Here is a 225,522-nt window from a genome sequence, read left to right as displayed (position 1 = left end):
GTGGGCTTGTTTCAGGCTAAAAGGCAAAACGTCAAAGGTAGTAGCAAGAAGCAAGCAGTAACTCAAGGTGGGTTTGCTTTACCTGCATTCAGACTTTCACCAGTGCAAATCTGAAGTAGTTCAGTTACTTCAGTCCAGCAACAGGCAGCACAAGCCTCCATTTTTCAGTGCAAGCTGAGATGAGCTGGGTTCATCAGTTTGTCACTGATTTAATTAAAAGGTTTTATTTCTAAACAAGTGTGATGACAAACACCCTTTTAGACATACCCAGAGGTGTGTCTGTTGGAGCTTACACCAGTAGGAAATACACCTAAATACATCAAATAAAGTGCAGCCACAGCAGAACACAGTTCCATTTTTACATGATTTTCCATAGTGTGGACTGTGTTCAGATGAAAGCTCCTGAGGCCCACACTCACCAGCAGGGTTGGCTCACCTTGGAGCAACGGTACTGATTTCTGTCCCCCATATTGTCCCCTCTGCCTTTTTTTTAGAGGACAGGTCAGCTGTTCCTGTAGCAGCTGTTGAACCACCAGTCACAGTTCAGCAGGGAAAGGTAAAGCAGTTCCAGTTTCAGGAACCCTCCATCCCCCGAGCTGCAAACTGGCAGTCGCTGTGCAAACCCGCGTGTCCAGGCGGGACAGGCTGGCAACAGGGACAGAAACCATCACAGCTGTCCCAGAGTGAGCCTCCTGCTCTGAAATGCAAGCCCTAAGAGCTTGCCAAGAGCCACAGCGGCACTGATTATTGTGACTCATTAACGCAGAGCATTGTGTGCCCACCCTGAGTCGGGCTATCCATGCACTGCTCCAGCTGCCCACCCTTCCCAGGAGCAGCCTGGGAACCCAGCGCCCACCACCATGACCGAGCCCATCTGCTTCCCGGGGGCTCCTGCTTCAGACTAGCACAACCTTTGGAGCTAAAAGCTGAGCCAGCCCTGCTCCGTGGTGTGACGGTGCTCACTGGGGGCTGGCAGCTCATTGGTGCAGCCTCACCTGCAGAAGATCCATCCCACTGCATCCGAGGCAGGTGGGGGAGCAAGAGGTGATGGGAAATTAGCGCAGTGTTCCCCTCAGTTAACCTTCCCAGCACCTGCTTGCTTCATTCCAGGCATTTTCTAACCAGAACCCTCCCTGAACGTGTTACTACTCTAACCTGCCACTGGCACACCAGACAATTGGGATCAGAGCTAAATCTGGGGTATCCGCAGGGACCTGGCTCCTGCTTTATACATCCTGGCTGGTCCAACAAGGGCAGCTGAAAGTCAGCGCTGAGAAATCCATTACTTGCATTTGGTCTAGAAATTTATCACTAAAGCTCAAGTGAAAGTGTGGATCCCAAGGGACTGTTAATCCTGCTCCACTGCACTGATTCCCAGTCTGTGCTATCCAGTGAATCCTCTCCAGACCCTCAGGCAGGAGCAGCTCTCGCTGGGCTGTCAGAGGGCAGCAAGGGTAGAAGGCCAGTGCTGGACATGCTCTTTTGCCTTCCTCCAGCTGCCCCTGCACCCAAAATCCAACGGGGATTCCCATTCTGAGGGGAGTGGCAAGTCCAAGGAGAGCATGCTGTTTTGAACAGACAGAAGGGACTGACATAAGTGAACAACAGGAGTTGGTTTGAAACTCTTGGCACTGGACTCCTGTTCAGCCCACCTCCACTCAGCAGCCAAGCTGGAGACCCCCAGGGATGCTCCTGACAGAAGTGACAAACCCAGCCAGGCCTTAGACTGCACTGTTGCTATCCTTGTCATAAAAAATACAAAAATCAAACTTGCCCATTTTTCATTACTGGGAAGTAATGACCCCCTGTATTGCTAGACTCAATTTCCACAGTTTTTAATGTAATCTGTTACTTTACTACTTTGATCTGGATTATGTGGTTCAGGGGCTCTCATGGGGACTTCTACCTGCTGAATCCACTTCTGTTATGTTAGACCATCTCTTTTTTTCCCCTCTTCTTGTGACCAGGGATACAATTAATCCGCTGACCTTGAAGAGAAAGAGCTTTTCTCTTTCCAGGTATCACAGGTGGTGCTCTGGCTCTGAGTCTGCAGTGACGATGAATACACAGCTCTGGGCTGGATTCCTGCTGAGCATCAGCCTCATGCTCTGCAGGGCACAAAGGAAATGTAATTCATCAGGCTTGGCGGCCTTTGTTGTGTTAGGAAGAGCCGTATCCCACAAAGATGGAACGCCTCCCGCTGTGCCTGACTACCTGGAATAGCTGTGCCTACTCGGCACTTTGGAGAACTAGATCTAAAATTAACAAAGATCATTTCCCGGCAAGAAATAGCACCTTGGCCTGGACACGGGACACATCAGCAGGAGTCTGAAACAGAAAGGCTAAAATTAACGCAGGTCTGGGATTCTGCTGAATGTGCTAACACAGGTCTGACCACCACATGCAGGATAAGCAGCACCGTTGGAAATCTCTGGTCAAAATCATCCCAAACCACAGCAATGACAGAAAGGTTACTCCCAGTACTCAGTAGCAGCTCCTGCCTGTATGAGGCTCAGTGATCCACCCTCACCATCACTAGTGACCATCTGATTGCGGCAGAGGTGGGTGATGGGATGGAAATGGTTCTCCAGCTGGTGCTGGATTTCTAGCAAGGCTTTGTGCTGTACAGCAGTGGAAGCCCACAGACCTCCACAGTGGTGTTTGTGGGATCAACACCAGCAAATTTAAATAGACAAAAATAAAGACACATTGAAGAGCAGCCTAGGAACAGAAAGCGTGTGCAGACAGGGCAGTAAAGATGCGGAACTTGCATCCATCAGCCATGCAGGGCTCATGCCTCCCTCGCTGCAGTGCCCTGATTTCAGCCCATGCTGCAGCCCCATGGCAGCGCCGCATTGGAACAGCTGTGGGAAATGGAGGGGGGTGGAGATGATGTACCTGGAGAAGGACAGGCTGATTTAACACCCCTCCCTGCTGCCAAATGCTCCATGGGCTCTGCAGTCATCACCCAAAATAGAGCCACGGTCTGTACCTCCTCCAAGAGACAGTCCCTGCTGGAAACATATCAGGGCATTGCTTGGGGCAGTGATTTACTGCAGGAGCCATCTCGGGAGATGCCGGCACCATGCCCCACTGTACCTGGCTCCTTTCCCTCTCCCCCACCATTCAAGCTGCCTGTTGACGCTTGTTAAGCCTGGGAACACAAGACACAGGGCTTGACCCAGCAAGGAATGTAGGCAGGATTTGGGTGGAATGGAGGGAAGGTCCTGCATTAACCTCACAAATCCACCACATGTGGCTGTCACCTACTACCCAAGACACAAGAGGTCCCTTCCTGGCACAGGCCAAGGGGCTCCAAGGCAGCTCCTGAGACAGCCTTGTCTCTCTGGGACTAGACACGCTGCTCAGGAGCCACCTGTGCTTCCCAAAGCAGAGACACGTCCTCCCCATGGAGAGCAGCTCGTCCCAGGTAACCACCTCCTCCTCCCTTTGTTTTGCTGACAGGTCCCTCCTAAAACGTGAGCTGCTTCAGCCCCAACTTGCCCAACACTTGGCTTCTGTCAGCACCTGAGTGAGTTGTGCAAAACCCTCGCTCCAGACATGGCACGACAGCTCCAGAGCTTTGCTCCTTGTGCCCTGTAACCACAAAGCAACAACGTCGATGGTTTCTCAGCTTTCTGTTCTCCACACTGCCCTGGGATGCCCTTGCTGCAGCTTCCAGGCCTCAGCACCTTTGCAGCAATCCCCCTGCAGGCTGCCCCAGCTGTCCCCTCGCAGGTCACACGCAGTCACTGGGTGGCACTGTGCCCCTGCCTGTGCATGCCCGTCTCCAGCCTCCTCCTCTGCTCGGGGGTGCCCGGAGGAACCCCCGGCTGGGCCAAGGGGCAAAGGCTCTCCTTGCCAAAGTGCACCCACGGTGGCACCGACAAGATACCCGGGGACCCCAGGAGCCCACAGGGTTGTGACCCCAACTCCCAAACACAGGCTCCCGCTGCCTCCCTGACAGGGTCTCTCTCTCTCCCCACCGTGGTTATATTTTCATTACCGTGGCAAAAGGAGACCAACTGCATCCTTACAATACGCCCCTCCATAAAACTAATAGGCCAGGCAATTGGGACAGGCCTGTGAAGTACTTTATAGTCTGGACTCAAGGAGTTTGTGCCACAGCTCACAAGCTCTTCCAGCCCTACATCCCAGGAATCACAGCGTTATTTCTCCTTATCATCCCCACTTTCAGCCTGGGAGCAGCATGAGGATGAGCATGGTACCCCCATACCTGCTTTCACTTGTCTCCTGCCACCCAGAGGCTCACCCGACTCCAACAGCACAAGGCTCTTAGGACCATCAGTAAGAATCAGGGTTTCCTTTTTCCAGGGCACCATGATACAGTTCTGCCCTGATTCCAGGAGATTTGACACCATCAGTACGTGTCCAGGGTCGGGAGGCTGGACCCAGCACTGGGCTAGGGCAAAGGCCAGGGAGGTCCTTTGTCAATGCTTTGCCATTTGCTTCATTTGCAGTTGAAAGCCAGAGGAGCAGAGACCCCTTCTGACACTGCAATGGCAAAACTTGCTCAGCTCTGTAGAAGATCATTCCCGCTACATTGACACCCCATGTTTGTTTGGGAAGCTGGGGTGACACATTTGGTGTAACCCAGAACCCCATTTCAGGGGGTACCTGCTGAGGTTTGAGGGACTGCTTTGCCTTGCTGGGTCCTGGCCAGTCTCAGTGGTGCACTCCAAGTGTTCCTAGAGCAGGGAGCTGGGCTCTGGCCCCAGCAGGGGCTGGGCAGATGACCCTGGGGACAGCAATAACCCAACAGAGCAGTTGCTGCCACCTTCCCTCTTCCTGCTGTGTAAAAACTGCCCAAAAAAAGCCTCCTTTAATCGTTCCCCCTACATTAGACCTTCCAGGGGAAATTAGCACAAATGCAACATCAGTGGCACCAAGGGAACAGACCCTGAATGACTTGGAGGGAGGTTAATTAGTTTGTTAAAATCCTTCTCTCTTTAGTTGCCACCTAAAGCTCCAAGCCTTGACAAACAGTTGAGAAAAGGGTCTCTGCAGAAAATCAACGCTCTTTAGAGGTAAGAGCTGAAGATCCTCCAGGGAACACACTGTTGGAAAATAAAGTGGAGAAGACTGTTTCTCCACCATTAGGGTAGAAGACAAATGTTAGATAGGAAATCAAAAGGTTTCCAGGTCTCCATGAAAGTCAGAAGGGAGACAAAGAGCCCTTTCTCCCCCTGTGGTTTACTGTCTTTAATCTCTGCCTTACTGTCCCCACCTACCCTGCAACAGAAGTGCTGAAAAGCTTAACTGGCTTTTGCAGAACTGATTCAGGATCCCCAGATACTGAGTGCCAGAAATGTGCCAAGTGTTATTGCCTGTCCCTTTGGAGGACCACCCTGTCAGTGCCGGAGTTGCCAGCAGACTGCTCCCCACTCCCAGACACACCAGCCAGGGAACACGAGTGTGCTGGGGACAGAAAAAAAACCCCACAGCCCCTTACAAACAGCTTCCCTCTTAGATTAATTTAATAGATTACTGTTTTGACCCCAGAGAATTTCGTACAACTCCCAGTCCACTGTAGCCACCCTGAGCATGGTGGCACCAGGAACCTGTCAAAGGGCTGGTGTGTGCTCACAGTGAGACGAGGCCCTGCCAATGCTTCTGCTACTTCCACTGCCACTTTAGGGTTGTGGTGGGACAGCTAAAGCACAACGCTACAGCTCCGTGACTGCTGCAGGCAGCCCTTTGGGACAAAATTTCCTTGAATACCTGGTTTAAAGCTGGGACTAACTTCATTCAGTCTCCACATCAGAGCTCTGTGCTACCCCGTGGGGGTAGAAGGGCAGACAGTTCTGGCTCCAGAACCAAGTCTCCTTTAATCTAAGGACATGATTTCTTTGCTAGGTATGATGAGCTGTGTGCCCTGCCTTCTATACTGTCCACTGATGTTTGTATTTCAAAAGCCACTACATCATCTGATTCTGCCCAGCTGTCTAAAAAAACCAAAACAGACAACATCCTGTGTACCGCTGGGACCTCTTTGTCAGAGGCTGTGAACTCATCTGCATCCAGCACCAGGATGGATTGAACAAACTGAGGCATATTTTATTGCTGAAGCATAAAACACGGGAATAAACAAGCACCAAAGTGCTACTGATCATTAAAACCAGATGGGAGCCCATTTACTGCCTCCAGCAGCGAGGTGCCACGGCTGCTCCGCTGGGGCCCCCTTGAAATAGGAAACCCAGCACACCATCTGGGAGGTGCTGGATGGCAGTGGCTACAGGCAGCCCCTGCAATTCCAGCCTGGAGTTATCTGCACTGTCTGCTCACCACCACCCCTGGGATAACCAAGGGGTGACAGAGCTCTGAGTCCTAGCTCTGGAAATACAGTCACCCCTGTAAGGTTGCGCCTATATGAAAATGCCCTGGTAGGGACAAGCAGCCCAGGGAGATGGGATGGGGAGAATCACAGGCTGAGCTGCCCACACACAGACCCGGGACTCGGCAACATTTATAGTATTTGTTCAAATGCACATCAGAGAACCATCAAGGGGTTCTGGTCATTCGTGTGCAATTCAACTCCCAGATGGTGGATTATCCAAGGCAGCCCAGGTCTGACCTTCTTCCTTACCAGCCAACGCTGCCTGGCATAGGAAGTAAAGTACTATGGTGGGAAGAAGCCAGGGGCTATTTCCTCTCCTTCCTAATCAACACACCCACCACAGATAAACACCAATGAGAACATTCTCAGTCTGGAGTACTGGATACTGGCCTCCAGGAACAGCTCCATCCTGAGTACCCCTGGCTGCAAGCTGAGATCAACCCCCTCCCTAGACTGAAGCTTTGCACCTTTGCCTCCAAGTCCCATCTTCCTGTGATAGGGAGGCCTCTCAGCAGTCAAAACCCAAGCACTGCGTGGGGCCAGGGATGGATTCCTGGGCAGCCCGAGAGGAGATGCAAATGGAGCGCGAGACTGCTCGAGAAGCAGAGACAGACAGATGCTTTTACACTTCAAAGGGAACAGGGCCCTGTGAGGCTTTCAGAAATACTCGCAAATCGATAGACTCCTTTCAAACACCGAGCACATTTGCTCAAGTGTGAGGCAATTATTCCCTGAGGATGGAAGCAGGACAAGGCCATTAACAGCCATACGGGCAGGATGAGGAACATGCAGCGGCTCCAGGACTGCCAGCCCAGCCTGAGGAGCAGAACACTGCTGTCCTGGCCGAGCTTTCTCATTCAGGATTTACAAAATGCCCTTGTGTCCCCAGGGGCTCTACAGGGAGCACATTAGTGTCATTCAGCCTATGTCAGTGCAATACTCAGTACATCCCTTTGGTAGACATCGGGTTTGATCACATCCCCTCCACTGCTCTAGTTCACTGCCTTTATCCCTGGAGGGCTGACTTACGCTTACTGAAGCAATTCCCATTTCCCCCTCACCTGAATGCTGCTGGGCAGTGCCTGAGCTGCTCTGGAGAACTCTGTCTCCATGGAGCCCCATCTAGATGGCAAAGCAGAGCCCATACCAGATTGTTGGCGAGCAGAGGGCTGTCTGCTCAGCACGAACAGAGCCAGCATGGGGACAGACCCCGTGGTGTGACAGGAATCACACCTGACTCATCCCTGTCTACTCTGCACCAGCACTTCCACACAGATTACCCTTAATGCACCATCTCCCTCCCAGCAAGGATGTTACAGAGATCGCAGGTGCCGGTGCTTTGCGACCCCACAGATGGGAGCTGGAGTGACAGTGCCAGCACACAGGAAGTCTCTCCTGTGAACAGCTGCTGTTTTACATGTACAGTCTTATTTGTACAACGAGAGGCAGAGATACTGAAAGTGAGCAGTGCTTTATGCCTGCTGCATGACTGATGGGAGTGCCCATCCTGTATCACTGGCTGCCCACTCTGCTTTATGGAGGCACATAATTTACCCTCTTCAGTAAAAATAGAGGAGGAAGGAATAAAAATCTCAGCATGTCCCCAGAGAACTGTAGGAGATTAAAATTAAATCCATCCATTACACTCACCAAGCAGGGCGCTGTCTGGGCAGGAACACTGTAGTTGTACACCTGCACGTTCAAAGAAAAGAAATTGAGTATTAGAGAGGTGTCAGAGGCAATCCAGCACCCCACAGCAAAGTACTTCAGGTCGTAAAACAAACTCACATGACTTGGAAAAACAAAAAAGGAGTAACACTAAACTAAGCTGAACAGCAACACTGCTCAGCACAGCTGCAGCACCTCTTCTCAACCCTGCATCACAGGGTCACTTCGCCCTCAGTTAAAATTTTATCTGACACTTCTGCTCAGGCTGAGGTCTCAAGAACGTTTCAGGGTTTGTTCTGGGATGTGCATGTCGTGCTGTGGGGGAGAAACACCTTTCCTACTTCCTTCGCTGTGTCCTGTAAGCCTCTCCGTGTTCCTCCTGCTGTTCCCCAGATCTGCTGCAATGTCCAGAAAGCACATTTAGACCCCACTACAGCTCTGCAAGCCAGGACAGTAAAAAGCAGCTTACCTGGAGGAGAAGGGAGCCAGGCCAGCAGCAGAGGACTGGGAACAGAGCCCTGGAGACAGGCAGGAACAGGCCTCCCTCACAGCCACTGATGCTGCAGGAAGGTCTTGTCTCTGAGCACGGCTGTGCCCAGGGCAGCTGAGAGATACAAGACAAGCCACCCCCACCACCATCCAGGAAAATCCATCCTTTCCCCAGCTAGCCCTGCACAGTTTTATCCCTTTCTCTTTGCCACTCACTGAGTACCTGGAGGCCGAGGGCGGGCAGGCAGATAAGTGAAGATACCTGCAGCCGCCCATGTGGCTGCTGATGAGCGGGAAGAGGGGCCAGCCCGGCGGGCAGCTCCAGGCAGCAGGGATGTGGCTTGGAGCCGCTCCGGCCTCTCACGGTGGGTGACCAGCACTGGTTGTTGCTCCAGCCAAATGCTGCCTCCCCCCTGCTAAGAGGCTCCACATGGATCCCAGCCTGGGGCTCGGGAATTAAGTGGATTTTAAGCTCTGCAATAAAAACCCATTTGACTTGAAGAATGTTGTTATTCCCGGAAGGGGGGTTGCGCTGCTTGCTTGGATTGCCTTAAAGTGACCCGGTACTTAAGCTGACCAAGGAAATGCACGTCAGAGTCTCCTGGGAGGCTCAAGGAGCACACCACGACAGCAACCCCACCCCGGGCAGTCGGGTGAACCCAAAGCAAGCCTGCAGTCCTGATCAGCCTGGCTGTCCAGCACCGGGTGATTCAAGAGCCCCAGCCCCGTGGAAAGGCTGCTCTCCAGGATCTCCTCATGCCTCTCTGCAGACGAGGAGCCTCCTTGGCCCTGCCCCGCCCCACATGCGTGAGGGCTCGCCCCCACACCGGTGCCCAGAGCAGCGCGGCCCCGGGGCCGGGCCCGGAGCTCGGCCAATGGCACCATTCCAGAGCTTGGTTTGCACCAGCACATCCCTGTCCCTGCAGGACCTGAAAATTAGATAAGCTCTTAGTGAAGCCAGCTGGAAGTTGCTTCTGCAGAGCCAGGGCAGGTACAAGTGCAGAGGCCACAGGCTGGGCCAGGCGAGAGGGGACCCTGCAGGCCGGGGAGGACTCGCTGTGTCCCCACAGGGGCGTGGGGAGAGCTGGAGCTTTGCTGTGCCGCAGGGAAACAGGTGCTCTCCCCAGCCTGCTGCTGCCTGGGGAAGAACTGCAGCATCGGCAAGAAAGCATTTTTCTGCCATTCCCATCTGCATTGAAGCAGTGTCAGACAAGGCTTAAGGCTGCAAAAACCAGTAGGAGAAACCAAAACAAATCAAGATCTTTATTTCCCATAGGAAATTTACCTAGATCCCATTTATAGTCCATTTGCCCTCCTCCTTATGTAACTCCTCTGCAGGAGAGGAGCAGAAAACACAGAGAAAATAAACAATTTGCTGCAAAGAATTGGTGCAAGAGCCTGAGTCACATCTAGCAGTGTGAGCAGATAACCTGAGGCTCACTGAACACACTGTGGAGAACAATGAATGCTGAGATCAACAGCCTGTCATGCATGTACAAACTGGCCCCAGGTAACATGACTAAAGCAGAGCACGTTGTGCTTGAGAAAGATGCACAAAACCTACACTTTCGAGTTTATTTTATTAGTCTTAATGGCCTGACTTCCGCATGTCTCATTTCCTTTTATTGAAGCTGTCAGAGGCATTACATTATCTCACATGAGTGCAAAAACAGCATTTCAGTCGAGCTCATACAGACTTTAAATGCCACAGCTGAAGAAAACAAGCCAGTGGGAACTGCAAAGGGAGGGGGCGGGAGCAGAGTCCAGAGCACACCTACAGGCAACATCTCCAAAGGCCTCCCAAACCAGCCAAGCGCAGTCTCTAATCAGAGGCAGGGAGAGAGAAAGGATAGGTACTTCTCTAGCAAGCTGGATGATTCACTGAAGAGTGGCAAGCAGTCCTGTTGCAACAGAAGGCTGATGAGTAATTGATGGCTCGTCCTAGGCCCAAAGCTGAGTCTTCTACCCCAGTGCAGAGTCGTCTGCCAAACCACCTCCAGCCACAGGCCCAGGGGGCAGCAGCACCTGCACTACTGCTGCGAAGGTTTGAAAGAAACAGCATTGCACTCATATTTTCACAGGAGTTCCCCAGTGCTGCCCAGTTCCCCTCAGTTACTCATACTCACCACAACATTTCATCCTTATTAGCACTCTGTGACAGGGAAACACATCCCAGCTACAAAGACAAAGAAAGAGCTAACCAGGTAGCCAGTGGGGGATGCATTCTCTCTTTTACAGGCATGCTGCTGGCAGCGATCCTGTGTCGTGCACAAAGTACCCCCCTCAGGTCCCTGCACATGAGGCTCAAGGCACTCACTCACTCACCTCCCCAGCCATTCTGCTCATCTCATTTCCAAGATGTGAAAGACAGTGGTGGCAAAATTAACTACTAATGGCCAGAGACAGCCTTTTACAGCTGACCTGCTTTCACACAGCTGGCATTTGGACAGCAGGAAACCACGACATTCTGGCATTAGAAAAAAACCTGCTCCACATTTTTTTCCCAGCCAGATTTCCTTTTAAGTGAGTTGCTCACATCCACATGTGTGTCATGCACAGCAGGTACAAATCACTACTGGCCAGGGTGCCATCAGAGGGGAGGCTCACAGGGCATTATGTACATGCACCGTGGCAAAGTCTGACCTTTATTTCAATGCTGCACATCCTCAAATACTGGGAAGCCCAGGGGAAGTACTCAGCTGCTCTGTACATATCATAATTGTGGTACAAAAGCAGTTAGCAATATACAGTTTAAATAAGGCAACAGTCATTGTACTTGAGTCCATAATTTACAGGACTACTTTTCACAGTAATTTTAACAATAACAACACAGCTCAACATCCCTACGCTATGCACATGCACAGTGCTGAGCTGGTGCCCCAAAAGCCTGTGCACAGCCTTTCCCAGTGTCCCTGCACAGGGGTCCTGAGGCACTGGGCACAAGCCTGCCCAGGTCTGCTCAGAGACAGTATCTTGCCACACACACACGTGTGCACACACAGAGAAAACCATCTGGCACACAGGCTAAATGACACACCTCACTGCCTATTGATGGCTGCAGGCCACACAGCAGCTATCAGTGTGACAAGAAAACATTCCCTAAATAACACCTAGGAACATGTCTATCCTCCCTGAGAAGCAAAGAGCCTGTCTCACCAAGTCCCCAATGCCAGGGCCATCTGCACTTGGGTAAACAGGGAGGCCTCTCCCTTCTAACAGGAAGATGAAAAGAATCCCTGCTTGCATGGCAGTGCACAGGCTGCTCCTGCCCAGGATGGGACCAGGGAGGAGGGAGGTGGAACCACTCTGATAACTGAATGTGGACAGATCCCTACAGACTCCCGAACAGCAGCCAGATGACTTCACACACTCACAGAGCAGCACAGGAACCACAACTATAAATGATATTCTCCAGGGGTGGTGGGAAGCGGGAGAAGGAGTAAGTTCACAGTGGAAAATTTCCTTTCCCTCTAAAGGGAGAGGTTGGAGTGACACAGCAGCACTGCTGTTCATGGCCCTGCTTCTGACAACCTTGGAAAGCTCCAGAGGAGACCCCACATTCCATGAACAACCTCCCTCCACCTCCACAGAATGAAGAGCGTTTCATTGACCTCGAATCTAGGGCTGACAGAGGAGGGATGGGCACGGGGACAGGAAGACACCACACAGCCTTGCTGCTGCTCCTCCTGCATGTAACAAACTCTTCCCTGCCTGCACAACCCACTGCTGTGCTCCAGACACGCCTTACTGTGCATTTTACTCTCATCCGCTGCTGGAAGAAAGGCAAGACTCTAGCTTTAGTTTGACTATACTAACTGAGGAAGCTGCTCAAAGGTCACCAGGATTGCTTGCTTTGCTCATCTTTGCAATATTTTCTGCAGCTTTTTGGCCACGTGGATGGCTTACTGAAAGTCCTCAGCCCCTATCTCCTTGCACCAAGTCCCAGGAGGGAGGGATGCTGGAAACTGCCAAATGTGAGGTGCCAACACTGTGACTGTGAGTTCAGCAGCTCTTTAAATACTGTTCTTGCAGATCTGTGGTTTCCTACTCCTGCTGGGAAAAAAACCACTACAGAACACATTGAGCCTGACCCACAAGACATGGCTGGGGCAGCCACCAATTTAACCACTGCTTGTGAAATATGGTGAGGGTTGTTGTGCAAGGAGATAAGGAAGTGATGGTGTCCCACGCTACTGCCTGCAGCAATACCTCTGCCTAGTGTAGGCAAAGCTTCAAAAGTCCAACACCCCAGAGAAAATCCACTCTCATTTACAATTCTCTTTCAGTTTTTTCACTGGGAAGGGTCCTCCCCCTTCACCAGCAGGCGTAGGGGAACAGAGGGTACTGGCTCCACTCTGCCATGGTGCTATGGGCATGTCCCGGAGTCCCTTGTGTGTTGTACTCCGTGGAGAAGGCCGAGTAGCTCATTGCCCTGTACTGGCTGTGGGAAGGCACCACCCACTGCCCGAGGCCCTGCTCGGTGCCATAGGGACTGTACATGGGCGCCCGGGCCCCGGCTTTCCCCACAGAGTCCAGAGCCATGTTCACCATTCCTGTGTAGTCCTGGGGAGGAGGCAGAGGTGGGGGCAGTGGGGGCAGGTTGGTGAAGCCCTCTGGGAGCTGTTTGGAGTCGTGCTCGGGCACTGTGGTGAGATCCAAGGCGTGGCACCTTGCCCGGAAATCGTTCAAGGTCGCAGCATCGCGGGTGGGAAGCTGCTGGCTGTCCCCAGCTTCGTGGAACCTGAGTCCAAGGGCAGAGAAAAGAGCGAGTCGGACCTTCCAGAGTGGAAAACCACGGAAAACCCACACAGATCCCCTGGGGAAAGGCATGGCAAGCTCTTCCATTTGCCTACTGCTTCATCTTACTGTTACTGTGGATTTTAGCCCAGGCCTCACTCACACCCACAGAAAAATGAAATGCCAGAGAAGGTGAATCCAGACTACCTTATTTCTGGCTCAATTCTAGTCTGGGCTCACTCACACCAAATTTTGCAATGAGGAAGGAAAAATCACTGGAGTCTTGCCACTCCTCCAACACTTCCTCCAAAGGACAGGCAAGCTCTGTAGTACACAGAACTGGCTGAGAGAGCATTTTGCGACAGGGGAATAAAGAACATTACAAAGACATGAGTATGCCCAGAACCAGTGGGTTTGAACTGGAAGAGAAAGGCTATCCTTGGACCTATCTCCATGCTAATTTACCATCTCTCAACCACGTGTGCTATCCAACAGAAAGGCATCCTCCCCCTACTCCCAACTAGCTGTTTTTGTTAGGAAATACCCAGCAGAAGAAGACAAACCCCCACCAATTAAAGGGTGGTGTTGGAGCAGAAGGTAGGACTCACCGGTATGTCTGGTAGGACGGCGTTGGCACTTGCTGCTCTCTAGCCAGACCCTCCCTCTGGTCAGCAGGCACTGGTGAGGCTGGAGGGAAGGCCTGGCTGCTGTTCTGCTCCGAGCCCCAGAAGGGATATCCACTGCTGACCACCACGGGGTTACTCTCTTCCTTCACATCTACATTCTCATCCTTCTCAAAATCTGACTCAAAGCAGGGAAAGAAAGAATGGAAAAGAATGAGGAGGGGGAAGAGGGAGGCAAAGCTCACAATGGTCTATTGGCAGTTGCAGTAATCACAGGATGGTGGAAGGAAACACGCTAACACCTCCTGCAGTCCTTCTGTCTTAAGGGAATAACCCCTTCCAGCTCTTTTCTGCCCAGATACTGCGGTGATCAGTCCTGCCCTCTCTCCTTAGCTGTGCTACTGCAAGCAGCACCATGAGCTGAAGCAAGGAATGACTTAGCTTTAAAACCTTTCTGAATATCATTTTCTGGGTTTGTTGTGATCAATATTACCACGTTCCTCAGCACCAGGCTCCTTTTCCTCAGGCAACTTCCTCTTCTGGCTCTTGGCTGGACTGGGCTTCTGGCATTTGGCTCGTCCTTCCCTAGAAGGAAACAAGACATGGGGATAGCTTGGACGTTTTTTGCCTAGATATACAGGCAGCAATGCTATTAGGAGAAGAAATAAAATCAATAACATTTTTAAAGTTTAAGTAAAAAAGAGTCAGTTTTGGCCTTTTTTCATCAGGAAATGAGATTTTTTTTTCAGGCATAATATAACGCAAAAAAAAATCTCAGATATTTTAGCAACATTTTCTGCTTGGAAAAAACCTCCATTTTTTCCTTCTCTGTTGCCAGTCTGGGGTTTCAATTTAAGCTTTTTTTTTCATCTCATCCACTGGCTGCCCTCAGACCAAGCAGAAGATCTCACTGGTATTGGTATCCATCTTCCGTCTTGCAGACAAAATCTCCCACTGGAAGAGACACTTTTCCACTCACAGGAAAAGCAGACAAGGGAGCTTCCAAATGTCAGAATCAAGCTGATCTCCAAGAGACCAAATGATCTGCTGTGGACTCCTGTTATCACTGCTATTCACATGTCAGACTCCAGTCTAGCTCCAACATGCAGGTCTCAAATTTGTCACACCTCCCACATTTCTGTAGGAATTGTCACCTCCCACTCCCCACGTCTCTTGAGAAGAGGCTGCACAGAGGGACATCACTCCCAGATACAGGCAAATGCAGTGTGCACAATGCAGCAGGCTCAGCAGAGCTGGCTGGTAGAGTTTTGCTCAAAGACTTTGGGTAAAATTCACAAGTGAACTCCAGCTATAAATAAATTAAAATGAAAAAACAGTTTACCTTCGAGTGTTCTTCCCATGTTCACGGAAACCTTTAGCAAATGGATTGTTGTCAATCTTGAGCTTTGTAATCTTTAAATAAAAGGAACAAGACTCAGCATCACAGTTACTGGTTGGGTTCTTCACTGTTCCAAGACCTTCACCTCAGTATTTATCACAACAGATAAACTGTGTGAGAGTTTTGGACATGGCCTTGCCACAGTATCTCAGCTCTCCCAGCAGCTCCCATTATTGATAAGAAACTGACCCACAGAGAGAAGTGACTTTACCAGGGTCAGCAGGGATTTGACTAGAGAAATATGCAGGGTGAGTATCTGTATCTGGACCTGCAGCCATACTTTTTACTGCATTTGGAGTTCTGTGTGTCACTGACAGTGCACTCAATACCATCAAGGTGCATGACTCATCTCATCACGGAGTAGATTTTTCCACAGGAACCACAATGTGCCTATTTCTTCCCACTGTCCATCACAGGTGCCCAGGATGAGCAGACAGGAAGGAGACACCCTCCTTTACGAGAATTTTACGGACAGCATTTCACAGTGCATCCAGAAGCAGTGCTTGCACACCGTACCTGCTCGTTCTGGTAGGCAGTGACAGAGGTGAACACAGTCTCAGGGAAGCTGAACACCTGGAAGATGCTCCAGCGGACACTGAAGAGGTCATCTGCCTGCACAATGTGGAAGCGTGGCTTGTAACGGTGCATGGAGTGCAGGATGATCTGGGACAGACAAGGGACAAGGATTCCATGTGCAAACACTGCCAGCACACTGCAAATCTCCTGTGGAGACTCCCAGGATACCCATTTCAAACCAGGGATGCCTGCTGGGACTGGGGTCTCCACCAAGCCCCTTGTAGTGACAGTACAGACCCACGCCTTCCCTAGCAGGGAGCTAAGAGGGCATGAGGGCTGGGCTGAGTGAGGAAGAAAGGGCACTTGGATACGTTTTAATTTCTACATGATCTAATTTCTCACAAATCCTGCTTATTTCCCACAGAGTTCGTCTGCAATGAATTCCAAGAGAGCACAGCACAACCTACATGCCCATGTTGATCCAAAGTGTTGTTAGTGAGCTTCAGTTTTTGGAAGGAGACAGGTTCTTTCATCCAGTGGCTGCCAGGAGCTGGGGAATCTGGGTGGACATAGGTGCGACAAGGGAGCTGGGGCTCTGCTTTTCCAGCAACTTCCCACTGATCTTTATTCCACTGTGAAGGGAAAGGCAGAAATCTGGAGCTTAAAAGAAAATGCTTTCAGTACAGGAAAACCCCGGCAAGTTTGCTTCATTGTCAATCCAGTGCACTCCTCTGAAGCACAAGTAACAGATTCTCTCTTACGAGCCATGATCATGTTACCAAATCAGCTCCAAGTTTAGGCCTCATTTTCCCTCCTTTTCTCCCAACGGCTGCCAGAAAAGTCTGACATTAATCATGATTAGAACTGTACTGCTTACAATGAAAATTAGTTACCTTTCCAGCTTCTCCCCAAGCAAAACTGACAAATAACTCCACAGAGGCATAAAATCCATCAATTACTTCTGAACTTTGTCCAAAGAGAATTTATTTATCAGTGTGACAAGTGAAGCATAAAGATTAATCTATTTCAAACAAAGATGAAAGCACAGCATAAATTCTGTTATTTAAAGTACTTACCTTGTACCTGAAGTTGTCCATTGGCACAAAATCTACCAGCATGAGGTACTTGGCATATGGGATTAAGCCAGAGACTTTGATTTTGCATTGTGGAAACATTCGTCTGAAGGAGAAATAAAAAATAGAGTATAAAGATTTCTCTATAAAGTGGTTATTAATGATCAAGCAGCATGTCATGTTTACTCGCTACTGTGCAAAGCCCTGGCAGCAGTATTTCTCCAGCCAGCCATTGACCATTTGTCCATCTTTTTGATGGACTGTCTAGTCCTATGGGTTTAGATGGGATAGACACTAACAGGGCAGCAGTCACTGAAGGCCTGACACTGTTGCTGCTTTTGTTCTTCCAATTCCTCTAATACAACTATGGGAAACTTAAAAGGAACTATTTGGAGGCTGTACATAGTTCCTGGCCTGCTGCAGCTCTCACAGACCTGGAGGATGGATTAAATCTGAGCGTGGGTAGAAAACGCGCTCTCATCTAAGAGCACACCCAGCTTTCTGTTCCCGTGCTCCCTGCCACTACTTTTAACTTCTGACTTTGCAAAAGAGCTTTGACAGCTACCTCCCTACCCAAAGGGATTATTCCAGCTCACAGCAGCTTTGACACAATACTTTACAGTTTCACAATTCCATCTTCTTTCACTGCAAGCTCCACAGTACATGACTCATTTATACTTTAGAGGAGTCTGCACACACAGATCGTTACGAGTCTGCGCCATGTTCTTGTCTGCAAACACAGACTCAAACCCAAGCACTTACTGCTCAACTGCTGCTGCCTCCCGTGACCCAGGCAAAGGGAGCCCAGGGCACTTCCCAGAGCAACCTCCAACTGACAGGAAGAACACCACTGTTAAGTGGTGAGATAAGGATACAGGAATTTTCTCAGCATGTCAGTCCCACAGTGACCTTTTGCACTTCACAGTTTGGACTTCTATAACACCCTGAAAGTGCAATTCTTCTGCCGGGATCAGGGAGATCTGCATAACTGGCTACAAAACCAGTTTAAGGGCTACCATTTGAAAAATGAGCACTTGGAGACTTTGATAACAGCTCAGAAGGGTGTGGTGTGTGTGTGGGCAGTTGTCCTGTGCGCCTTACCTGCCAGATTTGGTGATGATCATCTCAGTGCCTATCTGGTGAAACTTCATCCAGAGCCCCATGTCCTCGAGGGTGACCACGATGGAGCTCTGTGGGAAGGGCTCCAGGCTGGGGGAAGGAAGGGCCTCACACGGCGCTTTCACGTCTAGAGAGAGGAGACCGTGACTGCAGACAGACAGGAGGGGAACTGACCCTCGGGCTGGGAAGCCTGTGCCACAACAAACCTCTTAAAAACTGTTACTTTTCTTCAAAGGATTTTTGTTACTTAGTAGGCTCAGAGGTGCAGAGCCTTTTCCAACAGGTTTGTCTTTAGCTGGTAATTCCTTTTGTAAGGATCTGTGTGTTGTACCAACTCAGTCTAAATTCCACTGTTACAAAACCCATACTGGCAGGTAGCCACAATCTACTGTTCTGGTATGATCAGGGTTACACAAAACACTTTACCAAGAGAATACAATGAAAGCTGAAAGGACTGGAAAGATTTTAAGTGCACCAGTGGGTAATAGGGGAAAATGACAAGTAGGTGGTCGCAGAGGTGAAAAATCCCCCCAGAAGACAAAGATGAGACAGACAGGAGTCCTAAATGTATGCAAAGGCAAGAAAAGGAGGTGACAGAGATAGATTATGGATAGACTATATTCTGAAATATGGCTGGTCTAAACTGGAAGTGGAGATGGGGACCACTGAGGAGCCTGTGAGAGTGATGCAATGTGCCTCTTCAGTAACACACCGTGGCACAGTGCTGCAATCTGCCTGCACTTCCTCTTGGAGGCACAGGACCAACTGTGGGCCTGGGGAAGAGGAAAGGGAAACCATTCTGGAGGAACTGCCTTTGGTGCTGATGGTAGCAACCACCTCTGTACAGCTGTTTGGATAAAAACCTCCTTAAAAACCCCCAGTAGGTGTTCTCAACAATACTGTAAGGCAGGCAAGACTGCTGCTGCCATACTGAAAAGCCCAGTTCCATTTTAGGCCAGAACACGGCCCAGTACAGTTCTGGTGGGCTGAGTTCATACCCAGTAGAGCTTTAGGAACACTGCCCTGAGGTTTGGCCGAGGGATGAGGAGCCTGCTCGGTGGGACACCCCCGGCAGCAGTGCTGTCCCAGCACAGGGCCAGCAGGACCTCTCTGGGTGCTGCATTAGCAGCCAGGCACAGCTATTTGCTTCAAAGGTTGATTTTTCTGCTTCTCAGCCTGATCAGATCTTATTCAGAGCATAGCAGAAAAAAGGGAATTTTCACCTTCTACAGCTTTCCTGACTAATGTCTTCAAAAGAGTTTTCACAAAAAGTAGACAACTATTTTCAGAGAAATTAGCTTTTTTCACAAATCTTTCCACCTAAACAACCCAGTACAAATCTAAGCAGTTCTCCCCTCAGTATTAAGAAGTAAATAACATTAAAATGTAACTTTGTCAGTTTGTAGAGGTCTTTAGGCATTTAAAAAAAATACTCTACCCTTTTTTCTGCTTTGATCCAACATTAATGAACTGGCCAAGAAGTGACACCTAGTTTGCTCACCAAGATTAGCCTGTTAACATCTTCTTACTAAAGCTTCCCCCATATCCTCTTGCAAAGACATGAAAGCTGCCATGAGACCATGCATTTGGTAGCTCAGTGCAGCACATGTATCAAAAGGAGTTACAATAAAATTGGGCTGATTTCCCACAGGAGCCATCCAGTCACAAATAAATGCAAACAGATTTTGATTAGCTAGACAGATGCTTGCTCCTTCCCCAAATGAATTTTAGAATTAACATTTCTTTAAGCAAATTCCAATGCCATTAAACGAGAATACAACAAGGCAGATCTCAGGAGTCCTTAATGAGGGGAGATTTCCAATGAAGTCGAGAGGAATTGAAGTGAAAGGAGTTCAACACTGAATTAAAAATCAAAGGCCGATCTTATAATTTGGTTTTTACCAAAATGAGTCCACAACACACTTGTAGGAGCACGATGCTGCAGGAGACAGGGACAATAAATGTTGCAGCTAAGATTTTAAAATGTAGTTAACGCCTTTCACCGTGCAGGTTTTGTGTGCACAGGCTGAGGCTGAAAAGCAGGACGTGAACAGTCTGCATGAGGACCTGGACCCCAGCAATGGTGTGAGCTGGTGAACGGACCCACACAGCTTCAGCGGGATCCTGCAGTGATGGATCTGTTTGTAGGATCCACTTTGGATTTTGTTTGCAAATTTTGTTTGGATTTTTCTTTCCCTCCTAGTTTGTGCCTGTGTAACTGATGGCAAGGCTCATGCACTCATCCTCCCACAGAGATGCCTGAGTGTTGGACTTATGGCACGGAGAGGTTGGGGCAGAGTGTCCAAGCACTGAACGGAACCTGTGTGAGCTGTACTTCTATGGTTTCCTCTCCTGTGCAACTTGGTTTTAAAACCATTATTATCTGAAAGAGATTCAAATCTTTTCCAGGAATTCTAGTATTACTTATTAAAAAATATTACTATTATCATTGTGCTGGTAACATCATATGTGGCCCATTCTAAAACATGTTTTTTATTCCAGATGAGGTTGAAAGGTAGGAAGCTGCTATGATAAAAGCACTGAAAATTAAGAGATCTTCAATCTATTCTGTGCTTGATTTGAAGGTCCCAGTACCAACAGGAGTACCTTGTGCTACAGTTTCTGTATCTAGAATGAGCTGTACATATCTTTTTATCATCTTGGGGACAGAAAGGAAAGAAGGAGAAATGAGAGACAATTCAGTAGTTTCAGGAGGAAGGCCTTTGGATAGAAGATGATAGAGTACAATTGCCTCACCTATTGCACTGCCTCATTATTGAGACAATGTTACAATATCAGAAAATTTGTTGCAGCCTTCCCAAAATGTGCAGGATAGGATTTGCAGTACTGGGAAACCTCCAATAAGGGAAAAAGCTATGCTTACCTTGACTAAAATCAGTTATTATTACATTTGTTGCTGCTATCTTCCAAGTGAAGCCCAACACTAACAGCTATCCAGTGTCCACCAGGGAGGAATGCACATCAATATACAAAACTATCTAATAAATTAATCTTTGAAACAAGCAAAAAAAACCCTCCCCATGCTCTCTGATCTTCTAAATGTCAGTAGAAACACCCCAACCCTCTGGAGGGAACCTCATTTCTCAGATCCAGAGAGTTTTTTGGCAAAAGTACACTGTTTCCACAAATGCAACGGCTTCATCTCTCAGATGCATCCAGTCATCACCTGGAATATTTCTGCTGTAGGGGGTCATATACCAGAAGCAACCCAGTAAGAAAATGAGGTGAACACTGCAATATTTTGAATCTTTAACATGAAAATACCACAATACAGTCTATATTTTTTTCATTGCTGCTCTTTTGTTTTTCAGCTCAAAATTCAAGTGGCAGAAATCAGCATGAATCAGATCAACACAGCAGGGACTGAAAAAACCCAAAACAGAAGCAAAGACGGAAATAATCTAAATCACTGCATATGTATTTTGCTCATGAATGAGACAACATCTTGCAGAGGAAGAGAAAGGAAGCTGAGACTGCCCAGTCACCTCTGATGTGCCTACAAACTGCACACCTAAACCTGAGCCGGTTGTTTTCTTCTGATGTAGAGTAAAACCCAGAGTAAACTTAGGGTTCAGTTGCACTGACAAATGCAGCACCTCTGGGCTGGCCCTTAGTGTCCCAAGGCATATCTGTCATTGTGCCAAATCCAGTCATGCTCCACACAAGAGATTAACAGCATGCTATGAGATAGATTGAAGGAAAACATAATGAAACCCTAAGGAAATCACAAAAATCCTGTGCTGGGTGTGAACCTGGAAGAAGTCGGCTATGCCTGCTTGGGGTTCATACTTTCAAAGGGCATAGGAAATAGGAAAAAAAACCCAAAACCAGACAGTTCGTATCAGAACTATTATTAAAAGCATAACAAGTATTTCCAAACCTTCTGTGGCCTTCAACCTGAAGAACTCAGTACTTTGCAGACAATACACAAATAACACCTCCAGCCTTCAGCTGAAGGGTCACACTGCACAAGGTGATGTGGGTTAAGTGAGTTTTGGGCACAATTATGAGCAAACCTTTGCTAGCTTACAAAAGATCTTCTAAGGCTCTCAAAAAACACTCAAATGCACCATTTTTCATCTATTCCTATGAAAAAAAGCCCAGTTTTTAGATCCTCTCCAGCCCCATGCACTCTTCTATAAATGCTGGCAGCCCTTCAGGAGCACTTGTTCCTTTTCTGGCATTAGTCTAGGATCTTTCCATGCAGTAAGAAAAGGGAAGGAGTCCTTCACTTACCTGGTAAAGCTTGCATTTTTCCATGTACTGTGACGTCGAGGAGCTTGCACGGCCAACAGAGCCCCAGAGTTCTTACAAGGGGAGCCAAAATAGTCCAGTTCAAAAGCAGGTCTGATTTCCTGAAGCAAGCACAAGCCCTTCCTTCCGAGATCCAGTGTCAAGAGTGAGCGGGATGAGGATGGGACTCCAAGCACAGCTAGCCAAGGTGAGTTCCTGTTTTATGGAGGCTAATGAGCAGGGAGGAGCTTCCCGCCAGGGCTGTCCCCTTGTGAGCCTTTGATGTCCAAAGGGACAAAGAGAGGAAGGATCTGCAGCAATGGCTGGGGCTAGGGGAAGAAAATCAAAGAGAATTAACATGGCTTTGACATACAGGAAACCCTACAGGGGAAATGCACCTTGATTTACTGCTAACGCACTTTTAAACAAATAGAGACAAGACTGGAAACATCAGTTGAGGACTTAGCTACAAAATAAAAACAAATCCCTTAAACAGCAAGCAGGGAGAATTTCTCTTTGGCTATTCCATGGGTTTATGATAATTCTCATCTTCAGCACACAGAATCATTTTACTCTTGATTTCTGGTATCAGAATCAGGACAGCATGGAGCTTGTTCCTTCCCAAATGGGTGATTAACAGTCTGTGTGAAGTTTGCTCTCACAACCAGAATGCTGCAGCAACACATCCCTTCACCCACAGATGTCTTCTCCAACAACATAAACACATTTGATGGTATAACGTCACTCATCTGCCCAATTTCTGCATTCCCAGCCTTTAACTGCACTTCTTTTCCAGGAGGATCAGGCACTGAGGTTATGCCTTTCTCAAGGCGCTGGTCTTACCCAAGGAAGGCTGAGCAGAAATCGAAGGGCTTGAGCATTTTCCCTTAATTAGTTTATTCTGCAAGTGTGACCATTAGCTTTTGTGCTTATAAGTGCTTACAAGTGCTAAGAGACAGCAATCAAGGCTCAAGCTCCAGGGCACAACACAGGCACCTCCAAGAGGCAGGGGGTTCTGTGCATTCACACACAGAAATGGCTGTACTAACATTTACAGGGCCAAGACAGTCAAAAAGTGGAGGTCAAAAGCAGGATATCAGTCTGAATGGGCCATTGCTGGGTCCTGCACAGCAAATTTAGGAGCTCTGTTCATTTCAAAGAACTTGCTATAAGGCTGCATTTCTTTTACTGTCTAGATTTATTCCAAATAAAAAAAAAAAGTCTTCTCTATTTTGTCAGTGATGTTACCTGGGACATCTAATCTTCAGTCTGATGTACAAAACAAACTTTGAATTTATTTAGTGAGTTTCTACACCCAAACAACATTGCTTCAGTTCTGTTTTTACTGCCTTTTGGAGCAGGCAATGCAAGGGCATGCAAAGAGGACAAAGGAGCTTAATCAGAGCAGGGACCGACTCTCTTCCAGTGGTATATGGGATTTTAGGCATCCCAGTGCTAGCCAGGGAGAGAAAAGCCAATGCTCAGCGTGGCAAGGAAGAATGTTTTAAAGAAAAGGGTTGGAGAATTTGGGAAGTCCTGAGGAGGGCTTTATAGCAAGAGATGGTCCACAGGCTCCTGGCACCTCTGAAGGACCACATCCAGCCTTGCTGGCATCTTTTTTAAACCACTGGTTAATACAGAAGACTACAGGCTTTTCTCCCTCAGGTAACTTGGAGACATCCAGAGCTGTGGAGTCTCAGTACCACTGAGGAGAGGATGACCATGTGGTGGAGAAATGTAAACCTGTAGCTCAAATGGCAATTGTTTATTAAATATGTGGAGAAATAAATCAGAAGGGGAAAGGTCAGCTGAAACGGTATCAAGGTCAGATCTCTGCTTGCACTTGCACAGCCACTACCAGACCCAAACAAAATGGGATTCAGAAATGCTTTCCTGCTCTGCTACAGAAGGAAAGCTAGCATCGCATCTGCTCCCCCCTCCATGTCCTGCTTTTCTAATGCTAGTATTTTAATTGTAGAAAGCGGAAAAAGACAACCATAATCAGAATCTGAAAAGGAAAAATAGAACAAAAATTGGGTCAGATTCAAGCTAGCAGCAAGATGAATCAACATCCCACACAGTCAGAAACCGCACAACAGCAGCAGCAGCACTGGGAATTTCAGACTTCACCTGACAGGAGCGTGGGATGTGTATCATGACTTACTGCTTCTTCCACAAAGGCTATGAGATGGTCTCCTGCTGCCACTTCATTTGCACAGTGCGTATCAGCATGTCTGGGGAACACACATTTGCTACCAGTACTCAAAATCCTTTTGGCTTCTCCCAGCTGATTGATGGGGAAGGTGGAGCCATTAATTACCCATGACTAGTTAACAACCAGCTTTCTCCCAGCCATTCTAGTTGCACTGGAAAGGTTTTAAAAGTGAAAAAGAAGTGAATTTGTTACTATTGCTGGAAAGTGTGGCTAATAGGAGCAATCCCCGGGAAATTAATCCCTAGCAAAGGGGGAATTTAGCACATTACCCTCATCTGTCCATCCATGGAGAGCCCTCAGGCAGTTTGATGGGAAGTCAGGGTGAATGTGCTGGTGTCTAACAATTCACTGGCAAATTGGAGGCTGAGGGTGTGGAAAGGGATGGGAGAGAGAGTGGATCTGACACGTGTAAGTCAGTGACATACACGGCTCTGCTCTGAGCCCATTTACAGCAGCAGGTATAAATCCTGCTGAGCCCAGCTCTAACAGAAGGCTCTGCCCTATGCCGAAGGGACGAGGTAGGGCAGGAGGGAGGGGATGTGTGATGACAAAAGCAGAGGCCAAGAGCTTTTGCTTTGCATCTCTTTGGGAACCCGATTAGAAAGAAACATTCCCCCCTGGGTTTTGTAGTCAGGCAAATGTTTTCTGGCATTTCTCCCACCTTAAGTGAAGGTTTAACCCTTACTGCTCAACAGGACCCTGTAGAGAGCTGGTTTGCACACAAGCCTCCGAGCTCTCCAACACAGTGTTATCTTGCCATCTCTGGCTGCTGCCTGGGGCTCCCAGACAGCTGGAGAACAGATAAGGTGTCAAGCTTTGGCTAATGGGGTCGGAGTCTGCAATCGGCTGTGCCCAAGGCACTGCCACCTCTGTCCAGGCAGAGTTCCCAGGGAAGCATTCTGCTCGGAGAGCAAGGCCCAGTCAGGGGCATAAAGTTACTGCCTGGGAGACAGCTGAAATGTGAAAGTCATCTGTCAAAAGAACCAGCCTTGGATTATTGCTCGTGGGTGCAGTAGCCAGTATCCAACCCTCAGGTTTCTGAACTCTGTGAGAAAGTGTTACCACAACAGCTTTAATAAAGTGGGCTTAAGTGATGCTGCCTTGTCTGCCTGGATCTGCACAAGCAGGAAAGAACAACATAGAGCAGTACACACTGCATCTAAGAGATACTCCCCTCTGAAACGTGAGGAAAGCCTTCCTGCCATTTGAATGTGACTCATTTAGCCGATTCCCACCTGGCACACGGAGGCCACAGTCCCAGAGCATCTTGGCAACTCTTTGTGAAGGATCCTCTGCCATCTGCACGGGATGAGTACTGAAAAGTGAAAGGACAGCATGTCATCAACAGGGCCCAAAATAAAACAGAGAGCTCTACACTGATACCTACTTACTTTCATACTTCAGTAAAAACATGAAGTGGCCTCAGATTCTCCAGGATCCACAAACCAGCTCCTTAAATCCAGGCTCAGCTCACTGTGAAGCAAATGCAGCCTGATTTATGCACACAGGGCCATGGGGAAAAGCCGAGTTTTTCCAGAGAAGCTGCCTGATGAAACTCTTGCTTCTGCAGCTGTGCCAGCATGTGACTCCTTGTCCTTGTTAGTGCCCGACACCTCACCCAGAAAATAGGAAATACAAGTGCAGGGTCTGCCAGGACAGAGCTGCTGAGCTCTGGCAGCACAGGCACAGCCTGAACTTGGGCAGCTTTCTGAGCAAGTCTCTGTGGGCGGCTACAGGAATGGTAAAAGCCTGCAAAGTGTTTTGAGAGCCTCTGAAGAAGTGGTACATATCTCCTATCATGCTGCAGCACAAGAAACAGCTCCTACCCAGCTCCTTACAGCAGCTCACATAACACAGTATTTTCTTCTGATGGAGGGAAATGGCACCTTTCCCCCTCCTTTTTATGGTTTTGATTGATTTCTTCCTGGGAAAAGCTAGCTGGTGTCTTCAGGTATATTACAAGTGTCATGCAGACCTTCCTACCCTGGGACCAATGCAAGGGACCCCACAGAAGGCATCTGCCAGATCTCTGTAGGGCTGAAAACCCCATACTGAGCCCCAAATTGTAGCACCCCCAAATTTTCCCTGTGCTCTCAAAAGTGCAAAAATGACATTTGGCAAACCAAAACAACTGGTTGGAGAGGGCCTCTTGGTAACATCTCAATGCTAATTCACCACAGGGTCCCTGGACAGAGGTGCAGTGAGCTGTGGGGACGGCTCACAGGCTGCAGGTCAGCTGTAACAGGATCTGTTCTGGAAGGGAATGTGGGAAAGCAGCTCACATAGACAAAAAGTTGTACCTTATAAGCTTAACACAAGACTTTTCCTTTTGCAGGTTTGTGGATTGAGGTATCTGGCCGCAAAGATGAAGAGGCCACTCCTCTGTCTCCCTCCCTCATATCCGCCCTCCCCAGCCCTCTGCAGTGAGCCCCAGCAGTTCGTTAGCATGGACACAAGAAGGGAAATACTTAGCGGCCACTTAACACGGCAGGCTGAGTTTGGCCTCAAAGGCTACAGTCCAGAGTCAAATGCAAAATATGTCTGTCCAGAGCCCTTTCAAGTTCTCACAGACTCCTGATGTTGGGCGCACTGTTTTCCTGTCCATCCATTGTGTTTCCCAGACACAGCTCAGCATTCTGTCCCGCTCAAATCCACAAAAAATACCTACTGAAAGGACTGGCAGCAAGCAGCAAGGAGAGCTCTGCAGACAGCACAGCAAAGGGCCCCCGAGCAGCACGGTGCAAGCGCTGCCTTTCCAGCCCTGCATCGGGAAAGCTCTTTCCTCCCACACCTGGGACACAGCAGCCCTGCCTGAACTCACTGCTCTCCACCGGCAGCCACAAAGGAGCAGCCTGAGAAAACAGGCAGCAAACAACTCTGGCCTAACATCCATCTATAAATACTTCTGTATTTGTATACATGTGCACACACTCATATGCAAAGAGAAACATCGTGCAGAGCTTAAAAACGGCAGCAGTTTACTTAACCATGAATTGAGACCTGACAAAAGCCCTGAGCAGAATGGATTCTGCTGAGCAGAAGCCCAGCCGGCAATACTGCAGCAATCTCTGTTAAAAAGCTGACGTTTCCAGAAAAAAAAACCCCAGCAGCTCAGACCCAGAAGGTTTTATCTAAACTTTATGGACTTTCAAGATTGCTGATACGCTGTCATGGTATCTTGGTTTCCACAAAAGATTACTTTTGTTGGTGATCAGGCATTTGTAAAGCCATGAAACCAACAGGTAAAAAGCCAGACTTCAATCGTGCAAGTCGGGGTCCAAGTTACTTTGTTTGGCAAAGACAGATCTCTTCTGCCATCAGGAAGTTTCCATAAGCTGTTCATCACAGTAAGGTTCTAATCAAACCAGGAAATCAATAAACAGTATAATTCCTTATCAGAGGAACTACCTTCAAAGAGCAAATTAAAATTGTTAAGACTTAAAGTGTTTGGAATTTAAAAATAAAAACTGCTGTGAGCCCTACAGAGCTGTGTAGAGCTCAGTTCCTCCAACATCACTATTGACTCTAAAGAACTTTCTGAGGAAGTTAATTATCATTCCCAGAAATCATGACAAGAGAACAATTAAACCATATGCAGTAGATTTTGATTCAGAGCACTTACAATAAATCATGTTTCATTTTAATAAGATTTTATTACCGCATATTTATTTTCCTTTTATAGTACCATTTAAAATTTATTTTAAAAAGAACTATTAAAAATAGCCATAGGATACATACAACTGCACATACATCTCCCACCAGGAAGGGAACTGAACACACAGGATGTCTAAATGACCTGTAGAGTCTCAGCTGTGCTTTATAGGATCTCCCAAAAATAAAAATGAACACCAAGACAGAATCATGCAGTACATCCTCCAAGATGATATCTGAAAACTGGTATAGAGCACTATGATGGGATATACATCATCTGCAGCAAAGTCTGAAGTCAGTAACAAAGAGCTGGAAATATATATGGGTTTAAAGCAGAAAGCCCTTGGATAAACTCTGAGCTGTACTTTTTCTCACCCAGCTTGTTCATCACCTCGCAGCAAAATATTTGGGTCCATAATAACAATATTCAGGTAAGAATCCTTCAACTCCACTGATAATAGAAAATAACGCCTGTCAGATTTCATGGGTTCCTCAAGTCAGCACTGGGATGAGGCTGCCATAAGTGTACGTGAACTGGCAGAATCAAACACAGCTGCCACTTCTCCTTGCACTCCCTAATCTCACCAGAATTCTTTCCTTCATTCTTCCCATACAGTGAAATTTCTCGTACTCTTTGTTGCACTCATGGGCCGGGGTACAGACTGTGGGCAGATCACAGCCCAGGGCTCCCTCCCCCTCCCCAGCAGATTGTGAAGTGTTTATGACCTGGCTCTTATGGCTCTAGAGGTGCTGAATGGCCTTTTCCCCCCTCCGAGTCTCAGCTCCTGATGGGCAGCTACAGACCAACTTTTAGCCGGTTTGGTCCGTAGTTGTGGATTTTATTGCCCAGTTTGTCTCTTCAGCTCACATTTGTAAGCTCCAGAGTAGATTTTTCCCTGGGTAACACTCTGCAGCTCAAAGAACTCTTCTTGTTTTTATTACATCCTTAGTGATTAAAGGGATATTTAAACCTCACAATGTTCCCTGCTGTGAATATAAAAGCCTAGCATCATTTCGGATAGATGTGCTTAGAAAAATAAATTAAAAATTAGCCCTACTATATCGAACAAATGCTTCTAAGTGGTTAAGAACATCAGACACCTGAATAATTTAAATATATTGGATGCAATTCCTTGAGAAACCAAGGGATGACACATGGCTTTGTCCTGTCAGAGCAGTTATATAGGAAGGAGGACAGCAGAGGTGTGCAATGAGTGCATTATACTGAAAATACTGGATTTTATCTACTTAGGCATAAATGACTTAGATTTCTTCTCCTCTCTAACCTTGCAAACACCAATACACATAATAGATGCCACTCTTAAAAACACTTTGCTTTTGTGAGTCAAAACTGTTTTTAAATGACTGCCACTTCACAGCCTGACCTATGCCTGCCAATCAAATGCAGATACAAACAATGCAATGTAAATTCAACAAAAGTATTTATAAATTCTGCTCAGAAAAGTGCTGGGGAGTGTGCAGGAGGAAATCAAAGTCACATTTGGGAGTAAGCATTCCTGTGAGCACAGATCAGATGGTTATCAATAATGAGGTCACTGGTTTTGCCATCCTCTAATACTGCAGTTACTGGTTTAAGTTCCTGCAGGGAGCTACTGCTGGGTTCAGATTCGGTGAGTTGAGCCTGCCTGAGATGGGGGTTTGGACTCACCACCAAGGGGCTTCATTTTCAAATAACTCCTGACAGTGCAGAGAGAACCTACTAGTCTTAGAGGGCTTGTGCACTACAGAATGGGAGTGGGCAAGTTACAACAGCAGCTTGGGAGGGCTGGTTTAGATTATCAGAAACCTGAAACAAAAATTTGAAATCTAAGTACATACATGGTCCCCCAGTACATCTTTCTGGCTTTTTTGTCTCGTATTTCCTCTCCAAGATGGAACTATTCCTTCTCCTCCCTTTGCATCATACTGTGAAGAAGCTGTCCAAGGGAGGAATTGCTGAACTCTGGAATTCTTCACCCCAATTCCAGATTTTCCCTTAAGAGAAGATCACTTAAACTTCTGTTTTGAACAGTGATGTTCAGCCTTATCCACCTATAAAAACATGATAATATTAAGGAGGTTCCATTACAGAGGTAATTTATAGGGTTTTCTGCACTATGTGTGATGATTTCATTTCCTTGTTGAAAATATAACCACAAATAGATACATATGTGAAAATAGCATGTAGTTGAGCAGGAAAGTGACAAGGCTTCTTTCTGTGAGCCTGCTGTAAAATAAACTGGCAAAACCACATGTAATTCTTATCACCTCATTATCAAAGCTACTGGGGAACTGCAGGGAGACTGGACGGGGTGAACACCAGAAAAGATTAGAAGAGTTGGTTAAGGAAAGCTTCCCTGATTGATGGCCCTGTTCATGGAGAAGAAATGAACATGTCTGCAGGGTGTAAACATACAGATGACAGAGGAATTAATATTCTACAAAGGGATATAATTACCTTCATCAGTTGGGATGAAAATGAGAGAGAAGCAATTTGACTATCCAGGAAAAACTGTGGCTGTGCAAGGGCAGCCTATGCACAGAGGAACAGACGCAGTCCTTCCTGTATTATGCTTTTAATGGCTTTTTGCACACATCAGTGGCATTACACAGAACAATCCTGCCTTCGTGTGAGCAGTAAAGAAGGCTCTGAGGTATCTGCTCCTCTCTTATTCCTATGATTCCTCAAGTGAGCACTAAAGGAATTCTGGGACCACACGGAAGAATGGGTGTTACACTGGCATATGAACAGGCTGTTTCCCAGGAGGATGGAACCTGGGCTCACTGACACACTGTGGGTTACAGCACCACACATACAACACAGAAAATCCTGTATTTCTACACATCATAATTCACAAAAGACCAGCTATTGACTCACAGGAGAGGTGTGACTGCAATCTAAATATCACTGTCCTTGGGAGAGCATTCCTCTTTCCCACTTCAAGGATTAGGTCAGAGTGAGGGGAAAGGTGACAAGTTATTGAGCCACTGGGTTACATTTCCCAGGAAGTGCCTTTGGGTGACAGTGGAGATATACTAAAGCTGTAACAGCAGCCATTGTGTTAGAGCTGACAAAAGATTGATCCATGGACGAGAGAAGCATTTTCTCTGCAATTCTGAAGCACAAAGTTTATGAGCTATTCTCTGGGCTTTCAGAGGGCTTCAAACGGCCCTCAAGGGAGAGAAAAGAACTTCATGTTACACCACCATGCCCACTCTGTTCATTCAACTTCTACACAGTGTTCATGGTTCACCAAGTCATTTTCTGTGTTCTAACAAGCTCCTGCCACAGGTAACTCCTCCCTTTTTCCATCACAACTTCAGAAACAGAACATTCCCTGTGCTGAGAAGTCCTTTCCTTTGAGGAAAGCAGCCTAGGGGTGTTTTTGCAACAAACTGGGATGGACAATACCTCCCTCTCTTCTGTTTCACCCCCAATGTTCTCAGAAGTGCCAGATTCAGCTTTGCAAACTCAAGTCCTTTTTACCAGAACTGATATAACTCTGGTCAAGGCAGTGGGTATTTCTCATGGATTCTGGAGAGGAATATGTCCATCTTGTTCAGTAAGGTCAACCCTGAGATTGACTTTGCATCCTTCAATACGTGGGTTATGGTCTCTGATTAGCAGAAATGCAGCAAACCCATCAACTCATTGTTTAAAGATGGCTTTAGCCTTGAAGAGAAGTAAAACTCCCGTAGCAACAGTTATACAGGAGGAGAACTTGTCAGGTTCTGCTTTAGCACTTACTGCCTGAATTTTTTCTTGCCTGAAGACAAATTAAAATATTTTTGCAGGAATACAGGTCTTTTTCCATTTGCACCAGGATCAGAACAGTCATAATAAAGAAAATCATCACTGTTACCTGCATGTCCCACTGACCAGCTTTGGCTTCTGCAGTGCAGCCATCTTCAACGATTTTGTGACCCAAGGAGTTCCAAACTGCTTCTGTGCGACATCCTCATTAGTTAGTTCTGCACTGCATTAGGTGAGACAGTACCAACAAATCTGCAGTGGGATTATCACCATTGAAAGGTTTGCTGACAAGCCTGGCCTTACCACTTGTTTGCCATTCCCAAAGTTAAAACCAAAGCCTGCATCTTACTAACATTTTACTCAGCAACATAACAAGGGTATTCAAGCCTCAGTCTGTTTCTGTCTGCAGAGATAAAAATTATGTTAATGGATGAAGATAGTGTGGGAGACAGTTATTCTTGAGCAAACTCTGCCCAAGCTGAAGAATCCTGGGTTTCCTGACAGCAGTTCTGCCCCAGTTTTTCCAGCAGGTTGGATTCAGAAATGGAATTAGGCCCATAAGAGAGCTGTCATTTAAACGCATTTACCAATCAGAGGGCATCTTAAATAAACCTCAGTGCACTTATGTTCTCATTCCATGTTTAGCCAAACAATATAAGAGATTTTCTTCAGCAAATAAACCAGAATTCAGCAAAAATAAAAGCAGCAGAATCAAGCCTCCCTACTCTAACACCATTCTCCAGGAGGCAAAATGCTAAATCTACACCAGTGTTTTGGCAGTGAGGAAATATTCTCAAAACAACAGTATCACAGCAGTAATGTCTTCTGCTTTGGAAATGTGTTACCTTGATGTTTATATAGCCACAGGAGACCATTCAACAATGGCAATGTGTTAATTCCATTGACATTATCGCTCAAATTCAGTCACAGGGGCTGGCGAATGCTTTTTTTTACATGGCTCTTTCATCTAAAAGAGAATAAAGCAGGACATAATGGATGGTTAGTAACATATTGTTAAATGGTTACAAGACTCAGGAAATTTCAGCCAGGGAATGGGAAAAACTGAAAAATTCAAGTAAGTCTTAATTAGAACAGAGATTTGGTTTTGCTACACTGCATTATGCCAATTTCTCAGCATTCAGAGGTAAGGGCTCTCAAAAAAACTGAGCATGTTTTACATCTACATGAGCAGGCATTTTTTAGTCCTCTCCAGAACTCTGTTCATGGGAAGCTCTGTATATTTGGAGTTATTCACCATCACAAAAACCCGGGTAACTTTTTGTGTTGCTTTCATTTAACTTAACTATGGGAGTGGTTCCTAGTAGATACTCATATTCAATCACTCAAGATGAAAAAACCCATTGTTTTACCTAAAATTGGCTAGAAGATATTATAAACAATTTATGACAAAAATGTCCTAGCTACAAATTCAGTGGCCATTTAGAGGAGGGGGGATAGTTTGGACAAGTAGTTTCTATTTGATGGAGACAGAAAATGGAAGATAAATTGAAAAGCTCACCAGCTAGTGGGAAAGCTCTGAGGCAAAACTGAGTTCTTTTGACTTACAATTTAACCAATAAATCAATGGTGTTATCATTAAATAGATGCAGAAAGTGAATATTGACAAAGCCCAGATACAGAACCCAGGAAGAATGAGCCAGCTTCTAGTCCATCTCATTCCAGATGTATCACCAGTTCTGCTGCTACTATTCTGAAAGCCACCAGGATTTCCTTGCTGGAGCAATATCAGCCACTGAGGATGAGGGAGAAAAGCTGTTAAAGAAAATTGTATTCTTAATAAACACCGCCTCAGGAATCACATGAAGACAGGTGCCACTAAACAGAGCTTACACTAGCTGTTCTGCAGAGTTCATCTATATGCCATAGCCACCATAATTTCAGGGAGAAGTAATGAGGGCTGAATTTTTTACCAGCAGAGGTATTTCCACCTTTCCTTGGCCTTTTGCATTTTTCAGTGGTTAACTGTGAACTTTTGAGTTTGTATGTATTAAGGAAGTTAAGTCTGTTTATTTTAAAGCATCTATTTTCCATGGAAATTTTAGTTGTAGAAATACTTCATGTCACTGAAGAAACTGTACACATCATAAGCCTTGGGTGACCCACAACCTGAGGCTGCCCTTTGCTGTCTTCATTGAAATCAAGAGGAGCTATTTAAGTTTTGGTGCCTTGTTGAATCAGGCACATCTTTTAGAAGAAACATTGCTCTCCTCCTCTCTCCCTCTTCCCCAGCAGACACTCTGCACTTGGAAGTAACATTTCCATATTTTCATATTCTTTCCAGGTACTTTTCCACATGTGTTGACAGTACCAGATAACAGACAGTTGCTACACTGTTGTTGTCTGTGCCTGAGTTGTTGTAACTGAAACATGACCACACATCCAGCCCGGACATTATCACATCCTGCGCATTTCCGAGTTTCACTGACATTGCAACAAGTTCATCTTATTAAAAAATAAAATGCAGCAGGAGTGCATTTAAGCACAGACTATTTACTCTCTCTTACAATTTAATCGAATTCTCAATTATCTAAAAGTGAACTCCCCAGTTTGGAGGATAACACCTGCAGAGCAGCAGCTGGATTATGCACAGTTGTTAAGGCCCTTGTGTCTGGCTCTCAACAGCTGCCAATACACATGTTCAGGGGCTCAGCCCAGGCCAGGCAGCTGCACAGGGACATCTCTGTGGTGAGGGGGAGGCAGTGCAAGACATCAAGGGATTAAAACAACTCCCAGGCCTTCCAGCAATCCTGCACTGCTTTCTCATCTTTCTTACATTGAGGAAAAACACCTGTATTAACAACTTCCAAGGAAAAGTACAGGCCTGGTAAAATGTGCCATTGTAGGAGAATCCTTGTGCAGTTCACCGGAATATTCATGTTAGAGACAGTAAAAAGCATCCCAGAGCATCCATGCATGTACCAGTAAATGCACTTGGCTTGTTTGCCTTCTGCAGAAAGACCCACGTCTGCCCTATCAAATTAAAACATGAGCTGACAGCACTGCCTGGATGCCAGCAGCTGGTTCTGACTGCACTGGCAGAATCCAAAGGCTTCCTCAGCTTGCAAAGCAATGGGATCATAGACCAGGTTATCATTATGAATCCTCTGCACTTCTCTTTGCAGAAATACTTCACAACATGCAATTCCAAGCTATTATTATGTTCCAAGAAAGCCAAACTGAAAAATCACCTTGTACCACTGCTACTTGCTGTGAGAAAATACATCAGGCTCTATGTTTTGCTCCCAGGAAAGCCCGTTTACTTACGAAGTGTAGGAAGCATTTCCAGCAGGGTGTCTATTGGGAGAGCCATGACAGAAGTTATTTGCTTGAACTTGTGCTGCTGACTTGAGGGCACAGCATTGCAAATTGATGTTGTAAGCTCAGAACTTCCACTGTGAATTTCTAAAGTTTAATTTTTTTCCCCAACCCGCTCTAACCTAATGGAAATCTAACATCCAGCCAAGACATTCCTAAGTGACAAATTTCTATATTCAAACTGCTTTCTGACATCCACATAGCATGGTGAGTTTCTTGGTGAGTATGTTGGCTCAATTAACAAGTTAAGCAATTCTTTGAGCATCTAATACCATCTCCTAAGGGGAAAATTATTGCTGCAATCTTACTGAAAGAGTTACATTTTATATATATCCATGCATTTAGAAGAGAAAATGTGACTCTTCATACACATTAGGGTGTAATTTAAGGAAATGAAATCTCTGGTGTGACTTAAATTACAAAGCATCAAAGAACACTTCTAAAGTATGAAGCTTTTCTGCTCTTACAACATCCTCTACTAATTATTACTGAACAGTATGTGTTCAATGTTATATTAGATCATAGTTCATGCAATGCATATTGCAAATAAAACTCAGTTGTGCATTATTCCTTGTGAACAGCCCTCTGTATGTGTCAGACACCTCAGAGAAGCAAAATGAAAGGAATGTGAACATAGAGCCAGGTTCTTAGGCTAAGTGTGGATATATGTAACAATTCGGCATTCACACAGGAAGCACTATTTCTAAAATACCTTTGCCTTGTTACGTGGCCTTTCACTTATAGTTATTATATCACTCAACTAAAATTAAATGAATACCATTCCCATGTGGTTCTCATATGCTTATACCATATACGAACTTTGTTTATATTCCATTTATACTGGAATTCACCCTTGTTTGCACAGTTTCTGAAAGAGAAGGGAGAGAAAAAAATAGGCTGAGAAATAAAACTTGAGAGGGGGATATCTATGTCTAATCTGAGAGCAAAAACTACTTTTTACCATATATGTTGATTCGGCTTTAGATAGGCAGTTTCCTTCAGTAAGACAATGCACTTAAAGAGACATTGCAGAGTGTTCCTCCCACTGGGATTATATAATGGAATGTTTTTCTACCAGCTACAGACACAATCATTTAATTGCGCAGATAAATCTTACATGCAGGCAGAAGTGTGATTTTACTTCTCCCCTTGGTAGAAGTGATTTGGTTTTTCTGATTCTGGAGTCAGTGAGTGGCGTCAGCTCCATATCCCTGCTCCCTTTCCTGAGCTGCCAGATGGCTGCAGGACCTGATCTCACCTCCAGGCTGCTCCAGATAACAGAGACTGTCTTACAAGATTTTACCCAAGATTGAACACTACGTGTTTCTTCCATCATTCTCATACTCATTTTCACCCCCGATTAGAATTTTACTTTAACAAAACGACCTCAAAACACTTCACAGATCCACAAGCTGCATGTTTATCACCGACTCTTGGGCTCAGTTATGCCAGCATAAGCCCCACACCACTGCCACAAGCCAGGGTTGAATTATCAGGATTTACACTGACAAAGCTGAACGCATTATTTGAGCCCTTTCACACAAGGCTGACTGTCAAGAGATATCCATGACACCCCAGTATAATATGCTGCACATTATGAAAATGGAAACACACAGGGGGCTTGTTATAGGGGAACCAAGGGTAAAAAAAAAAGGAAAAACATGGTCATGGGGCAAACAGATTTTGTGTGAAAAGCAAGTATATAGTGGATCTGTTTTCCTGCCAAGTGTCAATATTAATGGTAACAAAGAGAGCTCTTGTCTTTTGTTGCCACGGCCAGGGACACAATCCTGTAAACAGCCTGTGAGGATTCTCATTCCCTCTGCCTTGAATCAGACATACATTATGCAAAGGACATATGCTACAGTAGCAGAAAGCCCTTAGAGCTGAATGAGGTCAAAACCAGCAACGCACTGTAGTCTCAGCAGTTTCAAGATAGATCTTGGACACCCATTTAGGGTGGGGTGTTGGTCGCCCCCTTTTTCCTCCCCCTCCCTTCCCTCTTCTGTCCTAGGGCCCCCTCTAGTGCTACCGGAGCAGCCAGTGTAGCTTCCAGGTGACACGGGATAAACCCTGGGCATTGTGCTGGAGATGCACCCACAGCCAGCAGACACCTGCACAAAGCTGTGCTGAGGCCAGTGAGCTCAAAGACAGCTTTGAAGGCTGGACCAGAGAGGTTCTGGAGTTGGCTAAACAAGCACTTGTTGATGGGTGTCATCCTCACAGATGCATTAAACAAACAGCATCAGGAACAAAAATGTCTATCCAGGGAGACGCATCTCTTAATCTCTGGTGAGACTTGCCTGGGATTCTGTAAGTATTAATGTGAAAGAGCCATTTGAGTGAAGATAAGTCATCTTCCAGAAGCCAATAAACTCAGATGCTGGTCTGTTGCCCTCTGCAATCCTACCTGTTCCACCATGCCCTGCAAGGACAGCTGATAGTACCAGAAAGGCATAACTTGGGCTAGTACAGCCTGTGGTACAGTACCCTGGGGTTACCTGAAAAATAATAAATAACATCACAACTTAGCTATTAGTGGATCCCTAGTCATTAACTGGAAGGCAAAGATGGCAATTAATACTCAACCTACAGTGAACTTCTTACTATCAAAGAGCAAAGCCTCTTCATCCCAGTTTTCCACAACTAAGAGACCACAAAATTTATGTCTGTTGTGCTTTTTTTTATGCGCATCTCAACTAATTTACCTGCCATCTAGTCCCCTAAAATATGACAAGCACCTGCAGGAGCAGAAACAAGCCATGCTCAGTGTATAACTGTACACACAGGCTGCACCACAGATGCTTCACCTCGTGGAAATATCCAATTCAGCACCGTGCTTCTGGCAGTGGAGTTAACAGTGCTGTGATCCCACACGTAATGGTAAGACTTTGTCTGTTCTCACCTGGCCACTGTGTTTCCTTCAGTCCATTTTGTGTCCTATCAACTTCAGCTGCTGCTGTGCCTTCCTCATCTTTTCCTGGCCCCTTTCTCCCTGACCATATGGTGTTTATTTTGGCTGCAAAAGACATTAATTTCATTATTCATGAGAAACCTCACTCCAATTAAGAAAAAAAAAAACAACCAAGAGACAACAACTGACAAACCCTAGTACATAATAAAATTAAGGAGATACTCAGTATCTTCCTTGATCTGCTATTTTGGTTGTGGAAGGAAGCATTATTAGCTTTTGAAGAAAATGCTAGAGCATTTGTCAGACAGTGGGCAGAAGCCACTAATGACAGCCGTGCTCAACAAAATTAATTCTTAGTAAAACACTAGTTCTTGCTTGAGAGAGAGAAAATCTCAATGGTCTTAACTACACATAGATTATATAATCCCTGTGCCAGGAAATGAAATTGCATTAAACCCAAACTGGGCCAAACCCCAGTACTATGTACCTTAACAATACTTCCACCTTAACAGACAAAGACATCTGTGTGCAAACAGTGCCCAGTAACTGCACAGAAAGGATATCAACTCTCCACAAATTACCTCCACAGACAATTTAAAATAATTCCTTTTTCCATCTCCTTTGGAACAAAAATGGTTTTGCTATTTGCCTGAAAGTCTTAACAGTCTGGCTTTTCAGTAGACAAAAAGGATTTGGTTTTTAATGAATCATGGTCAAGGAAAAAAGAAAAGAGAAAGCCTCATCCCACTTGGTCACAGACCTCACCTTTAAGTTTACTTGAGGCACCAGACATTTCTGTCCCTATGGCTTCACAGGGAAAACCCAAACCAAAACCATACCAAAGCAATATACTTTAGTAGCTGCCATTTATTTGTCTGGCACACTGGAAAGGCACCTGGGAACACAGATTTCAGAAGCAATGGTTACCCAGTAAATCCTGAATGCAGATGTAGTGTTTACATTTGATCTGGAACTTGGTAAGCTGGATCTTGCCTAGGCTTGGATTTCAAGCTCTTACTACCAGGATTGAACCAAAATAAAAAAAATCTACTTAAGTCATCACTAACTGCAGTTTTACTATAATACTTTTTCTTGACAATGCCACAAGATGATACAGCCAAGCTTCAGGAGATGCATTACTAAGTGAATACCTCTGTTTGTAAGGATTTGAAGTTCTTGCTCCAAGTACCTTTAGGCATGGCTCTTCAGACAAACATCGTTATCTCCACGCATCCAGGGCTCTTGGCATCTTCACTCCAGAATATGGCTCCTTGAACTGAAGAACTACATCAGCTGTACTTACAGAAAGGTGATTTCACACATGGAGAAGAAGAAAGGCCCTTCAGTGCAGCCCAGCAGTAACACCCTTGTGGAGGAAGGCCCACAGCTGAGCCACAAGGTATTTAGTCAACAGCAGAGGGGCAGGATTGGAGGGGGGTGGCTTGTATAGCTCAGTCTCAGTAATTTCTTGAGCTTGAGAAAAAGTCCTTGAACTATTTAAGAGCATAAGGAAAATCAGGTAAGCGAATTCAATATAGGATAAAAAAAGTTGCACAGTTGAGTAGTTTGAAGGTTAAAATGAGTTTAAAGAACATCAGCAAATGCAGCTCTTGTTGCTGGCAGGAAAAGTTACACTTAACTGTTCTAGCTTTCCTAAACCAGCAAAATTTTAAACCCTTCTCAAAAAGCAGGACTAGAATTCAAAAGAAAACTCAAGACCAGCATTTTAGGAAGTCTGGAGAAAAAAACCCCAGAAAGCCTAATGCCAAGGAATACTTAAGAATAATAAAAGAAAAACAACCATTTTAAGTGGTCCCATTCAATTAGAAAATCAAATGCTTTACACATCAAACCCAAGCTAAAGTGTGGACCTGAAAATTTAAATGTGATCTTTAAGTTAGCAATACACTTAAGAATACACATTAGCCAAAAAGCCTGTGTAGCTTACTCCATTTGGGTGAAACAGCTCTATTCAGAACTACACCCTCCCTTTCGATTTCTCTTAAGTAGATGATTTATTTTATCCTGGGCTTTCTTCTAAAAAACCTAAACATCATGCTTATCTAAAACTTCCTCAGTCTTTTACCAGTCAGTGACTACACAGTATGCTATACACTGCATTTATAATAACCTACCGCAAATCAAAGAGTAAACACTGAAAATATATTACTACTGAAAACACCTATTTGCTTTTACCATCAGCTGACTCATCTTTTCTACACCAGTTGCATTCATCTCACCTACCAATTGTAGTAAATGAAAAAGTAGCATGAACAGTTGCTAACACATCCAAAATGGACATGCTCACTTCCTTGTAAACCACATTTTCTTCAAAACAAAGCCCCCAGAATTTGAGAACAAACTTGCAATACAAAGTTTGCCGCAGCTTCTTTTTATCCACAGTCCATTTATCATTCTTTATCAATTAGATCAATCACTGTAATAATGGATCAAGTGCAAATTGGTACAGCCAAATATTCTGTGTGATCCTGTTCCCCATGTGGTGTCTTCCCCCTTATGTGCTCACCAGCTTTCAAAGACACCAAGATGGGTGAAAAAGAATTCACATCACGTCTCAGTGGGGAAGTGAACCCACTGCAGGCACCCTTGGCAACACTGGCTGACCTGGGTTCTGGGTCACACAGACCAAACCCATCCCAAGAGCTCTGGCAGTCCTCAGAAAATAAAGTGGCTCCCATCACATCCCCCCAACCCATTTTTTGTTACCCAAGAAACAAAAGGAAAGAGAAGCAGTACTCTTTCCAGAACCATGGCACCTTGTGCCCTCTCAGACAAACAGAGACAACAGTGCATTTCAACTTTATTAGAAAAGAAACCCAAAGGTTTATACAAAGCTCTGCATTTTACAGAAAACCAACCCCCCAAACACAAAGAAATCCAACATTGCAAGCTGTATGTATTTTCTGTTTTCATATACAGACATATATATATGTACATACACATATATATGTGTGTGTGGGCGCACGCGGGTGTATATATAGTGTGTGACTTTTTTTTTGCATGGTTTGCATTCATTATTTTACAAAGTTAACATTCAGTAGAAAAAAAAAGGATTTTTGTTACCATTATTTTCTCATATAAATAACTGTGAGCAGTCCCTCTGCAGATAGATAAAAAACACCTTTTCGTGTCATTCTGTAAAAAACAGACATTACTGAAATGGTACTGAAATCTTTCAAGTTTTTTTTTCAATACCACCATAAAAATATCATCTAGCCCCCAATTCAAAATGCTTGTCCAAGGCATTAGAAGATAAAGGACTGTAAGACAATTCTGGAAAGATCAGTTCTTTAAGCCAACATTCAGGTAGATAATTTTTGCTGGACCTCATACATTGGTGTGAAATGAGCACAAACAGGAGACCAATGTCTCTGTCTGCCTGGAAAAGCTGGTTCTTTTGTCTGTTTGAAAGAGTCAAATTCCAACAAAGCACCCAGCAGTGTGAAGGAGCTGACAGACTCTCAACTCACCCTCCTTGCCCTGTGACAAAGCCACAGACTTTCTTGATACAATTAAAACCTCTACCAGCTCAGCAAATTTTCCCTACTCCATTCACCTTAAAAGGAGCTGTTGGATTAATCATGGCATGGTTAGACAGACATCAGGTTGCAGAATTCCTGGGAGAAAAACTTAGCTAGAGGGGAAAATGCAAGACAACTAAAAGGAAGAAAACACTACAGAAAAGAGCTACCGGAGCAACTCCCAAGGCTCTGGTTTGAAGAAGCAGGAACAGTAGAGAGATATAAATTGCAGCTCAAAACATCCTTGTGTTTACTGAAGTTGCCGGTGACAGCGTGATCCAAATTAACGAACTGCCTGGTAAACAATCAATCATTCTTTCCGTCAAGCACCATGATGGGGAGAATGGCGAAGATTCTGAAGGCAATACAAGTGGTTGTTGTGATAACAAAGGTAATGAAAGTGAAGAACACAATGATGCCAATTAAATGGAGAGTAATGCCAATGAAGATGTTTCAACTTCCAGAGATGCTGGCAACAAGAAGAATGGTTATGTGGTTGGTGTTGATGATGGCCAGAATTCATTCATATGTCCATGTAGTCATCATCTTCATCAGTATCACTTTCCAGTGAGGACTCCTGGCTTGAGGTCTCTAAGATTTCCAAAGCTGGCTGACAAAGGCTCTCCTTCTTTACATTCGCTGCAGACTGAGCAGACAAAATAGCAGACTGACCCCAAAAAGAGAGAGAGAGAATATATTGCTAAATAGTCAGGATAAACCCATGGTCACAGGGACAAAACCCCACTGGTTGCTATTCCTTCACATTCAGTAACTGTCCTGTGTCTATGAAAGATATCATCCTAATGTAAAACAACGTAACATTTACCAGTAGGCTTCCCCACAGTTAATGTTCTGGTAACTTCCAGTAATCTAAGAACTGCAATGGCTGCACCAGGTCACTCAGCCATTTCTGTAATTTTTTCCAAATCCGTCAGAAAAGGGATAAGGAATAGAATAGTTCTCATTTCACCCACAGCCAGTATTTCACCAGTCCTTTAAAAACTGGCTCCTGCTGGTAACAACTAGCACCTCCTTCCACTACTTATCTGCCTCTTGTTATGAACTGGGGACATGAACTGTTGCTTCTTTCATACAAGTACTTTACTGAGGAGAGAATTAAGATTAAAAAAATCTAAAAAATTACTGTTTCCCTTTTATTACCTTTAATTTTTGCTTGGTCTCTTCTGAAATGCTGCCCTTTGGAGAAAGGAGAGTGGGAGTGGGTGGAGTGACAGTGATCTCAGGTGGAAATTTGGTGACAGATGAAGGTATGAAAAGCTTTGGCATGTTGGGCAGAACGCGAGTTTTTACTCGGGTGCCATCTGTCTTGTTCTGCTGACTTCCCAAAGTCTGTGAACTGGAGCCGAGTTCAGGCTTGGAACTGGAGGCTAAACAGAAAACAGTAAGAAAAAATATGTTAGAAAGTTATCTAGGATTTCAGATGTCAAAGAAGAGGGAAGAGTTCATTGTTAGATGTAAGGCTGGCTCAAAAGGCCTTTCTTCAAGTCTTGCAATAACCAAAGCTTAGAACCAGAAAAAAGATTGTATAATGACAACTGCAAACCAGTAGAAATTAAAAAATATCTTACTGGATGGCAGAAACTCAACCTGACCAAGCACAACAAGTGGTAGTGTAAGCACTGGCCATCTACATCTACTACAAACACCATCTTCCCACTTGTGTCAGATGCAATCATCTGATCTTTGCATTCTCTGTCTCTCCATTCTGTAACGCAACAAATAAAGCCCTTTAGCTTTACTTATGAGTCTTAATTTCCTCCACCACAGCATTGTCTCTTTAATTATTGAGAGAGCAGCTCCCCAACAATTAGAGAAAAATACATGGTAACACTTGTCAAAATTTCCCCATTACTCTGGTTCAAATCCTGCCATAAACCCCTCCTTGGTGTGCTCATGCCACTGGCTCCCACACTAGTTAGCATAATTTCCACATTCTTCCCAAGTGTCTCAGCTTGTGGTCTTCACAATGCAAACTGGCTCAGAGTGTTTACTGAGTACATCTCATAAGAAGGATCCAGCTCTTCCCCAGGCACTATCACATTACGAGCTGATATATACACAACAATAACCAGTATATGAAAATGCTCTCACATTAAAAACTGAAAATGTGTTAAAAGAGATTTCTTACTAATAATGCTACTTCATATGGAGTCAAAATTATTCTTTAGAAACTATATAAATGGAAATACCAGAGTCTTTCTCAGTCTGGTAATAATGACAGGTGTTCATACACATTTTTCCAGATTCAGTATTGTCACACCCATCTCTGGCAGATACTGAGACCGACATGGCCACTTACACACCGCAAAATAAAATGCCAGTTCCCTCATGCCATCCTGAGAAACAAGAAGCAGAAGAACAAACTACTAAGGGATGTAAAATTGAATTGCATGTTCTCAACAGTACACAGGAATGTAAGAGCTACCACAACAGATGAGACATGGCTTTCCATCAACGTCAGTGACCCATCTCCATGGGCAGCCAATCCTTTCAGACAGTAATCAGACACAGGATAATCTGCCTCTCACAAATAAGGAAAAACAAGATACCCCAAACATAAATATCTAGATTATGCTTGCCTGAAATACCAGGTTTTACATTTTTTTCAGTTAAAACACCAACTTCTACTTCTCTTGGGAAGAGGGCAGAGGAGGGATAGAACACGTTAACTGCTGTAATGTTGGTTTTTACGTTTACTCAAACTGAGTCAGTTTTGTGAAAAACGATTTCCTTCTGCTAAATGTTCCAACAGTGTAATCCAAAGTGTTACCATATTGCCCCATATAGGACTTCAATTAAAAGAAAAGTTCTGCTTTAAAGGATGCACAAATGATATTGCATGAAAGCTGGTACAGAGGTTTTTTATTTGGCTTTGCTGCCATGGTATTTAGCATGCGAGACATGCATCAAACAGAATTACCACTAAGGGTTGACTGGGCACTTGCCCAGGAAGTTTGGACACTGCCAGGAATGCATCTAAACTCTGGAATACCTGACTGGAAGGCAGGCAGAGAAACTGAGGAATATCATTCCCAACTGTCCAACCAATCAGTGCCTGCAGACTGATGCACAGCTCACCACCCCATTTCAGAATTCTCTGAAGCACAGGAAGCTCCTACCTGGGGTACAAACATGTCCCGAATTTGTGCTGGTCACGGGCTCCACTTGCCAGCAAACAGGCTCTGGCGATGGTGCGACAGTAGCCATTTTCATCTGCTGACAAAGCCGTGACTCCTGCTGCTGAAATCCAAGCCCCTCCAAAGGCACTTCAAGCTCTTCTTCCTCTTTAGTAATGAAATATAATTCACAGATTAAGAGACATCCTGATCTCTCTCCTAAGCCTCAATCCTTTTGCTGTCTAACCAACTGGTAGGAAAATTCTTTTAACCCTTGCTCTACTTCTAAACTGTAACATGACTGAGTGAAATTAAATATTGGCAAGCCAAGATGGCAATAGCAACTTTTTCATACTTAGTGCCATCAATTCAAACTCGTAAAAAGAAGGAAATGTCATTTAAAAAGTGAAAGAAAAAATTATGAGTCTGACATTTTGTCATTTCTGCACATCTGCAAAAACACAGACAGCCGAGCATTTCCTTTGGAGCTGTGAGGGCTGGGAGGCAGAGGTGCCACATGCAGAGCAAAATCCATCACCCTTAATGAAGGACCAGCTGTGATCAATGGGTCCCTCTCTGATCTCCAGCCACAGGTACCCGCTACACTGAGGTACAGCTCACTGCTAAGGAAGATTAATTACTGTGAACATCAAAAAACAGGGCCAAATCCATTTTTCATGAAACCAATATCAAGTGATACTGAATGCCCAATTTTCACTGATATGTCCACTGTACCTCTATAAATATATTAGCCTAAAATTCCCACCTTCTGCTATTCTAGAACCTGGGATGTTTGTAACTCAGAATCCACGTGTGTGTGTACAATCTTGTTATTATGTACCAGCTGTACCTGCTTTTAAATTGATGCAGTGTTAAACCAGCTTTCTTACATACTGAGCTGCATGTTGTACATAACAGGAGCAATTTTCACTCAACTACAGAGAGTTGTCAGTGCCCTTTCTGGGCAGGGCAGCAACCCTTTCAAGGCTATGGACACACAAACAAGCTCTTATTCTCTCTTAAAAATGAAGATGTTCTTCAGAAACAAAGGGCTGCCTAGTCTAATTTGAATCACCTTATATTTACGCAGGCTAAGGTGTGCACAGGCAGCTATCATGGACCAGCACATGCAGTGGATATTCACAGTCTCACTTGCTCTAAATTCTTTGTATGTCAATGCTCTAAACTAATTTAGGATTTTGACCATGCAATGTCTTAAAAAGGAATACATATTTTAACTTTTCCTCATTGGAAAACTGCTCCCACCCCCTCAAGTGTTGAAAACACTTCTCCATCTCCACCAATATAGAGAAGAACTCGGAATTTACCATGGTAATATTCCCCTGTACAAGAGTTCCCCTTGCAGAAACTGCTTCAGACAACATTACAGCTTAACAGTCTGATCTACGCAGTTTGAAAGATGCAACTTTTTTATAGAGTTATCATTTCTATGGTTCTTGAATAACTTGTATGAAAAAAAGCTCAGGAAAGCAGGCTGTAAGTTCTTCGATCCGCTAATTTTCATAGGTAAAGAAAAAACCCTGTCATCTAGACTTGTAGCTGAAAGCTTGTATAAGCCTTAGGATAAATGAGATTGCTTGTAGAAAATAGTCCAATAGCTCCCAAAAAGGAAAGGTCACCCACTACAGCACAGATCACAGGCAGCTTCTGTTCTGTGATGTTCCACTCACTATCAAGCACAAAATGGAATCGTCTAATGCAGAAGAATGTAGTTCTCATTCTCAGCACTCTCTTGCACATTTCTCTCTGGATACTTCAAAATACAGCACTAGAAGCAGGAAAATAATACTTGCATCTGTACATGTATTAATAGACCACATCAGCTGAGAAGCAACACAGAAGGAAGCGCTTAACTGCAGGAATCTTGAGTAGGAAAATCCTAATTCATTGTTTCCCTGCTGAAGAAGCAGAGCACAGCTGAAGGATCCCTAGGTATTGCCTGCCCTTTCCACCATCACACACAGGATTCAACCACGCACTGACAAAGGAGCAGAGCTTGCAGGAAGCAGGATCAGCCCCAGCGTGGCCCAAAGCCAACACACACACATCCCATTACACTGCTGGTGCCTGACGACAGGCTGCAGCCTAAACCCAGAACACTCCCATACTGAAATGGCTACAAGACACTTGATCAAAGATAGGAGGAAACATTACAACAACATCTGAAGAAAAGCAAGATGAAAATTATGATGATTTCAGATTACTTTACAAGACAGTCAAGAAGTCAACTCGTTCTTAACTTACTCCAACACTCCAGAATCACCATCTTAAGTAGCAAGGGTAAGTAGTAACAGAATCTTTCTTATCCACTTATTAACTCAGAATACAAACCAGTAATTAACTTAGCAGGTACAAAACTATTTACAAATAAACTGCAAATCCTACAGCCTCAACTATACTGCTAACTGAGAGCAGTTTTGTATGTACTCTACTACTTAACTACATTAGGGACTTATTAGTTCACAATACAGAATAAGAGCTCTGATTTGCATTACTATTTAATGACAAAACTCTACTTCTTATGCTGATAACAATATTTGTTTAACTATAAGATATATCATTGCTTAAACTGATTTGCTCTACTTTATTTTAACTAAATTATGGCCCACTGACAAAAGCTCTTTTGAGCAGCCTAATTCTAGGAAGATGCTACAAGACTGGTATCAGTCTATGTTCTCTCAAGAGCACTCAGCATCCTCATATACATCTCCATTTTCCAGATCATATTTTTGTTAAGTTTTGAAGATGCAGTTTTACAGTGCAGTAAAATTAGATTTAAATTTGAGTAAGATTATCTGACAGCAGTTTTTAATGTAGAAGTGAATGGAAATGAAAGGGCAGGAGTCTGGCACACTGTGTATATTTCTATCACTGCACTTGTGGAAACAATATTTGTTAATATTCTATTAGAATGTGCCTTTCAGTACAATAGAAATCAAGAACCACTGCCTGCTAATCAATCCCTTGCTGTCAGAGATGTTCAATACAGTCACAGAATTCTATCCCCTGACTGGGTCATACACTTTATTCTTTCTGGACTGTGCAATTTTAAATTTTTTTCTTTACATAGAAAAAACGCCACTCAAGTGACCAAGTTAAAAATAAAGTTAATGAACAAAATATTTTTTAGACTTCTTGAAAATAACAAGAAGTGGTTGTTTCAGTGTACATATCATAATTCATACTTTAATATATTGCATAGATATTTGTTCTTTTTTCATTACAGACAAAAAGGTCAAAACACAGGACAATCAAGAAGAAATATACAGTTGGATCTCCTCATTATTTGTCTAAAACAGATTTCTGAAAAGAATATTTCATTATTTGTTTTGAGGAAGATGCTGTTAAAGCCCTGAACATAATGTCCTAGTTCTTCTAATAAAAACTTTCCCCAGGGAGATAAAGACTCCACTAACTTGTGAGCCACAATATTCTGCACAAGTGCAAGAACACAAGAATATGTAAGTGCAGCACATTCTGAAGGTGTTCAGAAGCTCAGATTTAATATCTGTTAATAAATCTTTTGGTATTACCCAGTACTTGTACTGTCTTGGCAGGTTTTCAAACATTAGCTCTACAAACCCAGTTTAAAATAAAATCAGTTTCTGAAGATACAGTATGAAGAGACACTTATCCCCAGGCTGAGGATGGGACAGGTACTGTACTCTGGAGACCCATTTAGCACTCTCACAACACAACACACAAAAATTAAGCATACCGAGAAAAGCACAGATTTGCAATGCACATCACTATTGATATTGAAAAGTTCCTCTCCAATCGAGCTGAATTACAAGTATTTTTTTTTTAGCCTTCCCTTTCCCAACAACTGCCTAAATACACATAAAAAATAGTACACGACATAGAAAGAGGGACATCATACCTTTCAACATCTCCCTGCTTTAGTGAGGAAGAAACAAGCTGACAACAATTCAATGCAACAACCTACTCCAGCTTTCCTCTCCAACCTCTTCCCACTTGTTGCCAGGGTAACCAGTGTTTGCAGATGCCTATAGCGGGCGCCTGGGTTCATGACTTCATCACAGTTAATATCCTCTCCCCATCTCTTTATACAGAGAATGCACTACATACATTTATCCACACACTATAAGCACACAGATTATACAACCCTGCAACCGTTTTTATACCGAGACCATTCACTTTGCTATTCTGATGTATATAAAATCAAAAATAACACTGGCAAAAATAATCACTTGGCAATTTGAAGATGTGGAGAAAGTTTAAAAGCAGTAGTACTGCAACCAGTAAGCAGCCGCTCTGGTCCCTCTGCACTGAACACTTATTAATTTGATTTCATCATGCTGTCAGGTATGAGACATTAACATTAGTGTTATAAAACATTTCGTACGGAGTTTCAAAAAATTCTTTAGTCGTGCACTAAATCTCTTACATTACCACTGAAAGGCAAGCCCAGAAAATGTGACTAGCACTTGGAAAAAAACATTTTCCAGTTTCAGACAGAAGCAGTTTGAAGTATTATAGCACAGATATGTTAAAGAATATAAGCAACACACAGTGCATGCAAAAAGCACCATTGCATTATAGGAAAGAAGAAGGAGCTGAGCTTTGAAATCCAGGACAAAATATTAACATAGTTTCCAAAGAAAATACAAGAAATGAACAGACAACAACCTCGAGTGCTTAAATAAAGCATTTGCACCACTTGCCTTCATCCCTCTGCAAAACACCTTCCCCAGCAGTTCTGTGTGTTGAGACAAAAAGTCTCAAAATACATCAGTAGGATTTAGCTGATTTGTACTACCTTGCCTTCCAATCACTTCAAAAGAGTAAGGATGGAATCCTATGTGCCTACAGACTCTAGGAAACACTTATCTTCCTCATCCCAGTAACAAATGGTTTACTCTGTACTAGTGGCCACCCACAGCACATACAATTGTTCATACAACTCATTTACCGTACAAGGCAGAGACTGTATTTTTTTCCACAGTGATGAAAACGGGCCTGATCCTTTGCTCCCTGACATAGTGGAGTAAGTATCTTACCACATTTCCAAGAAATAATACTAATGTGTAAACAATTCATTTTCTGTATTCCATCCGCCTTGCCCTCCAGTGTGCTGGGAATTAATACAGCTTTTTTCCCCACACAGCAGTTGCAAAGGCCATGGAAAGCCTGAATTTGAAGGAGCTCAGAGTTTCCTTATGAACTGTGCTTCTAAGTCAGTGGAAAGACTGCACTGGAACACAGGTTGGCTCAGCTGAACAGAGTTAAGGATGCTGAAACACAGAAACAACAGAGCCATTAGCCATGAGGTACAACAGCACAGCAGACTGTGAGACTACCTAGTTCACCACAGGATGTGGCAGGTATACTTGGTAGCCTGGCTTTCTCTGAACTAATTCTAAATATCTTGCCATGAAATTTATTTCTGGAAAAGCACTGCCAAGTTATAGCTGTAGAAACAAGTATTTGACTTGAAATGCCAAATGCAGGAAATTACATTCAAAGCTGACACACAAAGTCGTATGCTAAAAATTAAGCATCAGAGTAATTTTGGAGGCGAAAAGCTGCAGAACACAAGTTCTATTGCCCCCTGAAATAAAAGAAATTCAAGCAGTCTGGTGAACAGAAGTTTGCAGTGCAATAGCACAGCACAGTGCTATATTTACCCCTAGGTCCTGAGCAGGGAGACTGTACTGTACAATTATATGAGACATACCCCAAAACTCCTCCTAATGCTGAGGTCAGCTGTCACAGAACATTAGTGAGACTAAAATTTAAAACAGGTGGCTGCTTTGAAAGTGCTTCCTGGAAATAGTCCCTGGCCCATACTAACTCCCAGATCCCTCTAATAGCCATGCTGGTGCCAGTCTAACAGCAGAGACAATGGAATTCCTGTGCCCAAAAACATTTCCTGCCACCACCAGCAGTCCTAGAGGTGCAGAAACCTGGCATGCACGTGGGTAAAGAAAAACCCTGAAGTTCAATCCTAACTCTTTTTTTTTTTTAAACAAAACTTCAATTTAAAAGAGCAAACAATGGGCCTAGATCAAAAAGACAACAGCCTGATATTCAAATACATGAACTTTCAAATGGCATTATCAAAACACAGCTAATTGATATTGTTTAATATCCGACTCAGCAAGGACACATCATCTGGAGATGACCACACAGCAACACCTGTGGACAGGAAGAGTCATTTGCAGTCTTCTGCTTCTGAATTTTCTCTATGAGTTATCTAACAGAAGCTGTAAGACCTTTCCTTCACCATCAATATTTCACCCTCCTTTGCCCTGACAGCCAGCTAAGCACAAGGAAATTAGCAAAAGCAGCTGGGAGAAAAATCTCTTAAGTGAATGTAATGACACCCCACAATTTTCTAAGTACTTTGTAAGCATCACAATACCTGTGCAGAGGACTTGTAACTACATCTCTCTTCAGTCTGCCTTTGTGCAGGAATATATGTAAATTTTATGCTGCTGACAGCAATCTAAAACTAGTGAAACTGAACCATATTGTAACCATACAGCACTGCTACCACGTTCCTTTACAAAAGACCTCCACAAAATGTGTTTCATTAGTGCAAGACAACCATAGGCCAGTGACTCTCCAGGATTTTCAAGGAGATCTAGGAGTGCACAGGGCTAGAGAGCCTCCTGGAGCACAGACCTGCCCTGACTGCATTAAACCCCTGGCTCCATACCAGCACCTCACCCGCCTCTGCTGGGCAGCTGCTGCCCCTGCCCTATTTGCTTGTACTGATCCAACACAAGTACATAAAAATGATGACAGTTTAATGTCAAAGGATTTTCTGCACAACACTGGATTGAATAAATAAAACTTAAGGAATCTGATGTGTAGATATCAGAAATAGACATTAAGTGTACTGAAAAATTCTTCTGGAGTGAGTTTGTTTCAACAGGAGGCAAATCAGCATACTTTTACAAGGGGAAGAGAAAGAGCCATGACTGACTGGTACTGTCTGAGCACTGCAAAAAGGAATTAAGAAGTCATTCGCAAACAGGAAACCCCTGCTGACATTCAGCAGTCAAGTTGTTTTCAGAGTGCACCCATTGTGAAAAATAAAAAGCTTCATGAAAAGCACAGATCAGACAAGGGGAAGTGAGAATACCAATGCCAAGGAGGCTGAAACAGCAAGAGATCAGAGAGATCCCATGCAGAGCTCACTGGAGGAAGCCTGGCTGATTTCCATTGATGACTCTTCAGTCACTAACAGGTGGGCAGGAGCTTCTACCCCAGGACAGTACCAATAGTGTGGGACTCCATGCATTTAAAGAAGAGGTTTTAAAGCCTTGGAGAAATACAGCCTTGGGAACTGGGGAAGACAGCTATCAAACACCAGAACACATCAACACTGGCAATTAAGGAGAAAGTAGTGAAAGCAAGATGCACACAAGTGACACAAGAAAACAGAGCAAAAGAACACATCCATTTAAGAGAGAACCTTCATACCAGGTAACTGCAATATGAAGGCAGCTCATATGAGGCCACTGGTCCTCGGCCTGCCTAACTTTTTCTGTTTCATCTTTTTTTGAGTCATCTGTTGAAAACAACTCTGTGCTCTACAGCACAATTTTGAATTCAACAGAAAAAACAAGGTAAGACACTGACTGCAATTAAGAGGGTTGAATGTTACTACTTAGACTCATTTAAAAAGTACCTGAAAATGTGAATTGAAATGTGTCGTTAAAATAAGGCACAGCCAACAGGGACAAATACTTTCGTGTAAGAAGAAAGTTGTCAAAACACTGAATCACAGGCTCTTAAAATCTGTTTGTCTTTGGAAATTCATGACAAGGAACTCAGGAGCCACTGAGATCAATATGAGGTTAAGCTCAGCTTATGATGGCAAAGTACAATCTCCACTATTTTACTCAGAAACAGGAATTGTGGATGTCCACTGATGTCTGGGTATCTAGAAACTGTAAGGAACCAAGGTGGACCCTTGTGCCATGCACTTTTAACACAAAGACAGATGCTGTCAATGCAAAATGATGGTTTACATCCTCTGTAATAATGCCTTAGGAGAACGTTCAGTCTTCTCAGTCTTCCAAGAACCCACTATCAATTTAAAGTCATGTATCAGTTGCTAAAATAAACTAAGTCACAGACTTCTGGAAAAAGATACTCCTTACACCTAAAAGTTCTTCTATTGTGGCGATGCGATACCTTTACTGTATTTTTATATAAGTTTTCTGTACCCCAATGGTTCATCCCTACCTTCCCCACTCCTATTCCCAACTGGTTTGCCCCAGACCCAAGCCGCTCCCCCGGTGCTCCCTACATGGTTCTAGCCCTTTCCCTATCAATCACCCATACCCCTCCTGTTGTTCCCGAAGGTCCAGTGTCCATCATCTGAAACCTCACAATTTACCCTTATATGGTCCCCATCAATCCCCCGAGACCCTACCCCTCTAGATACCTCCCCCTTTGGAAATCCCCTAAACCTCGATGCCCCATTGGGGCATGTGATCCCTTCCCCTCCTCCCCTTGAGGCTATTGGCCCAAGGAAATGTCTATCCTCGTCCATAGCCCTCCCTTAGAGATTTCTGTTGGTCCCCAGTTAAGCCATCCCCATTGTAACACCTCCCTTTATAAGAGGTTCCCTGGAGCTGCTGGAGGCTTGTCTTCTGGGAGTTGCCTCCCATAAAGTTGGATTATCCCGTGTGGCAAGCCTCCTTGCTACTCTTTATCCTCTCCCTCATCCGGACTGCTGACAGCCACTGTGCCTGGAGCTTCAGCTCCCCTGGGCAGAGCTGAACTCCTGAGGAGCAGCTTTAAAGCCGAGAGCCTCCAGCTGCTCCCCACTCCTGTCGCACACCGCAGGAGCTGGCCTGGGCAGTGGTCAGTGGCGGTCATTGTGACATCCTATGACTCCAGCACCCAGTTATCCTACAGGGTGAAATGTCACATTCCAACACTACTGAACATTACTGAATTCTTAGGACTTCCCACTTCAAAACCCTCTTTAATTGGGACTTTCAAGGAGTCTGCAGCTGCCTACACACACTTAAAACAATTTAACTTCATTGCTCTCTATGCAATAGTCTGCTCACCTTTCCATGCAACTGTCCACACCTGTATTTATTTCTTGTGCTTCTGAAACTCTCAAAGTTCTACAGGTTAAACTATATTTATACCTCTACTTGCCCTGTTGTGCCCATTTCACGAACATCTGAAATTACAGCAGGATATTCATATGGCTTATGGAGTGCCACTTCCCTGCACAACACAAAGAATTGTCTTCCCTAGCTTTGAATTTCTAAGTTTGGACAGCTTTATTATGACCTTACTTGCATATTGAAGTGCTTAGGCCTTAAATGGACAAAAAATTAATAGTGGGGAGTCTTCTACTCAGATTTTATATTCTAACTTGGTAGATACCTGGCTTTAAGCAAAACACAGAACTTAAATAATTTCAGGTACAAAAACCTTCTCTTGGTATCAGAACTCAAATGTGAATGTTTTCCTGTTCATTCCTCATAAAAATCATTATTGCAATAAGACAGCAAAGAAGAAAATGTCAAGACTTTTCAGCAATTTAGAACAGTGTAATACTGGAACAGTGTGACAGGCTGGAGGGAGTTTACCTTAATTGTCCTATTTTAGCTTCCCCAGAGAAATGTTAGGCTGAGCTACGAGGGCTAAAAGTCCCAAGTACATTTATACCCAAATGTAGGAAGGTGTCATGCTGAAACTGCCACCATCACCACTCTGCTGCTGGACTCCATCACGCTATATTTTGTACCAGTTAGTCATGCACTAGACAAAATCTCAGGAAAATATTTACATAAGAAATGAGTGGCATAGCATCAACATTGCTTGGAAAAACAAATCCTTTCCCTGGGTGAAATCAGAGAAAATGAGAGCAGCTAATACTCTCTGATGTGTAATACTTCCACGTGAACAAACATGGTACACGTAGAGGTGATGAGACAAAAAAGTTGAAAACAGTTTACTCTAAAAATGGGAGGAGTTTTTACCCAAACAGAACTAATGGAAGGCAGATGAAAAAGGATTGTAACAGAATTATAAATAATTCTTTTTAGAGGAGGTGGATGCAAAGGTAGGAGAATTAAAAAGAAAAGAAGAAGAAAGGACACAGCAGTAATTGGTGTCTCTCTCAGCTAGAAAAATGACCTGCCAGGTAAGAAAGCCAGAAAGCCAGATACAAACACATGCATTCAGCACTGGGCTGAGAGCTTTGGAGAGAGAGCCTCTTGATCTTCAGACAGTTTCACGGGTGTAATTCTAGCAGCTAACTCTTCCATCTCCCTCAATCAAAATGATGTATAGAAAACATGAAAGAAGAATGAACAATATCTAACTCTACAACCTTAACAAAGCTGAGAAAGTCAAAAGATTAAAATAAATGTTCCAATCACTGCAACGTGGCCTGGGGAATTGCAGAGAGGAAAGCACATCAGAAATGCTCGTGAGTTCTGTTTGAAAACCAGAAGAATGCATGTGTTCTTATCAGCATTGTCATTCCTACACCAGTTTCCTTAGTAAGTACATAAAAACTTCACAGAGGATTCACTTTTTCCTCTCCTGTTGTCTACCCACAAACCTCAATTACTCCCCGTTGAACAAGCCTGCCAAGACATCTTATGACACCAGGCAACTCCATTCTTTTGCTTCCCAAGGACAGCAACAAATGTAATTTACACACAGCCTAAGCCATTCCTTCCTTATCACTCCCCTCTTCTCTTTTCCCTTCCCAAGACAATCTCTCCCTGGAACTGTGAAAAAGGAAAATTAGACAGCTATAATACAACTGCTGATACTGGATGTTAAATTTCAATTTTGTCCTGTACTCAGAGATTAGCAAATTGGGAAAACCTATTTCTCCCTAATTTGCTCTTCACTGCTGATGAATTCAGATTATGTGCATTCCAGTACCAAGGCTGATTATGTAAGGAAAGAAATGACACACAGAAGTATAAAGACAAAAACTTCACAAAGTCACAATTCCAAACTAAGAAAACATTCTGTCTCACAAATCTGGACACTATATCCACTGTATCTTCATGCATCATTTTCCACAATACCTGTTCTGTATATGGTTCATTCATAACTTTATCTGGGCTCCCATGACTTTGTCTAAGGCATTTTTTGAGTAGTGCCGGGCCCAGGTTTGTGAACAGATGGAGTGAGCACAGGCAGCAGCAGATGCTTTTTCAGACAGTGTTTCTGCTAAAGTTGCAAGAAAGTACAGGCTATGGCAGGTGCTCTGCCACCTTAACATGCACAGTGTCCCACAAATATTCCCAAGCACCTCTTTGGGCACCCAAGGCAAGTCTGAAATTGGGTCTAATCTTACTTCATTCCCCAAAGTGGATCAGTATTGCCTAGCATAGAGATTTTTTGGCTGCTAACAAGCCAGCCTGCCATGGTAGCAGTAAAGCAAATGACAGCATTCTCATTTATTCTTTCCTCATCTAGAAAACCATACAGAACCAATTACATAATACAGTCATAAACAAATCACACAATCATGCTATAGAATAAATAACATTTGTTCGGTTTCTTCAATCCTTTCTTGTGCTCTAACCTGGCACATAACCATACCAGGGCTATAAATACTACATTCCAACATTCTGATCCTTTCAGATGCTTCTTTTCTGAAATGTGAAAAGTAATAGTGATGATAAGCTAACTTTATAGACCATGCAGAATCTTGCTCATCAGTGTTATGTATCTCCACACACACATATGCTGGGCAGTGAGAGCAGTGCAGCTAATTATGGTAATCAAGCACTTCTAAGACAGATGTAGGCTGCCCACCAGTTTATTTTAATTGTAATCACTTTAAAATACCTTAAATCTTGTAAAAAGTTAAAAGAACTGGATCCTCAACTCATTGAAGAAAACAAAACAATTTTAATTTTAACGCTGCTAGAGACTTCAGTTCTCTAAAGGAGATGACTATTTTCAGACTGCTATTTCATGATTTCACACACAAGTTACATAGAGTGGTCACTCTTCTAATCTATCCTACAAATTAATGTATGTATTGACTATGCAGATGCACCCATTTCAGGACCAAGACAAAAATCTGTGTAGTCTTTTGAATGTGGTAGAGTGATCAGGAAACGGGACAGAATCAGAACTCAGGCACTAACTCACCATGTGGCAACCGATTAGAGGGGGCCAAAACGTTCTCCCTGGCTGAGACTTACCGCGAACAACATCACTGATGCTGGGGGCAGCCTCTGCGCTCTGACTCCGGAGCTGCTCGGTGTCCCTGTGTGACTCCTGCAAGGGCGGTACTGAAGATGCTGAGGAGGAGGAGGATGAAGAAGAAGAGGCTGGTTTGGATTTGGAATGCAGATCATTCAGTCTCAGGAGATTTTCAGGAGTCACAGTGTCCGGATTCACTGGGGTAGGATGCAGTGTGGCTGGTGCTACTGGGAAGAAGCCCTCTCTGTTGTCCTTTGTATGCTTTGGGGTTGTGGGTGCTTCTCCTGTCGACTACACAAAAAAAGGGGGCAGCAGTGAGAAAATGTCTTCGTGTCACTAACTGTGCCACCTGCTTCAGTGACTACTGCAAGCAGCACTTTTTACAGACAGAAAACACTCTCTTTAAAGTGAATATAATAGTGACTCAATCACTGTTATGAAGAAATCTTTTCTCCTTTATGGATTATTTTACCGTTCTTTATGGTCTATTTATCAAACTAGCACTTGAATGCTTATTCACATTTACAAAGTCTAATTTAACACATCCCTCACAACATAACATACTTTTCTGAACTCTGTAATTAAGTATGAGTTACAATCTCCTGTAAACAGAAACATATTTCTTTCATTTAAAAATATGTTGACAAGTGCTTGACCTGAACAAACAGATCTGCAGTGCTTTGCAAATTATCACAAGAAATAATTCTTAGTGAATGATGTGAGAAAAAATGGAGAAAATAGAAAACTGTATTCGCTTGTGAAACAAGAGATCAGCATAACTCCAAATCATAAATTCCTGATAACTGCAGACCTGAGTAACACTGACATCCAGTTGAAACAGGCTTGGGAAGATCTGCCTGTACAGAATTAAGAGAGGCACCAAGAGCACCGCTCTTTTCCAAAGCCAGTGCTAAAAATTTAACACAGTCTCATTTATTATATAGACAGAAGGTGGAAGTGGGACATAAATTCACCAAAGAAGGGAATAAAAGTACCCATAAAACGAGTATCTTCTCTGTAACTTTTATCAGTAATCAAATAAAGTATTCTTGCTTGTGAGACCACAGAAAGCATTTATTTTACACTCTTTACAGTCTTCATTTAATGGAGATTTATTGGACTGTAAAAGATATAGTTAGAGAGAATTCTCAGATGTTTAATTGTTTGTCTCCTATCTCTACCAAGAAAAGAACCCCCTTATTTCAATCATGGTGATAAGAGGTGAATGTCCAAAATAGAAACAGAGTTCTGCTGTCCAATGTAAAATCAAATTGGACCCTAATGTCCTAGATGACCAAAGATTTATTACAGAGCCAGAAGAGTCAGTAGAATTTCACTGAGAAAACAGAGGAACTTTCAGGTGAAGAACATGCATACTTAAAATTCAAAGGTAGAGAGCACACAAGTACATTTTTTTAAAAAATAATTGGCAGAATGTATTTTTGAAGTTCCTGAACTTGATTAATCAATCTCTAAAAAGCATACAATTAAAACCTGCCAGATTCTATGTGTACACACACACCAAAAAAAAAAAAAACCAACCAGCAATGATAGTCACAATTATCATCCTGGGTCAAAAAAAGGTCTATTCTGCCTCTGAAAGCAGCAAGTTACTGATGCTTAAAGCATCAGTTCCAAAACTAAAGGTCTCAACACACATATGGGATCACACAAACCTGAGGGAAATTAAACTGCAGAAGAAAGCCTTAAGCCAGAAGTGAGATCACTAGAGGAATCGTTTTCAGCTGTGATTTAAAGGGAAAGCCCTTCACACCCATGCACTTCATTAACTTGCATAATAGATGATGTAGAACCTGACATTTCTGTGCTTGTATTGTATCCAATTTTTTTCCAGAGAAACACATGAAGGTACTAGTACTTAGGTACATATATGTTAAAAATATATCTGCACCTCAAAAACTGGATTTCTACAAAAATGCACAGCTATTTCCAGAGCCAGAAAGAGGACATTTGGAAAGTAACTCAGCAATATTTGGATGGTATTCAGACGAAAAATGATTAGAGGAAGAGAGCAACCCCATGGAATAATTCCTGCTGGAAGGGACCTCTGGAGGTCTCTAGTCCAACTTCCTGCTCAAAGCAGAGCTGATTTCCCAGTTCGACCAGTTTACTGAGGGCCCAGGGCCAGTCCAGTCCAAATACTGCCAAGGAAGGAGATTCAACAGCCTCTCCAGGCCCCTGTTCTAGTGTTTTACCACCTTCTCAGTGAACATTTGTTTCCAATCACTTCATCCAAATTTCTCCTGCTGCAACTTTAAATGGTGCCTCTTGTCTGGTTCCTTCCTTTCTGCTGAAGACCACAATTCATAACCTTATCCTCCATTATTCTTCTCCCTACCAGGATGAAGTATCCCAGCTCTTTTTCCACAGAATTGAATCATTTTATTTGCAAGAAAGAATAAACCTGAAACTAACATGATGTTTCTGACTTGGGAAAACCATGACCAAAAAGTCTAATATGTAGTCAAAAAGTGCAGCCTTATACAGAAGAAAGCAACAAGAAGATTACTGTGTTTATGACTTTAAAGAGAACTTTCCAGATGTGACCTGGTAAAAAGTTGTCTCAGGCTGCTGTAAACAGACAGGTTCTTCTCAACCCAAAGAAACAGAGACTTAGGAAGGAAAAATAAAAAAATCTCACACTGACTTTGTTTTCTCAAAAGGGGGGATGGGGGTGGAAGAAAAAGGAGAAAGCTTTCTTTAACGTAAGAGCCAAGCATTAAAAAACCCATTGTTGTCTACTGCTCACTCTGCAACTCACAGAGCCTACGAAAAGGGATTTAAACCTGCTTCATGTATTTTTACTGCACTCAGAAACTGAAGACCATCCAAAAGCTGTAAGCACAAAGCTAAAATGAGCATCACAGTGAGGCACGTGTTCTTTAAAAGATTTTGGGTTTAGTGTAGGGGCAAGAATTCCAGTACCTCTGATCAGTAAGTGATGCTACTCACAAAACCCAGCTCAGGGCAGTGTCACTAACTACACTGCTCAGGACTTACGGGGCCACATTTCATCATCCTGCAGATCTCCAAGAAAACACAGGACCTCCTAACACCCAGCTGGGAAATAAACCCAGAAAAACTCACTACAGCAAGTCGTGGATTTACCAGAAGCCTTTAATGTTCATCTATCTCTACTGCTAAACCACCAGTAAGGCATAATAAAGACTGTTTTCCACAGACAGATAGTAGGAAACTGAGAGGCAATGACAATCCTTTACCAGTGTTTTATGTGGTTTCTCATCAGAAGATTGTTTTTTAGTTTTTACTTTGCTGTGGCATTAACTCAAAATTTAGTCTGTTCTGACTGAGTCAGAACTTCTCCTTTTCCCCTCTCCAATCCATCTCACCATGCTCAGTGCCTCTGTTACTACCACTATTACAAAGTGGCTTCAGTCACCAAGAAACAAATCTTTTCTCACATTTAGTGTTACTTACAGAACAAGTGCATATAACTGAATTAAGATAAAAAATCTTTTATCTGACTTCTTCCTATCTTTCATTGTAATTACAGGTTCCTCTAGTCAAGACTGGACTTCCTTCTAGGTTTTTAAAAAACACATGAGGCACTGAAGGGTATGCAGTACTAATTTTGTATGGGCTACTATATCAAAGTGGATGGAAGAAATATTTAAGGCTTATTAATATCCAAATTATGTGTAATGGATGATCCACTGGTTCCATAAAGACCCCACTATCTTATTTCTCTTCTATAAAAAACTTAGCAAAAATTGTTTCTTATTTTGAAGAATGTATAAAGATGAAATTTAAATGAATAATTAGGATGCATGTCTGTGTGAATTGTGACTATTTCTTACTTAGGTTACAAAAACAGTCTCCTTATTTGTTAGAACCTTGACTATTTCAGCATACACCTCAAAGAGTTCATTCAGCTTCACAGAGGTGATGGACAAACCCTTCCCATGTTGAAAGCTTATGTAAAAAGAAGTTAGGAAAATGCTGGAAATCCAGCTCTGGGACAGCCTTCCACCAATAAAATTATCAGCAAAAGTGCAGAATTTTTTCACAGATGTTACTGGAAAAAAAATAGCTCCCAGTTTCCCAGTGAGGCACTTCAGTAGTGAGACAACAGCAGCAGCAAAAAGAAATAAAGCATTAAGATAAAACATAAGAAAAATTTTACTTTGTAACCTGTGAAGTCACAAACCAGAGAACCTGACCAAGGGTTTATTTTCACCACACTTGATGTTTTTTCAAAACATTTGTCAAAAAACAAAGAAATCCTACAGCAACCTTCCCACTACTGCTCTTGGGAGGGCTCACTGCTCTGCGGCTGTGGGAAAAATTAGCAACCAAATGTTCCGAAGAAAGGGAAAGTGACAGTTTTCCCAACAAAAGTTTCCTAATGAAAAATGCTGGAACTGCAACTGTTACGTAACAATTTTTTGTTTGTTTGTTTTTTTGTTGTTTCGGGGTTTTTTTGGTTTTGGGTTTTTTTAATTACTTTTACAAATTTTTTTTTTTTTTTAATTACTCCCGTGCCTGAGTTTAGCACTCTAGTGGGACTGAAGTCAGAATCCACCTCACACAAAGGTGTGCCTTTTTAGAAGGATACCAGCACATCCCCACAAAGCCTGGAAGCTGTCTCACAAACTGACTGAACAATATGCTGGCCACATTCCACAGTAGTACCACTCCAACTCCTGCTCAATATTGTGTTTTAATTAAATTATGCCTATTCATTCTTCCCCCCACCAATCTCTCTACAGCAGCATTTAAAAGAAATCTCATTCAGAAGTTTTCCTCTAGGTGCATCAGAAATACCAGCAGTATCCATGATCAAGATTCTGAAGAACCTCGTATTTCTTAAGACCCTTTATATACAGAAAATAACAAAGGTTTAGATACATATGATTGAACTCTAGCCTTACTAAATCCCCTATTTACACAAATGCATGCAGGGGCTTTATGTCCTGCTCTACACAGGCAGCCATATTGCAGCAACACTTTCATACACAAAAACATCATTATTGGACCAAAAGAGATCAGGTAGCAGGATGAAAAACATTAATATACAAAGTAAAAGATAAAAAGTGTCTTTTCTTTCCTTCATGTTCACTTAATGATTGCTTTCTGCAGGAGACAGAAGGAGGAGAGCTGTTAATTATATCAAGAATACACCTCCAGGATAGAGTGAGAGGGGGATGCCATGGCAACTGGCAAATGCAATAGTGAACAAAATGGTCACCCTTTGGTAGGAGACCATGAAAGAGCTCGTCCTTTTGTCCCCCCCCCATCCCCACCTCCTCCTTCCCCCTCCTTTCTTGTCATCTTTGCTGCATTAATAAAGCATACAGACAACTCAGGAAAAACAACTTTTTCTGTAAGCAGTCTCTGACGTCTTGATGTGCAGGAAGAAAAGATGAAAATTAGCAGCATGTGGGTGGAACAAAAAGGGGGAGAAAACACATGAGGTAGAAGATGATTATTTTCTAATTATTTAATATTCTCCTAATCTCCTCCCATTCCCGGCAAAGTGCCTTTACAGAAGGCTTTTAGCTGTTTCCTGAAGAGAACAGCTTGGTGGTTTGTTGCTTTGTGGGGGTTTTTTAATGTGAGAATTCGAGAAGAAAATGCTCTAGACACCCAAAGCAGTTCAAACAAGTCACTCTCAAGTTTTCTCCTTGAAGAAAAATGCCTGAGAACCCATGTCACTGCAGTGCTGACGGCATTCCACAGAAGAAGGGGAAAAATCCACGGGAGTGCCCTCTAGCTTCACCCACAGAAGAAAAGTTTTTTCCTATTCCAAGTGAAATATCACATTCACTGTAAGGTCCAACATAGGGACTGTACCATCACTAGACCCATGCTCCAGAGTCAATCTGAACTTGTTGTGCGTGGTTTCAGCTGCAGCCCCCATAGACCAAACCCACAAATGATCCCATAAAATTCTTCAGTACAATGTTGTGGATTCAGACTACTCCTCACCAGCCCTGGGAAGAGGTAAAAACACTGGTGGAAGGAGAAAACACGACCCCTGTTTTGGAACCAGAGAAGGGCAGTAAGAGCACTAAAACAGCACCTTCCCTCAGGAACTACCACTTTTATATTACAGTAGCAACAAAACTTTATAAAATCAGGGATCACCCCGGCAGCCTGCCAGGAGCCTGAAAGGCACAGCTCGTTCACATAACCTGATTGTGTTTATAATAAAAATCATTGTTTTGATTCTGGTGGTAGCTTCATGAAGCATCAGTTTTAATCAGACCTGACACTGAAATCTGCTGATGAGTTTTGACTGTAGGTTGAGACAGGGAAATGGGAAAAGCACTTGGAGTTTGGCATCAGCCAGTGGGAGGTGGTCATGGGTGTGTTACTTTGGAAGAGGTGAGTGAAGCAAAAGCTGAAAGGGAAGATTTGATCAGTCAGAACCAAGCAGGAAGAGCTCAAGGCTTGGCAGTTGGAGCAGGAAAGAGCAGTAGAAAATTTCCTTTCTCTCCCTGACACTTCAGGGATGGAGTTGGTCCCAGAGCAAGGATTTTTTGGCGAAGGCAACAGTGAGTCTTAAATAACTCAGCAATGCTGAAATAGCCCCTTCTCATGACATTTAGATGATATACTACACCTTGAAGAGCCAATAGAAATTTCAGCTCCTGCAACACTACCCATTACTAGGGCTTTCTACATAGAGTCCCATATTCTCAGGGGTCACAACACATGACCTGGGACTTAGTGGCATTTTGGAACTTTGCCTCTGAACATTCTTGTATTTTTAGAGATGTTAAATCCAGCCCTCTGTGCAATGTTGATTTTTGCAATGTTTTAAGATATTTGTTTTATATAAATTCAGTTCTCAGGATTGGTGGTACATTATATCCCAACACACAACCACAGAGTTTTAACTGTCATGACTTTCAACACTGGTGAAAGGTGTAATTTTAAAAGTATTAAGGAATTCAGTACTAAGTCCACAGTAATAAAAATACCTTTTCAGATTGCAGGAAAAAAGAAGACAGATGGGTCTTTAAACTGAAGTATCTCCACATGCACTTATAGGATAATCTGTGCAATACAAAGCTTCATCCTGGCTTGTACTGCAGTAACTTTCCCATATCAGTATGTCTTTAACAGCATAAAATGAAGAATTTAGTAAGAGCAATTTTAGGCAGTCAGTGGAAAGGCTTATTAGGAATTCTCTAATTATCTAGAATCCTTACAACTGCTCTCTGCCAATATGTCCCCTCCTTGATCCTAAGAACCACATATTTAAGTAAAATGCTACTTCAAAATCAAACTAGTCTGCCTCAATCTTTCATTCTCCCTCAACAAGGCCTCCTTCATATTCCATTTCCAGGGACCATTAATTTCATATGAAAATCACAGTTGGCAAGACTAAAAATATAACTCAGAGCAATAGATGACTGCTTTCAGGATCTCTGCAAATCTTTTAGATAACATTCCCAGATAGAAAAATCAAAGAAAAGAACAAGAAACCTTCAAAATGCTGCTTGATCAGAAAGTCAATTAATCTCCAGTCTAACTTTAGTTACTTAACTACTAATGACACAGCAACCACCACTGGATTTCAGCCCATTTGATACACGTATATCAAAAGTCTTGCTCACACTTAAGAACTTAAACTGCAAAGGACAAAAAGTGGAGGAATTACTTTTGGCCACACCTGTTCTCTACAACGGCATTAATATCAGCACTTAAGAATGTTGCATCACCACTCTGTAAACTGTGAACCAAAATGTGCTGAAGTTGATGAATCTATCACTTTAAAAAAGTATTAATATGGAATACTGAAAGAAATGTCCCAGCAACTCACATAGAATACAGTTTTATACCAATTACTGGAATCTCCCTATGGAAAACACTCCAATTTCTCCAGTCCCCCAGGAGCACTGGAACTTATCATAGCAAGGTTTTGTACCACTTTTTCTGCCTTCTTCAAAGCTGGAAGCCAACCTTTCTAAGCCACTTCCCATGTTTTTAGCTGACTTTGTAGAAGGTGATGTGCCTCTCATTGGCTTGAAACATGTTAACAGTGCATCACTCGTGACGACTACAGAGGATTTCTGAAACCAAGTCAAAGGGTCACAGCACTGCCAAGCTATTAAAAAGATTAGATCTCATCACAAAAGTGTAAGGACCCACTTTGTCCAGTTCTGCTTACTGATTGCTGTAGTGTTTCCTGCTTGTGCCTGAAGAGGCAGAGAAGTAGATTTTAACACAGTTGTTAAATACTTAGGTTAAAAACTGACTGGTCTGGAAGAAAGTAGAAAAGCCAGAATTTAAGTAATGCCTAATTTTAGTAGCAAGTGAAAACTTTCATAAAAAAACCATATAATGCCTGGAACTGTAAAATACAACAGCCAGCTGAGAAAGACATATATCAAGGTGGCTTTTGTGCTCACTTTTTTATTTTTTACTGTCAATTTCTTGGATAAGTGACTGAAGAACCACAGGCCCTGCAAACCCACTCAAACTATCCAGGAACAAAGCATTTCCCTGGGCTGCAGCAGCTCTGTACATGACATCATTTGCTTACAGAAGGCAAATACTTGCCAATTTTAAATAAAACAGGATTCAGGCTGTTGAAAACAGACAGATGTCTACAAGAGTGGCTATTCCTGTGTCTCCACACTAATTCATAGTGCGATACGAGCAGCTTCACACAGCTTGCAAGATCCTGCTAGAAGCAGATGAAAATGATACTGCAGGATGTAATAAGCTCGTTAGCTGGGACTGCTTCCTAAAAGGGAAAGCTTCCAAGTGCAGCATGTTAAGGGGTATGTTTTATTTCAAGTGATTTAACAGGAAATCTTACTGTTTCCAGTGCTGTTAAATTCAAGCTCACCTATTGTGTCTACACTAGAGATCAGTTTGTGTGTAGGTTTTTCACCATTCTCACGTTTTGTCACATGCCTGGGTAACCACTGACTCTGCTGGAAGAGCTTGAATAGCAATCACATTCCCAGAACCTTCAAGAAAGCCCAGCAAGGAACTGGGCTGACACACGAGAATTTGGGGAGTGTTTTTTAAAAAGGTGAACACATCCAAAAAAGCAACGGTAGCATTACTTTTTAAAGAAGCTTATTAGCAAATTCTTTTTATTTTGAAGTCATAAATCACAGTGTGATGACGTCTGTTTTTTCCCCAAAATAAACTGAAAAAAGCTTACCATGCTGAGCTAACATTTATTTATTAAAAAAAATTTAAACCTGAAATACCAGACTACAAGTAAGCAAACATGTCTACTAGAATCAATACTTCTCTTGACATTTCTGTTCATTTCTATAGTTCAATGGAACAATGTTACTGACTTCCTGAGGGGCACAAATTGGAGAAAGTTACTTCCGTGAAAACCTAACAAAGAAAAAAACCTATCATTTCTCTTACATCCTCTCCTATTACTCTGCTAAGAGGTGCACTATACAAAAGCACATTTTAACTGAAGAAAAATTATGGAAAATACAAATCTAGTAAATACTTTGGGGCTGCAAAATGGATACCACTGAATATGTCATTCATCCAGTTTTCTTCTTGGCTTTGATTTCACATTAAGGACAGATAAATAATGATCCCTTTAAAGCCCTTATAATTGTTTGCTGGATAAACCCAGAAACTACAAACTAAAAACAAACTGAGTAACAGTTTGTTTTTAACAGAGTTAAAATCAGATTCTCAAACATGCAAGTTGAAAGAAAAGCTATCTGGTATCTCTGGAGCAGAGTGCAATGTTAGCAAGAAGAGCTGATGAGGCTGTAGCCCTTAAGGAGCAGAGAGAAGTAATTACCACCCATGAAACGCTGGGATATGACGTGGACATCAGGAAAATTGTAGTGTGCCATAAATATTTCAATTTGAAGATGGTTTGGGGTTTCCCCAACAGCTTTTGAGCACGAAAACTATTCTTCAAGCCTGACATAAACAGTAGCAACGACCCCAATAAAGGGGATGATCCTCCTACTAACGTAGCCCAACTTATCTTAGATGACACCAATACAAGGAAAGTAGGTATTTCTAGGTGCTGCAGACACTGAGCAACAGATTTGCCTGTACAGACTCATAAAAGCTTGTTAGCAGCAGTCAAAGGCTTCAGAGCTTACCTGTTTCTGTGCTGATGCTCCCATATGCACCTGGCAAAACTTGACTGCCTGTTCAAGTGCTGCTTCTTCATCCACCTGAACACAGAATCACAACTAATGAAGTAATAATTACTTAGCTAATGTATAAATCTAATTAAATGGAGATGAAATGGGGATGTAGAGCAGGGAGCAAGGGGAAGAAGCAGTACTTCTACAGCAGAACACTGACCTTAATTTACTGAGGAGCATATATCCCAAGATAAATACTCAGCTCTCTCAATTCAAACTAACATTTAGCATGAACAAATACCACATAACTGGTACTACAGCTCTCAACTCATTTCAGAAATCTAGTTTCAAAACATGGAGGGTCCTACTCCCCATCCACAGCAACAGTCTTGTCAAGAGAATGGTTCTTTGGGAGATGTTTATCTCCCCAAGTTTTAAACAGATACAGGGCCTATTTCATACTGCTTGGTTTAGCAATTCCTGTTATATCCTAAAACCATGTCTGAGGCCACATAGAGAAATGACAATTAGTCATACAATACCTGCTTAATCAGCATGTACGTTTCAGACATGATCTTCTCAATTCTGCCCAGATCATAGGCCATAACCTTCTGACCTTGCTGCCAGACTCGATAAGCATCAAGCAGAAGTGTTTTTCCAGACTCCACATCCTCAAGTAATTTCCTCTTCCTGCTTGACCTCTGGACAGGTTCTTCTGTAGGTACTGCTTGCAGTATTCCTTTAGCTGCCTGCTGCTGGTGTTTTGAGCTGATACTTAGCTCTTCCAAGGAAAGTTCTGGAGTCCGGCTCTCTGGAGCTCTGTCCTTTGAGATCCTGCTGGACTGGGGACGGTCTGGCTCACTGCGTTTACAGGAAGAATCAATTTTTTCAGGGTCATTGGAATAGCCATCAAAATCCATAGGCTCAACTGAGCCAGGACCAGGAAGCTCTTTAATCTCCTTGTCATTCCTGTCCTCTTGTTCCAATACGTCCATAGCATTGGGAATTTGTCCCTGGGTCACTTCCTTTACTCCATTTTCAGTACTATGTACTACTCCATCTGATAAAACTGGCTTTTTGGGAAGGACATCTTTTCCCTCTTCAGCACTAGTTTTATTGGAGACGTCTGTTGTCATCCTTCCTGAAGCAAGGCTAGAAGACTTGGAACCCTGATCTTCTGAAACCTTAATAAAAGAAGTCATTCTTCTCTGTTATCATTGAAATCAGAAAGCATTTGAACGCAGCTGTGACTATCATAAATATTGACACATACCTTTCATTATTGCTTCTGCTGAAGAAAATGCATTTATTCTATGTACATTCTTTTTTGTTCCTTAATATTAATTAATCCAGGCCTCAAATCTTACAATTAGAAGTATTTTAATACGTGAAAACACCACAGAGAAGTGTCAACAGCTCAGGCTGAACTGAAGCCACAATGTTTATTTTCCCTCACTACTTCAGTCCATGCTAAGGGATCCAACTAAATGAAATGCAAGGTTTTAATTGCACAAATTTTTCTTCTAACATATTGAAATCAAAACCAAACCTGTTTCTTTTGGCAGCTGCAGATCAACCTCAAATTTAAGAATCTTTCCTATCGTTCATACATAACCTTCTGGTAAATAGATCAAGAAGTAGGCAAAACCCTGCTATAGTATTTTAATTTTTGTACCTTTACTTCGGTGATGTTCCAAAGGTAGAAAACCTCAGTACATCATCTCTTCTTTCAAAAATTGATAATGATACAATTCTTCCATCCAGATTTATGAACAAACTATTTCATACACAGAGTTCCAGGGTTCTTGAGGATGTTTTCATTTAATTTGTTAAACCTGCAGTCTATTAACTTGGAAAACCCTTAGGAACAAGTTCTTGCTTGAATGTATTTACCAAGTAAAGCTCCAACATCCAGATCCCTTAACCTGGAAACTGATTAGCTTCTATATGACCTTTAAAAACTAAATCTAGATTACAATTATATGAGTGTGGTGCTGTCAAGGACTAGCAGTGAAAAGTGGCTAGGCATGTAAGACTGAGTTATCTGTTTTGCAAGAGGAATCTTAGTTCATTTTTAAAGGAAATTTTCTATAGATCCCTCCTGAAAATGGAGCTATTGTACACTACATGTATCTACCATTATTTGAAGATTAAGCAACAGTCAGACCAAACTTACTGCAATCCATTTTTAAAAACTGTATTTGTTACTGAATTTCAAAACCAAAAAACAACAATGCTGGAAGGAAATTTTCTGTGTAGTGGCATATAAAGAAAAGGCATTAGAAGTAAGTGCTTATAAATGTAGCCCTTCAGTCTCAGGAGATCTAAGGAATGAGTAAACTGAACACTGCAAAACCTAATTACTAAATTACAGCCATGAAGTGCAATGCTGCCTCACCTGTGTGAGATCGTTGAGAGTGTCCTCCAGCACTTTCACTGTGAGCACAAAGGCTTGTTGGGCCAGAACCTGGCGATCTGCATCACGCAAGTACTTCCTGTGCCACAGCAAGAGAGCAGAAATGAAGTTAACTGCCAAAAGCTTACAGGACTCTAAAAGCAAGAACCAGTACATTGAAAGAAAAACAAAAGCTTTTTCTTTAAACTTTTTTTTCTTTTAACTTTAAAACAAGAAGAAAGCAAACAAAACATATACAGGTGCATATTGAAATATAAGAATACAGGGATATAACATTTTAGCTCTGTTTCCCTCCACTTCTCCCCTTACCACAAGCATCAAAGATGACACAAACAAAGCGGAAGACAGCATGGGCTACAAACAGAGGGAAGGGGAGAAATGGGAAAACACCAAACAACCAAACCCAGAGCAAACCAAGCAACCAGATTTACAGTTTTCTTGTATAAAGCCTTCTGTGCCCCTCAAATACCAGCTTTTAATTCAATCCTTTTTTTTGAAAAGGAGTATTATAGTTACACAAAGCTATGTTGAACTCTCAGGTGATTTTCATGTTCTGGATAAAGCGTGCATGTGAGATTAAGGACATCAGCAAATCCTCTCTCTTTGATCATATCAGCTGCCTTTGAACCTAGGATTTTTAGAGCTAACACATGGGTGTGCTACTACCTTTTTTCCTAGTTAGTATTACAAAAAAATTATATTGTATGTGTAAAACATTAACTCCATAGCTTCATTTAATTTACTAAAGCACTATGATTTCAACGTATTCTGACACAGTTTTAGTCTGCTTTCAAGGAAAACCCTTCCAGCTGTCAATTCCACCTAATCAAGTTTAATGGAAAACTTAATTTCTATTTCAGAATTAGCTGGTTTTATTGAGAGGGCTACAAATCAAGTAAATAACTTTGAAGGGTACTATTTCAGTCAGAAGGCCAACATTTTTAATGCACATATTTCCTCTCTATGATTTTAGGTTAATTTGGTAATTTTGTACCTTTTGTCTGAAAAGCAAACCATAAACATCTGACTCCTCATTAGTTCAGTAATAACTAAAACCTCCCTATTTTTAAAAATAGGGTTGTTCCAAGCATACACCAGACACACCCAGAATATCTGCACTGCTAAGTTCCTCTAATGATTGCAGCTCACCATGGCTGGCACTGGCTGATCCAACATGTCAAATTATTTGTTTTTTGAATTCAGTCTAGACTTATAAATAACATAGTATTTTTAGTACAGCTATGGGCTTGCTTAGGACAGAATTTAAACCTTCTATGGTCCAGCTCTTCTGATATGCTAAAAGTCAAAGTATTTTTGCCCTCAAGTTTGCTGAACAAGTGGTTACATATTCCCAGACACACTACAATCCATGCAAATTCACATGCACTCACACTCAAAAACACATGAAGAAACCTTCAATGCCTCCAACTTATTGCCATCAATCATTCAAGTTTCATTTCTTAAGCATTTGCCGGAGACTCATTTCAACATTTCCCACAGGGCAACCTACTAGAATTTTACCTCAGTTGCTTCTATGTTTTCCTTGGATGTTTATTTTGGTCTTCCCATTGATACGAATCCACATATAGCTCACATTAATAGCTTCTTTTTTCTTAAATAAGGTTAATGCAATTAAAATTAGATCACCCCTGAACAGGATAAGCTTTTTAAATAGCATCAGCTGCCAAGAGGCACATAACCATTGTTCAGTCCATCAAGGATTACAGGAAGGCAGGATGCTGGGCCGTGACCTCCTGTGCTGGACTCAGCTCTTATGCAAGAGCGAGCAGAGGGTGCACAAATCACGGCATTCTGTTTCCCCAGCGAATCCCTCCACGTGACACAACACCTCTGTAAGCCTGTTACGCCACCTCTAAGGCTGCTCTGAGTTGCAACAGAAATACAGAGAAACTCTAGGCTGTATTAAAGAATCGTAATCCTGAGAAAAATTAACCATCATTCCACTATATTCCCAAGGGAATCTGTCTAAAGACTTTTTTTCCTAAACAAAGAACAGCTTTAAATAAAATAGTCATACAGTGAACAAAATATATTCAAAGCTTTAAAAAGTAATGGCTTAAAATAAATCTATCGTACTTTCCCTGATCAGGGGTCCTCTGCAGCATAGATGAGACTTTGAGCAAGGTGTTGTAATCCTTTAGCTGTGACAGCACATTCAGCAACAGGACAATTGAGCGGTTCATATGAGACGCAAAACTGCCCGGGCGGTCGATCTCATCCACGGGGATGCGCCAGATTCCCTGCAGAGAAAGGAAAAGAAACATTTAAAGAGGGATCCAACTGAAAAGGACAGAACCATGAAAATATGGGTCAGATTCCACAGCATGTTGAATTGCACTGAGGGCCAGCGGAATAATGGACAGACAAAAGTTGTGGTCCCACGGATTTAGATCTAGATTTGAAGTCAACTGACTCCTGCCAGTAGCAAAAGAGCAAGGCTCGCAGAAGCCACAGCACACCTTCTACATATGCTTGTGAACTATTCCAAGAAAAAGCAAGCAAAGCCCAAATAGTATTGTGCCTTTTTTCTTCAGTGTCAATGAACATGCCCTACTAAGCCAAAGCTCAACTACCAAAAATATAAGGAGTAACTTGAAGTAAGTTTTCCTAGCCTGAAAGCTGTTAATATGCGGTCACAGCAAGTTTCTATCTTCAAGTAATCTGTTACTAAAAATCTTAGGAACTTGATTAGTGCCTTGACATCATCAGTGTTCACTATGGACTAAGCAGTCCAATAGGAATCATCAGATTCCTCAGCAGAATCCATTTTCCAGTGGCAGATGCAAATACTTGGCCATACATCCTGATCCTTCTAATTACATTTCTGGGACAAGGGAATCTTTGGAGAGCAAGGCTGGAGACTGATAGGAAATATAATTTAATTAGGGTTAGCCAGCTCAGATTTTGCCATGTGTAATAAATCTAACGAGATTGTTTTCAGGTGTTTATTGGTGGATGCTGACAGCATCCTAGTCAGCCACACCTGAAAAAATGAACTGCACATACTACCATGCTTGCACGTTAGGATGGGACTTAAATTACGATCATTCACAAAAACTGCTCTTGCATTAGTGAAAACCCTTCCCTCGTGCTTTATTCGGTTCTGAAGCTTTTCCTGTAGTAGCTTTCTAAGATGAAAATCCTCTGATCATGTAAACAATTTTGTGACAAGGCAGGAAAGAATAGTCTCATTGATAGGAGTACCTGACTGAGAATGAGCTTGGCTTTCCAAACCTGTTCAGAGAGCAGGATATACAAATATTTACTCCTTTATCCTTGTTTAAAGGTCTTGTTTCGATTTGTTTAGCTTTACTTTCAGTGTGATCAAAACTCTTCAGAACTTAATACAAAGTGGAAGCAAAGAAAATTATTACTGCAATCACAAATGACATTTGACCAGAAAAGCAGACCCATAACCCCCTAAAATGGACCCTACCCCTGCATGTCTGCAGAAAATCTGTAGTTCCACTCCATAAGATGTATAAGAACCCAGGAAAAAACAACACAGAAGTATCAGTCTTTTAGTATCAGTGTTTTTACATGAAAAAACATGTAACAGTGTTACATGCAAAGCAAAAACCAATGGCTTCAACTAGATATAATGCACAGACTAATCTGCCAAATTTTCTTGGTTTTGCTTTTCCTCATGCTCTCTGCTCTTACTCCCGGGCAATCACAATAAAGCTGTTCTTCCTCTTTGCTCCCTGAAGCTTTCTTTCAAACTCTTTTTGTAGCTTTCCTTTTCCAGAACGTACCTAAAACCGTACCATGATCAAGCCTCAGGCACAACCATCACTTCCTCCTATTCCCAACAACCAATGTCCACAAACACCTCCTGTGGCCTGGTGGCCAAGAGCTCATCTGCTCAGGGAGCTCAGTAGCTCCCAAGCACATAGAGATCGTGCAGCTAACAGTTCTGTAAACCAGTACATACTTCTATTTAAATAGACATGCTTTTTCTTCCCCCAAACCGTACAATGGCTTTCCTTTCAGGCTACAGATGAAACACACATTCTGGAGCTGCTATTTTTTGCTTTTCTGCACGTATGTAAACTGGGTTTCTGCCAAATCCCAAACAAGTGAATGCCTCATAATGGCACCACATTGCAACAACCTACTTAGCCAATTTAACTACACAAAACAATTTATGGTCAACTACAGCATGCTGTAGGAGCGGAATACTGCCAGTGCGTAGGTAGGTTCCTGGTCTTTTTCAGCATTATCTCATCCTTCATTTGAATCAGGAGGATCACTTGGATCAGATACCGTATCTGGAATTAGTTTGAAATAATTTTGCAGCCCCTTCTCACATATACCATGTATACATTTTAATGCTACCCTGGAAATTACAATAATGTATTAGAACCATTTTCAATGACAGAATATACAAACTGCATCCAGAAAGCCAGGAAAAAGTCCCTCAGATAGAAACAAAGTTGTGTGTTTTGAAGAATGCTTCTACAACAGGGCACATTAGAAGAGTTTAAACTAAAACTCACGTTAGGGGTGTTCAAGTTTACCACTGCAATTACAAAAGTAGGACTGATTTTGAAAGGAAAGTCACTAACTTTTCATGTGTTGACTTGCAGCTTTATAAATGCAAAACAGCAATAGATAGGTGCCCAATGTTACATACCTGCCTGTTCCACAGGCAGCTTCGAGCCAAAAGCAGAAAGAAACCTGCCATCAGAGCAATCTTCATTCCATCACTGTGATTTTATTAAGCAATATGCAAAACACTGATGTTAAAGTGAGTTTATCAGAATTTATTTCATGAGTCATATTGAACTTTTAAGACTGCGATTTCAGTCAGAATCTAAAGAATGTCTGCTTTAAATCTCTCCGAAAGAGAAGATTAACAAAGCCCATCAGGTATTAATTTTTCCTTCCTAAATATCAATAAACTTCAGGAAGAATACTTCTGAATTCAGATCACACACTGCAACTTTTTTTAAGAAGCTCAATGTTAGGTTTTTATTATTTTTAACAAAGCTTAAGAAATACACAAATGCAAAGCTTGTAAAGATATAACTGGGGAGAAGACCAGGAAATATTATTCAGTTTGACTAAAATAAAAGGTTTTATATCATCACCTGAAAACTGAGATTTGTTAGCAAAGTACCTCTCTTGAAAGTACACTCACAGAGGAGTGCAGATCCTTTTGACAACAATTTCCAGTTCTTTGAAAGGTTTTCTTACTGATTATCGCCACTCACAGTACCTGACAAAATGTCTCCAGCTCTGGCCACCAAAAGGATTTTACATCCAACGCCCACTCCTGTTTGCTGGCCACCATTCCTCCTGCTGAAAGGTTCTCCTCCCTGGGGCCACAGCCAGCAGAGCTGTTTACACCAAACCAGAGGAAGGAGTGAGACACTTCCAACAACTCCAAAATGCCTCTCAAGATCCAAAACATCAGGCTGCTCTCCATGCCTTCCTGGGAAAACAAACATGCTGCAAGAGTGAGGGCGGGGGAAGCCTGACACACACTGCTAGGAAAAAATAAATCTGGGAGTAGTGAAAATCCTGCAGAGAACTTAATACTGAATGTTACATTAAATACAAAATTGAATAATGAAGCCAGTCTACCATAATCCTGGTGACATTTTTACAATTCTTTTTCAGCTTGGAATTGCTGCTCTGCCTCCCCTTGCAGAACTGCAGGCCCGGGAGGTGGGTGAGCAGAAGAGGACGGTGCTGTGAGCAGAGCTGCAGCACTGTGGTACTTTCTAGTTCAGTCACTGAAAATAGAAAGGAAGGAAGTGCTTATTATTCCTCCACGCTGCTTACTCCAGAACTTTAGGGGAGGGGATTCCCTGGGGTTTAGGAATGCCTCTCTGAGGAGGAGAGGCTGACAGATCCCAGCAAACCCCAAATTTCCCTGGGGATGGCTGCTGCTGCCACGGCACAGCTCCAGGGTAAGCCATTTTCTAAGCAGAGATCAAACTTTACTCTCTCAGTGCTCTGTGGCTTTGTTTCTTAACGAAATGGAGAAACGCAAGTCATGCCTCAGATGATCCAATTCACATATAACAAGCGAACACACAAAACCCACACTGCTACAAATAAAGATTTCCCATTACTTAACTCCCTCTTTTTATTCCTTTTTTTTTTTTTCTCCAAGGGGTCCAGGAAGTTCAAGTTGCACTACATACAACAAACTGGATTCCAAGAGACCAAACCAAAACCAAACACTTCTTTATTTGTCAGTCTCAGTAATGTCCTGCTAAGAGCCCTTAGTAAAAACAAATATGATTTAAATATTTTTTTAAGATTGCTAGAAAGTGTGACAAAACTAGCAAACTAATTAAGTGGTGCAGGGAAGGCACCAATTAATAATGCAACATCCTACATGGTATTTCAAAGTCATGAAGTTGAAATAAGCACAGCTGTATAATCCCTGGAAAGCTCACACTTTCCTAAACTTTCTAAAGTCTCTGCTTTTATACAGGGTTAAGCACAACATACTGAAATACTAGTTTTACTCATGTCCTGTCTTCTTAGTTACTTATATCATTTTAATGTCTTGCTCTGGGTGCCTGCAGAGGAAAGGAGTATGGTTCAAGCTGAACAAATTCAACACACAGGATTTGAGACCTCTCTATTTTAAGAAGGTACACCACAGACCCCTGAATACCCCCACTTTTCTCTGTAAGCATTGCTTTATTTAGTGCTCAAGTTGGGGAGCATGTCTTTGCCTGACTCACGACTTCCTGCTACTTCTGAGTGTAACCATTAAAACCACTTCCCCCTCCCCCATTTAGCAAATTACTAAACCATCTTTCCTCATCCAATCTTAACATGCTCCCATATCTCTTATTATTTTACTCTGTCACCTGATTTGGACTTTTCTTCTTTTCTACAGATAATTCTATTATTTTTCTTCCTCAGTTCCTCATTTCATCCACACTGCTATTCAGCATGTAATGGAACAATTCTGCCTCTGTGAACAGGAATGCGAGTGGGCACAAAAGTATTAAGAAAGGAAAGGAGCTACATTCAGAGTATTAAAACTATTATCTGCAGAGACCTGTGTCATCAAGCAACCCTTGCTTCCTGTAACTTAGCCAATTTCAGGAAAATCTTACCAACTTTTTCAGACTATAGTTATTACATAGTATAGTAACAGAATATTAAAAAAAAGTATGATAATAAATAAATTATATTTTATCGGCCCAGAAAAGAAACAGAAATAAAGGCAAAACTGCAGCAACCTCCTTTCAGTAAGCCAAGAACAAGCAGGATTACAATTCCTAGTCTATAAGGCAAATATTGTCAATTCCCTATTTTCTTATCTTTTAAATACACACCCACTTGGAAATAAAAAACCCAGCATGTATGCATTTTGGAAGAACTGTGGAATTCTGTAAGGTTATTTCAGCAAGACAGCAGTAAGAAAAAATATTGACAAATGGAAGTGCTCCACATGTTCCAATCATCATATGCAGATAAAGAAACATAATGGACAATTTTCACCTCTTATTTCTCTCTTCAAAATACAATGTATTTGCAGAGCCTTAAATTTCAGACTTTTCAATTTCCAGAACATTTTACAGTTGACTTGACATTTAGTTAGTTTTAACCCTATGAAAAGAACACCCAAGCCACAGCCACTTGGGAGACTGAGCATGAGTCAGGGACATACACACAGGAGGCAGGGAAAAGGAATGATTACCTTGCTGCATAAGCAATTACATAAAACCAGAAATGCCTTGTTAAGAAGATGAGTTAGAAGTTCAGGTGGAACTAATGAAACAGAAACTGAGGCCTACAGATGGCCTTTGCAGAGCTTTGGGTTTGGCTATTTGCCAGGCAGAATCTAGAGGTTTATGTTCACCCGGTCAGGAGGCTTGAGGAGTTTTTACTCAGATGGTTCCCATGTACCATGTGATTTCACAACCATGTCAACAGAAAGTCACATCACTTTTTTTTTTTAAAGGGAAACAGCTAACTAGACTGTAAGAAAAGGAAATAAAGAAACCGTTCTACTGCATGGCTAAGACAGAAAGAAAGACAAAGAAAAGTAAGGAGAAGCAACAGACCAGTCTCTTAAAACCTGTTTTGAAGGGGCAGTCCTGCTCAAACAATAACACAGCTGCACTCCCTCCGGAGCTCTGCACCAGTGCGCCTCAGGCAGACATCACCCACATGAAAATCCAGCAAACACAGAAGGTGTGTGCATAATGCATCATCCTCTGGATGAAGGGGGTTGCTCCCTGCACTGCTTTTCCACATTAACACCAACAGTGCCGGGGCAGTATTTTTCTCCACTAAACAAGAATTCCCTCTTGTTTAGTCCCTCATTCCTCTAACCTGCAAATCTGGGATGCTAAAGCAAAAGTGGATTTGAAGATAAAGCTGTAAAACACTGACTTTTTTCCCCTTTTTGCTATTGCCAGCATTAACAAAGGTTACCTTTTGGACAGCTGGACAACTTCCCAAGCTGGAAGGTCAGTTACTGATAAAAAGACTTTGGAACAAGTTACTTAACTACATTTATCATCTTTCCTCTGTAAGTTCCTCCCTTTTACCAACTGTATTTTAGGAGAAAGAAAAAAAGGGATTGGTTAGGAAGTAAATTACCAGCAGTTAAGTTTCATTCACTGTGTCTTGCAGACAATTCAAGGTTGCCAAAGGAATGAAGAAGAGCAGAAGTCATCCAGAGATTTAGTCAGGCACTTCCACTTGCTCAACAGAAAACACTGAGGAGAGACTCCTCATCCATGTTGGAATTTCAGATTCTGCCTTTGTTACTTCAGTATCCTTTTTTGGGGTTTTTGGTTTTATGTCATGTCCCCGTCTCAAAGAGTTTGAAATTTTTTCTTTGGGAGGATATAAAGCACAGAAATCCAGAGAACACAGACTGCTTCTAAATCTTCTAACACGCAAATAACTTGATGCAGAAACCTAATAAAAGAATATGAAATCTTTTATAGGAAAACCCTTTACCAGAATTTTGAACTTCTTTAGTCATTTTCTGGGGCCAGATGTGGGAAGACTTCTATACAACCAAAATAAATGGCTATCAGGGCACATCTAGACAGTGACAGGGGTTCTGGTTTCGCCTAATAAACAGCCTTTCCTTGTTTTAAGAGGATTTTTCTGCTAAGAACTTTTCTGTGTATCTGCTACAACCAGACTGCCTGGCATCAGATGCAAATGGTATTCAAAGCTAATGAAACAAGCTTGGTACAGTCCATCCATCAGCCTGGAAGTGGGTGGGCTTCTGCATTAGCCCCCTGAAGAGATAAGCAAACTTTTTTTTTTTACAACATGCGGCATTAATTTAATCTAACTCCACACGTCTCTGATACAGACACATACATTTAATGGCACCACCCCAGAAACCTTTTACAGAGGGAAAAAGGCGTTTAGGGGATGTGGCTCACCTGAGCTATTACTGGCTCCACTTCAGGATGAGATGAATTACAAGCTACAAACATCTACTTCCTTTCAACACAAAGAGGGATGACTAAGTCATAAAAGATGACAAATGTTAGGGGGGGGCATAAATGACAACTAGAAACCAGGTGGTTCTGGTCTCTATCAGTGGCAAACGAAGGCTGAGCCCCACCATTCAGTCTTACTCCTAAAGGAGGTGCTGCAGAACCAGAGAACTGGCTTTAACACAGAGCTGGGAGAAACTGTTGGTTCCCAGAGAATGGCAAGTTTAAAGATTATGAGATTTTTTTTTTCACCCAAACACTTCGGTCACTACGGTGATTGTCCCCATCTCCCCAGAGGTACAAAGTAAACAGCCAGTAGTGTACATGAACTGTAACTGGTATTATTCGGCAGAAGGAATGCTACCTGGGGATTCCACCTGGAGTACTGTGTCCAGCTCTGGGGTCCTCAGCACAGCAAAGACATCGAGCCACTGAAGTGGGTCTAGAGGAGGCCACAAAAGATGATCAGAGGGCTGGAGCACCTCTGCTGTGAGGAAAGGCTGAGAGAGCTGGGGTTGTTCAGCCTGGAGAACACCGACTCCAGGAACACCTCATAGTGGCCTTTCAATACTTAAAAGGGGCCTTTAAGAAAAATGGGGACAAGCTTTTTAGCAGGGCCTGTCACGATAGGACAAGGGGCAATGGTTTTAAATTAAAGAAGGACTGATCTAGGTGAGATGTAATGAAAAACTTATTTCACAATGAGGGTGGCAAAACACTGGCACAGACTGCCCAGAGCAGTGGGCAGATGGATGCCCCATCTCTGGAAACATTCATGGCCAGATTGTACAGGGCTTGGAACAACCTCACCTGGTTGAAGATGTCCCTGTTCTTTGCAGGAGATTTGGACTGGATGACCTTTAAAGGTCTCTTACAACCCAAACTATTCTGTGATTCTACAATTCTGTGATTCTACCTCAGCCTAATTTTAAGAAATTTGAAAATTGCTTCAGAACACAGAACTATCAGCTATCATTTCTGACTACATCTCGTAGCACCCAAAAATAGTGAACCTGGCACAGAGCATTATTAAGGTTATTCTGACAGCACTCCTGCCTTAAAAGATGGCATGGGCAGTACAGCATAACAAAGCCTCCATCTTCTAGTGCAGTATATACAATACAAGAAAGGAAAGTAGGACAAGAACTTCATGACGTTAAGTGCTATGCTAATTGCTGAGATTCAGCACACTGTTAATGTGGAATTAAGAGTTGTTCAGAGATTCTTAATGCTGCAACACTGCAGTAAGGGTCTCCGTCTCCTCCTTGTACAGGATGTTGCGTTCTACTATTTCAGCCTGAAATCCTTCAGACTTGAAGGATTTGAAGAAACACATTTTCACCTACTTAAATACCAAGTTTTAGATGTAAATTACTGATTATCCAATACATAAAGACTCATTGATTTTGAGTATCTTAAACTAGGCTGTCAGAGTGCTAAAAAGTTATCTTACCAACATAGTCCAGTTTTTATGCCAACACAACCCGGTCTTCAATCCTACATTGCTTGCTTTTCAACAAACAAAATGCTTAACTGCCCACTCCCACCCAACAGCTGACATCCAGCATCCCTGCACTGACAGCAGAAAGTGTCTTTCAGCTTTTACACTCCTCAACATAATGACACACAGAGTAAAATATCAAGATGAGAGTCTATAAAATCCCACTGTTTGCAAAATATTTCAGCATGTTCATAAAATGCTTAGAAAAAGTGACATCATTACAGCTATATCACTGTGTTAAGACTCAAAGTCTCAGAAAACATCAAAAGCTAGAGGGCTAGATCAGCAGCACAGAGGAAAATGCCCATTTCAGAAAACAATACTGATCAAGCACTCAGTGCTGACAGTTTCTTGTCAGTACCAAATCACTAGAATCCATGGCATTAGGAGATCCTGCTGAAAGAAATCTTTGAGCCTGAAGGAACATAAATCAAAAGGTCCAGAAAATGCTTGCTACTAATTTCCATCACAATTTTTGAAAACAGAAAACCCTCTATAGCAGCATCACGTGTCAGCTCATAAAATACAATCAAATGATGATCTTTAAAACTGGAAGATATATCACTATAATTTTACCTTGATACAAAATTACATCTTCATAAAAACTACCTAGAAACATTCTCCTTAAAATACCTGCTGGATAAGATGCATCTTTCAGACAAACACTTTTACCTCAGAGTACTGTCAGTGACCATACAGCCACATCACCTTGGCGGCCACTTAGGCACTTTTCAAAAGAGTACGTTTTTCTTCAGTGATCTGTTGGGTAGCTCTTCTCAACTGACCCCAGTAAGTAAGAAAAGGTTCAAGGTGACACAACACAGAATCAGATTTGTGTACTGTACATACTGAAACTTGGTCAGAAAAGGGCCACGTCATTACTCAGAAGTGACAAATCCATATGTAACAACTACTCTGGTTAGCTCCTGGCAATTTTCTTTAAAGCTATTATGACCTTAGATTCACGTTCAGTAGTTTATAAGCCACAGACTTCGAAACACACATAGGTAGAGGGTTTTGCAGCTTATTTAGGAACAAATCAAGATTATGAAAAAAGCCAGTAAACTTCACTGAATAGATTGTGAAGTTATTTTCAAAAGTTAAACGAGCTGCATATTGGAACTTAATGAAGAACTGTCAGTACTTTTAACAGCACGAATATAAACAAGCACTACCAACCAGGATGAAATATAAAATGCAATACATACCAGGAATAGTACTAAAAAAAAAATACACTCAACTGTTCACTATTGGAAAACGCTTTTGGAAAGTGACAAGAATGGCATGTTCCATGACAGGCCAGTATTTTGGTATGTGCACACAATCTGGAAGCACAGAGAAATACTTGAATCTTTTGTCAATGTTGAGAAGAAAAAAAGCAATGAAAAGCTGAAGGGAACAAAAATTTAAACTCCTCTAGAGCTGTAACAGAGGTAAAGTGACAGCAGGAGCTAGCAGAAAAGCCTTTCAAACCAGAATCCTATAAGATCTAACTAGGGTTCCCTGCTCCTTTTTCTAATGCCAGTTCTAGAAAGACTTGTGTTTGTAAACACATGACTTAATTCGTATTGGAAGGTCACAGCTCTGTCTGAGGTTTCATACTGGCTTAGGAGTGACAGAAGTACACATCCTGGATTTCAAACGGTTTGTCAGCTGAAGTTGAGGGCAGGAAGCAGCTTATTTGAAATAGGTAGTAAGAAACAAATACCCCATAATAGAGGTTATGAACCAGAAAAAGACATAGGCAGTGGTAAAGCCTTGGAGAAGACATACTCCTCTCCAACAACTAAAGCTCTACATGAGTTTGCACATTTCATCCCCAACAATTAAGAGCCTCAAATTAAGCCATTAGGAGCTGACAAGTAATTAATTTCATTATCTCTTTTTCCCTCACTACAGCAGAATCCACAGAACACTTCCCTTCTCTGTCTAGCAAGTGGAGGCCCTGAAGGAATCCTGACGGCTATAAAAGGTAAAAAAATCTCTTTCTGTTATGTACCCCACAGCTAATCTCAAGTATCTTTTCTCCTCTGATACAGGAATTCATGCAGCAAAAAAGAATTTCATTAACTCTATTTTTCAAGTATTTTACCTTTTTTCTGAGGGGAGGACATATATGTGTGTTAACACCTTATGCTGTCTTGCTTTCAGACACTCCCAGGGCTTCCTCAGAAAGGCAAAAGCAGTTCTTTATCCAGTTGTTACGAGTTAGTGGAAATGCTTAATTCAAGTAAACATTTAAGCAGCAGCCTGCCTAGAACCCCAACTAAAGTTGACTGATCTTTGATAACACCAGAGGAACAAGACATTGCAGGGAAGCAATAATTCAATTACCCTATTTACAGTAACATAAATCACAGTATACACAGGGGAGCTTCAATATTCAACCAGCAGCAGTACTACAACAGCTTAATCTAACACAGGGCACGGCAGTGTCTCAGATCAGCAGAAGACAGGGCACAGTCTGCTGGTGGTTGATTTCAGCGATACTGTGAGATAGAAATTATTTGAGAACAACCGGAGTAATTATTGAGGGGGAGGAGGAGTTAGGAAGGCCTCAACATTTAGAGTATTTCAGACTCCAATAAAGATGCTAAAAACATACAACAGTCCTATTACTGAAAACAGTATCTGGGTATTCAAGATGTCAACCTGAATATGCTCCAATAGAAAAGACTCAACTTGCAGCTCCCTGGGTAATAAAATCCTCTACAGCATATGCTTTAATTCCTAGATCTGCTTCATGCAAAATGCCCTCAGCATACTCAAAAAACTGCCATTGCACAAATAAACAGAGGCTGCAGTAAATTAAAAAAATAGAAACATGGAGCTGCCACAGCCAATGCCGCAAACAGCATGTGTGGCACTTGCTTTATGCACAATACCAGAATTTACTGCAATTAAGACATACGTTCTAAAATTATAAACACGTGACCAGACAAAGCTGACTGGTTTTTAACAAACTGCTAATTAAATTGGAATCCTCTTATCCTCTCTCTCTCTCTCTTTAGCTGAATGAAGCAGGAACTGTTACAGCATAGTAGCTCATGCAAAATAGACACTGAACAACAGGCTTTCCTGTTAGGTCACCGTTAAGCAGGGGAATCTCCCGTGTACGCCTGGCTCTCGTAGCAGAGCAGGGAGCGCACAGCAGAGAGCACAGCTGGGCTGCTCTGTGCCAGACTGGATTCTTAGAGACCTACCGGCTCTTCGCTCTTCGAGACATGAAAGCCGCCCCTCACAAGCTTTAGGGCTGGATTGAAAACGAGGGTGCTAAGTAATTCATCCCACCCAGGGGGTGGAGGAAGGAGAAATACCAAACAATGCAGACCGAATCAAACAAAAATCCCTCACCCTTTCGTCCCCCCTTCCAAACTTCTCTCGACTCCTCCGTTTCCCATCGCCCTTAGGATTTTCCTGTGCAGCAAAGCAGCTCTGTTCAGCCTCTAACCGCAGGCGAACCGAACTAATGAAATAAGTATTTCTCAACCACGACGGCAAATGTCATCAGATCCCATATCCCTCCCCCCAGCTCGGAGCTGGGACGAGCCCAGCGGCGCCCGCAGCCCGCCCAGCATCGGGGAAGGGATTCCCCTCAGGTCACGGCCAGCTGCTCCGGAGGGTTTGAGTACCCGGGGGCAAGCGGAACGGGAGAGGGCAAAGGCACGGCACACCGAGGAACGCCCTACAGCGCAGGGGGGCCGGCAGCTGTATGTGCTGCTGCGGGCAGAGACACCGAACTTCTCCAGCACCGCATCTGTCCCCGCCGGAGCTCCCGGCCTCCCCGCGGGGCATCACCCGCAGCCCGGCGCGCTGGCGGCCCGCCCGCCGGCCCCGGGCTCCCCGCTCGGCGGTGGGAGCGTGTGCGTGGGGGAAGTTCCCCCCGAGCCGCCCCCCGCACTCACCATCACCGAGGCGCGGGCTGGCTCCGCCGGAGTTCCCCGGCGGCCGCGGAGCCGGAGCGCGCCCGCCCCCGCTCGGGCCCCCGCGCCGCCCCCGCGCCTCCACCTGACCGCCCCCGCCCGGCTCACACTTCCTCTCGCACCGGAGTTGCCCGAGCCCTGGAAGCCGCATACCTCGGATTTCCTGCCGCCGCGGATAGTTATTTATTTTATTTCTCCCTCTGTCTTCGCCGCCGGGAGGCTGCGGGCCGGGGCCGGCCGTGCCTGACAAGAGGATGTCGGTGCCGGTTACCGCCGAGCCTGGCTCGCAGCCATCCTGCTTAGGGCAACGGAGCGAACAGCTGCCGCTGTCGGTTCGCGAGCATTAATAAAAACCAGTTATCTGCTCCCACCTGTCCGCAAAACCTTCCCGAAATATTCCCTGACCCAGTTTAACCCCGCGGGTGCCGCTTCACCGCCCTTCACCTCGCCGCCACCGAAGGCCCGTCCGTGACCTATTTTTCCCCGGCGCGGCCGGCTGGCTGCGCTGCCCGCAGCGCCGAGGCGGCGGGGCCCGCCGGGATGCTCGGAGCGGCGGAGCGCGGCCGCCCGCCACCGGCCGCCTCCCCGCCGCAGCTGCCGCCATGGCCGGGCGCGGGGCCGCCCCCGCAGGCGGCAGAGCCCGCACCGCTGTGCGCTCGCCCCCGCGGGGCCACACCGCAGCTCCCCCGCACGGCACCGACACGCGGCGGCGGCGGCCTCGGACCATTCTTCCGTGCTGCCGCTGTCGCATCGTCCCCTCTCCAGCTCCTGCGGTACCGAGGGTGCTGCTGGCACCGTTCTCGCACCAGTCCTTTGCCACTTCTTTCATTACATCCTTCTGCCTTTCTCAAACTATTTGAAGGGAAAAACAAAGATCTCCCCTTGTCCTTTCCCCCGGACTTCCCTCTCCCTACTTTTGATTATTTCGTCAATCCCCACCCAAAACGTGTGCCAGTGCACTGCCGACCTCAGTCCATGTAATCCTGCCTCACAAACTCACTGATACATCTTTCTCAATCTCATCTTAGCACAGCTAAACCTATCTTCTTTTCCCAGACACTGATCCAGGCTCTGCTCCAGATTACGTTCATCTCAAAAGTTTAAACATTTTATCTTTGCTTGCTCCTTTCTCACTTTTGCAAGCAGGGCAATTGCTTTGACCTCTTCCTTGCCTTTCTAAGCATTGCAGGGACTTGGTTCAGTTTGGTTTTTTTCCCTCTCCCACTTAATAGGATTATTCTGAAATGATCAAAATCCATCCTCTTTACTAACACCTCAGGTTTAATACCTTGCTTCTCAACTACGACAGTCCCCACATGCTAGGTAGAAGGCAGGTGCTAACATTATCTTCTTTTCCCATCATTTTAGCCACTTTTAACCCATCTTTTCATTTCTTCATGTTCCTATTTTCTTAGCACAGCAATTCAAGGGTTCTCATGTTGAAAGCCACTTTGCCACTTCCTACTTGTTTGCATACATCATATACATACTTTCATGCTTAACAGCATCTTGGAAAAGTAGCTAAAGAATAATTCAGCTATCATCTTTACCTTCTATAAAATTATATTAATCAACAATACCCTGTATCTATGTCTCCACTTAAACTGTAAGAGAGAGTTTTTCTTATTTTAAAGCTAAGATTTCACTATGGGCATTACCACTCTCTAAAATAACCCATGTCTTCATTGCCTCTCACACCTTTCCACCAAAGGCAATAACAAACTCTATACTGATTAACAACACAGTTCTGACACTACCATTTCAAAAATCCATTAACCTTTACTCTTTTGACTGCATAACACAGATTTACATTTTAAATACAGAACTGGAATGAATACTTACTTTCTATGTATTCATGCAAATAGGCTTCTTTCTGACCTGCCCTTTTTCATCTGCTCATTTAGTCACAGTAGAGCTCCTATCTCCCCTATTACACTGGGGCTTTTTCCTATGTATTGTCATTTTTTATGCAAATTAAGTAGTTTGTGTACCTGGAATTAAATACACTGTTGGTGTTCATTAATTTGAAATTGTCTCTTTATCTTTAAAGTTTAAAAGGGTATGTTTTTTTACCACATATTATCTTTGATTCTGTCCAATTCCAAAGGTTTCTTATCAGTTTTTTGTCTCTCTGACCAGCATTTTCATAATCACCATGGTATTTCCCATGTTTGCATTGCAGACTCCTACAGCATACATTAGTCAGTTGTCTGAACCATCACAAGCAGAATGAATTTTGAGTATTTGCATGTGCAGGTGTACATAACTTACAATGCTACTGAGCAAAATAATTCCGAATTAGTTACCTAAGGTAAAAAATACCATCTGCTCGATGAAGGGTAAGTGGCATCCCCTGTACCTGTGGGAACCAACAACATGCCACAGGATTTTCATATTCTGGCTATGGGACATGTTACAGAGATGCTCCAAATTCAGGAGGGTTGTGAAAAGTAAGTGGATAAAACCACCTGGTGCTTATAGAAAGGGACTAAACCTTTGGTGCTCACGTCAGAAATGTCCTTGAGTTATTCACAGGCACCCACACACATCCCCGTAAGCTGCAGCCCTGGTTCAGGCAGTCCTTGCTCCCAGCGCTGCCTGCTCCAGTTCCTGCAGAGCATGGCTGGCACCATCCCACCAGCATTCTTGGTTCAGACTTAATACCACATAAAATCAAAGGCCTTTTCACTCATTACATTATACTGAGCAGTATTTAGGACACTATTTAAGTCTTCTGGCTGATTAAGGGTAAAAGATTATATACTATTTTCTTATTTTATTAGTTGGAGACACTGTGCAAATGAGGGCTGTAGAAACAGCTGACATTTACTGCTTTTTAAGCTTCATTTAGGTGATACAGGAACAAAACAATGTAGCTTTATGCATCTGGGCAAGGAAGGATGGATGGGAAAAAGACTGACAGAGCAATTACAGGGAACTTGAAACATGCCCAGAGTCAACAAGATGACCTAACATTTGTCCTTTTAAAAACAAATACTCAAAATGAATAATTTCAGCTCAGCAAACCATCTCTGAGAAAGAAAAACAATCATCCTAGGTGCAACTGGTAATCCTCAAAGACCATGTCCTATACTTGTCCTTCAGTTATGGGAAAGCAGGAGTGCAAAGCACTATTCCAGACCATCAAAACTGACAAGTTTGCATTGCACTCCGTGTTTCCTGCTTTGAGTCTCATTTAAATTTTGTTTAAAAATCGTATCTTCAAATCAATAACCATCAGAAAAAGTTTGATGAACACCTCAGCCAGAATCACCTACAGGATGTGAGCTCTAGCACATGCTCTCCAGTGCCACAATACTAGGAGCCAGATGGAAATGATTTTACACTTCTGTACACTGGGATTTCTCCATGAAATGTTCTAGGGTGAATAATGAATGTTCAGAAAGATTGCAGGCCTCTCTGCACTGTTGAGATAAGGGTGCCAGTTTTCCTTGCAAACACAGCATATGAGTTTGTTAAGGTAATTTGAAATTCTGTTCCATTTTCAAATATTTTTTTTTTCAGTTTGAAGGATACGCACTGTAAAGCCTAGCACAAACTCTATTTCCATTTAGCAGAAGTAGATTTCACCTCTTGTTTTTAAGGAAAAAGGACATTGTTTTCACTCACAGATGACTTTTTTTTTCCTTGTTGAGATGAGAGTAATCTCAAGTTTCCAGTTCAGTGCAAGTCCTACAGGAACTACAAAGTATCATTCCTCCAGCAGCAGTATTTGCCTCCTTTAACTCAGGTATTTTCAATCTTGCAAACAGTCAGATAACAACAGCTACCAGACTGAAATATTTGCCTAGAAATCCCTGTCTAATTCAGAGTGGTAAATTTTGTGGTCTTCCACAAGTATTTTCCAGGAAAATTTCTCTTTTCCATCAGTGCTGGAACTGAATTTGATGGAATTTTATACCTGAAAAACTTGCTCAAGAACAGCAATTTCTACAGATAAAGCTATTATTTTGGGAATTTCAGATGGACTATATGCTGTCTGTCTAGAGACAAACAAATGTAAAATCATATCAAATTATTTATCTACACACTACATTTAAACTGTTCTCAAAAGGGCAAATGGAAGAAGCGTAAGTGCAAATGGAAAAATGGGAGAGGAGTATGTCAAAAGGTGTCAATAGGAATAAAGGAAGCCTAAAGGAGACTTGGAACAGAAATCTGCAGTTCATTGTCTTGTTGTCTTCACCTTGCTGCCCACATACTTAAAAGACTTCAGATTCAGATTCATCTCCTGGTGGGCCTTTCATTTTGTCAGCTCCAGTCTTCTGCTGGAGACAGCTCTCAGACAGAAGTTTTCAGGAAGAAAGACACTTTTCTTTGCTTTACCTTATTGATTTGAGAACATACAGAGGCAGGATATTTTATTCTGGCTCAATTATTCACAAAAAGCAAGCACAGACTTGTCAGATTTTGAAGGGAGGAAAGTGACATATTGAGAAGACAGTGACAAAATAACCCAGAAAATAGGCCTACATGGGAATGGTTTACCTGCCTGCCCTGTCACAGTGATGCTCAGCCCAGAAAACAGTATCTGTGGCTTCTAGCAAAGATTTCAGAAAGAGAGCAATACTCACTGACTACTAATTTACATAGAGAAACCCACCCTTCTTCCTAAAATTGTTTCTCCCATACTTTGTCAGCAGGGTCACATTTACTGATTCTTCAGGATTACTAAATCCTAGGCTGAGAACTCCCCAGGCAGGAAATGTGCAGGGCAGTTAAGTCCTGTCTATATGTCTCCTCTTTTCTTTCCTAATTCAAATCCTTTTGCTTTCTAAGTGCCTGGGTGACAAGGGGCACAACTTGAAATAATAACTTTTATGGCACAGGAGTTGGTATTTCTGAATGTCAGCAAGGGCAACTGACTTTTCTGAAATTTCACATCAAGACACTGACGATCTCCAAAGCAATCAACACTGGGTTTTTTGGTAAAATTCTTCATTTGAAATTCTGTAACACAACCTAGCAATGCTGAGAATCCAAGCCCGTTTCCTGATGAAGACTTCCTCCAGCTGGAACACACTCACTGCTGTTAATTTTAAATTTCAGTCAGTTTCTAATGCTTTTATAGCTTAGTGTTCTGTTTATAAACTATATAGAACACTGCTTATTTGCTCAAGGAATTTAAATATTGAAAAGAAGTTTTTTTTAAAAAACATTTAGTAAAAGCTTAAGCTTCCAAAATATTTGTTTGAAATAAGCTTAACTTTCAGAAAATGTGTACATGGTTGCATGTTTTCTTTGAAACACTAAAAAATGCCAAGTATTGTTTTTGTTCGTCCTGAAAGTAATGTTCTCTTTAGTATAAATAATTCAGAAAAATACTTCTGCTTTCGTATTAATTGGAAAAAAAAAGACAATGAAAATACCCTGACCTGAAACCTGCTGGGAAGTAAGTAATTTTCAGTAAGACCTTTAGTACAGAGCTGTCAGTCTAAGGGCAAACAAAGCCATACGTTTTTCTTTCAAGCCTGTTGGAAAAACTACTGTGTTACAGGCATGAAAACAGCACCTTTATGTGTCATTAAATACAATTTTTAAGGATTAAGTTTATCCCATTGTCAGTATTTCAGCCTACAAAGTATTTGGAATGTGCATTTCATTTCCACACTTACATTCCCTTTATGAGTATTTTCTCTTATGCTACCAAGAAAACACCTTTGAAATCATTGCACTGCATTCACATCAGAAATCCCATCTTCATTATACAACTACACAGGCCTGCAAGCCCTACTTCTCTTTAAAATCTGATTTATGATTCTATTTAAGTTTTTTTAACACTGAATCTGCCACAAGCTGTGACACACATGGTTACAAACATAAAATATGTACTCTATATTAAGAAGATCAGCCATGATAGAAGGCAGTGTTAAAGTGTCAGAGTTTGGGATGGCTACACACGCTTCTCCATGGATGAGCTATACGGACATAAAAGCCTGGCCTATCTTTAGGTTTGTCCAGATTTTTTCCCACTGGAAATACTTCAGTCACTTCAGGATAACTGAAGTAACTGGAGCTCAGAGATTCTGAAATGCTGTAATAGCTAGTTATACTATTCATTAAGAAAAAAACAAGCAACAAACCCCAACACACACTTTTTATTAAACCCTTAGTGTAGTCTGTCAGGAGGAATAAATCAGGTATGTGTAAACAGGAATCATTTTAGCTGTTATACTGAGCTAATTAAATTATCTCAAACATCTGAATACTTAAGAAAATGCCATTATATTAATGACTCCCACTAGTTGCAGTCTACTAAGCAGGAGATCATAGTCTAAGTGCTAATACACTTTGAATATACACACAGGGAGCAGCTGAAGAGACAAAGATTTAAATAGAAAATGACCTGGTAGGAGTTTTCAGTTCTGATTTTTACTGGGTCAGCAAACCAAATAGCCAGCAAAATTCATAATTCATTCTGAGTAACTGTTAGGAAGAGCTTCAAGTGAAAAGTTTGTAGTCGCTTTTTTTTTCTGATTTTGCTTCCTCTAACCTATAGAAAAATCAAACAACTTCATAAAAGCTGAATTTGTGAAACTTTATTGACAGAAGGTGAGTAAGCAAACTGGAGGAGATGAAGTGGAGGCAACTGAAATGAACAAAGGCCATAAGCTCCTGGAAAAAAGCCATTTGTCACTTAAGCTCTTATAGAAATTCCCTTGTCAGATCAGTCGTACATCTGAGTGTTCAGAGGAGCAAGCTGAAATACTGACCACTATTGGGCTTCATTACTTTCACTCACCCACTCAATCCCATTCTGTTTTAATTCCTTTCAGGAGGCTGAGAAATTCACCTTTTCTAAGTGGTCAGCCCCTGCTGTTTCCCATAGTAGCTACCAAGCAAACTCCAAAAGTGTTCATATTATGCCAGGAAATCCTACCTCCTCCACAGGAGCCAAAGAGTCTGGAACAATATTCAACATTTTTACTCCTCTAACTTTAGGAATTTTGCCAAAAGATGGAGTACTATTACTCAGACAACTCCTGCTTCAACTGCTTATCACTCTGCACAGTGATAACTGCAGTCAGCTAGCAAACTGGTCAGCCTACACAGCAACAAATATGCTCTTACCTATCATCATCTGCCACCTTATTGTCTCTGTCTTAACCTTTTTAATTTGGCCAGTTATATCTTGCTGTAGCCATTAAGTTAAAAACATTTATCTATAAATGCTGCCTGTTTGCACAGGTACACACAGACTGGCACCATGGTGCTCTCATCCCATGTTTTTCTGGTTTCATTTTTACACTAAGGCAGTGTATATCCATGAAAAATACTTATTATCCTTTTCCAGAGAACTGAAATTCCTGGAATATTTCTCATGAAATATACTTCTTCTATAAAATAAAGTTAATTTCACCATTAATTCTCTTCTTTCCACAAGGATGAAAGTTAAAATAAATTACCATAAGTCCAGGTAAATTAAAACCATCACTGGTGCAGAATGAAATGCTCACAGGATTCCAGAAAATCAGGATGAGCTGTTTGACTGATGGAAGTGGTTTTGTGTTCCCTTACTGCCATTTGGGGTCTTTTGCCTTCAGAGTGAGACTGGTATTTTTACACAGACAAGATACAGGAATGAAAACAATCTGCCATACCTGGAATATGGAACAGACAAGTGCCATACTGAGCAAGATCAGATATAGGCTGGTATCTACCTCAAAGGCAGTCCTGGAAATATCCACAAAATTGAATATATAGAAGAGGAAACTGCCTTGGTTAACATCACAGAATCCTCTCAACATACAGCTGGTAGAAGCAGCTCATCAAAAAGCACAGCTCATCTTGGCATGATCACACAGTTTCACCTAAGAAAGAAGCATTGAAGAAAACTCCCCTGAGTATGTCTTGATTCTGGCTCTACATCCATTTCACAAATATTCCTCAGAGTGATGCCACCAGTTTTAGAACAAAAGAAGAGGGTATTTAAAGAAAACAAGGTACAACTTCACCACTTCAGACACATGCACATTATTTGCCTGTTCAACATTCTTGTGTGAATTCCACACATGGATATTAATAGGAATTCTGTGTCAAAGCTTTCAGAGAGAGACTGTAGAAATTTGTAGGAGAAAGGAAAGCTAAAGACAGCCAACTAAAGATTCAATTTTATGTCTTAGATTTTCTTCAAAGATTCCAGATTTAGTCTTTTCTGGTTTTGTTTGCTTTGTTTTGATTATGCACAGTCTACACTGATGTAACTGTTCTTACCATTTATTTCCATGGTAAAACTAGGAGAAATAATTCATAGTAAGAACCTGCAAAAACTAGTCTGGTAACTGGATAATAGACGTATAACAGACAAATAATAGAAAAACACGTATTTTAAAGACCTTTCATGGATCACCACCTTTAAAACTCTGTTCTCCTACTGTATTTAAAAATCTCAAGTTAGTTAAAAAATCCTATTTAAATTATTTTAAGAGGAAAGAACCCAATCCAAGTGTAAAAGTAACCCCATTAAGTGTCTAAAGGTAGCTCTCCCACCTGTATCTGATACACAGCTAGCAGATGGAAAAATCAAATTATGGATTTATTCATTACACATTTGTAAAAGGATACTCATCGCACAGTATTCCAGCAAGTCTCCATCTTTCAAATACTGTTCAGAGTGGGTGGAATGGTTGCTGCTAGACTTTTAAGATCCAGGTTTAAAACAAACTGCTTTATGTCCTCTAACACACTACAATCTCCATGACAATCTCTCTTCCGTAAAGCAACACCTTCATTTATTTCAAGGTTATTTGTTCCCTTGCTTACCTTTGCCTAGAAATTCATCTACTCAACAAAAGAAGAAACTTTTCCTAGGGAAACAGAATGGAAAAAAATAGCTGTTTAATATCCACTGGCACAAACGACAGTCCAAAACCCCATGCTTGTATCTCCAGGGATTTAGATTTATTGGCATCTTTACTAGCTGGGTCTTGGAAGCCTGCAAAGTTGGCCAGAAAGAACAGCGTGTATATATTGAGACAGAAAACTCTGTGAACGACAGACATTTTTCACTGATGAGTTCTGTTTTTCCAAGAGGATGGAGTGAAGAACTGTAAATAACATGTTGGGCAGAGGTTGAAAAAGTTATCTAGCTTTTTATAGGCAACTTTAAGACTTCATTGCTTACTGGGTTTCTGGTCTCAAGCCAATCACTATGAAAGCTGCACTTGCACAGTTAACTCCTTGCTTACCTTTGGTCCCAGAGTTGGTATTAAGGTTGCATAAGAAACTGAGCACACATGAGAGCAAGTGAGAGAGAATGAGAGAACAAACTCCTCTGTACCTACTAAAAACATTCTTTAAACTGTTAGAAAATCAGTGGACAGGGGATGTATGAGTAGAAGTACATTAACTTTACAAATGGAAAAACAAAGGGCAAAGATGGAAAATGGCTTGTTACTGACAAAAGAACAATTATCAAGGGTAAAGTCAGAAAAAAAATCATTTAACTCTGACTGTACGGACAACTTGTATCACACTTTCCTGCTTCCCCTTTCCCCAGTGGAGGTCATTTACCATGTTAGACAAGAAAAACAACGGACGTTAATATGATTACTTGACTAAAATATGATTTTTGAAAAGCCACCTTTTTCCACATAGAAACAGTCTGCCTATTTCAAACACAAAAACCTCAGTAAATTCAATAGAGTCAGAGTCACTAATCTCTCATACATTCAGTTTCATTAAATTGACTTTCAGTCATGGTTTGAGAAAAGGGCTAGGCTATCACTTTATTATGGATTTTAATGAATCAACTTGTCCAAAATTTAAGTGTTCATTAAAAAAACAAAAAAAAAAACCCACCCCAGTTTCTAGATTTGATGCAAAAATAACCTTGTAAATAAGAACTATATTTAACCAATGAAAATATGCTTTCCTGAATCTGCAGGCAGGTAAGACAATTATTTTTTTCAGTAGGAGTTCCTCTATTCTGTGGCTCAAGGAACATTCAATGATGGGTGCTGGAAGCATCATACCTGTAACATTATTTTGCTCTGCAGAAGATACAGTGAAGGAAAATGGAGAAAATTAGCAAAGGCCAAAAAGGAAGAAAAACAAGAGGATGGGAAAACACTAATTTGTTTTCATTTTTCAGTCTTCCAAACTTTAGCTTGTACAGTAACCATAAAATATCTGCCATTTATACAGCTGACTGTATTTACAAATTAAGGCATATGATCATACAATCATTTGGCTCAGAAGGGACTCCTGGAGGGTTTTTCATTTATTCCTCAGCAGTTTTCCACACAAATATGCGTGGAAACACCAGAAATGTTTCCTCACACAGATGAAGAACAATAGCTTTATAATGCCATTATTTGGGAACGTAGGAAAAGCTATGAAATCCTTGTTAAAATTCCTGGGGCAGCAGCCAGGCAGGCAGTGTGTCAGCTCCAGCCCAACTCCGAGGCAGAGCAGCAAGGTCTCTTATCTCTGCCTAAGGAGAGCCTCGGCTCCCCCAAGCCCCTCTGCAGCAGAGGCTCCCCACAGCAGGTGCCTCCTGAGCACAGCCCAGCACTGCTGACACCACCAGTTCTGAACTGTCACATCATCTCCCAGAGTAGCTTGCTCTTCCCTAGCACAAGGAGAAAATATGTAGCAGAAACATGTCTTTTACTGGAGAGCTGGCAGGAGGATCTGCATTACTGAACAGCCCTTTCACAAAGCAGAGCACTCGCTCGTGCTGGGCCTATTCCTGCCCAGGGAAAACACTGACATTTCATGGCTGTAATATGGCCATTTCCTGAAGAGATTAAAGACAATTCTATCCTCTAAAGTAGGTAGGGATTTAACCATCTCCTAACCAGATGTCCCTATCTACCTAAAATAAGCACAGAAAAGAAAAATAAGTAGTAGGAAAAAAAAATTAGACTATTATTATATGTTGTCATTATGGGATCATTACTATTTTGTTTAGTGAAACTACACAGTGTTAATGGTGGAGGTCACCTTTTCTAGACACTTTTTTTTGCATATTATATGGTACTAAGTCTAATAACTCTCTTCAAGCATTATCTAGTCACTGAAATCAAAGTGTTGGGGTTTTTTATAATGATTCCTTTATGGTTTCTGTTCCCTTGAGGTTGCCTAAAAATGGCATCCAAAACACTCAGAAGCAAGAATGGCAAAACTGAGTAACTAAACCCTTCTGCTTCTGGGATACGACTTGTGATTTCTTTTTTTTTTGTTTTTTAATTTGAGTTGGCAACCCCTCATACTCATTTTCACAAAAGGTGTTAGAAGCACTAAAAAGACCAACATTTTTTTCAGAACCAATCCTGATCAAACTAAAACATAACCATTAATTTTCTTAGAGCCCCCCCATTAAACTCCAACTCTCACCATGCTGAGGGCACAATCTCAACTCAATGGATGCACAGTAAGTTTCATCAAGTTTCTTCCATTTTCCCCCAGTCTGATTTAAATGGCAGTAGTTTGGTCAGAAGGCTCATGTTCCACATAGCAGATGTCTAGGAGCTGGAAGCACATTTGCCAACCAAAAAGAGACACATCAACTATGAGCAGGAGGAGAGTAACTCAGATCTCTCACCAGCCAAGGACAGGAAGGAAAGCAGAGTGGTAAGATTTCTACAAAAGTGGCTTTAGTCTGCTGTTGCCTCCAGTTCCAAGTTTTTCAAGTACATGGCAGGAAACACTGAACCTTAGCTTTCAGTCAGGTTGTCTCAAGCAACCTTGAAGAGCTGCCCCTTGGCATTGCATGCTGTTTGGGGGTTCTTCAAGCCAATATTAGTAGCAAACTCAGACTGGGCAGAACACACGTCTAAAATAGGTTCAGAGCACGGCTAAAGGATTTCCCTCTTCCCTTGGATGATACATAGCCAGTTACCTCTAACAGAGACATTAAATTCTGTAACTAATCTTTCATTTTAATCAAAGTCATGAGAATCCTTAATGCTGAGGTTACACTTCAGGAAATGGGAGAGAAACAAATGACGGCTGTATTGGATCAAAAGAAAATCCCACATATTCACTCAATGTCATATTTTTGACAGTGACCAGTAATGTATGTACAAAAAACAACTGAGGCATAAAATGAAATTTCCTTGATAGAACAGCCCAGCTTCCAGGAGAGCTGAGGCATGTTGCCTTTTTGTCCTCTACATTGGGGACTTCATAAGAGCCTTCTTTTCTACATCTTGAATTCACCTGTACAGCTCTGGTCACACAGAATCCCAAAACTGCACCCTGCTCTCCTTTTCAGAATTAGCTTTCCTCTTAAGACAGACAGATGTAACTCTCAGCCTGGAACACAGCTAAGGAAAGAACCTGCTACACAGAGAGTACCAGAGAAAGCTCCCACTGGTTAACACCATGATGTATAATAAGAACTACCTTTAGAAACTTGCAGCACCAAATTTAGACTTCAACTACTTAAGCGTCCAGAACTTGCCCTTCTGCTCAGCAGTCTCCTGCCAGTGCTCAGTCACACTTGGCACAAACAAAGGCAAAATAAAGGAAATCACTGCTGTCTTCAGCTTCAGGCTCTCAGTGGATGCCCCCACCTTAATTTGACCCTGCTTGCTCAGACCGCAGAATGAAGGGCTTTACACATACAGAAGAGAATTAACACACTGCATTGCTTTTGGAATTAAAAATAAAACAATTATCCATAACAGTTTGCAGCAAGACTTCAAGCACATCAACATCTACATTGTAGTATATAGGGTGCATGCACAGCTTTTGTCTGTGGGGAACAGTTACCAAAGATGGACATCAAGATCTTTATTACAACAGATTATTATTACCACAGATGATGTGCCAGGAAAATACAAATAGAGTATATTAAACCATATGGAGAATTTGCTGGTATGTGGAGCTAAACCACCAAAATGCTTCTTCCACAATCCCTACCCACCCACAGCCTGATGAATGCCCATCATCTGTGCACAAAGTTTAACTTTGTTTTATTAATAGAAGCATGAAATCTGGATATATAAGAAAGTGCCCTACTATATAAAGCAATATATTGGGATTTTTTTCTCCTGCTGAAATAATTTCTAATTTAGTTACTATAGAAACAATCCTGCAGCCATCCTCAAAAAAAAAAATCTCTGTATATATCTACACTCACACTGAGAAAAAGAAGAGGAGAAAAGCTGGAGTGTACCTGGACATGCAAGAGAGAAATGGCCAAACAAAACAGATTTGACAGTAGTTTATAGGAACACAGCTAAAACTCCTGAAAATCCAACAGCAATATTCATTCATATGATCATCATCACTAACAAAGCCATGGACATGCAAAAACCTCTGCTTGTAGAAAATCAGGGCCTTTCTTTTCTGCTTGGGAAACAATGCAGTAACACTATTTTTTCTCAGAACTGAAAAAGGGAAGTTCTGAGCATCCTGACATTATTCTAGTACGTCAAATGAGAAGAAATCAGAGCTAACTGAAAATGCCCTTTTTGCTCATTTAAGTCGCATATGAGTGACAGCTAACAAATTATACAACAGCCCGTGACACACAGATCCAGACCAGCAGTTCTGCAGTAAAATTTAACAAGAGACAGCTTTACCCAGGTTTATTTCTTTTCATAGCTGTCATAAACATTTCATAAATAATTCTACTAGGAGTATGCATGATTTATAAAATGTCTGGGAGGAGCTGCTAGCTTTCCCTCTTGTACTCTGTTGTTTGTACTTGTAAAATTGAGTCAGCTGTAATTTCAACAACCCTAAATCTTCTATACAAGAGATTAAAAACACCAGTGCTACTTGCTCCAGAAGAAAAAGGTATTCCAGTAGTAAAGTATCTACAGAAAACCACTGAGACATTCATTTAACTCTTTTGTATCATGACGGCTGAAGAGTTCTCAAAATAAAACCAAATGCATTTCATGGAAGCAAATAAACACTTTAAGTGAAAGGTTTCTGTTGGAAATAGCCCTGGGGAACAAAAAAATGATTAGAAAATCGTAAGGTTGGCCATTTAATTTCTAAGATTAGATGAGACTACTTTTGTAGAGTGCTAGAATTTGTGTTTTATCACCCGACTCTGTATGTGAAGACAGGAGCTGGGACAGTGGGCTGCACCACCATCTGTACAGGGGATGACACACCAGAATGTGCTCTGAGCACTGACCCAGATGGTGCAGCTCAGTCGATTCCTCACTGCCTGGCCGGGAGCTTTGCATGAGAACAGAATAGTTGTGGTTTAACCCAGGCAAGGTCAAGGCAGAGCTCAGAGGTTGTTTTCCAAGTTGTTCACAGATTTAGGTTTGTCCAATTCTGGAATGTCAGCTGACACCACTGGCTTTTTGTCATGGGCACTTGTAGCCCTTTCCCTCTCAGATCTGGATTTTCTCACTGTGCTATGTCTGTGTCATCTGTTCTGGATTAATGCCACATGCTTCACACAATGTTACTTGAAGAGGATTTTGAAAATATAACTGGGTAGAAAATGAGACCACCAAAACATTTTATCATGCTAAACTTGTGCCTGTTACCAGGAAGACTAACCTACATGCATGCAGGAAGAAGTCAAGATGTCCCCACAACTGAGACACTGGAGTTCATCCCCAAACCAAAACTTCTAAAGCCTGGAGACAGTGGTCTGCATGGAGGACTCCAGACTAACACTACCTTTGTATGTTGACAGACCCAAGTTCAAAATGAGAATATCATTTACAAATACCTTCTGCCTTTTCTAACAGCATTCCCAATATATTGCACAGGGCCAGCATATGAAGGTTGTCTTTTCTTTTCTCTCAAAGCGTATCTAATTTCTGATTAAAGAAATCAATTATGGGAATTGTGTTTTTGTTGATTTACAAAATAGTACTATTATACTGCTGTCTAGTATCTATATTAGGACTTTTCATCCTTCAGAGTTTAAAAATATCAGTATGCAGAATAAGAAATAATTACGTTCTGAAATAATGCTAGAAAATTCCACCTAGGAATATAGTGGAATTTCTTTAAATTAAATTAGCTAGCATTAGCACTCAAAACCTAGACACAATTTAGGTCAACCATTGATCTCTCTTAATGTGGTAATTCACATTTTCAAGTAGAAACACTCCCTTATACACACCTCTCAGTTCCCTACTGCTCATCTTCCTCACACATTAAAACAGAATACTTTTGACACTTAACCCTGCAGTGATGAACAAGTCAGCCTTGGTCATGCAAAGTTCACACTTGGCTTGAAGCATGTTGAATAATTCCATTAATTTCTACAAGAATACTTGTGCTATGTGAATCTGAGTCGAAGCATCCACCAGTTTGAAGAGCTAATCACAGCAGGATTTTTGTAGGGAAAACTGACAGACAGTGCAGGGAAATAACCAGCACAAAGCCACCAATTGTAGCCATCAATCAGGTCACAACTGTTTAGTCTACCCTATCAGGCTGTGCCCTGGTTTCAGCTGGGATAGAGTTAATTCTGTTCCTAGTAGCTGGTACAGTTCTGTGTTTTGGATTCAGTGTGAGAATAATGTTGATAACACACTGATGTTGTAGTTGTTGCTAAGCAGTGCTTTCTCTAAATCAGCTTCCCAGGCTCTGCCAGTGAGGAAGTGCACAAGAAGCTGGGAGTGAGCATGGCCAGGAAAGCTGACTCGAACTGGCCAGAGGGTAGAATAGAGGTATGTATATAAACCAGTATAGAAACTGGGGGGGAGCTGGCTGGAAGGAGCTGGTTGCTGCTGAGGAACTGGTACATCAGTCAGCAGGTATTGAGCAGCTGTATTGTGCATCACTCGTTTTTCTGGGGTTTACTCCTCTCTATTTGTTATCTCCCTTTTCGTTACTATTATGAGAATATTTTACTTTATTTCAGTTTTTTAACTTATCTTAGCCCATGGGCTTTACCTTTTTTCTGATTCTCCTCCCCATCCCATGGGGGGTGCATGGTATTTAGTTGCTGGCTGACAGTACTTGTTAATCAAAACTTCTCACCAGAAAGATGTAATGATATAGAAACCCTTTTTGCAGACTGATCCATGACTCCACTTTGAACCATTGTCAGTATTCCTTAGTTGCTTAACCCGTGTGAGGGATTATAATCAGAGAAAAGCATTTACCTTGTACTCAACAGAGGTTTGCAGAGGTGCTAATTAACACAAAACACAGCAAAAATGAAGACAGATGTTAAAAGATATAAAACTGAAATAAATTTCACTATTACAATGTTAAAACAGAAGCACTGGATGGGAAAGCAGAGACACAAAATCTTGTCACTGCCATCACAGGCAACCACATAACAGATATGGACTGTATTCAGCCCAGAATGACAAGCAGAGCGTCTCCAGGCTCTCACCACGCACTGCAAACCAGAATTGCCAAAGAACCCTATCACAAAAGAACAAAAGGCACAAAACCCTGGAACATACCACAGAAAAGCCAAAGATACCAAAGACAACAGCAGTGGGTAAGTAGCAATCACAGCAGGGAGTTTGATAGATGAACGCCTATGTAAGTCTCAGAAGTATTGTGTGTCCCATGTCAGTGAGAGGCACAGACACCCCTGTGGCAGGTATCACAGACACAAGGACAGTCTCTGTGACAGTGCTACTGCCTCACTGTGGGACTTGGAGATACTCTTTCTGCTGAGCCATGCTACAGAGAGGAGAGCACAAGAAAACTCATTCCAACTAATTTCTTAGAGCAAATAGCACTATTTTTCCATCGTGAGAAGTGCAGGTTGAGTTGAGAAACAATAAGCAAGAGGATAATTAAAGGAACAAAATTAGAATTTTTAAAGAGGGCTCAGCCATCAAGTATATGGTAAAGGATGCATAACTGAAAAATGTTGGTGCTTCTCTCCCCCATGGTTCCAAGCTCATCAGAAATAATCCTTCTACTGTGGTTCCCTTCAAGAGAGAGATATTCACCCAGTAAATATCCCTGTAATTCTCCTTTCCTTTAGCTGCTCATGGCTTGTTTAACATGCCTGTGTGGAATTTCACATCCCCAACCCCTTGCAAACCTTTCGAATGAGAAACAGGTGTTCCAGGGATGGCTGAGAAAGCGCACTGTGTTTATCAGCTGTGTAAACTTACGTTGAAGAAATTCGTCTTGTTCCTCTCACAGAAGAGGCCCTGTGCAGGCATGTGCTTCAGCTGCTGCCAGGGCACCCCGCTGCCCAGAAGCACGTCCCGGGCCCACTGCAGGTTCTGTGGACAAGAAAGGGCAGGTGAGTTGCAGGCAGGGGATGGAAATGCCACCACAAGTGTAAAACAAAGCACACATTTATTTATTAACCTGCAGTGGCTTTTCTCATTTTCCATGTAGTTGCTGTTCCAACAGTATTTGTTCTCCCCACACACTCACTGGAGCACCCCCAGCTCTTCCCTCAGGCCAGTTACCTGCAGGGAATACCTCCCAGAGCTGAGGCCTCGACCCTCAGGCTTAAACTGCAGCCTTCTTTTAGTGAGGTGGTGAATGCAGACCTTTTACCCATACCCAGCCATTGCCCTCCATGTAAATTCACTCAACCTCCCTGGAAATTCCATGACTGTCATCAAACTCGGTTAATAGTGCTCAGTGAATTAACAAGAAAGTATCCGTAGGGGACTAAATGATAGATGGCAACCAAAAATTGATAAAAGCACTATCACTCTAAGAGTTCCATGCATGAACTTCTCTTGTGTAGCTGAGAACTAGGGACAGCTGTTGGCTCCAGGGAGAATGTTACCAACAGATGGGACAATTATTAATTGTAAGATTTCACCGATGGAAGCTGTGCTTTACTTCATTTTTTACTTCAGGGTTTGAAAGTGGCATTTGAGTCGCATTTGACCAGCTTTTGTACAGACAACTTCACAAGACAGGACATGAAAGAAAGAGGAAGATGTTTGGTTCACAGAGACAAATGAGAATGTTGGACTCTAGCTTGTGTTCTGTGGACTGGAAATACACTTCTGTGAGTCATAAATGTGATTAAATCACGTCCATGAAAGAAGCGTATTCCAGCTGTGATATCCTTTTTTTGTGTGTGTGTGTTGGGATTATTAGAAAAATTCTTATCCTGTGTTCCAGATTATTTTTGTTTATGAGACTCTGGTGAAACAGTAAAAGCTCTGCTCAATCATCAGTGGCTTTGTCCTAATGACAGTAATCATGCAGAAATCTCCAATGTCTTACCAGAACTGGAGCATCCCCTCTGGCAAAATGCTGATTATGGATTCATGTGCAAGGGAGCTGAACACTGGCAATGCTAACCAGACATTTACGGGTGTCAAAAGCCCTTCATTCAAAGAGCTCCTATAGGTACTTACACAGGACCTTCATGATTATAGTGTAGCATTAAGCAAATGGATTTGGATAGCTTTCTTTTGGTATGGAACAAATACATGCTCACTCATAAACATCACAAGGTACTTTCTGGCTGGTCACAGGAATCAGTAAATTTAATTATTACCATTGAGTGTCAAATTTAATTAAGACTGAAGAAAGCAAAGTATGTAAACTCAGCTGCATACTAACTTTTTTCTACATAACTTCTTTTGTAGTATGTATTTCTCTAATCCTGTTAACCCTAAAAAATACTTGGAAATACATACAGAAGAAAATACAACACAAGAGAACTTACAAAAATCTGGTCTTCCATGAAAGTCATCTTGTTTTGAATAAAATCAAAACTCAACAAAAATAAGCCTATTCTAACATCCAAGATCCAGGCACATAAAATGCTTTATTTTATGGTAATCATAGTCATCAGAAATGTAAATTAATTCCAAGTGTGAAAATGAAGTAAAACTCGCCTAATGTGTGGTAATCTGAATCTTACAGTTAAAACTATCACATAAAAATTCAAGGAAAACAAAACACTTAAGAAAGTTATCATTCTACCACAAAGCTTAAATCTAAAATCCCAGTCTAATGAAATGTTAGCTATGGATGTATTCCCGAATCCAAGTTTTACAAGGGAAAGGTTAAGAGATCACTAATTGTAGCGTCATGCTCTGGTGCTGGGATGTGCTGTGCACATTACACTGACCATCCACAGGCATGTGTTTGGTACACATAATTCACAGGCTTTTATTGACCAAGATGATGGCAGCAACCCAGCTAGGAGGAGAAAAGATCATTCAGACAAATGGGGCAATTACACGGTAACTTCACACAATCAAAAATAATAGGAATAAAAGACATAGTTACAGATTTTCCACTACCCTTCTCCTTAAATCAGCATGATCGCTTACTCCCAGTAAATACGCCTGAGCAGGTCTCAACTCATTAGATTTCACAGAGTCTGCTCTGCTTGATTTTCAGCTGATGAAGTTATTAGGAGTAGGTGAAGGGATCCAGGACATAGCAAAAAGGATTTATTCTTCTTGGCGCACTGCTTGCCAGTCTGAAATGCTGGATTTGGCTGTCTGACTCAGGGCAATTATGAAATACTCTTTCCAGTTCAGCTGTTGCCTCCCACATCTTTATCACCCCAAGATTCAAAGACAAGATGACTGACAGGGTACAGTAACTTGCAAAGAAGCTGAAGTAGAAAATGAAAATCTCCTAGGGTCAACCAAGTAGAACTCTGAGTCACCTGGGATGGATACCCCTTAACTCAGAAGCACCTTTACCTAAATTGGAAACTCCACAAAGTGTTTCTGAGAGGTGAACAAAACACTCCAGTATATTTTAATCCTTCCCTCTGCTTTCATTTACAGTCCATTAGAAGGCTTTGTCTCAAAAACCTCCTCCTACTCCTGCATCAAATAAAAGCAAAATAAAAAGACTACTGATTTGAAGGGTGGCCTTTTACATGAACTGTTATTACCAAACTGTTTCTACTTGGTTACATCTATTATGCTTACAGATTGATTGTATCTAAGTATATATTAAGCCTACATACATATAATCTTGTAATTTTTACATGCATGTATTATGCCTAGTTTGACTAACTTGTCATGTCACTGACCTTACGTCACACCTAACATTAATATCCCCATTAAGGGCTCTGCTAATAACAGACATAATAGAACATACAAACTTAAAAACTCACACGAACAGTATTCGTGAGCAGATTCTTCCAGGATTTACAGAGCACTTTTTATTTTGAGATTAAAAAAGGCATGTAAGTAAGCATTTTTATTTCCTGACAACCTGCTGGTTACAGATTATCAGACCAGTTCCACATTCTGATACATAAGGACCAGAAGGAAATACTTTTCACAAAGTTACACTGACAAACGGTATCTTGCCAAGTCCTAACTTCTCCTTCCAAACTGTGCCAACATTCATTTTGGAGATAAAAATCACAAAGGATGAAGACTTTACTCCAAGAAAATGTTAATGGGAAACTAAAACTACTGCCCAAACTGGCAGTGAAGTAACTTCTTAAAATTCATCCTTACTTCCCTGCACGTTTACTCTAACTAAAACCAGCTACGTATAAATTTGCTCTGATAACAGACTAAAACAAAGAAAAACAGACTCCAAATATTAAGCTGGATTTTGCAGGGGAAAAAAAACCCAACAGAACACGTAGCCAAACAAAATGTTCAGAATTTGGAAAGATGTTTAAAAAACTCATCAATTTGAGTTGATAGTTGCTCAACAACTATCTTCGCTTATCTCACAACAGCAAAACCAGGAAAACTGTAAAATGGGAGAAAACAGATTGCACATGGAAAACTTGTTTTTCTGTGCACTATGGAGACCTGCCAATCCTCTCCTTCTCCCAGCCAACCATGAATTTTGGCCATCAGTCTAAATTCTTCATGCAAATTCCTGGCGTTGGTATATAAATGCTGAATTTTCCAAGATGGTTATATGCATTTAAACATTGATTTCAGTTTTCTAAAATTTACCACTCTGCCCCCCAACAACACAACCTGATGTAATTTATCTCATTTTTTAAATCAGGCTTATCACGAGTATATGTAAGCATAATCCTTACTCCAGTTACTGCTGAAAATGCATAGATCCATTTTGTGTTTTAAGTTCATGCAGGAGTGTAACTTCCACTAAAGACATAGCAATATGCCATTAAAACACAGACGTTTGACACTGCTCTACAAAAGAACCTGAATGAGTCAATAAAGAAAGAAAACGTAAACCCCATGTGAAAATATGTAGTATACATACATCAATAAGAAGATTTTTTCAAGTGGCTGTTCATTACACACAGAAATAATAAAAAAGGACAGTAAAACCCAAAAATGCTCGTTGAAGCCAGCCTGGTAACTGCTAGGCTCAACCAGGCAGGATTCAGTTTTTCTGAGTTCCAAGAGGAAACAGATTTAGACAACAATGTGTATTTCACATAGAAATCCATCACTGAGTTGATATTTATATAAGGAGAGAGATATGAAAAGTAAAAGAGAAAGCTTCATCAGGGAAAAATAATAGAAGAAAATATTTTGCAAGTAGTTCCTCAGGCAAGGGCATGCTATTTGAACCAATAAATTGAAAACAGGCAGCTTTTTTTGTTGAATGTTGATACAAAATCTTGTCAGCAACAGTAATGACAGATTGCAGAAATCTATGGCTCCTATTCATTATTAGCTCCATGGAAAAATTAACAACTGTTACATACAAACAGTGTAAGAATGTTTTCAAAACAAGCTCTCTATAGAAAAGGGTAATATTTCTCTGGATAATCACCGTACAGACAAATGGAATATTCATCACCTTCCAGTAGGTTGGTAAGACATGCTTGTGTTCACTTTGCAGTGACACTGGTGATGTGTTTTCTACCACGAGGCCAGGGGTACAATTTGTGTTCCTTCCCTATTGTTCAAATAAGCTTCAGTACTGGTGGGGAAGAAAATTCAGGAAGCCATGCAGAGCCGCATATGACCAAATACAAGACTTCAAAATATAAAATCTGGGAATTTGAACCTTAATTATGACAATTAGTAAAATAATGCTGATAATTTCAATGTACTACTCCTACACATTTTACTAACAAAGACCCAGGATACCCAGAAAGTTTGTCTGTGTCACATGCTGTGTTTACACAATACTGATTAATTTCTGCTTCCAAGTCACTTTTCAGTCCACTTACCCAGTAAAATAAATAATTGCTGTCACTTTTATGAGAACATCTTAATTTATGTGACATATCTAAAATGTAATTCTCTGCTGAATGACAGAAAATTACTTTGTTCAGTAATAAAAGAAGAAATTTTCTCCTTAACTGACCTCACACACAAGTCAGGCAATCTAGGAGCTGAAGACTTCCCAAAGTGTAGTTTCATTCCAAACTGCATTGAACAAGCTTATCTGCTGTATTTTAACACTGAGACTTCTGAACTAGTCCCAGCTTGTTTGCTTGGGCAGTGAACGCGGCTGCTGTGGCAGCTCAGTGCTCACCTTGTGAGTTTTGCTGTAGGTGTACAGGTAGGCCAGTCTGTAGAGGCTCTTGTAGTGCTGGGGGAAGCGGCTGAGGCACAGGCAGAAGGAGGAAATGCACTGCTCCGTCAGGAACTTGCGCTGCTCCTCCAGGTCTGCAGGGAGACCGTGAGGAAATTCAGATGCATCATCTCCACAAGGGTCAGCTTTCTTTTTGCAGTCCCACTGTGAGGGTGGGGGAATGGCAGCTTTGAGGGGATTGCCAGAAGCAGACTGAGGATCCACCACCAGTTTTTGGCCAGTAGGCTCAGCAGGATTGTAAGATTCTGAGCTCTCCAGCAGCTCTTCTGACTTTCCTGAAGCTGGAACAGTTGAGAAAAGTGACAACGAAAAGTGACAGTGAAATTGCCATTTCCAAATGGTAAATGACATATAGAAAATGACAAAAATTAAATATGACAAAAGGTAATCCTTTTCTTCATTAAAGCATAGGCAGAAATAGTGAAAAAAAAATTATGACTATTTGTGATGTTCATTGAATAAATAATCTGCAACTCATTGACAGAGCCATACAGTGATACCTCCATTGTCTTCATCTGGGTTTTATCCTGAGCAATAGTATGAATTCAGCACACCTTACACAATGCAGGATTTTACCTGTTCTTGGAAGACTGAGGAGGAGGAGAAAAAAAAGCCAAAAAATAAAAGAGTAAATTAAGTAAAATTTTTTTGCAAAGAAAAGAAGAAAGAACAGAAAATTAAAGCTACCTTCTCAAGGGAAATGTATTATTCTTAATAGTCTGCCTAGAAGAACACAATTCCAGAACACAATATGGGCTTGGACAGAATAATCAGCAGTGGCTCACCTGGTCTTCTGCATAATGTAGGACCTACAGTTCCATGTAAATATTTTTGTGAATAACTTGCTAATTTATAATTCAATTGACCCATCTTTTGTTGAAGGATACCAAATCTTACTTCAGAAAACATGTGTTACAGTGGGAGCTTCCATATTTCCTGCCAGCTAATCATTATTGCTGGAAACACACATGCTACATGCAGATTAATTTCTTTAACTTTGATTTTTAGTCATGGAAGTTTACAATGTCTTTGTCTTTGCTAGGATAAAGAGCCTCTTACATTAGATCTTATCTCTCAGCAGAAGAGTGTAGAGATACACTAAAGTGTACTTCATTCTCAAGTATAAAGCTACTCCACAACTTTTTCTATAATAAGGCTGAACTTTTGAACAAACACGCTTTACAAAACTCACATTTTTCAAAATTTGCTTGCCTCATGTCTGTATCCATTTTAATTTCACTGTACAGGTAGCTTTATGGAAAACAACATCTGTTCTAATAAACAGCAGTAAATTAAGAATGCATTTGATGTTTTTTCTGACAGATAAATTATGACAATAACACAACCCACTGCAAGCCTGAAAAAGAGCCATGTTTTTAGTCTATTAGCCAAAAGACTACTGGATTTAGTGATTATGGAAGTACTATTTTACAAAACTAGGAACTGGCATCTACTGCAGCACGTTAATGCAAACACCACCACAGGCTTCTCTAGATTAGGCAAGACTGAAGTAAAATATTTTTAAAAACAAGAAACCAAGGTAATCAGAGTCTGCAAACAAAAAGATGACTGCTTGGCACTTGTTCCTAGTGAGATCAGGGAAGTGATTCAGGACTATCCATATAGCATGGTTTCTATATCTCTGAAATAGGGAAAGTGTGAACTAGCAAAAAAGATTTAGCATCCCACAAAAAGCCACAGTCTGGAAAGGTGGACAAAATTTAGACACTGGTTTTGTTTGTCTTTCCCTGTTGAAGTCCTGTCTTTTTATCTACTGCCACATCCAACTGTACAAACATCAGACAAAGGGAAATTCCAGCTAATGGATTTTGAAACAATTTTTCCAGTGGAATACAGAACACTTAGTACTATTATATACGGAAAAATCTGGTAGAAAGCAATTCTAGTTCTCCAGTGGAATGAAGTATACAATGGAATAAAGCATCTAATTCTACTGCTTCTGCTCTTCTCTGTAATGAATATTAAGCTGCTACTGGGACAGCACAAAAAGGACATCTATTCCTGGGAAAAGTAAAAAAGTTTTGTTTGAGACTATATTCAAATAACTACTCCTTAAATTATTTAGAGATTTGAAACACTGAAGAAAAAGCAAATAATTGCCTAAAAGAGGCAAGTCAGTCCAAGGGACACCACAGACAGCAGTTTATCTTTGTTCTTTTCTTTATAAGATTTAACAGATAGAACAAATTGGGTTGGTGGCCACATAAGTGAGGCACAGTTCCAAATTTAAGCTACACACATACAGGCAGCAAAGATACCTAGTTAAAATTCTTAGTCACATTGCAGCATATTTCAGTGCATCTGCAAGCCAGGAGAAACATTTTAATGAGACTATTCCAGCTGACATTATCTATTAAATCAGGCATACCCTTTTCCTCTGTAGATCCCAGGGTGTCTTTGCTGAGCATCAGTGGATCAGCACAGGTAGTAGAAATTCTCTTCTCTGTGTAAGTCTTCTTCAGGCTGTCTTGAGAACTGGCAGGCTCATTAAACATATCCTGTGTGGAACTGGAGTCAGACAGCACTGCTCCAGTGCTATCCTGACTCCGCTCTGCAAAAGAAATAAAGAAGGAATGCACCACTTCATACTCTTCAAGCTGTTACTCTTGGTAACAGCCACACAAAACTGCAGCCACTCTGCAAACTCTTACAACTGCAATATAGGATCCCTAACCACCACCAAGAAAAGGTATTTAATTCTCACCACATTTCTTCCTAGAATATAATCCTGGAACTTGATTCAAAAGCAATAAAGCTCAACTTTCAAAAGCAGTCAGACTGAGGACACAATATTTCAGCTTGTATGGCCCTGTAAAATTTCCCAGGTTTACTGTACCATTTGCCTTGAAAAGCACCCAGTATAATTATGAACCTGACACAAGCAAAGTTCAATTGACAAGAAAAAAACATGAAGAACAATACTGGTAAAAATTACTCAAAAAGGAAAGAAAAATCAGTACAATTAGAGGGCAAAGACTTAACAGGAATGATCTCTGATGCCAACTCTCCTGCAGGTGTAAGATGCTATTCAACAAACATTCTGAAAGGTGATTTGATATGGCAAATAAACAACACACCAAAGAACTAGGCCTAACACAGACAGGAAAACTGGACTTCAAGGCAGTAGACAGAAGAATAGGAGAAGTGACTTTACCTTGACAGAGTGAAGCAGTGGCTGCTGACTACAGTACAGTCACAACTAAGTTGTTAATCTGCTCAGGAACGGGCATCATGATTTTATCATGGGGGATAAAACACACCTCAGAACAGGCAAGTGAAAACCTCCCACTCATGTCTGAAACCTGCCTGATATAACCCAAGTTCTTTTACATCAAGGGTTATCAGAGGCAACCCTGCATGACTAAAGAACACAGCTTAGTCTCTCTGACAGAAAGAGGCCTGCACATTCCCACTGAGATGGGAAACTGGCATTTTTCCATAATATTGTGCCAACACAATTCAGTGTTCAATATAAAATTCCAATACAGGCAATTCCCTTTAAATCTGGAGTCCACAAGAATTATTTCAAATTTCTTCTTAAGATACTGATACTTGATTCTGTGATCTAGTTAAAGATGTCCCTCCTCATTGCAGGGGTGTGGGACTAGATGATCTTTAAAGGTCTGTTCCAACCCAAACCATTCTATGATTCCATACAGAAATGGCATAACCAGAAGGGGGTTACATCCATTGTCTAGGTAGTTCCACTGCACCCCAATTCATTAATTTTACTGATAAGATCAAGAAAGAAAATTAACAAAGCAAAAGTCCTTGCTTTGAGATGAGTGGATAATTTAATTAAATTTCTTTTGTTCCATCTGAATTGCACTTGTTCAGGAGAGAGCTACGGGCCTCCTATGAATTTATTTTATCAAGATAAATCCCTCTGCAAACCTTCAGCTTGCAGATCAGGTTCTGCTTATTAGGATTCCAATGAATTTAAACCAAATTTGATGCACTCCGTAGGCTTTTCACTACCACACAAAGAAAACCTTCCCCTTCAGTGAACAGATCTTAATAAAACTGTATCTTGAAAAAGAATGGGGGGAACAGTATTTGCTTCCTAATTGGAAGCTATACAGTCGGTTAATGATGACAAGTTTTATACAGAAAGAATATAATTATAAAGAATTGGAAGAGAAGGATTCTGAAGAGAGGTCAGTCAAGCTTTAAATGACTCATTTATAAAGCTTTAATAACTTTCTGTGGTACAAATCGATACTATTGAACTCCCAGTTGACATCAGGAAAACCATTTACAGTAGCTCCCTTGATATTTTTTTAAAAGAAGTTTCTGTATCTGTGGCAAAAAGGCTGAGTTACTCATCTACGGAAAAAAAAAATTGCAAATTTCCAGATGTTGCCACAAGCCTGCAGGTCAGTTCTGATGTGTGGGTTATGACAGATGAAGCATTAGAATGTAAATCAAGAAGTGCCAGACCAATATGCGAGGGTGAGATCAGATCACTAGGAAATTACAATAAATTTCATCATGCAAAGATAGACAATGATTCAACACATTAAATTTCAAATGTATACACGAGCTTTTCCTTATGGGAACAAAAGTAAATACCTCCTTACAATTAGCTAACTATTTCAATTTGAAATTTCTGCTTAAATGAGTGTGGGTCTAGGTAGGGATGTTCATTCCCCTATTCTTTCAATACATTAACTATATTAAAAAAATAATGATATTAACATTGGGCTCCTTAATCACTAAAAACCAGAGGAAGATGACTATTGAGACAACTTTCTATTATATTAGATATTCCTTGAATGCAGCAGATGCGTTCAAACTAAGTGAGCCAGATGGAAAACCCTGGAGTACTCCAGAAATTAGCAGCAGCCACCAGTTATTAGTATTAATTTCTCAGAAATCACAGAGGATGGGTATAGACCCAGGGAATGTAAAACAAAGCATAGTACTCATCTTTACAAAGGATGAAAAGTCAAAGCTGTGAGCCAGCCAGCCTTCATTTTCCACAGAATTATTTGAGCATAAATAAATAAATCCTTCTACAAGCACCTCAAAGATAACACAATCAGGAACAGAAAATATGTCAGTGGATCCCAGCACACACATTCACATGTGCTGGTAAAGAATTTGTGTTCTCAAACCAGAACTGGCCAAAGTGTCAGGCTAGTCTAAACACACTTCAGCAAAGCAGCACTCTTCAGTATGTAATCAGTAACTTCACAGAAAAATTATGTATGTCTTCCTGTTCTACTGAGCACTAATGAAAATTAAACTTAATTACGGTGTCTGTATTTGGGACCCACATTTTAAAAAAGACACTGAAGTAAGGAAAATTAATTCAGAGGAGAGGATAAAAAATGAGAGATTAATGAGATGACATATGAAAATTACCAGGAGAATTGGACTTATTTATCTTAAAAAAGATGAGGGAGAATTTCCAAATACATATGATTAACCAAAATAAAAATACAATAATTGCTGTTCATATTCATTCAGTACAGTGTGAAAGGCAATAGGTTTTAATTGCAGCAAGAAAATCTACTCTTTTTTTCCCTCATCTCTATCTTAACTGCTACATACAGTTAGAAAATAGTATAGTGAACCTATAGAATCACTGTAGGCTTTTGAAGAAAGGCAAATAGTCCTATCATTTGTTAGGTTACCCAAGATGTTCCTTAATATAATAAAAAGCTCTGTCAATACCTAAATACTGCAGTATGTAATGCAAAACTTGTGGCAACTGAACCAATTCACATCCTAACTCTGGTTTTCTAAAAAGAAAAGAAAATGGCATGTTTTATACCTGAAAGTACTATTCTCTTCTAGCCTAACTCCCAAATACAGCTCTTTTTTATAAATACATATATCTTAGATGGACACATAGCATATATTTTTACATTTGTTGTGCTATGAAGCTTTTCCTTCATCTGGTAAGAGCTGACTGTAGTTGAGAGTCATTTGTGTTACTCAACCTACATGCCAGACTGCAGTGTGTGAGGCATGAGAATGAATTCCAAATTCCCAACTGCCCTTTTGAATGACACAAATCCATGGAGAACATCAGTCCTTTTTAATAATTTCTGCTATAATTAAAGAAAATTTAATGCAACCCAGTGTAATTTAAGAGTTAAAAAATTACTGGGTTTTATATTTTGTTTACCTAAGTTTCCCCACCCAGCATCAGCAATAAGGCAAGCTTTTCCAAAAAAGGTAGGGTGGTCCCTTGTTGTAAGAGATTGGTAAATCAAGGACTAAATATTCTTTTGAGGTCCCTCCCTGTAAAGTTTCCTATTACTTCAAAAGCTAAGATAAAAATACAGCTGGGTATTAATGTCCCAAAATTATTATCTGTAGCAGAAATGAAGAGACTAGGGAGAAGTTCTACTAAATTGTGCATGAGTTACTGTAACAATATTCCTATGAAAAACATGATCTGATAGTAGATGTTTCTCCTTGGTATTATTATATTTTGTTTCATTACTTCATTGCATCATTCCCAAGTTTTAGGAAGATTTCAAACAACCTGAAATCTCTATTTGCTGTAAATTTAAGTATTTCCTGTTTATCTCTAAAAATTTCAGAAAATGGCACTTGAAAGCAAGTTTTTTTTTACCTCATTTCTCATAATGGACTCAACTTGTGATATTTCATTTCAAATCTATGTCAGATTACATCACCTACTCTGTCAACGGGTGAAAAAGAGCAGCTTTGGACAGGAGATGTAAGAAGGTCAAAAGAAGAATCTTGTTAACTTTCCAAATTAGTAAAAAAATACTAATTATTGTCAGAAAGATGTCATTGGGAAGAAAGAACTTGTATATTCACCTGTACTGCCAAGACCTTAATTGTATCATGCTGAGGTCCTGTCAGTCACATGGATGATTAAATCACTACCATTACTGAAACGCATCTGTCACAAATTTTAGAAAAAATATCTGAAGTCCATTTGCCTTAATTGGATGCTTAAGAGCATTTTAATGTTAATCTTATCCTAAATGAAGTTAAGTTTACTGTGTTGACTTCAAAAATCCCTATTCCCCACTATTCCTCCATAGCAGGAACAGCCATGGGCATGTCACTGTCACTGCTCACTCAGCATTCGGGCATACCACCTGCATGCCACCCCATCACCAGGACAAAGTTGTGTAAAACTTTGTAGAGCCTAAATGACTCTTTCATTTTAAAATGCAACAAGAAAAACAGGGCTCAGTACTGCAGCAGGAATTACCCTGTGCCAGCATCTTCCCACGGGAGCCCTGTGGACCATCCATAAGCCTTGTTACCTAAACTGAGGCCACTCAGCACTGGAAGAGGGACAAGGAGAGTGATGTGTCACAGTGTAAGTGACCTGAACTAGCAGACAGACAATCCTAACGACAGAGCTCTCACTGCTAAGTATGATGACCAGGTACCAACTGTGGTACAAACTCACATAATTTATTCTCAGGGGAGCTGAAGCACAGCTTCATGGTGCCAATGTGAATGAGGTGTTCTGCCTTTGACAACTACTATGCAGCTCAGTAATCCTCTTTTGAAATTTTCTGGAAGTTAAAAGGAAGAGGGAGAAGACCTCTGAAACACCTGCATGCAGGAGTAAGTAACAGGCTGAGAAAGCCAAGAGGGTACAACTCACTTCTGAATAATATTTTTGTCTGTCTTAAACATCTGAAGGAAAATGTGTGTCCAGTTATTATAAGAAGATATCTGAATCATGATAAACAATTAGCTGCAAGTCAAAAAATCAGAAATGAGCGGCACAGAAAGCTTTTCTAAAGAGCTCTATACATATGCTAACTCAATTTGCAGAAAAGAAAAATCCTGCTGCACAGTTCAGAGCTTATGAATAAGCAACTATATATAACTGGAAAAAAAAAAATCTTGTCTCATGCAATAAAGGTGGGTTGTTCCAGGCTGTGAAGGTACAGACTCTCTTTGTCCTGCCTGGCACCATCTCTCCCCTCTTCACTTGAACATATGAGCATTCTTCTTTACTGGTCTGCAGTCAGAAACATGATGTATCACAGAATTCTCATTCTGCAAACAGATTCCACCCATAACAGAAGACAACATTTAGCTCTGCATCAAAAGGCACTTGCACATTATTAAAAACAAAAGAATTGCAGAGATTTGCATGGGAGTAGGTTAATTTGAGGACAGCAATTTAAAGGGAGTTCTCTTTTAACATGAGTCAAAGATGAGAGTCTATGTTTTGTCTGGCTGCACTGAGCACTGAATGTGTTTCCATAACTTACAGTCCCATATTGCTGTTCTGCCTTCAAGAGCAGAGCAACAGAGTATCTCACTAATGTCCCATTTATTTGGACAAATGCTTTTCACACAATCTCACACTATATCTCAGTGTGACACTTGTACTAATCAGAGAGAGGTTAAATTGGGGAAAGGTAAAAATGGAGCATACTGCAATAAACCGGGTGTGATTCATTATTCATGTAGTCCAGTATGCTGTCCCCGTGAACATCCAGCACCACGTGCCAGAACAGGACATGTACTGCAGACCCAAAGATTTCATTTTTAACTGCTGAAGAGAGAGAATTTTAAGGGCAAGATTTCAATGTTCCAAAATGCAACGTGGATGTTCTTTTTACGCACAGAAACATCCACTTCATCCCAGAAACTGATTTAGTTTAGGCATGAGTGACAACCTGGTGCAAGAAGCTCCTCAGAGATCACCTTTGTCTCATCAGGATGTTGAGAACCCCATTTACAAAAAACTGTGCATTTTCATAACATTTGCAGAATTACAAACCGACAAACTATGAAGTGAGACTTATCCCACAGCACGAAGCAAGGAGCCTTTCCCAGTGAGTTTATCATGCAGGTTCTGCCAATTATTAAAAGCAAGCCGTGACAGGTAAAAGCAGGAAGAGAATGCCTGGGGAACAGAGATTTGTGTAAAGGTTAGAGGCAGCACGGGCAATATTGGTTGCAAAAGCAATCAGGCAAAGACAAACACAAAAAAGGACAAGTAAGTCTAACTATACACGACATACTACACGGATGAAGACTTAAACAATACAACATTTTAACACTGTAATAGCAATGGATACATCATCTGCATACCACCACAGTAATATGGAATTGAGTATCAACACAACAAAGGCATAACACAGCAAAAAAGACCACCTAAACAATCTCCCAGTCTACTCTTTAGGAAACAGATACCCTATTCTGATTTTTTTTTCATTTTAACACTTTTCCTGCTTTCTGAACTAACTTTATTGCTTTTATTGCAATTGGTCTTTACTGACTACATACATCCAGCCTGTATAGAGGAGGACAGAGAGCATACCTGTTTTGCTATATAGCACTGGCCATTTAGCTGTGTAAATACAGTAACACTACAGGTAATGATAGTCTGGGTGCCTGGCAAGTTCCTACGTTTTCCTGTTTCCTATTTTGCTCTTAGAAAATAAGAGTCTGGACCTACGCTTCAGACTTCAAATGCAAGTTTTCACTTTGGAGGGTTATAAAATAGCAATAGGCAGGGGTGATGACAGGAAAGACAGGATTAACAGAAGGAAAGAAAAGATGTTGCTGAATGGAAGGACAAGAAAAGAGAAAGGAAGCTACCCATTTTACACACATGACAGCAGCAAGTCAGGCAGCAAATAACAGCTGCCATTCAGCAATACTTTTGTCTCCTTGAAGGAGATATATGCTAGCAGCTGCTATGAGGGAAAAGAAGTTTAGCTACTTTACAAGCTGTATTTACTGGTTCCTTTCTCCCATTTTCATTAAATACAGGACTTAAAACTAGTATCACCAGCATTCACTGAATCTGAAGCCTTTCAATGCTCTCAGCTTTAACAGTGATTTCTGCATATCCTCATCATCATCTTCCACCAGCAAAATTTGCTAGAGAGCTACAGAATTATAATGACACATTTAAATATAATGTATTCAAAATAAGTCTGCCCTCACAGCTTCACCTATTTACAGATAAATGTCTGAAGATCAGAATCCCAGTACTTTCAAGAAAAGATGTTTGGCTGTACAGAAATTCTCTCCAGCTTGTAATGAGATAATTTGCTGCTCTAGAAAGCAAGTTGTTGGGTATCTTGTTAAAAAATTAAACTAACAACCCACCAAAACCTAAACCCACAAAATTAATAGAAAAAGTAGAGTTCTGAAGGAACTGCAAGTGTTCATCTAGTCCATTCCTTTTTCCATCAGGATAAATTACATCTCCATCATGCCTGGCAGACAGCTGTATCACCACTGTTTAATGACTTCCAGTGCTAAAATATTGCAGGGTTATACAAAAACGGTATTTCCTAAGACTGCTCTAACACTGTTTTCTAATGTTCAGAATGAAAATGCATTTAAGTCTAGTATCATCTGTTCGGTCTTCCAGGAACATGGACATCCTGAGGTTTTGCCTCTTTGTACAGCTTTCAACATTATTTAGGTTACTCTGCTGTCATGTCTCCCCTGAGTCTTCTCCTCCATAGACAAACCATCCCAATTCCTTCTCTCTTTCCTTATTGGTCATGTTTTCTTGAAGCACAGAACACAAAAATGGTCAAAAAAGGTCTCAAAGATCAGTAATGATCCCAAATAGGCTCTTGCTTGCAGTAATATATGAAAAGAAGTGTGTAAAATTGTACAATACCCTTACTTTACTTATGCCATGTATGATCAACAATATCAACACAAAATAAGAGTATTGTCAGGCCTCAGAAGGAATAAATACTTAGGCTTAATTTAGGTAAATTTATTTGTTCCTGAACAACAATATAGACAGTTTCATTTCTGTCAGAATAGTTAAAAAATATTCTAAAGAGTAGTCAAATGATGAGTATTTTCTTGCTATTTTTAGGAATGGTACAACAGAAATGCTGGCACCAGCTTTCTTCAGTGATGTGACTATGTGTAAGATGTCAAGAGCATTTTACTTCAAAAGTATGTATTTTAATACAAGTAAAATGCAAATGTATGCAGAAGAGCACAGTATATGTAATAATATAAAAGTGGAAGATTTCTGAGCCTGTTAGCTCAGCCTGTTAGCTCTTCCATCTGTAACAGCCCCAAGGCAAATATTTCAGTTTCCTGGGGTTCTTCAATATGCTGTATCCAGGGTTTAGTTGTGCCAGCAACTTACAAAACATTATGAATGATGCAGTACTCTGCAATTCTCCTTGTCATGGTTACACACAGCCTTCCTGAAGATCACCCAAACTCGGCTTCTTGCAGCAGCTGACATTTGGAATTGCTTTGACAGCACAAAGCTCAGTCCCAGCTAGGCTCAGCTTGCAGATCCAGGAACTGCTCCTTCAGCCCTAGCAGAGGCAGATGTTCCTGCACTTGCACCTCCAGGCTTTGCTCAGCAGCCGCCTCTGCTCCCACTGGGCCATCAGCTGCCACAGCCCATAATGTCTTACTTGGAGAGAGGTACTAACGACACGCATTGGAATATTTATCTAACTTATGTCTCTCCTGGGAGCATTTAGACAGTCTTCAGGACCTAAGCAGATGTAGTCTTAGCCAGAAATGCTTCTCACAGGGAATATGACTTAAGAAATATTTAAATATTTTCTCCCTTCTATGCTGTTTCGTCAAAAGCCATCAAAAAGCTAATAAAAGAGCCTGATCACTGCATAATCCATTGACACCTTCACACTACAAATGATCTCAAAACAGTCTAATGAATTACTCCCAAGTGAAATGCAAGCAATAACAAAACAAACATTTCCCTGTTCAATATAATGAAAGAAATAAAGGAGCTTCTCTCAGTTGCACCAAGAATTACTTGTTGAGGAAAAGGAATAAATTCACCCTGCAAAAATTTCAGGCATATGAACATTTGTTTCAAAAATGTGTCAACAAAGTTATTTACAAATTTCCATTCTTCAGAAAATGACAATAGGAAGCAGCCCACCCTCCAGAAATAAATTCATATCAAGCAGAGCATTTCTGTGGGGCCTGGCACATTCTACCAATGCTAAGCTAAACACTGTAGATATTTTACTCCTTGAGTGCTGATACTCAAAGATCCAGATGGATAAACAAATGGCCAGAAGAGTAGAATCAGAATCAAATTCCTAGCCAAATAATAAACTCAGGTTACTTAAATTGTAACTTAATTTCTATTATATATGCAATTGCAAAGATCTTCATTAACACTATGATACCACCCCTCTCCTCCATTTATAAGCCAATTATTTATTCTATAATTTTAAATTCTACAAAGATGAGCTGCTAACCAGTCATTGTAAATGATAAAGAAAAATTAAAAGATGAAATCTACAGGACTGTCATGCAAATCACTTCGTGCTGAATCACAATATATTCCAAATAGTTGCCACCTGCCTCCTTCGAAAAACGGTAATACTGGTTTGTGCTGTCTTTTTATCAATCTGTCTTGTTTCAACCAGTTTGAATTTTCACCTGGTCATTTCATACAGGCCGAAACAGTGTCCAGTCTTCTGAAGATTGAACCCACATCTTTCCTAATGAGCTCTGAAGAAAAAAAATCACTGAAAATTTGGTGAGCTCATACTCCTCCTACCAACATTACTGTTTTGACTAAGTTACAGGTACCAGTGGTGGCAGGTGACAACTTTGAGTTTTGTATTTAAAGCTCTGACTGTACATTGATTCTATTTAAGGCACTGAATTTATAAAGATAATGAGCTTCAATATTGCCCGTGTTACCACAGACCCCTCACCCTCCTTGAGCAGTTTGATCATTCCTGGTCAAACCCCCCATGATCAGAGCACCTCCCTGCTGGCAGTATTGAGAACAGGGACTGTACCGTCCGGCGTTGCCTGCTGGTGGGGTTTTTTACATTTGACGTAATCGTGGTCAACTGGAGTGGCTGTGTAAGGTGGGGATGTCAGACCTGGACCGGAAGAGGAGGGGAGGGAAGTCCCAGGGCCTGGCACTGTTCCAGCTGAGGAGTGAGAGTCTTCATCTATCATGCAAGGTTTTTCTCTGGGAGGATGAGAAGAAAGGTGAAGTGTTTATACAGTTGCAACATATACAAAGAACAAAAGGAGACTACATGTTCTTATAGCATTTCCAAGAGAGCAATTAGATCTCACTAACAAATACTAAATGAAGGAAAGTTATATTCCTCCCCTGTCAACAGTAAACTATTCTTTATCTTGTAGTTGTTAATGAGACAAATTATAACGACTAAAATCTCTCGTCCAATTTGCATTTTTTAATCGTTGATTTTAAAAATCAGATTTATTAATAAATAAAAACAGTGGCTTCAAAATGGATCACAAGATCAAAATTGTTGTTTTCTTCCCTTCCCATTTCCTCTGTGCCAATTATTGAGATCTCAGAGCAGCATGTAATCTTATTCATGATACCTGAAAACTGCAAACATTAGAATAAATTCTACTCACTTTGTTTTGTTTGTATTTTATTCAGCTTAATTTTAATGGTTTATTGTATAGTAGTTTATAAGCATACATTCAGAGGATAAACTAGCACTCACTTTTCTGCAACTTTTGGGGTGTTCTTCTCCTCACCCCTGGCAAAGGGTCCCTCAGAAGCTTCTTTCATGAAACTAACCAGTACCTCTGCATCTACTCCAGAATCTGGTTTCCCCACAAGTTTCAAAATAGAAGCATGAAGTCGAAAATATACCTAAAAAACACCAAAGTCCATTTGGTCAGGAAAGAATTTCTAGCTCTGCAATCTATTACAAACAGTCTTTTCTCTATAGAATCTGCAGGAGTTAGTTAAGACAGCTACTTGTCACTTAAGCTTACCTGAATTGAACTTTCCCTGCCTTTGAAAGTTGCTTTTAAATTACAAAATCTGAACACTCTACAAATTTTATAACCACAACCTATGGAATAGAACAAAGAAAGCAGAGCTGGTCTCCTTGCAAGCAAGTCACCACTGGGTATGCTCTAGACCCACTGCTTTAAGCACACGCAGTGAAAGCAAAGGTCCTACCTCTTGCATGAACTTGTGCTTCCATAGGTACAAGATGCTTGTGAATCCTATCAATGTTTGATTTTTATAAAAACTAATGAACTGTGTGCAGCAAAATTCAGAAGTGGAATTGCTACCCACCTGTTCAAACTGCCTTTGAAATTAAATCAGCCTGAGTAACAGGCTCCATTTTACTCTCCAAGTCTGTCTTGCAAACGTTCCCTGATGCAGAGCACCATGTATGTGTGCCTAACAATCTGTAGAGAACAAGGCTTCAAACCTACAAATTTAACTTTCTTTTACCTCCAACGCTTCCATGGCAAGTTCTGGTGGATTGTGGTAGTGAATCTTCTTTGGATACCGAGCAGCCTCCTCATGTAAGTAATGCCCTGCCTGTTTGTAGTGCAGCAGGTACACGACAGGAGGCTGCTTCTGCTTCTCAGCAATCTTGCCCAGCATGTAGTGGATCAGCCACTCCTCCTCGTCCCCGTCGCCCTCACAGCGTGACGCCGACGTGAAGCACACCTTGGCTGTCTCCAGCATGCTGTCCCTGCGCTCCTCCATCTGCCACCCAGCCAAGGGGGAGAGCACAGAACACACCACATTCACTGCAGCTCACACAGAAATCTCTCAAAATGCGCTGCTGTCCATGCAAAAGCGCAAAGACAAGGTACAACTTTTAAACATTTTCAACCTAAAAGACATAGAAGTGATCAAATACATCCCAAGCGATCAAATACACTCACACAACCCACAAAATGTGCTTATGGATAGGTTTTTGTTCACTCCAGTAACTGCTGACACAACCAACCAGAACAAAACGGTAAGTAACAGAAGTGTAAGAATATGCAGATAAATATAAATCTGAAAAATAACAACCCAATATTCACATCTACAGAAATTCTACCACTTTTTTGCAGCTGTAATTATCTTAACTCTTCAAAGAAAAAACTTATTTGCTTTCTTCTGCAACTGAAGCCTGCTAGAGCCACTATGGCCCACTCTCACTTGTGAAGAAATGTATTTCGTCTTGCTTGCAATGTATCTAATTTGGAGATTAATACTCTCCCCACCCCACCCTGTCAAAAAAAAATTAAAATCAGCAGCATAAATTAAAGTTAAATGCCAATAAATTCATGTAAAAAAACTAGGTCAAAAGATGCATTAATGTAATTTTCTCTCTTTGAAAATGAAGTTTATAAATTTAAGCTGTGTACCTATAACCAAGAACTAAAACATAACCTTTCTTTTCCTAAAGATTTTGTAAGAAGAGAATAATAAGGTTTTTATGTATGAGAAACACATTCCTGAAGAGATGTATCTGTGGAAGTGAGATGAAATTGTTTCAATTTATCTTTTATAGTAATAGAACTTCTCTTGCTAAATGATGCATTTTTAATATATTCATTTGAAAAAAACGAAGACTTAAGAAGTCCTAAATAAACATTCCCATTTAATCCTCAACTTCAGATGGCTGCTCTGTATTGCTCCTTGTATCTGATAATAGGAAGTAACTCCAGCATTACCCCTGGAATTCCTCAACAAATCCCTCATAGCCAAGAGGCCACACGACCAGAAGACCAAACTTCTGGTAACTCAAAGGTGTAAAATGTAGTATCTTCATTTTCCAAGGAGTTCATTTGGAGCTGTCGGATGCAATAACCCTCCAAAAGAAAACTCTATTGTTAATTGTCATTTCAAACATACTATTTAATAAACAAATTGTTCCCTTTTAATATGCAGGCTGACATCATCTTTCTTCTTTGACAAGAAAGTGCCTGTGGGAAGTGCAGTGTTAATCCAGTGCTGGAGGCAGCTCAGACTCACCACCTCGCTGTAAATACTACTCCTGGAAGCAAAGGGTGTTCCCAGCACTGATCTCTGTAGTTCAAACATTGAAAGTTTTACTAATTACAGCAAAGAAGCAGCACTTCCTTTTTTTCATTCTGCTTCCAGCTGCAGACTACGTAATATTTGGAAGTCAGAATAGCTAAATCAGAAACGGAGTTCACTGGTCCAAAAGACAGATGAAACATTTTTCCCAAGCAACTCTTATCACTATCAGAGTGTATTTAGAATTGCACATTTTGGTTTAGCAATAAAATTCTTAATAATCTTTTTTACCTCCCTTTTGCAGAAAGAGATAATGAATTCATAACAATGTTTTCAATGGAAATTCTACCAATCTTCTCACTTTGATCTTTTGTTTAGGTAAATGCCTTGCTCAAGGCACTGCTCTTACCCAGGGAAGGCTGAGCAGAAATCGAAGGGCTTGAGCATTTTCCCTTAATTAGATTATTATGGCCCAAAACCATAGAAAAAGTGGAAGATTCTTTAGATATAAGAGATGACATGTGGACACAGATATCAGAGTAATTTCTGATCTCTTTACTATTTAAATCTGTATACATTTCACCTCTTCCTGGAAACACTGCATGACATTTACTGAAAGGAAAGGTAAATATAACTCCCCTTTCCAGAAGGTTACAATAATTTTGTGTCACCTTCAAGAGACAATTCAAAGATTAGGCTCAAATTGATTTTACACAGGAAAAAGAAAGAAAAAAACCCACCTTCAAATGCTGTTTGACATCACCAGATTACATGAATATTGGAACTTCCAATATTACTAAGTAACCATACAGTCTCATACGTGGAATATAGCATGTAAATACTTAATTTAAAATTTTACTATGTTAGAAAACTTAATTTTAAACGTTTAAAATTTTATACGCTCTCTGTTAGATCCCACCTGCTGCACAACTTCAGGCGGAAGTTCCATTTTCCACTGCTTAAGCTGTCGGGATGCAAAGGAATGCAGGGCATAGGAAATGGTGCCGTACTCGATCCACAAGGACAGGTTGGAGCTGTCGATCTCCAGGGCTCGTTTGAAGCAGTTCAGGACAGGGGTAGAGTGCTTCCAGATGGGGCCATCGCTCTTCAGTTCATTGGAGTTCAACTTGTCCTGAATGCGACTCGCTCGAGCCAGAGCCATCCCAGCCCAGGAGTCAAACCTACGCAAGCAAGAACATAACACATGAACAAACTCCCCCCTGAACGCTACACTGAAGGCACAGACAAGATTTATCTTGTATCTACAACTTTTTCATCCTTTTATCACAGGCTACCTCAAAACAGATTTCTGCACTTCTTCCTCTCCTCAGAGTAGAACACAAGCTGTATAGCCTAAATAATACTGATTTTATTAAAGGGGTTTCCTAGTAACGCACTGTCCCCAGTAACTGTCACACATGGAAAACAGACGAAAAATTCAGGTTTATTTGCCATGCAAAGCCAGTGTATCTGTATTTCTAATGGCAGCACTCTACTGGTTTTTTCTCAGTAACCATGCAGTCCTGTCAAAATGTTGCCACCCTTTATTTCTGTGGGCCAGCAAACATTATGACACCTTGTATTGCTGGACTCAACTGTGAATAATCACAATCATTTCCCAACATAAAAATCATAAAGCCAAAAATGCATTCAAGTAGGAAAATTCTGATGAACTAAAACTGTAATTTCTGACTGAGGGACTGTTGAGGATCCAACCCTGTGTTTATTGACAATACAGTCTGAAGGGTGGTTTCCATAGGCCACAATCTCACGTTAACACCAGGGTTCAGCTGCTCTGGGGTTTTTCAATTTTACCATGATTTTAACAGCAAAGTAATAACCCTAATGTTCTCATATTTTTGCTTGCAGTTTCTTCTGATTCCAACTGAAAACCCATTTTTAGGTCAAGTGACCTCAATAGTCAGATTCCTGGGGGGAATGGAACAGGAACTGTAGTACAGACAAGTACTATCTAATTTGACTGGGGCAAAAATACTGTGCTACCACACAAGGCATCTTCTGAACAAAAAAAAGAGTCACATATTAAAATAAAAATGCATTCCATTTATTTGTTTATGAATTTAAGTTTTAGAATATCAAAACTACAGAAAAATGGGTAGGAGGTGGTACTGGTAATTTCTTCATCTGCCTTCAAACAGGACTTTTAGCCATTTGCTAGTCACAAGTCCCAGACCAGAAGATGCAATAAGATTAAACTACAGCTATTTCCTCTGAAGATTTCACATCTAAAATTGCTCTGTGCCTTCACCTTCCCTTTTGTCTCTGTTACGTGACTGGATTTAGAAACAATTTTCTTGTCTCAAATCTATCAAATTAGGATTTTTGTCACTGACCCTGATCTATCAACTTCAAGGAGAATTAAAATGATAACTAACACCTAATATGCAAACTCTACATTTAATCAGCAAATTTAAAGGTTAATTTAATTTAGAAGACTGATATTGAGAACATGCTTTATTTTTAAGATGAGAAAGCTTAATCTTGATGGTATTTCAGTGAGTTGTAAATTATCAAGAAACAAGGTGGGTTTGTTTAAATATCACTTAAATACTTTACTTGTATACTCTGTGTAGATCTCTAGCAGCAAAATCAACATGTTTGGAAAGAGGTCAGCCTAAACAATTAATCCACTAAAGGATGCTATTTGTGCTATAGCTACACTATGAAATGGTGACATTTTTCACTCCTTATCATGCATGAACATGCCGAAGCAAAGAATAAAAGGTACAAACAATTCATTCTTCACAGTTACTCTTTATTTCAATTTAGCTTCCCCCCCCACCCTTTCATTTTTTGGTTTTAATTTCAAAGCAATCAAATATTTAACCCTACATTTTCGGTTTTGTTTTCTTTGTTGGGTTGTTTTAGAGATGCCCTTAATTATACAATGGACCTATGATAATGGGGGTTTTGGTTATTTGGGGTTTTTTTTCCTCATTCCTGAGACCAGTTGTCTGCTTTTTAGTACTGAAAGAAGTGAGAAGAATGAAGGATGTGCAGCAGGATTCAAATATACTGACCTGTTTGGACAAATACAAATGTCGTGCATGTAAAATTTAATGGCCTTAGACTGTTCTTTGTTCTTGAAATGATAGTCTGCCAGAAGATAATACAGCTCAGTCACCACCGGTGGAGAATAGTCTGCACCCTCTGGGAGAGATGGTGCCTGAAAATAAAAAAGGCAAAGGTTCACATTAAATGAGCTGCATATTTGCTTCTTCCTTGTAGGGAAAGTAGCCTTTTCATCAGACAATATGAAGGTTTTGAATATGAAGACATCGAAAGCATTTCACAGATATACAGAGCACTTACAAACACTAATGAACATCTCATGCTGACTGTATTTTACCATTCAAAGACTAAAAGCTTTGCTGGGATCTTTCTTATTTTAAAAGCAATTACCCACAGAAATCCAACATCATGGAAAAAATCATTCCACTAATAGTCTCAAAAGTCTACATAAAAATAGCAAGAACAATTTTCACTCCCTTCAATTAAATTTTTAAAAAAAACAATTCACTATACCTTGCTGCATGTTCCTTCAATATAGGCAGATACAGTCTCCAGGCTTAGCATAGGCTTGTCTGTTCGAGGAACAATTGTGGCAGTTTTCTTCAGAAGGTTGGCCAAATCAGCAGACACAGTACTGGTTTTGTAACTATCAAATTCTGGAAGAGTTTTAGGCTTAAAATACTCAAACATGAACAAAGCATCTTCCCATGTCAGATCAACCTGAAAAGGGAGGTAGATGAGAGGGGGGAGGAAAAAATATTTTAAATTCCAAAATTCAATTCTACTAATGGTGGTTTTCTACATCCTTTGTAGTTCATAAGAGTATAGATATCACTCTAGCAGGAACCAAATTAAACCTCCCAAGAACAGAGCTAAAGGTGCTACTAGTTTATGCTGCTCACAAATACAATACACTTCTCACTGATATAATAGACTAAGGTATTGCTGTAACTTAGTGTATGTTAGTGTATGCCTACTTGCTTAGAAGAGTTGCTGAGAAAAGCTGTCTATAAGCAAGAATCAATTGTAAACATTCTGAGTGACACTGAGATCATGGGTAAGATATGGAGAAGAACTCTGCAGCTTCCATTTCAGAGTCAAGTAAGAAGTGTTAATGTAATGGGAATCAGACAAAATTCTGAGACTCAAAAATCTTCACTCTCTACAGAAAGTTACTTTCAGAATTTACTCCTCATTTTCTCTTCACTTTTCTTTCTTGTAAGCAGTAAAAATACCCAAAACCAATTCACAGTTCTCTTCTGCTAGACTAAGTTTTTCTCCTTTTATTGTTTACCTTACCCTTACAGTAAATTTTGCTCTGCATTGAAAAATAGGGAAGCTGCAGAGGGTAATCTCCTTATACTTCTCTTTTTCTTCCTTATACCCTTTCTCTCATTATCTTCACTCTCTAAGATACACGCATAACATACAAAATTCCCAAATATTCAATGAATAGTAATGTGAGAGTATTTGCATATTTAAAATGGTTTGTTCAACAGAGCTAGACAATCATTCTGCTTGTATGAAAATGATTTTGATTGATAATTCTATGATCATTTGAATTTGGTTAAGCGCAAAATAGTCTGAGGTTTTTGAACAAAATCCATTCATTTGTTCATGAATTTAAGTTTTAGAATATCAAAACTACAGAAAAATGGGTACGAGGTGGTATTGGTAATTTCTTTATCTGCCTTCAAACAAGAGTTTTAACCATTTGCTAGTCACAAGTCCCAGACAGGGCTTTGTATTGCTGACTTGTATTTTTCTCTCCCTCCCTTAATATTACAACCCTCTTCCAGAGGCACTCTGTAGTTGCCCTTCTCCCAAATCCAACTGAATTTCACTTTTCTTATAAACAGCTACCAGGTATTTACCATCAGATGTCAAAATAAGTGATAATATAATGTACTTGCAAATTTTTAACAGTGACATTTTTCACTTTGATAAAACTGCAAGGCTGGCTGCTAAAGTTTTCTTCTCTCAAGCTGACTTTTCCTCTCTAAATTTTTCCCAACCTTGGACTTCTTCTCAGCTGAAAACAGGAAAGTGATAGCTTAATAAAATCAATTTCTCAATATTTTCAAGATGGCAGACTACTATGGATAAGACTACATTAACATTTAATTTAAAATATCTGACTTGTTATATTTATAGTTTCAAAAAATATGAAAATGTTTAGTTTATTCTCTACAATGTGTAAAATACATAAAATTTACAAGGAAATAAAAGTAATCTTTCTCCAAAATATATCAAAATGCATTAGAACAAAACAAGTGTGCATCTTTCATCACTCCAGGATATTCCAACGACATTGGATAATATAACTAACCTGCTGTACTGAATGTTCCTCTAGGTACCTTGCTTTGCTTTTTTTGCTAGGGAAACCATATAAACAATAAAAACACTGTTCCAAGGCTGTTTCCAGCTCTTCTTTGTATGGATGAGTATCTTCAGAAGTGGATGCTGCAAGTTCTTTTTGTAGTACCTGAACCTACAAGCCAAGCATCAAGGGAAAGGTCACCTGAAGATCACAGTAAGCTACCCAGCTGTCTGAAGGCAGATGATGAAAACAACTTGAAGGGACTACATGTATTTTTCCCCAATAACAACATTACACCTGTATTTCTGTAAACTAGTCTCACCCAAGTCATTTCAATGGTACTGCAGCGGCACTGAAGTGCTTTTATTTTTCTTCCTATGTTAATTCACAAACTCTTATCTTTAATCAATGAGGTTAGATATCAGCTTCATGCTTCAGACTTAAAATCATTCAAAGTTCTCCCCTACACATCAGGTTGGTTCTGTGAATATCAACACTACAATTCATCAACACTGTGAATAAGGAAAAGATACAGAAGAATTTCTGCCCTGATTTACAAACCACAATTTCCTCTGCATAGAAAAAGCAGGATGAAGAGGAAAGAAAAGAAGAGAGAGTTAATGAAAATCTGGCTAAAAGGACTAAAGAGTTGCACAGTATGAAGAGTATTACACAGATGGCTACACACCAAGGAAAGTGGCTGGATTGATCCCAAATGACTAAACACTGTAGCAAGTTGCTATCTTTACCTTCAACACTACAAGAGAAAGTACCCATCAGTAGTGTATTTTGGAAGATGCTGATACTTTTAAGACATTCATTATAAAAACTGCAGATGAACGCCAAAAGAAGAAAGGTAACTCTTTGAAAATTCTCACTAAGCTTCTATAAAAAACAAACCAAAAAGGAACACATTCCAAGAAGACATTTCAAGGTCAATAAAAACATCTTCACCAAGAATAATCTGTGGAGGGGGATTCTGGATATTTATTTCAAAACCAAAACAAAACCCACACAACCACTGAGGTTTAAAATTCAATTTCAATGTGTTCCACTACAAAATTTCAATTAAAAAAACCAGAAATGTTTATTGTGACCATTTATAATTTTTCAACATCTAGGATTGCAAATTCAAATATTTATGCATGATCCTGAAAGAAACTTCTCATCATGATGGACTTTCCTGACAATACAAACACTGCATTACACAGCAAAAATCTGCCATTCTACATGTAAGAAGCTAATTTGTAAGAGCTGTGATTAAACATAATATGCTGATTCTCTTCTGATTAAAGTATCTGTGCTAAGATCAAGGTACCATTTATTAAGAGGCAAGCCCCTGAAAAATAAAAGCAAAGACAATTCTTAGAAAGCATTTCAATGACATTTTGAGTCACAGCAGACTCATTCATATTGTCCCAGCAGACATCTTATTGCCACCACTTTCCCTGTATGAATTTGTGAACATTTGAAATTTACAGAAAGTGTAGCTAAATAAGCTGAAGAAAAACAGTGAGCATCAGAGGATATTGTAACAAAAGCATGATGTTCCTACTGCTACAAACAAAAGCACATCTAACAGCAGTAAGAGAATTCTCACTTGAACAGTGTTCAAAACAATATCTTGTGTTCTTATTCAACTTTTAAGTTCTTGGAAGAAATCCAGAATTGCTCCTAATAATTCAGACTACTGCTAAAGGACTTAATTAATATTAACATCTTCTCTTGCACAGCACATTCATCCACAAGCAATATACGGTCCTTGAGCAGACAGTTCACCTACAGAAGGTGAATACCCTCTTGTCTCTGAAAACTAAATTCTTGTGTTTAATAATACTATATTACATTTTAGTTTAAGAAGCAGGCAATTCTGTAAGTGAAAATGGAACATTTTGTTCAAAGAACGTGATGACATTTGCAAAGATCTCACTGCAGATACATTCCCAGCTCTCAGTTGTCTGTACTTTATGCAGGTTCACAGACCATACTCTGTGACTCCCCAGGCTGTGGATACAGGCACATTGTACAGACACAATTTAGACTTATCACTTAGGACCACGACATCCGTGGGCAAGCTCGAGCCTGGAAACAGCCTATCTATTTTCATGAAGCACAGGGCCTGAGCTAATAAGCCCTCTGAATTCCCTGCAGGGGCAACTCAGGTGTATCAGCACTATGCTCCTAATACCAGGGAGGCTGAGGAGAGCAGGACACAGAGGTAATCTGATAGTTCTACCCTGAATCAGCCTCAGTTCAAACACTGCTCATTCACTCCAGCCCTACAAGGGTGAGCAGACTCCTGCAGAACCCCTCAGGCTCTCTGTGCCATCCTTCCCAGCTGTCTAAATTACTGTCCTGGACATGCTGCTACTCAAATGCAGAGGTAGATGGGGTCTGGCACTGAGCTGTGGCTAATAAGCTCCAGGGAGTGCTGAGAAGGGAAATTAAGAGATTCCTGAGTAGCTCTATGCAGAACTAATAATGATTTTCTCTTGGCTGAAGGTAATAAACCTCAATGAAGTCAAGCTGAATCTGTAAAGTGCCACTGAAATGTCCCTGTAGAGCACAGCCCAGTGGATGCCACGGCACCGCATTATCTGGGATTTGCCACAGCCAGGCTGTCCCAGGCGGTCAGTGCTCTGCTCATGGAAACACTGACTGCACTTGGGTTTCTAAGCCAAGATAAAATGAGCAAACACATAGAAATATTCTACTTCAACCACTTCAATTACTTCTCTGGTGTAACAATGAGACCTCAAGGAATAATCTTTAAAAGGTCAACAATGAATGGGTAAGTCCTTTCATCTAATAATGCTACAGCATTACTGCCCAGACACCCATTTCTGGAGCATATTTGATGCAACACACCCATCTGAACAACAGAGCAAAGAACAGCCTTAAGGCACAGGGAAATGGAGGGCTGAAGTAATTCTTCATTCTCATCACTGTTCAACAGATGAAAGCTACATTTTAAATAATAGTTAATAACATGAAAACAATAGAATTGCTATTTTTTTCACACTGCGGTATAAAATCAAGGTAGGTATAATCAAACAAGAGAAATTTATCAACTGCAGAACAATTAAATACATCACAGCTTCAGATCAAATCCATGTAACACCACAGGATGTGGGAGCAACCAGTAGCATTCCAGTTGTGTAACTGAGGACAGATGATGGCCTGCAAATCTTTACTCCTGTGATTTGGAAGAAACAAACAACCAAGCTATTCAAAACTGAATTTTCTTGGCTGAAAGTTTAAATATGTTCTTTTTACATGATAAATAGTATTTACGTACACTGAAAATGTGCAAACCCTACCTAACACTTGAAAAATTCAGTTCTGTGAAGTGAGCAACTTATTTAGAATCACTGAGACAAGATGAATATGGAATCCCACTGTGTTATTTTAGCAGCAATTTTAAAGATGTATCACTACAGGTTTTTTTTAGCTTCTGAATGATGTACAGTACTACCAGACTGCTTGGTTATTCCTACTTCCCTTTCAAATCCCATGAACAGAATAAAATAGTAGCGCAAGAAGCAAAACAAAGGAGGAAAAACAGAAGAAAACAGTAATTCTTCTCAGTGAGGTAAGTCCAGAAAACAATGGGAAGTGTGACAGAAGCAGACCAATAGGAAAGGGTCCGGAATAACAAGCCTTTGCTACTCAGATTAAACTGACTGAAACTTTCATATCTTTGTCTGGGAGAAGACGGAAAGTGGATTTAAAAGTGTATATTTAGCATGAAGACAAGGCAGTAAACAATCTAATTTTGCACTTTGTTTCCTGCTTTGAAATGTGGCTTGGCCAAATGACTTTCAGAGATCAATCTGAGTCAATCTCGCTTATTCCACGATACTAATACTTACATAGAACTTGAGCAGAGCACCATCTGAATTGCAACACCAGGATCTTCTTCCCAAATATTCATGAGCTGTGTTCAGCAGCATAAGTGAAGAAGGCAACATAGGGGTGTCAGGACTCACTGGAGGAAAGAAATTGGTAAATATTGGTAAATAAAGTAGCACAGAATTGAGTTAAATCCAAGTCAATGCTTCAACTGGCAATAAGCTTCCTCTCTGGTAGAGAGTAATGCTTGCATAGCCCTCTAATCCCTTCAGCCAGCAAGGTAAGACAACAAACAAGTATTTTATTATTTATATTCCTGAGCTAGAAGGTAAAGGGCTCAGGTCCAATATGTAAAAGTGAAGAAATAATCCACCTTCTTCTCCCTGGTTCTGCTGCTGCTGGCAGCAAAGGGATCGAAAAGCATCTTCCTCATGCTGGATGATCCGGTGCAGGATAATCCATGGAAGCACCGAGGAGACATATGGTTCTTTTGGTTCTTCCTGGACAGCCATGCTGCAGTCTATGATCTAATAAAGAAACAGACATTATACAGACAAAGCGATGCAAAACAAAGGTGTCTTGGGGTGACTTTATGATATGTATCCCCTATCGCTGCTCTATGCCCAGAAATTAATTCTGTGTCTTTCTGTGCCTTTAAACCAAGCCTGAGAGGGGGGAGAGGAAAAAAAAACCAAGTGAACTTTTCAAAGCAGTTGTTCAAGGACACAGGCACACACTCCTCTGCATCCTGCTGCAGCAGCAAGAGCAGAGGAAGCATCCTTCTTGCTTTCCAGCCAGCTTTCGGCCCCATTCTCCGGAGGGAGACAGAGAGTTGAACTTTGTTTTCCTGGGACTTCGGTTTTTCCCTTCTTCTCTTGTGGACTGTTTCAACATCAGAACACAGTGGGAGAATTTTCCACCAAGGCCCTGGAGGTGGTCCCACACTGACGCAGCTTCAAGGAGGAGGAGAGAGAGCACACCTACAGAAGGACTCCGAAATCTTCCCAGGTTTCTCTCCACAGCGAGAGGTTTTATTATTTAGCATTATTATCCTTTTCCTGTGTGTTTGTTAAATAAATAGTTTTTATCTTTTTCACTTTCCTCCAAGGAAAATTTTTTTTTCCCCTGAACCAGGTGGGGGAGGGCTGGCTGTAACCTGCCTTCTATCAGAGGATATTTTCCTCCAAATTTGTCCAAACCAGCACAAAAGGTCAGGTGTGAATCCTTTCCAAACAACCCAAAGTTGGCAACACATTTTACCCCAAGGAAATAATCTAAAGTTGAGTCTCAGCCTCTCACGAGTGGCTATAAAAATGCTAGAAGAAGATCAATCAGTAGGATAAATATAGTAGATTTCCCCTACTCTGACATTCCTCTTGCACCCTCATTTTCCATCTAGATGTTTCTCTGTAAATATGATATACAAACAATTCATAGTAAGCAAATACACAGCATCAATTCTTAGCCTCATTATTGTACAAGAAATTTCTCTACAACCCAGATGAAGAGTAAGTTAAAAAAATTCATGAATTCTAGATCAGGTCTTATCACAACTATTAAAGACCAACTAGAATCATTAACAGATGCTATATGAATGATGTGCCTGAATACTCTATTCTCCAGAATTCTGTTACATTCCATAACACATACAACTTTACACAATCAGAGTATGATTTTGTAAGTAGTGAAGGTCCTTGGCTTTTACTGAAGTAAATGGAGATTTGAGAATTGCAAGCACATTGAATTTCAACATTAACTAGAACCTCTTCTTAATAGAACTGCCATTTGTAAATCTGCCATTTGTTACCTGGACTGAAAATGCTGATTCAGTTTTAAGGTTTCAAAGTACCTTCTGTGAAAGCCTTAAATTAGCTGTATCCATAATTCCGGAAGCAGTTCGCATTTCATTTTTCTCCTGCCCTGTTCAGATCACCCTCTCTGTTTTTACTAGAAGAACTCTTACTTTGGTAAGTAAGTAATTGCACTTGCAAGCAATTCTACCATGTCTGTAAGGCTTACAGGATCTTGCCCTCCAGCCCAAAGCACATAGAGAAAGATCAGAGTCATAACTTACAAGCTACACCCAGGCAGCTCAAACAGTCTTCACATTATCACCATTTCAAATAGCCTAAAACCCCCGTGTTGGGTTATCTTACCACCACCTTTGATGGTTTTAGGCAGCTTGGTGTCTAAAGATACCTGCTGGTACTGATTCTAGCATAGATGTGTGCTCAGTGCAGGTCTATCATACTGAAGGCTATGACAATGTTCACACATTATGATAACGCTCACCTTCCCAAAAATGTAACAGAAATGTAACCAAGACCATCACTGAGAGTGGGTGGGAATTCAGACAGCAACTGTATCATGCCTGAAGGTCTGCAGCACACAACACATCTTTCCTGGGGCCAGCACAGGGATTACCTGGATCAGGTTGTTTGTTAATCGAACGAGGCTTGGTGTTACAGAAGAGTCTTTCAAGATGCTGCTAACTGATGATAATGAAGTATCTATTCCTGTGAGCAGCTGTGTTACCGTAGCAACCCACTCTTCTTTAGCAGAGGCTGCTGTCATATTAATCATCTGCTGAATTGCTTCATTCAAGGCAACATCTGAGCATTCAAAGCATTGCTTGTAGTCTTTCAGTTTGAGCAGGGAGTCCTAGGGAATGTAAATATGAAAAAGATCTATTGCAACAATGAAGAGTTTATTTTAAACATGAATGCACAGCAGGGCAAAGCAAAACACTATATTCAGTTAATGTGATTGCTTCAATGAAACATAACAGAACACCTTTAAATACAATATTAAAAGGACAATAGGAGATGCATGGATCCTGGATGACAAACATACAAGTAGGATCTAAATACAAAAAAATCATCACATCTCTCTGCTTTAATAAGAGATGCAAGGAAAGAAAATAGGAAAGGGATGGCTGTAGGTCTGTAATTCTAATGATCTACAGCTGAATAGAGCCCTTACAAGAAACCGGGTTTGGATCTTTATGATCTTGTGCTACCATTTTATTACTTCATAAATAAAAAAAATAGCAACTCTAAGGCCAGCATTGGAGCAACATTCTCCTGCTTCTTTCTACTCTGAAGAGGCTGGGTCACAAGATGGCATGGAAGCTGTAGGACTTGGTTCAGTCCAAGTAAAAGACCATCAGTCTTTTTTTGTGCAAACTTTTTTCCCCCAAATAACCTAATATACTCATATTGTTCCCACAGCCGAGTTCATTTATACACTTATTTTTACAGTGTCAAATGGACTAACTCTACAGCAATTATACTGCATATATCAACAGTTTCTCATTCATGCAGGAGAGTGACTTTACAGTATAAATATCATTCATATGCTAGATAACCAAGCTTCAGAATGGTTCTAAGTCACCACATAGTCAACAGCAGTATGAATCCATCCATAAAATAACTCAGGAAATGATTCAAGTTTCTGTTCATTTCATGGAGGCTTCAACATCTTGTATCTTTAGCCGCACTCTCAGTCAGCAAAAGCTGGCACATTGCTAATGATGTTGATAAAGCTGTGCTCTTCAGGGCATTTACAGATTTGGTTCCATGTTTTGCTTTGTAAATAAGACACATTAACTATTAACACCCACTCTAGAAATCCTTCCAATCCTGTTTTCAGGAATAAGTCTTAATTCCCTAGTAAAAGAGACTTTTTAAGAAACAAACCAAACCTGCAGGAGAAGCAGCTGTGCTGGTCTCTCTGGTATGGATGTTACAAACTCCAGATGTTTTGCTCTGCCGTAACCATTAAAGCACAAAGTTGGACGAAGCAGATGCACCACTGCATTATAATCCCCTGCCTCATACAGTCGCTGGATCTCTTCCAAAGACTGGCATCTCTCCAGAGATTTTAGGTTCTTTTCAATCTGCAAACATCACAGATTATATCATCTGACTTTTGTTTTCACATATATTTGACTACTGACACTTCTCCCAGCAGTTTAGTTCTTAATGTTTACGAAAAGGAAAGAAAAACACTGATTCAATAATCTACTGCTGTACATGCAGCTCCTTTAATATTTTTATTTTGCATAAAAGCAATCTAAAGATGTACAGGACCAACAGATACCAAAACCGTAATTTTTGAAAAAGAGAACATAGTCTTGACATAATCTTCAAATTACAAAACTTTCACTCTGAGATACAGTAAACTTCCACCACAAAAGAACTAATTCATAGATGACATTTGAAACTGGGAGAGATGGAATGTGAGGGATGGAACAGGGAACATACACCTGCAAATTAAATCTTACCTCCTCTAAAGAGACCACAGAATCAACATGTAGGTTAGGCAACCGTATTATGATGCTACACTCATTGCCAGCTTTAGCTTGTGTGGTAGTGGAGTTCTGTAGCATTTCAGTGCAGATATCATAGTTTTCAAGTGCCTGTTCCATGTCTCCCTATAGAAACAGTACAGAGGAAAACAATCAACCAAAAATTCCTATGGTTCTCACTGCAAAAAGGGTCTCCAAAGCTTGTAGAAAATGTTTCAATTTAATACAGGCACTGCCAGTGTGATTACTGCATGTCCTCACAAATTTAAAAAAAAATTCAAGTGAAAAGCTCAAATAAAAGCAAAAATATTTTAAAATATCTTACCAATTACTTCAGTAACAGATAAACCAAATCAGAAAAACAGAATTCAGCCTGCATAAATTTGTAAGATTGGTCTGGAGAGCTAAAATCCCTTTCATTTAAAAAGGCAGAAGAGTAAACCAGCAGAAATAACTCTTCCATTTGTGCAAATGAAAACATTGACTCAAGAAACATTCTTATATTCTGCAAAGTGAATGAATTCTACTTGCTCTGTGCAAAGTAGTTACTGAAGTTGAGAGGTCAGGAAGGAATGCAAGCTGCACAGGCAAAATAGAACTCTGCATATCACAAGGGAAAAAATGCCACTAGTTATACAGGAACTCTCATTTCTCCTAAATAACTTTATTAGAAAGGAATCCTTAGATGCAGAAAAAGAAGAAAAAAGAAAGGGAAGGAACAAGCTAGTTCACACTTATGAAACTGACTCACATAACTAGTTGACAACTGATTTAAACATAATTAACGCATAAAGAAATCCTCTTTGATGTCCTGTGGATGCAACACTTAGAGGGGAAAAAAAAGACTGGGATCAAATAACATTTCTTTCAAATTATTCCCTTAGTGATAGGTTTAAAACCCTTTGCTTCAAAATCTGCATATTAAATTAAAAGTCTTCAAAAGCAGAATCATGCTACCTTGAAAAAGCAGAGGGAAGAGTAATAAAACAGTCTGCTTCAGTTAAAATCTGCATTTTGGACTGCCTGAGACTTTGATAGTGTCCATGAGTCCAGGCCCCCAAAAATCTATGTTCTGCAGCTATACAATACTATTCCAAGTAACTTTAGTACAAATAATTTTTTTAAGCTGAGCACAAGTTAATTTAAACAAGGACTCATATATTAAACGTATCTGAGTATTTGCTCAGCATGTGAGACCTCCTACTTCATCTCCACCTCGACCCTTAGGGAAAGTCAATTATATTTAAAAGTAAAATGAAATCACTGTGTTTTAAGCTGATTTTATCCACATGCTTAAAAGACCCGAGATTCCCAGATCAGCTGCATCTGAACAATATTGACTTTAATTTGGGAAAAGTTGTGTTTGTTAAACCAAAAGTAAAACAAACCTGCAGTGCTAGAAAGCGAGCTTTCAGCCAGTATACTCGAGTGACAAACTCCATCCAGCCCTCCTCAAACAAATCTCGTTGTGAAGATGCAAACGACAGCTGCAACAGGTCTCCCAAAAAATGAGTTCCTGGGAAGTCGGGACCAAACTTTCCATTCACAGAGGCAGCAGGACAATTTCGTGGAGAAACTGCAATTCAATTAATTACATTTTATCATGAAGTTACTAGCATCCTATGGAAAGAGTCCCACATACTAGAATTTCAAAGGTACTGATCTACTTAAAGGCAAACAATTGATAGACCAATAAAACAGAGATCTGGAAGAGACTAAGAAAAAATAGCTCCAAAATCAAATTAATCAGTGGAAAACATTTCTTCATGTATCCTCAGTGTTTTTAGAGTCTGAAGAAAGTGACATCAAGTTCTCACCTGCAGAACTCTTCCCTTTTGTCAGTAGCCACTGATCTAATTGCAGTTCCATACAAGAAAGGCTCATCAACATCATATCCTTCAGAAAAAGTAAGGAGGTATCAAAACAGTATTCACAGAAAGAAATACATTAAAAGAAGAATAAAGTTTAAAAAAAAAAAAAATCACTGAATTTGCAATTTACTTCAAAGAAAGCCTTCATCTGGTCCTCGTGGGATTCCCGTTCCCAAGCTATAACTACTACTTCTGCCTACAAGATGTATAATACCATTTACAAATCAACAGGTACAAAACCAAACAACACTTAGCAGTATTAAAAAAAGAAAAATCTCAGCTCATGAAAGGTCAGAACAGCATTGCCCAACATTAGAAAAAAACTGTCATCCTTATTTTTGTATCTGGCTGAAATGAAACTATATTAAATTGCCAAATCATGCTAAAAGCACAATTCCAGAATATAGCAGTAACACTGATATTTGAAAAATAAGAAAAAATGTACAAACAAGTAAGCGGTTATGCAGCAATAATGAGAACCAAGGGAATACATTTATAAATATATTTACATTTGCTTAAAAAAGGGCATGTATATATGAAAAATGTACATAAATAAGTCACAGGATGTGTAAAAATTTAACATCTGCTACATAGAGACACTTTTGTTTTTGTAAATGACATCAATGGAACACAGCAATTTTCATAATTAATATTTCACTTGCAAAGAAGTAAAAACACTTGGTCTGAAAAAATATTTCAAACTGAAGTCATACCAAAAGCAAGTAACTTTCCGAATGAATTCAGACTGCTAACACTGAAAAGATAACATAGGCTGGCTCAGTGGACAATAAGCCTCAGAAGTGCTTTTATAATTCAAAAAATATCATCTTCTATCATTAAGCTAGTTTAACATTAACATAAAGAACTTAGTATTTTTTCTATTTGCTTTCAAGTAATTATGGATTTATGAAGGTAATAAAATGGTGATGCTGAGGAGATGTTTTTGGTTTGTTTTGCTGTTTGGGTTTTTTTACTGTAAATTTCAGGTTATCTTAAAACTACACTCTATTTATTTAAAGCAGCAATGCTGACCCTCAATCAGCCAGTTGAGAACAGAGCAGCCTCTGTACTGACCTGATGACAAAACAAAAGTGTGTCATATGAGAAGAAAAGGGAGGGAGGAAAAAAAAGACACAGCAACAACAGAATGAAGGGGTAAAATACATCTATGTCCATTTATTACATCTCTATGTACATGTGTGTGCATACACACACACTATATATAGGTTATAGCTGCATGTAGCATCACCCAGGTCTGTTCAGCTTAGGAACAGCTCTAGGAGCTGCAGCGCACCAAAGTTTAGGACAGTTACTACAGCTGGGACAAGCAGTTCCAGACATAGCTAAGCCAAACCTGTGTCTGCTGGATTTCACTTGGGTACGTCTGGCACACTGACACCAAGACAACAGCAAATACAGGAATAAGGAAAAGTGCTGCATTACCTTGATATGTTGGTTACTTGAGTCCCTCAGGAGTGGATTGGGAAGGCTACTGCTGTGCTTTCTCCAGCTATTATAGATACTGAGGACCACCTCACACAAGCCAGGAGGCCACTTCACCAGGAACTTTTGGCTGATGACTTTTAGATATCTCATCATCAGCTCTAAGATCCCACCATTGTTCAGGTTATCCAGCAGGAATTCATGAACATCCTGTTTTTCTAGAAAGCAGATAAACATAAAGCCCTACATGTGTAAGGCTGAGGCAGATCATAACTTGGAACAGTTACATTTCAACAGTGTTTTATGCACTTATCTCACAGTAGTTCTTCTGTACTGCACATATGCAGAATTCAGTTACTGTATTCCAATCTGTGTAAATGGAAAATTCCACAATAGGGTTCTTGCACACATTAAGCAATCCCCCAAGACTTAAAAAATTACACTCAGTACCAAATGAGATACTTCTATACCATAAAATAATACTTTTTAAAATAGCATACACTTCTGTATCTCCTAGGCATGACAGGAAAATACAGAAAATAAAGCATGCAATATGGCAAAAACAACAGAGAAGGAACAGGGGTTATAATGAAATCCTTACCAGATTCCATAAATGTTGTAGAATCAAATGACATTCTATGTGGTCCAACATGCTGGAAATTCTCCTCTTTGATCTCCGATTGCACCTCATAGTTATTGAAAGGGTCCTCCTCCTCCTCAGGATCCAGTTTCCTTAATCTGTGTGAAAGGGGGGCAAAAACCACAATATCAAAAAAGTCCTCATGCTTTCTTTCATTACCAGGTGAAACCTAAATATGAAACACTGTGTACATTTTAACAGTGAAAATATATTACTGAAACAAATTCAGAAATTTGCATCCAGTTCCTTTTGTCCAAATCAAGATTACTTTGTTTATCTTACCCATTTTGACACTGCATTGTCCACTAATTCACTTTAACAGTAGTAAAAGCTTTTTTATTTTTCAGTTTTTATTCAGCAATTTTTACTAAAAGCAATTTTATTAAATTTATAAGAAGATAATGCACCACATCTGCTTCAAAAAATAACATGGGACTGGTAGTTTTAAGGTTGGGGGATATCAATCAAACAAAATCCCAAACAGCTTCCTCTCCAGGATTATCTCATAATGAAAGTTGTTGCTGTACAGTACCTGGAAGGAAGGAACTTCACCAACAGCTCTTGAAAGTCAACCTTCTCCTCTTTCTTACACTTGGTGTTCCGAACTCTAGCAGATCTCCTTTTGGCTGTTTCACCACTATCTTCTGTAATTCTCCTTCGCTTCACTCCTTTCTTAGATTTATCACCTGCAGATATATCACCTAAAAGCATAATAAAAAAACCCCAAAACCTGACAGGTTAAATTAACAAATAAAAAGTGACTAATCTTTTTTATTTTTAAAAAATTAATTATACAGAAACACTTGAGATTCATTGGTTTCCTTCTGAAGACAGTGCCAAAAAAAAGCTTGTACAGGTTTCAAATAAATATAGCTGACAGCTTGGTCTTCTCAGGTTCTTAAAGTGACACATGAGCAGAAAAATAACCCAGTCATCTTTTTGTAAAACAGCTCATTCGTTCTAAGGAGCTCAAGGCCCTTCTCAACATTAAGTTTGATATGCATCACTGCTGGAATGGAGTCACAATTCGTTTCATCCTAAAGACTGAAAAACTGAAATGTGAGGCAACAGCACAAAACCAGAAAAGGTCAGATACTCCTTCACTTTTCCTATCAGATGTTATACATATGCTGAAAAGGTTCTGACTCCACCAATATGCAGTTGAAGGACAGCATGTCCCAAAAAATTCTGAAGTGTTTTTTACATAAGATAAGTAGGAAAGATATCTTGAATCTTAGATTGAAGTACCTTGCTCACCTACAGTAGCTCCTGGTTCCAATGAACTCTGACTGTGACTTGGAAAGCTGGGTGTCGTTGGAGTATAAGGCAATACAGGATCTGGCATTGTCACCACTGGATTAGTGCTGACAGGAGTTGGCTGAATAACACTGACAGGAGTGGAGGTGGGAGAAAGCATCAAATGTTGAACTGGGTCTCTGTATTCTGAGAGATCAATTCTCTTTCCCAGACTGGGTCGAGGAGGATCACATGTTGTGAGGTGCTGATACATGGCAAGTAAAGCTTCGCCTAAACACTTCCACCTGCAAGTGGAAAAACAACAGCATCACAATTCTCATCACGTTATTTTATATATTATGTTTACAAACCTAACAGCATTACACATTGTTTTTCTCCAACAGCTTACATAGCAAGAGCAGCTTCTCAGTGGGACAGCGATACACATTTGAGTGTCAAAAACCTGTCTCATCACTCAAAAAATGTCGCTAAAAAATCCGAGGTCCATGCAGTAATTGCTGACAAAATTATACCAAAAGCTAAAAAAAGTAGTGTCAAAGAAACAATTTTCAAGTTCTGCATTCAATCAACAACAGTAAAAGAACTCACCCCTATTCACAAGTATAAACAACTTCTCTGCAATAGGAAATACATGCAGAGTCCATTAATATTCCAGAAAAATATGTGCAATACAAAAACCAGATCCCAATCCTTTATGCCTTAATAAAGACATATATAACAACTTATTAGTATCCTTATATATTCCAGCAAATAAAAAGCTGCAAGTTTTTTTCTAAGTTTTCATTATCCCAACAGTAAAGACAATTTTTTAAAAGCTAAACTTGCTTTGAAATTCACGTACAAACTAGTCATATGTGAAAAACCAAATAATACAGTTGGAATAGTTGCCAAATCATTCTCAGATACCATATTTGTTTTTTACATCACTGGTTTAAAATCAAAAGTTGAAAACTAAAATAGCTATGGGGTTTATGCTAAAATCACAAGCACACCAAACTATAAACTAATAACAAAAACAGTGGGGGGGTGGGGGGGATGGTTTGTTTTCACAAGGAAACAAAAAAGTGTTTTGAAGATTTGAAGAAATCTGAAGCACAACATAGCTGCCAGAATATGTGCTTCAGAGGATCTTTTTGAAAAGAGAAAATATAAAGACATACGTGAAAAAGGGAATTGGCTGCACCAGTCTGAGGTCTGGTTCTCTGTCACGCACCAGCAAAGCTTGTCTTTTCTTACGTAGCTCCAGTGCTTCATTTATGATTCTTCCTGTTTCAGCTGCACTCACATTCACATTATGGATAGACATGTCACTAAGAAGTAATAAAAAATGGAGACAAGTTTTTGTTTGCTGGTTGTTTTCTTATTAAAGCCTGGAGGGGATTAATTTAATATCTTCATATAACATAACAAAACAGTGTTAAAAGAAGCATTCACATAACATTGTTACCAACTTTATGGCATACATACAGAAGTGTCAACCATCAGAAACTTCTGTTCTGAATCATCAGTTAACCTAGACCCTGTAAATTTTATGGGCCTCTATTTTCTTTTCCCACTTTCCTCCTATGCACTCATACTATGAAGTCAATACAGAAAGAAAAGCAGTAACATGTAGGGAGTTTTTGGTGAAGCAGTAACATGTGGGGAGTTTTTGGTGAAGTTTTTTGGGGGGGTGAGAGTTGGTTTGGTTTTGCTTGTTATTGGTTCGTTTTAATTAGGAATACTAAAGTGAATGCTGCAGGGATCAGGAGCTAATAAGTAAAACAAAGGCAGATGTTTATGAGACATCTAGGCATGAAAATAAATGAGCAGCAACAAATGGATTATTTTCCTCTTTCTACTTCCCTCCAAAAGTAATTACTGAAGGACATTCTGTCAGCAGCACCAACACATAACATTATTATTCAGAAAGCAGGTCAGCAAGGTATCCCTATAACTTAAAGCACAAGATCTCAGCAGGTTTTTTGAACAACCCCAACCCCAAAATTTACACTCCAAAGGCAGTATATAGGCTAAGACAACATTCACCATTTGAGGAACATCCTTAAGGAATCCTTCCGGAGGCATGGCTGCTCCTCAAAGATCTTCTCCTTCAGAACCAATCCTTTGCTATACAAACAGTCTTTTTCCAGAGCTTTGCAGATAAAGTACAAACATGCTGACAGAGAAATAGAAATTGAATGGTCAATGGCTGCTTTGGTTCATTCAAAGTTCCCATTTCTGGGCCTCACATACATCACTGAATTCCACCCAAACGTGACATTTACATGAATTGCTTTGAAAGGTGTCAAATAATTGCATACATACAGTTAAAAAAGCCTATTGTGTCTTCCTAAGTATTGTACCAAGAAAAAGAATGTAATTAATTTTGTTTAAACAATGTTTGCAGTTCATCTTTCACTTACTTTCAAGATTGTTCTGGCACAGAAGAAATTAGAACCATAAAACAGAATCACAATTATTTACCATTTTTATGTTATCAACCGTCTTAACTGTGGATGCCATCAGTGAAGCAAGCAGTGTATCCACTGCTGCAACTACAATGAATCCTACTAGGCTATGAACGAGACTGGAGTTTTATACCCAAACCCCAGAACTATGCAGCTGGAAATTATTAGAAAGACAAAACCAACATATACGGAAAGACAAAAGAACAGTGTACAGGGAAACTTCCTGCAGAGGCTCTGATCTGTGAGACCACAGACATTTATTTTTAGGGTAACCGAAACTTACATAAGCCATCGTACTTTATCATTCAATCAAATCTCTATCATGAAGTAGCAGTCTCTATCAAACCCTGCTGCATTACTTATGCAAGATACACTTTAACCTATATGATTTCATTGTTACAATTTTTATTGGTATGTAAAATTACACATGTATTGAGATGTTTTTCATCTTTTGATGTACTCACTTGTGTAGTCACTGAGTGTATACAAAATTGTGATAAGGTTATCTAAACAAGGCCAGTGATCAGGATTACACCTGAGCCCTTCTTCAAAAGCATGACGAGCCAAGGGTAGGCGGATCAGTTTTATTGCCACACGACCAATTTTATACCAGAGGTTGACATCAGTGGAGTCCAGCATTACAGCCTAGAAAGCATAACAAACAATATTATCCCCATTTCAGACATGCATACCCACTTTGTTGCAGGGACTGGCACTGCTTTAGTTCTCAGCAGCATACAACTGCTTTGAAGACTGAATGGTGGACTAATTTTATCTCATACAGCATCAGAAAGAACACAGTATTCAACTACACATTGACACGATGTATGCTGAACATGTTATGTCTGTATTTTAGAAAGTTTTTATAAACATTAATGCTCCAATGTCTTATTTCAGCTGCACTGTACCTCCAGATAGAACTCCATGGCTGTCTCTAAGTCATCCCGTCGTGCTGCCAGTTGTGCTAGGTTCTTATAGGTGGAATATTTTAACATCAAACCTGGGTGCTTCAGCCCTTCTTTCTCATCACCAGAAAGAATTGCCTAGAAATTATAAAATAAATGCAACGTGGGCATTAGGGATCAGACAAGTAACAAGAACAGCAAACAACTTGCTACTTGATAATACTGACATTTCTAGTTAGCCAGTTAGAAATGAAGTAAGACAAAACATAGCAAAAAGTTTCTAGACTGTCATTCAAGGTCACTGACCTCTCGCAGAAGACGAATCTCAAGCAGTTCATGATAAGCTTTAGCAGATTCCTCAAATCGGTCATGTTTCTGAAGGTCCAAAGCTTTGTGGTACAAAGCAAAAGCTTCTGCTTCCTGTGATTTAAAGAATTAGAATGTATTTATTAAGACAATTTTATTAAATATACTTATATTTATACATATATCAGTGGTTTCACACTTTCAATACTTTCACTATATAGCAGAACATTTGTGCTACTGACCCAAAGTAACTCATTTGAGTGAAGTTTTAGTTTGCTAAAGGAGGGTTCAAGAGATATAGCAACTAAACTTTCATAAAAACAAAATATGGCTGAATAAATCCCTGCAACTAGAGGACAAAACTTCATTAAGAAAATTGTGGGATTACTTACTTGAGCTTCCTTTGTCTGTGTCTTATGGCTTTTGAAGGTACCTTCACAGTCATCCTCAACTGTGGAGCTCGCATTCAGTGCTGCAATTCGAATCTGGAATGACAGTTGAGAAGTGAGGAGAAATGTGACATCTACCTATGTCCCAGTTTCCTTTGCAAACTGGATTTTTCTCTTTGTTTTAATTAACCGGTACATGAACAATACTGAGAGATCTCTACATAAAGGTACAAGAGCTGTAATTAATTTAATCATCACTAATTGCAAATAATCAAATATCAAAGCCACTTCCCATCTGAAATCAGCTGAAAAAAGAAAATTTCAAGTGTCTTGCAAGCAACAGCTTTCCTAGAATAGACATGTGCATTATAGTGATTTTTTCCAAATTCTTAAATTTACCAATAATTACAATCACTCCAAAAACAAAGTTCTCATTATGGCAATTTATTCTTAGTCTCAGGGAAGGAGAAAATTCTCCATTTTATTTCTACCAAAACATCTCAAAAGCCATCTCAAAAAACCCTTACCATGTTCACAGCTATTCACAACGTCTTTCTCCAGGAATATAAGGAAGGGTCTATCACAAACAGGTCTGGAAAGCAAACAGGACTAGAATATTTATTCTGTTCACAAAGAAAACATTCAGAAGTAAAAGACAAGCTGGGAATACTTTATAAGCATATTTTAATAACCAATTTTAACTAGAGACAGAAAATAAAATACAAAGTTAAACACATTCACTACTGTGGGATGGCTTTCAAGACTCTAGTCCTGGTGGTGAGTGGAAGTATTGGCAACATAATTACAGCTATAAGATTAATCAGGCACTATATAACAATCGGTGAACATACATTATATTAATAATATTACAACATTAATCCCTTTAAACACCAAAGCTAAAACCAAAAATGCTTCTTGAATACTCGTTTCACGAGCACAAATCTCTAGATCTTATAGATATTTACAGAACACGAAAGGAAAAAAATCGAAGGTTAACTGTGTCAGACTGACTTTGCAGAAGGCCATAGTGATTGGTGAATCCACTGCCCAAAGCACTGTCTGCACATGGAAATTCCTCTGATTAGAACTTTTCATTACTGCCATCCCTGCTAGAACACAACCAGTGTTTGTAACACAGTTGTTCTTTCTGAGTATACTGACTATGGGAACCCAGAATACAGAGAAGTATTCTCTGACCAACCTCTACAGACTACCCCAATGCAAAAGAAAAGAAACTGAATTTTTACTAACTAGCATTTCTTCATTCTGAAAAAGGATACTAATATTTCCAGTCCTTTTTACCACTGATAAGAAGTTTGAAGTGGCAAATACACCTTTATAATCTGTAAGCAATTTTTCCTCATAACTAAGACCATAATCAATTAACTGCTTGAAACATCATGTTAGTAAAAGCAAAAATATATGAAAGAGGTCTGTGCTGCTTTTATAGAAAACCTTCACTGCTACATGATAAAACCTTCCCATCAACTCAAATAAGAAGATGACATATGCAAGACAGGCTAAAACCAGTCTTTAATATGGGAGACTACATTAATAGAAGAGCAAGTCCAGAATTAACCACAGCAGGAAGCAGTGGGAGTTTTGAACTATAAGCTGAATTAACTCACACATCATCATGATTACTTCTGCATGTAGAGAAAATAATGCTTTGACAGGAATTTCACTCATTCAGCAATGAGCATTTGCTTGCCCATGCACCACTTGCTCTCCTTGCTTGCAGTTAAATCAAACTGACAACTGCACAGCAATAAAGCATTTTCCTCCTTAAGTCACCAAACAAACATTAATAAAACCTCAAATCTCTTCCAGGACAGATTCCTTGTCTACTTTTCACATGAAGAAAATACATGCACAGAGATTAATGGTTACCTCTTTCAGATATATTGAATGCTACACATTTTGAGAGAGTGTAGCTGCTTATGACGTCTAAGTAAGTCAGTCTGTATGATCCCAAATCAACTACATACTTAAATTGAGGGGGTTTAAGTCAACTTACAAAAATGTCTCTATTCAGTAATATGCCCAAGTTTTTTGCTGAATCCAAATAATCTTGCTCAAGGTGGCAGAGGAAATCAACAGCAGAGACTATGGTCAAGACTTTACTTCCAAGGTTAGACTCTTGGGGAAACTGCAACTACAGAAAACATGGGAAAACAATTTCAATTCTACTTATTATTTATACTGGAATCTTGTAACATACAGGAACTTAATAACAAACATTTAGCATTTCTCCTGCCTAGTGTTCACAAGTTGAAAGCACAGAACCGAACAGGACTCTGTAATGCTGCTAGAAAACAAGGGCAGGGTGTTGCCTCCACACAGCTTTTGCACTGGTGTGTCAGGCACGTGGGGGGTTATTTCATTTTCGTTTAAACCAGGCACCACACACGGCTGCAGAAGTGCACTGACCATGGACCGAGTTACACCAGTGTCACAGCATTTAGGAACTGAGTATGTTCCTACAAGCACTTCCAGAGGAACACAGCTACATCAAATAAGTAGGCAAAAAAATAATTACTCTTTTTGTACTAAGTATTACAAACCACTTTGAATTTTTTCAGATACAAGTGTCTCAGCTATACATCTGTGGCTATAACAGGTGTGCAGATCCTGAAAGGCAAGAAGCCTTTTGCCTTCAAAATCTTCTCTCCTTTTACCTTAGTAGTTTAAAATTTAAGTAAATATTTTCAATGTCAGCTCTTGCTCCCAGAGCTTGTGTTCTCAACTTCTAAGTAAGAAACAAAGGGAGTGACTTGGGCTTTCCCAGCGTTTGTTGCTCCTGCTACACTTGGGATCCATACATTGCAGATACACGTTTAAAAAAACACTAGATTTTTGGTTTGGGTTTTTTTTTTTTTTTTTTTTCAACATTGCAAAGATCCGCCGCACTTTAGCACAAGACGTTTTTACCAAAACACTATCCCTCTCTGCACGGAGGGGCAGGGACGCCCCTCACGCCGCTCGCCCGGAGGGCGGCACACAGGGCCGGGAGGAGGCGGGAGCCCACGTTCGCCTCCGACCGTGGCTCCGCGGAGGGAGGGGCGCGGGCGAGGCCGCCCAGGCCGGGCTCTCGCTGCCCTCACCGGACAGGGCCCAGACGCCGGCTGCGCCTCCGCGGGGCCGGGCGGACGGGACACTCACCTCGGGGGGCCGCCCCCGGCATGCCGGCGCTGCTCCCGGGGGGCTCCCGGCGCGGGTCCCTCGGGCTCCCGCCGCTCCCCCGGGAGCCGCCGCACCAGCGGTTTCCACCGCAACCGCCACCGGAGCCACGGCGCCAATAAGGCAGCGCCTCACTGGCCGAGCCGCCCTTCCCCAGCCGGCCAATGGGAGCGCTGAGCACTGGGAGGCCGGAGGGCGGGAGCTGGGGCTGAGGGCGCTCACGGGTCACGGAATCCCGGGATCGGTTGGGTTGGAAAAGCGCTCTGGGGTCCGACTGCGAGCTGGGTCCGAAGAGCACCGTATCGGCCAGACCAGGGCACTCAGTGCCACGTCCAGTCTTTCTTTAAACACCTCCAGGGACGGTGACTCCACCACCTCCCTAGGTAGCACGGTTTAGTGTCTTAATCAGCTTTTCTGTGGAGAAATTCCTCCCAGTATCCAATCTAAACCTCCCTTGGCGCAGCTTAAGACTCTGATTACTCCAACACCAAAAGCAGCAGGACAGAAAAGTCATGCTGGCCTTTACCTCCCCTGAGCTGCCTGTTACCTGCACCTGAAAAACTGGGTCTAGATGTTTTCTTTCACATGGAAAAGCATCACCATTCCCTTTAAGTGACCCACCACCAAAATCTGGATACTGCCTCCAAAAATAAATATGTGTAAGGACTGATCCCACTCAAAAGCTGTCAGGACAGAAAGGTGTTTCCTGTACCTCTGGACAGTCTTGTCTGAACCATCAACAGTGGGATCACGAGCATTCCTTCCCAAGGAAAGGTACTGTCATTATCTTTCAGCAGCCCAGCTCCAAAATGTGGGGTTGATCTTCCAAATTGAAAAGATCTGGGGATTTCTCACGGAAAAATGGTGCGAGGGCAGAACGCAGTTGCTTGCCTTTTCATCCCTCAAACACCCTAACACCTGCACAATCAACACTGGGCAGAGCTGCTTTCCTTCACAAATTAAGGCACTGTCATCCTCTTTTTGCAGCCCATCTGCAAAATATGGATTCCAACTTCAGAAATTAATAGGTCTAAAGACTGTTCCTACTCAACAGGTGACAGGAAGGTCAGATGTTTTTCTGCCCCAGGAGCTTCAGTCATGGCTTGTTTAGGGTGTGTGGATCCCCTGCCCAGGGGGCTGGAAATCAGCCCAAGGCCACTGGGTTTCCCTAAAGCTTGCCATGGAGCTAGCTGGAGATGGGAACACACTTCTGTGCCCCTGCAAGATGGAGGAAGTGAAGCCAAGCATCACTGTGACAGCTCCTTGTGTAAATAACTTTATTCAAGTGTAAGACAGTCATACAGCAGGGAGTCTTAAAGAGCAGGTGTGCTACCTGCAGCCCCACAGAGACCCCAGGACAGGCCAAGCACATGCCAGACAGACTGGCAAGGCCCCAGCTGTGGGATAGGACCTCACGTTTAAATCCTCCTGTTGCTACATCGCATCATATCACACTAATAAAGGTAAGCTTGTGCTCAAGCAGTGCACTGAATCACCACTTAGCACTATAGAGTCCTCTTCAACTCAAATGTACCATCTCCAGGGTCCCATTTGTGTTAATGCCCTTCCTTCCATCATGACACACCAAGTACAGGGTTGCTGTGAGCAGCAGCATCACAGTTACATTTGGAGAGTAACTTAAAAGCTATCACAACGCTGTAGAACTTTTCTGTCAGTAGTGCCCTGCAGCATCCTCAGGGCCTCACTGCTCCTCTCCACTGTAAATACACAGAAGGATTGTCCAAAGTTCAAAGGTTTGAGGCTAGGAAATGGTTACTCAGTGTTCAAAATCAGGGCATTACCTTTCAATTTGAATATATGCCTATACAGCGTTCTCAAACAACAGAGGCCACTTTGGGGAGCAGAAATACTTGTTAATCTTAGGAGGTTAAGCTTGGGAAGTTACAACAGTTAAAAAAAACATAGCTGGGAGATACTAACTCCAGATGTCAGGCAGGCTCCAGCCCATGGAAGAAGGACAATCTGCACATAGCATTCAAGAGAAAGGGATTTTATAATGTCATTGCTGAGCCATAGTTAAGGGTGGTGTATCTGATTTTCTCCTACCTGATGTGTGAAAAATGTTTCCTGCTTTTGTTCGTTGCTGTGTTCATGCTCTAGGGTGGGTTCCAGGGGCTTGCATAACCCCTTTGCAGGTTATCCTTCTTGAGTCCCAAAATACTGTCAAACCTACTCTAACATTAGCTCAGTGAAGAAAAAATAGGCCATTTCTTCAGATCAACATGAACTTTCTCAAATCTTATTGCTCAACTCTGCAATAGTGGAGAAGTTGTTCCCAGGCACAAGCCCACAATGGGAGCAGCCAAGGATGAGAGGGAAGCACAGAGCCTGCAGAAGTCCCCAGGGTGGCCAACTTGGCCCAAAACCAGGAGAACTGGGGCCCAGGGCTGAGCAAACTTGCTCTGAAGGAAACAAAGGCTTTGGCAAGGGTTTATGTTTGTTACTTCAAGAGGCAGAAGGACTTCTAGGAAGTGAACCATCTGCAGATCAGAATTAAAGTGAGATCATTTTCTGCATTTCAGATTATTCACCTCAAGCTGGTGCAAAGCCAGGGCTGTCCACCCCCTTCCCTGCAACACAGTACTCCTGAGTTAGTGTTCTCAGACTCAGTTCACCCACCTGTGCACTGCCTGAGTTTCAAAAAAGTTTGATTGAAGAGACCTCCTGAGAAAGTGGGGAGACCTGGGCAGCCACGATGTCTGTCTCTAAGCACTAAGACCTACAAATCCCCAGTGCTGTGAGCCAATAAACTGACACTTATCAAAAGAAGTTCTGCTACAGTTTATTAACCAGATAAGGTGTAGCCCCCCAGCCTGATACACAAATTTGTGTTTGATATTATAGTCCTGACAGATCTGGCAAACATATAAGTTATTATTGGTGTATAGGAAACAAACAACTCTAAATGGTAATTAGAAGAAATATTTTCAATAACCTTGAGACCTCAAGCCATAAACAAATTAGACTCCATTTAGAATGATGAAGGAGCACAGAAGCCCCCTTCAGCCTTGTGTTCCCATGGACCCCCATGTCCCAGGGATGTGCTCTCAGCTCTGCTGAGCTCCCTGACCTCGTCACAAAGTGAAAGGGAACTGATAAATGTTTTTATTATTAGCAGAAAGCAGAGACAACATTCTACATAAAAAGTACCCTGCTTTTGTTTTAATAAAATGCCGTGTGTATTCCAGTTATAAAGTGAGGGATCCTAAAAATCCAAAGCACTTCTCTGCAGGGACACTGAGCTGGAAACATCAGCCACAGATCACAGTGAGATGCTGTATCATCCCAAAACTCCCCATAACAGCGAGGAAAAGGACTCTGAACAAACAGTGAATAACAGGAATTAAAGCTGGCAGTAGCAGAAACTTCAAAATATTTTCTAGTGGCACAGTGCAGGTCTTCAGAAGTGACTCTCTCCTCCAGACACTGCCATCAGCACTCAGATGTTCAGCCCTGAAAATCTTGTGAACAAGTAACACCTTGTAGGACCTATCACAGGAGGTGGCAATGGCAGAGCACAGAGCACAAGATCTGACATGAGCCTTCAATGCCTAAACTTCTCTCCCAATAATCCCTCTCTTTCCAGAAAGGGCTTTCAGAAGAGCCTGAAAAAGAAAAGAATTTGACTTCCAGGTCATCTTTGCTGGCCTGGAACCCTTCTGCTGCCACAAAGAAACAGAAAAAAGGATTTTTTTCTGCCTTACAAATGATGAGAAAAACTGGATAAACCTCAGAACCTCTCTGGTCCTCAGTAAAGCCAAGTGTTCTAGAATTAAACTTTTTACTGGTACAAGCAGCTTTATCTAGGCCTCGGCTTGAGACAAAGACTTTGAACTATATTCAGTAAAATCAGTACAGCTGATTGCCTCACTCTTCAGCCTTGTGTGTACAGGATGCAAAGACAAAAGTAATCATTCAGTGAAGGTGTAGAGCTACACAGATTTGATCACAAGAGGAAGCAAGTAGATAGATAGAGCTGGTCATCTCTGCGTTGTCTTCATCATTGCTTTGTTCCAGTCAGCCGCTCAAAGGATCACAGGAATGTCATGACTGTCCTGTTCTTGCCGATCTGCCAGGGCTCCAGTGGGTAAAAGCGGATGACAATCCTTTTGGGCATAAGAGCAAAAACGTGCACAGGAAACATTATTTTACAATTAAACATTATTCCTGCCCAATTTGCAACACAGTAGAAAATCTGCACTAGGGTCTCACTGTCTTACACTTTAAGGTGTTAATTTAACAGAAGCAAACATAAACTGTATGGGCAGGGTAAAAGCAGGTGCCAGACTTCACCCACACAAACAGTCTGAATTTCAACACTTTAAATGAGGTACTTGTCCATTTTAGAAAGACTCATGTAGTGCATAATCTTGTCAGGGAGTTATCCTGACAGCATCCAAGAGGCAGGGAAGTATTATTATCACTCTCCTTTGGGGAGACGGGTAAGATGAGCAGAGATGGACATGGCTGACCTTCAGGGACAGCCTTGTTCCAACATTTGGCCTGTGAAGGTCATAGACCCTGTGAAGGTCTACCAGTTCCAGTGGGGTTTAGCACTAGTTTCACCAGCTGGAACTACTATCTTTAGAGAACAGTAATGCCTAGACTGTTCAACAACTGCATACCAGTCTATGGTTTTATCTGACTCCAAACCACATGTCTGGGATTCAGCAACCAAGAGCACTTAAGTGTTTTCAATCTAGTCTTGGATCTGCATTATAGCTTAACCTCCTGGAGGACATGGGAACTGCCACTATCCCCACTATTCTGAACATCCCCTTGGTATTTGTTTGTCGTGTTCCATATCCATGGACCACACAAACCTGTAGGACCGATGGGAGGACGCTCTCCCTGCCCTTGGGGTGAGCACGGTGCCCCCCGGGCTGAGCCCCCGCCGAGCCGCACTCACCGCTCGGGGCCGAGGCCCAGCTGCGCCGTCAGGACGTCGAAGAAGCGGGCGCTGTGCCGCTGGTTCTGCTCCGCCGTGCCCACCACGCCGATGGATGAGACGACCAGCTGGGCGCAGGGCTCGGCCGAGCCCGACAGCACCATGGGCAGCCCGCTCCGCACCGTCACGTTCACTCGCTGCCGGGACAGCCACCGTCAGCCCCGACCGCCTCCAGCCCCGCTGCCTCGGCCTAGCCTCCTCCAACCCGCCGCCCCGGCCCCGCGGCCTCCAGCACCGCTGCTGCGGCCTCACCGCCCCCGGCCCCGCTCACCTCCGCCGGTTTGCCCAGGATGTCCGCGGCGGCGGTGCACAGGGTTTGGGCCAGCCCCGGCGGTAGCCGCTCGGCCGGCAGGCTGGTGTCCAGCTCCACGAACGGCATCACGCTCCGCTTCCACGGCCCAGCGCCGCCTCTGCCTGCGCCCCGCGGTCCGACCCGGCCCGGCCCCCGCCCCGCCCCCGGAGCCGCCCAGGCAGCGGAGCCCCGGCCGGCTCGGGCTCAGCCCCCTGGACCGCCCGCAGCAGCGCGGTGCGCGTCCTGCCCTGGTAGTGAGTGCCCTTCGCCCCGTGCCAAGCCCAGGCGCGGGTCGCGGCTTACTCTGCTTCGCCACAGCTGCAGCAGCTGGCTGCCGGGTCTTTGGGATTCACCATGGGCATTGCTGGGATATGCATTAGAGGCTGTGAGACCAAAACTCTTTCACTAACGGATGGGTGAAATGAGTTTTGTGATGGCCCTTAGGGCCAATGGAAAAACATTTCAGGTCACTACAATAGACACCTCTGTGCAGGGAGGGTTGAGAACGGAAGTGCAGTACTTTCTCAGAACAACCAACACTACAAGGTATTAAAAAGCAACCAGAGAGGTTTACCGCTTTATCCAATGTGTGTATTAATTACAAGGACTTTGAGCAATCAGGACTTTGAGCTCCCAAGTTGATGAAAGTGATCCTGGCAGGCTGACTCATAGGGAAGGTGTAATCTACAGATCAGAGGTGTCTAGCGATCAGAGGCTTCTCAGAAGCTGAGTTACTGTCTAGTGAGGTTCCACGATCTCATTTACAGCAAAGGGTTATGAACCAGCTAGATTCAAAGGTCATCATTTAAGCCACAAAACTGTTAGGAAAATTTGCCTTGTGTAATGTGACACCTTGGTTTTCTACAGTTTAGACAATGCTAATGAAAACTGATGAAATTGCTCATTTCTTTGCTTAGGGAATTGCTTGGCCTTCACTGCTGCTAATGAAGACAATAGTGGCACAAAGAGTCATGTGCAAAAACCAGCCAGGAATAAGGCTGGGGAAGGATTTCTAGGATAGAGTAGTATCTAGAACTGAAACCTTGGTGAAAAACACCGTTAGAAAACAAAAGGTTTTTTTAGAACTTGCCAGCAAAAATTGTCACTACCCACGACCTGGTAGTAACGGGGGGGGGGAGGAGGGGAGGAAGGCAGTTATTTGATTAGTGAGAGAAGCAATTCCTGAATTCCATTACTCATTTTGTTTTAGTCTTTACATGAAGAGTTTTTTGGCAAGGATTTTAGGGTAAGGACAACAACTACTCATGAATGGAAATATACAGATATATTCTGCCAGTTTCTGCATCTTTTACAATTTGTTATTTTCAACTGAAAAAACTGGAAATGGTTGGATTTGCTCAGTTTTACCTCATAAATTGTGCTGCAATACAAAAGGATTTTCTATTTGAGCTATAACTGTGCAGAAACAAACAGCCAAGAGAAGAGCCCAAAAGCTCCAAAACAACTCTTTGCCCTTTTATTGTGATGCATGTGTTGCTCAATGCCACAAAATCTCTCTTATTACTTCAGCTGTGCAGGGTGACTTACTTGGTGAACTTCCATCCAAAACAGTCTCAGAAGAGTATGTCTGCATTTATTCCCTCCCTGCATTTTCTTGGAGAAATATGGATTGCTATTACAGTATTACCATAGAAAAAATCCCAATTTGTGTGCTGTTATATTCTCTTTCAAGAAAACACTGTGAATGTATTCTTTCAGGGTACTCCCTATATAATATCAGCACAGTATTTAGGTAGGCAATTATTCCAAGGCTGTGGCCAGCAGCAGCACAAATCTCCAAGAACAGCTGCTGCCACACATGTACTGGTAGTCAGAGCACCAACAGAACCCAGGGTTTCAGAAATCAAAAGCAGTGGTTAAACTGAAGAATTATAAAGATTCACAGTTGTAGATGAATACAAAGAAATTTCTCAAAGGAACTTCAAGGCAAATGGAAGTGTGGAATGTACATGGACAGCCAAGCAGGATGTCTCAACAATAAAACTTTTAAAATTTCTTTTTTTCACTTTTGTGAAGTAGTTTTGTGCTCATCTGTGCAGACACATGCTGGGAAGATGAGAATCAGACACACTTTGCAGTACAAATGTTAAAATCTCATGAAAACTATGACCCTCATCCTATTCAGTTCTTTAATGTTCCCAGTTTATAGGCTGGCTTGAATTCTGTCAGGCAATACTGTTCTTGTCTCTACCATCTCTGAGAAGACTGACACTGAAATAAAATCCAGATGCACGTTAAGTGACCTGTAGGGCCTCAGCCTTCTGTATAAATTTAATGTTTTAGGTCTTAAACTTTTCCCAGCTTCCACCCCCAAGGATACAAGAAAGACCTGGCCGGGGGGAAACATTCTGCAATTTCTGTGTTGGAATTACAGTGCTCTTTCCAGTTACATGTAGAAATGGATGTCAGAGAAGTTAAAAAGGAAAAAAAAAAGGCAGGAAAAATGCTAAAATAGGTTAATTCATTTCAACATCTTCATCAACACAGGTGCCAGTTGCTCTTTCAGCTGTGGATCGATTTGAATATTGCTCAGTTCTTTGATATTGAGGATCATCTCATGGGCTTGGAAAAAAAGCTCTTTCCCCACCGCATCCTCCACCCGCCTGCGCCACTCCCTCAGCCTGGGTCTGTCTTCAAAGATGTCACAACCAACTCCAACAGGCTGCAGAAAGGGAAGAGAGCAACAGTGAGGCTTGGGGCAGTCACTTCTTAACTGAGACAACAGGCACTAAAAGTGTACTTGCAGGTACAGGTAAAGAGGAAGTGCTCATACAGGAGCAGTAGAAAGGAGGGAAATCTCCTCTGCTTGGGTGTACCTGTCTGAGGGACACAAAAGCTAACCTGTATTTTAAAGAGCATTTACAAGTCAATTCCTGGAATAGCTATGAAGTGCAGCATAGATGACCACGTTCAGTGAGTGATTTTCAGCCACAACACTGAAGATGTGGTGGGCTGGCAGTTCCAGGGACCACTGCCCAGTGTGCAGTACAGAGTGCTGCATTACACAGCAACACCCAGCACAAAATGTTAAGTGTTTAACTGAACCAGTGTCCTAACTGACATAATCTACCCCCTTCTACTTTCTGCCTGTGCCACTCTCTGGAACACAATGTAGAGAAGCAGAACAGCTGTTTTTCAGTCCCTTGGACACTGAACCGGGAGAAAGAAATCACTGCTGGGCTGCAGGATCCAGGCCCTGGTGGGCTGGCAGAGAACAATCAGTTTGTCACAGACTTAATTTGATTACCTGTGTCTGAGATAAATTCTTTCATCTTCCAGACACAGCATGGGCAAGTACCATATTCTTGAATGATAGAAATATTCCTATACGGTTTTCTCATTTCATCAGACCTGTCTGCTATTGCTTCTCACTTACATATACTACCTCCTTCTCTGGAGGTTAAAAATAAAAGTCATTATAAAAAATGAAGAAGAGGTATTGCTAGAGATGAGAAACAAAAGAGATCTGTTGCAGCTAGCTTTTTTTTTTTTATTTTCACTGCTGTTCTGAACCCACTCCCACTCTCCCCATTGTCTTAGGCCAGTTCTGCTGAGATATGCTCTCACTTCTCCTTCTAGTGAAGTGTTACCACATGCTGCACCCTCCCTGCCCAGAAGCATCTGTTTTCCCTTGTGCTGACATTCCTTAGCATGCTCCAGCACTCACTTGCATCAGTTCCACAATGGCCACAAGATCTGCCAGGGAGATCTCATTCCCAATGATAAAAGCTTTGTCCTGCAGAAACCGCTCCTCAAATTGCTTCAGGGAAGTGGACAGCCCCTCCATAACCTCCTGGAGCTTCTCAGAAGGCAGTGGCTGCCCTGTGAAGAGGGGAATCAACACCTGAGGAGAGAAGGGACATAACAGAACAGATGACCATCTTCTCTGGTAGTCGTAACTTAAGTTATACCCCATGATTGTCAGTGACCTGCAATAAAGCTGCACAAGGGGATGGCACAGCTTCATGGACTGCAGCAGCTCCAAGGAGCTCCTGGACAGAGAGCACACAAGCAGTCCTAAGCAGCTGACCTGCCACGGTAGTGGCCTCCAGCTAATCAGCAGCAATATGTGGAACAAAATCAAGGATCCTCATCTTATTTTGTGCCTGGCAGCTGTGCCCTCCCACTCCACCCTGTTGGGATACAAAAGAAAAATGGGCAACAGCTCCAGGGAAGACAAATCTCTGCCACAGTCACCCCTGCTACATCCTCTGTTTCACCGGCAGCTGCCCACCTGCCAGCCACCCTGCTGTGGAACTGGGTGCTGAAGGCAGCTGCCTGTACCACAGTGATGGAGAGGAGGAATGGTGGTGGCTGTGGCAGGAGCATCGGAAGGACTAGAACGCATCAACACTGGCTGGAGAGACAGAAATGGCTTCCTCCGTGTGACAGCAGCCAGCAAGGCTGGCAGTGGCCAACATCATTTTTACATGACCCTTTCTGTGGCCTGCCAGGCATCATTCTTTAAACCACTAGAAATTTTTCCAGAGCAATCACATAACTGCAGTCCTTGTGTCTACACAAACTTGCTGGCACTGGGGGTAGTTGCCTTTCCACAACATTTTTCACCAGTGACAGAGGTGTATGCACCACTGGAGCCTGCAGTGTTTCACGGCCATGCTGCCTTTACCTTCCACAGCTAAAGAAGTATAGTTTATTTAGAAAATCAGAATTAGAGATACAAATTTCAGTCAGTGCAAGTGGACTGAATTTCTACTTACTGCTAGTATATTCAACAGTTCAAGTTGGGATTGCTTAATCCAAGCCAGGATTTTGGCCAAACACATGTGGAATCTATTTCATCAGAAAATTCATGGCCAGTTGTATTCCTAAGTGATTCCAATTATGCATGACGGGATTTTTGGGTAAAATCAGTTGAAACAGCATCTTCTTCCTTTTCCTTATCTCAGGGCAGTCTGTCTTCTCCCATTTCTAACTAGTATGCTTCTCTTACGTGGTGGCTTTATATGTTTCCATATTTACAGTTATTCTGAGGACCTTTTCTGCATCTGGGTTATCTAATCATCAGCAGCAGCAATTAGCTGGATTTCCTTCCCTTGGAGCACTGCACTGACAGCCTGCAGAGGCTGGAAGAAACTGCTTCTTGTATGAATCTGACTCATATTTGAATTGCTTCTCTGCACTCTATAGCCAAAAAATCAAATACCAATAAATTCAAGAAGATGAATGAGTCCTGATACGCTTTGTTAGGCACAAAGAAGGGCAAATTTTACAATGAAGGAATGAAGTTCTTACCTGTTTACTAGCAACCCTGATTTCATCTGAAATTCCGTACCACAGTTGTCCTTGCAGGACTATATTTGCACCTAGGTCTCTCTAAGGATAGTTGCATTAACTGTCTGGTGAGTTGGCTGGAAATAGGTGTCCAGCAAAATATCATCTAATACTAAATGATTTTCTGGCTCAGGGTTAATCAGTTAATTTTGCTTAAATGTTAATTGACCTGACTACACTGAGTAAAGAAAATCTGCCTCTCAGTGTCTCTCCTCTCTGTCCCTGAGCCTATTTCAGAGAAGCACATAAGTGTGCTAGAATCAGAAGGCTCCTTCTGGATTTCCACACTAATGTGGCTGCAGGGACTTGTATGAAGAATGCAAGTCTTTCTGCTTCCAGCAATAAAACACATGATCACCAAAGCCAGACTTTGCCTATGTGCATACTCTGCACAGCTGTGCAGTGGAGGAGAGGCCCTTGGAAGCAATACTGTTACATATTGGCTCACAAATCCAGGCAGTGGAAGTCTGTTGGGTTTGAGATCTTCTGTGCCAGACCTTCTTTAAGGGAAAAAACTGAAATGGCCAACGCTGCTTTTGCCAAATCCTGACGTTGATCAGTTTGGAACAGCTCCCTCGCCCACAGCTCCTTTCAGCTAGGAATGGCCCACGTTTGTTGTTTCAGCATGACAAACGGTCTCTGAATTGGGGCTTTTAAAATGCTCAGTATTCTCACAGGAAAACATTACTTTACTCACATTTTTACATTGTCTCCTTACCTTGATCCACATGGTCTTAGGAGCATTAGCCCGGATGTTAGCATGGTGCCAGGAGAGGTACTCATCTACCCGGGCCCGTTTTTGTATGTCTGAGGGGTACCAGTGGTCGGGAGTGTTGTACTTTCGACTCAGATACAGCAGAATGGCAGTGCTGCTCATGCATCAACAGGAGACAAGAAAGGGGGCAGGCAATTATGATGCAGAATACTTTTGCCTAAGCTCCCTTTCCTGCCTCTTCTCAGCTTGCTGCTGCCACTAAAAAGCATTCAGATCAGGATTTCCAGTGGAGTCTAGGGACCTTATAAAGGCATCTAATTCATGTTGACATCAGTGGCCCTTAGTCACCTTAGCTTCCATGAAAACTTTAACCTGCAGGAAAATCACAGAACTGTTCCCGTCCACCATCATGCTGCTGGACAGTACTGGGGTAAACAAACAATAAACCTCCATGATCATCTATCAGTGATGGTAACTCCACTTGCTCCTTGACTGTTCTGACCCATCTCTCTGAGACCTGTGCTGTTTCCGTGCTTGTGTACTAAATGAAACTCTCTGATAGGTTATGCTGCCTTTTCATCAGGTCTGTCTCCAGCATGCAGCTTCCACTGAAGTCAGTGGAAATCTCAGCAAGGAAACCCTACAGAATCTTTTTTGTGTTTGTCCAGATATTTATACTTTCACTAACTGGCAGAAGTCAGAGGGAAAAATATCTTAGTCATCTGCAACAATACTTAGGCTATTACTACAAAAAAAAGATGCCACAGAAAATGTGCTGACAAAATGGAAGAAAATGCAGACACCCTTACCTGATACTACTATAGTTCAATTGTTTCAATATTATGACATCATTAACCAGTCTCCATATTAATCTTTTAATGTAAAGCCTAAATTTTATCTGTGTAGATGTTCACTCAGCCTTTATGACTAATTGTACAGTCACCCCAAGACACTAATTCAGATAAACAGAATTCTTTCCTAGAGTAAAAGGGATTTCCTTTCCTAGGGTTGAAAGGATTTTTATAAGCTTTCAACATCTCCCAGAAATGTTTATAATCCCATTTTGAGGTAAGTGCATTCAGGATGAGATGAAGCAGCTAAGTCAGTTGAGTTGTTTACATTCTGAAAGATAATTCAAACAGAAAGTGGAAAGAGATCAAATGAGGTTATACTATTAAAAATAACCAGCATGTTCATATATTCTGTGATCCTTAAATATTCCACAGGAATGACGTCTTCTGAATGCAGCACAGATTGCTGTTACACAAGGAAGTCTAAGGACTGAGTTCTTACCATTCTGCAAGGGTGAAGTCTCCATCCTTCAGTGCTGGTACTTTCTTCAAGAGGCTCACTTTGCCAGCACCTTCACTATTTGATGGCCCTAAGAACACGAACAGACAAGTCTGAGGTTAGAAGTGTATCTGCCAGTGCCTGATAAATGAAATACCTGCAGCCAGCTGGATGATCAGTGAACTGTGTGAGGTTTTCCCAATATGGTCGTAGCTCACAATCGAAAGGTAATGAAATGGCAGAGGGCAGTCAGCTCAGGCTGGGCACATGGCATGGAGCAGTTTATATTTCTATACAGGAGTTCTCTTGCTGGCTCAGGTACCAGGATACTTGCAAAACTTACTGACAGAGTGGACATTCGCTAGGGGCAGGGAAGCTCAGACACTGGACTACTCCTGACTCTGTGTTATTCCTGGCTCTGCATGTCAACCTACTTCTAACAGGAAAACACAGGAGGGAGACACCATTCTGTAAGAATTTAAACTCCACAGTCCCTTGGAGGAATTAACAGCTGACTATCTAATCAGGCTTTCAGGCTTTCAGTTTCCCACTGCTGGCACAGGACATGCCACTCAGCAGTTAAATGCCAGGGAATTGCACAACAGCCCAGGAACACCTGAGTAAGAAAAGCTGTGAGGAATTTGTTTGCTTTGCTTGTTTTAAGTGCTACTGAGAAGGAGACATGACAAATAAGGTGCAAATCCTGATCAAATCAGCATGACCAGCAGGAGGTCTTGTACAAAAATCACTTTGCTCAAAAAAAGACAAGAAAAAGGATCATTAACTTACAGTGATCTCCATCTCTAAGAACTATTTGTACCCATTGAGGAAGCAGCAGCAGTGTCTACATTACTGGACAAATGTGCAGTAGGAAATAGTCTCCAGGAAATAAAACCAGTCTCTGGACAAAAAAGTTTATTTGCAGCTGGTTTGAGACGGGGTCAGAGAAGGCAGGTTGCTGCATTACAATTACAGACTGCTTTCTGTTACATCGATTTCATATAACGAGTTAATTCAAGCAGAGCATACATTACCACTTGTTCTCCTTTCTAGCTGACTAGCCTCTACCGTATTTCTTCTTTGAGAAGTGGGTTTTCTAAAAATTCCAGTGTAAGTAGCTTCATCAGAGACTAGGGTTTACATTTATCTGCTATTTGAAGGGATTCAAATCCACATCTTCCATTTCATTAGGAAAAGTCTCTGGCTACCTGCTGTGATGATGGCTTCCACCTTAGCTGGGTAAGAGGTTCCATCTGCACAGCAGAACCAGGCAACACTGTCAAGAGAGGCAGGAAGCCCTAGGTAGGGCTTCTTAAAAATAATAGCCTGACAAAAAGCGCAAGTTAAGCGTAATAATTGAGAAAATTGAGTCTAAAAATAAAAATGTCGAAAAATCAAGCCAGCGGGCAAAGTACTGTATGCCTCACCCCCACGAATTGTATCACAGAAACAGCAAGGCAAATACTTGTAAATCTACTGTCATGCAAGGAGTTGCTCAGGGAAGGTGCTTTGTTTTATGCTTTTAGAAGGTCTCCAAAGGCCAGTGGTCATCACACACCCAGCTCTGGTGAGATCTGTAGTGTTCAGTTGGTCTTTGGAAAAATGCAGTAGAAAGTTGCCAGTCAGTAATGCTTACAGCTAACAAGCAGTCCCTTGTCAGACCCAGCTATTTGGTTGTCCTGCTGTCTGTGTTTATTATCCAGGACAGCAGGAAACTAAGAAAAAAGGATATGAGAAGCAAGCAGTGGGTGAGGGCAGCCTGAATCAGATTTCAGACAGCTTTCATCATACAGAAATCCTAGCAGGAATACTGAGCATATTTGTTCCCTGATGGGGCAAACATGTCATTATAGCAGGTTGGACAGTAGGTCAGTGTCAGTTAGACAGCGTGCACCACAGCCCAGGGATGGCATCATTTACTTTGGTTTGTACAGGGTCTTTGCACATAGACACAAAAGACCTGTGCTGAGACTCTGTGACTGAGCTGTGAACTGGTAAATGCCTTGGTGTGAACACTAACTCCAGGCTGCTTCATTAGGATCCACTGTTTATTGTATGAAAATAGAGACTAATATTTGTATTTGCAGTTTAGCAGAGTTTAAGCTTGTGCCTCTCTTCCAGCCAGCAGAGCCAGCCTTTTTGTTTAGTGGTATTAGGCGACCCATCTTTATCATTCCTGTGATGCTGGCTTGAGTTATGGTTAACATCAGTTGTATCTGGGGTAATTAGTTCTTGATGACCCCCAAGGATGGATGGAGATATATAGATATATACACACACAGTGTGTATTGCTAGGCTTTGAGGTGTAACTTTAACAAGCAGAGTATACACAGTCAAAAAGCAGGGCAGGCTGCACACATGAGGAAATCTTAAGCGTAAGTCATAGTGCAGGGAAGGAGGTTTATTGGTGGGTGAAAAGAGCAGTGGAAAAGATTTTATGCAAATAGAAGGGGAAAAATCCCACTCTATTTGCCAATCATGTACCTGCCTAATCATCTCCCCAGCCAAGGGTTTCCAAGTAATATGCTTCGCCTTAGGCACAAAAGTAACAATTTACTAGGAAAACGCAACATTTAACTGGGCAATAGTCATACAGTTGGACGAGCCTGAACAGCTGAGTGTTTCTGCAACGTACAGCATTCCCAGAGCACTCCTCGGCTGTCACTGTGACTAATTTGCTTGAAATGGCTAGAGGAACATTCCTTGGAGAGCCTCAAAAATAGGTGCAACAGAGCTACGGGACTGCTCCGGGAACGGGAGCCGCACGGTCAAACCACTGCGTTCAGTGCCCCTGGGCAGCGCAGGGATTCAGCATCAGTCGGGTGACCCTGAGAGCTCGTCCTTCCCTCCCACCGGACTGAAGGACGCGGTGCTGCTCCTGTGCCGGGAGGCGAAGGGGCTCCCCCGGGGGCCGTGAGAGCAGACCCCCGCCAGGTCCAGGGCCGCAGCGGCGGGCTCAGCCCGGCCCCCGCCCGGGGATCGCGTTACAGCGCCGAGCGCTCGCGGGGCCCGTCCGGTCCCTCCCCGCCCGCGGGGCCACCTCCCGCGGACAGGCTCGGCCAAGCAGGGCCGGTGCCCGGCGCAGGGACCCTCCCGTCCCCTGCTCTGCCCTCACCTGCGCGGGGCTGCTCCGCGCCGCTCCCCGCCGCCGGCTTCTTCCCCAGCACCGAGTCTGCCAAGAGCCAAGAGAGGGGCTGAGCCCGCGCCCCGCCGGGCTGCGCCCGCCCCGGCCCCGCCGCCTCAGGGCAGCGCGGCGGCGGCCGCGCCCGTCCCACCTTTGAACAGCTCCACGTGCTTAAACTCGAAGGGAATGTTGTTGCTCCGGGCGAAGATGTAGATGGAGCGGCAGGGCTGCGAGAGCAGGTCCAGGTACAGCTCCAACCCCATTCCGACCCGGCCTGCCCTGCGAGGAGCTCCCGCGGCTCTGCCGCCGAGCCCCCGGAGCCGCCCTGCATGGGCCGGCGGGGGCCGAGCCGCGCCGGGCGGGAGCGCCCTCCGTCCCTCCCTCCTTCCCTCCCTCCCCCGGGCCGCGCCGGGCGGGGGGCGGCAGCGGCGGCCTTGCGGGGCGGGGGCCGGAGGGAGCGGGGTCTGCGCCGTAGGGAAACCGCGGAACGCCACTCTCCTTCAGGGCGCGGACTGCAGAGTGCCGGAGGACCCCAGGAGAGCCCCCCTCGGCCGAGGCAGGGGCGGGGAGGCACGGCCGGAGTTGGGACAGGGGTTACAGAGGTCCCCTTCCCACAGCGTCAGGCGGCTCTGGCCCGCTCTGGCTGCCATCGTGTCCATTCATTTTCCTTCAGGAAGGGAAGGTAACATGTGAGTAGTGACAAACTGCGAGTAACGGTCAATGACCAGCCTCAAAACAGAGGCTGGAACTAAGCAGTAAGGGAGAGGGGGCTGTCACTCCCCTCCAGAGCCTTGGCTGGAACCGCAGGGACTCGGGAGCCACTCTCACCCACAGCATCCCACTATGACTCTCACAAGGTAAATGCTGAGTTTTGTAACACAGTTCTGCAGGGTTGTGCTACGCTGCAGACTGGGCCTTTGCACAATGTCCTCTAAGCCAGTGTTAATTATGCACCGCCAGACCTCAGTATGGTTTTCAGTCCAGAACATAATTCTTTGGTCACATAATCTCTGCCAAGTGCTGCAAGGTGACATCTGAATGGCAGTGAAGTGCGGAGGACTTCTGTGTGGGCATTACGTCTGCGTACTCACTCGAAGTGACTTTCCTCTCTCCCTGGTATTTGTCACTTCAGATTTTCATGCAAGTGGAGGAGAACTAAAGAAGTTTAGACTCAATTCAAGCCCTTGCACTGAGCCCACAGCCTTTCACAGCTGTGTGATTCAGGAAGGTGATGTGCTGGCTGAGTACAGGGACTTCTGGGACTCTGGGAGACAGACCAGCTGAACCACTCAGGGCAAAGTCACCCCCAATCAAACCCACCTCAGCTGCGCTGACATCTTGCTATCAGTGTTGTGCCAGAGAGCTTGTATGTCACACAGAAATCTTTAGAAAGACCCGTGGGAATCTCAGGGAGAGGAAACTGGAGGATCAGTTGCTCTTTTTCTTGTGCAAAGGGTTGTGAAAAGGCTTGGGTACTGAGCTGGGAGCTTGTGGACTAGATAAATTACAAACTGGAACACTTCCAGGGGTTTAGAACTTTCAGATTTAGAAGAGCACTGTAAGAATGTTTCAGTTTCTTAGCCAGAACAGGAAGAGAGGCTGTGCACACCCTTCACTTCCCCTGCAGCACAGTTCACCCTCTAGAGCACCTGCATCCAGCACCAATATGCTGGAGATTACAGCTCATAGAGTATTGTGGCAGGTGCTTGAGTTCAAACTCCTTCAGTGCAAAGGAATCTTAAATGTTAAGGGAGTGGGGAAGAGGAGCATGAAAGTGGCTCTGCACAGGTAATAGTCTGAGAAGTCTTTGTGCTTCAAAGTGCTTCCGTGTCCCTACTCTGATATATCGAGAAGAGTGTTGATCTCAGCAGTGTGCAGCAATGTTAGCAGTGTGAGTTCACTTTGCTCCTTTATTCATGGTTCGGTTGATCCATTAGTCCTATCTGAACTTCAAAGATATTTTCATGTGCCTCCTGGAAATGTTCCTTCCTTAAGTTTTTCTCCAATGTGCTGACTGCACTGCACAGCCCACATAACCAAAGAGGTATTTTTATCTGGTTGTATTATAGGCCATTTGATTGATTATTCCTGGCTCCAGGCTAGTGTTTCTAGCACTGTATTTTCATTTGACTCCATCACCTCAAAGACTATTTTTCCTGCCTTTATGTCCTCTGTCAGCATTTTGGAAACAGGACAAGACAGAAAAAATGCATTAAGTTTTGTAGTTTATTTCTTAATCATTTAGAGAAAGTCTCAGGATGTTTTTCTGTTTTTTTAAACATTCCTCCTATTTTGTTTGTTACAGCTTCATTTTATTCCAGAAATCACAGGTTCTCACTTATTTCCAAATAGCCCTGGCAAGAATTGAGGAAATTGAATCAAACATGTTTGGTTAAGCTGACAGTGCAGGTGTAACCCCTCTCCATTTTCAGGGTGAAAGGGGAGTGGACAGTCAACAGACCTTGTACCAAAGCAAGCAAAACTCTTGCACAATCTGTTGGGTTTTGGTAGGCAGCTTCTAGGGCTTTCAATTTGGGAACTGTAACCAAACAAGATCCAATGACACAAAGGAGCAAAATGCGGAGGTGGAGGGATAGAAAAAGGCAAAGTACAAGGATGAGCAGCCTTATCTCCACAATTCAGAGCAAAAAACAAGGCAGATTTATCTAACTCTGTGGCCATCCAAGGAGTTACTCTAGGGAGGTGCTTTGTCCAGTGGGAACAGAAGGGCCCAAAATGCCACTGGGTCAGTGCATACATGCCAGGCAGAAACTATGGGAAAAACAATTTAAAATCTCTTCTTGCCACCATGACCAGGCTGGAGTGAGGCAAGTGTACTTATGCTTTGTGAAACAGCAGTGGAGGAGCATGAAAAAGCCAGCTCTGAACATAGTTGCAGCTTGGTTTTGAAGGCAGCTGTCCTTGCAGGAGTGCACAATGGGTGACATTTAAGGAACTTGTGCCTCATTCCAACAAGCAGAAAATTGGCTCAAGACTCTTACGCAGAGCTCTTGTGATACAAGTATCATAAATAAAAAAGTTTTAAAAGGACACTTTATTTGCCTCGGCTTGTGCAATGGTTTGCATGCAGAACAGCCCTATCTGGAGATTCTGCTGGGAAATGTGTATCACAAAAGGCTTTGCTCCTAAGTCCATTTTGAGATCTGTCAAGATTAGCACCCTGCAAAATAGACTCTTGGTTTTGATTATTCCTCTGCTCTGCTTATACTTGAACAGAAGGGGTGGGAAATATTTATGATTCTGGTAGAAGTTTGCTCTCTACAAGAAAGGGAAAGATGAAAGTCAGGGAAAGTACAAAGGTGCCAACAGCAGAGTGCAGCGAGGCTGGACAGCCGTAGTGAGGCAGCGAAGGTACCTCTTTAATTGCAGGTGTGTAGAGCAGCCCAGCTGGTAACTGTGGTAAAGCTGCAGTTAGAGGGAAGGAAGTGGTTGGTGGTACAATGTAAACAGCTCTTGAGGCTCAGCACTGCTGGCAACACAAGCAGGATGGCGTTGTCAGGGATTGCTGCTCAGGCACCAGTCATGCAAGCACTCTTAGGGCCAGAAGAGAGCTGCTGTCATTGACTTTACTCACTGGCATGCAACAGGCCCTTCCAACAAATTTACCAATAAAAAATCAGGTAAAAAGACAAATATCCTTGTATGCGTCAGCACTGAAAGTGACAGTTTGAGGGCAGATGTTCCTTTTCACCACTGACATTGAGGATTTCCTGTAGGTTGGAAAGATGGAAAGTAAAGAGACCAGCCTGCAGGCATGTGCATTGCAAACCGTGGTTCATGTGGCCTTTTGAACTAAAGGGCAGGTTTACTCAGGAAACAAACAGAAAAGCCAGCTGGCTCATTCCCCAAAAACAGTAGATCCAACTGAAAGAATGTGTGAGACTTTGAGCAGCTACATTCACCATTTCTGAGCACTGTAATAACTTGACTTGCATTCAGATGACTGACATCTTACACCCAGCATACTGCACAGCTTTCGTCGTGGATGGTGCAACCAGCAGCAGAGACAGACTTCCAGATACAACCACAGCTTAACAAGGAGGGGAGACAAACAATTCTGCACACTGGAACCCTCCTCATGGAGGCCTGTACTTGGAAATGGGAGGTCACAGGGACAGGAGAACAGAAAAGCAGGAGGGGCACAAAGGGACAGAGGCAAGAGGTTATGAAGGGTGCTGCACAGGTGTGGAGGATGACTCGATGTCCACTTCCTTCCAAATCCAAACAGAGCTACAACACCTGGCAAATACAGCCATTGGCTTTATGGAGGATCTGACAATACTGAAGAGCAGTGGAGCATTAACTATGTTTGGGACATTACTCAGCTCATGTACCGAGCTCTCTGTTCATCAGGGCTGGCCAGCATAGCTTCCTCTGCTACCTGTGCTAGGCCAGCCACCACACCGCTCAGTCTGACAGCCCAGTCAGAATGGTTTCTGCTGAGCTGACAAACCACTCTGGGAAAGGGACAGACCACTGATGTAGCTTGGAGAGGGGACTGTGTGGTTGGCAGCAGCTTGACCAAGAAAAGCAGGTTTTTTTCCACTGTGCAGGATGGCCTTTGTAGAGTGTAGCATGAGTCTCTGGGTGAGCTTTATTGATTCTGTCCTTCCCAAAAGCTGGAGGCATTCCTTGGATACTAGCACAGCTCCCTGCACCTGGGCACTGTGTCCCTTTGCTCTCCCAGGTGACGCAGCAGCATCTAGTGGCCAGGTGTTTCCAGAGCCCTGGCCTGGGTCCTGGCTTGTCTCTGTCCTAAAGAGCAAAAATCTTCCAGAAGACTGTTTTCACTTTGCAAAGGGAAAACCATCTACTACAATGATTTTTCCAGTTCTGCCATACCCTCAGGAAACCTTTGGTCTGGCCTGGAAAACTCAGAACAGAGATGGGAGAGCAGCTCTGCTGCCCCTATTTGCACACAGACTGAATCACCTCAGCCCTGAAACAGATCCAGTGGTGCTGGAGCATGGAAAAAAAAGCCTACAGGGCTACGGTTCCCATGCTGCAGTGGACAAGAGGGAAAAGCAGCTCATGGCAGTCTAAGATGTATTTTTCTTCCCTTCTAAGTTGCAGAAAGGCTGTGAATGAAGAGAAGTGCACTTTGTGGAATGGTGTTTCTGTATGATTTTTAGAAGAAATGCTGAAAGACGACAATAAAGCCTTCAGAAAATAATCCATTTTATTAGAGCATTACCCTCTAATTCTGGCTGACCTGCTTTAGGAGCTGCTGCTTGAAATTCTCCATCATCTCAGGTGCAAACTGATCAGCAGTCATGTTCTTAATGTTCATGATCTCTTTGTGGGCTTCCTGGAAAAGCTGCTTCCCCACAGCTTCTTCCACCCGCTTGCGCCACTCCATTAACTTTGGCCTCTCCTCAAACAGGTCGTAACCAGCACACACGGGCTGCAGAGACAGACACAGCACCCAGGAGTGAGGCAAACATGGCATTTACCACGGATGGGACCAAATGAAAGATGGATATGCTTCTGGCTCAAGGCAGCAGACAGTCATGAGGTTAGGTGGAGCTCATCTCTGGCTCTTAGGTCATAGGAGGTAAGTGGTGACATCCTCAGCAGCTGCTGTCCCTTGGGACGTGCAGCAAAGAGCTCTGCCATGGCTAACCCAAGAACGGTCTAACACAGAACACGGAAGTCCATGCACACCAACACAGCTCTTCCAAATATCTGTACTTTCCTGTCTAGTTTGTAATTTACCTTTCTTTCTTGATGAATTCGGTCCATATTTCTATAGAAAGAACTGTTTCATCAAAGTAGGTGTTCTTCCCTGGCAAACTTAATTGTGGTCAAAGTCACAAAGGAACAAGACTTAACCCCACGGAAGATCTGCCATTACAGCGGTGGGGGTGCAGCAGCCACTCCTTGGCCGGGCCTGCCCACAGCCTGACTCACATATCCAGCAGTGCTGGGGTTGATGCTCACCTGCATGAGCTCCACCAGTGCTACAAGGTCTGCCAGGGAGATCTCGCTGCCTGCGATGAAGAGCTTGTCCTGCAAGAACTTTTCCTCAAACTGGTTCAGGGCAACGTTCAGCTCCTCAGTAGCAAACTCCAGTTTCTCTGGAGGAAGTGGCTGGCCTGTGAGGAGAGGCAACAGCACCTGGCAGGGAGAAGAAACAAGATGTGTATGTGTTTCCTTCCAAATCTAGTCATCACACTCTCACTGCCACCTTCTGAGGTTCCCTCACCAGCCATGCACTAGAACAACCAGAACTGCTCATCAACCTTGCCAGGTTAACATTAAATGTCAGTCATTACTTCCTGCCTCTCCTTGTCTGCTGCCTAGAAATCTGAAAATTCAACCACAAGAGTCTCCTCTCAAGGGAAGACTGTATCATCTGCCAGCAACTGTGTTTTGTTTTCCAGAGGGAGGTTGGTATTTTCCATGGAGCCGAGCAGCCAGCACTGAGCTGTGTCTGGTGGGAGCTGCTCACCCAGGATGTGTTTGCTCTGGACCTTTGGCTGCAGCATGAAGGATCCAGGGCACTTCAGTTAGGCTCCCTTCAGCAGCCAAGTCAGTTTTGTTCCTATCTGTCATCTGGCTTGTACATTTGCTTAGAGAGGCCCTGCACACAGGCAGGCAGGCCATTTAACTTACAGTTCTTAGCTCATAAGTTTTGACATGTCATGGTTTTACCTTGGTTAAGAACAACTTGCTTCCCTTCGCACGGATGTTGGCATGCTGCCAGGACAGGTATTCATCAACCCTAGCCCTTTTTTGCAGGTCAGATGGGTACCAGTGATCAGGAGTCTTGAATTTCTGGACGAGATACAGGAGGATTGCAATGCTGCCCAGAGAGCAAGACAGACTGGTAAGCTGATCATCTGAGATTAAAGGACCTCATCCTTTCTTCCCCCCCCCAATTTTGCACTGCTGGACAAGCAGACACACAAACCTGATTGGAGTCAGGCAGAAGTTTAGCGGGGCATAGCACAGGAGAGAGTTTGTGCTGGCTTAACCAGCTGCTTGTGGACAGCAATTACCTGATATGAGATAATTGCCCAGTGAGACAGGTGTGGTCTGCTGGCACAGTTACCCCATCAACATTTTTGAGCAAATAGAAGCTGCAGAATGAGTTTATACCAAATCTGAGCTTCACGTTGCCTGGCCATCCAGGAGCAGGTGCTTTATGTCAGATGTCCTGCACTGACCTACAGCCTCCAGCTGCAGGCAGAGAGCAGGAGGACATGTGGACAGGTATTTAAGCTCAGAAACACCGCTTACAAAGTAGCAGAGGAGCTCCAAGCAGCAGCTTTTTCTACTATTAATGCTGTTCAAGCTGCTTACATGTGATAGCTTTTCTTGAAACACAGGTTTGTACAAGTGGAACATAGGATAGGAATGAGACAAAAAACTGCCTGGACTGGAGTCCCAGCAGTACACTGGCAATCCAAGCATTGGGATAAACAATACTGCAGTAGGGGATTGAGTTTATTTGAACCTCACCTCTCTGCTAAGGTGAAAGAACCATCCCTTAGTGCAGGCACCTTCATCAGGACATTCACCTTCTGGAACTCCTCTGTCTTGTGCTGCCCTGAGGAGGGAAATGAGAAGTTTTACTTGGCAGGGATACTCAGGACCTGTTTGTAAACACCTCAGCAGTTTGTGGGGGCCATCTAGTTTCAAGTTGGTTTTGATTGTACAAATAGAGTTTTGTATCAAGTTTACAACCAATGAATAAGTGCTGCAGGGCGAGTAGGGGGATAGTCCTATGGTATCAGCTTACTTGCTTATTGCCTGCATACCAGACCCACCTCTTCACCAAGGGCAGGATGGTTAGGAGTCCTTTCATACCAACAGCACTTGACAGCTTGGGGCTCTATCCACTTCAAGTTTGTGCCTGGAGGTACCTGTCCTGTACAAACCCAGAGGGAGCAGCAAGCACCTTGGAGGAAAAGGATCTCACTATCAGAAATATGAACAACAAGGACAGTGAGAAAGCAGATAATTTTTTTTTCTGGAAGATAATGTAATTTATATTCAAGTTGCTTTTTAAAATCCACAGATGAAAATAAATTCCTGTGATTCCATATAAAGTCATGGGTACTTCATTACAGATCTTTCAATTATCTCCTGTGCATTTTGTGTATCTTTTGTCAGAGCAAATATGGATTTGAGGTTGCTTTTAAGCTACCTTGTAGGTCCTCCCTGAAAAGCAGGCAGAGTGAATCTGACAGGAGAAGGTGCTTTGTTCATCTGAGGTCTCAGTGTACTCCTTTATGTCTGAAACCGGTCCCAGCAGCCTTGTTTTATGTGACTTGTTAGTGACAGCCTGTTCCAGCCACTCGCTTCGGTCACATGTGGCTGCCTGGCTATTCAAGCCTCTCTAAAGTGTAACTAACCCTGTGCCATGCCCTGCTATGTGAGCCATCTGAGAATCTGTGTGCCAGAGGAGATGCTCTGGAAGCAAACTTAGCTTTTCTAGTACCTGGCAAACCTGATTTGTGACTATTCCCCTGTCACTTGGCTTGCAGCCCATCTCCCCTACCCCTTTCAAAAAGATGAAGTGTGCAGATTCCAGGTCTTCAGGTGTCCTTTGAATGTCATGTGATTCCTATCCATTCTCACTCTTTCTACCCCTTTCATTGACCCCTGCCCTACTGGGGGCCCAAGAGCTTTTCTGGGGCATCACATTTAACCCACCACCTCAATTCTGAGTATCAGTTCTGTCACCTTGACCTTATAAACTGTGCAGTGACAGGTACCAGTGCAGGTACTTGGAGAGGTTCCCCATGGCATGGGAGGTGCATGCTCTGCAGGAATGGGATGAGATGCACCCAAATCACCCATCTTAAATTCACAGGCCAAAAGCAGGCACTGTTGCCAAGGGGCACAGAGCATTGGAATCTGTGATTTAATTCACTTTCCTTTCTCTCACTTCCCCTATACCTACATTTCAGTTGTTCCATTCTCTTTGGTGCTCTCATTCCTTGCCTGCCAGTCTCCTCTCTTTTGCTCCAGTGTCTCACCACAACAGTTAATTTATTGGGAAAGAAGGGGAAGGACACAAGATGAGCCAGCCCCCAGCTACAAACAATTGCAAAAATTTTTGCTATGAGACAAGTGGGAGGAAAGCCACAGTAAGGTACAACCAGCGCACAGCTAAGGTGTGCAGGGGAACACCCAAAAACTCAACCACAGCATGTCTGAGGTTTGTCTCAAGTTGGAGCCTTTTTCATTCCTTTATCAATTCCAGCCCCAGGAGCCTTCTCATCTTTCATTGTCTTTAAGCATTACTTACTGAGGCCTTTTTATGCCCCATACATTAATTTCAAATCCAGCAGATTTCTGGAAAGGTTGAAGGATAGCTTTTACCAGCTTCAATTACAAAGAAAGAAGATACAGATCTTTGGGTCTCCTTTGGTGAAAACACACGATACCCTTTGGACAGGCTCCTACCAGTTATCGGTTGGTTTTAACCCAACTAAACCACCTCCCTTCTTCATTTCTCAGTGTTCAGATTACTGGCAGCTGCACTGTCTCGCTCCACAGCCTTCACAAGCTGGTCCTCAACCCTCTCAAAATAACCTGACCACAAACTGCTTGAGCCAATGGAGCCCCCAGAGGGGCAGCCTTACCCCTGCCCTGCCCTACCTACACATGGGGACAGCTCAGCAAGCTGGTGCAGGAGGAGCCTCCCAAGGGGGTGTTAACCCCTGCCAAGAGGAGAAGAGTTGCTCTACAGCAACTGCTGCTGCTTACCAGAGCAAAAATTTTTTCTAAGTTAAGGTAATGAACAAGAACCACACATCTAAGCTGTCCTCGCCCATATGTGAACGTCCCATCTCTGCAGCTTTTTGTTTCCCATCTAAATCGGGAATGCCTCAGACCTGGGACATACTGAGCACTTCTTAGAAAAGCATCTCTTTTTTCAGAGACACATTTTCTGCTGGGGTGGGGCCGATTTCAAAGATAATCACACGCCTTTGCAGTGTCCTGTTTGCTGCGGAGGAGCACAGGCACTGTAATCAGTATTTAAAAAACAGGGTTGCATTGAAGAATTAGGTATTGTTTCTGTGTAGGCACCAGAAACCCTCTGCAGCAGGAGGGCCACCCCACCCTCTCTCAGCATCTCGCACTGATGGGGATGGTGAGTAACCCACTTGCTTCCACCCGCGGGCTGGCATCAAGCATCTCCCCCGGGAGTGGCCAAGGGACCCCGGGTGCCGGCGCGGGGAGCAGCGGGGCACCCGCTAACCGAGGGGCTGGGACCGCCTGGGGCACAGGGGCCCCCCCGCCGCCCCCTGGCCCCGCTCACCCTTAGCCAGCTGCACCCGCTTGAACTCGAAGGGGATGTTGTTGCTCCGGGCGAAGATGTAGAGCGCCCGGCAGGGCTGCGAGAGCAGGTCCAGGTACAGCTCCAGCCCCATCCTGTCGCTGCTGCTGCTGCTGTGGCTGCCGGCGCCTGGTCTTGTCCCGGCCCGTCCCGGCCCGTCCCGCCAACCTTGCTCCCGCCCTGGCCGGGGCGGGGCGACAGCGCCCTGCCCTCCGCAACTTCATCAGGGCGGTGCCTAACTCATAGGACATGGGGGTGGCACTTTCAGGGTGAAGTCTCAACTAGGCTCTGCCACCTTACATCTGATCTCTGGCTTGTCCCAATAACTGCCCTTAATCCCTTAATGATAAAGAAACAACAGCCCGGCTGAGAGGGCGTGAGTGCTTAAGAGGCAGATCCTGGTTTTGCCTCTGGGAGCTCACAGCTCTTGCACAAGAGGACTTCCCATTCCTGTGACTCCAGTACCAGCCCAGACACCCATGCTATAGAAAAACAAATGAAGAGCAAGCAGTCACAGCAGGAAAACAGACACTGCTTCATTGCTATAAAACAGCCTTGCTCCTATCTTCACAAGATTCAACCACCTTCCCCAAACCCCATTCCTCCAAGATTCCCAGCGTTCAGTAATGTATTACTAATGCCTGCATACATTTATTTTGCTTTGCAAAACAATAGGCCAGAGCTGGAACCATTCCTGCTGAAGGAAAAGCAACCCTTGGAGAGTTGTTACAGGCCACAGCTACATGGCAGCTTTAAGCCTTCTGCCAGGACAGCTAAAAATACCATGGCATGTGTCAAATACAGACTTATGGCTTGCAGTGACACTAGCTGGCTCCAGGACATTTATATTAGACATCAGACATTTCAGTCTGCATTAACACCAATCGAACACTGAATAATACCTGCTGTTACCTCTGGTACAGAATGTTGGAGGGAAACAACATAGGCAAGAAAAGGATATGGCACAAGACTGTAACAGTGAAAACTCCTTTTAACATTTATGTCCTAATCATAAAATATCCTGAGTTGACCCACAAGGATCAAGTCCAATTCCTGAGCCCAGCAGTCTTTATTAGACACAGTTTTAAAAATATATGTAATATTTATTTAAAAGTTGGAGTCACTGCAGCCTAGAGCAGCTCTTCAAACCACATTTCTGCTACAGGCACTGCACAGGTGTTTATGCATTTGCAGAATCATTATCCCAGCGCAGAAGTGAGGGCCCAGCCCTCACCACTGGAGAATAGCAGTTCCATCAGACCATGCTCAGGAGCCAGTGCTAATTCTAGATATGCCAGGAGGATACGATGCAAAGTCCTCTTAAAGACAACCTGTATCTCAAAATTTATCTTTTTATTATTAAACCAGTAACTGAACTCTGTTCACAGTGTCCTTGAAAGAGAAGTAAGGCCTGTAACAGCTGACTTCAGATATGATAAGGTTGAGGAACCAATCATTCAGGGACCACGACTCAGCATTGCTGTGCTGGGGAACAGTCCATGTCCTGTCCAACTCAGCAGCTTCAGTGCCACATCAGCCATCTCAGCTTCCATTCGTTCAGGCTCGTTTCTGCGCTCGCTCGTTCTGTTCAAAATTAAAGTTGAGAAGGTGACTGAAGATGCCCCTGTCTCAGAGTCACACAGAAGGGACTTCAGGGAGGAATAGGACAATTTGATAATCCTTTTTGCCCCAGTTCTCAAACATTCCTAGTCTACACTCAAAATCATTTTTCAAGGGCAGGTATTTATGAGGCGTTCTCAAATTAGAGAGCAGAACACTTGCCCAAATCATGCAGCACAGTCTATTAAGGATCCCTAGTCCACCCATCTGGCAAGATAAATGATATCCTGCTTTTGTCTCAAAGCTCTCAACTTCACACTGGTGTATAAAACAAGGCCTGCAGATAATTCTTTCCTGGCTTGAGATACCCAACTTTTAGTCAGTATAGCTGTACATTACAGTCAAACTCTGGAATGATAAAAGGTTTAATCTCTGCATTTTGCTTGCAGTCCTCTGGGTAGCTGTCAAAATTCCAGCTACAGAGGTAAAGAGAAGGACAGAATAGAAAAAACCCACCAAAAATCAGAGTTGAAAAAGACCCTTAAGACCATTGACTCCAACCCTTTACCTGGCACTGCCAAACCTACCACTAAACCACATCCCCAAGTGCCACATCTACACATCTTTTAAACCCCTCCAGGAATGCTGCCTAACTTTGACAGAAAACCTTTCTCCCCTCCCCAGCCTTTCTGAGTATTCCATAAGGATGCAGCCACAAATGTTGCCTTCACACTGAGATGGTACTGTCTCAGACAAAGGAAAGGATCCTGGACACTAATACTTGTGCTAAGCATGTATTGCAATGAACTGTGCAAGTTGCAGTTTGATTTTTTTATTTTCTTCCTCATTTCCATTACCTTGACTGTCTTCTCAAGCTTACACAGAGCTCCCTCATATTGCTGCACCAATGGCTTCAATGAGTTGCCCTTCACTGGGTGTTTCTTTATATCTTGGATGCCAGCATCCCTCAACATCCGCAGAAACCGCCGCTCCTGCACAACAAAACAGACACTGCAGATGAGACACCCCACCGCCTATCAGCTAGAAAATGAACACATTTTGGAACATGCTGCTTAGTCAGGAAATAATTGACATTTCCAGGTGCTAAGGTCAGGTGACTGGAAAAGGTGGGAAGTAGTATTAACTTTACATTCCTTATGCCCCTGCATGCATCCTTATCGAATGAATCCCCTGCCAGACATACCTGAATTCTAAGGACCAAGCTGAAAGCAACACCTGCTTCTCCTGCACGAGCTGTTCTTCCAACCCTGAAAACAGAGAAAGTAGCTTCGAGTCAGTTTAGCCCCACAGTCACTGCCATTTATCAGCTCCCAGATTCTGATGCTGAAATTCTCCAGTTCTAAGAGAGTCTGATTCCAAGCAATGCTATGGGCTTAATTTTTGTTAGAAAGCTATTTGCCTATTAAAGTAAAAAGAAAAGCTAAAAGCACTTTTAAATGCATGTCACCTCTGCTAAATATTTCAAAGCAAACCAAGCTCAAGACACCTTCCTTTTGTTCCTGTTGTCTTACCGGTGAATGTACGTCCTGATGAACTGTGGTGCATCATAGTTTATCACATAATTCACTCCTTTAACATCAATCCCTCGGGCTGTGGCATCTGTGCTGATTAACCTGGTTGTAAGTGTATATATAGTCATTTTCAGGTAACATCTCAGGCACTACACACACAAGTAAAACACAAGTAAACACAGCACAACTCTTGCTAATCTTGAACTCGACAGTCAGCCACTGCCTCTAAGCCTGGCAGCAGCACTGCCAAGTCACTCCATATTGCCACTGGCCTTATCAGCTGCCCACAGATCTCCAAGCATCACTGCAGGCCTGTCACCCTCTGCTGAGCATGAAAAGTTACTGTGTGTTTCCAGGTTCTCCAAGCATGTCAGACAGCTGCCAGCACACTGGAGGTTACAAACTTCTAAGGTATCTGAACATTCCATAAAAGCACGGAACACAGATGGTGAGGTGAGAAATACCAGTAGTCAAGGAGAAATTTATACACCAGGTTTGGATAAAAAGAACATCCAGAAAAAAAGTACTTACCTTCTCCTCAGAGACATTCCACAGACACAATCTCATACAGCTACCAAAACCACAATGCAAATCAAACATGCATAGAAATAGACATCTACGCCAGTCTGAGCAGGGATTGCTTCGGTAGGAAGCTCTAACACTGTATAGTTTTAGCACCAACATCCATTTCCTCCCTACAAATACCAGACGCCCAGCACAAACATTAAACTCCATATTTGCAAACCTGTGTGTTCTGAGTAACTCTATGAACAAGCATTTGTATTTACTGCTTGTTATAAAACAACACATAGTAATTCAGATTGCAGCTAGATTAGAACAGGCTGAGTTACATGCAAGATAAACAATTCAAAGTCACAAGTCCAAGTGTCACACCCATTCTGCAGAAGACTCCTGCATGCTCTGTTTTAGAAGACCCCATGTAACTGTGTCCCTTGCTCTGTTTAGCTGTTTACACTGTGTCGTGTTTGAAGCTGGCTGCAGAGCCAGCAACTTATATCGGCAACTTGTCCATCAAATAAGTTTCAACCTATTACACACTGGAAAGAGCCTGTGCTGGAAAACATATAGAAAAGTAGTTTAAGATGCTCACAGTTGTATTTTTCCTTGTTCAAACTCCTTCATGGTTCTCTGTCTCTCATTTGGAGGTAACCGAGAAGAAAACTCTGCCACTGTGACTCCACCAAAGGCTTGAACCAGCAGGAACAACCTGCAGGTAAATGGAGAGAAACTGTCACTCCCTTACCTCTGTAACATCCCTTGACAGATACGTAGGACAGTGATCTCATTAATGTTTACCTGTGAGAGGCTTCCCTGGAGTTGGTAAAGCACAACACGCGGGTGAATTTCATTTTCAGCATGAAATACAAGAGGAGCAAAGGCTTGGAATTCAGGTCACAAGGCACGTAACATTGCTGCAGTCAACAGGGAAGGAGTTCAGAGAGAAAAGTTACTTCTTGCTAAGACTATCTTCCCTGAAATCCACTACCTGTCCATGACCTACACAGGCTTGGATGTTTTACAACTGACTAACAGCAGCAAAACCAGAGCCCATAATGCCACCCCTTTAAGAATAAACAGGCTGGCAGGATACAAGTGGAGACAGGAGACCTGAGTTGTTCTAATGCCCTTACTTCTCCATGGCAAGTAACAACATGCATTGCCTTCCTGTCTACAGGTTGGCACGTATACACATGTCTTGAAATGAATGTTAGACATATGGACAATTGATAGGTGCTACTACATTATAATGACTTCATATTTCCAATCCCCGTTGCTGGTTAACTCAATTCCACATGAAGAGAGATTAATTAAAAAAATAATCCAGTCTTAACCAAATGAACATTAAGTAATGAGGAAGTAAATGTGCAAAGGTAGAGCTCCCTGGGTCACATATACTCCCAAAGTCACTTCTGGCAAGGAAACACAGGGAAGACATACTTGTTTTAGGGTAAAACCACAACTAGACAGTCCGGAATTAAACAAATCTTCAAGTATAACTTACTCAAAAGAATTAACATCATACCGATAGCCCCTCAGGGAGTGTGTATTTATCATTAGTATCTTGTTCAGTTTCTGTTCCATCTCTATTCTTCTCAGAATACACAGATGTGAAGAGGCGAGGCTGGAATAAATCCAGCTGCTGCAATTTCTCTGGGTCCTGGGTCAGTGTGGCTGAAAACAGCAGTTTCTGTAAGGGTATCTGAGGAGAGCAGGAACTGAAAGAAACAGCACACAGAAACTGGGCTTTGAGGATGGGGCAAAGGAATTTCACCCTAAGTGCCTTCAGATAATATAAGGGAAGCAATGAATGCTCTTTGATGCTATTTTCTTGCCCTGGGCTTTTCCTATAGGTTCTTTTCCACCCTTGTTTTATCTGGAGTTCACAGACAGAACTGATGAGCATTCTCAGTCAAGTGCACAACCCCAATCCATTATTCCTGCACAAGTCCCTGCACCCTGATTACCCCGTCCTCATTCTAGTCATGTCCTTCCTTGGCCATTCATCTCAGTTTCTGACACAGCTCTACCATTGCTGTACAAAATCAGCAGCTGCAGATTGTTAATTGCATGAGTTTTCCTCCAAATCCATTACTCAGCTTTGCCAAAGGGCATTACTATAGTTACTGTGCAAATGGGTCACAAATTTGCAATATCTGTGCATTCTTTTGATGCTCCTTTAATCTAAATAAGGAAAGCCTGCAGAATACAATACTGAGTCTGAAGGACATCCCCTGGCATCAGCTGTTCACTGCCTTATTTTGGTAGACATTCCTCACAGGAATCAAGCTTTGAGAGTCCGTCTGGGAGCGTACAGTGGAGAAGGGCAGCGACATCCAGGTGCTGGTGTCCATACCATCAGTTCAAAGAAATGCATTCTGCAACTTACCTGGCTGCTGTTATAGGCCCTGGTTTGGTCCTCTGAAAAAGCATGTTGGAGCCAGAGTAATTTTCTACTTGGAATGCAGCTTTGACAATTTGGTTCAGACAGTTCTGGTGCATGTCATCAATCATACGGTCAGCTTCATCTACGATCTGAATTCACAAGGATGAAAACCACCACTTGTTAAATACTGGGAGCTTTTATTTTCCTTTGTATCTGCAACCAGTGAGCCACAAGGTAAAATAATGGAAGGTTCTAGTCAAGAGAATTGCTTTCTTTGCCCATCCTTACTCCGAGTTTGCAAGAGCCTAAGAGAGAAGAGGAAGTGGGTGGATGCTTGGGTGTCACAAGTTGGAATAAAACATCTCATCTTGTGACTGCTGCCTCCACAATCTGGAGCGTAGACAGGCCCACACAACAGTTCCAACAGAGATGTATTTATGTTCCACACAGGAAGAAAGCAGGAATTACTGCTGTAGCAGACATTGCACTCAGATGGGAGACCTGTGGATGTGACTCACCAGGAAGCGAAGCTGTGTCAGGCTGAAGCCCGGGGTCTGGTTAATGTGATCTGTGAGCCTCCCTGGTGTGGCCACAACAATGTCAGCCAGGCTGCAGTAGCCTGTCACTCTGAAAGGACAAGCAGCCCACCAGTAAGTATCGTCTTCACCATAAAGCCTGTAGCAGAGACCTTAAGGAGCAGACCTTAAGGTTTTCCTACCACTCAGTTAACTGAGAAATAGCAAAATTCACATATGGACTTGACACTGGACAGCATGCAGGGGCAGGGGTGGACACCAAACACCAGTCTCCACTGTGCTGCCTCATTTTAGACAGGTAGTGTCATTCTTCACTGCTCTTAAAAAAAGTATAATTGCAGCAAAATCCCACAGTCATATGTACCTGTGGATACAAGGTAAACATTCACATTCTGAATAACTGCTGATTAAGAACCCCAAAAATCTAGTAAAACATTACAATCACAAAACAGGGGTAGTAACAGGCACTATGACAAAGACAGAACCCCCAGAATCCAGCGTATAAATCCATTATCCAAAATTACAATAGCATGATGGTGTGCTCCAACAGACTATATTTTAAGCCCTGCTTAATGACATTAATTAGCTTGCAATCTCTATAAACCTTATCCAAATACCTTTTAACCTACTTTTTCTGGACAAGCATCTCCTGCTCCTTTGCAAAAGATTTCTGGCCAGTAATCAACACGACCTTCAGACCTGTCCCATCAGTGTAAACGTTGAACACTTTACTCACCTGCAAAGAGATGAGCTTTGTCAGCTGCCACAGAATCAGCTGCAGTAAATACTTTCTATTACATGAACAGCATCAAACCCACTGGCAGGTCTTCAGCCTGCTCCACAGAACAGCCAAAGTACTGGCTGCACCAGCCTGTCCCTCAGCCCAGCTCTGCTCAGAGATGGTGAAGAGCCACGTACCTGTTGTGCCAGTTCTTTGGTGGGCAGAACAACCAGAGCTCGTACATGGCAAACCACTCGATCTAACAGAACCTGCCAAAATAAAGGCCAAATGAATCCCTGAAAACCAGAAAATGGGGTTCTTGTACCTAACTTAGCAAGAAGAGATGGGCTTGACACATTCTCACAGTTTTATGTTTCCATTTTTCTCCCTCCACCCTCCCAAGTCCTCCTGCTGTGCCTACTGTCTGAGAAAAGGAGTGGGATGGTGACAAGAAGCTCCCTCAGACAGCTCTGAGCTGAAAATCTGCCACCTTATGTCCACAAATTCCTTGACTTTTTAAGCTACTTTGAAGTTCAGGTTTTGCTTGAACAAAAGCAACCCCAGCATTTCCCCTACAGATACTTCCCTGAGGATAAACTCACCTGTACAATGGGTATGACAAAAGACAGGGTCTTCCCACTGCCTGTGGGTGCTGAGACACAGATGTCCTTGGGGCGGTATCCCCCCCGCCCCATCAGATAGCCATTGGAGGCACTCTGGAGAATGGCAGGAATCACCTCTGCCTGGACTGAGCAAAACCAGAAATAAACACAAACCAGATGGTTAATGAACTCACTAGTAACTGAAAATGTTACATAAAAGCATTTTCTAAATGAGAAAATGTGTACTGGCTTCCCAACATAACCCTGATAGGCCTCTGACACAGCCTGAGCCTCCAGGCTCAGCTGAAAGTCACCCTCTGTCCTTATCCTTGCATCCAGCTGTCCCTTCTACTTATTTAAAAGCCAACATTTATTGCACTCGTTTGCAAAACTGGCAAAATAATGGAAAACAAACAGATTTTTTTTTGTTTGCATGTTTTTCTGGTGCTTTAATGAGCTGAATGAATTCCCAGATCTGATCAGCAGCAGAGATGGTGGAAAGTAAGGAGCTAAAACACAAGCTTGGCATAAGGAGGAAAAGTGTGAGGACACAAGTAAGACTTCCCTCTTTGGGCAGCTCTGAGCCATTACTCCAAGCTGTTATTTCTGAGTAGATAACAGACTTTTACTCAGCCTAGACAAAGCTTTGAGAAAGAAGGGTTAAATCTGGTACCATCACTTTCGAGCATTAAATTTTGTCCTGTATTTTACTTCACTGACAACATAAAATATACAGCACCAGAGCACAGAAACTCTTTAAGTCCTTTTAGAAAGAAACAAAAGCACTATCAAGGTACCTGGAAAAAAGGACTCTATTCCATTCATTTTCAGTTTTTTCAGCAGCCGGGGATGGATTCCTGGGACATCTCTGATTGGACATAGATTATCTTTGATGCGTTTCTGCACTCGTTTGGGTTGAGCAAGCCACTGTGGTAAGAAGGGCTGAACCTGAGGTGAGGGAAAGGAGAATATGGCAATACCATATGTAAAATAAACTTGTAAGAAGCACGTTTTCTCAACCATCATCAAAACTCAGTCAAGCTAGTTACCTTTTGCACTGGCTTTGCATCATAGTCTCCGAGAATCATCATACTGGAGGGTGGGCAATTTGCCTCTTCCCCTGAGGCTGCTAAGGGCAGCTCCTCCTTTGTACTTTGATTTTCTTCAACTTTTTCACTGTTCTCTTTCTTTCCTGTTTCATCTCCTTGTGTTTCCTCATCAATCTTCTTCCTTTTATTAGACTTGTTTTTAAAGTTGTTTCTGTTTTCCAGTTCTTTGTCTTCTTCAGAATCTGGAACTTGGGTAACAGCAATACAAAGATAAGGTCAGAACATGCCACAGAAAAGGGACATAGGCAATATTACAACACAGGACTTAAGCAACATCTCGCAAGCTCTTTTTTCCTAAATCCAAGTGCAAAAGTCAAACATTTCTTTTTTGGTATAGATGCAACAAGACTGAGGTGATATGACATGCTTCCCCCCTCCCCTTACACCAAACTGATCCTCAGAGTTTGCAATACAGGGCCCTCCCTTAAAAAAAAGAAATTGGAAACATATGAAGAAAATTAAAACAAAATCAGGTAAACTAAGCAAGGTACTCAATGAGCAGCTTGTGTCCACTTTCTGTGGAAACTGTCAACCACAATGAACTGAAATCTTACAACCTCACTTTATCCTTACCTGCTTCAGTCTTCTCTCGCTGCACTTTCGATTTTCTTCTATTTGCTTTCTTCTTCTTCGTGGGGCTGCTGCCATCTGCTGTCTCCTCAGTACCAGCCCTTTCTTCGGAAGAGCTACGGGGCCGTTGTTTTGTCTCTAGCTTCTTCTGTCCTTGAGCACTGGGCTGCTCTTCACTCTCCCTCTTCCTCTTTGCTTTTCCTTCGCCGGGCTCACTCCTGGGGCTCAGCCCCGCGCCCCCTGGGCCTTCCCTTCCCTGGGGCTGCGCCTCTCGCTGCTTCTTCAGCTGCCGGGCCCTCGCCTGCTGCTGAAGCCGCTCCAGCAGGACCCGCGCCCGGTCCTCCGCCTCAGCCTCCTCCTCCTGCTCGTCCTCCCCGCCATACCTGGAACAGCCCAGACAAACCTCCTCAGGCACGAGCCGCCCGCCCGCACACACCTCCGGACAGACACCCCCGGCCTGAGCCCGGGGTTAAGGCAGCACCCGGATCAGGGCCAGGGCCAGGGCCCGGGAGCAGGAGCGGAGCAGGAGCAGGGCCGCGGCCGCGGTACCTGTTGATGCAGAACAGCGCCATGACCACGCCGCGCCACCGGGGCGCACCGAGATGACGTCATCACGCCCCGCGAGGCCACGGCGGAAGGCTCCAGAAGGCGCGGGGTGGGCGCCCCCTGCCGGCCCAGCGGGGAACCTGAAGGGAGGGCGGGAAAGCGCTGAGGGGACGGACGGGAGCCCCCAGCCCAGGGGAGCCTCAGTGCGGGACGGGGCGGGAAAGAGCACTGCATCCGTGTGGGACAGGCTGGCACGGCACTGCACCAGTGCGGGATAGAGCACAGCATCAGTGCGGGACACGCTGGGAGAGGGCACAGCATCAGTGTGGGATGGGCTGGCAGAGAACACTGAAGCTTCCCACAGCACTGCAGGCCCCTGCAGAGCTTCCACAGCACTGAGGGCCATCCCCATTGCCTGGAGCAGGCAGTGTAAGCAATGTGGATAACAGCATTTCCCCTCAGTGAGCAAAAGCACTCCTTCCTTGCTTGTTTGGCCACACAAAGGTGGCACCTCCCCAGGGGAAAGATGCCCTGAAGCAGCAGGCTCAAGGCTAGTCCAAGGACTGCTTCCACTGCGGCAATGGCAGACACAATCCAAAACCAAACCTCAGAGCGACAAGCAGCCCAGAACACACCTACAGCCTCTGGGACACAGCAAGGTAAAAATCAGTGGAGTGCTGTCAGGAACCAGCCCCAGGCACCACCACCACAGCATGAAACGCTGTGTCTAAGAAACACGGGCAAACCCAAAATATTCCTTTTGTTTGCTTTAGGATCAGAGTGAAACAGACATGTTAGCAATTGCCCAACTCCACCCCCAACCTGCCAAAGCCTACACCACACAGCTTACTTCTAAATCTTTATTTGTTTTCTACACAGAGAAAACAGAGGAATGTTGAAGCAGCAATATTTAAACACACTAGCAAGGAGCCATCAATCTGTGAGAGTGCACAAAGTGCAACACGGGGCCGTTTGTGCTGTGGTCTCTGCTACAGGGCAGGGTGAGGGGAGGTCCAGGAACAGCCTCTTCAGACAGACGGGAGAGCTCTACGCAAAGGTGGAGCCATTCCAGCCCACATTGGCAGCATTCATGTCAAAGTAATTGATGTAGACCCTGCAGAAGAGGTAAAGGAGGAGATAACAATGACCTTATTAACTGATTTATATAAGTCATGACAACACAACAGGGGACAGTGCTTCCCATTCTTCTGCTTGAAAAAACATCAAGCTTCATCTTTACCAAAAATCTGGTAGAGCCTCCAAACAGTCAATATTTCTTAGTCCTCAAAATTGTACTTTTTCTCTTTTTTTAAAATTCAAATTCTTCTGCAGTCAGGGACTGTCCAGACACTAGACAGCTTTTGTTTAGCAGCCTGTCAAGAACTTCTGGAGATTAATCCCTTTTGTTTCTGAGCGCTGCAGTCCCTCACACGTGTCACACAGACTGGCAGCCTTGAAGAGTTAAGCAGGCCCTCAGGCCTGGCTCTGCAAGTCTCCCTTCCAACCCTCATGGCACCAGGTTCTTCCCATCCTTCATGGCTGGCACACAAACCCTCTCCTGAGGCTTCGCAGCCTGCAAGGGAGCTGTTCACAGCCTGCTGGCTTCTACTTTTGTCTCTCAGCTCCAGCCTGTTACTGCTCTTTCCTCGTGTTTTCAGCCTTGCTTCACCAGAGGAAAAGACATCACACCTCAGAGGCAAAAGACACACTGGGCAACTTGTCAGTGCTCCGGTGTTTTTCTATACTCTCAGAGCAGAATGCTATTGAACAGAGAACTCTCCAGGGAAAGAGGCAGGCACCAAACTCTTATGTGGACATAAAAATGCTACAAGCAATCACTTGGTAGTTTCCAAAACACATGGAGTTATTCCTGGCTTTTTGTATTTTTAAATGAACTTCTCAAAGCAGTTTCAGAAAGCCAGATAAATATGGTTACACTGTGTCCCAGCCTTACCTGTCTGCAGATACATGCAAGTGCTTCGAGATCAGATCACACAGCATCTTGGTGTAAGTCTTGTTCTGCTGCCCTCCTATTTTGCCGATGCTGTAGAGGCTGCAGAGTGCGCAGGGATCGGTGGAGCCCCCAAAGGACATCATCTGGTCAGGTATGATGTGCACAGCTATGTACTGCGGGAGAGAAACACTCAGTTACAGGCTATCTGAACTGCACTCTCCTGATGAAAATTTGCTCTGGGTACCAGCTCTAAACAGGGCAGTTTTGTATTGGGGTCAGGCAGCTCTCCAGTGCTGCCCTCTGCACACTTCCTAGGCCCAGGGGAGGCTCAGGCCCTCCAGTCCCCACGGGGGGCACGGCCCTGGGGGCTGCGGGGCCCTCGGCCCGGCTCTCATCTTTAGGAACGCGGCTGTGTGTGCACAAAGCCGCCGGCGACACGGCCACTCCTGCCCGCCACAGCCTCGCCACCGCACGGGGCGGAGCGAGATAAAGGCCCAAAATCCGTGTCTGCGTGCCAGAGCTCACATCCCCAAATCACGGGCCGAGACGGCGGGCCTGACGGAGAGCCCGGCAGCGATTCGGTCTTATCGGGCTCCGGCTCCTGAGGCTGCTGCGGTGCGGCCCAAGAGGGGCCGTGTCGGACGGCTGAACCGCCAGGAGCCGCCCGGAGCGCTCGGTCTATCCGAGCCTCTGCCCGGGTGAGTCCGTGCCACTGCGCGGCTCCGCTGCTCGAATCCCGACCGCCAGCACAGGCGCAGCACATCTCCGGCTACGTGACCGCTGCGCTCCTGCAGGCCCGGCTGCTGCTCCAGGCAGGGGCCGGGCATCGGGAGACTCTGCGCCGCGAGGTGGAACGGGCGCAAGCTCCTTCCCCCGAAGCAGCGGGGCCCCTGCCGCGTTGTGCCTCAGCTGCTCCCCTCGGTGGCCGCCGCCCGTCCGCCTCAGGGGGCGAGGGAGCGGAGATTCCCCAGGCCCGCCCCGCCAGCGCCTCCCCTCCCGCCGGGCCCGCCGAGCCTCCGCCGCGCACGTGTTCGCCCCGCTCCCGGCGCGGGGCGTCCCCGCCACCCGCTCTCACCTGCGCGGGCTTGCCAGTGGCCTTGGCCAGCTGCTGGGTGAGGTCGCCCAACAGGCTGTCGGCCACGGCGTCCTTGCAGACATTGGTGTAGATAGTGAACATGGGCATGGTGGCGGCGGCGGGGACGGCAGGGCCAGCGATGAAACCGACAGCGAGCGGCGGGACCAGCACAGTGGAGCAAGGCAGGCGTCGGCGGCGCTTTTAGTGCGCGGGGCCGCACAGGACGTAAAGCGGCCCCGCCCGGCGGGGAGGGGAGGGAGCGGGGCGGGGACACAGGCACACACCAGTTCCCTGGTTTGCAGTCCTCGCTGCGGCGTGCAGCTCTCTCCCGCAGCAGGCTGTCGGCCAGAGGTCTCCCCGCTCCGCCGTTATTCCTTGGCTTTGCTGCTGCCACTGAATATTTTTTTGGGGTTTGTTGCAGGCTCCTTCCTGCAGCGGAGTTCGGGCGCGCTGGGCAGCTCATACATAACCTGATATCAGCGTAGCGTATGTGATACGACCGCTGTAGCACTCCCACTGGCTTCTGCAGGATCAGGGCCAGAGAGGGATATAAGCCTTAGCTTGGCAGTTGCAAAAAGGGATCCTGGCCCTGGCTCCGGGATTTTTTTCTTTTGCAAAATAAAGTAACATTTGTACCGATTTTGCTTTAATTGTGTGCACAGCTTTGCCTCGGTGTAAGCAGAAACGTCTACCTTGCTGTCATATTCATTACTCTCTAATGTATTTCAGTCAAATTAAAAATCACCTATTGTTCCTCAGCATCCCCATTTTCGCATAATATTTTTGTACTGGAAAAAGGCAGAAGTGATTTTTGTTTTGCTTAGGAATGAACTGGTGCGTGCCTATTCGGAGGTTAGAGGCAGCAGAGCCGAGCCGTATGCTGGGCTGTGTGATGTGATGCACGTAGGCCGCCAGCGCGCAGCTCCCCACCCCTGATTCTTGCCTGCCCCGACGGCGGCAGCGCTGCTCTGCTGCACGAAATGACTCACAGGAAGGCTAAAGAGGATCAGGCCCTGAGCCCTCTCCACCCAGACGTTTCAAACACAGGAATCATGCGCTGCTGCTGCTAGAGAGCTTGACCATATGTACACGTTACACATGTGAACACACATAGCCCTGAATGAGGAGTAAGGGATGGTGTTACACGGGAATGCTTTGGAGTGACACAGGTTATAATGCTGGGAACTGGAGCACTTCCTTTTTTAGCGATTAACGGGGCTTAAGAACAGCAGGTAAGAACTGATTAAGTTTCCTCCCTTTGATATCCTCAGCTCCCTGCCATTGCATAGTCCCACTTATTCCTCTCACCTACTTGCCTCCCAGATTTGTTGCATGGAGGTAGGGTGGGAATTTTACCTCTGCAGGGGGAAAATCTTGAGAGCAATGTCACCATCGGTGTGCTTGCTGTGTGGCCTGCTAGGCCCAGAGTGGCAGCCCCTGGCTATGCTGCCACACAATGGAGAGACATCTGCAATTTCATTCTCTTTTGCTTACTTAACTAAAAAAAAGCTTTCACCAAAGCAGCTTCCATTTGTTATCCCAACAAAGCATTTTTGTAGGTTGAGGTGCAGGTCTGTATTTAAAGTCTTTGGCTGCAAAGCAAAGCTGTGGTAGGGACAAAATGCAATGTTTACAATAGAGTTCAGAATAGGGGTGCGATAAGGTTTGCTCTTCCAGAAAAAAGTCACAATACACTTAACTGTAGAATTTCAGGAAACATCTCTACTCAATCTTTTATTTCACTTTGGAAGCAAATGATCTTATCTGACCAAGGGCTTAAATAATAAATATTTATATGCAAATCTTCCTTTCATAATTAATTCACCATTTCAGTCCCTAGGAATGGCTTACTCTGGCTTGCTGTGCCTCTGCTTCATTCTGAGCTGTGCTCTAATCTTCACTGTCACTACAAATTGCTCAATGGATGAAAAGGGGAGGACACAACAGCGAACAGTGGTTTTTTCCACTCACTCCCTCTGCTTATGCTGAGCCCTGGGACACAGCACAAGTTTTTCTGCTAATCAATTAGATATCCCTGTAGTGTTAGGCCTAAAGAGGACCTGGACTGCAATCCATCCCTTTTAAATAAGAGGTAATCATATCTTTCCTCCTTTGAGATGGAGGTCCATGTGCAACATTTATAGCCACATCTATTGAATTAAATAGATCTTGAAACCAGGTCAAGATAGTTCTCTTGAAATTTGACTCTTGAGCATGGACAGGGCAAAGGCAAATGGAATGTTCATCTTCACATGTGACTAAACCTTTTTTGAAAGAAAAGCTTCTCTTAGCAGTATTTTGAAAAGGCACCCTCCATCTCAACTGCAGGTCTTCCCAGAGTAACAGGAAGGTCTCAGTCATAAGGTTTCTGCTGTATTTTTACTTTTATTTCAGCAGCAGGCAAGATGTTAAACAGCAGTGGGTAGCAGCAACTAAGGTAACAATGCCTTTTGCATTTGGCAGATACCAGAAGGTGACTAGAACTGCCGTTCTGAAACCACGGCAAGTGTTCAGGAGTAAGCTGTTACCACCCCAGGGCACCTCAAGCAAAGGTGGTGTTATTCCAGCCTACATTGCCAGGACTGATGTCAAAGGAGCTGATGTAGATCCTGGAAGGGAAGACAGGCACTGTCAGCTGCTGAGAGCAGAGTGCTGCAGGCTGGTCAGGGTGTTCCTGCAACAGGACACAGCCATGCTGCAGACTCTCCCCTAGGGCTTTTTACTTCCCAGGCCTTACACTCCCTTCCTCCTGCACCTTTTAGTGCTTCACCTACTTGCATTCTGGAGTTCCTAGTGTTTTTCTACTTCTTGGTTTAAGAAGCTGTCAGGATACTGTATTTTATTTACAGTCATTTCTGGAGCAGAATGACATACTTTCAGGGAAAGGACTAGAAGGGCTTTTATGTAAGTGGAAGCTCTTGGAATACACTTCCACTTGTACCCTACGGGCAGTAGGGAACTGTTGGTACATGTGACTCGAGTTATCAATATAATAACATTGAGTTATTGTGTCTGTACCTGGTCTTTTGCACATGATATCTCTGGCATATACAGTGCCTGAACCTACATCATTTTAACCAAGGAATTCTGCAGCTTCTGGACATCAGCATTGCAGGTCATGCAATTGCTTCTCTCTTCTCTTTAGCTGGGGAGTTGCTCAGTTGACTTGGCATTTAGCCTCTTCAATCAGCACATTAATAGAGAGCCCCAAAGGACCAGCCTGGGAAGAATAGTTTTAACAGTCTGTGGAAAGTCAAGTCAGAAAAGTTGCTATATGAGCTCACCTGTCAGATGGTATTTTCAGCTGGTTGTTTAGCAGGTCACAAAGCAATTTGGAGTAGACCTTGTTCTCATGCTCCCCTATCTTTCCAATGCTGTAGAGAAAGCACATAGCACAAGGATCTGTGGAGCCACCAAAGGACATCACCTGATCAGGAGAAATCTGTATTGCTACATACTGTTGGAAGAAGAAAATGAATGTTATTTTCTTTGCCACTTTAACAAAAGTTTTGAAAATCCAGGAAGGTATTTATGTACCTAAACTGCAGTGAAAATAAATGCATTATTTTTATATGCAAGTCTTTAATTTGTTGACATCTTACTGTCTAGATTTGCATTCTACTCCAAGATATTCACTGCTGTGTCAAAGGCCAGTGCAAAGACTCCATAGTGCTTTGGCTTCCCGGTCCAGGTGCTCCAGGAGCTCAGCGACCTATAATATCTGCAACACCTCCTCTATGCCACCAGGCTCTCCCTGCCTGTATGGAATGTCAGGGGCGAGGGGGATGTGCAATCGCATTGCTGCCACATTGCATTCCAGAGAGATTTTGCACCTCACTGGCTCCCGCTGCAGTCTTCCCTGCTGAGGTAAATGTGAACTGACACAACAGAGGTTTAAATCAACATCCCCGTCATTAAACAAAATGCAGCCTAATCCTACTTTTGTTCTTGATATCAGGAAAAATAGAAGAAAGTATCTATGTTAATATTAATGACTAGCCTGCAATTTTCCCTGCTGCTAATACACAGTGTCAGATCCACACACTGGGGAATCTAGGGATCAGTTCCTTTGGCATTCATCTGGCTTCTGTGCTGCTCTTACCCACGTTTATTAGCAGCGCATCATTGGAATTCGGCAGCAATCAACCCTCTGGATAAAACAAGCTAGCCTGAGTACCAGGAGTTGTCTGGGTAATTAGTCTTGGCCATCATTTACAGTTTGTTTGCGTGTAAGGTGCATCAGACCACAGCAGTACAGGATAAGCCAAGGAGATCCTGCTGAGGTCCCACTTGCTTGGCCCTGTTCTCCCCTGTCTGGACACCATGTGCTCTCGACTTTATGCCAAATGTAGGTACATCCATGCCTTTAACATCTACCCAGGAAGCAGGTTATCATGATTAAAAGAAAAATCAAGTTGAAGAATTAATCAGCATTATTTTCTTCTTAGAGCAGTTTGAAAATATTTGAAACAGTTCTTCCAGTAGGAAAAAAACCCTATTTGATTGAAAATCAGTATTTTTCCCAAATGGTACAGTTTCCTGTGAGAGGAAAGCTCTGCATTCCAGCCCACCCTAATCCTTTCCTTCTTTCTGTGTTATAACTAAGAGACTCTCCCTTTCCTATTGCCTCCTTTGTCACGAAGAACTTGTATGTCCTCTTCAGAAAAATCTCTTTGTTATTCCCTGTATATTTCTAAGTCCCATTACATATCCCTTCCACACAGCTGCATAAACCTGTTCCAGCTGCATCCCAGCCCTGGCCTCTAGCTTTATATTCAGAAGCTGTTATGCAAGAACCACGAGCTGACACACCCCCCACCCCCCCAACAGCAAGCACTTGTTTGCTAGACTGATAAAATTGTTGGCTTTTTTTAAAGAGGGATAGAACACATTAGTTTTACATAAGAATTTCATGTGCTCAGGTGTCCCAGTACATAGAGAAACGTTTGCTGGGAAGCCCTCAGAGTCCTTTCTGTAGGCACCAAAACTTCATTCTTTCTACAGTTTCAAAGCGTCACTCCCAAAGCAAGATAAGCATTTTCTGAAAATGGGGTAGTGAATGTGCAGAAAGGGGGCTTAACCAAGCTGCTACAGATCTGTGGCCAAATCACTGAAGTTACTGCTGCTACAGCAACTGAGGTATAGCTCATGTTATGAAGTTTACAGCTCTGTAGAGAAGTTTTCTTTTTGTTTTTCTTATTCAACAATCTTCAACTGATATAGTGACTAGTGACCAGTCAGTATTAAGAAAATAATAGCCCTATAAATCCTTGTAAGACTCTTAATACCAGTATTTCAGTACGTTTCCTCAGTAGCGTACTGCTGTATGTTTTGGCAGGTAAAACCCCTCCAGTTTGGTAGTGAAACCAGCAGACAGCTTTTACTCTGGTATTTTGACTACAAATAGCATGATGCCACATAGACATTTTTGCCAGATGTCCAAGCAAACTGAAAAAATAGGTTTTTTTTACTTCAACTGTAACCACTAGGCTACAGGCAATTTGGTGGCAGATAACAGGCACTTATTCAACAGGACTCAGCAAGGCAGTTGAGGGTGAGGTTTGCTTTTCAGATTCTTGAGAGGTATTCACAGAGATACCTGTGGACACATACCACATGCATCCAGTGTCTTCACTTACACAGATAACTACATGGAATATCACCCTACACAAAGATAGTTTGAATAATTCAGTGTTTTGTGACCTCAGTAAAACTAAGTTACAGCAAACAAGTATTTAATATTCTCCCAGAGAGAAGACTGCAAATACTGGTGAGTCATTAGGTATATTAGTTTATCAAGGCTATCACTCAGAAACAGCTCATTGCAGAGGTACAGCTGACTAAAGAAGGAAAACATTTCAGCAAATGGACTTACCTGTGCTGGTTTGCCCAATGCTTTTGATAATTGTTGGGTGAGCTCCCCTGCAAAAGATTCTGGAACTTTATCCTTGCTTATATTTGTGTTAACAATGAATATAGGCATCTTTGGATCACAAGCAGGTTTTTTTTCAGCTCACCTTGTGCACAGCCTTCTTCCTAACTCTCCATAAGCTGGCTCAGCCCACTGTGCTATTAAACACCTCAGGAGCCTTTAAATAGTCAGTGATACCTTTGGCAGGTGCATTGAGAGGGGTGGGAGTGTCTCAGGAGAGGTGAGGCTGAATGTGCCATCTGCAGACTGCTAACACAGACAGCCAAGGCACTGTCCTGGGAGGGAACCTGGCTTTTGCACTCTGGAAACCAAAGCATCCAAAACAACACTTCATCTTTGGATACAGCCTGACCATGAAACCAGTGAAAAAGCAAGTGTTTCAGAGACTGAGTGTAGGTTGTAATGCACCTCTTTATGCAAGTCTAATAATTACTTTTAAAAATTGGATGGATGATTCAGTTGTGAGGTCTGAAACTCTTTCTGTGGAATAGACCGTAACACAAAAACCCCAGTGACACATTGTGCAGACCTTTCCTGAACCATGACTAAGTCATGACAAAGATGCCTAAAAATTAGGGTCTTGATTTTCCACTGTGGTGAGCACTGGATGCTGCATGCTCAGAGAAGGCTTGTTTTCAACTTGCTCCTTTGTTGTGCAAATAGTTCCATAACAGTCATAACTCCAGAGAGACAGGAAATCCACTGGCTTTCTGACACAAGCAGCTTTTATCCAGAGTGGAGGGAGTGTGTGGCAGAGCTGGGATCAGTTCTCACTGCTGCCTAGAAGAGCCTTACATGAGAGAAGTGATTTAGAGGGGTCATATGGCATTTGGTAGGGGGTGTTCACAGCAAGATATGTGGGGAAAGCAGGCTGAAAATGCTAATGGTGATAAAGTAAATGGTTTGATGATCTCTCCATGTTAAAAGTGATGGGTATCTTTATGCCCAGTAGTTTCTGAGTTAAGAGCTTTTGTACTGAGTCCGTTTTCCCCAGGCAGCAGAAAAGAGGGAGAACTTTCTATAGCTTGCACTAAATGCTTGTATTGAATGGTGTAATTGAAGCAAATGCTTTTAAATGGTGAAAACTTCTGTATGAACATGCTGAAGCTGATTGTGTTCAAGGTCAGGTTGACTGGGCCCTGAGCAACCTGACCTAATGGGTGGCATCCCTGCCCATGGCAGGGGGTTGGAACCAGATGATCTTTAAGGTCACTTCCAACCCAATCCATTCTTTCATTGTGTGGTGTATGTTGATTTTAAGCCAGTTCCTTCACTGTAGCACCCTTGCTGTAAAAGGTCAGCAAATAAAAGGTCAGGAGATGAAATTACTGTGTCAGTGTTCATTTACAGCCCACGTTTGTGGATTGTGTTTCCTGTATGCATTCTGAAAATAATGAAAACCCTAAAAAAGACCAGAAATAAAATCTGGTTTACAAAAAGCCTTTTCAGGGTATGTTTCCTAAGCCAAAGCATTAAAAACAAACCCAAGTGACACCTCCATCTTTAAGGAGAGAAACTGTAGTTTGTAGTATTGATTCATTTTTTCTTCAGTGGTTGGAGGAAAGCAGGTGGTATGATCCAAAGTGTTTAATTACAAATCATACTATCCTTGTTATTGGTCACTTGGAAAAACTTAGACTATTTCCAATGAAATTCACAACCTATTTTTACTGCTGGGTACAATAATCAGTCGTTTTTCCCAACTTGCTTACATAACAAGAAAAACATTTCCAAAACAAACTCTTTCTTCTGTGAAAACATCTGATGTAATTCCCAGAAGCCAATGCACCAGGTTGGAAATCAGTTCCTTAGACACCAAAGATGCTGTCGAGAGTCTGCTTTATTTTATAGCAGCCATTTTACCTCTTTTGCATGCAAGAATATCTCTGTTTGGCAGGTCCTTCTCCCTGCCTGGAGTTACTAGGATGTTCTCCACTGAGATTCCCATTACATCTCCAGGATTGTTGCACAGCAAATTTCGCTTTCAATATTTTCTCTCTGTTATGCTGAAACCTGTTTTCTGAATTTGAGGTGCTACGTTTTTAGTCTGCATCTGCTTGGGTCACCCTAAACCATGTATTTAGCTTTTCCTCTGCGTCCCTGTCAGCCAAATATTTTAGACCTTTGTGTTTTTCCAGCCTCATGACTGATGGTCATTGAGCCTTCTTGATTCTACTTTACCTTGGTTTGTCATCTTAAATTATTTTACTTCATCTTTTGTATTTCTGATACTCTTCTCTGAGCTGTTTGCCAGCAGCTTCCTGCTTATGATGTACTTAGTGTTACTCTAGCATAGTGAGTTTCATATCTATCTTAAAAAAAAAAAAAATAGATGAGACAGAAGAGCTTGCAGTCTGTTTTTAATGTTTCCTTTTTACTTCTGTTGCAACATTGTTTCCTGTACAAATTTCTTCTCGGAACATTCAGAGCTTGGTGCAAGACACCTGTTCCTTAGGAAAGTTATTTTCACTGGCAGAGCTTTCTTTTTTCCCAAAGTTCAGCTTGTTGAATTCTGCTTTTATTTCCATGATTGACTTTCCCTTGGTCTCAGGAAGATACAGGTAGATGAAAATTGCTGATAAAGCAAGGATTCCCAAAAAGATAAGGAAGCAGAAGGGTCCAAGGTTATCCTGCAAGCAGAAATGCAAGACAATGTAAGGAAAACAAGAAACTCATTTCTATTTCCCTGCCCTTTAGTGCAAGCCTGTGTCTTAGAAGTTCAAATTCAAAGGTGTGGTCAATACACAATCCAGGACAGGTATCAAACCAGGAGTTTCCACTGGTCATGTTTTACCTGAGTCCAACTGCTGCTCCTCTGACAGGCCTGGGGAATTTCTGAGTGGGTTTGGTATTTGGACAGAGCTCTAAGCTTTGCATGGCATTACAGTTTATTGCTATTATTTTGCCCCCTGTCAGCATTCAGAAATAGATTAGCCTGGAAAGAGGGATCCTGTTAGAGTCACTTACAACAATTACTGGAAAAATCATCCCAAGTACGAACAGTCCCATCCAGTTGATGCAGCCAACAATCAGAAAGGCTGATGGTCTGTATGACTGGCTGAAGATTTCAACCATCACAGATATAGTGGCTCCAGCTGAAAAAGCAGAGTCAAACACACACCAGGTTTATTCATTTCCTTGCTTCTGCTGAAGTTCCTCCCAATGGCAGTGGAAGAGATGACAGACAGGCAGAAGAGGTGGCCTGTTGGTAGGTGGCCTCTGGTATGAGGGTGAAAGACCTTGATTCCAGAAATGGAATACAGCAGTTAATTTAGGTTCCTCTTGTATGTACTGGACTCCTTTTTCTGGTATCAGTGGATCTGTGCCATTCCATATTGCATTGGTAGTCGTTATTGGTGCAGTGATTTATAAAACCATCTTCCCTTTTGGATCCTGTGGCCATTTTCACCTGGAGTATGTTGGTAGGCATAAGCTTAACTTGTTAAATTATCGAAGATGATTACTATAACATACCTGGCAATGCCTAGAATCCTGTTTTTAGCTGAGTGATTTAGAAATTGTTTTGAAATTTCTATCTCACATCCTTTGGAGAAGAGGATACTGTGTTTTAAATTATTTAGATCATGTGATCAGCAATAAAATTTGAGGCGTCTGTATCCTTTTACTGTGTCCCACTTGTATGTGTCTGCCCTTCCCTCTTTAATTTTCAGAACTCTTTTAGCAAGGCACTAGTCTGTTCTTCCTCTGCCAGTTGTGTTGCCAACCAATACAATACAAAAGTTCCTCCCAGCAAAACCCCTGATGTACTCACATGGTCCAATTCCATAGAAGACAACGAACAGAAAGATCAAGATAACACTGAAGTAATGCATCCAGAAAAATCGATGCTAGAAGTGAGAAACCAGCGATATCAAACCATTACACACACGGCAGAATAGCAGAGCTCTGTATTTTCTGCCACTGGCTGAAGTTTTTATACATACTCTGCAAGTTAAGACCACAAAGGTGGGCTGGTGCTGAGGAAGTGGCCAGAGAGCTGCTGGCTCTTACCTGCAGTGACAGGGTCATGGTAAGCAGTGCTAGCACAGAACACATCAGCGTGTATCCGCCCCATAGCAGCACCTTCCGCCCAAACCGGTCTATAAGGGTGCTCTGAAAAGCAGAAAACATGGATCGTAAATCCCAGTTCTCAAAGGAACTAATTCCTCCTCTCTCCATGTCTTCTTTGAGGAAGACTTGTCTACGTAATAGCCGTAGATCAATGTCATTTGAGAGTCTCTTAATTCCTAATGAATTTGATTCATTTCTTCAAAAAGGAATTCATTATTAATTAAGCTGTGTTTATTAGTCAATCCTAGGCTGTCATTAGACAGTTCTCTCTCTTGCATGCTGGCGTATGTCAAATTGTGCACACATACATACACACATCTAGCCCAGAACATCAGAAAATTTATTATTTTGCAGGAAAAAAAGTGAGTCCAAAGATACACACTCGTGCAAATAATTTGGGAAAAAAGCTTCTTTTTATCCTGTATGTGGTTTTGCAGAAGCAGGAAGGTGTGGCTTAGGTTATGCAAAATTTCCCTGAGCCTGGTTATAAGAAAGAAAAAGCAGAGTTGTTGACCACATTAAATTTTTCCTTCAAATGCAACTCTGAAAGGACTTACACACAGTATAGAGGATAAGCACTCACACAACCCAACTCCCAGGGACACATATGGGATAAGGTATTCTTCAAACTTGGCTGTGTGGAATACTTCAAAAGAATAGAAGTATATCTGAAAAATGCAAAGAGGAAATGCACCTGTGAAAAAAGTGTTGCAGTTGAGATACAGTTCTAAGCTGGTTAATAACATTGACTTTGAGGGGTTTGTAATGCTGCCTAGCATTGTCTCTTGTTCTGGGGATAAGAGAGCACTCAACTGCATTGATTCCACAGAGCTGCAGTGTGGTCATGACAGTCATCAAAATGTAAAGTTGCCAGCGCAGAGATTGTTCTTTTATTACTTCAAGGACACGCAAGGTTTTTGTGCTCGCCATTGCACCCTTCTCCTTCATAATGTCATCAACTTCTGCTTGGTGGTCTCCTTCCCCCCAGAGCTTCCTGATGGCTGTAGGGGAGAAAGAGGGAAGTGAATTATTCTACCAGGATAGCTCCTTCAGGAGTGGTTGCATTAAACCCTTTAGTCTGCCTGTCCATTGGTGTAGGTGCTGGTGCTGGTGCTGCTTGTGCCATCTGGTTGCTGCAGGGGCAGTGGGCAATTGGAAGGATTTTGTCTCTCTGGTTGTCAGCATAGCACAGATTTCTAATGTGGAGTTTACTTAACTGTAAACAAAGTAAATATTTAAGTACATTTTATTTAATAATACAAAAAAAGAGCACTGCCACATCATTTCCTTTAAAGAAATAAAGCAGTGCCCACCAAGGTGGGAAATGTTAGACATGCTGATACACATCTGTGTTTCTTGTCTTCATGGACTAAATGAGGCTAAGTGAGGCCCAGGTTAATACATATTGTCATAGGTACCTCAACTGTTGTATGTGAAACTGCCTCTGCTCAATGGCACTGCAGTGTGCAGTACAGTTCTGCCCTGCCTCTTGTCTTCTGCAGAGGCTGTAACAGAGCAGATGAAGTGAAGTAAGTGAGGAAAGCAGACACTCTACCTTTCCTGCAGGCTTCCTCATTACCCTTCTGTATCAGGAGGTAGGATGGTGAATCAGGGAAAAATGGGAGGGTAACCAGTTGAACCAATGCTGAAAGTCCACTAGATGCTAACAACCATGGCCACAAAGCTTCGCTTCCTAAAATCTCCCTGGAAAGTGTATGTGAAACAAAATTATGCTGAAATAATGGAATGAATGTTCAGGAAGCTTTTCTGAGTGATCACAATTGCTCAGATTCCATTCAAGGGTGCACTGGAGCTAAACCCTGAATTTTAATTTGGCAAATTTCACAAATTTGCCTATTTTTATTTCTGAAAATTTATTTTAAAATAATTATTTGCTATTTTGAAAATCTTTCTGAATATCATTGGAACCCAGGAGAATGTCTAGAGAGATGATGAGATTTATTTGACCACTGCTTGGCCACGAGACCAAAGCATCTAAGACTTTTCATGTAAGTGCAATGAATTTTGAAGGGGACGTCTCCTAGTAGAAAGAGTGTGGAAATAAGAAGAAATCAGATTATGAGAAAATAATTTTCTGCCTTCTATATTTAAAACAATGTTTCCCTTAAATATGATCAATATTTTTCTTCTGCTATAAGCTAAGTCACGTTTTGGGGAGGATGAGAGTGTTTCTCAGTCACTGACTAGATGACAGAGTAAAGTTATAGAAACATTTCTACTTTTAGTGCAACCTGATAGAAAGATTGGAGAATTTACCGTAGTCCAACAACCTGTCCTGTGAGTTTTCCCAGGGTCAGAAAAACAGCAACAGTGGAGTTGGTAAACCCACGCAACTTCTTGGGTGAAATCTCTCCTACATACTGAGGATGTATATTGAGAGAAAAACCTTGAACATAGAAGAGGATAAATGACAGTTAAAATATTTAGAAAAGCTTAACTTTTTGACCATTGTCTCATATTGTTTCCATTCACTCTGGTATTTAAATTACAATTTCTTGCAAAAGAGATGATATCTTTCACTTTCATTGAGTGCCTGGTATATTTGCTTTAAAAATAATTCTTCAAGGATGGCTGTAGAGACAACCCTGGGATGGGAAGTCAGGGGGCTGCAGGCCTTGCAGGCCATAGGGGCATGAGGACATACCTGAACCAATGCCATAGAGAAAGCGCCCGACTAGAATCATCTCAAAAGATCTGGCGGTTTTACTGAGGGCCATGAAAAGTGCAGCTACCAACATGATCAGGTTGGTGAACATCTGGCACTTTTTCCTGAAAAAAAAAAAAAAAAGACCTTGAAAATTTAGTGTGAATTGAGAAACTCTTGTACTCTTTTGACTACTCTTGCTGTGACAGGAAGCATGGTACAGCCACTCCTACTGTTTTGAGGAATGGCTGAAATAATTTCAACTTTGGATAAAATGGTTCTTTAGAATTTTAGGATCATTTAGATTTGAATTAATTAATTTTTTGTGTTAGAATTTAAAGAGTTGGAACCCTTTGTCAGCATTTTTGCAGTACAAGTGGGGAAAAAGATTGAAGAACTGGCCCAGTTTGTCACCAAGATTTTTAAATGGCTGTAAGTCCTCATAAAATGTCAGGTTGTTCCCCAGAAATAGTCTGAGCCACTCTTGGCTAAATGGGTGATCTGAGATGGCAGACAGAGTTTTTTAGAGGCATATTTCATTTCAAAAGTCATTCTGTGGGAATCATGGGCTGGTGTGCTCACCACCCTGGTGTCTCAAAGTCTTTTGCACTCAGATGTTTTGCTGTGACAATTGTCAGACAAGAGCCCTCTTGCACACATTAAGGATTCATAGAGACTCTGCGTTTAGGCTGTGATTCAGTGGTTAGGCTTCCATGTGTTAAATAACCCATGGGCGAAGTGCATGATCTTGTTTCCAGTCTTGGGAGACTCTCTGTGTGTGGGATCAGGCAGTGTCCCACAAGAAATTTCTTGGGGGCACTTACCTGTTAGGAAAGAACACAATTGCAGGCAGGCTAAGATGGTTTGTTGAGACCCAAATGAGGGGTCTCTGGATCAGTGTGTTGTGGAGCAGATCTTTAAGTGGATCACACCAAGAAGATATGTTTGCCAATTTCTCTGCAAATGAAATTAGTGGTATTACACACAAGGCACCAAGAACAGACCAGACTGGTGAGTAATCCTTCCTTCATCCAGTGGGAAAGATAGTTTGGAACTGACTTTCAGTAAGATGTGATGCCTAGGTTTTAACTTTTATATTTTCCTGATTCTGTACTGCTTAGAGTGTAACTCTGAGGTTTCTTGTAGCTTGCTCATTTCTGCTCACTTGTGCTAGGTAGACGTAACAAAGCCTCTCCAGCCCTGCTCCCCCAGGTCACCCAGACTGTCCTAGGCCCAAAAAGTATAATCCAAAGAGCTTCTAAGGGGGGCCAGCAGAGGAGAAATTACATCACTGAACTGAAGCTTTAATTGGAGAATTAACCCTGATATGCAAATGAACCAAACCTATAAAGGTGTGAAGAACTCGTGACCTGTCATCCACCTTGGGGTCCATTTTTGGCAATAGCCTGTGGCTCCCAGGGTGTACCTTTGAAGGCCTTTCAAATAACTACCTATTTTATTCTTTTACTCCTGTCCAGTCACTGTGTCTGGGAGGCCTCTTAAGGCATCAGATGGATTGCCAAGGACAGAGAAGTCTCTTGGACATTAGTTTTGGTGCTGATTATATCTTTACAGTGAAGTTACAGGCAATTTATTTTTTTCTCCTCTCTCCATATTTTCATTGGAGTAGATCTGAATATTTAATGTAATATCACCATCCCAAAATGAGTGTATTTAAATGGAAATCTGACTCTTCTTTGTCACATAAGGATATTTTCCAGGTGTTTGAGTAACTGCATATAATGTGTTACAACACAAGACACACAGCTCCTTTATTGGAGTTTGTAAAGCTTGGGAGGTCTTTATGAGAGTGATAGGGGACCTTGAAGAGAATATGATTCTATGCCACTGCTCCCAGAGGCATTAATCTGGTGATGTGATGATGACTGCAGCCTTTACAGAACACAGTTCCATGGGGAGGACAGATAAATAGGACATAAGACTGCTTGGAAAAGTGGATGTGCCAGGAAACCCAATCAATTGTCTTCAACAGGGCTGCTTCAACCAAAAAAGAAGAGATTTATTTGTCCACCTTGGTATTTCCCTGTATTTTCTGATAGCTGAGCTGTTACAAAAAGCACTTACTTCCTGTATTTTGTAGTCAGGTAGCCACAGCAGAGGCTTCCCAGGAGTCCTCCTATCCCATAAACAGACACAATGAACGACCACAACAGCATGATTGTCTCAGGATGGAGGGGAGAGCCATGTCGATCTATCCAGGTTTCATTAATAAACTTCCTGATGTGCTGAAAATAAAATGAGATTTGGCTGGATAATGGGTGTAAGATCTGTTCATGTTTGGCTGTTGTACTTCAGGTCAAGCCTGTGGTTCTAATATTAGACTTATTTTGAGACTTTTTTAGTAAAACAATTTTATTAAGATCACACTGAAAAATCTTCAAGTCTGTATCAGTCAGGAAGCTTCCTGGCAAGCATGCTAAGAGCTTGTTTTGTGCCCTCCTTTGGGTGCTTGTACACTACATGGCAAGAGCTTATTCAAAACAGGAAATGCTATCCAGTTCTTTAAAGGAGAAAAAGTTCTCTACACGTGATGTTACTGTTAGCCGAAGAGAAGGCTAAGATATATCAGCTGAATGCTCAGTAAGTTTGGGATTTATGGGAGAATGGAGGGCTCAGGCTCTCACTTTTGTGTTTTCAGCCTCAGGGAGATGGCTACTTACCACAGAAGGATAGTTGATGACAGAAATATGGAATCCATATGGGAAACTACCACCAATTCCCAGCACTAAGATCATTTGAAGTAGTCCCCGGAACTGAACCTGCAAAGCAAAAATCAAAAGCTCCATCAACTTCTCACTACTCTAGTTTTGTGCAAGGCCAGAGACTCTGTAGACTGGTCCTTCCTCTTTGTCCACTCCAGATCCTCTTAAGTTTAAACATTTTTCAGAATCTCTCTAATCTGCTGCCAAAGCACGACCATCAGCCACAGTGCCATAGCAAACAACATGCTGGTGTAAGGGTGATAATCCATCACTCTGCTTGCAAGAAGGAAAAGGAGCTTGAAAAGATGTTCTCAATAGTGCAACTCTCGCTGTAGGCCTGCAACATCTGACAGGTTGGCTGGATAAAAGTGTCAGTCCTGGATGCGGGGAAGAAGTAATCAGTTTCCTTGTCTGCAATCGAGAGTAACCAATGTACACCAAACCATAATGTATGATGATACATATAATTTCTTCCCTTTTTAAGATTATGGAATCTCTTGATGGATTATATTAACTATCTTTTGATGAAGTGAAGAAAGGAATTAATTTAAAGGTTTATATCATGATTTCTTAGCCTTTTGCTGTACCATTAATATATTAATTATTTTAGGAAGTAATCAGAGTGCTTAATATTGTTTTCAGTAATTTAGAAGACAAAGTAAAGTAGCATAGTCAGTGGTGGAACAGCCAGAGCTGTTGTTAGATCTTAAATTAATTTAATTTAGTTTCATTTCATTTCATTTCATTTCATTTCATTTCATTTCATTTCATTTCACTTTATCTTGTTGTGTAGAAAAGGCGATGCAACGTGATCTTCATGCCCCAAGCCCCACTGCTCTTTGTGATGTTTAAACACAGAAAGGAAAGACAATCTCTGTAACAAAGGAATTAAAAAGCTTTAAAGAACCTGAATCTCTAGTATTATGTTATCTTTGTCCTTGTAAGTCAGAGGCCTGAGAAGATGTGACCAGATACTCACCAGGTTGGAGAAGAAGGCAGCCATCTCGTATGAAAGAGCTGGGGCCTGTTGCTCACTGGCTGGTACCTGCCAAAGGAACCGAATGCTCACATTATACAAGAGCAGTATCAGTGGACTAGTCTCGTGTTACTGAAGTTAAATTTTACTTCAGAGGTTTTTGAGTTAATTACACATATTTAAGCTGTCGTACAAAGTTTAGGATTGCTGGATTAAATATTTCAACCAACGGTTATATCTAGCCCACATAAACAGGATGGTGTCTCTTGCAGGAAACCTGTATACTTCATGAACTCTGTCTTCTGCTAGGGGGACAGGGGACCGAGGAAACAATTTTAAACAGGATTTCCATCATCATAACCTGCTCAGTTTTCAATATAAGTGAGAAACATAGAGACAAAGTTCTCTCTTGGGAATCTTAAATGGGGCTTGGACAGTGAACTCCAGGACTTTGACATGTAATAGGAAAGAGCTGTCCTCTCTTCAGGTGACGGCAACTGGAGCACATCGTAACTTAATCATTACTGGAAGGAACTGAACTACTCTATGATTTTGAAGTGGGGTGCAAACTTAACAATTCTACAGTGGCACACCAGGCTTGACCACCCAAGTACTTAGTAGATGATTTTGCTTTGCTAGTAGAGACAAAGATTCATCATACACAATTTTGTCTGGCATTTCCACTAGTCAGTATAATTATTTCTGTGTCTGCAATGAAAAATAAGGTTGTTTTGAAACTGTTTTGTAACCTCCACAGCTGGATTGATGTCTGTTTCTTCTGAGAGAAAATTCTGAGGCTTTAACTTCAGTAATTCCACAATTATGAGGGTCTTGAATGTATTCAGTTGGTAAATGGCTTCGTTATCACTTGCCATTTACACGTCAGTTAAAGGAGAGGATGAAGAAATCATAAAGGGCTTACTTGATGCAAGCAGGCATATTTACTAGAAAATATTTCATATGCAAAGCATATTGCCAGATTCTATAGCTAATGTTTGAAATATAGTGTATGGCACCACCCAGCCATTTCTTCTGCCACTTTCAGGCCTCATCATGATCTTGACTTTGCTGTTGATTTGTGCTGAGAGTTCATGGAGGGACTTTTTTTCAGTTTAGGTTCTCCAGCAGATAAGCTGTTGTTCAAGCATAAATGAGACTGTCCCTTTGATGCTAAGAATTAATTTCCTTTTCTGTAAAGTTACACAAAGTTGAAGCAACATGATGTGCATCTGACAAAGGGATGAAAATTCCATGTTAGCTGCTGGTATCTGCCTTGCTCAGATGATAATTGCGGGGACACACAAAATAAGGCAATAACATGTAGATTTCAGCATGGGGCACTCTTTTTCAAATGCAGCCTGTTGCACATATTTTCTTATGTTTTACTTTACCCACTTCTACTTAGGGTATTTATACATATTGGAACTTACACTTTTGGCTCTTGGACTTTAATTTAGGATTCCTACTTTGGGTAGGTTGAATCTTCCTCCCATAACTCCCTTACTGTGTAATGTCTTTTACATTTGTGGTGGTTAGTGACTGTACTGCTTGTGTGCTGTTATTGCTTAGACTGTTCTGAGGCCCCCTTTATTAGATGTGCAGTAATTAGTGCTAACAAGTAGTTAGCAGATATCTTACAGATATCCTTTAGTTAGATTTGTGCTCAGGACAGTAAATCTCACAGTATCCAGTCATTTAATCACTTATCTTGCAATTTTACAGTCATGTGTGACACACATACCCAAAGCTGTGCTAAGCCTTCCTTAATATAGATCCATATTTTTTGTGTCCAGCTGACAGAAGTTCACTGATACATTTTTGAAGTTTTTATATCTGCCTCAATTAGTAATTGAGATATATCTTATCTATCAGCTGATGTCTCTGGAAGAAAATGTGCATGTAGTGTTCCTGAATTGCTGTTCTCTTTGTCCTTGTCACCTCCCATGTATATTTGAACCATACCTTGTGCTGTTTCATCCCTTGACCACACTGTCCCCACAGCACAGCTCTTGCTCCACTGAGCACAGGCAGAGGGTGACCTGTGCTCCACATGGCTGTTCCACTTCATTGTCACAGTAATGTTCCATAGGGCATCGCTTGCTTCCTGGGAAGGGTCTTTTGAGAAAGGCTTTCCTAAATAACATCTAATAAATAACTGAGAGCAGAGAAGTGACTCACTAGAGAGTCTCTCAGCAATGCTACACAATGCCACTCTGCTTCTGTTTCCAAAGATTTCATGGACTGTTGTAATGGAATGGTGTTTTCAGAATGACTGGTAGGGAAGAGAGAATTCTGTTTTGCAAAAATTTGATATTTCTTTTCTGTATTGGTAGCTGTCTCCAGATGACTGGTAGTTTTTAATCATATTGCATGTATATGGAACACTACAAATTACTGAGTTTTCTGACTTCAGTACACTTCATGTTTTGTAGATATATAGTTCTATTTATGTAGTTGCATTTAGTGACATATCTGAAGTGTCACTCAGTACTAAAGGCAGGAATAATGGAAGACCCCAATCATGGAAGGATATGCACACCAGCTACCCCTGAGGAGATCATGATGTGGGGAAAGAAATGCTTGTGGAAGCCAGAAGTTTTATTACAAGGCAATCTGCCATTTTTATTATGGTTACCATTTGCAATTAAAATTAAGTAGCAGTTAAGATGAATGATTGAATTCTTATTTTGAATAACCTTATTTGAGTTGAAGTAAATATGCCAGTCAAAACAACAGCAGAGGTAAAACCACTTATTTTACTGTGCAAAGTTTGGACTCTAAATTGTATAGTGTTCTTCACAGTAAGCCTTAGTTTTGTTCATGTTCTTCCTAATAGTATTGCTTTCCTTCTACGACCATGTGAGCCTCTCACTAATAGAGGGAAACATGCAGAATATTAGACACATTCTAAAGAAAAGCCCCATGGGCCTGTATATTTCAAAAAAAGTTTCTGATTAAATCAGTTCCAGTCTGCGGTGGTTCTTCTGGGGTAAACTTGTTCCAGGTAGCTGAATGTCACACAAGGAAAGCAGCAGTTCAATTGCTGCAGGATTCACAGCCCTTCAGATATCTGTGGGAATTCTGTTCCTGGAGGAGGAGCTACAGACTCGAGATGACAGCAGTGATGGGCAGGATAGCACAGGGTACCTAAAATGGCTGTATGTGCTTGGGGTTTATGGTGCCTGGATTCTACCCATCAGTCCTTCAGCTCTATTGCTGCTGAAAGGCAATCTGAAATGGTTGAAGTCTGTCAAACTAGATACTACCCAAGGACAACATGGCACTGTGCATGGGAACCTGGCAAGGTTTGGTAATTCAGTTGAATCTAGAGAAACAAAGAATTTATCTCCTATTCCACTAAATTTTTTCTTTAATCTGTTATGGATTGAACACTAGCCAGAGATAGCAAGCCAAGAACTTCACTGTTCTCATTTCAATGCTGTAAAAACATACTCAGAAATCATAGAGAGAGAGGATCACAGATCTTTCCTTTCTCTGTGGTCAGCAGAGTGTTTATAAATTCTACATGTAGTTTCAGTGTGTATTAGTTGCTCTGTTAAAAAGAGATTTATACATCAGCACATTAAGCCAAAATGCTCATGATTCACATGAGTCTATCCAGTTAATATCAGCCCTTATCCCTTTTCAGAGTGGAGTGCTTGAGAAAGTAGCTGGTTTGGCAAAATGGGAACCTTGTAAGTGACAGATAGGAAAGCTGACAGTCCATCTGGAGCAACTTGTTAGTAGGAAAATGGCAAATGTCTTTTTTTTCTACTTTTTTTACAAAAACCTGATTCCCCCTAATGGCCGGTCAAAGCCTGGTGCAGAAGGTATAATCCTCTGTGACATGATTTGGAGTTGCTGGAATACACTTGTTTTTAAAGTTTAGCTTATTGAATTCTTCTGTGATTTCCATGATTGATTTCCCTTTTGTTTCTGGAAGGAACAGGTGGATAATTATCCCTGAAGTGAAAAGTACCACCATAAAAATGAGGAAGCAGAAGTGCTTGAGTCTTTCCTGTGGGGAAGAGCAAAGTGAGAAAGAGAGCAAGATGAGCATATCTTTGCTTTAGTCACTTTCTTGGCACATTTTTTGTATTTGGGTACCAAAGCATTGTGAATTTGATAAGGAATTCTTTCCATTTTGACCTCTGACAAATATTTCAGTCTGAGTATTGGGTAAATGAGGGCCCTTCAGCTGCAAAAGTGGAGTTGGGAGAGCAGGTGCCAAGAGCACCCTAGACTGACACAGCACTGTCACCTCTGCTGCTCATCCTCCCGCTCCCATGGCTGGCTGGAACTGAGTGCTGTGCGAGTGTCCCAGGCAGAGGCACTCACCACAATGAATGGGAAGGTTGTGGCAATCACAAAGACTCCCAGCCAGTTGAGAACTGAGCTGACCACAAAGGCAGGAGGTCTGCAGGAGAGCTTGAAAATTTCAGCCCTGGTGGAAACTGTGGCACCACCTGAAAGGAAAGAATAAGAATTGCTACTTGTTGATGTGTTTGTCTTCAACATTTGGATTGTTACTGTTACACAGTCAGCAAATAGATGCAACTATCATGGACTGGCATGAGTATGAGAATTGTGTAGCGACACTGAGCATGTTGCTCTTTTTTATAAAAGAAAATGTTTGTGGCATCTAATAAACTGCTATCAGTTTATTAAAGTGGTAAAATACTCAAATAAACTTCTGGGGAAGTCCAAGAATTAAGTATTTGACACTTGAGAAAGCCTGACATCCTCTCATGAAAGAAGATGTGTCAGGACAGAATGACAATTATTATTGCTAAAAAGAATTCCCAGTGTGATTCTTCTAGATCACCAGTGAGTGATCTTCCCAGATTTACTTCCTGGGCATTTCAGTTATGTTTTGAAGTCACAGGACTTCAACTGTTTTGAGTTAGGAAAATAATTCAACCCTGCCATATGAGAAGGCAAATATTTTGAACAATATTAGCCGTTATAAAATAAAATTTAACGAGTAGCAGGCAATAAATGCTAGGAAAAACTTACTCCAAAGTGGGTCTTCTGCACTGCTGTCTATGTGGGATAAGATGTAACATTACACAACACTGAATTTAAAAGAACTCTTGCTTTTCTTTTTCTCTTTTTTTCCCTAGCATTTAAAAAAAAATCTTTTACCCATCTGCTTTTGCTCTATTTTTGCTGTATTTTTCCAGTGTGTTGCTTTCCTCTTGTTAGCAAAACCCAAACCTGGTGGTACTGAATTTTATGTCCAATGGATAATTGGACCCACAATGTTTAAATGACTACAAGATTATGTTAAATGAATTTACTTATACTAGATATTGTGGAATATAATGCGGTATTTTTCTAACCCTATTAATATGCTTACATGACTCAATTCCTTTATTTCCTTTGATTGAGAACTTACCTGGCCCAACAGCAAAGACAACTGTAAACAGGATAATGAGAGCAAGGCTGCAGTATGGCATCCAGAAGTACCAGTCCTGGGGGAAAAAAGTCCGTAACAAACTTCTGGTTGAAAACTGTTAATAGCCCTGGGTGAGGAATGTTCCTTCTTTACCAGCACTGTCACCTGAAGGAAGAAATATTCAGTGTGTGGGAACCGAGAGATGTGAGTGCTTTACTCTATGGATGGAGCAGTTGAAGTCTTTGTTAGGTGAGCAGAGACGCAGGTCTGCCAGTGCAGAGCAGCCGCAAATCTCGGAAGGCTCCAATTAAACGAAGTCTGAAGAGTACTTTTGCACCCTGTGCTTCTTTCTTTTTGACCTCATAGTGCTTCCTCTGATCCTTAGAGATATGAGAAGGACAAATCACATCTTTCTTCACTTTTGTTAAGTTACAGATTTAATAACTAGTACTGAAAAAGAGTTTTTCTAGATTTTAGCCAAGGAGAAATGAGACTCGATGCTTTAGGAAAAAAAAGATTTCTCTCTCTTGTGTTTGAGAGCCTTCATGAATGGAACAAAATCAGAAGTCTGCTGCCACCTTGCTTCCAGGCTAATTTTACAGTGTATCTGTAGAGCTCCGGGTGAGTACTGATAACCCAGGTGATTTGCTTCTGAAGAAGCTACAGCAATGACTCAGAAGTATCATTGCTCGAGAGGCAAACCGGACTCCAGTCTGTGAACAGATAATGGTTTCCCATAATTATCTGCAGCAAAGTTCAATTTCAAATTAACTGATGCAAAAGGTCTGGGGTTTTGTTGTTACTTGTTAAAAACAGCATGAATAGAAAAGGCCATTTTCCTAGGACTGTCTTGTGATCTGTGCTGGCTGGTGTTTGCTGCTTGCAGTCTGATGAAGCCAGGAACCAGTCTCCCAGTGTTTTACATGCTCCTTGCTAAGGTCATGGGATCATATTGAAAGGAAGGCAGGAGTACAAGAGACTACTGGCTAAGAGAGACTTTAATCCTACATGTAGACAAGCTTGGTTTAAGCCTCACTTTCCTTTCTCAGTAGCGTGGTCCTGCCAGTGAGCTTTAGGTCAGAAATAGAATAGACAGAGAAATCTGCTGTGAGCAGTATTTCCTCACCTGCAGGGAGAGAGTCACAGTGATAGCAGCTAGCAGTGAACCCATGATCCAGTAGCCTCCTTTTAGGAGCACTTTCCTGCCCAGTCGCTCAATGATGGAGCTCTGAAGGACAGAAATCACATCAGTGTCAGTGCTGGAGAGCAAAGTGTGTCCCATTCCCCTGGTAATGTGACTTACACAGACTACAGCAGCTATGAGTTCAGAGAGTCCAATAGAGAGGGTCATATAGGAGGCCATTTGTTCATCAAAGCCAGCTGCCTGGAGGACTTCAAAAGTATATAAATATATCTGGAAAAAAACCCCATAAAACAGTAAGAGAAGAAAATTATTGATTTCTTACCCAAACCTGTGTGACACTGCCCTAGATATGAGCTGCTAGTCAGGGAGCATGCATCTCAGCTTTGGAGTGATCTAGAATTCTGCACTCTTTTTGGTAGTATTCACTTTATCAGAAGACAAAAATATTATAAAATGTAATTCATTTATTACTTAATTTCATAAAAGATAAAATACTGAGATAATTTGACATCCAGCTGCTACAATGCAATTAGGTTTGCAGAATCCTGATTTAGATGCTTTCAGAAACACCCAGGTTTCTGAAAAGGTATCATGTTTTCAGAGCCTGTCCAAAAACATCATTGTAGGATATTCTCAAGAAAGAAGAGTGCAGGTTATGGACTCATGAGGGGGTAAAACAAACACCTTTTCAAGTATCTCTGCTAGTGCTTGGAGATATGCTGAGGTGATAAAGATGCCAGTTTAAGCTGTGTTAGATTCAGCTGTATATTTCCTTTACAGATGGTGCTGCATTGTGATGTTAGAGGTAGGAGGGTCATGCAGGCAATTACAAAGCTGTGTCTTCAAAAGGATCCCAGAAAAGTGCTGCTGAGAGCAAGAGCAGAGCTGCAGAAGCTGCAGAACAGGGAGCATGTTTGTTGTTAGCTTTAAGGGCAGAGTGAGCAGACTGCCATCCCAACATCTCAGGGTGCTAGGAGCCAGGGGACAAATAGCAGCAGTTGCAGCGAGCAGTCATATAAAACTGCAGATTTTGCCAGTAGAGGGTGGGCTCATTTGTAAGAGTGAGTTCCTGAGCCCTGCAATGGCTCCCAAGGTGGCTGTTCAATGAGCCTAACTAGAGAGGAAAGTAATCCCAGCAAGGACCAAGAGCTGGGCAGAGACATGTCACACAGAGAGCCCAGACAAGTTTTGTGGCTGCTGCTGCCCTGTAGAAGGGCTGGCAGACAGCAAGGTTTGGTCTGAGAAGCCTGAGAAAAATGGAGGAAGCTCCTGTGAGCCATGAGATCTTGGGACATTAAGGGGGAAATACACTCAACTGCATTGATGCCACATAGCTGAATTGTGGCGGTCAGAATAGCTGTCATGTACAGCTGCCAACGGAAAGCTGGTTCTTTCACTAGTTCCAGGACACTCAAGATCTTGGTGTTTTTCATTGTTGCCTTCTCTTTCATGATGTCATCAATCTCTGCTTGGTGTTGGCCTTCACCCCAAAGCTGCCTTATGGCTGTGGAAAAGGAGAGTGAGACCTGCCGTGTTAATTCGCCTCTGTTCCCTAAGGAGTTTTCTGAGTAGGTGATAGAAGTGCCTGGCAGCCCAGTGTGCATGGGCGGGGGCTGTGCTGAGAGGCAGAGATGTCTTATAGGGTGTTCCATACTCCTGATCCCCTCCTGCATAGTGGGACCTGCTGTGACAAAGGGGCCTAGTGGGGTGCGCACTGGTTCCTTCCCTGCCCATGGAGCCACTTTTCTGCCTTCCTCCTTCTCTCAGGGTGTGAGCAGGGTACACAGGCAACAGCCAGAGTTAAGGGGTGCCCAGTGGAGCCCTGCAGTGCAAACAGCTATTTTTCACTTATCATTTGGCATGAATCATCAGACCGACAGTGCAGGTGGTGTCAGCTGAATGCAAAAGGTTTTGTAATACACAGCTGTAGAGGGAAGTAGTTTAATGTTCTATGTGGGGACTACAACAATAATGGATTCAGTAGGTATTCACAAAGCCATGTTGGAAATGAGCAGGGAGAAGCTTTGTCCTATTTATTTCTTTCCATATGGGGAAAGAAAGCATCAAAAAATTATTCTAAGTCAAGTGAGGAACAGGAACCTGAAGCTCTCAGTTACCTTTTTTGCAGCCTTCCTGGTCTCCTGCATGCATGAGGAGATATGGTGGGGACTCTGGGAAGAAGGGAAGTGTGACCAGCTGGACCAGTGCTGGGAATCCACAGGAGGCCATCAGCATGGGCCACAGGGACTGGCTGCCCAGCAGCTCCCTGGTGGGGATAAAATGTGTGTGTAGAGTAAAAGTTCATTGCATTGGCTTTGAGGAGAGAAAGGAATGGATGGAAAAGGAGAGGAAGAAGCAAAAGGTTGAAGGGATCCAGAAATGAATTGTGTTGGTAATCAATTGCATTATACCTTTGTCCTGAAATTTGCCCTATGACTTTTCCCAATGACCAGAAGAAGGAGGAAGTAGAGTTTGCAAATCCACGTAGCTTCTTAGGGGAAATTTCTCCAACATATTGGTGATGTAGAGGAACGCAAAGACCTTGAGGTGAAGAAAGAAGACGTAACAATTGGAAATAAAACTGGACGTAAATAATTAAGCATTACAGAATACAGCTGTATACCTCAACCCACATACGAGACTTTTCAGGACTAGATTTTTTAACTGTTTCTACAAAAGTATTGGTTGTCTTTGCAGAGTGCAGTTTCCTGATCTTAAGAAATGTACAGTTTTCCCTTTAAAGTGTAGATGTAGCCTCATCATAAGATCTCCTGTGAGCCTTAGTGTATTTTAGAGGACACAGAGTATGCAAGTGCTGAATAACTAATCACTTTTTAGCAGTAGTTAACCCACATAATCTCAGCCTTTTATGGCATAATGCTATTGAAGAGCTGTATGGTAGATTCATGGCAAATTATCACATGCAGTGCTATAGTCAATACTGATTTGTATGTGATTTAGATGGAGATATGAGTATTTCTTTTCTGCTATCCAGCAGTAATTTTTTAAATTTCAGACACAGTTGATGTCTCCAGTTATTAACTCAGACATGCTGAATACTAGTCTGGGAACAGAAGCTTGTTTCTCATGTGGTGGTCACAGCCCCTTTCATCTGTTCCAAATGCAACATGTTCTTCTCTTGGCTGTATGTAATGTCAAAGCAATCTCTTTAGATTGCAATGTTTTTAACAAAAATCAGGTTTTTGAATGAGGCCTGATACAGATTCTAGACCAGAGCAGGGCCCCTGTGGTTAAGCAGTTCTCAAATTACAACCATAGCTCTTCAACACAACCGTATGTCAGAGAAGCAATGTACCAAATTTGGTTATTTGAAAAATAGGCATTAACTTCTAAGTTGACTCTTTAATAAGTTAAAATAGGCATCCCAGTGAATATGCAAACAATGGAAAAGCAAGTTTTGTGTAGGGGAAAAATACAAAAAAATACCAATACTGGATGTTTTTACTGCCTGTAGTCTACTTGCCAGGAGTGATTTTGGTTTATTAAGCCCAGATCTTTTTATTAGTCCCAAGAACTTACTATTGGGGATACTCTGCTTTATGAAAATACTAGCTTTAAACCATATAATTTTCAGTACTGCCCATCAAATTTAAGAAAATACTATAAATTCTTTTTCCTTCAGAAAAACACCTTGTTTTGTGTGGTAGCAAAACATTTCTGACAGCTCTGAGTATTTATACACTTTGCAAAGCTGAATTTCATTTGGTGTCAGTGAAATTAGTAATAATTTTGTTCTTTATAGCTGGGTGTTATAGAAAATCTTCTTACAAAACACCACTGACTTTAATATTTTCTTTTCTTAGTGGGGGTTTATTATTTACTTTGAATAAAGATGTAAAATTTTGTGAGATCCTTTGACCTGTGGGAGAAATCACTCACCTGCACTTACTCCACACAGGAAGCGTCCAATTAGAATCATCTCAAAGGACTGGGCTATTTTACTGCAGCCCATGATAGATGCTGCCACTATCATGAGCACATTGTTGCACAAGAGACATTTCTTTCTGTAAGTGCAAGAAAATGAAAAGATTTTTTGTAACTCAGAAGGGAAATGGCACTTAATGCCATGTAGGAAGTCTTGGCTGAAGTTGTCTTGATAGTTTTGTGAAATTACACATACATGCTCCAGGCCAAAATAAGCACTGGGTACTCTGGACTCATGGTGTGCCTTGGCATGTGGCTGGACCTGGGAGTTTGGGAACACTTCTGGGTTGTGTAGGCAGAGAAAAGTCTGAAAGCTTTTCTGCACTTGAACATCCATTGTGAAACACATTATTGTAGCACCAGCAAGGATCTCAATGCTTCTGTATTTTGAGTAGCACTTCCAAGAACCCATCCTGACTTCAGCCAGGTGCTGCCTTTCCTCATTGCTGAGATTAATCCAATCTGAGTAACTGTGCCTGGTAGGACAGGCTGGCAGCACAGCTGATTAGTCCATGCCACAGGACATCAGCAGGAAGCAGGAAAATCAGCTGACACCACAGCTAAGCTGGCTGTGCTAACAGCCATGGCAGTCTAAAAGTCTGTCTCATTTAAAACCTCAACTATCATTTTCTTAAGCTGAGATTCAATTGACACATTGTCTTTAAACATACATACTTGCCAAATTTGACAGTGAGGTATCTGCTTCCTGAAGAACCAAAGAGACCTCCTATACCAAAGATGGACACGGTGATAGACCACAGGAACAAGAGGTTATCCTGTTGGATGGGATAGCCATATCGCTCCAGCCAAGTTTCATTGATGAAAGCCTTAACATGCTGAGACAGAAAAAGAATTTTTGTTAACAATACCTGTGACAGCAGTGCAGGTATTTTATTATACTTACAAAATAATTTTGTTGCTTCAGCTGAAGTTACTATTTCATATAGGCTTTAAAATTATGTGTTAGCTAACAGACATAGTATAACAGAGTGTGCTATGCTCATTCTGCCATTAAAAGTTCAATCTTTGGGGTTTTTATCCTTGAAATCTGAGGAACTGAGGCATGGACTGGTACTAAAGAATAGTGTAAAGAGTACTACAAAGTTCTGCAAAGGAGTTATGGATTTTCTCTCACATACCTGCCAAGAATGCCACATTGCACAGTGCCTGTTCAGTGCAATTCCTAAATACCTTTTCACTCAGAACTTAGTGCTGTGAAGCCAGAAAATAATGTTTTTCCCGTAAGGTGATGTCTACAAAATAATGATGTCTTCCCTCTAGACTTTAGTGCCTTTAATGGAAGTTTTACCTGTGATCAGTGGAGAGATGCAGACCTTTTTCTGGAGCGTGGCTTACTTGTTCTACTTTTCTGTGGGGATGGATAACCGTAAAAATACCAACTGAAACCACCGGAGTAGGCACACGTGCTGTAAGATTTTAGGGGAGACAGATGCCACCCTACTCAGTGTGTCTTCTGAAGAACAGTTCTATTAACAACAACTTGCAGATCTCTCTTTTCTTCTCTTTGCAACACTTTGACGTGTTTTGCTTTTCATGATAGCATAGCATAGCAAATGGGAAATGAGAGGAGAATACTGTGATTAAACCCTTTCTGAATGCCAGAGGAGCATCCTCAGTAAGCAGCGTAGACCCCGTGTTCTCATTAACCAGTGTGTCCTGTTCATCTTTGCCTACCTGGGACATGTAGGTGATAGCAGAAATTTGAAAGCCAATTTGGAATGTACCACCAATCCCCAGGACAGTGATCATTCGAAAGAGCCCCTGGTACTGTACCTGCAGAAGTAGAACAAAACCTTCTTAAGGTTGTAGCCACATCAGGCTGTTCTCACCATGTGTCTTTCATTCTCCAGAAACATGTCATTTGTTCAGGGGATTTTCAGGTAGGAACGTTCCCTCTGCTTGCCCTGGCATGAGATGTCCATCCTCCTGTGATTTCCCTACATCCTACTCAAGGAAGTACAGCTTCCACAAACATCTTTGTCAAGGCACCACAGCTGCTAGCAACCAGTCCTGTTCCCTGCTACTCAAAACCTCTGCCTGCCATGTCTTGCACTAAATAATCAATTGTATTTAACAACGCACCTTTTTTTGTCAGGTAAGCAAAGCAAATTATGTTTGTAGTTAAGCAAATATTTTCCAGTCAATTAAAACATTTGACACATTAGCATATTGATAAAAATATGACAAAGATGGATGGCAGAGCACATGAAGTGCTGTAATACCTTAAAATAGTGGGCAGAGCCACTTCCAAGATGCTTGTAGTGAATGGAAGCCTTGTTGTTCTTAGCAAGATACTGATTTTGTTTTCCTTCAAACCCCAGTAGCACACAAAAATGTCACAGATGTAAATACCCCACCAAGTACTTACCAGGTTTGATAGGAAGCCGGTCATCTCTGGCTGAGGGCTGATTGTCCGGTGTGTGATGTGTCTTTGTCATTACAGCCTTGTGTTCCTCTGTCTCCTGCCTGCTGGTACTGCAGTGGGAATTTGGCTTCAGGAATCAGAGTTAAATTTTTACTATTTCATCTTCACTCACTTACATTTACTTCGACTGGCTAAAGTTAACACTGCCAGATTAAATATTTCAGGAAATAATTACATCTAGTCCAGTCTCCAGGGGGAAAGTTTCAAAGCAGAGCAAATTTGCATCTGGGGACTAGTGAGGGCTTTGGGAAGGGAAACAAGAAAAGTTCAGGCAAAACAATGCAAACAGTTTTCCAGGAACAGTAAAATGCTATGATACAGACTGGTGCATGTATCTGCCATAATAGATAGAAAGCAAAAAGCAGCTGTTACAAGGTTTAGGTACTGTTATTCATTAATAAGTAAAGTATGTGGTGTTCTGTTTCGGACTCTTTGATACAGTAAATATTGTAATTAGAAGAAAAATAGACAAATTTCAAAGCCTAATTTTGCTGTTCTGGCCTTATGAATCAGTTAGACTGTGCTGAGGAAGGCTATTTGTAGTCTGGTGTTTATAGTGATGTTTGTCAACCAGGTGTGATGAAAAAGCAGTAAGAGACTGAGATTCATGGAAGCTGGCAAATAAGATAAATATGCCCTAATAAATTGGAATAGGACCACTGGGATCTTACTCCCTCAGGTTTTACCTTTGACACAGAACAGCTCCAAAATCAGTGTTGCAGGCATTGAAAAATTACCTTTGACTCCCAGAGGGTCCTTTCTTGTGAGGTAAAGCTCAAACTGTAGCTCTACGTAGATTCTGCTGGAGCCAGCACTTGAAAAAAAGAGGTTGATTTACCTGGGGCTTTCACGTGTGGTTGATGCCCTTTGCTGTTCCTGCCTTCAGTCTTCTGCTCACTCTCCTCATGCCAGGGGACTGTCCCCTGCCCCCAAGGCCTGGGGTGGGGGCAGATGGGACAATGGGGTTATACTGAAGCCCTCAGTAAATGCTCAAGCTCACCCTCGGGACTTGTACTTTCAGTTTATAAAACACAGAATGCAATTATTTACAGATTTATTTATCACTGCAAATATGGTGAGTATAAATAAATGAGAAAAAAAATGCATGTTAATATTAAAACCTTGGTTACTAGTGTAATTCCAACTATTGTCTTTGTAACTGCATAGCAAATACTGTTTATCCTGGCTTGCAATAGTGTTTAGAATGAGTTAGCATTTTTTGTGTTTTCTCTTGAACACTGACAATATAACTACTTGCACATCTCTTGGCTATCGTTTGAAAATGTTAATGTTTCCTTTTCACTGTGTGTTTTTTCTCAAATTGTAGTGAGGTGTAGGGAGGCTATGTCAAAAGGATTCACCCCTTGAAAATAATTACTGAGGACCTCAAACAGCAGCAAATTCCACCAGCTCACAGTGAAATTTCTCTTACATTTTAAAGGTGTTTCTGGTAATTCTGAGCCATGGTTCTATTTCACCTTATTAGCAGTTTTAGGAAAATTTCATTCTAGGAGCTTACTTCTTGGATTTTGTCAAGTCAATGAAATGGACCATTTCTGTTGAAAATGTCACCTGTATTCTTGAAAAAGCTGCTACACTGCAAGTTGTGCACAGTTTCATGGTTAAAGAATTATTACTGAGTTAAGGAGATCTTGTAATTTTTTTTTTTTTTTTAATAGAGCTGTAAGAAATGCTTGTTGTGAAATGGACAAACACATGGAACCCACCCTCATGAGATGTGTCAAACAGTTTTGTCTAAAGAGCTGAAAGTCAGGCTAGCTTCTAAGCCAGCTTGAGCCACACTAGATTGCTCATTGTTGATGACTGAAGCCATCTTCAGTTTAATTTCGCAGTGAGAGAAACTCAGTGGTTTCTTTTAGATTTGACTTGGGTTTGTTATAATCCAAAACTCAAAATGAAACTTTGAATAACAAAATTGTGGAGACTGGAACTAAAGGAGACATTTAGGTACAAAACATGTTCTAAGTGAAATCTAAGAGTTTCACATAGCACATATTTTATGTTACAATCACTTATTGATTGTAGACTTCTCTCAGATTTTCAAGGTGATATGAGAGTGACTCTCATTCATGAAGATTCCACTTGTGTCTGTGAAAAAATATTTATGTATTTTCCGATAATAGAAAACAATAATTTGCCTTTGTTTTGCAGTCTGCAAGCATCAAGGTCTTTTATGACCTTAATACATGGTGTTTCTGCTGACCAGCTGGTGTAGGTGATACTTCCTCAAAAGAAGTACTTCCTGTAAAGGAATGAGGTCTCTTCCTAAAATCTAAAGTGCCAAATTCTTTGATTATTTTCATAACAAAGTTCCCCTTTGTCTCTGGAAGGAAGAGGAAGATGAAGATGTTGAGCTGATGAGGACCTCAGTAAAGATAAGGAAGCAGAAAGACATGAGGTTTTCCTGGAAATAAATCAGAGGAAGATAATTTTATTTTATTTTTTTGCTTCTCCTTTTACAGCATTTTGAACATGATGACAAAATGATGATGATGGCAAAGTTTAACTTCATGAAATCCAGTTTGTTTGGTTACTGTGACATGGTACACTCCAGTCTTTAGGTGTGAAACAGCAATAGAAATAAAATATTTAAATTTTTCTTCTTTCCTGATGGCAAGATAGGCAGGGTGAGTAGTCAAAATAATTTGCGATGTTGCTTGCAGAAGTATGAAAGAGAGACCCTGGGATGGGATTAAAACAACTCATAAAGATTAATACTGGCAGGTTAATCATATACTCACTGGTTTATCAGTAACTGCAAGAGATGCAGCAATAGTGAGCATTTGGGAGAACAGACCTCCTGAGGTCTGGCACTTTGGATTAGTGCAGTTTGGGAGGATGAATGTTTGAGATGGAAAGGTTCATCAAGCTGTGAAGCAGAGGAGATGCCCAGCAAAGCAACCTGACTTCTTGTAGGAGACACTGGAGCTATATCAGAGTCAGCATGGCTGGACTTCATAAGAGAGGGAGAGAGGGATCCAAGGCTGATGGTTTTAAACCAGCCATGGTGCTGTCTGACAGGGATGAACAGTCCTTCTGCAGTGTTCCAGCTGTGCTTCTGCTGAGACCAGTTCCTGCAAAAGGACCAGCAAAGAAAGTAAAATCAGAGAGAAGGAACTGAGACATGAAAGTGGAAGTTACCACAGCAGAACACACCATTGATCTGGTACAGTGCCAAGAGTTAACACTGATCCCATAATGTATTTTTCCATCTCTCTATTGAGTTAGTGACTCTATGACTTTAATGTCTATTCAGCACCGTTCAGAGGTACTGCCACTTGCAATTGCATTTCACTGTGAAACTGGTGCAGACCAGGAAAGAACAGCATGGAAAACATAAATGTTTCATTTTTGTTCCATTTTGCCTCACGCTGTTCTTATTTTCACACAGGAAACTCAGGCATTAGAAATTCCCCTTTATAGCATTGCAAGGGAAGCTGCAAACTGTGCTGTCAGAGAGGGCATAGGGAAGAGGGCATGGTAGCTACATCTGTTAAGTGGAGGGACTGATGTGTTTGTTACCTGGGCATGCCCAGTCAGAGGCAGCTATAGGCCAGCTCTTGTTCTTTTCTTCTGCAAAGAAGGGTGTGTGGAAAGAGCTGGGAACGGAAAGTCAATGGAAACAATTTGCAATTTGATTTGGGAAGCATCCTTTACATTTTGACCCCACCATCAGTGTCTCCTGAAGGTGCTGTATCTGCTTTTCTTGTCATGGATGAGGATTTGTTCATAGAGGTTTGAAAGGGATCATCCTTTGTGAGGGATCCACCAGTTCCCAACACAAAGAGCATTACAACCAACCACTGGTACTGAACATGCAAAGAACAGTACAATCTCATCACAGAAGAAGCTGTGATATCATAGTCCCTGCATTTCTAGGATATTGGCTTGTTTGATGATGTTTAAACAATCTCAGCAGAACATGCCCGCCATCAATGCAAAAAAAAGGTCAGAGAGATAAAGGTTGTGGATTTTCAGTTTTGCTACTCTTCTTCACATTAACTAACTAAACCATCCACAAAACCTTTCTTTTCAAATGTACCATTTCATAGCATTATCAGGCTAGCAGCTAGGAAAATAGCCTGATAGTATCACACTTGGACATGGAAGCAAGCGGGAGCAGATAAAAATGGTACAGAAATACCTCACCATTTAAGAACTAGATGAATTTAATTTTTTTAAGTTAATTTTTCTAACCAGCTGTAACTTCCTTCAAAGTTTCCATGATGATTTAGTCCAGAATATTGTCAGTGTCTTTTGATTTTTTTAAATTTTAGATGTTAGCTCTAATTTTTACAGTAACAAAATTAAAAGTATTATCCCCTGCCTATCCTATTATTTTGAAAGAAGTTTGGTAAATATGTAATGCATTTTCTGTAGGTATGGTGGTTGCAACAACCAACCTCTCAGTTCTTCTGAAAGCTAAATGCTAACAGCTGGTGCTGCCACCTGCAGTACTCACCACTTCTGGAAGGAGCTTGTCCATCTTTATATCAAAAGGATGGCTGAACCCAGGCAGACAGAACTCTGTCAGACTGAGGAAATGTTTTCTCTCATGCCTTTTCTGCACCTTCAGCTTAAGTAACCATCCTACTCTGAGGCTGAGGTTAATGTTTACTTCATAAGATTTCTGTTGATTTTGTAGCAGTTGGACAATGCTTAAAATGGGTGGATTAAATATTTCAGTCCCTCAACAGGAGAGGGCCCTCTGAATGGGAACAGTCAGTAGCATGAGTGCTCCCTATTTTGATATAGGGATTGATGAAGGGAGTGAATATAAAATCTAACCCAGGTTTCAACTGCTGAAACACACACTCCTGCTTTAATATCAGAGTTTCTTCTGTGGTTATTCCTTTAGAAGCAGTAAATATATTATTTGAAAATTTTAAATAGAAAACTCCCTAAAACTCAACACTAATTCAGAGCTCAGCACAATGATAATAAATAAGAATGGTAAAACTGCAGAAAGAAAGGACTTCATGGTCCTGCTAAAGAGGAGGCATGGAATACCATTTGTAATCATGACAGAAAAAGGAAAAATAATTGATCATCCTATACAAAGGTAGAAGAGTTTGGGGAGAGAAGTGATTAGATGCTGCAGTGGTCAGCAGGACCGGCAGTCCTTGAGTAGCACAGTCCAGAGGTGGAGCTCAGCAGTGGTAGAGTGTAGGACTGTGTGCTGATGTGCAGCAGCAGAGTGCTGCATGTCCTAGGCCAGTACAAAGCTAGCAGACACAACTTCTTGTTTTTTGAGCAGTTACTTATTTATAAAATGGGCTGAATTTTCAAACTGTCTGCTGTCTCAGTACTCTCTCAAAGTCTTACTCTCTGTATCTCTCCAGGGCACTTGTCTTCCAGCTCTCAGCACTGCATGTGTATTTATTAACCCATGTGCCATCCATGAGGCACCAGAATGTATTACAAGAACTTCCTCCTGATTTTGCTACAACTGATATGCATGGAGAGTGCAGTCAGTTTGCTCCAGAGGATGCAAGTGAGAGTTTGTCTGTACCAAATGCCCAGGGATCAGGGCTGATCCCTGACAGTCATAGAGACAATCAGGACACACAGTTACTCGATGTCAGCTCACGGAAATAGAAGTTGTTATTCATGTTTATGCGTGTGCAGTGTTTGTAATCAATACTAAGTCCTTTAGAGTGTGATAGCAAAAAGAGATGACATGAAAATCGTTTGCAAGAACTATGCCTATGTTTAATCCTCTCTTCATCCTACTCTTAATCCTGAGCAGAACCTTCTTATAAAGTAAGAAACATAGACACAAATCTTGCTGCTTTAAAATGATAGCAATGGAGGAAGACTTGAAATACAACGGATGTGTTATGCCTGAACAGTGGGAATTACTTATGGTGGCTTATCAGAGCTTGGTGCAAAATGTCTTTTCCTCAGCAGCATTTATCTCCACAGCCTGATGACGTTTCCTCTTAAAGTGGCAGGTTTTAAATTCTTCTGTGATTTCGGAGGTTGACTTCCCTTTTGTTTCTGGGAGGAACAGGTAGATAAGAACCGCTGAAATGACCAGGACAGCAATAAAGATGAGGAAGCAAAAAGGACCAAGAAGCATCTGGAGATAAAAAATAGAACAAGATGAGTGATTTCCTTGGCAACACTTGCCCCTACAGATTCTTGAAATTTGTTGATCTGTTCCTGTGAAATAAGGAATAGGGTCATTTTACAGAAACAATATTTATTTGTCTTTTAAATCTCTTCTTGGGGCAGAAGATGGTTTCTGAAGTATTGGGAAGTGTTTTATATAAATCATCTTCCTATGCTGTACCAATAAGGAATTCACAGTTTTGATAATCTACAAGTCATTTCATCCTACTCCCTGTCTAGATCAGCCTAGAAATCCAGATTAAATTGGCAGAGTCAAAGAGAAGATTTGAATCAAATTACATACTACAGCAAAGGGGAAAATCATTCCAGTGAATGTGAGGCCTAGCCAAATGATGATTCCACCAATTACAAAAGCGGATGCCCTTGTTGAGAGGGTGAAGACTTCATTCATGACAGACACAACAGCTCCAGCTGAGGAAAAAACAACAAAAAAAGTGATAGAAACATTGTTGTAATTGACCATTTCCCATAGAAGTTACCTCAGTTCTGCTACTGTGGAAATTCTGCTGTGTTTTCAAGACATTAGTAGTTGTCATATACAACCCTTACAATACTAAAAGCTGCCATTTGAACTTGGAGACTTTAGTAACTACTGGTAGTGTTTAGTCAGAGAACTTCCAGAGTAAATACTGGTCTTAGGTGAGTGAGGTTTTAACAGAGAGCTGTAAGTTTGGGTCTGGTGTTACTGATGTAGGCAATTAAGAGTGACATTAAGAGAGGACAAGCAAGAACACAGAAGTGCTATGAAACCGATTATGCATGCTGTCAGGTGTCATTCTTTCACAGAGTATGATTTTAGAGGTAAGTTGAGAAAACTCTGATATTTTAGAAAAGCTTATCTCTGCCCTTTGGCAGAGATCAGACATTTGAACTTTTGTGCACTGAACAGTATTTACACTGTGCAAAACAAGTCTTCGTTAATTGATTAACAAGAATTTATTTGGTTTGAACCAGTAATCCAGTGAGAGAAAACAGGGTCCTGATTCATCTGGGTGTGAATGATTTAATATAATTTGTTAAAGACATTGTTTCTTGAGTGATTAATTCATCAAAAATTGAGATTCCCTCAATCTCTGTCTCAACTAAGCTGTTGATTTTCAAAGATATACTCACGCATTCTAGTTCTACTTCTAATACATTCATGGCCTGTGTTTATCCCTGTGGTCCAAGCTTTCCTGTGGCTTTTATTGTTGTACTCACCTGGTCCTAGTCCATAAGCAATGATGAATAAAAAGATGAGAATAACACTGCAATAACGTAACCAGAGGAACTGATCCTAGACAAAGGTGAAGGGAGGGAAGAGAATAAAAATTACTTTTATAGCTGTAGCACAGCTGATCCAAGCACAGGAGCAGAAATATTTGTGAAAAAGCCCATGATCCTGAGCTGTGTAATAGATGCTCTCTAGACCTACTTATCCTTCTTTACTGAACACAGCGGAAGGCCAGAAGCCGCTTGTTGTGTCACGTCCACAGAAGTGAGCTTGTATTTAGAAGATATTCTGACCTGCTGGTTTGGACATGAAAGCTAAGGCTGACTATCTGCTGTCCTGCGCAGAGAATTCTGATGCAGGTGCACTCCAGAGAGACATTTGCTTACGCTCAGCAGAAGGCTTGTTTCAAGCAACACCAGTATCAGTGCCATCAGCAAATAACCACCACACAGGAGCATTCGACGTCCAAACCGATCGATTATGGAGCTCTGAGGAATAGGAAAAAATTGCCTGTCACTGGAAGCATGGCAAAATCCATCTGTGAGCCATCCAACAAATCAAGCATACTCCTTGAGCTCTTTTTACATCAGAGAACACAAGTCTTATTGGTACCAAGTTTGTTGTTTTATTGAACTCCTTCTAGACTCTGTAATTCTATGAATTACCATCACTGCCCAGCATTGCAGCTACTTCTACTGCCCAGCTACTTCTTAAACACTGTAATCAATGGAAGCATGTTACAGCTCCATTTGAATGTATAGATACACACAAATACATGGAAATGAGTACACATATTTATTTTTGAATGACATTTCATAAGGGATTCTTATACGGACCATGCTGCTCTTAGTGACCAGGGCTAGAACACAAGAAGTTGGATACTCACCAGGTCTGAGAGGAAACCAGCCATTTCCCCTTGAAAGATGGGAAGAAACACATGAAAGTCGGGACAAAATTTGCAGTGGGTGGTAACAACCACTGTACAGATTTATGCAGCACCACAGAAAAATTCTTTGGTTCATAAGGAGAAGATTCATTTGCTTTAAGGAAGAATACTTTAATTCTTAAAACCCCAGGAAGCTCTGACTTACACAGAATATGATAGAGATGAGTTCAGAGATTGAAACTCCTAGAGATACATATGGAATTATGTTTTCCTGCAGATTGGCTGTCCGAAAAATTTCTGAGGTGTAGAAGGTTATCTGGGAAATAAGAAAAATAAAGCATAATAATAGATGTGATATATGCTTATCCAGCATCACTTAGAACGAGATTT

The 225,522-nt window shown here is 42.2% G+C and overlaps 11 protein-coding genes and 1 long non-coding RNA gene across 18 annotated transcripts in view; 1 reads left to right on the top strand and 11 right to left on the bottom strand.

Annotated features, from left to right (window-relative positions):
* Positions 1-12,829: 12,829 nt before the first annotated feature.
* LOC309579872 (T-box-containing protein TBX6L) lies at positions 12,830-22,255 on the bottom strand (the record flags this gene model as incomplete). The annotated part of the gene is made up of 9 exons (XM_082293425.1): positions 12,830-13,256; positions 13,861-14,053; positions 14,369-14,460; positions 15,218-15,288; positions 15,791-15,937; positions 16,258-16,422; positions 16,867-16,969; positions 17,965-18,109; positions 22,240-22,255. The coding sequence occupies 9 exons, from the start codon at positions 22,253-22,255 to the stop codon at positions 12,830-12,832; spliced, it is 1,359 nt and encodes a 452-aa protein (XP_082149551.1).
* An 18,740-nt stretch (positions 22,256-40,995) lies between these two features.
* CABIN1 (calcineurin binding protein 1) lies at positions 40,996-148,544 on the bottom strand. Of its 5 annotated transcripts, none has more exons than XM_082293684.1 (37): positions 148,429-148,544; positions 147,284-147,421; positions 145,794-145,858; positions 145,270-145,362; positions 144,878-144,991; positions 144,575-144,709; positions 144,131-144,311; positions 143,245-143,374; positions 142,377-142,526; positions 141,208-141,500; positions 140,492-140,660; positions 139,921-140,057; positions 139,320-139,537; positions 137,823-137,901; positions 137,394-137,581; positions 135,982-136,131; positions 135,400-135,594; positions 134,121-134,357; positions 132,070-132,223; positions 131,717-131,832; positions 127,854-128,015; positions 126,038-126,244; positions 125,533-125,678; positions 123,411-123,672; positions 120,962-121,222; positions 120,213-120,364; positions 119,520-119,698; positions 109,136-109,318; positions 106,687-107,027; positions 101,424-101,537; positions 71,588-71,751; positions 69,473-69,569; positions 67,617-68,258; positions 67,087-67,161; positions 56,989-57,280; positions 42,810-43,036; positions 40,996-42,315 (listed from the first exon to the last, which is right to left on the bottom strand). In XM_082293684.1, exons 3-37 carry the CDS (start codon positions 145,794-145,796, stop codon positions 42,172-42,174), a joined length of 6,390 nt encoding a protein of 2,129 aa, XP_082149810.1. In that variant the 5' UTR covers positions 145,797-145,858; positions 147,284-147,421; positions 148,429-148,544; the 3' UTR covers positions 40,996-42,171. The 5 variants fall into 5 exon arrangements, with proteins under 5 accessions (XP_082149810.1, XP_082149812.1, XP_082149813.1 ...); XM_082293686.1 differs by having other exon boundaries at positions 141,217-141,500; XM_082293687.1 differs by lacking the exon at positions 127,854-128,015.
* Positions 148,545-151,233: 2,689 nt separating this feature from the next.
* On the bottom strand, positions 151,234-153,847 carry DDT (D-dopachrome tautomerase). The gene is made up of 3 exons (XM_082293668.1): positions 153,687-153,847; positions 153,377-153,552; positions 151,234-152,573 (listed from the first exon to the last, which is right to left on the bottom strand). The coding sequence occupies exons 1-3, from the start codon at positions 153,792-153,794 to the stop codon at positions 152,501-152,503; spliced, it is 357 nt and encodes a 118-aa protein (XP_082149794.1). The 5' UTR covers positions 153,795-153,847; the 3' UTR covers positions 151,234-152,500.
* Positions 153,848-155,140: 1,293 nt separating this feature from the next.
* Positions 155,141-164,496, bottom strand: LOC309579806 (glutathione S-transferase theta-1). Of its 2 annotated transcripts, XM_082293298.1 has the most exons (6): positions 164,304-164,496; positions 164,144-164,200; positions 161,032-161,119; positions 159,742-159,892; positions 157,396-157,572; positions 155,141-156,390 (listed from the first exon to the last, which is right to left on the bottom strand). In XM_082293298.1, exons 1-6 carry the CDS (start codon positions 164,413-164,415, stop codon positions 156,190-156,192), a joined length of 786 nt encoding a protein of 261 aa, XP_082149424.1. In that variant the 5' UTR covers positions 164,416-164,496; the 3' UTR covers positions 155,141-156,189. The 2 variants fall into 2 exon arrangements, with proteins under 2 accessions (XP_082149424.1, XP_082149423.1); XM_082293297.1 differs by having other exon boundaries at positions 164,144-164,496.
* LOC309579808 lies at positions 164,265-172,123 on the top strand. 2 transcript variants are annotated; one of them, XR_014226923.1, is made up of 4 exons: positions 164,265-164,397; positions 169,557-169,727; positions 170,915-171,002; positions 171,992-172,123. It is a non-coding gene; the product is annotated as an uncharacterized lncRNA (long non-coding RNA). The 2 variants fall into 2 exon arrangements; XR_014226924.1 differs by lacking the exon at positions 164,265-164,397 and adding an exon at positions 169,331-169,426.
* Positions 169,335-174,624, bottom strand: LOC309579807 (glutathione S-transferase theta-1-like). Its single transcript, XM_082293299.1, has 5 exons — positions 174,450-174,624; positions 171,638-171,725; positions 170,828-170,978; positions 170,114-170,290; positions 169,335-169,577 (listed from the first exon to the last, which is right to left on the bottom strand). Exons 1-5 carry the CDS (start codon positions 174,559-174,561, stop codon positions 169,371-169,373), a joined length of 735 nt encoding a protein of 244 aa, XP_082149425.1. The 5' UTR covers positions 174,562-174,624; the 3' UTR covers positions 169,335-169,370.
* A 1,017-nt stretch (positions 174,625-175,641) lies between these two features.
* Positions 175,642-184,586, bottom strand: DDX51 (DEAD-box helicase 51). Its single transcript, XM_082293641.1, has 16 exons — positions 184,552-184,586; positions 184,006-184,385; positions 183,373-183,620; positions 183,121-183,271; positions 182,324-182,469; positions 181,919-181,990; positions 181,630-181,736; positions 180,983-181,091; positions 180,468-180,613; positions 179,604-179,796; positions 178,877-178,992; positions 178,671-178,787; positions 177,560-177,661; positions 177,232-177,295; positions 176,885-177,019; positions 175,642-176,051 (listed from the first exon to the last, which is right to left on the bottom strand). The coding sequence occupies exons 1-16, from the start codon at positions 184,572-184,574 to the stop codon at positions 176,025-176,027; spliced, it is 2,136 nt and encodes a 711-aa protein (XP_082149767.1). The 5' UTR covers positions 184,575-184,586; the 3' UTR covers positions 175,642-176,024.
* An 808-nt stretch (positions 184,587-185,394) lies between these two features.
* LOC309579685 (macrophage migration inhibitory factor) lies at positions 185,395-187,783 on the bottom strand. Its single transcript, XM_082293123.1, has 3 exons — positions 187,578-187,783; positions 186,503-186,675; positions 185,395-185,662 (listed from the first exon to the last, which is right to left on the bottom strand). Exons 1-3 carry the CDS (start codon positions 187,683-187,685, stop codon positions 185,596-185,598), a joined length of 348 nt encoding a protein of 115 aa, XP_082149249.1. The 5' UTR covers positions 187,686-187,783; the 3' UTR covers positions 185,395-185,595.
* Positions 187,784-190,119: 2,336 nt separating this feature from the next.
* LOC309579686 (macrophage migration inhibitory factor-like) lies at positions 190,120-193,560 on the bottom strand (the record flags this gene model as incomplete). The annotated part of the gene is made up of 3 exons (XM_082293124.1): positions 190,120-190,186; positions 190,862-191,034; positions 193,453-193,560. The coding sequence occupies 3 exons, from the start codon at positions 193,558-193,560 to the stop codon at positions 190,120-190,122; spliced, it is 348 nt and encodes a 115-aa protein (XP_082149250.1).
* A 2,372-nt stretch (positions 193,561-195,932) lies between these two features.
* Positions 195,933-205,921, bottom strand: LOC309579871 (solute carrier family 2, facilitated glucose transporter member 11-like; the record flags this gene model as incomplete). The annotated part of the gene is made up of 13 exons (XM_082293424.1): positions 195,933-196,139; positions 196,477-196,604; positions 197,282-197,357; positions 197,521-197,622; positions 198,138-198,248; positions 198,394-198,581; positions 199,136-199,284; positions 199,858-199,987; positions 200,246-200,370; positions 202,331-202,491; positions 202,927-203,025; positions 203,948-204,013; positions 205,907-205,921. The coding sequence occupies 13 exons, from the start codon at positions 205,919-205,921 to the stop codon at positions 195,933-195,935; spliced, it is 1,557 nt and encodes a 518-aa protein (XP_082149550.1).
* Positions 205,922-207,755: 1,834 nt separating this feature from the next.
* LOC309579947 (solute carrier family 2, facilitated glucose transporter member 11-like) lies at positions 207,756-216,844 on the bottom strand (the record flags this gene model as incomplete). The annotated part of the gene is made up of 12 exons (XM_082293539.1): positions 207,756-207,962; positions 208,283-208,410; positions 209,343-209,418; positions 210,469-210,570; positions 210,646-210,756; positions 211,803-211,990; positions 212,604-212,752; positions 212,898-213,027; positions 214,387-214,511; positions 215,107-215,267; positions 216,127-216,225; positions 216,821-216,844. The coding sequence occupies 12 exons, from the start codon at positions 216,842-216,844 to the stop codon at positions 207,756-207,758; spliced, it is 1,500 nt and encodes a 499-aa protein (XP_082149665.1).
* Positions 216,845-222,773: 5,929 nt separating this feature from the next.
* The window catches only part of LOC309579948 (solute carrier family 2, facilitated glucose transporter member 11-like), a gene marked incomplete at both ends in the record, with an annotated part of 7,890 nt that continues 5,141 nt past the window's right edge, over positions 222,774-225,522 (bottom strand). The window contains 5 exons of the mRNA XM_082293540.1: positions 222,774-222,980; positions 223,317-223,444; positions 224,234-224,309; positions 224,633-224,734; positions 225,338-225,448. Coding sequence (XP_082149666.1) covers positions 222,774-222,980; positions 223,317-223,444; positions 224,234-224,309; positions 224,633-224,734; positions 225,338-225,448 — 624 coding nt within the window. The remainder of the gene's footprint in view (positions 222,981-223,316; positions 223,445-224,233; positions 224,310-224,632; positions 224,735-225,337; positions 225,449-225,522) is intronic.

The sequence above is a fragment of the Coloeus monedula genome (assembly GCF_965178545.1).
Source record: "Coloeus monedula genome assembly, chromosome: 18".
Taxonomy (NCBI): Eukaryota; Metazoa; Chordata; class Aves; order Passeriformes; family Corvidae; genus Coloeus; species Coloeus monedula.
The sequence above is the reverse complement of the archived record's forward strand: the minus strand, read 5'-3'. Positions and strand labels throughout refer to the sequence as shown.

What these genes read in the sequence shown, in the direction of transcription:
- CABIN1 (XM_082293684.1), bottom strand. An exon ending in CCTACAGCAAAACTCACAAG is followed by an intron (nt 101,538 to 106,686) that starts GTGAGCACTGAG and finishes TCTTGTCCACAG; the next exon opens with AACCTGCAGTGGGCCCGGGA. An exon ending in AGACCAAGCAAAAATTAAAG is followed by an intron (nt 42,316 to 42,809) that starts GTAATAAAAGGG and finishes TTTTGGGGTCAG; the next exon opens with TCTGCTATTTTGTCTGCTCA.
- DDT (XM_082293668.1), bottom strand. Translation starts at nt 153,794, where the DNA reads ATGCCGTTCGTGGAGCTGGACACCAGCCTGCCGGCCGAGCGGCTACCG. An exon ending in TCCTGGGCAAACCGGCGGAG is followed by an intron (nt 153,553 to 153,686) that starts GTGAGCGGGGCC and finishes CTGTCCCGGCAG; the next exon opens with CGAGTGAACGTGACGGTGCG. An exon ending in CTGGGCCTCGGCCCCGAGCG is followed by an intron (nt 152,574 to 153,376) that starts GTGAGTGCGGCT and finishes TATGCCCAAAAG; the next exon opens with GATTGTCATCCGCTTTTACC.
- LOC309579806 (XM_082293297.1), bottom strand. Translation starts at nt 164,483, where the DNA reads ATGCAGGGCGGCTCCGGGGGCTCGGCGGCAGAGCCGCGGGAGCTCCTC. An exon ending in CGCGGAGCAGCCCCGCGCAG is followed by an intron (nt 161,120 to 164,143) that starts GTGAGGGCAGAG and finishes TCGTGTTCTTAG; the next exon opens with GGCCATCAAATAGTGAAGGT. An exon ending in CCATTGTGGAACTGATGCAA is followed by an intron (nt 156,391 to 157,395) that starts GTGAGTGCTGGA and finishes CCCTTTCTGCAG; the next exon opens with CCTGTTGGAGTTGGTTGTGA.
- LOC309579807 (XM_082293299.1), bottom strand. Translation starts at nt 174,561, where the DNA reads ATGGGGCTGGAGCTGTACCTGGACCTGCTCTCGCAGCCCTGCCGGGCG. An exon ending in GCAAGTTGTTCTTAACCAAG is followed by an intron (nt 170,291 to 170,827) that starts GTAAAACCATGA and finishes TCTCCCTGCCAG; the next exon opens with GTGCTGTTGCCTCTCCTCAC. An exon ending in CACTGGTGGAGCTCATGCAG is followed by an intron (nt 169,578 to 170,113) that starts GTGAGCATCAAC and finishes CTGTCTCTGCAG; the next exon opens with CCCGTGTGTGCTGGTTACGA.
- DDX51 (XM_082293641.1), bottom strand. Translation starts at nt 184,574, where the DNA reads ATGGCGCTGTTCTGCATCAACAG. An exon ending in GCGAGAGAAGACTGAAGCAG is followed by an intron (nt 183,621 to 184,005) that starts GTAAGGATAAAG and finishes CTGTTACCCAAG; the next exon opens with TTCCAGATTCTGAAGAAGAC. An exon ending in TTGTCATACCCATTGTACAG is followed by an intron (nt 181,991 to 182,323) that starts GTGAGTTTATCC and finishes TTATTTTGGCAG; the next exon opens with GTTCTGTTAGATCGAGTGGT.
- LOC309579685 (XM_082293123.1), bottom strand. Translation starts at nt 187,685, where the DNA reads ATGCCCATGTTCACTATCTACACCAATGTCTGCAAGGACGCCGTGGCC. An exon ending in CCACTGGCAAGCCCGCGCAG is followed by an intron (nt 186,676 to 187,577) that starts GTGAGAGCGGGT and finishes TCTCTCCCGCAG; the next exon opens with TACATAGCTGTGCACATCAT. An exon ending in TTGCATGTATCTGCAGACAG is followed by an intron (nt 185,663 to 186,502) that starts GTAAGGCTGGGA and finishes CCTCTTCTGCAG; the next exon opens with GGTCTACATCAATTACTTTG.